Source organism: Molothrus aeneus, chromosome 13 (assembly GCF_037042795.1).
Source record: "Molothrus aeneus isolate 106 chromosome 13, BPBGC_Maene_1.0, whole genome shotgun sequence".
Lineage (NCBI taxonomy): Eukaryota > Metazoa > Chordata > Aves > Passeriformes > Icteridae > Molothrus > Molothrus aeneus.
The window spans coordinates 9,792,027-10,000,000 of NC_089658.1; the positions used below are offsets into that span (position 1 = coordinate 9,792,027).

General features: G+C 40.0%; 3 protein-coding genes across 5 annotated transcripts in view; 1 reads left to right on the forward strand and 2 right to left on the reverse strand.

Moving 5' to 3' along the window:
• Positions 1 to 2,968: 2,968 nt before the first annotated feature.
• DUT (deoxyuridine triphosphatase) lies at positions 2,969 to 9,717 on the forward strand. Of its 2 annotated transcripts, none has more exons than XM_066558750.1 (7): positions 2,969 to 3,073; positions 3,646 to 3,808; positions 5,261 to 5,352; positions 6,439 to 6,483; positions 7,868 to 7,942; positions 8,877 to 8,947; positions 9,377 to 9,717. In XM_066558750.1, the coding sequence occupies exons 2-7, from the start codon at positions 3,648 to 3,650 to the stop codon at positions 9,431 to 9,433; spliced, it is 501 nt and encodes a 166-aa protein (XP_066414847.1). In that variant the 5' UTR covers positions 2,969 to 3,073; positions 3,646 to 3,647; the 3' UTR covers positions 9,434 to 9,717. The 2 variants fall into 2 exon arrangements, with proteins under 2 accessions (XP_066414847.1, XP_066414846.1); XM_066558749.1 differs by lacking the exon at positions 2,969 to 3,073 and adding an exon at positions 3,153 to 3,251.
• A 22,736-nt stretch (positions 9,718 to 32,453) lies between these two features.
• On the reverse strand, positions 32,454 to 176,106 carry FBN1 (fibrillin 1). Of its 2 annotated transcripts, XM_066558504.1 has the most exons (65): positions 175,940 to 176,106; positions 162,419 to 162,501; positions 161,409 to 161,507; positions 154,946 to 155,041; positions 153,345 to 153,440; positions 125,468 to 125,665; positions 122,102 to 122,227; positions 117,593 to 117,718; positions 113,261 to 113,419; positions 110,224 to 110,382; positions 108,727 to 108,867; positions 107,839 to 107,958; positions 104,366 to 104,491; positions 102,108 to 102,230; positions 96,523 to 96,645; positions 95,470 to 95,622; positions 94,496 to 94,549; positions 93,487 to 93,612; positions 91,529 to 91,654; positions 90,870 to 90,989; positions 89,815 to 89,952; positions 88,770 to 88,820; positions 86,133 to 86,258; positions 85,130 to 85,354; positions 83,850 to 83,975; positions 83,629 to 83,757; positions 83,067 to 83,192; positions 82,814 to 82,939; positions 81,949 to 82,071; positions 78,226 to 78,351; positions 77,313 to 77,438; positions 69,148 to 69,270; positions 68,488 to 68,610; positions 66,627 to 66,752; positions 65,012 to 65,134; positions 64,330 to 64,452; positions 63,291 to 63,455; positions 62,825 to 62,893; positions 62,585 to 62,710; positions 61,175 to 61,297; positions 60,907 to 61,065; positions 59,966 to 60,037; positions 57,629 to 57,754; positions 56,748 to 56,870; positions 53,864 to 53,989; positions 53,040 to 53,156; positions 52,573 to 52,701; positions 52,185 to 52,304; positions 51,616 to 51,741; positions 49,498 to 49,647; positions 48,059 to 48,124; positions 47,239 to 47,355; positions 46,759 to 46,878; positions 45,018 to 45,140; positions 44,461 to 44,592; positions 43,728 to 43,853; positions 42,992 to 43,198; positions 42,272 to 42,397; positions 41,949 to 42,071; positions 40,971 to 41,087; positions 40,077 to 40,205; positions 39,150 to 39,269; positions 35,685 to 35,916; positions 34,479 to 34,653; positions 32,454 to 33,732 (listed from the first exon to the last, which is right to left on the reverse strand). In XM_066558504.1, exons 1-65 carry the CDS (start codon positions 176,104 to 176,106, stop codon positions 33,343 to 33,345), a joined length of 8,595 nt encoding a protein of 2,864 aa, XP_066414601.1. In that variant the 3' UTR covers positions 32,454 to 33,342. The 2 variants fall into 2 exon arrangements, with proteins under 2 accessions (XP_066414601.1, XP_066414600.1); XM_066558503.1 differs by lacking the exons at positions 162,419 to 162,501; positions 175,940 to 176,106 and having other exon boundaries at positions 161,409 to 161,496.
• A 16,032-nt stretch (positions 176,107 to 192,138) lies between these two features.
• The window catches only part of CEP152 (centrosomal protein 152), a 20,929-nt gene continuing 5,093 nt past the window's right edge, over positions 192,139 to 207,974 (reverse strand). Inside the window, exons 8-26 of the mRNA XM_066558767.1 lie at positions 207,932 to 207,974; positions 206,360 to 206,507; positions 205,630 to 205,721; positions 204,639 to 204,802; positions 203,846 to 204,050; positions 202,971 to 203,063; positions 202,712 to 202,842; positions 202,413 to 202,541; positions 202,140 to 202,275; positions 201,227 to 201,406; positions 200,480 to 200,746; positions 199,892 to 200,005; positions 198,979 to 199,629; positions 197,417 to 197,591; positions 195,201 to 195,282; positions 195,007 to 195,113; positions 194,108 to 194,264; positions 193,736 to 193,839; positions 192,139 to 193,610 (exon numbers count right to left, since the gene is read on the reverse strand). The exon at positions 207,932 to 207,974 is cut by the window's right edge and continues 158 nt beyond it. Coding sequence (XP_066414864.1) covers positions 192,730 to 193,610; positions 193,736 to 193,839; positions 194,108 to 194,264; positions 195,007 to 195,113; positions 195,201 to 195,282; positions 197,417 to 197,591; positions 198,979 to 199,629; positions 199,892 to 200,005; positions 200,480 to 200,746; positions 201,227 to 201,406; positions 202,140 to 202,275; positions 202,413 to 202,541; positions 202,712 to 202,842; positions 202,971 to 203,063; positions 203,846 to 204,050; positions 204,639 to 204,802; positions 205,630 to 205,721; positions 206,360 to 206,507; positions 207,932 to 207,974 — 3,859 coding nt within the window. The 3' untranslated portion in view covers positions 192,139 to 192,729. The remainder of the gene's footprint in view (positions 193,611 to 193,735; positions 193,840 to 194,107; positions 194,265 to 195,006; positions 195,114 to 195,200; positions 195,283 to 197,416; positions 197,592 to 198,978; positions 199,630 to 199,891; positions 200,006 to 200,479; positions 200,747 to 201,226; positions 201,407 to 202,139; positions 202,276 to 202,412; positions 202,542 to 202,711; positions 202,843 to 202,970; positions 203,064 to 203,845; positions 204,051 to 204,638; positions 204,803 to 205,629; positions 205,722 to 206,359; positions 206,508 to 207,931) is intronic.

Genomic DNA, 207,974 nt, shown 5'->3' on the forward strand with positions numbered 1-207,974 from the left:
ACACTTTCCTTAGATCTTTCTACAACCACTGGCAAGCTGCCCATCTTGATCACATACCCCTAAAGCACAGTCCAGATTATGCTGTCCAGAACAGTATTCTTCCAATGTTTTTTCACTAGATCACAACAGAGATTCTTTTTGAAGGGATTGTTTCCTTATTTTATTTTTAAATCAGCTACCCTGCAGTGCAAGTAGAAAAGCTACCTAACCAAAAAGGCACTGAATTGTGAGGATTAACAACTGTAACTACACTGCAAAAAGTATGTTGTTATCCTACTTCACACTTGAAGGAGTTTCCACTCAATCTTCATCATCACAAATTACAAAGCTCCAGCCACCAGCTAGGAAATTTCATCAGTCTTAAACCTCAGCAATTTTCATTACATCTTTGAAAAGTCCTACCAAAAGCTTTCTTGACTGAGCAATACTAATCCTCAGAAAACACAGACATTTCTCATTTTTTCTCTCTTTCTCTAATTCCATGTGGGATTTCAAGATCTTTTTGGCAAAAGCAGCTTCAGCACCTGATCAGTAGTTTACAAGCCAGAGACATGAACAGGTAACAGGAATCTGCACTGCAGTTGTACATATGGGGCAAACAGCTACAAACAGTCTTAGCTACTAGTGACTCCTCTAACTCCCCTTAGCTGTTTGTCACCTCCCCTCAGGGAGAGGTCCCTGACCTGTCAGCAAAGCTGTAGGGACAGATTGTGAGTAACCCTCAGGATTTTCAGGGTCTTGAATTTCAGGGGTCTCCCTCAAACGTCTTCCTCTGGTGGTTTGGTGTCATCAGACTTCAAGGAAGTGAGTGTGGATCACTTCAAGATCCTGCTCTGTCTCCCTTGTAACCTCTCCAACTCTTGGCAGCAGAACAAAAACCTTCAGTGCTGCAGCTCTTTGCTAAATGAGTGACTCATCACTCGAGTTACAGATGAGCAAAGTCAAGGTTTGCAAGTGTTGTCCTTCAGCAGAGGTCAGGCCACTGTTCAAACATCTCTTCATGCTGGTACCCAGGGCACAGCCCCCTGGCAGCTCTGTAGGCCAGCACTGCTGAGGGAACACCTCACACTGGCCTTGACTCTGCAAGGAAAAATGGCAACAAACAAATACAGCGAGCTGCAGCTCACATTCTCCACAAACAAGTGCCATAACCCACAATCATGTCATTGGCTGGAATTTCATCAGAGGAAATTAGGTTTCAAACAAAATCAAACACACTAAGGTTGTCTGGAACAGAGTAAAAAGCAATGGCAAAATTCCACAACACCCATGCTGTGCTGCAAACATGCAATCAAACATAGAGTTTCATTATAAAGAGACAACATCATAACAGCCTTTTTAAATTATAAACCTTCATCATTGTGAAAGAGACAGCTGTGCTAAGTAAGAATGGAGTGGGAAGTCACTGTTTTAAAGCCAGGGTTTTCTTCTAATAAAAATCCTCATTTTAACACCAAAACTTCAGTAGGGAGAATTTTGTGGCTATTACCCCGAAAGAGGCTCTGTTTCTTTCTGTGTACAACAAAGCAGCCTCCACTCCTACTCTCAGTCCAGCCAAAAAGGCAAATGATTTCAGTTTATCTCAGGATTGTTTTCCAAAGGCAGGAGGAAATGCCCGATGGAGAGCAGCAATAATCAGCCATCAGGAATGCAGGAAGGTTTACTGACTCTACAGAGCAAGCAACACATTCTCAGAACCAAGGTAAACTTGGTTTTAGACCTCCAGCATAAGGCTGGGGGGTTCCCCTTATAAAGATCTGGGAAAAAACAAGTGTCACTCAGCTGAGTCCTTTCCTCTCTATTATTCATGGGCTTCCAGGCTACCTCAAACAGAGTTTAGAACCCAGTCTGCTTCCCCAAGTCTGGACACATAAAATTGGTCCTTTTCTACACTATAATGCAGGATGCAGTCCTAAACTCCATAAAGTCCTGCTTGTATAAATAAACATTTACAATTAGATACTAATCTGATACTAAGCCTATAAACTTCAATTTTTGGATAGCTTACATCAGAAGCCATAAAATATTTTAAGTAGCTTTTTCACATGGGTCCTTGTTACAAATATATTCTCCTTAAAACAGTGCATACTATTTAGACTGAAAATACTGAACAGGAATAAAACAAAGCCCAAATTGGGACATTTTTAAAAATACTTTTCACAACTGAACTGCCATGTGTAGTAAAGGTTTCACTGCCATCTGGCTGCATTTAGAAAACATAACATAGCAAGGAGACGATTACATACACTTAAGAGTTTAAAACAAAAATCATAGAGACTAATTGTTTGACAAAATCTAGACCAGCAAAAAGAATCCAAAAGTCTGTAGCTATTATGCAGAGCCAAATATCTCTATTAGTCTCACCAGGGACAATTTTGAAACTATTAATCCAATGGACAGTCTTTTCAGCCCATAGCAGAGAGGGATGGGGGAATCCAGGAAATTCCCTATTTCTAGGGATATACATATGTCCTGTAGAATATATTTATTTGTAGATAGAAAGCCATAGATATAGGAAAAACAGGGGGAAAATTTCATCATAAATCGAATGGCAAGACAGCAGAGTGTATTAAAGGCAATAAAATAAGTCTTCTGCTCCAAGACAGAAGAACAGGGCAGGCCTAGCATTGACAGGTTTTCCCATCCACCTCATCGTCAAGAATTGCCTCTCGTAAGGCAAACGCTTCTGTGATGGCCTGACCATTTCTGACGGAGTTTCTTTCTGCCTCTACTCGGTGCAACGTGCTCTAGGATCTGCTTTAACAGCAGGATTACACTGGATGCTCTCCAGAGGTCCCTCTCAGCCCCAAGCACCCCGTGACGGTGGAGGACAGCGGCTGTTTGCCGGCCGCGGGGCAGCTCGCTGCGCTCGGCGCCTCCGGCTGCGCGGCGCGGGAACAAGAACGGCCCCGGGGCTCATCTGAGGGCCCCGCCCCGCCCGTGCAGCCGCAATCGCGTCCCCCGGCAACGCTGCGCGGCCCGCGGGGTCCGCCTGCCAGCCTGCGGCAGCGCCGCCGCCGCGTTCCGAGGGGAGCCGTGGGCCGGGCTGGTGCCCGAGGGGCTGCGCCGGCAGGTAGAGCCCGGACAACAGGGGGAGAACGGGGCGCCGGCACCTCCGCCCGCGCCCCATGAGCCGTGCGGACCGCGGCAGGGAGCGCCTGGCGAGCGGTCCATGGCGCGCTTCCCACACGGCGGCGGCAGCGTTATGTTAGCCCGGTGCCTCCGGTGGCTCCGGCACCCCTGCGGGCGCTGTAAGGAGGGGTGGGGGAGTTGCGGAGCAGCATACGCTGCCCTGCCCGCAGCCCTCGGGGGCTTTTGGGGGATACACCCTCCCCAGCCGCACCGTGGGCCCGCTCGCCGCGCCTCGGGGGCCGCCCGGCTGTGAGGCGGTGCCCGCGGTTTTGGGGCGATGGGCGATTCCCGCCTGACACACGGGGCGGGACCCTCAGTACGGGCGCGGGGTGCCCGGGAGGAGCTGGGAGAGGCCATTCTCACCGAGGGGGGAATGGGGTTGCGCCGCGCGCGGAGAGGCCGCGGACGGGCCGGTTTCCCCCCCTGCTCCCGCCCCCATGGGCCGCGCTGGGTTTTGGCGGGCTTTTGGAGAGCGGGTGGCCGTCCCTCACAGCGTCTCTGCCGCTCCCTCAGCCATGCCCGCCTCCGAAGCCGTGCCGCAGCCGTCCCCCAGCAAGAGGCAGAAGGGCTCGGGGCCTGGAGAAGCCTCCGCACGGCTGCGCTTCACCAAGCTGTCCGAGAACGCCTTCACCCCGTCCAGGGGCTCCGCGCGGGCTGCGGGCTACGATCTGTACAGGTGAGGGAGGGTGAGGGTACAGCACCCGCGGCGGGAGCTCCGCCCCCCTCGGCGAGGCCTGGGCTCGGGGCTCCGGCGGCTGGGAGGGCCCTCGTGGCTTCTTGCCGAGCTGAGGCCCCGGACAGTCTCGCTGGCCGTGCAGGAGAGGAGGCCAGAGCTGATCTAGTCGTAGCTCCCCTCCTCCCCCATCCCTCACCATTTTCGGTTATCTGTGGTCCAGCCATGTTACAGCATAGATTTCATCAGATGCAGTCATTGGCTAAAAATCAGGCTTGACAGAGTATCCAGAATTGCTGCTGGTGCTTACATCGGCCAGGTTGCGTTCCTCTTGAAAGGAAAATATGGTAGCGCACGTGGGCCCTCCTTGCCAGCACTTGAGCTTTTCTGCTTTCCTCTTGGCTCCGGGGCTGCTGCCTGCCAGAGGGCCTTGTAGCAGTCTGATAGTGCTCCTGGCTGGAAACCATGTGGGTTCATGTAGAGACTCAGGTTTTGGTTTGAATTAATAACGGCCCTTATTCATTGTCTTTCACTATGTTCAGGAATACCTGTAGCTAGACTTGTGGTTGTTGGCACAGTGCTTCTGCGATCAACTCACTAGTTTTGAACGAGTGAACTTTGCTGCTGCCACTTCTAACTTACTTTTTTTAGTCTTACGTAGAATACCCAGCCTTTTTCTTCCTTCACCTCTTTGGCTTCTTTCCTGAAGATTTACTGCACTACACCTTACCCTTTTTTCTTTTTATGCCTTTCATCTCACTAGGTTTGTTTTTGTTCTTGTTCCAATGTTGCACTGTACACCTGGAAAAAGTCTGTTTTATAGAAAACCTTTCAATGCTTCCCATCATTTGAAAAACAGCTCTTTGTCAAGGTCAAGACATGACAAGTATTGTCACCACTGCTTTTCATTAGGCCTCCAGTTGAGTAGCTTCAGCCAGTTCTTAAAATCTCTGTAGTTCAGAGTTTCCACGAGAATCATGTGAATCATGAACTGTCAGACTGCTCAGAAAAGAAACATTGTTGCCTAAAAGTTAATTTACTAGATTATTAATTTTGATTACAACTAGTTCATCTGCTGTAGAAAGCTTAATCAGACTGTATCATTCATAAAGTTTCTGCTATTGCACAAAAAATGCACAAGCACATTTACCTAATGGTTACTTTAAATTTGTACTTTTTTTCCTATCTTACTAATTAAAAAAACATTTGAAACTGGCAATTGCTGGAGTATGCTGTTCAAATGACACTTCTGGAATCTTAAACTAGCACCATCAGAATGGCAACATCTTGTGTTTTAGGATCTGCATTTAATTTTGCAAATCTGTAAATATTTGTTGTTTAAATTTCATGGTATAAATTCCCTGGCAGATAATTCTGGGTAATTTTGTACCTTAAGTTACAGTAAAGAAACTAAAAAATATTCTATATAAACCAGTGTTTCTTTCTTCAACGTAGTGCCTATGACTGCGTGATCCCACCCATGGAGAAGGCTGTGGTGAAAACAGACATTCAAATAGCACTTCCTTCTGGGTGCTATGGCCGAGTCGGTGAGTGCACAGCTGTCAAAAGGCTGCAGAGTCAGTCTAGAACAGGTTTGATGGCATCTTCACATTTAGATTCTGCCTAAAGCTTTCAGAATTAGTCAGCACAAAAAGGGATGCCACGTGGCTGTGTGATTTACTAAATCTTGTAGTATTTTCCTGTTACCTGTTGTCAGACACATTTAAGGTTTGGTGTGTGTCAGGTGGACCAAGGATGATCAGCAAAAATGCCTGTACTCTACATACAACTTTAACTTTATAGGCCCCACAACAGTTCATTATTTGTATGCAGTTTCAGAATTCAAATCACAAAGACTAATAGGTAATGGACATACAGAAAATGCATCTCTGGTTGTTTAAAAATTAACCTCAGAGTACCAGTGTAGTAGAATTTGATGACATATTGTGATAGAATAAGAAAGATATCTGTACAAGATATTCTGTTTATTTTGTGCATTCTTCATCTGAATTATGTATAAATTCTTTATGTAAAAAAGCAGTAGCCACTCCAGTGGAAGAACATGATCCGAGTTTGCCATGTCCTTTTATGTAAAAGAACACATGCATTTCTCTTATCCCAAAGAAAATTTTAAAGATTATATCATTTTCAGTTCCACATCACAGTAGGCTAAGGTAAGTAAAAACCCAAATCCCCACACATAATTTATCTGTGTATAACACTGCTTAGGAAATTCCTTGCCAGGGATTGTTTTCCTTCATAACTTAAATGGATTGACCTAATATTCTTCTGAGATGATGCTGGACCAGTGGTAGTCACCAAAAATAAACCAAGATTAGACAGTCTGTCTGCTCCAGTTGCCTTCCTTGGAGAAACCTACTCTGCAGTTGCAGGTGAAATAAAGATACATTTCCATTACTTAAAAATTGCAATATTATTGTTGCCTGTTGCAGCTGTTATTCTGCTTAATATATATGTAAATACTCTTAACAGTAATTCCTGTCATATGTTTATTTTAAAAAGACTGGAAACAATTGTCATTCCCAAGACTCTGTGCAAACACACTATATAACCTATAAATACTGTCTTTTTAAAGAAATAAATTGTAATACTTAATAAAAATTCTTTTCTAGCACCACGTTCTGGTTTAGCTGCAAAGCACTTCATTGATGTTGGAGGTAAGCTTTTTGTTCTTTTTATTAAGACTTAGTAAGTATTGCTCACAGAAGTGCCTTAGTTTCACACTGTAATGTGCAAATAAATGATGGCTTCCTGAGGACTCTGGCAAAAGGAGACACCTGGATAACACCTGAGAGAGACAGGTCATCATAATTATGTTAACACTTTCTTAATAATAAAAAAGATTACTGATTGTTTTTTAATAATAACTGTATTATACTTCTGTAGGCAGTGCCTGCCATAGAAGTTACTTTTTGGCTTATGCATTAAAGATGACTTCTTACATGCTGGTTTCTCCATTTTTTTAACCAGCAAATTAACTTGAGAATTGCTTGTTTTTCTGAATTTTCAAAACTCAGGGGATACTCCCAGTGTTACTAGCACCTTAATTAGGAAGCTGTTTAGAAATGCCATTGGATTAACCCAAAACATTACATAGGAGAGCTGTGTAAATACCTTTTCCACACTGGAACTAGTGCAGAGATTGCATGGGAACTATGGATCATATGCACTACAGTTTTTTCAAAAGCTGAAGGAACTACTTTAAAAAGTAGGATTTTCTTTTTAAATGGCCATTTTGTGGTTCAACATCAAAACTTCAAGGTACACTCATACTACAGTTTCCTCTGGTGTTAGTAATCGCTAATGGTAGTACTTTGTATAAGCTGGGCAATGTCTTGGACTGGCATTTAATTTCAGTATTTAAATTATTTCTGCAAAATACATACTTAGGACCACAGGGAGGCCCAAACTCATATTTTCTACTGGAAATGCATTTCCTCTATCTGAGAGAAAAACTCTAAAAGAAGCAGAATATCATTATTTTAATGTGCACTGGTAGCTAGTCTTCTGAACTATGTAGTTAATACAGCCATACAAAATACAAGAGTAAGCCAGTTTTATAGTCTTGGTACTTGATACTTGGTACTAGAATGTAGCTGTATGATAGCCACTTCCTTACAGCTCTGCTTCTGTTACCTTGCCAGAGGTACAGGGTTTGGATCTGTGCAAATCCATAGCTCTCAAATGAAATGTTAGAGTTAAGAACAGATTTCTGCTTGACACTGAAAGAGCTGAAGTTAGCAGAACAAATGGGGCCTGAATTTAGTCCAGCTGTCTTGATTTCAGATAGGGTATTACTACTAAAATTAGTAGTACAGTGGTAAAGCACTTCTTGACATGTGATGGTGTTTCTCAGTTCCTTTTGCAAGACTGATTAGCATTTTTAGATCTCAGTATTTGCATATATATTGTTAGTTTTGCATCAGAAGTATAAAGGATGTCATTACTGTAATCATTTATTCATCTAAACCATAATCTAATCTAGTTATCTCATACACTGACATTTACTAATTGGGTACCTCTCAAAATTTCTCCTGACAGCTGGTGTTATTGATGAGGATTACAGGGGAAATGTTGGTGTGGTACTGTTCAACTTTGGCAAGGAGACCTTTGAAGGTAAGTGTTAAGCCTGGCAGAGCTTATTTTCAGCCATCTGACTGGGAATGAGAAACTAATTTTTTCTGTAGAAGCTTATGCAGAGGTAGAACTAGCTGGGAACATTTTTCTTCTCTCAGTTAACAAAAGCATAGATACTTAATAATGTCCTGTCATGGGAACATGTAAAGATTGTACTCATATTTAATTAAGCAGCATGCAAAAAAACTGCCCCCAAAACCAGCACACCACCACAAAAGCAAACTAAAACATCCCAACTTAGCTAAGCTTTAGATTCACAAGCTGTACTGAAATGCAACTTTGTATCAAGTTACTACCTTTCTCTGAAAAGCAAAATAACCTAAGCAGTATTTGAGAAAAATCTTCTCCAGAGTTCTGGGAAACGTGAGTAACAGAGAGGATTTTCCCTTTATTATACCATCTTTCTGCAAAAAGTCAGTTTTAAGTTTCAGTGCCCAGTTGCAAGAGACATGCTTTTGTGGCCTCTCCTGCATCTCCACATCACAAGCTGCTTAGGGAAGTTCTGTGAACCAGATTGTTTTTTAGTGAGAAACTCAGTTTTCCTTTTATCAGTTTGCCTTTTTCTCCCCAAATTCCTGGGTCTAGTTCATAAAAAGAGCTACATTATCCATCCAGCTGTCTCTCCATCTCTGCAGTACTTGTACACAATGAACTTAAGATGCCAGAGTATGGCAGCAGGAATGAATGGAAAGGCCTTGGGCTGGTACAGGTGCTGACATTCACCATAGAAGGACCAAACAAAAGTTTATCTTAACCTATATTTTTCTGGGTCTGTTAACATCTGTTTAGATAAGTTTTAAAGAAGTGTTTTCACTTCTAGTATATTCTGATACTCTTGAAAGGAGATTGTCTAAAGTCTATATTCATTGTTCACTTTTTTGAAGGAACTAATAATATTTTAACTTCTTTGCAGTTAAAAAAGGGGATAGAATTGCCCAGCTCATCTGTGAACGCATTTATTATCCTGAGCTAGAAGAAGTTGAAGTAAGTTGACAAAAGAAAATACTTCTGCTTTTTCAATGATTATTAGTTTAAGATACTTGTTTATAAGAGGAAATTTATTCTATAGATGAATACTTGGCTAAAATTACTTTCAGTGGTAAAACTGCATAGCAGCAGTACTACCTGAATGAAAGTCTTGATTCCTTGTCCATACTTGCACAGATTTTTTTTTCTTTTTTTTTTGGTAAATTTTCAGAGTTTTTGAGGAACAGTTCAGTATATACTAGAAATGGTTGTCTTACAAGCATTTGTTTAAGCTTGTACAAAAGATATTCTAAAGTCTCTTGCATACATCTTTTTGTTTCTTAATTATAGTTCTTGTTACAAGTAAATGATAGACAATATCTCTTGTATAGAAACAAAAAAAAAGTTAAGGCACTAAACCAGCTTATCATAATTGATGTCTTTCAGACTCTGGATGATACAGAACGTGGTGAAGGTGGCTTTGGCTCTACTGGAAAGAACTGAAAATGACTTGAATACACTTTCTATTTTTGTTTTTTGTTATACTATTTCTAAATTTTCATCTGAATTAGAAGTAGGATTTCTGGAGTACATAAGAATATTTCAAGTTTTATTGAGATTTCTCTGTATCTATCCTCCAGTGAATTGTCTGCATAATGAGGAAATATGCATGACTGGCTTGACTTAGTGGTTAATGTATTATTTTCTCTTTCAAGAAATTTGGTCCTCAGCAATAAGAACATATTGTTTATGTGGCAATTATGCTGTAATAAATGAAAAAAAAATAACTTAATGATATACTTTATTTTACTCACTTAAACTACAACAGCCAATTGTTCCCTTGCCAGTTTTTGTTAGACTTCTGAAAGCTATCTTCCACATGGCTCAGGATTTCATACTGAGACTCTGTTTCATACAGCATCAGTGACAGTACCAATAGGACTTTCCACTGTGACACCAAAATCAGAATAAGACAAAGATATTCAATATTGCATCCTCTACAACCTGTCCAAATACTTGTGTTTCTGTTCAAAGCTAAAGTTCAGACTTTGATCCTTAGCTGATCTTCAAGTGGCCAATTTTTCAGCTCTCTTATATTCAAAGTAACACAGTTTGAGTTAAATAACAGAACTCACCTAGAAATAACTTCTATGTAGTGAATAAGAGCTATGAATTACACTTCTGGAATATTTGATACAAATTTATCAATATGTTTCTGTATGGGAGAAAAATTCTGAATTATTGAAGCAGTGCACAGTTTGGTTTTTTAAGGTCACTTTTGTCCAGTTAGCAGAGAATGTTTTTTGAATCTGTCTTAAACTTGATTCAATAAGTGTGTGGAATTTCTTAAATGACTCTCTGACTTTTAGGTGAAAGAACATGCAGAGAAGAGAAAAAACAAAAAAGGAAAGAAAAGTGACTATGTTCCCACTTTACGTAAAAGAATTAGAAAAGGCTCTGAAGCTCTCAAACACTTTTTTCCTGCAGCTGTCTGTACTTTAAGATTTTCTTATCTGGAAGATCACAGGTAGGAAATTCTGTGCTTTAAGTTTTAGCAGTGGAAAGGGCACCTTTGTAGGCTGATGTTCACACTGCTCTTCTGCTGGGTAGTTTCAGCTCAGGATAATCCTGTTGGTATTAGTTTCATGTTCTTGTTTAGGACTATTTTTAGTGAAGTAGGCCAAAAATACATGGTAGGCCATTTAATACATTTTATCCTGCCTGCCCCTGCAAGGAGCTGGAAAATAAAGAGCAGTGTGACAGCATTCAGATCCCTTCAGCCATGGGATAGGCATTACACTGCTTGGCAGTGCTGAAACAAGAAGTAGATTCATCTTTGTCTAGGGTAGAAGCCTTTCCCTCTAGGTGCTATGATATGCTGATCAGTGGTTTTGCTGTTGGTCCTTACCCCTGTGCTTGGATCTGTACACCCAGACAGATCATCAGGAGCAGGCACACCCTGCAAAAGGCCACTGTAAGCAAGAGCTCATCATACCAATGCAGCCTAAATGAACTGGGAAAGCTGAGCTTGACACTAATTTTATTCAGTTCTATACCCTGCCAAAAAAGGAACTTAAAGGCTATTTAAAGGTCTTGAAATCTATGATCCTTTTGTGAAAAGCTGTTTCCTCTTCTGGACTGTAAGTCAAGAGAAAGTTTTGCTGCAATTTTTAGTTTCCACCTCCCAAAGCAAACACCCAGCAGGGGTTCCAATGATGCAAGTCCCTTTTTAAAAAAGATGCTACAAGAGGCCTCACTTGGAACAGCAACCTACAAGGAAGAAGTTGGAGTTCATGTGATACTCATTATTTGTTGTACCTGATGGAAACTGATCTGATTTCTATTTTTGAAAATAATGCTAATACTACAGGTTCTGAGAAAAGTATTTGCTAAAAAAAGCACAATCTCAGGAGATATCTCAGACATAAGAGGAAAAAACAAATTTATATATGCATGCCTGCAGTAACTTGTCAACATTAAAACCATTATCTGTCATTACCAGGAAAGGTTCACTTGTTTTGAAAATTGGTATGGTGGAGTTCCTTTCCATTGTTTCTCAGTACTTCTCTAGAGAAGTGTGTCATTAGTTTTAGATTGCTGCAAGGCCCTTCCCAGTAAGGACCTTGGGAATGTTTATCTGAAATGAGAGATGTTTTCAAGCTTACCTCTACACTGAGCTCTTCCATGTGCACCAAGCCATTGCACGTGGGTAAGGAATTCTGGTAATTCCTGTTAGGGTGTTGGGGTTTGCTTTTCTTCAATAGAAGTAGCAAATCTATGAAAGACAAATACTTCTACCTAGGCAACAAGAGTTACCAATGTACTGAAAGTTCTAAAGTTGATAATGCTACTGCAGATCAAGGCCTGCATTTGAAACTTGTAGAAACTTTGTACTGGGACTGAGTAGAGGCTTTTTAAAACAGCTTGGTTTGAACCATAGAGTAGCAAATGCTATCTACATCTCTTATTTATATTCCCACGTTTTCATTAATATGAAAAATAATGCCCTCCCAATTATTTTCTTGTTCCCTTTTTCCTATAATATCTACATTACAAAAGTGTATTATCTTGGTATCTGGCAAGAGGGAGGGGACTGGGAAACAATCTCTTCCTTTACTTTATCTGAGACCTATCCTACCTCCATTACCTAGTTGTAAATTAGTTTTGTAATTCAGTGACAAACTGCCTAAGTGTGTCATTGAGTGCACATGCTTCAGCTCAGGCAAGGAACTTCAGAAGTTACCCAGCAGTGCACAGGGCTCACTGCTGTGCAGACTGATTCACGTCTCCAGATCCTCATGTCCCAGTGTAATCCCCAGGGCTCACTGCAGGTGTGAAACTGAAGAGATGTAAAGCTATTTCCAAAGCAACAAAATGAAAATCACTTTAGGTAAAAATTACATTGGGCTGTTCTCCACTATCACTGACCAGATCCAAGCAAGCTGGTCTTTAATTCAACTACTCACATCTGTGAGAGGAGTTACCTAAAGTTTGAAGAACTATCTTGTGGAACATCCTCTGTGCAAATGAAACGTGAAGCCTTAATAAATTAAAAGTAGTTTGTTGGGAATTCTTACCCACAGCAGAAAAGAACATTTTCCTGCAAGGAAAGGAGAAGGACATAACTGACTAACTATCCTTTTTTTTAGAAATGGATTTGACTTGTTACAGGGATAGAGAAAATTCAGCCTTTCACCCCAGGTAAATTTGGAAGAACGTTGAGATGCTTAGCCCCAGATTCACCTCCATGGTTTCAGTTCTATTATGAGACCTGAGAGGGTTTTATTTTTTTATTTCAGCTGCAATATTTACAATAACCTCTATGTCCTTAGAAAGACAGAGGATCATAAGCTGATGAGGGTTTTGAAGGAACATGGGATTCCTATACAATTCCTACCATTTGAACTCCACTTTTGGACAAAAATCTTAAAACAAAAATTATGGCAGTAATACCACTGCTACCATTGATCTTTAGTTCTTTCTTTCCCCCAGAGTGTTAACCTGGTGTTTAATAGTTGAGAATTTAGGCACAGCTTCCTCAGCTCAGCTGTTATATTGCTCTATGGCATGGTAGGAGTTTTTTTTAATCCATTTAATGTTTTCTACATCAGCCACTAGATGGCACTTAAAGTTTGCTTTCTTTTCCACTTCTTTTTCTGAGGTATTTTTCAAAGATTTGTTCATCTATAATTAAGAGTTGATGACTCCCACTGGGACTGTGTTGGTGGAAAGAAAGATGCAGCAATGTTTGAGTGAAAGCAGGCAAAAGTATGACCATTAAAGGGGGAACAATGACAATAATTTAAATAAGATTTGGGTGGTTGCAGTGTTTGCATAATCCCTCCTGGCATGCAAGAGCACTAGAGAAGCCTGTGGCTTTCCTCTCCTGCTGTGTTTCAACAAAAATGGAAAATTGTAATGAACAGCAACATTTTTCCTATCTTTCGTATTCACTGTACTCTTACTCTCTCTTCCTCCATTCCTTTAAGTGGAATGCAGACTACTTAAGGATTGCATTGTAATGAAAGTAATATATAGCCTGGTCAGCTCGGCATTGGATTTTCCAAATCAAATGCCTCTGGCTGCAAGTTCAGGATATAAATTAAAACTTACTTAATACATGTTAACTCACTAAGGGTGGGTGATATATAGTAACCTGAATTATTTAAATTAAGGTTCCCTAGTTTCTGTATTGCTTGCTGCTCCTGTAATAACACAGTTTGGAGCTCTTGTATTTGTCTTCCTCCTAACCTCCTAATTTTTCTTTTTTTTTTCTTTTTTTTTGGTTAAATAACTATCATTGTATTTTGGCTTAAAGATGGTTAAGTAAGTTTTGGTATTAAGTAAACTTCTATGACCCTGCCTATTTCCTGTCCTGTCAAACCTTTCCTTGTAAGAATAACAGTGTCCTTTTATTTGGTGGAGTGTAGCATGATGTTTTTGGCAGGCACGACATTTTTGACTTGCATAAATTTGTGACCTCAAGTGCAAGAAAAGTGAATGCTTGCTTCAGTACCTCATGGTTTTTGCCTAAAAAGAAAAGTGTCCACATGGCTAACCATTACAATTTCTGAAGGAAAATTATCAGCACACTTATTCCACCTGATTGCACATGACTGCACTTCCAAAGAAAAGAACCAGAAATAAAAATAAGTATTTTGCACCTAGTTATGTAAGTTACTGAAAGCCTGAAAATATAGGGCAGACTGTACTGCTTACTGGTTTCTGGAATTGGCACACATGGCACTTCCCTCACTAACAACTATTTGGCAGTCCCTACCTCAGTAAGGATGTGATTCTGCAAAGTGTAAATTCAGGTCTGCTGCTGAGCAAAGAATGTCATTACATGGTTACAAGTTGCAGGATCAGGTCTGAAGTGAATTTACGTAATAATTTTCCTAAACTTTCCCTCCATTAACTGTGTGGTTATTTAGCTCTTTACCACTGAAGTGATGCTTTTCCCCTACTCAGAACACAGCAAGAAAGCCTTTTACCCTGCCAAGTCTGAAAACCTGACAGATTAATTTTATAATTTGAGAGCTCTCATCCAGAAAGTAACTACTGTATTTTAACATGTAAAGTATGTTTAAACAAACACATGTGAGCTGTGTATACCTAGTTGTTTCCCCTTAGAATTTGATGGGGTTTTTTTCATTGTCACAAAAAATTTATATTAACATTCTGCATTTTAGAGAATATTTGTACAGTATAATTCATAGCAAGAGTTTTGTATCAATCAGTACTGCTCATAGCCTTGAACTGAAGAAAGTTATCTTTTGTCTACTATTGATTGTAGCAAAGGAATTAATTTGCTTTCATTTTGTAAAAGGAAAAACAAACAGACACGAATGTAGCATCCTTGGCCAGATTCTTTTAACATGAGTATTTTTCTTTATGGATTCCTACTGTGAAAGGTTGTCTCCAGGTGTCCAAGACAAAATAACTATGTGTCCTCGTTGGAAGGAAACATCTTTCCTTTGCAGCTGAACTGATTGTGCCGTGACTGGCAAGCACAGTAGTTATCCAGTGCTGTCTGCTAATACACCTCAATCCTCATGACAACCTTCCCACCTGCTTAGCTTACACTACTCTGTTCACTGCCAAATTCCAGGGTCCCTTCCTTAGGGTGCAGGAGAGCATCAAGGAATCCCACTTGTCAGGTTTTCACAGCAGCAAACACAAAAACTATCTAACTAGTCTAACTATCCCACATAGGAGTTACTGCTGGCAGCAAGCCAAGCTGATCAGCATTACAGGTAATTCAAGCCATTTAAATTCTGCAAGAATATTTTTCTTCATCCTATATATGATGCTGTATCTTAGCAACATGTATAGTCTGGAGCAGTCAAAGAGAAGGAGGTGTTTTGTTAGGGGAGAAAGTATATTTCAGTCCTGCTCTTACCTTTCTTCTCAATTTGCATTTAAGTCATTAGTAACGTGAGAAAACTGAAAAAGGAGCTGTGACAACAACAGGAAATCATGGATTCAGCAACAGAGAACTCATTGCTCTCCCTGGACATGAAGAGGAGGTGACTGAGAGCTCCACTCATCTTGGTGAGGATTATTTTGTTTGGGATGGGATTTTTTGTCTGGTTAGTTGGGTTTTAGTATTAATCATATCAATTAAGCTACTAAAAGTTCTCCAGGAAAAACTGGATAGAACTCACTGCCTGGAAGACTGCCACCAGATGTAAAGCCAAACTGCTGCACCAGGGAGGCAGCAAGGTACTGGGTTTTTTGTCAAAAATAATTTCTTATTGTACACTTTGTTATCAGTTTCTAGCCAAGAAAGGCTTTAAGAGTGGCTTTAAAGAGGGCCTCATATTTCTGGAAGCCTGACAGATGTTGTGTCCCACCCTAGGTCACCTGCAAAGAGCCCCCAGACTGCTGATCATAACTTTCCCAAATGGCAGTTGAATAAGACTGACTAATAGTCAAAACAGGCAAGCTTTCACTATTGTATCTTGAGCAGGCTGGAGGTTTGCTGTGTGGGAGAAAGAAGCCTCTATTTGCATTTACTTTTTATTTGGATGACCTTTGAGATGCTTAGCATTTATGGGACAGCCTGGACTGAGCAGAAAAACACGCAGGCACTTCCAGGTAGTTTGGATCCTACAACAGGATTTTTAATTTTTTCTGCCTGCTCCTGGCCACCTGCTTGCCAACAGAACCTGCCTATTTATTTTTACATCATTATTTTCTGCTAATACAGTTGATTTTAAAACTATAAGAACCTAAACTAATAACAATAATAACAAATGGGACTCTACCTCTGTCCCCCTCCTCCTGAAGTTTGCTATTCAAATGTACAGAACTAATGTCCAAAGCATGGCTGGATATTTATTACAGCATGCAAATTATCACTGATTCCAGAGCTGCATACAAGCTAAATGAGAAATTATTACTCATTTGCAATTATTCCAGGAAATCTTGAGTAGCTGCCAAAATAATATAACAGCTGGATGAGAAGAGGGATGGGATCAGTTTAAGCTGGCACTCAGGCTAAAGAAACTCATGCACAGTCACAGCCATGGGTGTCTGGAAGACTCAGCTTTATCCCACTGTGGAGCTGGTGCACAACATCGTGCATTGTTCCATGCTAACAACATCTGCCCAGAAAATGAGTTACTCCTCCAGTCTCCACTGGAGAACACCAAGTGCCTCTAGAGCCACAGATCAGCAAAAACACTGCATCAAAATCAGAACTGTGACAGGTTTGTTAATCAAGGCAGTGTTGTTGATACTAACCCAGGTTAGACATTATATGAGTGGAGTTTATTACAAATACTGTGACTGCACAAATAGAGCAGATGTGGAGAAAGCTAAGGCTAAAGTCATATTTTATGATGTCTTAGAATCTCCCTGCATAAATCCTTTTCTCCTCATGCCATTGCTCATCGATCTCTACCATCTGGACCACCAAACTTTCATCTCCAGGTGTGCTATCAGCTAGCAGGCAATGGTAGGAGTGATTAAATAGGAGGTTGAAAAATTCATGTGAAACTTACTCATTTCTCATGAACAATAGAAAAATAATTTGAGCTGTATTTAACTTGTACAAAAGAAAAGTGCTTATAAGGAGGCATTAGAACCAAAGATTACACCTAAGAGCAAAGCTCCTGGCTTAGCACTATAAAGTACATGCCAATAGTCCAGAGAAAACTCTTTTCCTAAATTCCATCATAGGTCCATTAAAAGTTGCCTCTTCTGCTGATAAAAGTGCATTCTATGGTCTCGCTGGTCTGTGCATATTCCCAAAGTCTGGTGCTGTTGCTGGCAAAGCTTTATTATATTCCTACATTACATAGAGCACTGTGCAAATACTAAACAAAAGAAAATGACATCCAACTGCTAACAAAGACTTACCCTTTCCCACAGCCAAAGTAGCCGTCAGACAAAGGCTTCCTCTGAACCCTTGCTCATTGTGTGAGGCACAATTCAAACAATCATCAAATGGTATTAATCATGGCCTTCCATAGCTCTATAACTAATATCTTTAAAGTTATCCTGCATGGTAAATATAATTTTCAGCAGCTGAGAACTGTGAAACTGATACAGCCCTCATCAGAATGCTGAGGATATTGGCATTGCTTTAAAACTACCTCCATACTCAAACAGTTTCTATGCACAGATGTCTTCAAGAAAAATCAGAGGATTTAATGTTTTAATAGCTATGGAAGTATTCTATTCCCTCTGAAAAAAATATTTGGATTCATGTTTACTAATGCCCAATACTCAAGGTCAAAAAGAACATTCATATATTTGGCCAAAAGCATTGCTTTGCATGAGATCAAGATGCCAGAAGGTTATACTTGATCAACAGTAGGTGCCCAAGGGATTTGATTGAAAACATTTGGAAGTATTAAATCAATAGCTGACAAAATTCCTCTATCTATAAATGCAGTTGGTTTTAGTAAACATGTGTTGAGTGGTTTTAATTTACCTAAGGAAAATATGTTGGAATTATGGGTTTTTATGTGTTTCTGGGACATGAGCTCACAAATTGCCAAAGAACTTTGGCACAATTAAAAGGAGTGAGAGTCAGACAGACACTTCAAACACTAGTAAGGGCAAATTTTGAATGTTTGCTAAGTGAAATGCAATTAATCAGGGCCTCTGCACTATTTACTACTGAGAGATGACAAAAATCTGTCTAAGGAATAATTACTAAAAGAGACAACTGTGGGGTGGGACACAGCATTGGCCTCATATGATCTGCATACAAGAAGTCATTAATATAGAATTACATCTGAGATACAGTATAGTCATACGACTGAGGGACCTTCTCTCAGAGTTCCTTTTCTCCATCAAAATGAAACATAGAATGCTTCTATTATTCCAGAGGCTCAAAGTTATTCCTAAAGGCAGTAACTAGTCAGCTATGTCATACTCTCCCTAGAGATGCTGTGGAAACCCCTCTGGCTTGATGTAGACAAAGAAAGGAAAAAGCATAGGACTGAGAACAGCCCAGCATTGGCTGGTAGGTTGAGTAGATGACCTGACAGATCTTTTCCATCTATAATTTTCTTCTGTGGCTTTGATACTGAAGGCCCTGTGGACATCCACAGTGCTCTTGCTTTCCTGGAAGCCTTAATAAGGATCTGGTTTGGAACTCAGAAACACAACTAATACCACTGAGCATATTATTCTAGTGTGGTGTGAGAGGCAAAAAGAATGGCAGTGGGAACATACCCCATCATGCTAGTTGGGTTTATTCTGGCTTTTAACACCAGGATCCCCTGAAACACTTGCATCAATGCTTTCTAATTGTAATGGTTGTCAGCATGCTGCTTACTTCAGTGCAGAAAAACCCTGGTGCATACCCAGTTATTGTACTGTTTACTCAAGATAGTGTTTGGATTTATAAGCTCACATGTTTGACCTGGTCCCAAGACTTTGGTTCATTAGGAGATGCAGAAACTAATCTAGATATCCTCATTCAGCAACAAATGTGTCAGTATTTCTACTCTACTCTTCACCTAGTCTGTGCCAACCAGGAGCCTCTTCTCTATAGCACATCCACTTGTAAAGTTGGTACAAGCTCACAAAAGCCTTTATCAGGTTTATCCATCAGTCTGAAGACCAGACTTTCTACTTTACCCTGTTGCCCCTGGAATTACTTAAGGGGCAAACACAGAGTACAGCAGGAAGATTGACAATCTCTCTTGTCACCCAAAATTTGGTCACTTGCTTCTCCACAGCAGATACATCAGAAGCCCCAAAGGCAGAACCAGTTTGTGAGCAGTTTCTGTTGGTCCCTGGGGCCGAGGTCCTCAGCCAGCAATCAGATTTCCAACAGTTTGCAAAGCTGCAAGATATTTTGCCAATACCTTAACTAGATGAAATATGGTAGCATGTAGCCTACAGCAACCCAGATCTGAATCTAGAAATCTGGCCTTTGGAGGACTGGTGGAACCAGAGGAATATTCTGACTCAGCTGGAGCAACTTCTCAGATCTGAAGGAAACTTTGCCCAGTGGGAACTCACAGCAGGTCACAGCTCAGTTTCTCAGGAGATTGGCCACATCTGTTCTCTTTTATGCAAGAGAAACACTTCATTAGAGCCCTATGTAACCTTCTGTTGGGCAATACTGGGCACTCCTGGTTTCATCAAAAGATGAATCAGTGGGTTCCATTATTGCTTCATACCTCAACAGTAAAGTTTTGGGTGGGTTCTTGGACAAGAATCTTGGCTCTGAGAGACATGTTTGATATGGTAGCCTTGGACACAACTATACAATAATTCAAGCACTTCTTACAAAGCACATATGTTTACTTACATCAATAAGCACAAAATGAAAGCCAACATTTGTGCTGTTGTATAAAATAGAACACCTCAACACTATTATATCTCTTGGACTTCAGGGGGACCTACACAGACAGATGTACCCCTGCTGTGTGACTTAGGAGAATATCTTAAAATTCAGACCTTTCCATGTGCTGCAGAATGGCCCTGTGGAAAAACCTCTTCCAGAATTGAAAGCTGATTGTAAGGTCCACCACAGGCCAGTATCCCTGATATTCAGTGAATCATGCTGCACACATATGGAAGGCAGAACAGAGTCTGGCACTTAGTAACATTTAAATTGCTCTTTTTAAAGGCCATCTTGGTATCTTTTTGAATGTTTCTTATGAATTTAGCTGTTTATTTCTTGGATCTATCACAATCCATTTTACTCTCCAGAGTAAATTTGAAGTCTGAATGCAGCAGCATTCTATTACCAATCAGTCACCCACTACAGAGAAAAGTTCTTGGTGCTGAAATAGTTTTGTTTGTTCCCATTCTTACCCTAATGCAATATTGCTGCTATATGTTGTGCTCCAGAAAGCACCAGAGACTGTGGCTTCGCAGCTCTCCCTTTCCGCTAAATGTCTCACACAGATGACACACCCTAGCTGGGCCTGAGCTTGGGAACATCTGCCTCTTCCAAAACCCAGAGTTCCCACATAACTACATAATTCACTGCTATCGAGTTACTGGGCTAGCCACAGATTGACTAATGCAATAGTCATCAAGGATCAGGAGGTTGGAGCATGAGTGCTTAAATTTCAGGGCAGGGTGATTTGTCCTTTAGTATCACAAACACTTTATCAACACACAAAGGAGGAAAATTCTCCATCTGCCAGCCATGAACAGTACAAAAAGAAAAGGGAATCTACATACAGCCTTTAATTTGCAGTGATGTACCCTAGGCAGGGCCTTTCAAATTCTCCAGCTGTGGCGAGAGCACCTGGGCTTTGGCACTGCAGAGCTTTACTTGCCTTACTGTGACTGAGGAGTATCAGTCTCACCATGGATATCACTCCCTCTCCCTTAGTGTTCTCAGCATACAAACTAAACAGCACCAGCAGTCAAGAGCAATTCCTTTCCCCCCACATACCTCACTGATAAAATAAAACTTTCCTGAAAAATCCTTTCTTAACAAACCGAATTAGTCTTTTTCTAAGCTAGAAGGATCTTCTGAGTTGCTCCTTAAACTTAAGCTTCACATGACTCTTTGGTTATTTCTTGTAGTCTTTTAGCAACTAAACCAGCCCATAACCCACAAAGAGAGACTGTGCTCCATCTATAACAACAGGTTAGATTAGAGGAAAACAGAACTTACTACTTCAGTAGTTTAAAATCCTGAACACACTGATCACGTTCTCTTCACCAACCCAGCAATGCTACAAACACTCAGGAAGCAAGGCAATGAGAAGAGTTTGTAATTATTGGCTGCAGCTGTTTGCATCAGCCAGTCTCCTGCCTTTAATTGCCAGTGTCACAGAATCTCAGAATGCTTTGGGTTAGAACCTAAATATTACCTAGTTCAAACCCCCTACCATGGGCAAAAACACCTTCCACTAGACCAGACTGTTCAGTGGCCCATCCAAAACTCCTCTGGGCAGTGGTACATACACCAGCATGAGTATCTGGTGATGATCTGCAAATGACTGCAGGATAAGACAGGCTGAATGCATTGACAAGGAACTAGTAGGGAGAGTTCATTCAAAGTCTGCCTGTGAGCTGCTAATCTACTCTGTAGTAATCTGTTTTCTGAAAAGTTTTCTAAATGTTAAACCACAATATCTAAGCTAGAAAGTTATTTTACAATAGATCATCCTTCTCTGGATATCCCAATACCAGCAATCGTTCATATTATTTGATTTACATAGTAATCAGTGAGGAATGCAGTCCTAGAACTTTTTTTTTCTCCAGCTAGCTGTTGCATTCACTACATCATTTTATCTTTTTCATATGAAAATGCTTATGATTTCATCTAGAATGAATTTATTGAGTCTGCAACCAAAACTCATCTTAGTGGCATAATTAAAAAAATTAATTTTGGAAGAGGCAATTATTTATCACCATTGGACTGCCACTCTCTGGGACAGAGAGGTTTTTATTGCTTGAGGTGAGCAATAAAAACACATTAAGCTTCCCAAACCAGGCAGAGGTAACAGGACTACAAAGGTTTCATGCACTTACTGTGGACTTCATCAAATATGTTTCTTTCTTTTTAATCCTTCACTGTATTACAGTGTGCCATTACCTCTTCTGAGCTACCACCAAGACACATTTCATATGCATGTTTATAAACCATTTAGTTGAGCTCCTCAAACTCCCATAAGCACAGCTCACCTTTTCCCACCCATGTTCACTGGGTTAACCATGTTATCCACCGATGTTAACTGTTCTGTCTTAATGTCTTGAAGATAAGTTGAGACAAAAAAGTGAAACCAAGTCCTAGAATAGATTGTAGACACACAGTCTCCTTCTGCCAGCTCTACAAAAGACAATAAGCAAGTGCCGTTTGTTTTGTGCTTATACCTGAACATGCAGTACAGAATTAATAGATCAGTTTACATTCTTATAATTCCTGAAAAGAAATTTGTCTTCATGCCACTTGCTTCTTCTGACCTGAAGGGACCAGGTCCTGGGGAAAAGTGGGAAGGAATTCACATGATAAGCTGATTGGCATAGTTTTGGGCACTGTTTCATTATTTAGAGCACTGATTCTTATGCCGTGTACTGCCAGCAATCACTGAAATGACTGTAAAAATCAGAAGGAAACTCTGTGCAGTCAAAGGAGCAAAAGGGGAAATAAAAATAATGGACTGATTTTCAGAATCCAACTTGATATGTATTTGGCTCTAAGTAAAAACCTTTATGGTATCATACCACAAAATGGTTGAAAAATTTTTTTTTAAGGGACGTTTACAGCACTTTAGAGGGGGAAAATAAGTAAGAAACAATTTTTCTAATTAGCTTCCATAATGAAAAAGAGGAATGGAAAGGATCCTCTTGTATAGTATTAAGATTGAAATTATGTCAAGTCCTCTTCAGGGGAATTTTTTCCACAGTGAGTATAAGCCATGAGCTAACCTTAATACTCACTGTTGCTTTCTCTCTATATGTACTTACACATTTTCTAGAAAAAGTGCAAAGCCCAAAGCCACTGGTCAGTCTCAGCCAGACTCAAGCAAGAGCTAAATGTCAACCAGCTGCTGAGCTCATAAACGCCTTTCAGGAAAGAAGGCGGAGAAGGAGAGGCTGGATTAGTTGCCACCCAAATGAAAACAAGCAGGATGAGCTTCACCTGTACTAGACTGCAGCAAATAGGGAGGGGCTGCTACTGAATGTCCTTGTGGGGACTAGACCTGACTGAATCGTGGCTCTTCCTAGACATAAAGTCTTGTCTTTAGGGTGCCAGATGCTCTTATTTCAGATTTGAACTGCCACCCCAATATTAGTGTTGAAAGAACTCCATATATCAGAAATTGCACAGCACAGTTTAGAGATGAGCTCACCTGTGATCAGTGGGAGGGCAACTCTAAAGTAGCTGTCAAAGAAAAGAATTTTGTTTAAATAAAAAAATGGGAAAACCTTTCAGTCAGCTTAGCAAAAAATAAGGTATGGAAGAGTTGGCAAAACCAGAAACCAGTGGAATAGTTCTTGCATAACAGCAATTAACTTCTTTAGTTGATCTTGTTAATTTACTCAGGAAGATGGTAAAATATTGTCACTAGAGGTTGTGTGCAGGGGTGATAGGAAAGTGTAAGAGCAAGAAGCAGTTAAATGGTTGTAAAAGGGGTGGGCAAAATATGACACAGTGCCTAGTCCAGCTAAGGAAACTGCCTGAATTCATAGTTGGATAAAATATATTAAGTTATGGGTCATTTGAGTTCTCAAGTGACAGGTCAGATCTGTGGAGTGGCAAGAACAGCATAATTATTGAAATAAGCATCAGCAAACTTGTCTGCCCTTATGTTTAATAATATTCAATTTTATAAGCAGTTCTGGATGATAGCAAGTGGCTGTTTAGTCAATTAAATGCACACAAAGAAGTGACTCTGGAGGCTGGATTACTGGCACCAGGTCAAGGCATTACTGGGTGGGTGGGACATCTCTCCAGCTCCATACATAAAAATTTTTGTGTGTTACTTATGCTCTGACCCTCTGGGAGCTCAGAGCAAAATTCCAGTGACCTATGAAATTCTGCTTCTGAGCCAAAGTATCTGCACAGCACCTATCTCACACCCAGGCCTGTCAGTACTGCCAAAGTGATATTCTCATATCTATCAGAGCTCAGCCATCTGAGCAGGACACAGGCTCAGCTAAGGAAGCACCAGGGCTTTTCTCTGCTCTTTGTTTTCCTTTCCTCTGCTAGAGCTGAGGATGGCTGTGTTGAACATGGGTGAGATCCCAGGGGCACTTTGAGGATTCAGGGTAAAATCTTGTTCCAGAGAAATCAATGTGAGTTTTGCCATTGACTTTGGTGGGGCTGGACTTCATTCATAAAGTGTTGACTGTTTTAATAGATTCACCAGCCCTGCAGGCACTCCATGCAGAAGTGTAATAGATCTTGCACTCTTGCTTCTAGAAATGAATCCCCTGGCTCAGGCCAAGGTCTGCAGAGAGCAGATTCCCTGTGCCAAGCCCTTCATCTGGGAAACCTACCAAGCCAGTATTGCACTGTGAGTTTGCAGCTTAGTGGGACTGACTTGTGCCTCCACCACAGGAGTACAACCACATGTGCTGCCCAGCCTTGGGAAAAGCCAAAAGTCCCATGGAGGTGTAGCCCAGGTGGTTCTGCCTCGCAGTGGGCTGGGCCCTCAAGCAATAGCAGCAAGGGTGGACTTTGCCAGTTTGCACCATGGCCAAGCTGGCCTCAGCAGCCTCAGCCAAAGCTGGCTGAAGCCACCATCCAAGCCAGCAGCTGCACAGGCAAGGGGATGGAGCCTGGCTTGTTATAGGGCCAGGCCCCTGCTGCAGTAGCCAGCAGAGGCCCTGTGCTAAAGCTGCAGAGAGGACTGTGGTCTGAGTGCTGCCTGCCATTTGTACTGCCCTGGCACGATGGTCACTGTTGTAAAAAAGAAAAAGAGAGAGGGAATCCTGCTCCATTGTCCTACTACAAGTGGAAAAGGGCTGAACTAATTCAAACCAAACTCCGAACAGAAACTCCTCCCAGGCAGAGACAGTTTTCTGTCAAGTTTCAGCCCTGGGAGAATTTTTACAGCTGAGCAATAAACTCTTGAAACAGAGGTTAAGGCCCTCACTATCTCCAGGCTTTTAATACAAGAACCAGCACAGAGCAATGGGTACTCAGTGTGTAGGGATGTGTCAGACTGAAGGGAGGCTGGATGTACTGGGGAAAGGAGGGGGTTAATTACCATAATTGCCCAACAAACATTTCCTAATATTGTCACTTTTTACCTAGAAGTTACAATTTCTGTTACTATAGAAGCAAGATGTTGATACTGGATTCATTTTCTGGGTTTTATTCCTTTTTGTCATTTTTCCCATGAACTAATAAGCCACAGTGGATTTGAAAGTATGAGCAAATGTGAACACTATACAAAGCACTTTTATGTTCTATTGACATTTTCTTCCCACCCTAATAATTTAGAGATGTTAACATAAAAAAAAAATTAAGATGATCATCCTTCCCATCACTTTCATTTCCCATGTTTATGAAGGAAGAATTGTGAGTAATTTCCCATAGTTATTGTTTGCAGCACAACACATGGTCTCAATTACTGGGATAAGAAACATGGAGAGGGTATTGGTGAGGATAAATGATTTATCTGTGCATTTCATTCAAAATTCATTTTCCATGCCTTAGTTTATATTACTTTGATCAACATCATCTTTCTTGTTTGACTTTATAAATATGATTCAACTATTCTGAGCAGGACCCTGGGTCACGAGAGATCACTTTGCTGACATATTTCTGGAGCAGTGAAGCATAAGCAGAGTTATCCTGCACTAAACCTACTTTTCTGATAAAGGTATCTACCCAAGAAGGGCAGATCTGGACAAATCTAGAGTTATGGAACACCTAATAACCCCTGGATTTGACTTTTGTTCTCATTTCTAAGTAAATAAAAAGGGACAACAGCTAGTGTCAGGATGCATCCCCACACAGAACATAATTCCATGCATTAATTGTACTTTCTTTCTGGCACTTGGAGGTCCTTCACTCACCTTTGCACTTCTGCCATGAAAATGCCTTTTCTGCATTAATGACCTGAGTGGTTGCAGGCCCATGGCTGATGTCTCTGTGTGGGAGCTGTCTCCATGCAGCTCTGGGACAGCCTTGGGGCACTTGGCTCCTGCTGCTCAAGGAGAGACAGGTACCATTGGCATGTGACTGTGCTGAACCAGCACATGCTATAAAGAGGCAGCTTTAGCACAGATCACAGCAGCTCAGATGTGGCAGAATAAGTGGATTTGTCATTCAGGGCTGGATTATTGCTGTAGATTTGAAGAGTGTGTCTGGTGGGGACAGGCTGGTGGCACTGCTAAGACTGGCAGCAAATGATGTTTGGTTAATTGCAGATTTTGCAGGGTGGGGGTTCAGCTGATACCAAAGACAGCATTATTTTCTTATTTTTTTGCCCCGCCTTCCCAGCTGGTGCTCAAAGACAATGTTCAGCTGCTGCTCTTGTAGGATTGCTCTTTGTTAGACATTGTGCAGGACATGAGATATTTAATGCTTAGAGGGTTGATGGGGAGGTGCTCCTGCATAAATCCTTCACCAATTCTCTATTTTTTAAATAAATTCCAGGCTGGTCTGTGGGGAACTCAAGACTGTGCTGTTTGTTAGCACAAATGAGCCCAACACAAATAGTTGGTCTTTTTGACCAAAGGGTTGTGCAACTCCAGTGGACTTGGCCTTCAACCCATGCCTGGCAGCCACATTGGGACCCACAATTTCCTCCCATGGTTTTATCTGTGCTGCAGAAAACACTTTTGTTCCCAGGATATTTTGGAATATAGTAGTGTGGAGTTTGCCTGTGTATGGGCAACAATATGATCTGTAGTAAATTCAGTCTCCTAAATGACATAATCATATTATAGGGCAAATGTATAACAGACAAATTCACACAGAGCTGGTTTTATTGAAGAGTGAACTTTCAAATTACAGTTCTGCTTCCTGGTTCCTTACCCTTGCCCTGAGCACATGTTTAGTAGATTTTCTCAGCCTTTTTTTCTCCCTTCCATTTCTGGGTGCTGCTTTCAGTCTTAAGCCATGAAACACACAGATGGTACATGGTTTAAAGATAAAGACCAGGTGTCTTCAGGACCTCTAGCCATCCCTCACTGAAACTTTTCCATGGCATACAGCAGCTCTCATGGCCTGAGACTCCACCTGCAGTGGGGAACAGATCTCGGTGCTGGTGCTCAGTGCAGTGCAGGGCTTTGGGCTTCCATACTGTAAACAAGTTTCTGCATGATTTGTCTTGAGACTTACCTCTTTGCTCTGGTTGTCTTGTTTTTATGGTCTAAAATCAAAACCAAAGTGAAACTCAGCCAAAGTGCCAAGATTTCCTGGTTACAGGTTGAAACCAAGCAAAAAGTCCATCGTTGATATGGTTTCAACCTAAAACCATAAATCATTTTTTATTCACCTAAAGTTCATTCCAAATTTACTCAAAACTTGGCCTAGATTTGCCTGAAACTTGGCGTATTATTGCTTGAAACTGAGCCCAGCTTCAGAGAGGTTCATGAACCTCCACAACCCTGGCCCAAGTCTCAACTTTGTAATGAAACCCAAAACCAGGGGAGTTTCACCTGATTTGGGTTGGGTTATAGACATTTCTCAAGTCTCTAGTATTTATTATGATTATAATAACAACACATTTATAAAGAGCTGCAAGCACACACACAGAAGTCCAGACAGCTTTCCTACCTGTCCAAGCTCACCAGCTCAATCACGCGCTGGACTGGAGCTATAGTCAAACTCAGCCCCAGATGAGCTGATTTAAAAAAATAATTTCTCCTGGGTTGTCAAAGACCAAAAAAAATCACCCTGAAGCACTTCACACAGAAATTACAGGGATAAAGAATCAATCTCCAAAGAAAACTAAGCAGTAGCCCTGTTTTCTGGCTGGTTCATCCAGCAGCCGGAGAGATAAGCCAGGCAGGCTGGCAGAGCCCAGGTCCTGCTCACCAGCAGTGTCAATTTTGATTATCTCCATGCAGCCTTCTGGCCCTACCCAGAATCTTTTTTTTTGCAGTAAATTATCAAGAATTGACACTGGCTTTGCTTAGTTTTTTTTTAAACTGGTGCAGCTGCACCTGCAGTGGCACAATTCTGGGTGGGGCACCTATGGGAAGAGACTCTCCAGGGGCTCTGTGCTAGGGCACAGGGTCATGCTCCTGGCTTTCTGAAGAGTGTGGGGAATGGCCAGAGCTCCAGCAGGCTCCATCTGAGATACACTTTAGTGAAGAGGGGCAGTTCCCATGGCTTTATGCCAGCTGAGGCTGTCATGGCTGATGAGCCCCTGTGGCTTCTTGTCCTCCTCTCCAGGGACACCTCAGTATTTCGGAGTTACTCCTGGCAGAATGGCCATTGCCTGTGAGCTCTCCCAAACCAAAACATCTGGTTCTCAGTTCTTGTCCTGTAAAACAAGGATGACAAACACATCCCAACCTCACAAGGGTGTAGCGAGGAACATCCTACAGCCCTGGGAGCCATAGAGAAGCTCATAAACAAACAAACCTGCAGATGTGAGAGCCAAGCCAGGGAGAGGCTGGGCCAGCACTGCTGCCACGTGCAAGGGAAAGGTCCAGCCCAAGAAAGGGGAAAAGCCCTTCCTTGTACTTAACAAAGATTTATCACAGAATCACTTTGGCCTGTGATACAGTATCGATCTAGACTCTTCAGACAAAACCACCTACATTCCTGTGTGCACATATGGGCACGTGTCTAAGCAGGCTGAGGACTCGGCTGCACACCAACAAGCAGCCGTGTCACACACTGGACAGGCTGGCACCAGCACAGGGCAGCTGCCCAGCTTTGCCAGCACACTCCCACTGGTCAGGCAGCCTGGGCCTCCACAGACACTTCCTGTCACATGGCACAGTAGAAATAGAAAGGAGAGCCCAAAATACAAAAATAAACACTTTGTTGACCTCTCTGGCCCCAAGGTTCCTCTCCTGAACTCAATGGGAAGCTCATAACTGAGAAATTGGCTTGGGCATGATATTCCTCAAAAGCATTTGTTATGAGGGTGTGAAATATTTGGCAAGTTCTAAGGACAGCAGAAGCAGATAGTTGGAATTTGTCAGAGCTGAAGTCATCAACATCTTCAACATTTTTGCTGCACAGAAAGAGGGTCTCATCTTCAGGCAAACCAGAGCACACAGCCTTCTCCTGAGGGATCGGATTTCAAAGTCTCCAAGAGCAGCACCAGGCTTGGTGAATGGGGACCACCTCCACCAGCCTGGCACCAGCAGTGCCTCTGCCTGCTCTGAGAGCAGCCTGGGCATGTCCTGCTCTGTGGGGACAGCTGCTGCTCCCTGCAGCACCTGCCTGGGGATCTGCAAGGGACAACTCAGAAGCACAAAGCACCAGGGCTTGTGCAGGACCAGCACATGTGAGTGAAACAGAACATGCATTGGAGCACTTTGGGCCATTGAATTACTGCAGCATTCTACCCTCTCCCTATTTCTTTCCCTCTTGTCCTACTGCAACCTCTACACATTCGTTCACATTTTCATTGGTGTAAATGATGGCATATTTTGCCCCAGATCACACACTGACTGCTTGCCCTGTCCTAAGTTTTCACAGCATCCCGAACTGGCACGATCTCACAGGTTAATGTGACATTCCAGACCTGAGGTGCCAATGGGGTTTGCACACAGAGCTCTCCAGGCAGCTCTGTGTAATTACAGGAGCTGCACAGGTCTCCGTAGGCATCCAACATGCTCAGGCCACAAGCAAGAACTAGAAGCTCTGGGATTTTCTGAACACAAGGGTTTTAGCAAAGTGCTAGTCTGCCAAGATTGTGATAACACGAGGGCTTACTCTGGGCAACTACTCTGGTAGGACACTGCCAACCTGGATTTACTGGATTAATCTGGTGTACATCATATCTTGGCCTTAGCTCCCGGCCACTCCTGCAAGCAGAAAAGCTGCAAGATTTGCTCTGGGGAGAGACTGAAGTAGACAAGATCCTGGGTTCAGATGTCCCAGTTTTTTGAAGCTGGTGTGTCCCATTAGCTCCTGTCCTACCTGGCACAGTGCAGCTGGGGAGCACTGAGAGGGGTGCACAGCTCCTGCAGCTCCAGCCTCATCCAACGTTGAACTCTGGCTTCCCTTCTGTAACTGAAAAGACAAGATTTTCTCATCACAGTGAAGTGAGAAGCTCTCTCCTCTTCATCTGGTGCCTACTCAGAAAGTAGCAGCACAACATAGGCTGTTAACCTCGCTAATTTGGGCAGAGACCATCAGGTCCACAAGAATACTGTGAGGCTTTAATGGCTCAAGTGGCCATTCCCTCACAGCCAACATCAATTTTTAAAAGTGGTGAGAAAGCTTTTGCAATGCCACCACCACCACCTCCAGCTTGGCCTAGAGCAGCAGGTTTGATGCCTTGTGATGCTCTTACCTGTTGTGGTGCTGCTGGCAGGGACTGGCAGTGCCCAGCTTGGGCCAGGAAGGCACAGGCAGCTGCTGGACATGAACTGTGGCCTCTTGCTCTCCAAACAGCTCAGGCCTGTCTGTGCTGAGGAGTCTTGACCTGATTAGCTCTTCCAAAGCACAAAGCTGAACTTGAATCACAGCATAGAATATTTATCTTAGAGAAAACCTGAGTATGACCCTTCAAGACCTGCCATAAGAAAGCAAATACTTGGGGTTCTTTGAAAGTCAGCTTAAAAGAGAGACTGTGGAAACAGTGGTGTTCTGCCAAAATACACGTGGGCTGTCAAGTTTACAAGATACTGTTACAACACACAATAAGAGAATGATTTGCTGTGTACAGTAACAAGCCATCTTTGTTAAATCCTGTTAACCAAAAATTAGGTTTATTATCCATGCAATCATCTATGCAGAGTCATATGCACAATCGCAGTGGAGGGCAGCCACACTTATTTCAAGCAATTAAGCATTTTGTTATTTCCTTGAATTTGAAAAATATCCTTTAATTGCAAAAGGATACACATTTAGAAAAACTTCTACTTCAGTCTGTCTAGTGCTTAGAGTCATCCACTATCAAATGAAATACAGCAGATAATTTCAAAATCACACTGCAAGTTACAAACCACTTTTTAATTGCAGGTTGCATGCAATGTTATTGTGCAACCTTTGTGCTTCACTGAGACACCAAGGGAGCTGCAAATATTCAAACTAACGGAAATGATCGTACACATACAGCAAACTAAAAGCAAGACACAAAAATTATATATCAGTTAAAGGACATTGCTGCAAAGAGACAGATGAATAATGTACAAAAAAAGTGAATTTTTATGTGCAGATTGGTACAGCACATCTGGGTTTTCCATTTTTAAATGACTAAAAGAGCTACTGACAAGATTTCTTGTTTCTGAAGCATAGCAAAGGCAATTTGCAGAACGGTGTGGGCAACACTGGGGCTGCTGGAACACAGTCAAAGAACCTTTGGCATCATAAGGTGTTACATGGAGCTTAAATGTAAACAAAGTCTACTGGATAGACTCCTGACAGGTCTTTCTGAAATCGTCCTTCTCAGTTCCCCTCAGTGTTTAGGGGCTGAGAAAAAATACTTAAATGGTACACTTACCTATAAACTATACAGTCATGCACACTGGCACTAAAAATCATTCCCAAGCTGCTGATATAGGAGTGCTATTTACAACTGTAAAGTTCTGATTATATCTCGCCAGAGTTATGCAACATATGGAAAAAATACACTGTTCAACATTTTGGCACACTAATAAATAAAATCCAGACATGGTCTATTAAAAATATCAAAGTAATCCTGTGCACAAGCTTACTTCTTACTTTTTATATAGTTATATTTGTTATGCAGAAGAAATCACAGAGAGCAATAATACAATTTGGGGTGAATTATAGGAGTACACTTCCCTTCCAAAGCTTTTATAGCTCAATATATGTTCCCTCTATCAACTACAGTGCTGTCCCAGCAGCAGTTTCAGTGCTTCTTTCTTCCAGATTTTATAGCATCACACCTCAGTACAATGTTCTGCCACTGCTGCTAAAAGATACACCATGGCATTTGCATATACAAGTACACCCACATCACTGAATAATTCACTTGATATTAAAACCCATCTAAAGCTTGTGGTGGTTTCTGGTATTGGATTATTCCTCTGTTATCAATCTTGGGTTACATGACAGTAACTGTTGAAGTGGGGGTAAAAGAAAGGAATATCTTAAGGCAGTTTTAGCAAACAATAGTAGGTTTTTTCAACCTTAACTGTGTTTTCTGTATAATGATTTAACATCCACTTCTGCATGTTTTGGCTATCAGATTACTTTTTGACCGGACTACTCAGGTCAAGTCATTGGAAATGTTCTCGCTTCCTTTCTGCAACCACACAGTAACTTGAGAGAGGTCCACTGCTGTTTAGATTGGTGAAGGTTTTTGTACTTCTTCTGTTCTTTCTCTGCACGAAGAATGAACAGCAGCAGCTCCCTCAAGGAGAAATCACCTGGACACACAGACAGATACAAAGACAACCCTACTGACAACGCCTGAAGTATAAAGAATGCAGCTTATCACACTTTTAGCAAAAACACAAGGCCACAGAATAAACTAAAAAAAAAAACTGTTTTATTGTGACATTTATGACATTGAACCCTTGTTGATATGAATGGCTATGGGTACTCTTGACATGTTACAATATGTCATGGTGTAGGATGGCACTGATTGTCATCTGACTTTTGAGAATGTTTAATGGTCCCTACTGACCTCAGTGCATTTTGGCAAGTCACAGAAACTTTATCATCAGGTTTGTGTATACAGTTAACAAGTAGTTGGTCTTATAAGCACCATTACAAACCCTCACATTAAGGGTATTATTAATCTAGTTTACAAATGCTTCATTGATAAAAATAGCATGATTACAGTATACACACACTTAATTTACATGTAATGTATTATAGGCATAACTGAGATAAACTACTGAGCTAACTTTGGTTGATTGAAGTATTTAGACTGAATAATGGCAATTTTGGCTTCTAAGTTGTGTAAATATTACAGTGCATTTATAAATCTAGGTTGAAAATTTACTAGCACCAAATGGATATCATAAATGGCTGACCTAGTAAGTTGTAGTTGGAGAAGCAAAGTTTAAGAATTACAAAAATAGAGCTGTCCATCAGTTGAAAGCACATTCTTGTACCTCTGCTGAAATGATGATGTGTCTCAGCATCAGTGGCCAACTTCCAATGATAAAAGTCCCAGTTTTCAAGATTCAACATATCAAGGTAGCTCAGTTACACATAAAAGCCTGAGAAAGTGGTAGTTTTGAGCTCATGTATTCATCCTGTACCTTGTTTATGTAATAATACAATAGTGCTTGTTCATACAAATGTACTCATGTAAGATTGTACCTAAGATATGGAGAATCTGATTGGGAGGAATATTCAGTCCTACCTATCTATCTTTGGTTTAATTATTTGGTCTTTGGTTGATGAATTAATGAAGCAATATCTGAATTTTCATTTTCAGGTTATCTCCCAGCTCACCACTGAGGTAGTCTTTGTCATGTTTCGCTTCAAGCTGGTTAAGTTCCTTCTTTTTATAGAGTGGAATACTACTGATTTGTAATGAATAATTTCCAGGCACTGGCTTCTTCTTTGTGAAATGAAGGTAACTTATCCCGTCCTTCTTATTGATTCTAAAGAAACCATCTTCATTTCCCGAGTCAATTAAGTATCGGTTGTGGTTTGTCAGTGTTGTGAGGGCAGGGAGCAGCTCCAGGATGCGATCTTTGTTACTGAGATCCGAGATGTTGATGGAGAAGATCGCTGCTTTCTCAATGTCCCAGCTGGCGAGACTGATCGGTGGCTCCAGCTCTTGCTGATCCTGCACAAGAACAAAGGATGTCAGTCAGTTGGCTTTGTCAGAGAGCATTTCACACGTGCCTGTGTGTATTTCTTGCCCAGGTTATTAATTACTAATTAGACAATTTTTAAAAGGAGGTTCTGTAACATCCTCTGTCAAATCCACTCTTATGGGCCTAGGACTCCTCAGGATGAAGTACAGAGCTTGTCAGCACTGCTGTGTGGGTTAGAGGAGCCCGAGCATGCACTGGAAGTTTCTGTGCACGTGCCCTGCTGCCTGACAGGTGAAGCCCCTGCATGCTGGGAGCCTGTGACCAGCCTCCTGCAAAGAGAGCAAACAAGGCACGTTCCTCCTCTCTGCCAGGGGAGCCACAGGCTGAGAGAACAGCTGTGAAGGAGAGCAGGGTCTGTGAGGGAGCCACAGCATTTCAATGGGGATTTTCGGCTTTGCAAGAATCATGTGGGTTAAGTGTGGAGCCAGGGCAGCCTGCAGGTGCAGCTGAGTGCTGGAAAAGCAGCCTCACCCTTCACCTCTGACTGGGTGGTAATATTTCAGACAGCAGCACAAGCTGAAACATTTTCATTTGGAAAGCAAGGGAAGCTCTATATCACTTCTGAGACAAAAACACTACCTGATATCCAAATCCAGCTTTGGTCTACTTTAGGGTGTAGATTTTCCCTGAGGGATTGTCTCTTGGCACACATCCTTCTGAGTCCAGCTCTCACAAGAGAGCCACAAACTCTTTCCCCCCAGAAAGGGTCAATTACCTCTGCTTCACTTGCAGTTTCATTAGTGCTCCTGCGCTTCCTTCCTCTCTTGGGGTAGCCATTGATTTTACATTCATAACAAGCTTCTGGAGAGAGGGAGTTGTCATCTACTTCTCCACTGAGTGAAAGCTCTTGTCCTTGACCTCTGCCTAGCCCCACTCCAGAAACACAGTGTCTGAGGAAGGAAGAAATTCAAAATTAACTCCAGCGAGACACAGATCTTATCAAAAGCTGCATTTGGGGGACTGTAAGTACAAATAATTAAGCAATCATGTTGCATTCATTTCCTAGGAAAAATTTCTGCTAAAGTCAACAGACAAAATTCTCACTGAATCACAATGAGGCCACTCTTTATTCAAGAATCTGCCTTCATGTGTTTTTGCCCAAGAGAGACCTGCCAATATTTAACAGTCTTAAAAACACAGGCTTAAGCTCTGAGTTGTTGTTAGCAATTTCTGTTATCCAGCCTGGAACACATTTAAAGAGACCAATTTTCAACAACTGCTGAAAAGTCTGGAGAGTGAGGTCTTTCATAATGCATCCCAAAGCTTTTAGTCACTTACAAACTTTAAACCACAATCTTTCTGCTTTCCATTGGGTTGTTTGGTCCTATACGATGTACAGCCCTAACACGCCCAGGGAGGGAAAATTTGTTTTATTGATAAAGTAGACATTTCTTAAAAAAATATTAATTTGAAACACAGAAGAATATGGAACATACAAGCACCTAAGAGCATGCAGAGCTGTTATTCCAACCAGCAGGTGAAACCTCTTATATAATGTAATTTCTTTTTGCAGCTGGTAGGGGGTGTTATTATTAATGTTTGTTTTGTTCTTCTTTAAGAAGACAAGTGAATCACAACAAGGAGTATGAACTCCCAAGTGCCAAGCTCAGAGGACTTGGCAGCAGACTGCTGGGGTGTGCAGGAGAGGTGAAAGCAGTAGTTTACAATAGAGGATTGAACCTTGTAGCCCTGACCAAATTTCAAGCATTAAACCCCTCCCTTTCCATGGTTACCTTTCCCCACCCTCCCCTCCCCTCTCCAATCTCCAAAATCAGTAGGTGCATCCAGCTTTTGAGCACCTTCCCAATCCTATCCCTCGTTAATTGCTGACAATCCCCCTGGTTCTGCTGCTCCACACTGCTAAGAAAGGAGTGGACCACGTCCCCTTGGTATCTGTGAGTTTAAAATGAGAATCCCTTACCCTTGTCCTATTCTGAAGTAACCAGGTGGACAGCCACAGACGTAGCCACCTTCAGTGTTTGAACAGCCATAACTGCATGGGGCTTGTGCAGAACCGCATTCATTGATATCTTGGCAACCTCCACTAAACTGCTCATACTGAAATCCAGTAGGGCACATACATTTATAGCTTCCCAAAGTATTGTGGCAGGATGCTCCTCCACAAATGTGTGCACTGAGACATTCGTTTTCATCTGGAAAAGAAGCAGAATATACCATGTTAACTTGTACCCAGGTACAGTCCAGCCTACCCCTTGTACAGGTGGTGCTTGGCCGAATGTGCTGCCACCTCAGGTGGACACAGAAACGGGGCTTGTCCGTCCTCTTGGCTGGGCAGTGCTCCCTGGGAGATGACTACAAGCACACAACAGCAACACTGGGGCTGCTCTACAGAAGATATTTCATGCCATGTCAGGTCATGCTCTGGAGAGCAGCGAAACAAAGACAGCTTTTTTTACAGAAATAACTGAGAAGGATAAAACTTTGTACAGCCAAAAATCTGGTCAAGTAATCCCTTGTTCATAGTGCTATTCAACATTAAAGGAAGAGTAAGGAATCAAGCTCTGACACTTTTTCCAGGGATTGAAAATACCTCCCTACACACTTACATTTAAATATTAGACATAGGTAAGATACAGGAAGTAGTAAAGTAAAAATAAAAGCAGCTATAGATACAAAAGACTCCTATATTCTGAACCAGTCCTTTTCCAAACTTTCTAAGGGTGGCACTGTAGGAGTTTCAGGTCACTTCAGGTCACTTATTTACTGAAAATGGCTACTTTTTGAAATGAAGCTGGTCTGATTTTTGATGTCTGATGTGGCAAATTGCTCCAAAAAGTTCTGAATATTATTGTTCTCCATTTTCTGTGATAAATGCATATGTACACTGTGGGTGTGCACACATAAGAAACTCCATTTGGGAAGTACAGAGCAGCATCTCTGACTTCAAACATCCAGGTTACAGGAGAATAAGTAATAAGTCAGAGCATTATTGTCTTTTTCCAAACAATGTGGCTCTTTGTTCTTTGTTTAAAAGCAATGTCTTTGCTTCTTGCAGCCTGATTCACAATGTGGTGTACTGTGGAAGTGCCTGGGCAGGGGATGCAGTCACAGACAGCACAAGACATGGGAGGAACCAAAGCATTCTTCAGTGATTATCTAAATGTGTTGCAGCAACATAAAAAATCCCTGAACGATTCATTAAATAGGCTAAAAAAGACACAAACTGTTTGCAGAGTTGGGATTGCCAAGGAATATGAAGGAATTGTCACGGAAAAACCCAGCACATGGATTCTTCCCCTGTGGTACACCCAGGAGATCCAGATAAGTATCTTAAGGATATCCAGTTACAGACAGTACAATGTGAACATGCAGAGACCACAATGTGTTAAAACCTGGGGCTGAATCCTGTGTTCCCAAAGCCTGTAAGGGTTTGCCATTAACTCAGAGAGATGCTTCAGTGTTTCTCACACCTCAGAGCAACTATACCAACATCATAAATGCTTGTTTGGGCCACAGGAAGCTACTGCACCAAGAGCAGATATGTTCACTTCACCATGCTCCACAGTGGCAAGAAAGGGGACACTAGTGAGATTAATTCCCATATTTGGGTGAGTGTCTGAAGAAAAAAAATATGAAGAAAAAGAAAAAGTTTTGGGACCCTCAGACTGCACAAGCTGTGCTGTCAGGCACCAGCCTTGCTCTCCTGTGCTCTGTAACACACAGCTCTGTCATGCTCAGATTCAGCAGGAAGGAGAAATGCCACGAGGACACAGGGACCCAAACATCCTTTCCTGAAGCCTTGGATTTCTGCCTGGACTGCCCCATATCCAAGAAGGTAAAGTACTGGCTGAGGCTTGCCCCAGGTGTGGCCCTCAAGAATTTTCCCTGGTGAATTTTCTGGTGGACCAATATTTTTGGTGCCAAGGCTGGCACCTTTCTTTCAGTGGGGCAAATACCCAGTGCTTGTGCATTTTGAAACTGGTATTCCCTGTATAAATCTAAACAGTAGTCAATGGCCTCAAAAGCTGGAATAGCAGTGTACACCTGGCTTGGAAATACACTTAGTTAAATGTTTTCACCCAGGAACACCTGGAAACAGCCAAGATGTTTCACAAAACTCAGCACTGCACTTCTTCAGATTCTGCAGTGTCCTCCAGCAGCCAGACATGACAGTGCTGGTTTCTTGGGGGATTTTTATCCTCCTACAGATTAAATTCTAATTTAACCCTAAACTCTGCTAATTGAATTAACATTCAAAACCCCCACATGTTTGTGTTTCTTCTGTGTTACAGGGGATAGAGTGCTAGAGCAAAGCAAATGCCACAGCAAGGTCTGCATATAATGTCAGGAGGTTTGATAAGCACAATTAAAAGCAGAGACCTCCCTGGAGAACCACAGTGATAACAAGGTAAAGCATTTCTATCTTTTTGAGCACAAAGAAAGCCAAACAAAAACTTATAAAGCTCTTTGTTCTCAAAGAGATCATCAAACACATCTCTGGGTATCCACACAAGACTAGCTTCCATGAAGCCCATTAAATGTGATGGAAACTGCACATAACTGTCACTAGAGAAAAAATGATTGCTGTTTCTTTTGTTTGAATATGCTGCATACTACACTGCTGAAACAGAGGCTTTTCCCATCACTGCTGCACAGGCAGCCTCGTATATGAGGGTTCAGAGACTTGGTATAGCGACAAAGTTTAGCCAGAAGAAAGAGGCATTTAATTCACCAGTGTATTTACTTATGAACATAAACTTATGAGCACTAGCATTTGTTAATGATAACCAGAATTGTCCTGTAAGCTCTCACTCTAAACTGTATCCCAAAGCTTCAAGGAAGCACCTCTAGACAGACAGCTGCAGGTGCAGGTTTGCTCAAATATAACAAATTGTTAGTGCTGTACAGAGGGACTTAAACACAGCAGCCTTCCTGTAACTGTTGTAAGAAAGACAAAAGCACAGATCAAGTAGGATTTTAATGCAATTTGAGATTCTTGGAGCCAGAAGCTGAATTTTATGATTTAACAATCCAAAGTTGTAGTTCTGAGAGTTCCAGGCTCAATCCACCATCCACTCTTAGACAGGACCTTTGTCTAAGCAGAAACCATTGCAGAGCTGAGTAAGACTTCCTTTGTTTAGATCACAAAATACATGAGCAACATGTTTCCTCAAAGTCAATACAGCCTCTAGCACCCTCAAGGAGAGCTTTGTGCTTAAACACTTCTTGAACCAGGCCCTGAGTTACTGTGTGCTTCGTATCCACTCTGCCTTCACAGGAGACCACACTTGTAATGAAACTCTGCTGAACTTAGCAAATTATAATCACAAAAGAAAGTATGGCAAACTGCACCATTGCCCTTCACTTCTTGCTGCCAACTAAAGTAACATGCATTTTAATGTATGAATTAACAGAAGTGACTTACCAACACATTGGTTCCACTGGTAATGCTGGAGATATCCTTGTGGGCAGCTGCATCTGTATCCTCCAATTATATTTTGGCAGCCATGCTGACACCGATGGTTACCATCACATTCATCAACATCTAAAAGGGTGAAACACACTCTGAGTTTTGGGAGAGAAGCTCAAATTATGCTGTATTTGGAAAATATGTTACAAATAATCATATATATTCATTTATCATAGATATATATAATATATTTCATGATCTTCCAAAAACTTGACCACTATGGGCCTTTCAAGTTTGGATTTGTGGCTCCACAGCAAGTAATATAGGGCTGAAAACCATGGAAAGCACTCACATTCAGCAAAAATTTTCAGTTTTTGCATTCTGCTGTGGAGCAGACAGGAGAAAGCCATTTGTATATGGGATCCCTAATGCTTAAGGGTCCCAGCTCCACAGCAGACAGACCCTTGCTTTTATCCGGGCATCCAACCCAAAAATCCCAGGATACCTCTTTTCAAACAACCCAAACTCTGTCCCAGGAGAAGGCTCCAAGGACCCAGAGGAATAAGTCTACAGCCCTTGAACTCTCTCTTTAGCAGGTCACCTTGGAGATGCAAGACTTCCCGTCCTTGAATCCCTCAGAAACCCATGCAGGATTCAAAAGAAGTTCACTGAACTTATGACACTTAAACTAAAACATTCCAGGCTACGTCTCCTCAGAAAATATCTGTCCAGCTCTTTAGAATCCCACAGTATATCCATTTTTTTTCTGGCCCATGAAGAGAAATACTGCCTTGTTGCTAAATTTCTGTACTCCCCCCTCACTTCAACCTCCACATGCTTGCTCCTGCAGATTTTGGTGCTTACTCCTTGGGTGACATTATGGCTGAAACAAGATTAAGGAAGCAAGAGAAGGCCAAGTTAAATGCACTGTGTTGTACCCACCTTCACAGCTCTGCCCAGTTTGATCAAGTGAGAAGCCACGTTGACACTCACAAACAAAACTTCCTGGGGTATTCTGGCAAATGCCCTTTGCCCCACAAAGATTGATCTCAGTAGCACACTCGTTGTTGTCTGGGGGAAAGCAAAGCTCAGTGTTAGTTTGTAGCTGTCATTTCAAAGCTGATGTTTTGGCCATGCTAATGATTGAGGGGTTGTGGCAGGAGGTAAAGGCACATCAGTAACACAGGTGTCCCACTGCCCTCCCAGGTTTTCACTTTGCATTACAGGACAGTTTACACTGCCTTCTTTTGAATTTGGAAACACAAAAGTAATTGGAAGGGAAACTTTATTTTCTTGACTAAAATATGAAGTTTGATGGTTTGGTCTCCAAACACCTGCAAATTCACACCAATACCATTGGGTCATCAAACTGACACAGAAACAGTATCCAGCTTGCAGAGAAGAAAGTGTGTTTTGCAGGAGGAAGCAGTTTACTTTAACATTTCCATGTACCCAATGGGTATACGATCAGAGGACAACTGCAGAAATGTATTTTTCATAGCTGTTTCAAGAAGCCTTGACATGATCTCAATGAGCTACAAAAAGAAAAATAGAACTAATTTTGCTCAATGCCTAAGAAAGGGTAAGGCAAGAATTAAAAAGTGGTGTTTGTACTGGCTGGTTCTTGCAAGTGCAAAATTCAAAGACAGATTATGAAAGCAAGGGAAGGTAGGAGGAAGGGGCCTCTTTGCATCTCTGGTGGGAATAGGATCAGAATCTGGCTTATGTTTCCATTTGATTCCTCAGGAAGATGATTTTACCTCCTTGCTACTTTGCTTCTGGAGTAAGGGTCAATAATAAATCCCAAATCTATGTCTACCTTCCTATACCACCTACCAATGCAGGCTGTATGGTGCTGAGTAAATCCAGGAGGACATTTGCAAGTGAATCCCCCAATAGTGTTGACACAAAGGAACTGGCAGTTGTGCTGCTTTGTTGCACATTCATCAAGATCTAAAAAAAAAGAAGAAAACATCTTTCAATTATATTCCCTGGACTCAGAAATAAGTGATTACAAATAAATCACACTGGCTTCCAATTCCTCTTACATGAAGCCCCACATTTAAGGAATGGGACTTTGGAGCTACACAGTGTCCATGCTAACACTGAACTGCAGACACCACTCCCATGTGTCTGAAAGTTTCTGTGATGTAATAAATGTCTGCTCAGCCAATAAATGGAAGTTACCATCTTCATGAGATGTGGCAGACTGGAAAATGGCCTTGCACTGAAGCACACTATTACTCCAAAAGAAATATTGAAATGCTAACAACAAAGTACACTGTCATTCTGCATGCCAAATTTGGAATTGCTGCTCTAATTTGTGTGGTTTTAATCAAATCTTAGTTACCAAGACACATAAATGTATGGAATTCTAAAGAATACTCCAAAATCTCTCCTGCACTGCTGTGCCTTATCCAGCATGCTGCAAAAGCAATGGTAAAAGTTCTGTTGATGCTGGGCAATGTACTGCAAACCACCTTTGCATCCAATAAGATTCACTTATCATTGAATGATATGGCTTAAACCAACAAGCTTACCAAAATGAGAACAATCCTATATATTATTAATTACAAAATCTTTTGAAGATCAGCTGCCATCAACCTGCAAAAATTCCCATCCATCTGTTGTTCATCCAAATTAAAAAGGAGTTAACTGAAATACCAGCTCCATCCTGTGCAAGCCACTCCCACTGTCTCTAGTGGAAATACTCACATGAATCAAGGAGACAGATTTGCATCATTTAAATGTCCTTGCAATTATTTTTGCCTGAGAAACGCAGTTTCTGCAGTAAATTCTTTTCTTGATTTTTACCTTTGCAGCTTCTCCCATCTTCTTGCAGGATGTATCCCTTTGGACATGAACACTGGTAGCTCCCCTCTGTGTTTTTGCAGATGAAATTGCAAGGTTTTGGAGACTCATTGCATTCATTCAGATCTACAAGAAGCAAAACCAGATACCTCAGTGCTGGCAATCAAGATTTGTCATAATGTTTTACAAAATGTTCAGGATAGATCAGAAGGAAATCCAAAGCATTAACAAGTGACATTTTATTTTCTCATTTTTCAGAAGCTTTCTATTTCAAGTCCTCTCTTAGTAATAAACTTTATATACAAACACCACAATGTAAAACCTACCAATGCAAAGAGTGCCAGTGACATCTGTAGTATAGCCCAGATTGCAAAGACAATGGTAAGTTCCCCTCTCATTGATGCACTCCCCATTGCGGCAGACGTCGTGAATAACCTTGCACTCATCAATATCTGCAATTAAACAAGGGTTAGCTCTCAATGGAACAAAACTGATTTTGTGCAGCTTCAATAGGTTCTTGTGACCTGACACAGAGAAACCCACACCATACATAAAATAACTACATAAAATAGTGAAATATTGCACAGATTTAAGGAGAAATAGTAAGTGGAAAAACACGGAATGGAGCATTAATTTAACTTTCTTACGCAGTGAACAAGCTGTAAGTGGAAGGGAACAACTGAAGCTGATCATGTATCAGCCTTCACAAATCAAACATCCCTTTGCCCTCATGTAAACAAACAGCTCTCAACATGTGCCTGCAACACACTCAAATGTGAGATGCAAATTCCCATTTGAGTGCATGTCAGTCAACCAGGACATAAAGCAAGTATCTGCCAAGATGGGGTGGATGCCTCATCATCCAGGGCATTTGGCTGTGCACCATCCTCCCAAGGGACTATACTCAGTCAACACGAAAAATCTCAGAAAATTTCAGCTCATACTCAAAACATTTAGGACATTACAGTGTTTGAATATGCAAAAAGAGAGTTTATAATTTATCACCTAATTTAGCATTGTCTAAGAGATCATTTAATGAAAAGTACCTGCTCCACTGGATGTGTATCCCCGGCCATGAGGGCAAAGCTTCTTGAAGGCCACGGTGCCTGGGAAGGGACAGACCTCACAGTTCTGCCCCCAGCCTCGGCCACCATCACAGCAGCACTCTGACTTGGTGACAGCGTTCCTGTTGCTCGAGCCGATTTGGCACATACTTTGTAAGACTTCAGTGAAGCAGTAGCCCTCCCTGTTGTCTGGAAAACAAATTGTGCATCACAGAGAATCCTAATGGTAAATCCCAGAGGGTCAAGAGATGTTGGGAATTTAGTCAGAAATGTAAGAGAAAGGGCATACTTCACCCTGAGACTGCAGAACTGAGAGTGAAAGACTACCAGCAGTAAGAACGAGAGAATGACATCTAAGGGAAACAAAGACAAGAAATTCAGCAAAAGGTGGAAGGCAAGAAGTTACAATATGCTTAATAAAATGTATGTTTCTGTTTGAACCTAGAGAAAAAGGACTGGCTGAAAATCAAAGAAATGTCAGAGCAGCTCCTGGCTGACTGAAACCATGGAACACTCAGCTTTCACAGCAAGTCACCCCAGCTGGACTGACCAAGGCAAGGATATGGTGAGCATGGGAAGAAGGAACCTGCATACCAGGGCCCCTTCCCAAAGGCATGTAAATTCAAGAGTGTGTTTTCTCACCATACATTTGTAAGTTTAATTTCAGCCCTCATTGCAGCCATTCAAGTGACAGCTCATCCAGGTGGTTGGGACTTACCAAGGCACTCGTCCTGGCTGTCGCTGACCGTGAATCCCTCGTTGCACTCACACCTGTAACTCCCCACTGTGTTCACACAACGGCCGTTCTCACAGAGCCCAGGTTTGGTCTGACACTCATTCTCATCTGCATTTTTGAAAATTTATGACAAAAGTCCATTATTAGATTGATGTAGATAAGAGACTGGTATGGAGCTTTCATGCTGTGCATTATGCCTGGTTAAACTTCAATTTTTTTTCCTTTTTCTTATATTTTAAAGGTTCTTTTAATTCAATTTTCAGAGGAAAGATGGCCATCTAACTCACAATTTTTATATATATTATATCTGCAGTATAATATATATATTATATCCGCATTCCTTACTGGTTTTCAACATTTTTCATAGTTACAGCTGCAGTTCTGAATGCCTTCCAAGGCTTAAAAAAAATTCAGATCTACTCTCATTCCTGCTAGCAGAGATAAACAAGCCTACAGCAACCAACCCAAATCCTCACCTTCTTCCCTCAGAGTAGTCAGCAGCAGCAGTACAAACTGACACCCACACCCAGATTTTCTACTTACTACCCACAGATGCGTACACCTGAACAGCAAAACCAAGTGTGTACAGCACCAATAGATCCATTACAGAAGTAGTTGTGCAATTCTGCCCCTGAGTTTCTTAACACTTCATTAATTTTTAGATGTGCTGAGGAGCTGTGTATTTCAAGAGCTTCAACACTTCAGTGTCACTTACCTATACAGCCTTCCCCGTCTGGTCTGCGCTGATAACCAGGCCCACAGATACACATATAGGTGCCAATTAGGTTTTTGCATTCCATCTGTTTTGAGTCACAGTCATGAATTCCTTCTTCACACTCATTCTGATCTAAAACACAAGGTTTAGACTTAATTATATAGAGACATGATCCTGGAAATTCACAATAGTAAATTCTGACTTTGGAATCTCTATCATAATCAAACCCTACACATACATTTATTGTTCTCAACCAACCATAAAATATACTAGCCTTGAGCAAATTGATTTCTCCCAAATGCCCATTTTTAGGGCAAGACAAAACCATATCATCTGATATGACCTCACTTTAGACAGATGTGTAAATTTACTGGCAGGACAGGCCTAGTACAATCAAGTGCATAATGCAAACCATAGAATTTCATCCCAAATTCTTTCTGACTCAGTTACTTCCTGGGATTAAAACTCTGGCCCAATAGTGCAGTGAGTCAGAGCCCTGCCCCTGCAGGAACTGAAATCATTCTCTCACAACTGTGAGAGTCTGGTAGGAGCTTTACCTCTGCACATTCTCCGGTCCTCCCGCAGAACGTACCCCCCAGGGCACTTGCACTCGTAGGATCCAAAAGTGTTCACGCAGCGGAAGGCGCAGAGCAGAGGGTTCTGGATGCACTCATTCACATCTGGGTTTGGGGGGACAAAGACCATGGGGGGAGGGAAACACTTGTGTAAAACACAGCAAACTTGAGTGCACAGGCTTTAGGTACAGGCAATACCACAGATCCCAGTTTACTGAGGACTAGATTTTAATAGCTGGGGACCCTTGGTTCTACTCCTCATGGATTTCTGTAGAGAAGCAGGCACCAGACACACCAGGATGTTTGCACAGCTACCTGAAGTTTCAATAAGTTCAACAACAGGCAGCCAATGGAAATAACTTCCAGATCTATGCTGCCAAAATACTTGCTCAGCTAAAGCTGTATCTTTTCTACACCTATGTTCAGGGATTTTTTTTTTATTGGTTATTTAAATTCTACATGCACTAATTCAGATTCTTCATAACTGAATTCCATAAAACAATATCCTTACTTGAAACATTATTTTGAAGTACATTTACATACAAAATGCCTGGACTACTTGAGCAATTATATAGTGATGTTTATGCACTCAGCTAATTCCTCCTCTGCAATTTGAGCTTTTACCCAAATTCTACAGAGAAGCAAATGAAGCTCTAACTGTATTCAAAAACACAGTTTGCATTTGCAATCTGATGCAAAAATAGAGGCATTCTTTTGCATGGGCTTGCAAAGAAATAGATTGTGGCAGATAATTTAGGAACAGCTGTGTCAAGCCAGAGGACAGTGTCAGAACGTCCTAGGACATTCTCCTCTCCCTGGTTGTAACAGAAGGAGATGAATATTAGAAACCTCATCCCATGTATGCAGAGATCTTTCCCCTGATACAGCCTCTCAGTTTAAGGACTTCCACAGCCAAAAGCCAAAACCAAACTATCAAGCTTAATTTCCACTGATGGATTCCCCCACAAATTTGTAAAATCTCTTTCTGGGTCAATTTATACTTGTGGCCTTGCTAATATTCTGCAACAAAGGGTTCCACAACTTAAATAAGTACCATGCATATAAAAATATTTGCTTTTGTTTGTCTAACATGGTCCCTCTATTTTTGGTACCTTTACCACTCGTGGCTTTATAAAATCATCCATCTCTTCAACCACATTTTCCACACTGAAAAATTCTTTTTTTTTTTTTTTACCTCTGATCTTCCTTACTTCTCTTCATGCATTTTCAAATTTTAATTTTTGAAATGAGACACCAAAGCAGGAAAAATATGCAACCTAGGGGTACCATGGTAATTGTTGAGTACTGTATTAGTATTTTCCTGTTTGTTCTCTGTTTCTTCCCTAACTCACTCAAGCAGCCCATTTCCTATCTTCATCATGCACAGTGAGTCTCTTCACTCAAGGAGGTAGGCAAAATCCATACATACAATAAGCAGCACTTCTGGGAACTGTTCTGAACAGACTGCACCCCAATATACTCCTCTCTGGGCAGTCCCTTAGTAGATACCACCTGAAAGTCTGTCCACCCCAGCTCCAGTCAGAGAAACATACTGCAGTTCAAGGTGAATACAGGAAGGAGGAGTCCATTTTCCCATTTCAGATAAAGAGGTATTGTTCCACGTGTCCATATTTTATTTTAAAAGCTGCTTTACTCGCCTCAGCTGTTTTCAAAATCAGGGAACACAATTACTACAACAGTCCTTAGCACACAGGAGTCTCACCTTCACAGGTCATCATTGGCCCAGGCTCAAATCCTTCTACACAGGTGCATTCAAAGCCTCCTATCACATTCCTGCAAGTTCCATTTCCACATGGGTTTCCAACAGCACATTCATCAGTATCTGCAAGTAGTTAGACCAAGGCAAGAATACATGGTTATACACAACCAAAAGATAAAAAATCCATGTTGTTGATGTACAGCCAGAAAAAGAAAATGCAAGAACTCACTTAAAGTACTGAATTAGAAGCAAAGACTTGGTTCTAAAATAACTTGGGATTGCTAGAGGCTATCTGGGTTAAACACTCAGCCAGAGCAGGGGCAACTTGGAGCAGATTGCTCTGGCCCTGCCCTGGCAGGTTTTAAGCACTAGCAGGAATGAAGACCCCTAAATGTTAGAATAAAACTACCCCACTGCTCCTTAATGCCAAACTTATCAACTCAGGAGAATCTTTAAAATGGAAGCTGGAAGAGCTGTACTTACCCACACATTCTGCTCCTTGTAGGATGTAACCATATGGACATTCACAGCGGAAAGAGCCATCTGTGTTGATACACTGCCCAAATTTACAGTTATCAGGATCAAGGCACTCATCCACATCTTAACCAGAAATACAAACAACACAGTAAGTGCAACTGGCTTCATGTGCTTTTAGACTTCTCTCAAAGAACAAGTGTTCTGGCAAGAAATATTTCTGAGATCACAAAAAATACTAATATTTAAATTCTGACGTATTAGGATTAGGGCACAGAATTTGTTTTGCAGGCCAGCTTTCAGAATGCAGAAAAGAAACTGATTCTAAATATCAGATATAAACCTCTCTGACTGGGGCTACAGGGAAAGCAGCAGATATGAAAAGCAGTAGTCATCCAGTGCTCCTTAAATGCAAACTTTTGCCAATAAGGCTGAAATGCTGTTTGTCTTGGGAGAGAACAGAATGTACTGAAGGGATCTGGGAAACTGTGGTTTGCACTTCTGGAGGATTAAAACCATTTACTGTAAACAGGCTACACATATTGTATAAGAAAAGACAAGTATGCTACGTGACATTAGATCTGTCCTCTAGATCCTACATAAGTTTCCTAGCTCTAAAACAAGTTTAATTTCTGATATTTGAAATATTCAAGCTGGAATTTGAAATCAGTATGAAAAATTGGGGAAGATAAAAGGTACAGAAGTTTCCAGAATTCATGGCTTTGGGAAATAGTTGCAGAGGTGTTATTCTCAATTGAAATGGAGAATGGCTTATGGGTGGAAAAGGGACGCTGATGTAAAAGTGGCATTGTGCAGTTCAGGCACTTACCCAGCCTTGCATCACCAGGTCCAACAAGGATGCCAATTCCAAATGGACAAATCTGTCTGAATGCCTCTGAAAAAAAACCCCATAAAAATCAAACCATATGTTAAATTCTATCTTAGCAATCAGCATTCTGCACAAACTACCTGGAACCCCTGCTATCAGTTCATCCTCCTCATGTTCAGGTCCAGAAAAAAAGTATGTCAATATATAAACTTATCATCTTATATTCATGCAAAACCTGTATGTTTGCTTTACATTTCATCTGATCTCCTGTATGCATAAGTACATAATCCTGCGAATAATTAGCAGTATTTAACTTCCTTAAGAAACAAACTAATGCAACATTTCTATTTTAGAAATATCAGTAGTAGTGACTGCATTTTTTCTGTTGCAAAAGTAAAATTTGCTATATTTTCTGAAGAAGGCATAATTTAATCCAGACTTGGCTACCTTAAAGCTATTTCTTTTTAAAAAGATGATAAAAGGGGATTTGATACCCTTTGGGAGAGTTTGGACTGTGAAAAATACATATGCTGACATTTCAAGGAAATGCTGCAACATAAGCTGTGCTTTTCAACTGACTTTGGTTCACATGGTCTGTGTCAATGGAATGAAACATGCACAGGCAATAGGCCTAGGAGGAATATTGCAACTGGCACTTCTAATTCTCTTTTCTAACCTCAGCTTTTGTGAGGATTTTCTGCAAAAAATCTACATGACTAATGAATGAAATGAGCTGCAATCATGTATTGCTGAAACCAGTGACGCTGTTAACCGCATTTGTCAGCACGAATTAAAGTCTGCTCAGCAAATTGCACCACCATGCTACAGAGCCCTGTTGAGTTGCTTGATGTTGAGTTACTCAGGCTTAAAAAGGATACTAACAAAGGAAAGTGTTTCTTTAGCAATGGTCCAGGCAGGCTTTCCTTCCTCAAGGCCTGTATTTTGTTATGCCCTGCTATTTTTGCAAGTCATTCACATAGATAAGATTGCAAATTTACATTTTCTTAATAACAAAATTCAGATGAAGATCCAGTTTAAGTGTTTGGGGTTTTATTTTAATTAGATTTCATGTTTATGGCACCTCTTCCTATACCTATTTACAATTAGAAGAATTCCATTTTTGTCTTGCAGGAATTGCTACTCAGAGCCTATCAAGGACCTACTTGCTGCTTTCCACTTCTTGTATGTGGTATCTCCATAGCAAAATACCCAGCACCTAAACACTAACAAATCTATAAGCAAAGAAGAAATATGTTTGATATCTGACTATCCAAGGGACGTGGTTTTTTAGACTGCAATGGCATCTACTTTACAGTGACCTATGACAATTACTGGGGTTAAACACTTTTAGAAAGCTATTTTTCTAAATTCCTTCTAATAAGAATCCCCATCTCCTTTCTGCTCAGAGAGGCCATTTGGTAAGCTAGTCAATAACCCACCATCTGCTTCCTCTGGGCAGAGCTCACAGGGATCTCCCCATCCCTGCCCCTTCAGGGCACAGCAACACTCTTGTTTGGAGTGGTTTCGGGACTTTGGCACAGAACACTTCCCATCTTCAAACTTGGTAAAGCAGTAGCTCACTCTCAGATCTGCACAGAGAAAAAAATTTGTTATGAGCAGTTAGAGTAACCTTGGCACAATTTTCACTTGAAGGTATTAACTGCAAAATTACAAGATACACACCACCAAAACACCCAACTTCCATCTAGCTCTGTTAATAGGGACCGTCATTGTCTCTGACTGTGGAAGATTTGAATAAGGAGGGAAGCTCCCTACCTCAGTAAAGAAAAGCTATGGAACAGTTTCCTACTTCAGTATGGAAAAGCAAGGGTTTTTCTCTTTGGTCCAGCAGAAGTGGAAGGGCTGTACTGTCCTCTTATTCTCACTCCTCTTTGCAAAAACGGAATATTGCATCATGAATTTATATTCTATGACTAGTAAGAATCACTCAAGTCAAGAGATTTTCATCAACTTGCAAAGACAATATTGTGTAGTGCTAAAATGAGAGGCAATTTTCAACAGCCCTTTCCTTCCTCATTCTTCCGGAGGTACACACAAACAAAGCAAACTCTCCCTGTGGCACCACATTTTATTCCCTGAGGCTGGGTAACCAGGATGCTGGACAGAACGGAGATCACAGACCACAGGCATCCAGCAGGAAGGGAGCTGGCAGCTCTCTGTGCCGGCAGGGGGACAGCAGCAGGGCAGCTCTGGAAGCAGCTGCTCATCCAGTTTTCTGGCTGCAGCATCAATGCTGGGCAATGTCCAGGTTTTAACAAAGTCCTAGGTAATGGGAAGTTTTAAACAAAAGTTTGCTTGGCCTGAGATATTTGAAAAAAAGAACAGTCCTCTTTAGGGCATAGAAAGAAGCCCTTTTGAAATTCATAGACAAGTGTGCACTTTCCTCTGACTTTGTGTGGAACAGTGGCCTATGTTAAAAAGCAGAAGATTGGGCGGCAATCTTTTTGAGGATTTTGTTTCTTGGTGGGTTTTTGTGATATTTTTCTTCTTACCTGAAGAAAATAAAACCCTGAGACTAAAAGAAACTTCATTTATACAAGCTACATAAACACAGCTAAAACATGCTTTCTTGATGTTGAGTGAAGTAACTGTGCCAAACTGCATGGTGGTTTGAAGACTTGGATGAATGTTTACTGCAGGTTGGATTCATTTTTACCAAAACCACAATTTCATTTAGCCCACTGTGAAGGGAAGAACTTGCTATGGTGTCAACAAGCATCACTGGTCTGTGCCAAACAAAACTACAGAGGTCCTTATAAAGGTCTTACTCATCAGTGGTTCCCACTGTGCACAGTGTATAAGACATTTAATGCTGCATCTATTTAATAATTTCCAAAGCCTTTAAAGTAACTCACTCCCTAATTTCTTATGCTTATTCTTTATACACAAAATAAACTAACCTGTGGCTTTTAATTACTAGATATTCAGCTTTTAGCATCTCATCTCTTAGTGCCCGTGTTTAGGCTCTGAACTGTGTGTGCAGTAATCTGGAAGCCAAATGACACTTCAGATTTCCCTAAGCAGATGGGTACTTATTGTCCACACAACATTGTTTGCAAATTTTTTCCAATAATCTTTTTTTCCAGCCACGTTTGCAGAGAGGATCACATATAACAAGTGTTATGGTGAATATGGTGAGTGCCAAGGAGAGTCTTAAAACCAGAAATGCTGCCTTGAGCCTCCTGCCTGTATTCATGCTCCATCTCTGTGTCTTGTTGGTGTCTAGAAAGAGTCCTGGTAGCCCCAACATTTCTTCCAGGGGTGCAAGAAAGGATTTCAGGACAACATAATTTCTTTGCTTAACCTGGTGCATTTAACATTAACTTCATCCCTTTTATTGCAGTGTTCTGTTTAATGAAAAACAGATGTTAGGGCAAGACAGAACCTGGCCCCAGCTACAGAATTATCATGTTTTCCCTATGAAAAACACTGTTTGAGTCCAGAGCTTTCTTGCTGTATTAGAAACAGCTCGCTAAAAAGGCTTTTATGAAACAGCAAACAAATTCTGAAATTCCAGAAAATAGGAATGAACTTACCTTGGCATCGCCTTCCTGTGGAAGACAATACAAAGCCTTCTGGACACAGACATTTGAAACTGCCTGGAGTGTTGCTGCATGTGCCCAGGGCACAAATTTCTGGCTGTTCCACACACTCATCAATGTCTGTAAGAGAAGTAATTAAAGAGATGAGAAACAATAATATTTACACTGGCAGCTGTACTACATAAAGGGCTATCTTACATCATCACTGATATCTATCATATTTGACAAACAAAAAAGCCCAAAAAAAGAAAGAGGAAGCAGTAACCCAAGTGCAAAATTCACAGTTAGTTTTCAAATCCTCAGGCAGTGGGCAAACTTCAGCAATGTACCACCAAGGAAATAGCCTGGGATTATATTTTTCTAGGGTTCACAACGAGTAGTTCTGGTTCAAACAAATGTTGGAGAGACCTTTTCTAGGAAGTGAGAGACTTACTAGTGGCTACAGTTCAGAACTATATACTGCCAGAAAAGACTAAACATTACTCCCATTTAAATGCAAAGGGAATAGGTAACAATTGTGAGCAGCTAAGAAATAGACAGAAGAAAGATTGTTCTGTACACACCTTCACATTTGTCATTCTGCAGGATGTATCCAGGAGGACAGATACATCTGAATGAGCCATCCAAGTTCTGGCATGTGCCTGGTGAGCATTTTCCAGGCTCCAGTGCACACTCATTGATATCTAGAAGAAAAGAAAGACAATTTATTTGAGGTAATTGCTGTTATCTCAATAAATCTCTCAATGAGGCCACTTTAATTTTGATTCCATCAAACTGAAAGGAGAACTTTTCAGGAGTGGGAGGAGTCATCTTCTTGTCCTCTTGTCATTGTTCCCTTCTGCTAGGTACAAAGAAGGCAGTGTGACAGTTCTCTCCGACCCCACTGTTTCACCAAGTGTATCTGCTCAAGGTTCGCCACACTTTTTTTCAACCCTAAAAGAAAGCACTCACCAACACAAGTCCTTCCATCCAGAGCCACCTCATAGCCATCATTGCAGAGACACTGGAAGGACCCAATGGTGTTCACACACTGACCATTTCTGCAGAGCATTCCATTTCCACTTGCACACTCATCCACATCTAGGACAAATAACATTGAAAGATGTCAGAAACATCAGCAACAATGGAAACTGGGTGAGATTTCTGTTTCCACCATATCAACAAAGTAACTGGTAACACAACTCATTTCAAAAGCAAGTGAGAGGAAATTAGTCTATTATAAAACTGTCAGAGCAGGAGTGAAACCCAAGTGTTCCTGTATCTTGGGCCAACATTCAAGTGGCTCTAGAAAAGTGAGCAGCGCATAATCCAAGAGATCTTTTGAGACTGATACAATAGGGTTACTTAATGGTACTTATAGCACTTCTATGAGAAGGAGAAAGCCCCAAGAACACGTGCCTGTGCTCAGCACTCCTCACCTATGCAGTCATTGTTGTGTGAGAGGATGAAGCCCAGGTTGCAGCGGCAGTTGAAGGAGCCAATGGTGTTCCTGCAGGTTCCGTTGCCGCAGGCGTCTCTCTCGCACTCGTTAATATCTACAAAGGAACGGGACAAAAATAACCCACTGCCACCACACTGAAGAGAAGGGAAAAGGATTGTCACAGCTCTCAAAAAGAAGATTTTACATACATGTACACACTTGGTATTAATATATACAAAAATAATGAAGGGTCCAACAATCATTTGCTTTACTTTGGCTCCTATATCACCCTTCCCAAACTAAGTGTAAGCTATCTTTAATTGTAAGCATTCTGAAATCTCAATTTGTTCATACAACACACAACTGACAGCTGTAAATGGGTTAAATACAAAATCTCCTTGTTAATGAAGATGACTGTTTCTGAAAAAGGTTTTTTTCTGGCAAGAAATCTACCCTTCATTCACTCTATTAACAAGTAGGCTGTAATATAACTGCTGCATTGCAATATTAATCTATTACATTTCTTGCCTAAAGGAATAAATGAGATAAGATGCTCCAGAAAATTCTAAGATGAATATTTTCTTCAAAAATGAAAACATTAGCAGACAGGATATGTAATTTTAAAGGTTCACTCTATTTTAATGAGATGGTTTTCATTCATTATCAGCTTTTTATCATCTCTAATGGCCAGTTTTGCACCTTTGTCTGGTGGTAAATGGCTCATAATCTCAGATATTGTAATGCAACTCCTTATTACAGAGAGGACAGGCTTAGTAACTATTTTAATGGGAGCCTAAGCACAGTTTAATTTGATATACTTGCCTATACACATTGTCCTGTCATCATTGGTTTTGAATCCATTGTGACAAATGCAGTAGAAGCTTCCAACAGTGTCAATACACTGCCCATGGCTGCAGATATTGGGAATTTCTTGACATTCATTCCGATCTGAAAACAAAGAGGAGCAGTGGAAGTTAAGGCTTCTAAACTAAAAGACTGGAAAAATGCATTAGCAGCAACTGAGACAGTATCCAGTGCATGGCCTAACTTAAAATAGTGTTTTTAATTTATTAATGATAAAAACATTACCAAGTAAATCCCAGAAAAGGGGATTATTTGCATGCAAATTACCTCTTCAGTATTTGTGGACCTGAAAAAAATTTAGCACAGAAATCATATTTAGCAACCTCAAATTCTTTCTGGAGGTAAAGCATATCACCATGGCTTTGAAAAGCAGAATTAATGACACAAGATTGGAAAGGGTCTGAGACTGAGGGCTCTATATTGACTGCAGGAGATATGAGAGAGGCATATGAAATACAGTTTGCATTCTTCTCATGAAAGCAGCTACTTGCATTTAGCCACATTTGATTGTAGCACAAATTGAGTGGTCAACTCATGGAAATCAGCAGAACAGAAAGGGTAATGAGACCACACTTTTCTCACTAGGCTCAGAGAGAGATAAAAGGCACTGGATTTATCAACTCAGCATGCAGAGAGAAAACAGGTACACATCCACGTGTTGCAGCAGCCATGAAATGTGCTGATCCTATAAACTGGACAGAGCTCAAACTGAGCTCATAGTGCAGAGTTACTGCACTATGGAGTCATGGGATATTTTGTATAATTTTGCAGAGAAGGAGGAGAGCTCTCCTGCCAGAGTGTGATTGCTGCCTTACAAAAGCAGGGCATCTCTTATCCTTGTTCAACATCCAACTGCTTCCTGCTACTCTCACTAGAAATGCTTTCAGGCAGATCCCAGGATTCTATCAATAGTAAATGAAATAAAATGTTAACAAATAAAATGTTTGCTCTCTGGCATAGTTTTCTCCATGACAAATCAGAAGCATCAAATGAGGTGTTTCTATTGACCTCATCACCACCAAGAGCTGGTTTGATTCAATATACTTCCTTCCTTCCTATGCTACAGCTCCAAAATATGAGAACTGAGGTGATGCCATGAGCTTGTATTAAAATTGATTAGGCTCTAGTGCTCAGTAATTTTCCTTTCTATGCAATCTAAGCCAAGCAGACACAGTTTCTCAGCAAACCATCCCCAGGTCATTGCAAAAGTAAGAGTCAAGTTGTTCCTAACTGCAAAGAACTTAATGTATTGAAATTCATTTCCCTGCCTCTTGCTGACTGTTCTCGGCAGAGGGACAATCATGGATGACCCTGACAGCCCCATGTCCAGGACCTCTGCACATCCCATGGGGCTGTGAGTAACTGGATGGGTGTGCACTGAGGACCAAGCTCCCCCAATGCTATTGATGAGGGCACTGCTAATTACAGCTTAAAGGAGGCAGAAGGAAAGCCAATGCTGTCTTAAGAACTCCTGATCTTCAGCTCAGGAGAGCAGAGACAAAGGAAAATCTATGACTCTGGTGCTTTGTGGGCAAATGAATAGTCATGTGAAAAACTAATTTATAAGAAAAACTCTTTAGTTTACCACAATAGAGAGCACCAGAAGAATGCTATCTTGAAGGTAAGATACATGCAAGACTCCTAGTGCTAGTGGCTGTGATATACTGGGTTTGACTCAATAGCACATAAACTACAGGGCTGGGATTGTTTTCCATGCAGTAGCATGGCTGATCCAAGGTGCTCACCCCTCTCTGCTCCCAGCAGAGTGGTTGGGAATTTCCTTCCTTTGCTGGATCACGTACTTTGTCAACCACTTGTATTTCTACTCTAATTGTGTAACTTTATTTTCACCACATATAAAATAAGAGCAAAATACAGGGAAGTATTACTATTTGTGCCAATTCATCTTTGGAATTGTAACCCATATCAGAACCTCCCCTTGCTCTTCCTGTACTCCTGTAATGAACCCTTAACAACAACAATTACATTAGGAACATATTGAATATTTACATGTGCCACTGCATAGCTTAACAAAGCAAAGTTTTAGTTCTCATAGTAGTGTTCTGATTTCCACTACACCCTTTTCCCACAAGGGTCACATGAAACAATGAAAAACTGCACTGCAGGGAAAAGTGCACTTCCTAAAACTCAAGTACTGAGAAGCAAAAACCCAAGGATAATATAACTAGCTTCCGTTGTAATTCTTATTTTGTTCAGAAATGTATATAGTATATAATATTTACAGCAGCTTGTCCCACTGCAGTCTTTAAAATCTGAGCAATTCTTCAAGTAAGATAACTTGAATGCCTCTCTGGACAAAGATATTGTAAAAAAAAGCAAATAGATTAGAAAAGTTCAGTCCCACTCAATGAGTATTTAAAAACAAAGTTATGGGCCCTGTTTAAATCTGTATCAAAGTTAGGAAATTCAACAATAAGCTTTTCAAGTTAGTTATTGCATACAGGCAAGCAGATAAGTCTACCTTACCAACAGAGGCTCCAACAGCAAGCAGGGAATTATTTATAAAAATACAAGTGGAAAATAAATTGCTAAAACACATATAGAAAATCATAATGAAAATCAGAAAATACAGAAAGGTAGCGCAACAAATGGTCTTTCCTTCCTAGATGTGACAAGGGCTAAAGAAAATGAAAGACAAACACCTACTTAGGTTTTTAACTCCACTAATACATTCACAGGAGAGGCCTGGAATTACCTCAATGTTTATGGGATGCCCTAAAAGATTTTAAAAGAGCTCTTGAAGTTGAAATACCATCTTTCTGGAGAGATGTTTTCCAAGCCCTCTAGAAGCCCCTGGTGCCTGCAGCCCTGCCAGACTCACCAGTGCAGCGCCCCGTGGATGTGAACCTGTAGCCCGGTTTGCAGTCGCAGCGGTAGCTCCCAGCTGTGTTCACACACTCTGCATTCTGCTGGCAAACTGGTCCATTCTGGCACTCATCAATATCTGTCCAGGCAATGAGGAAGTTGAGTTTTATACTAAGTTGGCAGTGGAAGGATGTCAAAAGCATATTTTTTTAGCATGCAGGTATTAGTTAGTAGCTTTCAATGTAAAACACCATCACAAAGCTTTAGGCAAAAAAATTTTGATCAATTTTCTTTACTTCAGGTGCTGCAAAAGGAGGACTTTGTCTCCCTAGAAATGTAATTGGTTTTCACTTAGAAGCAGCACACACAAGAAGCTTTTACTCAAAGCTCTCAATGCCTTGCCTGCAGCACCCATTGTTGCCAGCAGTCATAACACACAGCAGAGAATGACAGCAACTCATATGCTATCTTCAGTTTCTTCATTAAACTGACTAATACAATGTTAGGGAATGTTTAAACTAGAAATAAACAACCATCTGTTTCTATTTTTTACAAAAATATTTGTTCCATTAGAAGAAAAGTATTTTGGAATTAAAAAAATTGTGCTCATGATCTGACTCAATACTACTATTTTTTTCTTGGCTTTACTGTCAAATGAGAAAAAAAAGACATTACTTCCCAGTACTGCTGACTCATGTGCCATCAAGGCATTAGATGTCTGACAGAAAATATGGTATTTTCTATGCAAAAGAATTCAAAATGTCTGAATTAACACAGACTTATTACACTGATAGCAGTATTTTCCCCTCATTAAGGATGCCTTCCAGGCTCTGATTAGGCAGTGTCTAAGTTGCCACTGGTGAAACACCATTCCTCTGAATGAGAGGAGCACTCTACCTTCACAGATCAGGAGCTTGTCATTGTAGAAGAAGCCCACAGGACACTCGCACCGGAAGCTGCCAACCATGTTTATACAGATCCCATTTTCACACACTCCAGGAATCTCTCTGCATTCATCAATATCTGCAAGAATATATTTTTTTTTAATACTTGTACTGAGAACTTCATGGAATGTTCTGCTACAGTGTATGTCCTTATGCATTTACCTTTAAGATAATTATCAAATACAATCCAAGCATCAGAATGTTCCCGACTGAACAGTTGAGCAAGTCACTCCAAACTGTGGAAATTTAGGTATTTCCTGTTTTCTCAGGTTCTGACTCTTCTCTGTACTGAAGGTATATTCTGCTACAGAGGAATACAGAGGAAGACACATCCTTCCTCGTGTCTCCCACCCACAGCCCTGATGAACCTTCCCAAGTGCCACAGTGGAGTTGTTGGGAAGAGCCAAAGAAAGACAATGGAACTGGTTTTGGTTTAACACAGGAGAGCATGATTGAATGAAAACACCCATCAGAATTAGTTTTGCACTGTTTTACCCTAGTTAATCTGAAAAGACTTTCAGGGTCTTATGTAACAGCTTGAAAGTGCCAATGACAGGTAACATCTGAAGTGCTGCCAACATGCTATTCATTAGATTGATTAAGCCAGGCAGCCAGGGTTTGCCAATGCTTTATATACACCCCAGTTAAGTAACTGATTTTGGCAGGAAAAAAACCCAGCTGCTATTACAATTATATACCTTGCCTATTGGGTCCTTACACATCTTAATATTCTGACATGAGAGAGTTCAGAGACTCCTCCAAAGCCTCTGCCTTCAGTAAACATTGACATATGCACTGAGGTACACAGTCATAGAATATGGTGGGAAATTGTCAGCTCACAGGAGTTTCCATCAGATAATGTGGTTTTGTTTGGTTTGGGTTTTGGTAGGGTTTTCTGTTTGTTTTGTTTTTCTGCTGGATACAACCCCTAATTTTCTACATTTGATTCTGTAATTTTGAGTCCTCTCGTATACAGGATGAATAAAAGCAGAACAATTTCTGTTTCTGAAACAAACACCTGGAGTAACTATATAAAACTTTAATACAAACAGACAGTAACATCATTGGATTGTAAGGAAATATTAGAGGGTAGACAGAGCAGTGCCCCTGCAGAGGGCTCTCCCTTGATCCTGTGCCTGCAGGTGTATGGGACATGAGTAAGCCCTGTGCAAAGCAGCAGGCTGAGGGCTACAGCCTGGATCCCAAAGCAGAGGGAAAGCTGTGATTTGCACAGCTGTGGGAAGCTGTGTGTGCACCAGCCTCAGCACAGGCCTGCAGGCACTGGCAGTGCTGGGGGGCTCTGGGACAGCCCTTCTGTTTCCACTGGCTCCTGCAGCACACAGCCCCGTGCTGTGGGAGCCTGCACCAGCCCTGCACACATGTCAAACACTGCACCTGCAGCTTCTACCTGTGCATGCTAGCAACATCCAAGGGCTCCCTGCTGGTGCTGATCAGGGGCCCAATTAGCTGGCAGACTCTGCAACAATCTGCACTAATGCTAATAGCTACAAGGGGAAAATTTGCTTCCAAGCAATGACCTCCTAAAAAATAAATATTGTGCATTTCTGTAACCTCTTTAAAAATTACATTCCTCACTTTACTAGAAATATTTTCATTGAACTAGTTAAACACTGCACCACAGAACAGCTCTGTGCTAAAGCATCTGATTACTGCCTATGTGCCACTGCTGTTTGTTACAGGGTACATTATCTGCTTTTCATTTGCATTTTAGTGTAAATGAAAACAAAAGGGAGTCCCATTAGGGATTTACTCAATTCCTTGTCCTAAAATTCCTCCTCTCTCTGTTTTGCAATTTGTTACTCACGATTCAAATGTAACACACAATAACATATGTGAGAAATATTCCAGCTGAGCAGAAAAAAGGATTTTTGTGTCAAACCAATACCCGGGGGACTGATGTGAAATGTCAGACTAAATCTTGCTTTAGTTTGAAGGAAAGATCCCAGTTCCTCTCAGACCAAATGCTGGTTGGCCTTACTCCCAGACCTCTCATTCCCAGTATCTGTGCCCTGCTCATGTAGCCCTGATTACAGTTTCTTTGGAGCTCTGTGTTGCCTTGATTACAAGCAGCAACTGTCACTGCTGCCAGCGAGGAGTAGCCAGTTTGCACTTAAGTTTGTCTTAAACAGAGGGTTGAACTCCATTACACTGTTTAATTGTTATTCCTCACACAAAAAAACCAAACAAAACTGGGAAAACAAACCTCCCCTCCCTCTTCCCTGGGCAGAGGTAGCATGGAATTTAGTTCAAAACATAAATTACAGCTCACCAACTGGTAATCCTGTATAAATGTCAATGAAGAAGCCAGGCCTTTGACTTCCACAGAGTGTGGAGAATTCATCTGCAATAGGAAAGCAAAGCAGTGATTAAAGCATTTGGAATTAATCAACAGTCAAAAAGTCATCATATGCTCTGGCCAAGAAAGTTCTTCTGCTCTTTCAGAACCTGCAGAGCATGCAGAGGTAGGCAGCCTTTTCCCAAACTCACCGTGTCAGCTCCCTTGGGTTCTCATTCAGTTGGGATCACATGCTGATTTTGCTCTGTTTATGCTTATCCCTGTGCATTACAGTGTTTGCACACAATTTCAGATCTGACTCGTTAAAACCTGAACTAAAAGTTGGAAGAATCAAGTGTCTAGGAAGTTGCTCTCGAAGCAAACCATCTCAAACCAGAGTGGGATGTCCTGCAGTCTCACCCAGTGTGGAAGATCCTGTATGCCTGTGCAATTAGCAGAGACACTCCTACATCTTACATTTGGCTGCTCAACACAGATCACTCTCAGAGCACACCAAGGTATCTCTGCCAGCCCCTGGCCTGCACAAAGGCCTTTGATGGCAAACAGCAATGGAGGCAGAGCAGAGCAGACCCTGTATTGGTTGGAGCAACACCAATAAAGTCTCGGCCAGTGCCTCAACACTGGATCAACAAGCACTTGCAAAGAGGTGGATTCATCAATATAGAGCATGAAGTCTCTGAGGCAGTGAAACTGGCACAAGGCAGGCACAACCCAGCAGCATGGACACAAACCACCCCACATATGCCTTCATCATGACTAGGGCCGGTCATCTCCAGGACAAAGAGGCAACTAATCCCCTCATTTTACACACATAAGAGCAAAAAAGACATAGCATCTCTAATGGTGTTACACTCACTAAGAGTAATTATGATGTCACCAAGGCCTTCAGATAGCTTTGCAATACAAAGATGTACCTGTGCTGGGGATAGGACACTGTTCACAAGGCTTATTCCAGGCACGCCCAATGTTGTAGGAACAGCAGCACATTTTCTTGGTCATATTGAAGAGCAGCTCACCATCACAGGTTTGATTGTCAGCATAGTAATTTCTATAACACAGACTTCTTCTCATATCTGTGAAAATTAAAAAATCCCAGGCCAATGCAGTGGGCAACTCTTAGGGGAGGTGATCTGCCTGGCCCAAAGCACTAAGATAAAGCTTTAGAGAAACCCCAGCACACACCCATGCAGTTGTTTCCTCCATTGACTTGCATGTAATCAGGAGGGCAGATGCAGGTGTAGTTCCCAACAGTATTGTAACAGGTGCCAGGCCCACAGATACCAGGTGTCTCACACTCATTCACATCTAGAAGAGAACAAACAGGCAGTCAGTGAGTGAGTGGCCACAGAAGCTTTCCTGTTGTGTTTTTGAGAACAAATATGTCTCAGTAATGCCTGAAGTAGGAAGGTACTGGTGGAGAAAAGCTGAAGGGCTCTGAGGAAGGTTATGGTAGAGTGAAGCCCCACAGAAAAGGAAGTGGCAGCACAGGTGGCCATGGAAAGCCCAGCTGTGATGCAAAGATGGGAACTCTGATATGTCTGGAAAGCTCAGAAACAGCAATTTGACTTTTGCATCTGTTGCACAAAAATAGTACTTGGGAATCTCCTCCATTCTGGACTCTAAGATCTAGAAAAGAACCAAAGTGGCTCCCTGTAGAGTTCTGACTGAGCACTGCCTGAGTGGGGAAAGTGAGCCACGTTCTCAACACAAGATGTCACATTTCTTTGATCAAGAGACTAAGTTTTGTTTTAAAAAGTCTAACCAAAACCAAACAGAACACCATCTCCAAAACACCTCAGTTCCCAAAAGTTCAAAAATATTTCCCCAGCCTTAAAACTTTAAGAGTATCTTTGACAGACCACTCAGCATCTGGCAGGCTACATAAGCATAATGTGGATGAAGCACTTTGGTTCAGGCTTAATTTAGGGCCTGAATGTTTTGTATTTCTGCAGTGGTTTGTACCTCATAGGCACTACATTAACATTATTAACAACCTGGAAGACCAAAGAGAATGGACAACAGGAAATTTTAGAACTTGATGGGTTGCTTAAGATTTTATATCCAGTACACCTTGAGTGTGGCACATAATGTGACACATACTTCTGACTCTGCTGTGAAAAGGAAAATATTTTGCAGTACAACCAATATTTTCAGTTGATGATTGGATCAGTAGGAGTGAAAAAAGCAGAGAAAAATACATGGACACCATGTATTCAGTAAATACAGTCCACCGGCTTCATAGGGAAAATTTGTTCTTTTATCTGACTGCTTATTCATTGCCCCTTACCAAACAGCTATTTTTATACTCAGTTACCAAATTACATCTTACTTGTAGAAAAAAACTGTTGGGTTTTCAGGTTTTGATCAAAATATGATAATAAAAAAAAATCTTGCATCTATTTCAACATGGTCAAGAAGGAATTTTTACACTCTTAATGCAATATTTCAACTTGTTCAATTTTGCCACCCTATAGCTTTACAGTGCTTAGTCTGGTTGTGCTCCTTTTCAAGGAAAGATTCATTCTCTGCATATTGATCTGTCATTATTGTCAAAGAACAAAGCAGAAGGCTAGTTAAGTGAAAGCTCCATACCATCACACACTCGAGTCTCTTCATTCAAGTAGTACCCTGATGGACACTGACACTGGAAGCTCCCAAATGTATTAATACATTTTCCTCCTTGGCAAAGTCCAGGCAGTTCTTGACATTCATCAATATCTGCCCAAACAAACATATAAACATTTTATTAATGTTTGTAATGGAAAAAAAAAGATCCTCACTATAGAGTTTTATAATTTCAGACATGTAAATATAGGAAATTGCAAACATTACCTTCTAATATAACTGTAATAGGGTTTGGTCTGAATCCTTCCCCTCCAGGGCAAAGAACCTTATATTCAGCTGAAAACAAAACAGATTTATGAGCATATGATAGTAGAAACATTTTCAGCACAATTGTTATTGAAAACGTTATCAGATTATTACAGATAATTTAAATGTAAATTTACAAACTAACCAGCCAGAGACACTAGATTTTACTCTGTAACATTATCTGTTATTTCATTTCATAAATAGTTTAGTAGTTTTCAGTGTAATAGCGAACTTTCTCAGAAGAGATAATAATATTCTGACTAAATAATCTTTTGGAAAGAATGCTAAAGTTTTTGGTGAAGACCAGTGGAAGCCAGTCCCTTGCGTGCCCACAATAAATACACACCAGTATCTGAGCTACCTGACTAAATTAGGGAAAAACCCACCAAACACATGGCTGTGCTCAAGGCAGGCAATGCAGACTTACTTGTGTTCACCAGTGGGCAGTGCTCACAGGGAACTCCCCAGGCTTTGCCCAGGGAGCAGCAGCAGGAGGCCTTGGAAACACCCACTCCAATCTCATTGCTGCAGAAGGTGCCACCGTTATCGCCCCGAGTTTTGATGTCCAGGTAACAGTTGCCAGATCGTGTATCTATTCACAATGCACACAATGACAAACACATTTAGGAGAGAGCAAAACACAGGACATCCTCCCATGGTGAGGGACACCTACAGATGGCTGCCACTTCTTGCAGGACACAAAAGCAAGTAAGTTGTGTTGCCCAGGGGACCCCAGCATTTCCAGTTAGGTAGGCTGCTGGTGCCCCACTTCTTGGCTTTTTTGGACTTTTCACAAAGTAAGAAATTTACTTATTGAGTCCAAGGGCATGTCAGCCAGGCTTTTTCTCATTTTCACTCACATTTTCCCTCACATTTGTAAATCTTTCCAGTTCCAGCTATCCACTACTCTCTCCTCTACTCAAGGTTTACAAGCAGGAAAGCATCTACTAAATGTTAGGAATTTCAAACACATTAAAATTTGAGAAGCATCCTACACCCTCTTAAACAAACAAAACCAAGGAAATATTAGGATTACTAAGCAGTTGGAGCCTAATACAAGAGCATTTCCATTGGTTATGAAGCTGCACCCAGCCAAGTGCACTCAGTGCTCCAAGAGCATGGGTGGCTTCATGCCACAGCTTCATTTGCCTGCCATCTTGGGGCCAGCTGGACGTGGACTTAAGTTTGTTGAATTTTAAAATTGTCTCCTGCTTGCTGTAAATTGTGGACAGCTCTAACAAGCCCCAAGGGGTTGTTTCTGGCAGCGGGGCACTGCTGGCATGGTGCATCAACTCTGGACATGCTCCTGCTGCCCTATTCCAGCTTCTAAGCCAGGGGCAGTGAGATGGGAATTGAAGAGCCTGATCAAGCCCTTTCCCATGACCCAGGACTTTATTCCTAAGCAGTCAGCTTGGAGCCCCTCTGTGGAACTTCCCTTGTGAACAGCACAGGGAGTGGTCCCTTACCAACGCATCCAACGCGGGTGGGATTCAGCTCGAAATCAGGAGGGCACTCACAGGTGTAGCTCCCAGCAGTGTTGATACATGTGCCACTAATGCAGGTTGTGGGGTCTGCACATTCATTAACATCTGCAAGAAAAACACAGCATCTCCTAAGCAAATATTCAAGGATACTAAAACCTGTTGATACATCAGGTACCATATGCTGACCATCACAAATCCATTAGTTATGAGATCCTGGTCTCCAGAAAGCTCTAAAAAATAAACAGGCATCTTAGAAGAACAGTAGTCTGAGATGAATTCATCATTTCATGGGGAAAAGAAAAAAAGCATTTTTCCTGAAAAAAATCAATCTATGAACAAGATCCACATGAAGTACTAAAAAAGAACTTAAGGGAAAAATACAAGACAAGGCCATAGCTTACCATCCAGCACTGCACAAAGCACAATACATCTCTGCCAGAGGGATTCTCTGATCTGTTTTTCCCCTCCTTAAGGGGATATCAGAGGTGGACAAAGAACAGTAAAGAGAAGCATAAAAAAGATATGGTGAATCCTGTGTTATACAGTAGAGAAGTCTGTATTTTCCTATATCCAGTTTGATTTGTACAGCTTCTTAAAAGAGTTTCCTAAGGAGCTGACCATGGCACTGGCAGCAGATGAAGAGGCATGCTGTTCAGAGTTTTACCTGTGCAGTTACCACCACTTCTGTCCAACTCGTAGCCCACTTCACACTCGCATCGGAAGAGTCCAGGCAGGTTATGACAAGTACCATAGACACAGATGTTAGGAAGTGAGCACTCATCAATATCTGATTAAGGAACAGGAAGAGAAAAATATGAGGTTTCCTGATCTTTCTGATACAAAGAACTCCAAGCATTTTCAGCAGCATGGATCTGGAAGACAACAGCTTCTGCACATTGTGTAAGACAAGAAAAAGGAACATGGAAGATTTATGTTGGAGCCTAAGGAATCTAATCCATAATGATTTTTTAGAGAAAAAGGTTCCTTCCAATATCTCTGGAAGCTATGCCAGAAACTATCCAAGCTTATTAGTGGGCTAATCTGACAAGTAGCAATATTAAACATAGCAGAAGACATGCCTTAATAAAATGAAGTTTATTATAAATCAGCAGTCATCTGCAGAAAGCTGGACACCAGCAAGAGAAAATCCTGTGCCTAAATGTGAACTTCAAAGTTTGGGAAGCAGACACTTTTGTGTCTTTTCTCCAAATCACTGAGTCTGAACCAGTATTTACTTGAATGCCACATGCACTACACAAAGAACAACTAATTTGATACAATAAAAAAGTGTGTGTTTACAAAGGACCTTAAAATACTGCACTTAGTGTACACAACTAGAACATGAAGGCAAGTCTGTTTTAGCAACAGGAGCTAGCCTCTAAAAAAGCTATTTAAACTTAGCTAAAAGGTTTGAAAGTAAATTGTTTCGTGAAACATTATGAAACCTAATATTGGTTTCGTTTAAAGAAAAATTCACTCTCAAATTATTTGACTCAGTAGATTTCTAAAAAATACACAGAAAACTTTTCAAGGGGAAAAATCCTTTTTAAAGTGATGTACTTATGAACTCCATTAAATACCAGTTGTCATGAGTTATTACTATTTCAGACGATAGGGCTGCATCTCCTTGACTGACTTAACTCATTAGCTTTATAACAAATGAGGATTTCAAATCGAATATTTGACCTTAATCACATTGGTAACATGTTTATTATTTGATTGTTTTGAATCTTTGCATATGCAAAGCTCTTATGAATGAGCTGTAAACTGTTAACAGCTCATTTTGAAATTGAACAAATAGTCATAGAGGATTTTTTTTTTGGTGTAGTCATACAGACTTTCTGCAAGGCTTCACACTCTGATTCTGCACCTCAAAGCATTTGCATTGCATTGTTACCAAATCACTGCTTTTCAGCTTCAGACATACCAATGAGAACTAACAACTTTTTTCTGTTTAATTGTTTTGAATAAAATGAAGATCTGGGCATCAATGATCAAGAAGAAATGGCAGCTATCAATGCCATTTGGATCACCAATCGGACCCCAAAATAATATATCATAAGATAGGCTTTGAAAAGCTGTTCTCTTTATATACAGCAGGTAGATGAACATCTACAGGTCCATAATAAATGTATGAAGTGCAAAAAAGCAAATACTACTAAAAAAATTCATGCAGTTCTCAATACAACCACAACAGCAAACAACTGTAAAAAATTGGAACATAAAACAGTATTAAGGCAGAATCTGTTGAGCATTGTTCAAAGCTTACAAAGAATTACCTTCACATGCTTTCCCATCTACACTTGGCAAAAATCCCATATCACATTCACAGCGATACCCTCCAGGGGCATTGAGGCACTGCCCATTTTCACAGAGATTCAGGTTTTCTGAGCATTCATCAAGGTCTGTAAAAGGAAGGGATATTGCAAGTTAGCAGTAAAGATGCTTTTCTCACCAACATTTGAGCTGAAGCAGTCAGTGCTCCAAGCATTTTAATTATTTTATCTGAACACATGCAGAAGAAACTGCAATCTAGCAATGTGTACATGTAACAGCTCTGTATATTCCTGACCTGCTGCAAATACAGCTTCTAATCAAAAGGAAAATCTTTGGGAGACTCTTATAGTAGCTCCAGTTAATAACAATTGGAGGCAGTCACAGGGTCAAATTTAGACTCAGAATGAGCACATGAAATTTATTATAGCTATTGTTTCTCTTACAGCAAAGCCTAGAGGCAGTAATTGGTAAAAAAAAGAGGTTTACTATGCAGTGAGCAAACATAGGGTAATAGGCAGTTCTCCATGCCAAACATCAAAACACTGACAAAAAGAACTTCATCAAAACTAAACTGCAGGTTAACAGCTGATGAGAGAAACAGCCTTCCTACTGGACCCCACTCACCTTTGGATAGATCACGGCCCTTACTCTCGAGCTGAAATGTTACACATCACCAAAACGCCTCCTTATTGCAACAGAGTCTGGCTGGCAGCATGAGTTTTGAAAAGTCTGTGGCTAGTAAATCAAAAATCACCTACCAGGGAGAATGCTGCACCCTGCACACTTTGGCAGAGGCCTTACAGAGCATTCGAGTGCTCTAGCTTGAGTCCCAGACACCTCTTGAATTCACAAACAATAAAGTATCCAAATAGAAGAAAAGTTCTACTGAATGCAGAGTTCTGTAAGCCCTCCATCTGAAGGGTGTAGCTTACAGACTCCTGGAAATCATCATACAGGAAATTAACAAAGAGCACTGGGTTAGGAAGGCCACTGGGGAAGCTGAATCAGATTCAAGATGAAATAACATTGAGAGAATTAAACAGAATTCCAAGGTCTGCTTAGAATTTGGAATTATTCAAACCCAGCCTTAAACCTGATAATCCAGATTCTCAGATGCTCTAAAAACCTGCTGCAGCTGATAGAGTGCTGCTGATTTGCACCAGCTGAAAAGCTGGCCCACCAGCTCTGTCACATGGCTCTGCTCCAAGCAGCAACATCCCCAGCCACACTGCAATCCTCAGTGCAAGAGCAGGGCTCCTCATGACTAAGCACACATGAGCTAATCTGCTCTTCAAAGCAGAAGACTGAAGTGTGGGTGGGAAACATCTCTCTAGCAAAATTTTATAATCTCATTTACAGTTATAAAATGAGGTTTCAGAAGCAGCTACTTCCTTCATTCTACATGCCAGCACTGCATCCTGACAGCAGCTCTCAGGATGATGGAGTAAAGCAGACAGACATCACACACTCACTTGTGGAAAGGAAAAACATTTTTAGGCAATTTTGTGAAGTAATTTTGATGCATATGCCTTATTATTTAAGTATTAAGGTGAGTAGCCAATGGACTAGTTTACTAAATAGCCAAATTACGTAATCAAGCATTGTTTTAATAATTTTGACACTCATTTAAACTAACAAGAAAAGCTCAATAAAAATTGCATTTTATCAAGGGAAAAAAAGGGACTGAGTTAGACTATGTATGATATATAATATTTCTTTTAACCTATGGCAACCTAGGTGAAGGAAAAGACAATTAATGATGACATTAATGAAAATTTCAAATGTTTAAAAGCTGGTTTTGTGTATTGGATCACAGACTAACTTAAGTTGCATGGAGCTCATCCTTTGCTCTCCTGAGCTCACCTGTACAAGTGAAACCATCCCCAGTGTAACCCTCTTTACACAGGCAGCGGTAAGAGCCCATTGTGTTCTTGCAGTCAGCATGTGGGCTGCACATGTGGGTTCCATTGGAGCACTCATCCAGATCTTTAAAGTAATAAAAAAGGGGAAAAAATTAGTTAAAAACCCATACATGAATACCAAGTTTAAATAGGCACACAGAAGCTCTACTTTAAATAATCTTCCATAATAAAACCCATACATATGTCTGGCCATCTGACTGAAAAGTGGGGAACAGCTTATTTGCAGCCCATCAAAGAAGTTTGACAAGGTAACTGTGACTGAGGAAGCTCCAGGGAACTCAGCACTAAGGCCTGTATCTTGTTTTAAGGGGAGCACCAGGAGACCCCTCACTGCCTCCCATCAGCTGCCCTCAAGCACAAAGCATCTCTCTCCATGGTTCAGTCTGCTCTCATCATTTCATAAACCAAACAGGAGATAAAACTGATTTCACAGATACCATGGTGGAGGACTTGTCCTCCAACAGATCATGTCAAATCAACCTAACACGTTCAATAACCATTTGCCTTCTTGTTTTATAGGTGTAGTATTACTTTTTTCAGAATTGCTAGAACCCCATTGTGGTCTGGCCTTACAAATAAATACAAATGCTAAGACTCTCACCTGTGCACTTGATACCATCTCCAATCCAGCCAGGGCTGCAGCTACATTTGAAGCTTCCTGCAGTGTTTGTACATATGGCGTGTCTGTCGCAGTTATGGGCTCCAATTTCACACTCATTGATGTCTGTAAACAGAGATGTTTGAGCAGCTCATGGAACACATTTTCTCATATCCAGATAACTAGAATTTCTCAAGAAAGGCAATGTGAACATGAAAGCAAGCCTGCATTTTTTACAACATGGCATTTAAAAAGGAAGCTGAAGATGAAATCACAACAAAGGAAAGGAAAGGAAAGGAAAAAGGAGCACGTAGCACATCTAAACATGCTGCCCCACTACCTGTTCTTCTGATAGGCACATAAAGCAGTGCTGCTGCAGCTCCTTCCAAAGTATATTTGAGAAGGAAGACAGTACCTCAGGAAACAGCCTTCCCAGAGTGCCCATCCTGCAGAGATGGGCAGAGTCTGCAGAGAGGGACTACACTGGTGGCTCCACATTGCAGAGTTTGCTAAAAAGTGTCAAAGGAAACTCTGCTGCCCAGGGACTCCTGGAATGCAGCGCTCCCACAGCCCCCACGTTTCTGCACAGATGCTGATGAACTCCAGCCAGGCACCACCAGCTAGCTGCCCCTAGGATTGCCCCCAGGCAGGGAAGGAAGCAGGTTCTGCTTGGCCAGAGGCTGTGTGCAAGGTTGGGGACAGCTGTACCAGTGTATTTACCAAGACAGCTGAGGAGCTCATCAGGCAGGCAGTTTTTAGGAGCTCAGTGGGAAGAAGTCAGCATCCTTGGAGACACCAGGCAGCAAGTCATCCAATCTTCAACATACATGGTCATGCCAGCACATTCTATTTCAGTACTTGCTATTTTCACCTTATTTTCATTTTTGGGCATTCTCTCGTAATGTCAAAATGTATAGACTGCAAAACCCAAACTGAACTCCATTCGTCCTTCTCTTCTCACTAAGCATTACTAATGCTCCATATAAGTAGTTGAAGAATATATAAACTAAAAGGTGAAGTTTTCAGAAATTACTACTGGTAACTGAAACAAAACTGGCAGGAATTTTCTTGCCTATCTGAGCTTTGGATTTTACAGTATTTTCTGTAACTGCCCTATTGAACTGCACTTTACCTCCATGAAGGATGTAATCTACCTAGAGTCTACATCAAACCACTTAAAACTGATACCCATTTTTCAGCCCTCCCAGGTGTCTTTGATGTTGCTGTAAGCCAAATCATCTCCCTCTGTAAAACAGCTGATGGAAAGGGAAAACAAGCTCACAACTCTATATGATTCCACAGACAAAAACCCAGCTCAGACCCTTCTCAAGAAAGGCATCAGCCATCAAATATGTAACAACCTTTGGGATTTCCAGCCCCAAAATCACAGACTTGAATTTCCCTATGATTTTGCCTGCAAACAATTAGCTCTTTAAAGATGGTGAAGTTGTGGAGCTAAGGCAGAAAGTGACCAGGTAACACCTTAACTATTTCCTTTACAACACTTTCTTAGGTTTTTCTGTTCACACTTCACAAAAGGCTGTGTCCTTTCACTATGCCCTGTACACATGTTTTGCCTTTTCACAAAGGCAATACATGACTTCAAAAAGCAGACAACATCTGCCTATTATCCTAAAATTAAATACTCAAGGCCAGAAAACACCCAAAATGACTGCTGGTTGGGAGGGACAGGGTGTTTGTTTGGTGAGTTTTGTTCTTGATGGGGTTTTTTGTTGTTGAGATTTTGGGGTTTTTTTTGTGATTTGGTTTTTGGGCTTTTTGTTTTGCTTTGTTTGTTTGGGGTTGGTTTTGTTTTGTATTGGGTTTTTTTTTGGTGGGTTGGTTTTTAATGTTTTGGAGTTTTTTTAGTCTGTTGAAGTGGAATTTAATCCAGTCTTGCTTTTCTGAGTCTCTTTCTAAGTGAGGCATTGCTTTGACTCAAAACCCCAGACATGAGCATTCCCATAATCTGAATGCTGACATCTAGATATGAATCTAAATCTGGCAGCTGGAATCTACCATTAATGAATGTTAACTCCAGGCCTGAAAACATGCAAATGGACACTTATTTCTTAAAACTTAAAAAAAGGGTCAGGAGCAAAAAATCTCAGAGCAGTTTTGCCTTTAGCATGTGCAGAAACTCATGAAGATAACATCACACTAAACAGGAAACTTGCGTCTGTCAAAAAATCTTAAGGGTGGCCTGAAAAAAATGCAACTCATTTTGGCTTAGGGAAAGACTGGAAGGAATTTAGAGAGGTCAGCTACAGTATACACTGACATAAAAAAGCTGAGGCAAACACTCTATATTTTAACCTTTACATGATTTTAAACTCCAAACTGTTAAACCACTGCTCACATTAAGACTCCACTGTATTTAATTATTTGGTGCTTTGGAACATACAATCACAAGCTTCCTTATACCCTGCAGAGCACAACAAAACACAAAAAAACCCCATCACCAGTAGAGAGGTTTATGCCAAGAATTTTTTTAAACCACCAGCAAACACAAACAGAAACTTGCATGCAACAGCTACACCACAATGAAGTCATGCTCAGGCTCAGATTTAAGAAAAGTCGAGCCAAATTTTCCACTCTCCATAAAGTGACTGTGGGCTCCATCCCACCACGCACTGACCCACTGACACACTGTACCTGAGAACCCCCCCAGTACCTCCCAGCAGAACAGCAGCACCACAGCACTGGGGCCCCTGCAGTGGACACTTGTTCCCCATCAGCTGTTTGACACACACTCTAAAAAGCTTAGAATCTTCCTTGGAATGAAAGCTGCAAGTATAAATCTATACCTAAATACAGGTCTTTATAACGGGATCAACTTTCTCAGGCATCAGCCACTGAAATGTCATTCCACTTGCTTTGAATAAAAAAAAGCTTTTCTCCAGTAAAAATTTTCAATAGACTTCCATGCTTTTTTGCTTGGGTAAAGATCAAATAAGGAATGCAAATTGTATTCTCTAATACCATCTACCTTTAAAGGCACATTGCATGGCTTATTTCCATGATGTGGAAAGTTTTTTCAGATACTTAAATGAAAGCTGATTGAGGCATATAAAATACAATCACTGGCTTCATCACAGATTTTACTTCTTTTCCCCTGTGTTTTACTCAGATGTTGTTTTGCTATAATCTCAATTCTTTCCTTTCATTGCACAGCTAAGTTGTAAGTCTACATTTATTACATTGCCATTATTTCCAAGGCAAAAGAGATCTCAGACCAAACATGGTTCTGTGTAAAGAGTGCACTGAAATCAGTGGAATTTATGCCTTCTTATACTGGAGCTTAATATGGATTTATGTTGCCATAAGTATTGAATTATGGCTTCACAGAATGAAACAGAAAGGAGAAGTTGATCTCTGTAAGGGAAAAATTAACTCAGTATCTTTAATAAAAGCCCGAGTCCAGCCTGTTCTGTCTGCATGGCAGTACAAACAGTACTATACTCTTCAAATACTCCAGCTAGTTCCATTTAATTGTCTGAAGACAAAGGCATTGCTCAGTCTGAGTAAAGGTATCATGACCCAAAGAGCACCCACGAGGACACTACTGAAGTCAGGGTTTCACACAATGATGGCCTATTCCCACTGACTTCATGGGGATTTTCACTACAGAGTAAAGGAGTGAGTCACTGATTTATATCAACCTTCTCCTTCTGCCTCCAGCATGAGTCCGTGACAAGCCAAGGAAAATAAAGACATTCCAGCCGGAGACTGACACTGCATCCTCAGCCGGTCCCACTGTGCCCCAGTGCTGCTGCACACATGTTCTCAGCTTTGCAATTGCACAACTCCCATTTCTACTAAGAGTTGTCTGCCTACAACAGATGAGAATACGCACAATAAATAATATGCAGGTCTGACATCATAACAATCCTAAGCACTCTGGGGAAAAAAACCTGTCAGTCACCCTGCTTTGTTGGCTCCCTCAGTTCTCTTCTTTGGACAAATATTTTTTCTCTCGAGCCTTTGGCAATTAATGAAGTGTCTCTCCCATTAATCACAGTGGCACAAATTTTTAGGGCTCTCAACATGTGTGCAGCAAAAATACACATCATATATACCTGTCACTCTTTGCACTATGCTTGCAAAATGTGGCAACCAAAGGAAAGAAACTGCTAGCCAATATCTGCACAACACACCCTTACCCACTCTGGAAGTGGATCACTGAAGATGGCCAGAGAGGAGCATGGGAATAAGTCACTGTTTCCTCACCTATACTCTAGAAACATTCCTTTGTATTTGAACTGAATAAGAGTGTACATTAACTGAAGAAAATTCACATGTTCATCACTGGGCATGAAATCCTCTAGGTACCCTGGGTACTGTTTTCTATTAGGTTTCATTGGGCTTCAGTGGTCTATAAGAATCCTTAGCAAACTGCAAATTTAATTCAGACTCCACCTATAAATCAGTACTGTTTGTCAGGAATTATGCAAATCCCTTAAGCATTTTCTGACTTTTACATTTTTTTGGCAGTCTCTGCATATCTGTGCATTTTACTGCACTGACGTTTCACTGGCATGTCGAGCCTGGGCCCAGCTCCCCAAGGGCCAGCGTCTGGTGGAAGTCACAAGGCATTTCCTCCTCCTGGGTTGCTGCCCATGTAATCAGGTAGGAAAAAGAAGGCTTTTTAGTGGGAAAGACTGTGAATTTCAACTTCTGAATTTCAATAGCACTCATACTAGTTGAAAAATATATGGAAATATTCCCCTATTCTGATCTTCCTATATGTAAAATAGTTTTCTCTTTTGGAATGGCTCTCAGATTTCATTCAGCATACTGTACTCTTGGAGTTTCATAGGGGACAGTTCAGCTCTTGCCTGCTATCCATCCTTACATCATCAGCACACTGAGGCACAGCGTGTTATTGCTGGACAGATGCCTACTGCCAGTACACTCCTCCTGCATTACCCCCCTTTGGTGGGCAGGATTTCATTATCATCCTCTGGTATTTGGCCTGACACAGCCAGCTCCCAGATTCATGATGGCAAACACATGTTTCTCTGGTACCAGAACTCTCTTGTGCCATCAAGCCTGAAACACAATGTGTTATTAATGGCCAGAAGCCACTAATAATCAAGAGGAGAGTACATTATACAAGTCACAAAATACTACAGCTCTATTTCTGAGGGCAAATGACAAGCTCACCTCTTCCCTTCCCTGTCTCAGATGTCTGACCTCTCTAGATGCAAGTTCCTGTCAGCCATGCAGGTATGCAGGGGGCACTCACTCTTCCTGTACCCACTATTGCCATCATCACTGGAAGATGCTCCACACCAAACTCTCCAAGCTCACAGCCCACACCAAGGCTGCAGCTGAGTAACTTCCACTAGCCTTCCTCCACATGGCAACAGCATTGCAATCAGAGCCTGGTCTCAGCCTTCCAACTCCCTGAGCCTGCTGTGGAGAAATCCAGCTGACTTGTAACATATTTATTTTTGATCTGTTGGCTATGTTGGGAAATTACTGCCAAGTTCACCTCTTTCAGTTTGACTCTGTGAAGAGCACCCCAAGCATGTGCAAGCGCCCCTCCACCAGGAATAACCAGGGGGGCTGTGCACACAGCCATAACTGCAAGGATGGATGGGAGAGAGTCAGAGAAGAATTTGTTTCTCTATTTGAAAATACCAGAGCAAGTTTAAGTCTCTACATCAACAGTGAAATACTGCAGATTTACAAGCAGTAATTCAGAGTGGTGATGAATCACAAAAACCCAAATTCCAAAGCAGGACTTCATTTCTGCACAAGCACGTGTATACTTTATAGACAGAAAAAGCAGAGACAAGATATTTGTCATAAAGCTGGGTGATCTGGAACTGAGATAGGGGAAAACACAGCAATCTCCTCTAGTGGCTGCATATCACTGCCGGCCTAGGAAAATCTAAAAGGAACTGCTCTTAGCCTGGGTTATCACCGTTTGCCTTGTGAATGGAAATTAAACCATTCACAGCACTTGATGTTGGAAACCTGCATCTACAACCTGTATTTTTGCATAGCATTTTAAAAATCATATTTTTGTTACTAAACTCTGTTCACATTCTTACTGAGAACCAAGGAGAAGGGAGAACTGGGCAACTAACATCTGTGTGGGATGGGAATGTAAGTCAGTGGGTGGATTCTGAATACTGTTAATACTGATTGGGGGGGGAAAAACAAGTTTATTTGTTAAAATGAAATCACTCAGTAATGACAAGGGAGCTGAAATATTTAGACAAAACTGGAATGGAACCCAAGGACTTGATTTAGTTGTTCTCAGAAACAGAGGATCTCCCATTCAAAGTGCTGTACATGTTTTTGTAACTTTTTTTTCCATGGGAATTCCTAAGAACTGTGGATGCTTTTGATCTGTCTGTAAGACAAGAACTGAATTCTGGAGTCAAAATGCTGTTGGCAAGGTCCTTCCCAAGGAGATACTGAAGAAGGCTCTCATGGTCTGAAGTACCTGAGCCTGAGAACTTCAACTCTGCTCTAATACTGTGCAAACAAGAAATGGGGAATTCAAAGTTCTCCAGCAGCAAATCAGACATTTTAAAAAACAGAATGTGAGAACCTGCACAATGTAATCACTATGAGATCTGTATCCACAGTTTTTTCATTATTAAATCAATCTAGAAATTTCCTACTCTGCTTCCTGCTTTCTTATTTAAATAATTTTTAAAAATTCATTATTTGAGTATGATCCCATTTCAACTGTATCAGCATAACTGATACTTCACCTTTTCATCTTAGACCATGGGGCTCTTTCAAATTACTGACCCCTTCTATAGTATCTGTTGGAATTAAGGTGTTCTGCTGTTTTTCCTTGTGAGTGCCAAACTCTCTAAAATTCTGGCATGCAGACAAAAGCAGCAGGAAAGGTTAAAAATGTGTAAGGAGGTGGCAAGAGCCTTCATGACCGTGTCCATCCACAGGTCAGGGCTTGGCTGGGACCAGGGCAGAGGGATTTCCTGGTGTCTCCTTTAACAAAAAAATATTGCTTGGGACATTTGCCACTACCTTGAATCACATGATGCCAGAATGGTGGCTATTTCCAGGCACTCCTCCAGAAGCCATACCTCAGATTCCTCCCCTGCCTCCATGGCCTTTCTCTGTCTTTTGCCTTCAACTCACTGCTTCATCTTCCCAGCCTGCTCCTTAGGCTGGGACTGACAGCTGCACCATGTGTGACTGATCAGTGTGAGGGTGTTCAGGTCCAGAGTTCTGAAAATCTTCATATCATTTAGCACAGAAACAAAGAACACTGAAATGTTGGTCTAAAGAGTACAATTAGGGATTTCTTGGATTTAGATCAGTTCATATGTAAGTCAAAGGCAGCTGTTACTAATGCACAATTATTCATCCATAGCCCAATATGCAAAATAGAACTCCAGCTCTCAGACTTTTCTGTGAGAGCTGTAAAAAACCAGCTTCATATATTTGGGGCACTTAAAAAAATATACTATTAAATCTGTACAATAAGTGCAGACTAAGAATAAAAGTGTGTCTCAAAGACATTGCCAGAAATGTGTTTACCCTAAGTCTACATTAAAAATTATATTAAACATATGTTTGTATTCATATTTGGGCAAAGTCTAAGACTCTCAACACCTTGGCTTGAGACACCAGCACTTGGATTATTAATATCATGCCCTCAGAGCCTGTATATTTGAATCTCATTTCTGTTTGCTGGCAATACATGAAATAAAGCAAATTCTGATTCAGCTGATAGAATGTAGTTGTGTAACTGTATTGTCGACACTTTGCAAAAACTGAAAATATATTTTAGCATATATTTCAAACCATCTGTGTTTGCCAAATAATACTTTGAACAGATCCGTGTTATTTGCTTGCATAGTATACAATTAACTAATCCAAATGCACTGAGGTCCTCAGGAGTTTGTCAAGTTACAGAGAATGGCATTTTCTGTTCTCAGATGAACAACTGTGCAGTAACACGCTCAGTTTTGATCCCAATCCTTGCTCCACTCATTTCAGCAGAAGCAGCATCAGGCTGAATGCTGTACCAATGAAGTTTAGCAGAACACAAGCTCAGCAAATTCAGATGAGAGGTAAAATAAGTGAAAAGAAGCACAGTGAGAGGAGGTTCTAAACACCAGAAAAGCAGACTCATGAGTTTAAGTAAAAATTAATAATTAAGCTTTACAACTTACCTGTGCAACCAGTTGTGCCTTTCTTGCCTGAATATCCCATATCACAGTGACAGATAAATGAGCCTTTTGTATTCTCACAGGTTCCACTCAGACAGATGTTTGGATGCAGATCACACTCATTAACATCTAAAAAACCCCAAGAATTAAGATTTATTAAATACAAGTCTTAGAAAGTAACTGGAAAAATCTCTTTAGATATTAATTCTGATACAAACACAGGTCTAGATATGCAAAGAAAAAGCTGTTTATAGTAGTTATTCCTTACCTAGAATACAAGCATACATTTTGAGATCTGGGGTAACTGTTAATAACCATGTCTGCATTAACATACATAAAATGCCAGCTTTTTGTAAAAACAGACACTAAGGTGCAGAACAATAATCTGTGATTATTGATAATTCCTACATATATGTGTCTGTACATATTTATATATATGCATGCATGCACTGTCTAGTTTTGTCAGACATTTCTCTCAAAATACACTCAAGATTTTAAATTAAAATGTGAAAATATGGTTTTGGAGATACGCTGTTTCACAACTGTTGTACCACTTCCACAAACTTTTGTCTGAGACAAGTTTAAATCAGCACTGGTGATTTATCTTGCTAGAAATTTTCCACAGGATCACCTACTTCCTTTCTGCAAGCACTCTTTTATCTAAGTTGCATAAAATCTTCACTGGAAGAGGACCCAAAGCTGCAATGCTACAGATCATCTTTGCACCCCAATCTCCAGGGATACACAGATTACATTTGCACTTGTGCAATAGGGCTGGTTCTGTGGTCAGGTGACCAAAACTAGGAAATAAGAGCAATACTCTTCAAATATCATTGTCTGTCTACTTGGAAAGAGTGCCTTAATAAATATTTTTTCAGTGTTTAATGCAAATTGGAATATATGTACTTGCACTTACCTATGCAAGTCTTCATGTCTTCAGATGCCATGAATCCATCATAGCAAAGACACCTATACTCTCCTGGGATGTTTGTACACTGGCCTCCATCACAGATGTTAGGATTGTCTTCACACTCATCAATATCTACAGGGGAAAATCAAATTAAAATATGTTACCTTTATCCAGTGTAATGAACCAGCATCATGGCAAGTAAGCATTTTAATGCTCTGATAAACATGGTGAAGATTGAATCCTTGTAAACAACTGAGCAGTACATTGCAAAATTGTCCTGATGAGTAAGTTCCTTGTCTTCACCTAAAGTCAGTGGCAAAACATTCCCTTCTGACTCAAGTGGGAGGAACAGGAACCAACTTTTCCTTCAGAGAAAAGAGCTCCAACAGAACCTTTGTCACACCACAAGGCCACATATAATTGGGCATTCTTGGATACAAGCCATCATTGTTGAAATCAACGGAAGCTCTGAAGTCAAATTCAGCAACAAAAATATCAAACTTTACAGATCTTAAAAAAGCTATCATACGTGCAAGTACCTCTACAGATCTCAAAGGTGGTGACAAACTGGAAACAGTTCAACTCATGATGGGAATAATTACAGTACAAACATTTATTTCTAAGAGATTTTTATGGTCTTATTTAGTATTTCAGCTGACTGGCCAGGCCAGCCATATAGTTACATTCTCCAGGATGAAAAGTTGTTTTCTCAATTGATAACTGATAAAATTGCCATCACTGATTGGAGCCAAGCTGCAGAAGCAGATCCTTTATTATATTAAGGCAATCATGCTAAGTTCTGGTATCTTTCAGAGCCCTTGGGGTTATACTAGTGTTTGTTGCAAAAATCCCTAGAATCTTTCTGTGTCAGCACCAACACAGACCAGCAAGAGCAAAAATCAGAATCTCTGCCTAGTGATACCATGGGAAAAAAATCAGCACAAAAAGGACAAGATTCAGGAATCTTCTCCAAGAGAAAGGGTGTAACTCATTATCAGAGCAGTCTATTGTGGATTGCAGTAATTATGCAGCTGCAGAAAATGAACTCACATTAATTTAAAATATAATGTTCATTATTCTGCTGTATTTCTAGCAGCTAGTGCTTGTGTGGATACACAACTTCCGCAAGGAAGAAGGCTGACCAGTCCCTGTTTATCTTAACAAGCAAATAATGTTGACATGGACATTAGCCTGAAGATGTTCATTTGGAATGGAATTTGAATTAACATGCAAATTTAAGCTCTAGAAATGGGAATAATAATGACAGAAATAAAGAACTTTATTTACCAACCTGCCACTGTACCGATTTCACAGTTGGGGGAAAATCAGCTGACAAAGAACCTGTTGTTTCTCCTAATTGAGCTGATTATTTATGCATAACCTCACCAATTCAAACATGACCTACTACTGAACTGCAGAGCATTCTTACCAGGTCAATTATCAGCAAATATATTCTGTGATGGCTTCCAGCTTTGTGTGATGTTAAAGATAAAAGACATGTTCACACACAGAGAAAACTGAAAACTGAAAATAGGTGTTTCACAATTGAAGGTCACAGTCCTATTTTATCTTGTAATCTAACAGTGTAAAACCAGGTATTTAGTGCCATGAAAGCAAAGTTACAAATTACTTTTCTTCTTCTTAGTTTGGGCAGAGGCAAAACTTTAGTATGTGGATTTTGAATACTCACCAGATGTTTACATATGTAAATAACACCTTTTCAAGAGAAGGAAGCAGTGTTTTCAATACTAATAGGGTAGTGAAGGTGACCCCTCACATCTCTGGATATTTTCTTAGATTTGACTTGACATCCAAAGTTCTCTGGTGTTTCTGCTATTTAAACCTTTTTATATGTGGCTATTGCACTCAAGTCCTTATTAGAAGATAGTATGAAAATGAATAGCTAATAGTTATTACAGCTGGTCTGTGAAGGAAATTCTGTTTTTCAGAGTCAATTTCTATATGTAGAAATAGATATGTAGAAATTCACAACTGAAGTAAGATCTGACTACCAACTTCAATGGACGTGTTCAGGGTCAGGTTAACACGTGGACAAACCACAGAGAATCCATCCCCTCCCCACAGCAAAGGGAGCTGCTTGCATTTCAACTTTGAGAACAGAAAGATGATAGTTTCCTATTCCAAGGTTTTTAGTTTAATATGCAGGAAGGTGCTGTAAATGATCTGTTCTGGTTTTGGGTTTAGAGATGTGTTTGTGTGGCAAAGGATAAGGGGGAGTAAAGACAGAACTGTTTCTAGCCATCAGATTTGAGATCCCAAAGACTGTTCAAGTGACATTTGGGTCATTTGGTCCAAGTCAAATGAAGAAGATGAAAACAGAAAAGTGGCTCAGAGACTCTGCTCCCCTCCCTCCTCCCTTCCCTCTCATGTCATTCTAATTCTCTCACTGGGTTTAGATTCTGGCTGAGGCACAGTTTTGATCAACTGATTTTATTTTTGCATTAAAGTGCCCCAAACACCAATGTTTGGGCAAGTTTTTGTAAAAGCTTGCCTTTTCTAGACACTTGGGCTAAAGCAAACTACTTCTAATCTAAATATTTTAGGTTTTCAGGGTCAATCAAATCTACACTTTTTCTAGTTGAATTCTTTCTTTGAATGAGGGTCTGATACTTTCTGAAGACTGGCTACTTTACATCTTTCTGACAGAGCAAGCCACAATGTGGGGGAAAACCACATTTTGCTGTCCTTTAGGGCTCTTTTATCTTCTGGAATGGTAGTGAGTGGCCTCAGGGTAATTGAGACCCTGGTTCAAGGTCCATAAATATTTACAAATTCTAAATGTGAGTGCTCTAATAATCCAGTATAGAAAACTCTCCATTTGTTCAACTATAAAGACAATTCTATTCCAAGGGATTAATCCTGTTATAATTCACATGCTCTTCAAGGAGCTCTTGGATGGAATTGGCAAACAGCTGGCAAATATTCACATGCCTCATCAGGCCAGTGCCTGTGAGGCAAGAAGTAAGAGAAAATTATCTTTCCAGTAACCTATGTGGAAATCACCAAGTACAATTCACTTCCTGGGATTATGACTTCCAGACTCCCAAAGGAGAACAGCCAGCCGTAACAGAGCTCTGAACATTTTCTCACAAACTCTTCTAAGAGTGCAACAGACCTGTTTCCTAAGAAAGATTCCTACTATTCAGACTTCAATTTCTCTGCAAGTCATTTAGCTCTGAATTAATGCAGCATACTTGCACTTGACTAAACAAAGAATTAAAAATAGGAATTTGCTTGCTTGCTTAACGGCAGATACCACAAAACAACAGAACAGAGCAATCAGCTTCTTTTCTAGCATCTCTGTTTATCCTCTCCCCAACATAACCATACAATACACATGCACAGCATCTTGGCTTCTGTTCATGATAATTTTGTTAATGGTCTTCAACCTGTTTTAGATTTGGATCTACTACAATACCTTAAGGGGGAAAATTTATCTCCTACTGAAAAAATTAGAGATTTTTGTTATTAAAATCAGAATCAACTTGTACACTTTCTGAAATTATCAGCAACCAATTCACTTCTTTCTGCAGTTGCCCAATTCTGATACTTTTGAAATATTTACTTCAGAAAAAGAGCTTCACTTTCCATTTATTTTATATTTTTAATAGTGTATTTGTTACAATAGCTTTAACCTTAAAAGAAGGTTCATTTTTGAGCTATTGAAATAAGCCCTTTAAGCAGAAAAGTTCCCAAAATCTCCCTTACCAGTGCATGTCCTGTGGTCCGGCATGAGGGCAAAGCCTTGTTTACAGCTGCATTCATAGCTGCCCTCTGAGTTTGTACAGAAGTCCTCACAGCCACCATTCATTATTTGGCACTCATCAATATCTAAAAAGGAGAAAATAACAGTTAAAACCCACAATTACTTTTTGCTTTAAAGCACATTTCAAGGACATAATTAGAGTCAGCTTTCCAGTACATCATCAATCCAGAATCTACATTTGGTGTTTGCACATTGACAGTCAAGTGTTTGCAAAGGTAGGCACTGGGAAGGATTCAGGCAAAGCAGGGATGGAAAGACTGCATATACAAACACTTCTGTGCTTCTCCTTCCACATATAGAAATAGCACTGAGTTACCACAGGATCATGAGGGCAACATAGTTTTTGTAAGATTCAAGGTAAAAAATTACTTGGCAAAATTAAAGCCAGTGGATTTTTCCATGGCACAGTAGAAGGAATGTATGCAACTGAACCTCATAATTTTATTTCATGGTCCAGCAGGAATGATGACTTTTAATTAAATATATAACTAATCTAACAAATTACTCCCTCTTAATCATCAAAGTCTGAAGTCTTGGGGCACTAAAATTAGTATGTGATTTTATGCATCATGATGAATTTACTAGAGAAAATAATCTGTTACTCAGCTAAGCGCAGCACTGCCATAACTTCAATTCTCTCAAAAACAGATGGGCATGTTTTGGAGATTTTGCATACTATTTCAACAAACTGTAATAGATTTTTTCATTCATGGTTAAAAATTACTTAATATATCTACTAAACTGAAACAACTCTGTGTGTTTTATCTTCCCTGTTTGCTAGAGCTCCTGTGCAGATTTTGTCCTTACCAATGCAGTATAGCTTGTCTTGTGTGGACTGATAGCCAGGGTTGCAGGCACACTGATACTTTCCAATCAGGTTGACACAACGGCCATTGCGGCACAGGTTGCTGCTCAGCTCACATTCATTAATATCTGGTGCAAAAGAAAAAGAGGAACTCTTTTCATCCTGAAAATGGTACTAAAGTAAACACTGCAAATGCACAGCACAAGAGAGGTACAAAATGCTGTGCACAATCTTGATTTTGCCTGCGTGTCTCACCTACACATGCAGAGATATTTGGTGATATCTGATGGCCTGGAGGGCAATCACACCGAAAACTTCCCTCTGTGTTGATGCAGGTGCCACCTCGGCAGAGGAGGGGATTGCGCTGACACTCGTCGATGTCTGTGGGGACAAAGGAGGCACATCCATGCAGGGCCAGCACATCTCTCCCCACAGCCCCTCACCCATCACAGCCTGATCCACCCTGCAGCCTGTCCTAGAGCCAGTCATCCCTTGCACCATAATGCGGTTAGAAAAAGAAAATAAATTCAAAAGACTTCTTCTAAATTTTAATTTACCTTAACTTCAAAGTTCAGGATGGTGTCCCACTCAGCAAGACGGCGATTGTGGGGATAAATTTAATGTCCTAAAATCCTGTCCCTTGCTTATATATGCTTTGGAAACTTGTAGAAGCAGCAATATCACATTCAAAGTTAGCTTTAATAAGGCTCACAAAATGAGACAGACTTAAACCCAAGCACAATCAAACCTTAAAAAAAAAACCCAAAGAAACCATGCATAGCATACTATTGTATATCTAAGGTCTGTAAAAACATACCCATGCAGTTTTTCATCATCATAAATCCACTTTCATAGCCTTCAAAACATTCACACTCGAAGTCTCCAGGAGTATTGACACAGATGCCTTGGCCACAAAGATCAGGAGAGATGCGGCATTCATCGATATCTGCAAGACAAAACACACTCACAGGGTTCCCAAAGGAGTTCCGTTTTCCCTTTTCAATTCACAGCTATGACAGACACATCCATGCAGTTTACCTGTGCAGTTCCTCTCTTCAGAATCAAGGGCAAATCCACTGTCACATCTACACTTAAAACTGCCAATGGTATTTCTGCATTTTCCATGGGTACAAAGGCTGGGGAACATTTTGCATTCATTGATGTCTGAAAATGAGATAGTGTGGACATATATTACCATTGCATACAAAAGCAGTGCACACAAGAGCAATGCTGACATCAGAGCTCATCCTTTTTCATGGCAGTGACCCTTCCTTGTGGGAAAATTAGACCACAGTACATAAACTGATACTGACTTCCCCTTAACCAATAGTGTAGACAGATATTCTGTGCTGGAATTTCCAGGAACACTTTCTGCTACAGAATAATATCAGTCTCCCCTTTGTCCTGCAGGATCTGATCTGCAGCTCAGGAAGATGTCAGTGGACAAAGGATGAAGGCAAAGACAGCTTTCAAAAGAAGCATTCTGTCTTCTAATTTCTGAGAAAAAAATGTGACTTCCATGAGTCACAGAAAACATAATGAACATAAGTAAAAGCACATGTCACTTTCTTTATGGCTAATTAATGGCTTAGTAACTGTTTATAAAACAAGGCTGAAACAAACAACAGCAATTGTCATTCATATATATATATATATTCCCCTCATTTCAGACTTCATAATGTTTAGTTTTTGGCTAGCCTCTGACATTGTCCAGCTTAACTTCAGTGGTAATCCTGGAAAGACAGCTTTCAGCACATGATGCTGGGGTGTCACTGTGTGAGTCTCATTTAATTCTGGAAGTTTACCAACAAGAGTCATAACACAACTAGGTTTACTGTAAATAAAATTTTCTGATTTGAGCCATCATTGTGGAAGCTATTTCCTCTACTTCTCCCAAGTAGTTTCACAAGAAATTCCCAAAATTATTCACCATTTCTTTGTTGTTTCACATTAGAATTAAAGTTATTGCACCCTTCACAAGTACGGATTGCTCCTTCAATACATTCAAAGCTGACTGCCCAGTTTGTTCTGGTTCTTGTACTATGAGATGCCAGGAGGCAAAGTCAGGCATCATTTAACCTCTCTAGTGACACAAATTCTGTGTTTTGAGCCTGCAGTATTATATGGTATTTAACGCTCTCTATCTTGTATTTTATTTGGACTTCAGTTGCCATGAAATCTAACTGGATCTCAAACGTGCCTTAGGGGAGTGGAGTGCCTATTACCAGAATTTTCAAACCCAGAGGAGTTGTCTGATAGAAGAGTAAAAACAGAAGCCATCAGGATTTGCCAGCATCAACCCCAAATGGATGGCATACCTTTAGAGAAAGGCTTCCCACTTATTTCTATCTTCGTAGAGAAGCCAGGACCCCTTGGGCAAAGAGCGTCAAACTCAGGCGTTCCCCTGAGAGGACACTCCTCGCACTCGTAGCCCCAGGCTGCCCCCACGGAGCAGCAGCAGGCGTCCATGCGGTGCCGCCCGGGGATCTGCGCCGTGCACTGCTCGTCCTCGTGCCGCTGGTAGCAGCTCTCCAAGCGGATGTCTGTTGGGCAATTTAACAACATGTTGAGAAAGAAAGAGAAAATTTACTTCACTGCAGAGGAATTTTTTTTTCAAAAGCCCTTCACAGGAACAGCTCACTCTGTGTTTTTGTGGACTCGGAGGAACATACCAAGCTCACTGCATAATTCCTAACAGCAAAATATTAATGCTAAACTCAGAAATTAAGAGTTGAAGTAAGTTTAAAGCACCACTCTGAAAAATGGTGTTCAACACTTGAAGTAAATTTTGGATCAGAAAAGGATTTTAAACATTCCAGCTCGCCATTCTTATATAAGGCCTTTTAGTTACTACAAGCTATGTCTTGTTCAGAGGCAAACCTTGGGCATTATTGTCATAATGGACAACGGTGCTTTGGGTGGACAGCATACAAAACTTGGATATTCTGTTGCACACTGCATCAAGGTGCATGGTGTGGCCAAGCCCCAGCCCACAATGGTGCAGCCTCCACTATGCCAGCCTTTGTGGAAGGTGGGGCTGCAAATGAAGAGTGCTAAGAACATGCATGATCTGTAGGGATTTGTCAGATGAACAATCTGGAACTAAATCACAGCTATTCATCAGCTAGCAGATGGTGATGGGCTTTAGCTACTACCATTGGAACCTGTTCCTAATTCCAGGTGAACTAAGTTCAGGTCCCTGACGAATTCAATTTGAAAAATGGGCAAAAATAATTGTCCTTTCTTGTTAGAAAACACACAGTGCAACCAATGGTCACTGCATAGATCTGCTCTTCACCTGTACATGGAATTAACACCTACCAAGACAAGTCCGTCCAGAAGCATCTAAAGTCATTCCATTAGGGCACTGGCAAACAAATGATCCCAAGGTATTGACACACTGCCCATTTGTACAGACTCCAGGAAACACCTCACATTCATTAACATCTATTAAAGAAAAAAAGGAAGTGAGTAAGAGTAATCACTAGCATGCTAAACATGAACAAATTAGCAAAAATATTAAAAATTATAACATTGCAAAGTTTTTAGGATAAAATAAAAAATGACAACAGTCTACATGGCGTGAAAAAATTAAAAACATTTACAACTCCCAAAGTAATTTAGCCAGATCCACTTAATTACAGAAAACTGCTGATGATCAGAAATAATACATGTTGCTATTAGCTATTCTTACATATACTGAAATTAAATTCATAAGTAACAGAAAAGGGAGGGGTGTTTAAAAACTGTATCCATTTTCATACTCACTGTGGGCCAGATATTTGAAGCAAATGGACAAGGAAAGATCAAAATAAGTGCAAAATCACATGCATTATTCCAACTAGATTCAGTATTTTTTAAAGATTATTTTCTCTAGCTGCACGTCTGGAAACTCCAAGAACATTTACAATCTGGGTCTATGGCCTTGTCAGCAATTAGCAACGTTATATATATTAAAATAACCTACTTACAACTACACACAGAGTTTAACTTTGTTAAATAAAAACTGTATTTCTATATTTAAAAGGCAAATTTAGCACTTTTTGGTAAGGAAAAATTGATTATATGCATTAGCTTGGCTTGAGCTTAAATAAATGTTTAGTAATCTAAGTGTGAGGTCCTCCCACCCATGTCCTTTGTGAAAGCATATGCTTCACAACTGCCTTTGGGAAAAAGCTTCCAGCATTAAACATGCTCCAAGATGAAGCGTGACAACTTTTAGGACAGGAGAGGATAAGAACAAGAAATGGAAAAAGAATGACTGGCAATCTGTAGATGAATACTCAGTATAGAGTAACCAAAAAGTGGGAAGGTTGGGCTGGTTAGGCCTCCAGACAAAACTCCTGGTGCAGAGACTGCATCTCTCAAACCTCGTGGAGCACGATGGAGGATAAACGCTGGAGGGCAAATCAGTGGCCTCTGCCCTTGAACAGATATTGAAAATTGACTGGAAGGTATGAGGTAAAGCCAGTGGATTATTAGAAACCACTGAAACACTGTTGACAGCCTGTGAGCAATAGTGCAGCTGACAACTCCAGGGCTCACCCGTAAATGAGAGCAATGCTGCCAATTTAGTTTGCTTATTTCCCTGCACAAGATCTATTACTCATTTTACATAGGCTGTGTATGGGAGAACTGACTATCACCTTTTGGGAACTAAACTTACTCCTGTCTCTAACTTGCCAGTAAATTTCCTAGAGACCTTTCCCTGTCTTGAAAAATGCTTACATGGGTTGAAAACCAAGTAAGGCTTCACTAAGGTTACAAGGAAGGAAAACTACTCTGAAAAACCTGGGGCTATCCAGGTCCCATAGAAACGAGAAAGATTAAAGCATGCAATAGATGCAATCCGATGTGCTGGTAAAGGAAATGCTGAAAACAGTTATGTCTGTATCTTGGAAGGATAAACTTTCCATCCCAGCAGTGTTGAAAATGTTCTAAGACTTTCCTTGTGAAGAGAGAGAGGTGGGCCCACTTTTTTTTTTTTTCTTTTTCTTTCACTTACACACTCTGCAAAGTGTTGCTGAGGTCAGATAAGTTATGTACAGTGGGTCTGCAGCACAGACGTGCCAAGGTATTCAGTCATCATTTGGAAAGCAAAGAGTATGTGTGAGGGTGTTCCTCTCTTTTTTTTTTTAAGGGAAAAAACAATGTTTCTTTATGGAAGCTACATATGGGAGTAATTTTTAAAAAATATTTTAACTGCAGTGTCATGTCAGATGTTGTCAGTCAGGATGACCCACAGCAGTTTGAGACTCTCTGAGCTTCTGCATATTATGTAAATATGCAGTACTTTTCCAAGGGTTCAAATCAATTCAAATAGAGATGAAATAGGGTGGGACCTTCAATTCTTACAGAATAGTATAGAGTCATCCCATACCAAGCAAAAAAACTACACATTTAAAATATTAACTTTTTCTTTAACCAAAGTATAACTGTATCCTGATGTTTTTTGTTTGTTTGTTTTTATAGGACAGTGAAAAATATGTTTTGGAATGTTTAAGATTTCATATAATGTCATATGGGAGAAAGCCAAGATTAGGGAAAAAAGAAAAAGAAAAGGACTGAATTACAGTCCTTGAATGTTCTTTTTCTAAAGCATAGTAATGGCTTATCATACCCCTGTATTGCTTATGCCATGCTTTGTAGTATATATAAAACACATGATTTTTAAAAACAGGTTACTCAGTTAACAGTGTTTGAAGAGAGAGAGCCACCTCCTTATACTGGTTGACATTGTATTTTGCAAGTCTGTACTTTGAGATAAAGTGTGAGTATGCAGGAATGTTAAACAAACTGAAACCAAACTCATCCCTGACATAACTCTAACGAAGTCAATGGAACAACACAAGGTAAGAACTTGGCATAGTGTTCCTCTATGATAAATTAACCACTTAAATCAAAACACTGGCATTTTTTTATTCAAGCTCTGATTTATGTTAAGGCAACAATAAATACCTTCACACAATGTTCCTCTTATTCTTGAATATCCCTTTTGACATATTGGGTCTGTAAAACAAACAGAAGTGAAGTTTCAGAATACTACAGTCCAAAACTCACCATTAATTTATTGTGCAAAACTGATCATGTGAAACATTATCTAGTTTATTGCTATGAGAAGTCTGAGTGCTTAGACAGTATCCCAGTATTTTCTGAAATAATAAAGAGATAAGATGGGGCAACTACACAAACTGTATAGAGTGTCAGCCTTTATCCTCTTTTGCTTCCCATGTGTCTCAGCTAGCTAGCCTAAAAGTGGTTATGATTTCTGTTTCATTTGAACCAATTAATTCATTTCACTTGATCACAGCACATTACAACCCTATTTACCATGGATGAATGAGGATGAATTCTGTTAAAATACACAGAATGAAATTAACCAAAGATTTGAGCAAACTAGCAGCTTTCAGGATATAGAAATAACAACCCACACACATTTCTGCATTCATCAGCTCATCCCTGGGTTCCCAGCTCATACCACAGTTCAGTAAAGTTAGCAAATGAATATGCAGCGACCTCAACCCATTCTTTCACCAACTGTATGATTCTCCAGGTCATCAGTTAATCTACAGAGTATAATAAGAAGGGCTACTCCCTCTCCTCCCTTCATTACCACACCAAAGATCCATTTGTTGCAAACATTTCCTTGGGATCTCTGGGGAACATGCATTTATTGCTACATCATTAGGAACTCCAGATCACTAATTATGACAAACCATGCTAAAGTAATGCTGCCAGTTACAGACTGTAGGTGTGGTCCCTTCCCTTCAGCACTTAAACTTGTAAAATATGTACTGTAAAATCCAGTTAGAACCTTCTATAGCTACATGCTATCTCTCAAATATTAAGACTTCTCTTTTTTGGGACTGAATAAGGAATGACTGCTTGACAACAGAACAAGTAAAGTTATTTGTCTAGCCTGTGCCCAACTTCTACAATAATAATCTCAACCAAGCTCAGAGAGGAAAAGTCCTAGGTTCCTGAGGAAAATTAATGGCATTACCTCGTTCACATGGTGTACATGGGCTTCCCCAAGCAGCACCTAGTGAGGAACAGCACTGGGACTTCAGAGTTGCTCCATTGATATTTATTTCACACCTTCCATTGACTATGTTCTGCCAACAGGTACCCTTGACAGTTTCTGTTTGGAAAAAACCAATATATTTTCATGCAGATTCTCTAGCATTATGCATTACTGTATTTACAAACACATGTGCTTTAACCATGAAAAAGAATCATCCTTTCATTAGAATTTACCACATCAGAGCTAAATTTATTTTAAAATCTCTTAATTTAAACCTTCTCTATACTGGATTATAGCCTGAAATCATCCCAGCACAAAGTTCTTGCAAATCCTTGTTTATGCTTACTGTGCTAAACAGGGAGTATGTCAATACCACTCAAGATCTGAGTCCTTGTACTGATTATGAGTCAGATTAGGAGCCCATGCGGAAGACCCCTTGCTACATCTTCCATTATTTTACTAGATCCCCCAGTCTGGATATCTTCCCATACAGGAGAGTAGCAGGAGCTAGCTAAGGATCAGACAGCTGTAGTCCTACAGTTTTCCTCACTGACTAGAAGAGAGCTATAAATTACTGTCCCAACAAAACAGGCAAGAAAGGAAATCATGAGCCCACAGAGCATCTGAGTCACAGCATTGTCCATGGATGCTCTTGAGCTGGTTTGACTGTGCAAAATACAAAATTTTTTCCAGAGAGCAGATCCTAACTAGAACATGTTCACCTTGTTACAGGAGAAATTAAGGGCGTGAGCACAGACCTGAAGTACTGGTCATAGGATTTCTGTGCTGGTTAAAAAAAATTTTCACCTCTCTTTCAAATTTGACATGGAAGCACACCAAGCCCCCAAGTGCACTTTATGCCCCCAGAGTAATGGTGAAAGAAAGCATTTTTAAACATTGTTTCTGTTATGTTTCCCATTAAATTAATCTGCACTAGTTTAATTTAAAAGTATTTTCTTAACCTGGTGTACAATGTTCACATGTCACCAGCTATTTTTAACCAGCAAACATAAAATCTTCAGAGGAATAAATACCTATGCAGATGGTCTTGGTTGGATCCAAAGTACTTTCAGGAGAACATTCACAAACAAAAGAACCCGGTGTGTTTTTGCACACTCCATTAACACAGGGGCTGGATTCACATTCATCAATATCTAGAAAAGAAACACACTGCTATTAGTGCCAGAAAACATTAACAAAAATACATATGGCTCTTTTCAGTTTAGGACAAAGAGGACAAACCTTTCCTCATACCCAATCTTGCCAATATTCCCCTTTTCTGTTATGAACCCCTCACAACAGACCAGCAATGCATGTGTCCCAAAGACACACTAATGCATTAGAACTGTCTGTGGCTCAAAAAGGGTGCAAACTAGGGGCCCTTTGGCTCTGCTCCTCACAGAAGAGATTTGTAAAGCTTGGTTTCTTCTCACCCTTGGCACAGTGTGTGCTCACTGGTAGTAGTAAATAGGGAGAGTAAATACAGGCTATTCCATGAGGTTATCTAACAAGTTCAATTTGGCCTTGTCCCTCCCTCCTCATTCTCCTACTTTCCCACTGAATTTATTTATTGTGATTATTTTTTCTTTAGTTTTACACATTATACCTTCATGAAGGTTCAAGGTATTTCTGGCACAATCTGAGAACAATCCATATGAATAAAACTAGGATGAAATGCTGCATTACCACTTACCTTCACACGTTTTTAGATCAGGAGTGTATACAAATCCTTTTGGACAGGTGCACATGAAACTTCCAGGGGTATTTCTGCACTGTCCATTGTCACAAAGCAGCATGTTTAGTGCACATTCATCGATATCTACAATGAAAATAAAGAACTTTTTAATAAATAAAACATTTCTGGAATAGAAATCAGGACAGAATTTCACTCCCAACAGCCACTTTTCAGAGGAGACAGGGCAGGGGGATGTGGAATATGAATACTGGATTCTTTTTGTAGACAACAGGTTTGCACAAGGGCTTGTACTTTCTTTCCTCACATATTCATAGTATGTGACAGCCATACTACAGTTCAAAATAAAGCAGGGATTCACACTTTCATCCTGCCTTTATTATGGATTAGGTCTATGCAGTTTCTGAGTCACTACACAGCAGCATCCACAGTCATGACAGAAACAAGGAGAGGATTGGTTTGAAAAGGTTTACTGATCATCTCGGTCTTTAAATCACCATTTTTTCCAAGCTGGCTCTGAACTTAGATGTTATAGTTAACAAGGCTAATGTAAGTCTACACTTGATTCAGAGATGAAAAATTTAAATAGAATTGCTAGTGCTAAATTTAAGAACCCTGAGGAAATCTTTGGAAGAACTGTGGTCATCAGGGAGAAGTTGCAAGAAGGTGGCAATGGGCCATGAATAGCAGGTGAAGACCAGGAGAGACCCAGAGAGCAGACAGGAACAATTGGCTAAGTCAGAGAGGCTAGAAAGTGTTGAGAGAAGTTGGGAAGACTCAGAGGGTCAGTGCAGCAGCTGGGAACAGCCAAAGTGCTAGGAAAAGAAGGGAGACTTGCAGAATAAAACAGACCATGTGGGAAGCTTCACAGGAGTTCAGAAAAATTGAGAGAGGGCCAGGTGGAACATTACGGGAGAATGGGAAACAGCTGTGATGGAGCATGGATGTGGGCTACAACAGGGTGGGCTGGGGAGCATCTGGAAAACTCACAGATGGATTGGGAGAAGAGAAGAGATGCCATCAGCTACAAGCAAACACTGGAATAGGACATGGATAATTAAAGCCAAAGAAGCAAAAGGGAAAATGGGATGAATTACAGTGTGATTTTTATCTAAGAAAGATTAACTCTTTTTTTTTTTTTTTTTAAAGATAATGGATAGTTTAGACTGGGATAACACCCATGACTCAAGCTATTTAGGTTTAAGTAGAGAATACAGAACCCAAATAAAATTATTACGTAAGCTGGAGATAATAGAAAGGAATTTAAGAATTTTAAGGTGGTTCCAGAGCTGGACAAAGGAGAGATTACGGTAGGATATATTAAAAAGGAGAATAATCATGATGAAGCAAGGATATCAGAAATGCTTTCAGGGATCAGACTTGGGACTGATCCACAAAAATATTCATTTTAAGGCAGAAGTAAAAAACTAATTGAATCAAAAATTGTGGACAACACTAAGCTGGAAGTTATTGCCAATACAGAGATTCAGGCAAGGCTAAATTAATCTTGACAACATGAACAAGAAAAATAAGATGAAATATAATCACCAACATTCAAAACTTTGCAATTAGGGACCAGTAACAATAACATGCTAGAAACCAGAACTCATCAGCTGAAGGCTAGTGAGCAAAATCTGGATGTAAGTAAGTCTCAATTAGAAGTTGACTTTGATCCCACAGTATAACATGTATTTGAGAAAAGACTAATGCACACTAGAATCAGTTTAGGCAGGATATTCCATGGGGAAATGGAGAATTTCTGGCACAACTATACAGGGCACCAGTCAGACTTCATCAGAACATTGTACACTGGTCAGATCAGTCATGTTCAAGAGAGGGCTGCAGCCTCTATTTCTATGAAAAGAATGGAAGCACAGATTTGGATAGTTTAGCTGACAGAGTTTGAGAAAGGATATGATGATTCTTTATAAATACTTTGAGGATAAGACATTTCATACCAATGCAGTTTTTCCCAGTTGAGTCTACTTCATATCCAGGGTCACAATAACATTTGTATGTTCCATGCAGGTTCTCACACCTTCCATTTGGACAGAGATCAGGATCCAATAAGCACTCATTAATATCTACATAAAGGTAAAAAAACACAAACATCAGAGCAGCAGTTGTTGAGGGCCTGTAGGATTTAACTCTCCAAACTAGAAAAAGACCATTTCAATATAATTTAACGTTGGCAACTCCATATTTATAATTATGTAGTTCTGATTGGGAAATTCACACCTAGATATTCATACTCAAGGGAAAAAAGCTTCTCTTAATCATTGATTCATCGTTAGCCCATAGTAATTTAGGAAACCTTCAACTAAAGGGAAGAACTGGGATATTAAACTGGGGATCAGAGATTAGATTTAGAGAGGCCCATGTATTAATACTCCCCATATCTCCTGATTCATAGCATTTCCAGATGGCATCACTTGCCAAAGCATTAATATCCCTCCTTTCTGAGTGCTTTTCCCTATCTACTGCCAGCAAATCTACTAGTGAGCACTGCCTGATTTAAGAGTTTGCAGTTTCACAGTTCTATGACTACAAAGCTTTCATTGTAATAATTTCCTTCTTGTCTACATTTAAACAAACCCTGGCCTATTTTGACAGATGAAAACATGAGTAAGCTCGATGTTCAATATGGCTTTATTCTTCAGGATGATTTCACCTGAAATATCCAAATATGACTTACATATAAAGTCACATAGGTAATGACACTTCTCATAAATTTGTCAATATTTTATAATGACAGTTACATACACTCCATGATGTAAAGCAGAGAGGTCCCACTGGTGAAGTGGCATGATCCTGAAACTCCATGCTCCATTCATTTCACCCTAAGCCTGTCTCCCATTCTCTTCTGTCACCATCCCCACCAGCACAGCTAACAAATTAATGATATCAAGGTAACACTTTCAGACAAAAGTGCAATATATAAATTTAAATAACATTAGGTGATCTTACCATTTCCTCCTGCAGTCATGCCAGTTCCACTGCTACACAGAGCCTGATATTCAGCTGGAAAAATTATTAAAAAACTTATTGGAATATTCTTTCTTAGCTCATTGCTTTCAGCATCACCATTGACAGTACAGCGATTAATTATTCTAAAGCAGTAACATGCCTTCCAATTCTTCTGAAAACATTAATAACCTCACAGTATTCTGAACCTGTGAAGCATTTTAGCAGATTCAGGGTCTGAATCTGCTTATGAAGATGGATGAGTAAAAACTTCACATGATGAACTGTGGCATTTAAGAATAGACATAAACATCATGCTGGTCCTCCTACACAAACGAACCATAACACATTCACAGCAAGATTCTCCAGAACTTTATGCCCAAGTCCTTGTGCAAGGTGCATGTTCAAAGAGACCAGGAAACAGAACATTTTTTCCTATAAATCTGTCCCATATTTAAGTCCATTTAGCAGGACTGTCTTCATGAGTTCACAGTAGATGAAGAATATCTTATCAAATGGTATAGTTTGTTTATGTGCAACAACAAATTTGCTGAATAACAAGAAACACATAATAAATTGAAGTTTCAAACCAGCTCCCTGCAGTCAGCCACCTCCACGAAAGCAAAGTCTATTTAATTTACTGGCTTCACAGCAAGGACTGTGTCAGCAGAGTCTTATTGGAAGAATTTTCCCAAAACATTTCTGCCCATTGAAATCATTAGGATTGCTTTCTTGCCAGAGAGAAGTTATGTCCCAGACAGCTTCACTTGGTGGGGATTTCAGTGACAGACTCAAGTATTTGCAAGAAACTGAACTGGACATTTGTCTGTGCATTGACTACCCAAAAGCAAGGTACTGAATAAGCTACTTCAGATAACTTGAAGGATATAGGAGAAATAGGATATAGGAGAACTTTCTAGAAATAGTGTATGAAGAGAATTTGTAAATGAGAAGATTTACAAGTGAACATGGCATACCTGAGTTTTGTGCTGGGCAGGGCTGGCAAGGCTCTCCAAAGGCATAGTCAGTGCTGGCACAGCAGCATTCTGACTTTGTAACTGCACCCGTCAATGGTCTCACACATTGTCCTCTCTTGTAGCCGCCATAGCACGTGCTCCGCATATGTGTATCTGGGGGAAGAAATCTCTCTTAATCCTGCCATAGCAACTATCCTGCCATAAATTATAGCAAGCATTAAATGTAGCTCAGGTGTCATAAACACCATAAAATAGCTGTCAAAACAAAGTCTCTTTCACTATTTCCCTTTGCTTTCCAGCCACCTGTATGCACTCCTCTACTAGGGAAAAGAAATTTTTCTTCCTCACGCTCCCAAGAATTAAGGCATACAAATAGTCACTGTATCTAATGACTTAACATGCATTGGTGAACGACTAGGCAAACAATCAATTCTTAACCTTGAACTAGTGAGAAGCTGTGGGGAAAATGGACAAAGTCTTTGCTCTTTCTTTGCTCATAAAAAACCCAAGGAAAAGTCATTAATGCTACTCTGGTACGTAAGACCTGATATGTTTATGTTTTCAGGTCCAGGGGTGATTTTTCTTTTTCTTTACGAACTGCCCATAAATAGCTTTCATGCATATTAGTATTTTATAATCAACACTGAGCTTGTATAGAAATGGGCAGAAAATTGGGTACATCCCATGTTAAAAAGACGTAACAGATAATTACATCTTTAAGCTTAGTGACAAATGAAGAATTTTACATTGAGAGAAACAGGGCAAATTCTCACCTACTCAGAACTGATAGAGCAATAATCACCTCTACTCTGTATAGTCTACCTGACCTTGTGATTTGACCCACACTTTCTTTCTCTTTAAATAAAAAGGAAATTAAAACAGAGCAAAATGGCCTATTACAGTAAACACTACAGAGTTATTATTAGCCACTAGAACTACTACCCATCATTCTATTAAAAATTGGTAAATTCTACATTCAAACTTGATCTGTTCATCAGACTAGCACTAATATCTTAACTTTGGTTCACTGTGACTCCATTAAGTTTGTCTTACCAACACAGACACGTCCATCCAGTCCTACTGCAAGGCCAGGGAAGCATTCACATCTGAAAGAGCCATCAGTGTTCACACAGCGCCCGTTCATGCATATTCCATCTGTCTCACACTCATTGATGTCTGTTGGAGAAGAGAATGAGCTTTATTAGAAGTTAAACTACATAGTGTTCAATGCCTGGCTGAAACCTGCATTTGTGCAGCTTATTTTCAATATATCCTATAGAAAAATATCAAGGGTAAATGGAAAGTAGTTCAAGTAAAGATTTTGTTAGGAATAATGATGAATTTGTTCTTTGAAAGAGAATAGGAAAATGCCAAATTCAGGAGAAATAAACAGAACAAAATTATTTTGCTCTCCTTAGAGAATAAAAGGGACTACATTTTCCTGACTTGTTCCCAAGAGGTACAAGTTCCGATTTAAGGGTCATTCAGGCAAAATCATAATTGGAGGAAGGAGGAAACTGTGGCTGCTGAGACAAAGGACTTGTGTAGTATATAACAGGACATTCCCTTCCCATACTAACAGTTCATGCTGTAAGAAATCAGTCCAAATAGCAAATTGAATCTTTCACCCTCCAACAAGGTGCCTTCACAGGGCCACCAAAGCATTTCCTTTTCTTCTGCTGCACATCTGAATCTCCCCAGGGGCTGAATCAGCCCCTGCCTCCAGGCCCTGTCTCTCTGGTGATCTGCATCGCAATTGGGTTTTCCTATCGGATGCTCATTACAGCCCATTTTAAAAACTTTCAATGAACAGAGTGCACTCCAGCCTTGAAAGGAATTCATTCACGATTTGAGTCCTGCACAAGCCACCATCTTTGCTCAACAATGGCACATTGGACAATAAGGCCCATAGCAATGAAATACAGGAATTAAAATTTGTAATATCAAACTATCACATAGAGATGTTAAATTATATATAGGCTGTGTATCCTGATAATAGTAAGATCATTCTCTAGATGCAGAAAGCATACTATCCTTTTAGAAATGATAAAGAAAAGGAGTGTTATAAATATTGCTTGGAAGTATGTATAACCTTTATAAAATAATCACTTCATAAGAATTCTCCATACTATATACAAGAAACAGTGTGTGTGACAATTTCCTTTTTTCTGACCTTAAAAGGGCAAATTGAGAGTGAAACACCTCTGTGTTTTACTTAGTTTGTGTTGTTTGGCATAAAAAACAGCTTGTATGATCCAAGATTCCTTCTTCAAACTGCATTTTCAAATAAAAGCTATATTTAAGTACATGGGCTCAAGTAATTTTTACTTCATCCTACAATCTTTTGTTCTGTTAAGACAAATCTTAGATGTTTTTCCCACTTTAAATTTAGTCCCTACTCAGTGCAGGTAAAAACGGAGTTGGGATTCAAAATGAGCCCGTGCTATTTAATGGTGTAGACAGCTATTTTGGTGAACAACACTGAACTCCTATAACAGATTCTCCTACAAGCAAAAAAAAAAAGAAAAAAAGCTTTCCTTTTTAAAGGTTATTTCTAGAAACAGAAAGGCAAAATTACTTCTTTCCCATTTCCTGTAGTTCATTTTTTAAAAAAGATTTCGTAACCTAGTAAAGGGAGAAATGTGTCATCTATTTTCTTTTGTACTGATTTACGAATGTGTTGGAAATACCTCTACAGAATTTTTTAAAGGTAAAGTGGGTCACTTAAAATGGTGCAAGTCAGCTGAAAACCTGGTTCCTGTAAAGATGGGTAAAAAGTCTCTGCTTTTACCAGGCCTGAGATTCCACAGAGTAAATCAACTTCACTCACAGGAATAAAGTCCAAATTTGTAACCTTGAGAATGCTCCACTGTTTTCTGTGGTCAAAGTCACCATTTGGATGACTTAAAATATATTCAACCTGGTTCTGGAAATCCAACTAATGGATTAATTCTCCGTGTTCAATAAGTTTTGCCTTTTCTGCTTAACTTGCTTAGTAGTGCTAGCTGGGTACACAAAGTCCTCTAATTTTAAGCAGGAAAAATTTACTCAGACTACTAAACTACCATTTTCAATTGTCTTGCAATAACTTTTAATTTGGGGAATTCCTGCTGATCTAAAGATTAAACAAGGCATGGAATAGAAATAATGCTTCAAACTTCTGCATGCATGATATGCGTTTCTGAAAAATCAAGCAAATCATCATTGAAAGAAGCTAATGGTGAATAAATTTAGCATGTCTTGTATTTCAGGGGATATACAAGACTATGGTGTAACATTATTTTTTGGCATGTTATTTCAGAAAGTCTAAGTGGAATTTTTTACCAGACAGCCAAGCATATGCCCTGTACTTATACTTAAATTCCAGCTTTATGGAACTAAGTGTTAATTGCATTACCCCCATCTTTGGGTTAGAAGACCTTCCTAACAGCTGAAAACTCAGCTTGGAGAACATCAAATGAGACAGTTACAGAAGCAATGAGCTGCACTCTTCCATTCCTTTGTTGATCCCCTAGTTCTGCAAAAACACACATACAATTCCTTATCAAAACTGCTCAGGCAGGAAACGAATTTGGTGCAGAAATGTCCATTTGTGCAAACACTCCCTGCACATCCAAGCATGACTTTAGAGTTTTGTAGCAATGAGGAACAAAGACACATGGATCTCCTTCTTGCTTGCTCCAGAGAAGATCACTTATTGCAACAAATCAAGCCTTGTTATGCTCTAAACCTCACCCAAACAGGCACACACAGGCTGCCTGCCACTGCAGTGTGGCTGTTCATGGGTCCTTTTACCCAATGAGCTCCCTGGTGTCCATGTGTCTCCCCAACCAACCACTGCCTCATGCACAGGGCAACCACAGGCCAGCCAGGCAACCCCATCTCTGGTTATATGACCTGCTCTTTACCTCAAACCTACCTGAACCTTTCCCAGAGTGCTTTCTGTTGCTCACCAGAAGGGAACAGGATTTCTTATCTCCCGCATCTTCCCCTTCTTTATTCAATCAATAAAAATACAGCAAAAGCAACTGACAAAGAGACCCATAGCATAGGGAAACAAAAAGACAGTGTCCAATGTCCCCAGGAAGAGAGTTGCTTTTTCTGCATTTGGAAATAAATGGCTACTGTTCCAAAGTTCTGGTGGCCTGGGCTCAGGGGCTGTGCTGTTGAGGCAGGAGGGAGTCCATTGGCTGGAAATGCTGACTTTGACTTTACTGAATGTCTTTCTGGAAGCATGGAGCAGGGAATAACTGAAGAAGGTCAGTAGGAACATAACAATATGATGGTGAGTGCAGTGAGACACAAGGCCTCTCTTGGCAAGCTGCCTCTGCAAGCTTTCAGGCACAGCCATGTTCCTGGCAGACCTACCCTGCTCCTGCTTTGGCCACAAGGGCTGGATGGTGATTAGGTCATTTTTCCTCTCACTGGGCTTTGTCTCAGAGGTGATCAATGTTTCTCCAGATGAGCAGGTGACCACTTTGGACCTGCTGGTGATAGAAGACATGTGTACCTCATCCCCTAGCTGGGCCTTGCCATTGCACACCCAATTGTGGATAAAATTTTGGAAATTGGTTCCACACACACAGATCTTCAGAGCAGTATCAGTCTGCCAGGGATCAAAATTGATAATCTGCATTCATAAAATTTAGTGTAAATATTGCATTATCTAAATATTCTTGAGGAGCCATAGTCCCTTTTTTGATTTTTTAATAACATGCACTTCTCTGACTATGAACAGTAAAACAATAATAAAACAATAAGCACACACCAAGCAAAAATAAGCAAGGTAATACACCATCAACTGCCTAAATACTTTACCATCACCCAGGGTCTGCAATCACTGGGGAACCCCATTTCACAGTGAGAACCTGAAGGACCTTTCCCAGGAAAGGTTTCCAAGTTTACCTTGAAAAGGGGATCCAGCTTTTATAAGACCATATCAGCAAGTCAAAGTAACTTGATAACATTTTTAGTGCAGAAACACCTGGGTCTGTTGGAATACTTCCCAACCAGCCAGGACCAGGGCTTGGCCTTGACAGGGAGGGTTTCCCTAAAATATCCTTCAAGCAAACCTCTATCTATATCTATAGTTGGGAAAGTTCCTTAAAATTAGACATTTATTGCAGACAAGTAACTAAATAATCAATGGTAACATGAACAACCTGTGAACAACCAAAAGAATGCATATACATAACATCTAATAATTATTTTACAGCTAAATCCCTTTATAAAACTCTATGTATTAACATTATGATATAAACAACATATTCAGAATCACTAATCATATTAACTGCTGAAGACCTGGGAATTGTTTCATGATACTTTGGGCAAATGGAAGAAAAGACACAAATATGAAGAAGGTAAAAAGTGTAATTTGGGTGTCCAGGTTTCAAAATCTGGTTTGATTTTCACCAATAACAACTTTAACATGTAATAAATGTTTGCATGCTCATTCATAAAGAACAAGGCTTAGTGTAAGTGCAAAAACCAGTGGGAGAAATCCTTCTTTTTACTATAAGATTTGTTCCAACTTTCAGTAGGAATCAGTTGAGTTCTCTATAATTTTGGATAATTATCAAATATTCCTCCTTTGATGCAGAGAAGTAACATTTCTCTACGGCCAGAAACCCATTTTGACTGTATCCATATTCCTAGTCAGGAGGCACATAACAGAGGCTGAACATCATTGTGTTTTAAGTAATCAGGTAGAGTTACCATCCTTTTGGGTGGCATTTCAGGGCACAGACTGACGTAATTTTTAAAAAAAACTTTAAAAAACACCAAAAGATACTCAAGGCAAAAATCAAGAGCAGTATTTAGGCTTGGCTGAGCTTCCATCCATGAGTCAAATCCCTGCTAATGACACAGAGAGCAGCCAGTGATCTTTGGGAACACAACTGGCTGATGTGCCATGGCCTGATGGGCATTGAAGTCTCACTGACATCCCACACATAGACCAGCTGGAAAACAAGCTTTGGCAAAGTACACACATCCCACATGGAAATCAGGTAAGAATTTAAATAAATGCCATTGCTTTAAGTGTGTGAAGGCTGCAGCCAACACAGCCAGCAGCTGTTAAGCTAAGGAGACACTTGTGTGGTAATGCACAATAGTTCATTTGCACCCATGCAGCAAATGGAAAAGACAATCTTGCTGTGGTGCTCATGTCTGCATCTTGGTCGGATCAAGTGCTGGGCACTCCTCAGAGATGCTGTATTGCCTTGGAGCACCCAGACAGGAATGGGAGAAAAGCCCAAAAAATGCAAGAAGTCAGGATGTTTGGGTGGCCAAAGGCAGAATACTTTCAAAGGCCAAACACAAAATGTAAGATACACTGGAACCAATCTGCAGAAGACACCATAGGCAAAAAAACCCCAGAGTTTAACTAGGTCAGATCATGCAATCCTTGGAAAAGAATATTTCCCACTGGCTGGTTGGGGCAGTTGTTCAACAATGTGGAGAAGACTGAGTACTGTCTTGCACAACTACAAATAATTCCAGCTGATTAAAAAAGCATACCTGCTGAGAACTCTGCCCCATACCTCTTGTTCCCAAGAATCACAAAAAAGGCTATTCTTGAAGCTACCCAGAGAAACAAGACTCACAAGTTTTGGGAATCCATAATTTCTTGTGCTTACCTGTGCAATAGCGTCCATCAGATGCTAACTGGAACCCTGGTTTACAAATGCATTTAAAACTGCCATCTTCATTGATGCACATCCCATTGAGGCAAATGTTCCTGATGCTGCACTCATCCATATCTGAAAATGCAGACAACAGATATAATGCTCATAATGTTTAAGCATAAGAACTGTTACTGGTTATATCCAAAAGATACACCTTAATTTTTTTCTTAGTTGTCAGAGCTATAATGATAATCAGAAACATATGATGGGACAGACTGCACTATTCTAGAGGATGTGTCAAAGCAATGATTCCATTTCTCATAATGAATCATTAACATAAAAAGGAATGAATCCAAAAAAGCAAAGAGAACAAAAAACGGATGAGAAACCGGACAGCTTAAGAACTTCCACTTGGTAGAAGTCATCAAAAAGTGAGAAGGGATGTAATTAAAGAGGGTTTGACATCTTAATCTAAATAGAAGCTAGGTTAGAAGCAGCCTCCTGTTTGGAATGTAAATACAATTTTATGTTACTAAAAAGACCTGAAGGGAGAGGAGAGAACATTTGGGTTTGGAGTGAAAACTTTTATAACCTCCACTGGATAAGTCTAAGATTTATGGTATGGGAGAATTCCCAGCACTGTGCTCAAGCATTAATTCTATGGGCACTGCCATCCTCAACTTCCATTTAAAATAGAACCTGCCCTCTTCCTGCATTCAGCATGACAGGCCATATAGAAGGGTACTTACTAATTACAGCTTCATGAAAGCTTTATTCATCCTCTCACCTAATGGGATATCATGGAGGATTCAAATAGGAAAAGGTGGAGGTTCTCAGACCCTGTTATTCTGAACCCTGCACAGTTACTCACAAAATGGGAAAGGAAAAAAAAAAAAAAAAAGGGCAAGTACAGAGAATTCTGTTCTTGATTTGAGTAAGCCTTTATATCCTCTCAGTCTTTACTTTGTCCTGGCGCAGATGAAATCAGTTTCGGATGTTACATCCAAGAAAAATCAGTAGTATTTACCAGTTTCATCTAAAGAACTACACACAGTTACATTAAGGTATGGCACAATGCCATGGTCTTTACTGATTAGTGTGTGTGCATACAACTCAATGCATTACAATGCCAGAGATGAAACTGTTTCATAAGTGGATGCAACAGACATTCTGGCAGCACATGCAATGGAATTAAAAATGTTTTACCAGACTGCCGGTGTCCTGGTTTTTATTACTATTAGCACATGGTATTTGGTGGGAAAGGAAGAAATCAGAATAGAGAGTTTTTTCCTGAATAGTTAGTCTAATTTACAAATATATTTAGTCAATGTACTTCCATAATAAGATATTTTAAAAGCAGCATATGGTGCTAAACTGTATCTAAAAAAGAGTCAGGAAAAATAGAGTCTTAAAGTGTCTGTCTCTACCAAGGATTAACAGAATCACTACTAGCACATAAAATCACTGGATCATAATGACATTACAATATATTCAGAATCGTGCTATTTTCCTTAATATTGCAGCTGTCTTGGACAGAAATTAAACTTCTAGACATAGTGTGTTTTCTTTTTACTTACAGGCTAAGTCAGACAAAAATAATTTATGATTAAAAAAAAAAAATCGTGTATCTATCCCAACCAGGAATTTTGGCATTAAGTCTTTGAGCTGAATCACTGAGATAATATTCTGCCAAAAATGTTTCTAAGAACAGTGCTTGAAATTCTTTTAACGTATGAATAGATCATTGGGAACCCTCCCAAAGACCTTGGGAAGCATGATAAAGAACATTCTTCTTTTCTTCCCCTTTACTAAAGGTCTGGGAGGTAGGAACACATCAATTATGTTTACAAATTTTTGTTAAAACAATTTTTATAGGTCAGACCAGTCTGCATCTACACAAACCACATTGCTAGTCACCCAGTAAGATCCCATAAAGCATGCTGTTAAGCACACAGTAAAATCAGGCAGCATGTGACTTGCACTATGTTTTAAAATGTACCACTCCCATCAAAGAAACTGCATTTTGTGATAGTGGTATGTGCTACTTCTCCTTCTGGACAGACATCCCGTTGAGGATTGCCAAGCCAAGGCTCCAGAACTGGCTGCAAAAGACATTTTACTTGCCCTCCCAGATACAGCAAAAGGTATTTGGATATATGACTCCTTGTTCCTTCCCTTCCCCCCACCAGGGGTCCTTTTCTTTTTCATTGATGTGAATAACCTCTTGCAACTGTAATTACTGATATGAAATAACTTCAGAAAAGTCTTACCTTCACAGTTTTTCCCATCAACTGCCACTTGAAAGCCAGCATTACAGACACAGTGAAAACTGCCATCTGTGTTTATGCATCGTCCATTATTACAGATACGACCATTCTGTAAGCATTCATCGATGTCTGAAAGTCAACCAGAAAGAAAAATAACATTTTGGGAGACTCTTTTTTATACCCAAGAGGAATTTTTCCCATTTGCCCTTCCCCCAGGTTTTTAAACCTCCATGGAAATTGTACTACCTGAAAAATTATTTATTTTGATTTCCATGACTGAATGTTATGGGGGTGGAAAATGTTTGTCAGCTTGAAATTTCAAGTTGCTGTGAAAGAATTTCAGTGAACACTACCCTGCAGCTTTCTCAAACAAGAATCACAATTTTTGCAGGTTTTTTTTAATTTTTGCCCATAATTATAATATTTTTACTGAACTTTTTTATTTAATTTAACAGTACCTAACTACTTAAGGAAATATGTGGGAAAGCTTGTCTTTTGCTGCTGCTTTGTAAGATAACAGGAAAGTTCAAGACTTTCCCACCTCAGAAGAATTTCTCCTGCTTACTTTGTATTTGAAACATCAGATCCTCTTTCCCCTCTCTCTGCAGGAGGTGCTTGGCAAGTGCTTTGGAGGACCTGAAGAGTGATATCACACGAGGCTGGCAGCTCTCCCTCTCCTCCAAAGGAGGGGAGAGGAGATGCTGAGACAGACTGTCTAGACATTTTTCAGATTGCTCAGTATTCTCCATCAAGGCCTGGACTGTCTCCCAGAGATTCCTACACACAGGGGACTCAGCTCAGAGCTCACAACCAGCCCATGCAAACCTGTCTATTTTGCACCCACACTTCCCAAATACCCTGGGGGTGCCCTTCCCAAGCCCTCTCTGTGGAAATGCATTGCTGCACTTCAGGAAGTGGAGCGCAGGGTGTCCTCCCAAATGCCCCTGGCTCTCTGGACACTTAGGCTCTAAAACTGTGAACCTTTATTTGCCTTCTTAGCAGCATGGTAGTTCTGTGAAGAGTCTAAGAAATCCCTGAAAACCACTGTTTTGCAAGCAAGTAACCATGGCAGCAGAGGCACGAGCTGCTCGGTGACCACTCACTGCAGCAGCAGCTTGCAGCCCTCCACCAAAAGTGTACAGGTTTGATAAACTCATCTGATAAACCAGCATCATCAAGCAGCAATGCATAAAGGTGAGTTTGCTCTCTGCTCAGTCCCTTTTCACCCCACTTTTTCAGCCCTTGCTTGCACCCATGTCTGGCTTCAGCTACTCCACCAGCTTTCTTCCTTAGGACAGGCAGGAATGCTGCAGGATCTCAAGGCCTTTTAATTTTTAGAGCTCATTTGTTTTTGTATTTTTATGCATCTGATGCCATTTATATGTGTTGAAAATTAATACCGAACCTCATTGTTCTTTACTTACACACAGCTGATCAGAGTCCCACCACTAGTCCAACATAACATCACCATTTTTTTTCTCCTCAGAGAAACTTGCAAAACAAAGTATCCTTCTCAATGAAATATCCAAAATTGCTGTTATCTCCCTATAAGACCTGAGCTCCACTCGTCAGAAATGTTGAGCAGATTATAGCAAGCACTTAGCTGTTAAAGCACACATTGATAGCTAATCATAATAAAATTTCACCTTATTTTGAGGTCCATTTCATATCCTCTCTTCTGCAACTGAGAAGCATTTTTTTCAGATTATTAATCACAATGTGACTTTATTCCCCTATGTCTCCAATTAAGATATTAATTCAGCCAAGCTCATATTAGAATTATAAGGGATCCTAAGAAGGGATGAATCAGTAGCTTGCAATAAAGACTGCAATGTTTAGTCACCAATCAGAGTTATCATGCAGAAAAAATCCTCCCCTGGAACCTCAGAGCAAGGAACAGATAAACATCTGGTCATTATGGAGACTTCATTTTTCAAGAGCTTGAGAGACTTCATAAGGAACACATTTCCAAAAGCACATCAGCACAGACACATTTGTGCATGCAAAAAATAAAATCTCTACATCCAAAGTAGTCATGCAAAGTAATTCTACAGCAAATGCTGATTTGGCAGGCACCAGTGCTATATGTACACTTTGCCAAAAGCACCCCACCAGCCTTTTTCTTTTCCCTATACTGGTCCTAAAAATTCCTTTAGAAAAACAAGATTCTGCACATCGCAGCATTTTCTGCTCTGGCTGTCAAGCAGGCACAGCTCCCATACACTGCAAAGGAACTGCTAAGTGACCACACTTAAATGCCATTAAGCTACTGGGCTTCTGACAACCATGTGTTTGTGTAATGAATCAGTCAAATTAAAAGTGTGTGACAAAAATGACTCATGAGTAAATTCATCACAGCTGAGAGTCCCCTTCAGCACTCCCTCACCACCAGTCAGCTGAACTATGAAGATGCTTCCGCAACACGGCTGCTTGGCAGCAATTAGGTCAAACACTCCCCAGCATCAGGCAGCAGTGCTGCTGGCTCTGCATGTCTTCCTGGACCAGAGAGCAAGCTTCTCTACCACAAACACCTTTCTGATTCCCAAAAGGAAGGAAAAAAATGCACACTAGTACAGGTAACTTTCTTCTGGCTTTTTCGAAACTTTCTGCTTCAGACTGAGGGCATGCTCTGCACCCTGCACCCAGTGCAGGAAGCAAATATGAAGACAAGCTGTGACTCTGAGCACTCAAACATCCTGTTTCATTTAGATGCTTCATTTGTTATGGAATATCAAAGCAATCATTTATTCTTCTGCCAGAAATCTCTCATCGTGACTGCCTCTATCTACCTTTACAGCTGAATGCCTACCCCAATTTGGGAGTCACAAAACCCTGACAGAGGGTTGGCTGACCGCTGAGGAGTTATGTGGTCACTCCCATAGGAAGACAGGATGAAGACCATCAGGACTACAGTCAAGTCAGATCTTCAGAATAACTATAATGAGGATTCTGAGGCTTCCCCATCTAGACTTTCCCACTACTTTTCCATATCTAAGTTTTCATTGCTGTAATTTATGTTTAGTTGTTTCTCTGGCAGTAAGCAGAGACAACACACAGGCAGTGTAACCTTATATTTACTCATTGGAAGTTTTATCTTTCTCCCCAACTTCCTTAGTCGTTTATACATAAAGTGTTTCTCCAGTGAAGGGATGCTTAATTGTCCTTGTGATCTTCAAGCAGCAAAAGAATATAATGTCTTAATATTAAAAAAAAAAAAAATCCCAAAAAGCCAAGAAAATATGTCTATTCTATTTCAAAGCCATAAATAGTGCCAAGATCCTTTTAGCACAATACAATATGCCTCTTCTCATAACCCAGTCAGTGAACAGCCAGCTCCAGCAGGTTTTTTTTACTGCCATACCTGAATTTCATTTTTTTTAAAACTCCCGTATTTGACCCATCTGTTAAATTTTGCTTGCAAACTATTTTCCCTCCTGATAAGCAGACAGTAGCAGATGTGGCTGTATGCCCATTACCTCTGCACTCCGTTCTGGTGGCCGTGCTCTGATACCCAACACGACACTGGCAGATGTAGGATCCTTGTGTGTTCACACAGTCTCCACCAACACATGGATTCCTTTCACATTCATCAATATCTGTGGGACACAGACAATACAATTTTATTACCACACTGGCTGCCAGTTATTTTTGCCTGCAGGGGTATTTTATTACTGTGTACTTGGAGAAATAGTGCCCTTCAATCCCTAAGAAAAGGGGACATCACTGAGAGCCCAAAAAAATTTCCCACATTTTAAGATAAACAGGATCTGGGAAAAATGAATTTTCAGTAAAATATTGCATGTGTGAGAGATTGAGGACTTAATCCCACATCTCCACGTTACTGGCTCCACTGAAGATTTTGACAGAACCAAAATCTTGCCTATAAGATACAGTTAATCCATGCTTCTGTTGTTGAGCTCTTGCTGAGTTCCAAGCCTAAAGGTCTCAAGAGCCCAACAAGATACTACTCATGAACTTAAAAAGGACTTGTAAATCCTACTAAGCCTAAATTTATGATTTTTTTAACAATAGGTCATTGCATACTCAAAAAGTTGGTAGCATTTTAAAGAGACCATTTTCAATAACTAATAAACACATTATAGTAATGGGTTAGTAAAATAAGAAATCCTTGCCTCTGTGTAATTTTGTTACAAGATTCGTTAAATACTGTTTTAAAGGCAAAATTGTTGTAAAAATAAGTTTGCCACTGAAATCAATCAGTTTGTCAAAGTGTCTTTAGTGGGTTTTTTTTTGGAGGTGGGGCTCTTCTATTTAAGAACTCAGTTATTACATTGTGTGGAGAAGAATGTTTTTTCCTCTAAAATGAAATTCCCCTCTGTGATTTACAGCAGAAAACCACATACCAAGGCATTCCTCTCTACCATGCAGTTGGAATCCTTTGTTGCACTCGCAGCGGTAGCTCCCAGGAGTGGGAATACAACGCCCATTTCGGCAGAGATGTCGGAATGTTTGGCAATAGTCAGTTAAGTTCACCGGCAAGATTGCTGAAATAACAACAGTTGGAAAAATATTTTAATAGTTCATCATAATAGCTTCTGATAATCTACAACTTATGCAGGATTTTCCATTAAAAATCAACATTTACCTTCCATTGTAATGTGAATTACATAATGAAATGGGAGAGAGAAAATGGCACTTTGACTCTAATAGATTTTTTTGAAAACAGCTAACAACCACAGAAATTTTCATTAGGGCAAGTTTGGTTGTGTTTTCATCTTTTGTCCTATCAAAGAGGACTATGTCTGCTCATACCTAGAGGTAAAGTGGATGTGTGACACTGCAGGTACTCTACTAAAAGCCTGGAGTAGCAAAGAGGAGCCAGACGGGTTCATTATTTTCACTTTCCCAGATAGCAGTGAGGAGGGCAGGGATAACCCTGGGAATACGCCTATACTGTCTTTGGCAGGCAGGCATGAGCTGGCTCTGTCCCTGCTACCAGCTGACCAGAAGCTGTGCAACTACGTCAGTGCAGTGTCAGCCTAAGCTACAATACTTTGCCTCTTAGGCTTATTAGCTCAGCTTGGTGCTGAACCAAGACTAAATAGTTTCAGCTGGTGCCAGTGCAAGCAGAGACTGTTTGCATCTGCACAGAGTATGGGCAAAATCAGCTTGTTTACTTGCAAAAGAGTATGTGGTTATGCCAAATGATTTCAGGTGGCACATGCCTACTCCGGACCACATGGGCATGTAGTAAATTCTCTGAGCAAAGACAAAAAAGGACTCTATTATATTGGTATGTTGCTCTATATTGGTAGTCTGCTCTGGCTTCCTTCTTACTTTGGGGAAAACTAACCCATCCATGTGTATCACTAAAATAGCTCTTTCTGTGCACTGGGTCAGTCTCAGTGTCCAGCAGAGTACAGCAGAATTTTGATCAGTACATTTCCTACCTGGCCAAGTGCAAGTGAGGAAAACAACCTGAAAGAAGTTGCTTTCTCTCAGACAAGCTTTTTAATGTAAATATCTTTCACAACCTAGTCAAAGAGCTATTTATATTCTGCAGTGCTGACATGCAGCAAAGCTCACAACAGCCTTAAAATAACAGTAATCTAACTACTACAATACATGAGCCACAGTACAGACAGTGAGAATGTAATTTTTGAAACCTATCTTATCAGGGAAAACACTACTTATGAGATAGGTATCTTGCCACAAGGCACATGGTAGGCAGGCTCTGATTAAAAGGACATCCAGAGCCTCCATGTCCACATAAAGTAAGTAAAGGACACCAAGAGCTGCAGGGAGCACACTGCTCCTGAGAAATGCATATTTTGAAAGAAGCTAAATGCACATGGTGCTAGGAGAGGTTGTTTCAGAGAGGTTATTTCAGTCTCTCTTACGATGCACTGGTGGAGCCCGAGATGGATAGATGATCTCTGGATGTGGAGGAGGGTAAATGTCAGGAATGAGTGGTGGGGGGATGACATCAGGACGGGCCGGAGGAAGGTCGGGTCTTGCTGGCAGAATAGCAGCTACTGTGCACAATTTACGGTACTCATCTGAAACACAAAAACATCAATGCTGTTTTAAACTCTTGCAGCCTGTTCCATTTAGTCCAACACTCCCCCTCTCTTTGCAGTGTTTCAGATTAGCAATAACAAACCTTAAATAATCTGGAAAATGTGAGCTTATATGTTTTCTTCATAGCAACAAGCTTTGCTCTCTGAATTGAGTCATTAATCCACAGAATCTCAACACTACTTGTCAGAAGACTGCCAGTAAAAAGGTAACAGAACTGATATTCTGGACATGAAATTGAACAGTGAGGCAGAGACCTGATCCTAATTTACTTTGTCATCTTTCAAGCAAAAATCTTTGGTGAACTCAGTGTGAAGTTTACCTAGAGAAGGACTTCTGGATTTGATCCCAAGTTAATTTAACAGAAAGCTTGCCACAGAGTTAGAAAAAATACTGAACAGGGAAAAAAGCCCAGTTTCAGTCGTGTTTCTTAAAAGTTAACCTCCTAAAACAAAGAAATACAAATATAAGCAATGAGGCTAAACCAATTAGAGAATGAATACACTAACACTATTTCCCTGGGAAAATTAAGTTTGCCAATAAAAGCAGAAACCAAATAAGGTGTAGTCTAAGCAGTGTAGCCAAAGAGAAACCAAGTCAGATTTACTAAATTCATCCTTTTCCAGATGATGGGAATGATCTATGACAAATGATCTATTTTGCTGTAAGAGCAGTATATGGTGTACGTGTTGCATTCTCCTATTCTTTATCTCTATCAGTGGCATCTGCCCCACTGCCCCACATTTCCTCTTGCCCATGACTCTTTTGTCTTCAGGAAGTGTGGGTTTGGAATTTGCAATCCAAAAAATGCACACAGAGTATCACAATTAAAGACCACATTCCAGCTGACCTAATTAATGTTAACAATTTGTGTGCACACAAGTAATTATTTGTGCAGTCAACATCTTTGAACTTCAAAATTTAAAGTTTGTGGAACAACAGGGAAGAGGAATCATATAAGGGGGAAAAAGTCTAGAGATTAATGAATTCTTGAAACAATATGAAAAACAAGAACAGAAAAATAAAGTAAATGTTGGGAGAAGTAAACTGGGTATTTCAGCCTTCAACACTTTCATCGTATCTGCTTCCACCTGTAAAACACATTATAAGCTCTTCCTGAATCACAGAGGATTTGTTAAACAAACATCAGAACCTAAAGTTCTTATTTTCCTGATTATGATGTTTGCATTTATTTGATGCTGTTGGGTAATCAGTTTGCTTCATGCGTCACTGCATTTCACTCTGTCGTTCCTTTTATTCTTTAAATAGCGTCAATGGTAAACCCTGTTATTCCACATAAACAATTACCACCATATTATAAAAAATTACAGTGCAAGCCTTTTTATTGCAACTTCAATTTCCATGTGTAATTCCTAGCAATTTTGTAGTTACCATTTTGTAGTAGCAACTGGGTCTGATGTCCACATTTAAAATGCAACTACTCAGTTACATTATGCAGCTAGTGCTCCCCTTTATATTGCACTAAATTTCCATTTCAGAGTTAAAGATGCTTTGGGCCACTGACAGCTCTAAATTCCTTGTCTTGCCTTCTCAGGATATACTATGTAAGGAATATCTGACCTTAATTACATAATGACAGCAATACCTTAAATGCATGTAAAGCTTTTCAAAGAATTTCAAAGCACTTTTAAAAAGAGTAATTTATAGTCTCAATTTATGTCTCAGGTCAGAAGCAAAACCAAAAAAGAAGTGGCATGTAACCATGATCTGGAAGACCTTGCATGGATTTATGAGTCAGGAAGTCCTGGGTTCTAGCTCCTTCTCCATGACGTCTCAGTCTGCAGCTTTAGCCAAATTACCTTACTTTTCCACCCAGTTTACTCACCAGTTAGATATGAACAATTAGAAAGTATTTGAAGAAAGCAAGAACTGTGTTAAGATTGAAAGATTTCTTGTTGTCTTCCTATTTCAGAGGGTTGTCAATAGAGTGCACTATGTTTTAGCATTGTTCTAGCCAGTTTTGAACTTTTAACATGCTTAAATGTTATTAATAAGACAGTGACAGAAAGTCTTCCAACAGTTCTGATTGCAGATTTCTGCTCCAGTATTATGCAGTTTCATTCAAAGGATTAAAAGCAAGAACAATAAAAACTCCCATATATGAACTCTGACAATTTCTTCAGTTACACTGCTATAGTGTTACAATCTCATTCCTCCATAAACTCTGCACCTCCCTTAACCTCCTCCTATAAATTCTTAAATTTCTTGTATTCTCCTCTTCTAAAGGATTTTATTAGGTCTCCAGTCCTAAACAATCTCAAAATCAGCTTCCCTCCAGTCCCTCATACTTAGTTTAACAATCTCCTCCCTCACCATCTTCTCTCAATTCAATGATACATTATCTGAGGATCTCAATACCCAAGGAGACAATAAAGAATTTTGGTAGCAGAGAGAAATCATCTTCTGCGTCAAATTTCAGGAAACATATGGCACCTCAGAAAGCTTATCATGAGGAAGGAAACCCCTGTTTCCCAACGAGAATGAAAATACAGAGGAATTGGGGATGCATTAAAAGGGTCTTGAGGAAGTAATTTGATCTTGAAGAGGATTTTGAAAACAAATCTGAAGCAGGTAAGGTCAGAATAACTTGACTAAAAAACAAGCAACAAATAATTCTTTCTGTCTGCTTGCCCTCCTGGGGGTCCTGAGCACTCTTCTATACAGGAGGCTTTGCTTGAGCAGGGGAGTTGGACTAAACAATCTGCCAAGATGCCCTTCAGCTTCAACCATTCCGTGTAGCTCTTTAATGAAAGCATTACAGCTAAAAATCCACCCAAAACGAAATGACTGCCAGTTCAGTGCTGAGGCACGCTGAGTGGAGCTCGGGCGGGTTCCTACCGGTGGATCTGATGGGGCACATCTCCGGAGCGGCGGCGGGGGCAGGTGACCAGCAGCGGCCGCTGTCACAGCAGCACTGCATCTTGGACAGGGGCTGCGGCAGCTGGCTGCCACAGCGCCCGTTGCTCAGCGTGGAGTAGCAGAATCCAGGGCGCACGTCTGCAGAGAGAGGGAAATGGATGGGGGACCGTCAGTTCGACGAGAAACGAGGCTTTCAGGAAAGGGAAGGGCTCCATTTATCTGGAGTACTTGTATTATCAATGGCATAGCCCTTGCAACATTACAGGAATCAGAAAAACAAAAAATATAGACAATATTTGGGCTGCTTTGGACTCAAGCGTAACCTGTGAGAAAGCAGCAGTGAAATATGGAGCTGCAATGCATTAAAGGATGCAAAAATGCAGTAAAAACATATATTCAGTATGTAACAACAAATGCTTCCATGGCCCTAAAGAAAAATTGCAGTGTCATCTTTATTAAAGATAGGACCAGATCAATTAAGTCTTGATTTGAAAGCACTGACACACAGCAATAAATTCACAGCATTACAATTCACAAAGCATTAGTCCGTTTTTCATTAGTCATGGCTTCCCCAGCTGAAGTATGTAGTGATTTGACAAGATATAGGCTTGCAGACAAGAAAGTGCAACACAGTTTTAACTGGTGCAATCACACTGTTTATGGAGATCTGTTTCCTGTCTGAAAGGGTAAGCATGTGCTGTACAAAGAATGTCCTGTACCCAGATTTTATATACTCAGCTCTGTGCAATGTTGTTAGAGATAGCTCAGCTTAGAGAAGGACAAGAAAATGTGCATGGGATTAAAAAAAAATCATAAAAAATAATCTTGTGATACCATCTGAAGCTTTGAGGAATTGTTTCACAATATGTCACATCATGTCAAACTCAATATAAGCTGTAATGTGATTTGACACTGCATGATAAACCAGACCAAGTTTGTTTCTAAAATATACAAATAGTTGCTGTCAAAATGTAGTGGAAAAAGTTGCAGATCTAGTCTTACAACAGCAGACATCATTCCCTAAAGAAACAGTACCTCAATTACCCAGGGCCTAGTGGATTCATCTGTCTAGTACCAGTGCTTTCCAGAATTCACTAGTGGCATGGTTTGACACTGGCACAATGCCGGTGCCCCCATGAGAATACCCTCTCCCTGGTTTCTGCTGTGAGATGTGACCAGGAATAAGCAAAGCAGGCTCTCACTTAGGGAAAAAAAAATATTATTAACTAAGCTACAAGGAAAAGGAAAAAAAAGAAACACACAAGGAAAATGAAAACATCACAAATACATCTCCTCTTCTCCCCTACTAAATTCCCAATACAATACATCCCCTAAATCATCAACTCTCGGTCTGGCACCACTTTTCAGAATACTCAATCCTCAGTGCATCAAGAGGAGAAGGAGTCCTTCTCGTGCTAATGGTGACTTCTTCCTTTCCTTCTTGTGCTAATGGTGACTTCTTCCTTTCATGCCCAGTGCTCTCACTGCTGAACATGGACCAGAGCTGCTTCTAGGGTCGACTTTTAAGGATGCTTCGTCCCACTCCAAAAAGGCACATCCCAACTTTGGGACATCTGTCCCCTCCATATTTTTCACCCCCTGGGGCCGCAGGGTACCCACACTGAACCCTCTTGGTCCTGAGGCATTGCCTCCCCCTAGAATGCAGTCTCTGACAATACAGCTAAAAGAGTCAGTTGGCCTTTATTTCCAAGCTTTATTTAGATCACTCACACTATCCTATGATGGAAACCTGAAACAGAGAACAAAAAAATCAGGTTTCTGTTTTGCTACTGGTTCTCTATTTTCTCCTGGTGCCCAGCTAAACTGGCACACATATTTACTCCTTCATCTACCCTCTTAAAAATCAAACAGAACTCCTTGGAGTTGAAACTGTTCTCCACTACCCCTGGAGAGATATTCAGTGGTTTGGAGTGATGGTGGAGTGGATGGGAAGAAGGAAAGAATCTAACAGACCTGATCATCATCTTTTGTAATTGATCCTTCTCCATTTTGGTCAGTACCACGTTTTGAAACATTTAAGAGTAGTTATGGAAAGTGGAAAAGGAATCTACATGGGATCTGTGCAAGTACACAATGTGCCATGAAGAGATAAGCACACAGCAAACACCTTTATCTACCTACAATTATAAGAGTGTGTCCAAAAGCCACAACATTTTCAGAAAAAAAAATTCAGCAATTTTATGAGAAAAATACCAAATCTTTCCATATTCCTAATCAGAAGGCATTATTCTTATTTTTCCCCCTTCCTCTTCTGCTCCCAATGGTAAAAACACACAAACCAGGACAAGAACAGCAGGAAATTACCTTTATCTGTTTCAGTTATCACTATTTATTGTTTTTACAAAAAATTATAGTCTTCTGAAAAGGCAAAAAAATCACCACGAGAATAAATATCAATAAAAATGTGTCTCTCAAAAAGAAAAAATGTAAAAAGAGGCCATCAAAAAGTAACACAGACCAAACAAATTTATGCCAGTTGGAAGTAGGGGCTAGCAACTTTCTTCACTGCACTTTTCATGCACTTGGGATGAGATGCCCTGCTCTTGTTTCTGCTCTTCAGCGCTAAGAGATAATATCTTTGCTTTGTCTATTCTTAAGATTTGTAATAATGGAGCTCCTGGTGCATCCTTTGGATATCTGGCCCCAGTGCTGCTGAGCTGGAGTCCCCTAAGGGATACATTTCTCAGAAGCATTTCCTCCTCTCTAACAGAACAGACACGTCCAGCTAACACTTTTCACTTAAGACAGGCATGTTGTAATTAAATCAAGATTACATGTTTTGCCCAGCACTAACACAGATCCGGGCTCTGTCCCTGTGAATATGGCAAGAATGTGTCTGCAAATTAGACAAGAATCCAAAATATCTGCAGACAATTGATAATGCTTCCCATTTAGCACATTTTGCCTTGAACACAAACCCAAAATTTCAATGATGGCTCATAGTCTGACATATTATTTATCATACCTTGTCACCATTTAAAATTCCAATTCTTTAGCTGAATTACTTCAGCCTACAAGTGCAGGGGGTAAAAATGCTGAGAAATGCAAGAATATTACATGGGTCTGAATGTTGAGCTGCCTTGACAGAGTGGTGACTACAAAAAGTAAAAAGCAAATGCAAATTGTGCATCTCTAGAAAATTTTTGTTATGGAAAGATAAATCTTGCTCACAAATATTAAGTACAGGCAGCAATCAATGATTTAATGATCCATAGCAATTTAGAAGCTATTAATCTGAAGCAATAAAAGCAACTCCCACTGGCATTTTAAGTGTACAGTATGGATCAAATCTACAGGAAAGCTATTCTTGATGATGGCAGGAAAGCAGTTTGTTTCTTACAGCCTGCAGAAATCGAATGGCACCATTCAAAATTAATCATAACCCAAACTACTCGCAGATCTCTTGGAAAAGTTAGTACTATTTGGTATTGATCTCTGAACTTTGGGATCCTTTCCAAAATTATTTCCTACCAAAGGGACTAAACAGGATGTTGTATTGGTTCCTAGTGCTGGCACTGTGTAAGAAACATTAAATAAATATGCTAAAACTGAGGAAATAAACCTTTCATTTGATTTTTGCTCAAAATTCAGCACTGGCACTGAAAAAATTAATTACTGCACAAAAATGAGAAAAAAAACGATTAATTAACTACTCAACCTGCCTCAGAGCAGGCTGTTAATGCTTCCCAGAAGCATTAACTGCTAACACTGTTCTTTCAGGGCTTTGGCACTGCAGTGGCAATCATTTCATTCACAAAGCTCTCTGGTTCCCAGTCCAGCCTTTGGAAGATGGGCTCTGCTCTACCACAGTGGAAGCCAGAGAGAACAGCTCTGCCAAATCATCAACGTCATAAAAGCACATAAAACTATCCCATACTCAGTTTATCACATTACTTCCTTTAATGACAAAGGCCTGCAATAGGGTTATAACAGTTGGAATGCAAATTTGCTTTTCTAAATGAGTGCTGAATATAAAACAGACTAAATTAAAGACAAACATGAGAGCAACAATACCAAGGAGACCTTTAAACAAGTTCTAAGGCAACAAATATGACATAACAGAAAAGCTGCAGTAGAAAAATAAGAGGTCTCAAAGAAGATCAAAAAAACAACTATCCTGCAAATGGAAAACTCATTTCAGAATACATATACAGGCATGTGATGTACTTCTTAAAAGAAGGATTTCAAGTTCCCAAGTTGAAATATGTTTCTGACACATTGTTGCCCATTCCTGATATTAATGAATTGTTATAACACCTACTGTCCTATTGTTCACAGGATTCTACTCACCTATGCATTTTAAGCCATCAGGAGCTGTATAAAACCCTGGAGGACACTTGCAGAAGTAACTGCTAACTGTGTTTGAACACTCTCCTCCATCACAAATTCCAGGAATGGTGCTACATTCATCAATATCTTTAAGACAAAAAGAGATGCAGAGGCAGGTTAGCTAAATTAGTTTTGGCACAAGAAAAGGTTTTATAATTTTACAATTAATAGTAATAATCAAATTCAGGGCATAATCAGTAGTTTTGAATTAGCATCTTTCATTAGGCATCTTATAAACAGAAATGAAACAGAATCTAAAAAATATTGCATCTGCAAATTTAAAATACAGTACCTGTAAACTGCAAAAGTTTCACTGCTTAATATGGATGGATGAACATCTTAAAACTGCAGAAATTTACTAATTCTAACAAAACTGTAACTCATCTAGTCTGAATTCTGCATACTAGAATGAAGAAAACTGCACTGGGACCAGAGTGCGAGCTGTGTAATGACCACAGTGATCAGGAGCTGAACCATTCTCTCCTGGTACACGCTGAGGCACAGCCTCTCCTGGTACACACTGAGGCACTGCTTCAGGACAGACTCACAGGGACATGAACCACCCACTGAACTGCCTGTCCTTACGGCACTCGGGTTTCTCTTGGAAATACCCCACACTAAAGCACTGACAACTAGGTATTGTTCAGCTAATGCAATCTGACAGGATTACTGCTCAGACCAAGATGACTGCAGGCAACAAAAATCATCTTCTCTTTCTCCACTAAATCAATGTTCAGAAATTTCAACAGGTTTCTAGAGTGTAACCAAAATATCTACTGCAGAAGCCAGGCAGTGTCCGTAATTCTCCCTTCATTTTGTCAGTGATTTTAAAGTGAAGCTTCCATATCATGATTGTCCCCACTAACGAATCTCAATCCATATACTAAATCATCATCATAGATACAATGTAAAAAATTTTTCAAATCTGCAGGGAAAAAACCTAACAAATTTTTACAACTCATCATAGCTGCACAGAGGGAACTTGAAGGGTTTTTTTCCACAGCTAGTTTATATAAGCTACAGTTATGTGAATAACGATGTCAGCCCCAAGTGTTCCTTAATTACCAGCAGTAGCCTGCCTGGGATGTGCAGTTACTTTCCCCTTGGTTTCCAGTGACTGTCCCAACAATGCAGCTGTATCTAATTAGCACTGCCCTCATCTCCTAGGAACCTGGAGTTCTGCTGAGCTTAAAAACAGCTCACTTTTCTCCATGGTACCTACAAGAGGAATTGGCCAAAAAGAGCAGAAAAGGAGGTTATTCTCTAGACTGATCAATGACATCTGCTTTTCACAGCCATCTACAATCACCCAGCTGCTCTCCTGACAGGGAGCATCCAGCTAGAAATAATGGCATCAGAGGACTCTACCCAACCTCTCCTCCAGAGATCTACGAAAACACAGACACATGACTGTAATAATGATTTCACCAACCACAAAAATTTCTGAGAAGAAACACTTCAACACCACCCAACAGACCAAGGCAAGGAGTGAATAATACTGTAGTCATTAAAAAGGACTGGAAGAGTTTAATGTAATGCATAAATTGGAATTTGGCCCCAACAGATGGGGGAACACCCAAAGTCCCACAGGACCATTAATGAGCATTTTAGCAAGTAGAAAGGATCTCAGCCCTCTACTTCTTCTGTGAAGACAGTAATATAAAAACTAACAACTCCTGGTCTCCTAGGTAAAGCATGGGATGCTGTAATATTTTTATGGCCCCTTGCCTTTGCAGGAAAGAAGTGGAGGGACTGGGATGGCACACAGATGACCCAAGTTTGCAGACTCAGCCATCCTAAGTGGAGCAGGGCCCTGGGTCCCCTGTGCACACATTCTTCCCCAGCATCTTGCTGGTTGTCCTGATGTGGGTCACATTCCTCACTTGGGTGTGTGAGAGGGGTGTGACCTTTTTTTCACTGCTACTTCAAGGATGTTGCCAAAGACTCAAGGCCGAGTGCCCTGGGAGCACTGCTAAGAGACTTCTGGCTTCTGCTCCAAGATTATACACCACAGGAGTCCCACAGGTCTCAGTGACAAAAAATGTGGAAATTGAATTTTGGTCTGAATAAAGCCCTTAATTAACAGAGAAAAATGCAATCGTAACTGGATCAGATTCAAGCATTTTCTGACTCAAATTCACCAATGTTTATCTTAAAGTCAGTGTTGCCACTGTTTATATAGAGTCTGACCTTTTTAAAAGCCAAATCATCACTCTTTATTTTAGGGTTGAGCCTAACTCAAACAGTATTTCACTATTTATCTTAGTGTTGACATCCATATAAGCAACATTGTTGTTGTTAAGTATGTGAGTTTTACAAAGGTAAGTATATTTGATTTACTTGCAGACTTAAATGTCACTCCAGGAAAAACTACTCCCCAAGTCACCACAAAAAATAGAATTTACCTCAGCAGTAATGCAAATTGAAAAGAAATGGTTATATCAAAGTGTGAAATAATGTAGCAGTTAAAATACAGATTTCCACCAGCTATGCTAACAAAGAGAACCTTGGCCAACCCCTCCCCTTTTCCATCTTGTTGATTCTCTACCTGTCCTCGACAATTGCTTTTATGATCTTACTTTAATGGGGACCCCCTAAAAAACCAGTACTGAAATTCAGCAGGTAGCTCCCAGTTGAACTAAATCAGTGACCAAGGACATGTTACAACTGCTAGAAGTTCTACTTGCTAAATACGAAGCTAAACCAAGCAAACAATCAGATGTTATTCATTGTGTATCAGAATTAATTAAAGCTAATTACTGTGAACAAAAAGACTTGTCATATTAACTTATAGAATTCAAAAGATAATTTAGAAAGAACAAGACAGATGGGCTGTTGTTGCATGATCATGCTTTTAAATGTTGTGTTTCTATCTTATTTCATGCCACTGGTATAAAGGTGGTGCTTTTAATTCTTTGAATTGTATTAATACCTACACAGTTTCAACTAAAATTGCTTGGTACATACAATATGAAGATGTACTGCAAGTAACTCTCTGTCTGCAGAGATTCAAAAATCAACAGGTATGAATTTGAAGAAGGAAAAATTCACCTGATCTTTGCAGCCTGGAGATCACTGCAAAGGGATTTCACAAAATGAGGAGGAAATTTGTGGCAGGATTTGGGAACACAGCAACCTACACCAGGTTCTTGAGTCAACTTCCTTTAATGTTAGCAAGTGCAGGCTCTTAGGTGGTTGCTGTTTGGGGTTTTTTGTTATTTGGTTGTTGGTTGGGGTTTGTTTTTAAAATGATTCAGCAATTGAAAAATACCATCAAAATGTTTATGAGATGCAGCCTACAGCTCCCAGCTTTTCATGTACTAATACTTAACAAGGCATATGTTCAGTCTCTCCTATTCACCACATTCTTGGTACTTCATCCACAGAAGGAAACACTTGCAATGTTGCTCTATTCTAAATGTAGGTTACATTCTGCCAAAATCATTGGCAGGCAATATGTAAACCATGCTGTGTACAAGCTCTTCTGAAATTGCTCTCCCTAACCTGCAAATAAATTATAAAGTTTTGCCTAAAATAGCTATTTTTCTTTTGAAAGAGTAATTCATAATTCTTCTAAAATGACTAAAAAGTTTTGAGTGCTTTTTAAAGGGAACTTGATGCAAGAAAGGATGGTGAATGCACACCTTCCTCTCACAAATACTTTTACTGTACTGAAAGTTGGCATTCCAAAATCACTAGCCACTTATGAAATTTGTCTACTCAAGTTAATTTTAGTCTAATGACTGAAAGTAGAATCAGTTGCAAGAGTTTAAACATTATCTGGACTTCACTGTAAATACAAATCGATAATGTGCAACTAACACATTTTAGTACTATGTTCCTTATCTACTCAAAATTCTCTTAAAGCAAAGGAGACATCTATACTTGATTATTATATTAGAAAGAAAAGAATCCTATCAAATCACAGTAAAAAAATAGCATGATTCCATAATCACACAATGCAAATTTCCACACTAATATCTAGCACCTGCTGTACACCCAAGTTAGGATGACTAGTAAGTGAAGATAAAATGTTTGTCCTTCTGTAAGATATGCAACTGTAAGGCTGAATTTAAAGCACAATCCAGCAGCCTTCACACAGCACTGTCCAACTCTCTCTTATGTTAAATAGATTCACCTGAGTAGGTAGGAATGTGTTGAATCTTTCACTCATATACACTTTTTGGTCAAAAGATCCACAAAGAAACATGTGCCTCAAGCATTTCTAAAGCAACATATCAAGTCTGAAATGTTACATGAATAAAAAGGCTATAAAAGTTGCAGGGCCAATATTTAACGTTCTCTGGTTTGGGAGAAAGCACCCCTATTTGTATTTGTTGTGAATAATGCTACCTGCAGGCTCAAGGCAGAAGAGACAATAAGTTTGTAACAAACTGTTAAACAAAGTTGGTCCTCCAAAAGAAGACACTCCCCCTTCTACTTTCAGAAGAAAGTCCTAGAAGTTCTTACCGTCACATTTTTGTGTTACTTCATTAAACTTGTGTCCAGCTGGGCATTTGCACTCAAAAGATCCAACAGTATTAATGCAATTTCCCCCTTGACAGATCCCAGGGATGGCTTGGCATTCATCCACATCTGTGATATAAAAAAGGAAAAAACACCCACGTTTATTTCATTTCTCAAGAACAGCCATAATAATTTGTCTACACAGAAATGAAATATGCCTAAATCCGTTCTTTACCCATCATAATATTATGATACTTGCTTGGGAAGACAGACACTAATTTTGTAATTACTCTATGCAAAGTATGATTAAGTACAGTAAATATTTTCTGCAAGAAATCACATGGTCATTATTGTTACAGACATTAAATATCTAGCTGCTATTGCTTTGTTTTTCCAAAACATCTGGGGAATGGTGTGCAGAAAACACAGCCTGCCAGAACTAAAGTTTCTTTGAAGTGTCTAAAACTGGTCACCCAAAATCACTCGCCCCCTTGAAAACCTTGGCAACTCCATACAGTGCTGAGGCCACCAGCATAGAGGAGCAGTTGCAGTGTGCATGGAAGGGGCCTCAGGGAGAGGCACAGCAACTGCAGAGTCATTTCTGATGGAAATTATTAACTTGACACTCCAGCGAGATCAGCACCAATGACATTAGACTGTGGTTAGGATTTGACTCAAAAAGTTTCATAGCCATAATTAATGTTTCAGGAGGAATTATTAGTGACCTGCTTAGACATACATAGATTTGAGGGGGTTTTCCCTATTATTTTTCTTTCTTTGTTTTTCATTTTTTCAACGAGGAAAATGAAACAACAAAGATGATATCACAGGCTAGGTAGTAAGCTCAAGACAAACATTTTTCAAGAGGCCCCAGTTTGTGGCCTCACAATTATTTTAGCACAACAACATGTGTGTCGTCACTTAGCTGCAGAAGTGTTGCCATGGCTTAATAACAGCTACAGAAACGAGGCTGATGGAGGTGGAGGAGTGGCATTGCAATAGGACACTGGGGAAGTCTGGCTCACTGTCCCCAGGGGCTGCCCTGTCTCTGCTGCTCAGGAATTCCTTCAGGAGCACAGAGCACTCCACTCTCAGATTCCCCCATCTCCTCGGGAGAACCAGCTGCTGCTGCTAAAAACTGGTTCCTTGAGTTCCTGGGCTTCACACTGACATAAGTTTCAATGCAGGGACACAAGCTGAAGGAGATGATGCCTTCAAATCTCTCTTTATAAATCCCAGAGACACTGCTGTAATGTGTCTTGAAGTCTGAAAAGCCAAGTATTATGTCTGTACAAAAGGCTGAGAGGCAAAGTTCCCGGGAGCCACAAGGAGGAAGTCTCAGGAACGCCAAGGAGCGTCTCTGCACCACATGGCAGGGTGCTCTGTAAAGACCCCTGGCTGAAGGGATCCAGGGCAGGGGCAGCAGCAGCAGAGCTGTCCCCGGGGGAGCTGCTGTGCTGGGAGGTCACAGAATGAGCACAGCCTCAGCAGCCTCACAGCTGCTGGGACTCGAGCTACAGCAATGGGCTGTGCTTTAGCAACAGCAATCAGCCAGACTTCATGGCACTGCACTGAATTAAAAAACCTCAAAAACTAAAGAAACAGAAGTCATGCCTCTGAGTCATGATGTCTGTTTCAAAATCCCACCTTTTGGTTTTATTTTTCTTCTTTGTATCTTTAACAATCTCAGCTGTGATATTAATTTAACTTTCAGCCAAAGTCAAAATTTGGGCAGTGATATTCTATTTACTTTTGAAAATAACCTTGCCCGCCCTCACTATTTCTTTACCTTTTTTTTTTACTTCTCCACACAATAATAATGATTTCTTTTTCTCTTCAGAGAACCTGGATTTTATTTAACCTGTTTTCGTTTATTTAGATTGAATATGGATGTGAAATCTCTGAAACGCCTTCAGTCTGAATGGATGCTATCTGATTTCAAAAGGATTTCATACAAGTGCACGAAAAATAAAGCTAGTATGGGATTCCAAAAAAGATGTGTTGAAATTAAAACGCAATACTTAAGAAGGGAAAACTGGAAAATGCAAGTCAAACATATTGGGCCAAAACTCTGTTGGCACCACATACAGATCAGCATCAATGTAGCTGCTTGCTAAGAAATGTGCAGTAAGCAGAAGTAACCTTATTCCAAACTGCACAAACCCATTGGAGAGTTCACTGCAGCTTTCCCATGACACAAACAAGAGGGATATAACTAGGTGTGGCATAACTTCAGGGGTGTGGGCCACATATTTATGTACATAAGCTTTCAAAAGTGTCCAGAATCTCCGTTCACAGATTCCTGCACAATTTAGTCCTGATCTTTACAGTGAGAGGGGGAACATAATCACTGAGGTCAAAATATGGGAACTTCATGCAGTGCACACAGCCATGTTGTCTATCTTGAAGTTCATCAAGTCTGTCTGCAGGCACCAGCCATGACTTGGCATGTGACAGAGGGTATCTACATCTTTAATGCAATGGAATGCCTTGAAGTCCCTTCATAGGAATTTCATGATTATATAAAATTACTCATAAATTTATAATCTTTATCTTCTCTATTTTCAAAACTATTGTAACTTATTAGAAAACATTAGACAGATTGAAATAAACTGGCCCCAAAGATATGGTGCTGGGAATGTATAATCCACATCAGTTTAATACATAGTTGCCCCTGTTAACTTTCTCCTGTTTCCTGTCAGACATCCAGACAATAAAAGAATTTATACAGCTGGAAGTATTAGAATAAAAGCCAAAAGCAGTGTAAGGACTTTCTACAGTAAGGCATGCTCTGAAAGAAGTAAGCAACATCTGGGTGGATTTTATGATTTGAAACAAATGCAAATGCATTTCCAAAATTGTATAAAATATATAATAAGGCATTACAAATGGCACGACAGGCACTTTTTTCCAGGTCAAAGCAGTGGAGCTCAAGAGATAAGACATCCAAGATGAATCCAAGTTACACAACTTTTAGCTAAAAAATCTCACACCAGGTAACTGGGGCATTATTGCCACAGATTGACGTTTGCATGTTCTGAGTGCTCTCTGAAAGAATAAATTCCTCCACAGAATGATCAGGTGGTACACTCAGAAAAACACCACTACAGAATCAAGGGAAAGCACTGCTGGCAGTGAGAAATTCATTAAGATGCTGGCTGCTCTCACATGGCCTGAGTTACTAATGTACTCACTTGAACATCAGGCACTCACTGAATCATGAAGTAATGCATCTGACAGTGTTTTTCCATTCTTCACACATATAGCTGAGAATGGCTTAGGACAGGTTATTCACAGCAGTGTAACTCAATTAAGATTAATCCAGTAACAATTTCAGCAGCTTTTGGGGAAGCTGTGCTGGTAACTTACCTTGACAGGCCCCCGTTCGAATGTTTGGAATGAAGCCTCGGCGGCAGGGATGCGGCTGGGCAGGGCACATCTCACAGGGGTGGCCCCAGGCTCTCCCAACAGTTGCACAGCACAGAGTTTTTGTGCAGACAATTCCACTGAGCTGGCCCTGGCACATCTGGTTGGTCACCAAAGTGAAGCAAGGGCCGGTCCTGTAATCTATGCCAAAAACAGGAAACCTGATCAGCTTCACAACAGAAATACACAACAAAACTCTTAATAAAGCAAAACAAGCACATTTAGGCAGTTCTTTTTCACACAAATTGCCCACCAACCCAACAATTTATGTTTGAAGTGTTCTACAGAGGATTTTTTTCTCTCTCTTTAATTCAAGTCCACTGAAAACAAACTGTGACTATTTTACCAGCTATGTTATATCTATAGGTCCCCTTTGCTGCTTCATTTAATCACTCATAATATTCTTCCAAGGGTCTTTTCATCAGTTTCTTTTAGATATTCAGTGCATTAAAAAGAATACTGATAAAAGAGTTAGGGTATGTTTATTTCCACAAGTTGGATGGCTGGTCTCAAATGAGGCTCAAGGGAAGCAAATACAGACTACAGGAAGGTTTCTGAGGACAGTTTTCACTGCTATTCAGGCATATGCTGTACCAGATATGTGGGCAAGCTTTGCCTACAGCTGAATGGAGGGCATGTGAAACACATCTGCTTTGATTTGTTTATGGTAGGACAGGCCACAGCCAACAGACAGAATCAAACTAAGATGTTAACAAAAAACCAGTAGGCTTCATTTTGTTCCACCCTCCAAGGGCAAATACCAAACAGCGGTAGTGCCACTCCTGCTGTCTCCTGGACATCCAGGGTGCACACTCCAGTTAATTCTTAGCAAGCTCCTCTAAAATGCTTTTTTTGTTATGCTGCGCCAGGACAGAGTCCAGCATCCTGTAAGCACAGACACCAAATTATGAACCTGCTGTTTCTTTGTACTGAAGTAGTTACACACCCTGAAGTAGTTATGCACCCTGAAGCCTATCCTTTAATAAATCTTTGTGCCAAGCAGAGCTGGTGTGTCCATATGCTGTAATTCTGATAACTCATCAAGCCATTCTGATACAATTAATAAAATAGCTTACAGAGATATAGCAAACAATAATGCTATACTGCTACTGTTATCTTCATCAATTAACATGATGGTATCAGAAAGGATATTGAGTTAGATCAAAGGACCTTTCTCTGATGAGCTCATACTAAGTGACACTAAATACCATTTATTCTTCATTAACTATCTATCACTCCAATAACTGCCATTCTATCTTTTGTCTGTTTAACCCACCTATAATCACTCAGATAATCTCTCTTCCTTTTAAAATACTGGATCAACAAAAATTTTCTTTCAGCCTCTGGAAATTTCTCTTGTATTTCCAATTCTATGGTGAATTAACCTTTGAGAACCCACTAACTATTTTCAGGCTCCCTGGTTAGCTAGACTAAGTGTCTAAAAAGACCTAAATCCAATTCCTGCTACTTAATTTCAGCTTTAAAGGTTAGCACATTTCAAGTATAAAATTCCTGTCCTATCCCCTCCAAACAGTACAGGTACATTTACCAAACACTTCTCCCATCCTCCTCTAGCAATTCCATCAGTCTCATCATGAAACAAGTCAGAATCTCTGATATCTCTCTTGCCCTTGAATAATTAATTCCTTATCATCATCTTAACTTTCTTTGGCTTGGTATTTCTTATCGTGTCCCTTCATTTCCCATATGAATTTTCCACACTACAGCTTCTGTTAAGTTTTTCCCTAAATTAATACAAATAAATCATGATCAATTATACCTATCAAATAAAAAAATAATTTCCCAGATCGATTTTTCATCCTTGATCAAAATAAGAATATGTGCTTTACTCTATGCAAAACTCCCAATGCTGTAACTCCAAATATTAAAACAAGAGACAACAATTTCTTTAGAAATGCTACAGTTTTGTGTTGGCAGCAGGAAATCTTCCGGGTACCTCCCAGAATGAAATCCCCCATTGTAGATTGTCCCTCTGCTGTTTATATATAGATGGGTTAGAAAGGAGTCATTTTGTTCTCCGGCGCAGTGGGAGCACGCGTCAGACAGTAGTGAATAACTCATCTTGTGTTTTATGGTAGGATATGAATGGATCAGCATTTACAATTGTTTGCTTTCAAGCTATAAATGACTTAGCAGTGGCTAATATGGCTTAGAAATATGGTGAACCCAATGAAGTTAACTTCATAATCATGCAAGTCTTTCCACCAGGTCTCAGTAACAAGATGTGGGTCGAATATGCACTCAAAACCAAGCTAGTCCAGTTTGTTATTAATCAAGTTCATAACACTTCAGTATGGAGAATTACAGACTCAATTTTCACCAAATACTTTGCCCGGATAAATTTTACTCCTAATACTCAGTTTTCTTCTAAATACAGCTTCCCTTCTATTTTTTCAAATACAGTCTTCCACATTTTCACAACTAAGTTTTTTTTTCTCTACTCTTAATGAAAAATTCTAAAGGTCAAAAAACCCATATGAAAAAGATCATTTGAATGTACACACCAGCCTGAGGCCTCAGAGAAATCCACACATCAATTCATTTTTTCATACAGAGGCCAAAGAGAAAAAACTTTAAAATTAAAGTGTTTTAAATAACGCGTTTAAGATTTTTTACTTATTACAAGAAGAAGGCCTACAAGAAGAAAATGAGATTCTACTAACACAGTAGCAAAATGAAAAGAGGCTATGAGCTTAAAACACCAATCTTTATTTTGTAACATCAAAGTTTCCTTATACATTCATGTCATTTATGATTATTCAAACTACTTCAATAAGTAAAGCTCAAACACAAGGTACCAGTGACCAGCCAGGAGCTGGAAAGAGCTGAAAATATACCCAGAAAAGCGATTACACAATTTGTATGGGTTGCTTTTTTTACTCAAGGATAACTTCAACTTAACTGAAGAATGTTGAGGCTTGAAATTATTTTAGTAAAATGATTTAAGATGTGTGACTGGTAATTCAAATCTTTTGAGTCACTTGTAATGCAAACCTCAGCACGTGCAAGCAGCCCTCAGTAAGGCAGTAGCCACCATTATCTAACAATTTTATCTGCTTCTTTAGATACTACTTAGCTATTTTGATAAGAATAATTCCACAGGGAGCTTCAGACAACACAGAAGATGGTAGAAACTGTAAAACCACATTACATTCATACACTGTCAGAAGAGCAAGAGGGCAATAGAATGACACTGGTTTATACCACACAACAATTCAGCTTATTAATTCCACAGGAAAGAATCAAGATGCATTTTGATCTCGAGCTCATTCCTATTTCAGTCAGAACCATCAAATAATTTTAGTTATCTTTTCAAAAGATACTTCATATTCTTAAAAGCAGCAGAGAGGTTGCTGAAATATGTAGTCCTGGCAGGCTTTGATCAAAACCAAGCACAGCAATAAGTAACAATTGTTCCAAGTAATTCTGGACAGCACCAAAGAGACTACAAGCACCAGGACAGTGCAAGACTTCTGGCACCAGACACACATCTTAAGCTCCTAGTTCACACTAACTTCTGCTTCGTTTCAAGCACAATATAGTTTTTAATGTAAAAATAAAGTTCAAAACTGTTGCTAACTAATGGAACCTAATGCTAGTGCAAGGAGGCTGGTTAAAATGGGGTCCCTCTATCCTCTAGGATTCACTATAAATATCCTAAAAAGAGTTCTTGATGTTTCAAGTTAACAGCCTGCTTTTGCAAACTGGTAACCACCTATTAAGGGAGGTTGACAGACTCCTTCATCTCTCTTAAAAATAAATGAAAATTGAATGAATGCAAAGGTCAAAGTATGAGACTGTAGCAAGCCAGCATTTATCTGATCATGATCAAGATCTCATTACAGAAAACAGGAAAATGCCACCTCCTCTTGCCATCACAGAAAAATGGCTAATGCTAAAAAGAGTGGTGCTTTTCCAGCCCTCCACACACAGCATGCCCCAGTCACACAGTACCCTGGGCTGCAGCACTGCCTGAGCAGCAAACCCAGCTCCTCCCAGCTGTCAGCACTTCACAGGGGATAATTCAGCATGAACCCCCAAACACAGCCAAGACTGCTGTACAACTGAAACTCCCCACGGCAACACAAAGCAGCAACTTCCCTTTCTCGAGTACAGGGAGAAAGGGAGAGGGAAAGAAAGGAATATTCCATTATCATAAAATAATGAAAGAAAGGTCAGAAAGGGCTCTAAGGCAAGTGAAGTACCTTAAAGCTGATCATTAGTACAACTGATTTTCCTGCCTAGCAGCACTTTTGTTTCTGCTGTTTGAAGGCTTGTTTGGGTTTTTTCACCAGCTGGGGATAAAAGAGGGACATTGGAAGAGAGTCTGCACAGGGCAGAAATACCATCTCATCTCTGCCCAGGTGTGACCCACTGCACTTGGCAGCCTGTTCCACTGCTCAGCCACATGTCAGGAAAGGGAGTCACAGCCACTTGTACCTGAGAATGCTCCTTTGGAACCTGATCTCACACAGCCAAAGAATACACAAACAACTATACTGTCCATGGGGAAAAAACAGCGTCCATCACTGCAAGTTTCACCGTACTTCAGTCACTTCACTCTCTTCAGAGAAGGTAGCAAAACACTTGAAGGTGATGGAGAAAACTATAATGGGCCTCATTTCTGAAGGCAGGATGTGCTGTGTCTGAAATTAGAACTTTTACAGTAAAATTCAAAGAATTGCAGAGAGTCTTGCCACTGACAGAAGGAAACAGTATGACCAAGCTGACTGTAGCAGTGAGCATCACCATAGCAGAGGTACAGAACACAAAGTTTTAGCACTTCAGCTTAATTTCAAAATCAAAGTGATTCTAGGTATTTTCAAACATACTAAAATCTCCTGATTTTAGAGGACAGAGAGAACAAACAAAAGGCTCTACATACATGAACCTCATCAAAAGTTAATGCAAACCTCTGTGTGTCACTGTGCAAAGAAAACAGGAAAGAGCAACAAGCTTGTAACTCCATCTTCACTTGCAAAATTTTCCTGTCAGTTGCTTGTAGACTTGAAATTATATTGATCATGAAATTATATTTTGCATACAAGATCTTACGACTTTTAACTTCTGATCAGAAAAGTGAATGACCATGCTCAGGGATGACCATGGGATAACTATCATGTACTTCCATCTTTTCTAATAGGGGACAGCCTCACATCTCAATTCACAGACCAAATCAAGACCAGACCCCAACACATTCCCAAGGTTAGTTCAATAAACTGAATTCCAACTATTTAAAAACTCAGACACAATAATGCTCTGTCCACAGGTGACACTGAAAGGCCAGTTGATAAATGCATCCAATCACAACACACTTTTCTTTCCACACAGACCATTTCCTTAAATAATTACTCACTGTTAAGCACTCCCTGTCCTCTCTTCCCCCCAGCCAGACACCATTACTCACCCCAGTCAAATCCCAATGTGTCATCATTGGAAAGTACATGGCAAAGATATCAGAGGGTGTTCAGAAGGAAAGAAAACAAAACTCTGTAAATATTTAAAAACTTATTTCCTATGATGTCTGACACTTCTTACCAACGAGGTTTGGTAGGTTTGGACGTGGTATGTGAAGAAATTATCACCATGCCACTTCTGTCTGCTCCCTTCCAGTGCCAGAGATGGTTTCACATATAAGCAAGACCATTTCCCAGCTGCTCCAGTGCACAGCACAGCACTGAGCTCAAATAGCTGAGATTTAACACTGGCTAGTGCTAAGATGTCACTGGAACTAGGGACTCAGAGTGCAACCATTCAAGCACTGCTCCTGGCAGGGATCTAAACCTGGCAGCAGAAATGTCTCAAACTACTACAGCTGTGCTGTGGACAGATCACAGCTCCAACTTGCTTCTCATTATTTTCACAAGAGTAAAAAATATCCAAGGAAGCATATCTAACACTGGTACCATAACTCTTTATTCTGTATTAGGCAGCCAAAAAGTTAGTTACTGCCTCATATAACCCAACTCCAGGAATATTACCCTTTAATTCATTAATGTGATGACCCCATTTCTTCATGTCTTCCTCACCTTTGCTTGCTGCAAATTGTTCTCATATATTGACTTGCTGGCACACTTCAGCTTAAATTTATTTTCCATTCTGTAAGCTGCTTCACAAATCCATTTCTGCACAGATGATCTGTTTAACACGTCTATCTAGCAAATATTATCTAGTCTTCCTAGGATACTGGTTAAAGAACTTTGAATTAATAGCTTACTAATAATATGAGACTAACATTATCAGTTACATTTGATGCACAGAAAAATTCAGGCTGACTATTTTATAAAGTATGTTGGCAATCTATTTTCCAGAACAAATATACAACTATTTTTATGCCAATTTTATTCTTGCAACTGACCCAGTTCTCAAAGTCTGTAGCTGAAAAGTAAAAACATTACAGTAATAAAATAAAAAAATACTGTTCAAAAATTATTATTACAGAATTGGAGTGATTTGTTGCACACATTTTAATCCAACATGCAGACTAAGCATTTCACCAAAATCAAAGCCTTAGCTCTGTTGTTCCCAATTATGTGCAGCAGCAATCCAAATACAGAAAATTGTTACCACATTTTATTCTTTTCCGTGATGAAGAAAACAGTAAGCAATGCAGCTAAATGTAGAATAACTTCTCATTTCTGAAGTCAGTTACCTGACAAACTCTAGCCTACCCTACTTTGCTATATAAGCTGCAAAGGACCATGTCTTTGCAGATTTTAATTTGTCCAATATCTTTCACAGGCTAGCAACAATTAAATAAAATTCTGACTTTATTTTCATCTCCCTTTCTGGTAAAAAGTAACTAACTTTGGTGACATATTTATTGTCAAGACCAGATGATTATTAAGGAGAATGGATTCTACTATAGAACTTTGCACGTTTCACTTAAAAAGAACGAGTTGACTGAAGTTTATCGCTATTTTTTCAAAAGTGTTCTTAGGAGTGCCATGTTATAGAAACTCTCTTTACATACCACTAAATATTAGCCATTAACTGGCATGGTAAAGACAAAGCTAGTAGATAAGCTCTGGGTATTTTTCTTTTTTCTCTTTGGCTTCAAAAGACACTGACTAAAGTAACTAAGACTATCCAAACTTAGTGCAAACTATTTAAAAAAAATAAAACCTAATGACTTACAGAATATTACATAGAGAGGCATCCAAAGAGAGGGAAAATGCTTTCAGACAATGCAATGTACAATTTAAAGAGAGACTGCTCACATTTACAAAGGAGATAAAGTGGTACAATACACTAGAAGTAACCTTTTCTAAAATGTAAATAGTCCTCTGCCGTGCCATGAAACAAAATGTAATTACAGAGCACCAGAACGGAACTCAGTCCAGAACTGAAAGATGGTTATAAATAAAAAGGGGAGATGGGAGGGAGAGAGGGAACTGATTTGCAGGGCTCAAGCTCAGTGAAACACAGCAGGAGCAAACATACGGCAGGAATGAAGTCGACTTGCTTTCAGTGTAGGAAGGCATTAAGTGTAATAATGCTGGTTTGAGTGTTGCAATGAAATGTTAATGATACATGCACAAATAGCTTTTTTGGTCCTAACAGAACCTTGAACTTCTGGCAGCTCTTTAACAAGGTGATTAGAACATTCAGTATCTTTTACTCCTTTATAACAGGAATCATCAAACTTGTCTGAAGCAAGCTCCCTCTTTCCCATAATCCAAAAAGACCAGCACTGCTGAGAAATTATAACGGTGGAAACCTTCCACTGGATGAAAGGAAGGGACAAACAGATTGTATTCCTGTAAAGACTCTTCTCCACATGGCAGACAGCTCCCTGGCCAAATTTCTTCAACCAGACACTCACTCAGGTTTTTGTATTCTCATATATATGCATTTTTGTGATATGATCTTAATGATGACAGACTTGATATGATGTGAATAATTTTTTTTTTTTTTACTAGTCTAAAGACTTTGGAAAAACTAATACTATTCTTCTTGTGTAAGGCTGTAACATAGAGTTTTATATTTTATACAGCCAGCTAAAAAGACATGAAAAATACTTGGAAAACAGTGACAACACAGACTATTTGATTTTTACAGAAATATTTTAACAATTATTTCACTTCATGGTTGCACAATAACCCACCAAAAATCTCAGGAAGCATTAAAAATGTAAGTCATAACATACAAGAATTGCTTCAGACACTAATACCTCACCTCTAACTCCATGGTGAAACACATCAACTACCTAATTGAAATACCATTCAACCCTCTGTGTTACAGGATCAGATTCCTTCCTCAATGAAACTGTGGCATCACTCTGTGTGTACACCAGTGTAATCATGACCAGAATCTGGATCATTTTGCATAACCACATATATGGGATTTGCATTAAGACTGTGGTCCAAAAATAAACACAGCAATAACATGCACTATTTAACTCTGAATAAGCCTGAGATGTCTCTGTTGAAATGTTACAGAATACATACCATAACTCTAGCATTATCACATGTATTCAATTTCTATTACTAGAAGTAATAGTAATTGAATACATGTATATAGTAATACAAGAAGGCAAATGATCCAATCTTGACTCCCCAGTTTTCAACTAAGCAAGTGTAATTTTATTAACTACATATTATACCGACCAATACAAAGTACATGAGATGCTAATACATGTGCTTCATTACTCATATAATTGTTTAGTGTCTTCTGTCATTCCTGTCTTCATTGACCACCTGGTTGAAGGAGCCCTTTCTTTGCTTAGCACTAATGGGTGGATGTCCCCCAGCATCAGTAAAGGACAGGCCTCAAGTGACTGAGGACCCTCACATCTTTAATCTAAGATTACAGAAAATATTTATAACAATTGTCAATTAAACTCTTTGTAAAACCACATCAAAAGTCTGATTTTCCCAAGCAGTGAGGGAGTACAGAATAATAATATCTTAAAATGGGAAGGATGGTGATGGGGAGGGATATTAATCTACAGACAATTCTCAAACTGAGGGCTGAGCTCTCTTCTTACTTGCAAGCAGCCAGAGAGAAAAGCAAAAGGTCTCTACTGACTCCCATTAATGATGTAATGAAGAGCAATTTTTGGTTCTTTAACTTAAGTTAGTAATTAGTCATGAAGAAATGCAAGTTTTACTAAAAGGCTTTGAATTACCATGAATACTCCAGATAAATATTGGAAAGGTTTCACACATTTACTGAAAGTGTAAGCAACTCCACGTTTTTAGCATATTGTTTAACACTTTTTAAGATATTAATAGCAGCTGTGCTGATGCCTTTGGCCTTTTCTCACTCATCACACTTGCTCTGTATACACTATTTTAGTCTAACAGATATTGCAAATCTATTTTTACCTCAGCACTGGAAACTGGCATCTCTTCTACTTGTTGAAGGGAATGTCAGGTCCTAAGTTTTCATTTGCCTCCACATGTGGGACAAATCATTAAAACTTGTAAACAGTCACCAGCCTGAGTGTCTTCAACAGGAACATTCAAGATCTAGGTCTACGATCCTAGCACTTTTTTCTTTCCTGTCTGTTAGATAGAATGCTTGGTTTTGTGGGTGCCCAGCCATGACATGCAGCATGCAGCCCAGGTTCCAGTTACAAGGGAAAGACTCACTGACTTTGACGAGAGAACAATCATTCAGTGGGGGAATCCCATTGTCTCTGACTGCATGAACACTCCCTCACATAGAAAGCAGCCAGTGTTTGGGGGGGCATTGGGGAAGAGAGACCCAGCCAGCTTCAGAGGCCTCTTGTCAATAGCTGGGCCACAGTGGTTCAGCCAAAAGTGAGACATTCCAGTAGTATTTTACTAATTATGTACTTACAAGGAATAGCATCAGAATCCTGGAAACTGCCATGTGTACTGAATGGTCCATTCCACTGATCACCATTTTGAATAATTTCTCATTTATTTTGGAAAACAGTGTTTCTCTCACCTTCATGGTGCATAAATCCCATCAAAGCTGATGGGTTTTTTCCCATGACAATCACTGAAACTTATCTGTGTAAATGCACACAACATCTGGGATTAATGGTTTCAAATAATGGAGGTCCTGAAGTGGCCCAGAAGGGTTCAGCAAACAAGCCAGGTGTCTGTGAATAACCAATCATCAGTGTACTGAGGGGAACAAACAAGCTCTGGCCTGTTCTTAGTAGACTACCACACACTAATGCTGATTTCAAGCCCAAAATGGGAGATCCCACTTGAAGAAGGGGGATGGTTCCATATGTACACATATTCACTCACACTTGCACTTCTTTTATCCTTCTCCATTCAGGGTACAGATTCAAGCTGAAGTTTTGTTACACTCTGGCTACACAGAGATGCTCCAAAAGATAAGCAAATACTCAACATAATAGGAATCACTCAGATTTAGGTCAGCAAACTGCAAGCCTCACTAACTCCCAACACAGGAATACTTAACCTTTGCATAACACTGGAGCGTTAGCCTGTCATGCGAGCCCAGCCTCCCTCTCTGAGCTTACAGCACACGGTGCAGTGCCCTGCACAGCCTGGCCGAGCCACACATCACTGCTAATGCATCCTGATAGATGAGCAGCACCAGAACCTAAAACACATGAAAATCAGAGAGCCACAAACAACAGAAGCCCTTTAAACACATTTTCCATTCGTAAAAAAACCCTTAAAATGCATTGAAATTAAGTATAGTCCTTATAAATTAAACTATGTTATTTATTGATAAAATAGTAATTTATGTAAATTTTACAAAGCCCTTACAGGCTTTGCTTCTGTTTACAGATAAAAGTATCCGCAGAACCTGCTGCTGATCCAGATGCCTGTCTAATACATAATACTTCACAGCCTTGCAAAATGCTGTGTATTAAAGGTTGGAAACTGCTTTTTGGCCTACTTTCTACACTGACATACTGAAAAGGAGGGAGAGTCTTGTGGTTGAGACACTTGGCTGGGACTGGGATGACCTGAGTTCAGTTTCAGACTCTGCTGCAGACTCCCAGTACATCCTTACACAAGTGACTTAATCTCCCTGCAAATTAGCTCCCCACATGGAACATGGGGCTGCCAATATTTCTGGATGCTGGTGGGGCTTTTTCCTATTTAGACTACACAGGCTTTGGGATGCAGACTTGTGTGTTTTCTGAATGATAAAAGGAGCCTCAAGCTGAGTTCAGGCCTCTTGGAATTACTCTAATAAAATGAGAAAAGATCTTTCATGTAAAGTTTTTTGTGTTTTGATTCTTTAAGGTTTTATGGTGGTTGGGTTTGGGGTTTTTTCTTTTTTGGAGAAGGGATGGTTGTGGTGTTTTATGGGGGTTTTTAATGTTCAATTAATTGTCAGTTTCCAGTAAAAGACGAGGAATTTGCTCCTGAGATTTTCTGTACTGGGTGAGTGCAACAGCAGCAGAACACATTCCACAGAGGAACTCATGCACAATCAATTAGGTCGTCTAATTAATTTTCCAACTCAATAGATGCTATGAACTTTTTTTCTTCAGAAATATATCTACACACATGTGTAAAAGCAACCCAAAAACTTTTAAAGGGAGAGGAGAAGGACTGATAATATTCACTTGAAAGGAATAGGCTGCTACATGGGAGCAATGTTCTCTCACATGGAATTCATATTTCTGTCATGAAGGGAGAAAACACATATGGGGGGCATAAGACTATTTTCCCATTGACAAGGTTATGTAGTTACCATTAGGGACTGACTTGTTAATCAGTATTTAGAGTAATTTATGATATTAGGTTACCCCATAACTAGGGAGAATAAAAACATGTGGAGAGAAAAAGACACATTTTAAAAATAGGTTTGAATCAAACAGGGACAAAAAATGTTGATATTTACAGGGGGTTTGACCACATATTACATCAGATGTGCTACAGCATCTAACAACAGGTATCTGTTTCTCTAGTCCTAACTCAGCTAAAACTTCAATCAGCACCACTGTGCCTGAATAAGGACTCTGGATCAAAGATTGAAAGAAGCAGAAGAAAAACGGCCAGGCCAATTTTTTGCCTTCTCTCACAGAGTTTTACAGCAGCAAATTTTCAACTGCCATGAATTTTCTCTGCACTTCCTTTCCCATCATTGTGATCACCCTCAAGTCCTTATTCCACAATAACATAATGAAGTGTTTGTGGGACCAGAGTTATAATTGTGATGTCTGGATTAAAACAGTGAGTTGTGACATTTCTAAGAGTCCTAAGGGAGATGACAGTGAATTATAGAGAATACACAGACACTTGATAGTCCACAATCATGGGAAAAAAGGCACAGAAGCACAATAAAGTGCTTCAGTTGGGTTTTACTATGGGTGTTTCTATGGAAGCATAGACTAGATTTATAAAGAACTTATAAAAATATCCAAAGCAAATAAAAAGTGATAAACATTACAGTTTCTCCAACCTGTAAGACAATTCAGTGTTCTGTTAGTAACTGTTTCAAACAATGCGGCTGCTAGATCAGATGAACAGACAGGGGAGAGAGCAAGCTCTGGAAAAGATACATACTGCTTGTAGGTAGGGAAAGCCAGAGCAAAAAGCCTTCAGGGAACAAGTGTGAAGGAAACAAGGATACAAAGAAGCAAAACAGCAAAAGAGCAGAGGGACGAAAAACAGGAAGGCAGCAAAGACGGGATGGATCAAAGCAAATCTAAGAATGAGTGGGAGGCACAGAGACAAGGAGAGATAAACAGTGGGAGCCAGCAGACACCATGTGTGAGAAGGGGAGAAAAGGAATGGGCGGGAAGGAAAAGGCTGGCCAGCCCCAGAGCTTCACCAGATCACCAGGAGAGGGAAGTTTGCCAGGACAGGCCGGCCAACTACCTGGGTAAAAATGAAGGCCAGAGAGTCAACTAGCAAAGAGCAGCCAGGCAGCCAAAGCCATCCAGGAGAGGAATCTGTGTATGGAGCAGGGTGGGCACAATCCCAGCTGCACCCAGGAGCTGGGTGAGCCCAGCAAGCACCACACAGGGGAATGGGCAGGAGCAGCTCCAAGAACAGCAGTGAGCAAGAAGCAAAAAGATGCCTGAGAACATCCCAGCAATAGAGTGAGCATCTCACTGACACATCTGGCTATGCACTCTGAAATACTATCCACTAGGATCGTTGGGTGGCCAAATATGAATAAACAATGACTACACAAATTGCAGCTATTAACCATCCCTTTTCCCAAAAAGCATTTTCCTCCCATTTGTAGGGCTGATATCCATATTTGCTTTCTGTTTTGATACTTTCAAGATGACAAAGTAAAAATTATGTATCCCAATATTATTTATATAGTTAAATGTCATAATCCTAAATCAAGGAAAAAAACCACCAGGCCAGTGATAAATAAGAATATGAGATAAAAAAGGTGTTACAAACCACATGAAGAATGGCCTAATCTTGCAGTGACAACATACTGCTTATCTCTTCAGTTAGGCAGCTCCTATCCATCCATCTCAAAGAAATAAAATTAACTATACTGAATAAGAAAAACATTGAAAGGTGTTACTAAAGGATTTCTACTAGATAGTAAAAACTTGTGCTGTCTTCTGAAAGATTTTTACACTAAAAGAACAATAATTGAACAATTGAGTGGATTAGAATAAACCATGACAAGGTCTAACTGTTCCTATCTTCAGAGCTAAAATTTATTCTTTAAAAAAAGCAGTAAGGTGTGTGTACGTATGTATATGTGTATATATATATATTATTTCTGACAAGAACAAGTTTCATTTCACAGACTGTTAAGTGCATCCTGTTCATTTTTTTCTCCCCAACATTTTCTCCCCAACATTTTCCTGGTGTAAATCAGCATCATAAAAAGCAGGTACTTAAATTAATGGGTGATCCTGTCAAGGAGTCAGGACTCAGAGAAAGAACAGAAGTGAAGTAATCCAGGTGTGGGTAGTGTCTCAACGTTTACCTTACCTTTCTGGATATAGGACCTTCTCCACACCACCAAAACTCCTGAAGATGTTTTTCCTTTTAACTTCACTGGGCTTTGAATGAAGTATCAAGCCATCAGGAAGCCAGTGATCCATTAAACTCCCTTACCCTCAAACCAAAAGAGATTCACAGCTGAGACAGATGATATTCTAGGTAGTAAAAGTCAAATTCTGCCTGGGACCAAGTGCAAGAGAGCAGCACATGCCAGGCAGCACCCTGGGGTTCCCACAGCTGTAAGAGGAGGGAGGGGTAGGGAAGCAGGAGGGAAGAGGGAGCTTCCTTCTACGGCTGGGGAACAGTGAGGAGCTATGAGGGGGAAGCACACAGAGTGCAGCATAATGCAGTTTAAAGTTCCTCTGGTACCTGCCTAAGCTGCAAGGTTTAGCAATTGCAGTGCCAATATAAATTTGTACCTAAAAATATAGGAAATATTTTCTTTAATTTTTACTAGAATGGGTACATTTAACAATCCAGGTGGTCATCAATACATATGTGATTCACTTCCAGCAACGTTAGTGGAACAACAGACTGTTCTGTGGGGTGTCTAAAGTTTCAGCTCTTGTAAACCAGCACTGTGGGAAAACTTTTAGGTGGCTTTAAAAAAATTCTTGTAAAACAGTAGAAAGCTCATAATTTAAGACAGTTCAGTGGAAGAGAAAACTTCCTCCTGATAATCAGAAACATTTTGCACTACATCCAAAAGGCAAGTAGGACTTCCTCCAGGAATAATGTCTTTTATCCACATCATTCTTTGTCAGGAAAGTGTCTGAATATCTGTTTTAATAATTAAGTTTCAGGTTTCAACTACACTTGTGATAAATAATATTCACAGGAGAAAAATGTTTTTAGAGCATCAAATAGTTTAGTCTTATAAAATAAAATAAGCTTGTGGTGGTTAAACTACCCTACATAAGAACATTTTATTAGTGTGTGAATATACTATAAGCTTAAGTTATAAAGATATTTAGCCCACATGTTTGAAATGAGATAACCACTGGATTGGAACTCTTGCCGGGCAGCATGCTGATCTCTTTCTTCCTCCCATTTCATTTAATTAGCGACTTGAAATTGGATAAGCAACTTTTAAACAGCTGATTAAAATCCCTGTTCACAGAAATTATCTTGGTTATTTTTCACATGAGCATCAGGCTGCTCCTCTGCAGGGCAGTAATTCTGCTGTGACCTCATTCCACTTTGGAAAAGGTGTGGAGAATCACTGGCACCTTGGGTACTGCATCTGCATCAACATCCCCCACTTCAAACCACACAGAATACTGACCACTTGAATAAAAACAACAAACATAAAAAAGACGCAAGGACATCACCTCAGCAAAAAAAGAAAGTCCAAAACTCTTCTACATCTGCTCAAATTTGAACATAACCTAAATCCTCCTAAAACACAAACATCTCCTTTAGCTTTAAAAGAGCTACTTAGGCTTCATCAGAGACTATTGGAAGACACATATACAAACTTGTCTAGGTGTTAATCAATGTTCATTAACATACTTGATTCTAAAAGTGCTTTAGAAATGAAAATATCACATGAAAGACTCTGTATGTGGCACATAAGCCCAAAAGGAAAAGAACAGTTTATTATAAAACTGAAAGAGGCTGTACTGATTTTCTTTGCTATTTACTCTACTAGAGTATTTCTCACTCATCATCTTGAAATCCCTAGTTGCAGTTAAATAAATACCATTCCATATAACGGTATTTTCTATGCACTATAACCACAATCTTCACTAAACATATTAATATTTGTGGCTTATGCATTTAAGCACTTTTAACTTTTATCCAAAATTACTGATTGATATTATTGTGTGGTAGCACAGCATAGATCTAATTGCTTTCTCAATAGCATTATTGAAATCTGGCTGACAAGATTTGATCAGGTCTCTCTGACTCCTGATTCAAAGGCCACTTAGGTCTTTGGGCTTCCTTTGATTTTTCAAGAGCGACCGTGAATTTTTCATCCAGGCTTCACCTCTCTGAACAATATTAAGACTTTTACCTTTAGGTTTAAAGTATTGCCTGAATGTCTGAATATAAAACTAACGTATAGGCACAAGTAAGTGAGTTTGTGTGTGTGTGTGTGTGTGTGTGTGTGTGTGAAATGCAGGTATAACCTACCCTCTGGACATAGCAAAACAGGCTGTAGAATAAACACAAGCCATTCCCTGCAGGGTTCTGGCAATAGTTTACACTAAGTGGCAAATCATTACTGCTTTAGATATTTCTTGAAATGCCAGTCATCGTGAACTCTTCTGGTATTTCCTGGGGTGCAATGGGCAGTTGCCTAGAAATTTTGTATGTGGTATTTGATGCCAAATCACTGTGTAACATCTTATAAGATTACATAAGTATTTATTAACAAAGAATAAAAGTTATATATGCATATGCACAAACCCCATTGAATTTGTTTAAATAACTTCAGACACTAAAAAACTCAATTCTCATATCAAGAATTCCTTCAGCAGACAAACACGAAGCAGTCTCTCAGTAGTGAGAGATGTTAAAAGGAGCTCCTGTAAGCTGCACTCCAGACAACTCCCACTGAAGTGTCAAAACTACCTTAAATCTTCTCAGTAAGTCTCTCCTCCATTATGTTGAATTCAAAGGAAGAGTATTTATTCATTCATTTATTTCAAAGAGGACCAGGATACCAGTCCTAATATATCTGGGGGATAGTCGAATCATGGATGCAAAGGCCTGCTGCTGCTGCAGAGTAACAAAGAGAAATTCCTCCCAGCTTGAACTGAAACGGACATCAACAAGGCAGGCTGCAGGAAGTTGTTATTTCTGCTCAAAATTCTAAACAGCTGTTTTCAAGGCAGATTAAAAGATTTTTCAATGTTTGGATTCAACTCAAGAGCTTTATCTAATGCATACTTTGCATTTGAGTATTTGTTGAATTAGAAATTTAATAGAGCAGCTGAGTATTTTAAAATCTTTTGGAAGATGTGAAAAAGGGATGTGAACTCTAGCACACCCTGTAAAACATAAATTTCTTACCAAAAGAATATGTTATTCATGTGCTCTGTACATTAGGTCAATTATTACTCACTTTCTTTGGAGAACCACCAAGTGCCTCCACCCTTTATAACAGAGCACTGTAATCAACTGTAGTAAGAATAGCAGAATTATTTTAATACACACCGGTGGCTCAGGCCTGAGCTCAAGAAGGCTTGAACAGTAAGAGACTAAGAAGGATTTGCCATCATCTTTCCTTTATAAGAGGGAAAGAAATTAATGTTTCCTTGTACACCTCTGCAAATAATTTCAATTGCACATAAATAGGGAACAATTTATAAAAAGGAATGCTTTAAATTTGGCTTCCAATTTAAACACTTCTGTTATTTATTGACAAATTCCATAAACAATCTGATACCAAAACTTCTTCCACAGCACGTCTTTCATTTCCGCTAACCCAATTTAACCTCTCATCTTCCTTGCACTCAGCAGCTGTACAAAGCACTTTTTTTGTACTGACATCAGCAAGTGACTGAAGGGTTAGTGCTAGATTTAAAATGCCTTCTAAAACCACGACATTTTCTATTGAATTTGGAACCAAGTTTGATATAACTTGTACTGTTATTTTAATATAGTATCACCTTTCATTAAACCATATCTTGTTGGGTTCCTGCTGGGACCTGAGAACTGAAATAGCACAAGGTTTAATGCATGGCACTTCATTTTGTCCAGCCTGGCTCAGGCCAAGAGAAGCAGTTCAAATTATTTAGATAACCACACAGATTAAATACCCAGCAAGATAACTTGCTAAGTCATTCATCATTTGCCATTCCTGGCCTGTGCTTGTGTCTAGCAATGTTTTCACTAGAAGAGCCATTCAGATGAATGGAATGCACATCTCCACTCAGTCTCCCCTGCCCAAGCAGCAGTCTAAAAACGTCTCGACCTGCCTCCAATGCTCTTTTCCCCAGATATGTGAAAACTGCCTAGATCCTCTCTGCCATCATCTTCTTGCCTATCTTCCCTTCTCACCTGTATCTCTTGCCTTTGCTTTATGAGCCCTATAACTTGACCAAATTTTAGTGTATTAAAACATTATCGTCTCCTTACTTCAATCCCTCAAAAAGTTCACAAATCATCCTCTTACTACTCTTTAACCCCTCAGTTCAAGAACCAAGTAGCTGGAATTAGTTCACACCACAGGGTGTAATTCAATTTCAGACGTAATATCTGCATCATTAAGCTGTATCTTACCTGAAAGGTTATTGGAACCTAAGTAACTTAACATCAACTCTCCTTTCACAGATTCCTTTCACAGAGGTGGATCACTCACTCTTTTCTCACTGCAGATCTTTTGGCCTTTGAAGCCTGTGGCTTGGAAGTAATTTTTGACCCTGTGGCTTCTTCTGGAGTCTGTATTAATCCAACTGTAAAGCTGCCATACTTGCATTTTACAAACCTCTCCAAGTTACCACCCATACTGTCCCACCAGGACATGGAGATTCTCATAAAGGCTTTCATCATATCCCAGCAGGACAATTAGACTTCACTGCTTGCTGGTTTTACTATTACTTCTTTTAAACATTTCAAGTCCAAGTAGTGTTCTGTCACTGTACTGCTCAACTGAGCTAAGACATCTGGACAATGCAGACAAGAGACCAGTCCAATGGCCCTTGAAGAAACAGTTCAAGGTGTGTCTCACTTTAAGAGTCACCTTAATTGCACTTTAAAGAAAGTGTACAGCATGCTTTTTCCACTGCATGTTTATCACTTTTTTCTTGCTGTAGTTCTCAGAAACATAAGCAAACAGGAGCTGTTGAGGTCCTAAAACCCTCCATCACTGAGGTACCCAGCTGCTTCCTAAATCAGGTGAAATTAGCAAGTACCTAATAGGTCTCCCCATCTTTTTGCATTAAGTGACAAGCAAGTAACTACAATTAGTGTCAAGTGCAAACAGGAAAACTCTCCTGACAGTGTGTCTGTAGTTATTAGTATTACTTGGATTTAAAACCATTCCCTATTCCACACCCCATGAACCACTGTAGTTTTGTCAGCTTATTCTTCATTTTTAAACTAACTGTTCCATTTTTAAAATTTTATTAGGCAAGTACATTAGATGTCATCAGCATAATATGTGCTTTCATTTCACAGCACTCAATCAATCACTGCCACAGGAAAAACACTCTCTGGATAACAGAACACAAAAATAAGGAAAAAAAAACCACAGAAGATCCAGAATTATGAGCACTTAGACAATGTTAGCACTGAACCTTCATTAAATAGCTAATAGGTCTGAATGGTACAGCTGGAGGTGTACAAATCACAGACTAAAACATATTTTAGCACATTTTCCACAGTCCTGGGCAATCTGCTCCAACTGATCCTGTTTGAGCAGGGGAGTTGGACTAGGTAATCTAAAGAGGTCCCTTCCACCCTAAGCAATTCTGTAAGCTAAAATACAGTTAGAAATTACCTTCTTTCCCTTTAAATCTTACAGTTCTATTTTTAAAAGAATGTAAATGCATTGTTTGATAGGCAGGAGTTGCCCCACTAGCCAGCAGATATGCATTTTGTTGTGCTGCCTGTTTTTGCTAGAGATAACTGCTTTTCCAAACCTTGCTGAAAATTCAGATATCAATAGATTCAATGGAGCAATTGTAAGTAATGGGACCGAGATAAAAGGACCTAGAGCAAAAGCTGAGGGTTTAATCTTGAGACCAAAGAGTACTATGAGGTCCCTGTGCATACAGAAATAAGGAAAATGGTAAGTCTTGTAAAATATCACTGAACTTATGACCACTGCTGCAATGCCAGCAAGGACACCTCTGCCTTGGTCCCATGCTGTGTGCAGTGGTGCAGGATGAAGGCATCAGCCACCACCTCCCCAAGGAGGCAACAACTGTGAGCATACAGGTTTCTCCTCAGCTCCTGCTTCCCTATGACTGTCAGCACTTCTGTGTCAGAAGAAAAAGCTCTAGAGGGTCACAGAAGAGCATTCATTCCAAGAAGTAAGGAGCAAATGGGGACAGCACTGAACACCTGGCAATCACTGGGTAAACTTTGCAAAAAACATAAACATTGAGGACAGGATCATTATAAAACATAACTGAGATCACTTGGTAAGCCAGGCTTACTCGAGGAAATGCTTTTTAAAAATTGAGGCACACACTAAGTTAAACATTCAGGGACAAGCAAAACAGTGCAGAGACCACTCTTTCAGAATGGGAGACCTATAATCTGAATTACACCACCATGGAAAGAAATGAAGGCTAAAGCACAGCAGACTCAGTTCCATTAACTTACCTGTGCTAGCTTAGTTTGGGTAACGCCTGTAACAGATACAAAGTAAATATAAAAGACCACAGTCAAAACTCAGGTGCTTGAAAAGGTTCACATTTCTTAAAATATAAACCCACATGTATATATGTGTAAATACATATGCACTTTTAATAGCTTTCATGCTTTTTAAAATTACATATCCATAGCCTTTGCATGCTTAGCTACAGTAAAGGGAAATACTGAATCTTGGTTTCTTTACGTAGCAAAATTCCACCTTTTTTTCCAAAAGAAGTTTCTTCTGGATAAAGAGTGCAAAGCCAAGCTCTGTTTTACAGCAGAGCAGAATTTGGAGAGTGGTATTTCTCTCAGGGCTCCTTTCTTTTCAGACCTTATTTAGGCCTCTTTTCTTTTCCTACAGCATTTCTCTAAAGTGCCAAACTGTACAAGCTATCATAAAAAAAAATATATAAAAACTACTCAGTCATTATTCATGAACCTCTCAAGGGCAACTGGAAGTGAGAATGTGCCTGTCCTTACAGCTGCTCTTAGGTAGTTGTTTCCCACAATTTTTTGCAGCTTTTATGCTGATACAGGGTAGATCTCTTTCTAAATCTAACAGTTTACTTTAGCAAAGTCTTGTTTTTACAGAGATTTCAACAGCTCTGTTACAAATATGTAGCAAAAAATCTTACATGTGTCAAAACAGTTACACTGACCACTTTGAGCACCTTGTTTAAGATGCATTTTCATTAGCATTTTGCAGCTGACCTACATAAAAGAATTGTTTTACTTGGAAATGCCTTCATCAGTTTATCCTTTCATTAGGTTAGATCTATGTTTTAAAAGAGGTTTCTTTTCTTTTTTAGGGCTGGCCATCTAAAAAGTTTTAGATCTCTTGTAAAAACAAAGAAAAAAAAGTAAATCACAAACTCAACTGAGGCATCATGCATACTGATACTTGCTTCTGTGGCAACTCTAACAAAAATTCTCAGCTTACCAGCCCAAGAAGAAAAAAAGCTATGAATGGGTGATTTAGAAGGAGAACATTTGTTTTCACTGTAACAAATGAGAGGCTTTCAGGTAGCGGTGCTTTCTTCTATCAAAGTATGTTGCAGCCCAGAGAAGGAGTAATTTTCTCCATAAACAGCTAACTAGGCGTTGTTAGGTAAGTTCTCAGCTGCATTTACTCATTCCCTATATTATGTCCGACTCTGGGAGTCACCATTTCAAAGGCACTTTTTCTTTGGAAAGTTCCACGAGAAATCAATTGTGGCCAGCTATTTTATTTTTTACAAGTTTTGGCTGAAATTAGAAAAATGGGCCTGGTAAAATGGTTCTAAGAGGGGAACATGAGCGCTAAGATACACATTCTGAATTTCTCAAATGTAACACCATGCTGCAATGACAACCAATATCAATAAAAGCTGATTCAATCTTTCAACACACATATACACAAAAAAAAAATTACTCTTGTGATACAACACATGAGAGGGATTCCTTCCAATTCTCCCTGGAACACTGCAGAGCACAGCTCTGGCAGTGAAGGCCAGTCAGGGAAGCTACAGCTTTCCACTGTCTGCACTGTGTATATAGAAGCTATAGCTGTATGATCTGCATGCAACATCCCATAATCTCTCCATGTAGGTAACTTCTACAAAGCCTCTCCTCCACTGGCCTCCACTCTTCATTTCTCAAGGCACTACAAGGCAGACAGCAAGAACCACGTGCAGGCAAAGCCAGCACAAGGTCCAGCCCGGCTGCAGCGAGAGCTGAACCCAATTTTTTGCACAGCAAACAGGAGCCAGAAGCTGCCAGCAAAGCTGGAGGCAGGAGTCAGGTTCAACAACAAAGCTGTTTGCAGTACCAGAAGAATGATCTAGTGACTCTCCTGTGAGTCCTTTCAATGTCCTACATACAAGAAGCAAATCTTACAGATTAGAACAATGCAGCTATTTCATTCAAATGTTTTGATGATAATTTATACCAAATATAGGCTCCACATTTTTGATTAAGTTTGTATGCATCTCCACTGCTACAACTAAAATCAAAACAAAGTCCAAACAATACTTTACTGCACATCTAAAGGTCAGTGTCCTTAGCAGCCAATCAAGAAAGCATGGAAATATAAAAAGGTCTGCCAAATAGCTGAATGAAAACTTTAGATTTGCTTGACTGAAACCAAAAATCAATTTGGAACAAAATGTAAATGTTCAGCTTTGTGTACAAAAGTTGGAGCCCTCACATGTCACAAGAGACCTAAGCCATATGTACTTAATCATTTATGGATCTTGATTAAGCTTATAAGCATATATCTGAAGAAACATTTTAAAACTGGCTATATGATATTTTAAGACACACAAAGCATAGAGCAAGCAACACAAGACCAGTTATGGGGTGAATATGCAAGGACCAGAACAATGCATAAAATCCTTCCTATACATAAGATCCCTAAAAATGCTTTTTGGCATCAAATAACAGACTGATCTGAGTCCTGAGTTCTGATCCAGAGATCTATTGATTATATTGCTAAGTATTACAAACCACCTAAATCACACACAATCATTCTGTAGAGGCTGACTTCTCGACCATAAAGCTGCAGCTTCAATTTTAAAAATTAAAAAACTCATCCAGTTATCTCAACCTCTTTTTTAGAAAAGATAACTCAATGGAATTTTTATTCTAAAACTGAAAGACATCAAGGGTAACAACATATACTGAAATTATTTTAAAGTCAGTAAAACATCACTCTGTGACTAAATAGATTGATCTTCAGTCTGAAGCCATTTTTCATAACTTTTCAGGGGGGAAAAATGTGTGCAAGAGTCCTTATTGCAGGCCATCAAGTCTAGCCATCCTTCAGTTTGCTGCTATAACACTGTACATGCATGCATTCATGTTACAGGGCTGCAGAAACTACATGTCTATGTCAACAGATGTGTTTCTTGGAAGAAAACAACAGAAATCAAGTTTATTCAAATGTTTGCCAGCTACCATATGCTGCAATACTACTTTAAATGCAACATAAGGCTTTGGGAACATACTTTTACTGCTATCTACACTTTGTTATTTACTTTCCATTTAGACTAAATACCAGAGACGGGGCACACTAAGGGGTGCAGTGTCCTCTTTGTAAAAACATTCTACCCGTTGTAGTATTTAGAAAGAAAAAAAATATACAGGGCCCTACATTACTCTTGACCACTTTCAGCGGCTGCACTTTCATAGGGAGGCTCCGGGAAAGATATTTTTACATATGGCATTAATTCTGGGAACTTTTAATAATGGCCAAATATAATTAAAAATTATGCAAAAATTCCTGCCATGAAGAGAGCAGTACAGAAACGACTCTGTTTGAAGAAAAAGCAATCGTTTGCTCATATTCTGAGTAATAAAAAAACAAAACACACGTGGTACGTTTTTAATATTTGAACTACATCAGGCCCAATTCTGCTCCTATGTGAAGTGAGTGGCAAAACTCCAGAATGCAGCAGGATTGAGCCCCTGATGTTGTCACAAGCATTCAAATAAACAAACAGGTCTGTAACACATTCTAAGCTTCCACTGTGTTCCTCTAAATGAATCCAGACAGAAAAAGAAAAGCACATTTCATTGCATTTCTGCAATACAAGGATAACAACAATGTACAACCTTCTATTATACAGAACTCACCCTCTTAAAGTACTATCACCCAAATGTCTAAAGAGAAACAGTTTCAAAGAGTCAAGAAAACCTTTGTGCACAAATTTGTAGACAGCTCTACCAAATCTGGTTTTTGATCTTCCTGAGCTCCTAACATCAATTTTTCTCTGGACTCTCATAAAGTGCAAGATACAGGGATGTTTTCACACAACCCAAACGTGGGCATCTCCCACAGCCAGCTAAATCCTCTAGGCTCTTTTACAGACAATAGCAACAGCTGTCAATGTTCTGAATCATCCTCAGGGGAACATAAGCAAAGTCTCTGCTCTCAGTCTCTTCAGCAACTCTAAAAGAAACTGCTGAGTCTGTAACTCACTCAAGTTATTCAGCACTAACAGTAAAATGGCATAAGGATGGCATCCAGTTTTTAACCAGTGGGAGAAATTTTGCTTCGTCCACATCTTCATTTTCTGCTATCTCTGATTTCATAAATAATACGATTACTGATAAACTAAAAGCTGAGTGCATCTCTCAGATCTTAACTAACTCTGAAAGCTTGGGCCAAAATCCAGCAAGGCCCTTAAGCACTTGCATAATTCTAAGCATATTGACATCTTGGGTTTGAACTTAAAGGCATCTCAAAGCTCATCACTGGACCAACGCCAAAGAACTCAGCACCTTCCTAAAAGCAGTCCCTGAAGTTCAATTTTTAACTGAGGCCATATCTGTGAAATATTTTCCTTCTTGGGCTATGTATTTTAAATGTGTCTTAAATGGCTGTAGGAAGCATTCCCAACTCCACTACACTTTTACTGTTGAGTTTATGTCAAGTCCACCTTTTTGAACACTATTGCACAGAAAAGCCAGGTCTGTTGTTTGATGACACAGCTGCATATACTTGACAGTATGTCCAAGCAGCTTCTGCTACTCTGGAAAGGAGCCAAACACCACACACACAGCTCAGGAGTTAATGATGCATGTGCACCATGATAAAGTTATTGATCCAGCTCTGGTGAAGCCTGTCTCACCAGTGGCATGGCATACACTCCCAGGACATGGAGAGGAGCTCCACTGATAAAAGTGAATCTCAGAATTCCTTATGCTCCTGTTCATAGTGTTTTACACTAAGATTAACATTTCCAAGACACACAAAAAGGCAATTTGTGTGCCAAAATGGTCCAAGGCCAGCTGCTACCCTCTCAAAGAATGACTGAATAAATACATAGAAATACTCATGCCACAAATTTGATGGTGTTTGTTACACTTTGAAAGCAGTGGGTCTTTCACCAGATAAAGCCCTTGACCTACACAGAAGTCTTGTCTTCGTTAACAATCCCATGGTCGACATTTACTGAGGTAATGTATGGAAAAACTACTTAAAACAGAAGACACTGTTATAGAACAGAACTACACAACTTGTCTCTGTAGCTAAGAAACTGGATTTAATTTTGTTCCAAGCACCTGCAACATTTTAAATGCTTTCCCTATCAGATTATTAGAATAACCCCACGTGTTTGGTTGCCTCGACATTGTTTTATTCAAGTCAGTTCTAAGTTATGACATATGCAGCACAGGCTGGAATATTCTTTGGTGTGTGACATATGTGCCACAAACACTCTTTGACTGTTACTGTTAGTTGATGCTTGTAGAGAAAAGCACTGGGTGATACAGAGCAGTAAATTACTTCCATAACTGTTAGCTTGTGGGATGGCATAACCTAGAAGTCAAATCACAGCCAAACAGATGGAGAATGTGTATGCCACAAAACTGTATCACTGCACATTACGTTTATATCCAGAAATGGTGTTTGCAAAACAATCTGCTTCTCCTGCTTCTGCCAGAAATGGCATAGCTTAAGACACCATTTCTCTTGAGTATTTTCCTTCCCCCCCCCCACCCCTGACTCCATGCACAGAGATGCTTTGGTTTTGTTTTGTTTCCTCCCCTCTTTCTTTTCTTTCTAATAAACACACCATTTTACTCTACAAGGCATGAATCTTGTCAATTTTCTGGCTAACATCCATTCACATGTACATCAGAAGCCCACCAGGGAGTGTCAAAGCCACAGAACTTTCCAAAGCTAGATTCAAAATATGGACCTCTTACTTAGCTGACAGCTGTGTAAAATCATATGCAGCCAGACAACTCCCCAGTGACCACACAGGTGCATGTGCTGAACAAGGCAAGTTATTCTAAGACCAAGATTAGTTTATACTTGAAAAGTTATCTTCAGAAAAAGTTTTTCTCATGGCATAATGTGATTCTGAGACCAAAAACCACCACACCCTTTTTAGAGGAGGGGAACATATTAGCTCAGCTAGGTAGAGAGACTGCAGAAAATCTGTGAAAGCAGCCAAATTTCAGAGGTTTTCTGGGAAGATATGACAACCATTTGGCCTCAACACAGCAAGCAAGCATTAACCAGGAATACTACAGCTCATTAATGTCTATTTTCTCTTTTATTGATAACTATAAAATCAAACACGTGTTTTAAGTAAAAAACTGCCTGTGGACAAGGCATGTAAGTTACAAATTTCCACCTCAATTGTGCTCAATAGCATGCATGTAATTTCAGGACAGCTTGACTTGGCTCAAATGGCTCTGTGCCACCAGTTTCTCACTCCACCCACCACCAGGAAGGAGCCCTGAGAGACAGGACTGAAGCTGTTACCAGGATTCAGCCTAGAAACTTGCCCTAATGATGTGGAGTCAAACTGGTCTCAGATCAGGCAACACAGAAATAGCACTGAACAATCTTCTTCTGAAATTTCACTTGACACTCCTCACCACACTGAAGGCTCAAAAACTTCACCCATGAAGAACAAGGAGTAACTGCTTGCAATTCCAAGTCTTTGCAGTAATATTCCATGAATTCTCACCTATAAGCATTTATTCTCTCCAAAATTAGGAACTTTTCAACCTAATTGCCCATTCTTCTTACTCCTCTCCAGCAGTGAGATCCCATGATTCAGAACTGAGCTACTTTTCAGTCCTTGGAAAAATCTCACCATTGGTTTCTATTACTTTTATAACATCTGAGTGGACAACTGGCATGACTTTACCCAGTGCCAACACAGCAATTTTAGGAATTGTTGGAAATACCTGATTCATCAGTTTAAGCACAGGAAAAAAAAACTTTTGGTCCCCTCAGAGTTGTTGTTTTGTATCACCCACCTAGGCTGCCACATAAAAAAAGCCAACTGCTACTCCTCCAGGTGCAGCACTGACAGCAGAGATCATCTGACACACTCATCGACAGAAATTTCATGTGCCAAGCACATCCTCTACATGGAAGCCCAAAATCAGATTATTAATGTCTATTCTGCCCCAGGTTCATAGAGAGGTAACACAACCTATTTTATGAATAGAATGCATGAGTTTCCAACTACACAGACCAATTGCTCTGACAAGTGAAAATATTTTATTTGCATTTTTATAAAACTCAACAGGATTATACCTAAACATTGTCCACTGCTCACAAATGAAATGTTAAGTTGGTTTAATAACCCTGAAAAAAATCCACATACCATATAAGGTAGTTGGTATCATTGTGTTTTCATTTGAAAATTATCAATATGGATATGCAACTAAAAAGCTAAATTAAAAACAATAAATCTGTACAAAATGGAAAAGAGAATTGAAGAAGCTCTGCAAAAGAAAGCATAACAAAGACATAGGCAAGATGCTACTTATGTATATTAAATCCAAAGACCTTTTCTGATGACTTAGAAACCGAAATTTGAACAAAAGCACACAAACACTTTCATTTGCCACTTCTTCCACTGGAGTGTTTTCATCACAAAGTAAACAGCTACGTCTGTGTTTTATCCTGGCCTCTATCCTTATGAAGTTCACATATTTCTAAAAATGCTACTTATAATTTATTTTCTGTCTTGAGACCAACAAAAACAAACACAACTAATTCAGCCACAGAATACAATAGATAATGGCCCAACAGCCCTGCTGCTGGAAGTGCAGGAACATAATTCCTGCCACTGGTTTCGGGCACGTACCTCTCTCACACTGGGGTCCAGTAAAGCCATAGGTGCAGGCACAGCGGTTCGGAGCTACGCATCTCCCTCCATTGAGACATCCATTTTCACAGACAGCTGCATCAAAGGGAAGGCAAGAGTAATCTTTATTGAGCTGTTTTCAGAAAGACATGAAGCTACGTACTTGGCCAACTTAGGTAAACTGGCAAAAATGGTAAACAGACCAAATTCTTTTCCTAGAATCTACTCCATGACCTTTTACTACTTCCTGGCCTCATTAGTACTGTGAGCTCATCTTTTCAGTGGAGCATAACACACATACAGGAACAACCACAGCTTTTCTGACCTCTCAGAGCCTTTCCCTTTGGGATAGCCGGACAATCCCATAACTTCAAAACAATATCTTTCAAACTTGTAACAAACAAACACTGATAGAGATTGCAGATAGAAGATGGAGAGGAATATTTCATCTCTAAATCCTCAAATGTGTTTGTTCCTTCTGTAATAATCCAGTATTAAAAGGATGTTTGCTGGTGTTAAATAAATAAGGCTATTAACTAGGATAGCAAAATTTAATCAATATCTATTCCATGTTAATTCAAGATACTCTTCCTCTGTATCATGTTGTCACTAGCTTCAGAAGTCAATTTTTTATTAATAAACTCCAAAAGAAATTCTTCTCAGATATAATTAGAAAATACAACACGCACATGAAAAAGGAGATTTTAAATACAATTTCATGTTCATTGAGTAATGTTATTCTTTGTTCCGTTTCACATTCACTTCAGTAGAAAGAAGATTTCCATTTATCCTCTTTTATCCACTTGATATTTCACAGTGAAGGCAGAAATACAATTCTTAATCCTTTCACCATGTGATCCTCCTCCAGATTATTAGGGTAAATTCCTGGTCCCACTGAAGTTCATGTAAAGTGTGCCATTGATTTTGACAGAGCACAAAAGGTTTTCATTAAAGGAGCTAAACACATTTTCTGTGTCAGACCAATATTTCACTAGGTAGCAACGTGACAGCCTTGGTTAAAAGCAGTGTCTACATCCTTATTTGAGTTACTTCACAGCATTCCAGCCAAGAACAAGAGAGCACCAAAGTCAGTTTGGGAGAGATTTCAAGCAGCACATCCAGGATTGCTTTTGACTAAGGACTGATTGAGGAAATAAAAAAATCTGTCAATCAACTCTAATAAGACAACATCAAAATTTCTAAAGCATATTAGCTAAGTCTGATGCAAACACTGTAATGAAAACAAGACTTTTTATCAAGAATACTAATTTTATCTATAAAATGAAAACTGAATCCCATGCAAAATTTAGATGTATGACCCACTGCTCTAGTGGGGAAGAAATGCTGGAGGTCAATGGGAATTATGGCAGTTATAGGATCAAGTTATATCCAATTATTATGAAGTCACATGGTGTTTTTAATAGTCTTGATCAGTAAGAATTCACTCAGCATTCATTACAAAGACATGTATTTTTCTGTAAAATTTCACTATACCTGATCAAAAACAAGCTCAACAGCAGCTGAAGTTTAGTGCAAAAGAGTGTCCAATCCACACCCCCAGAACCACATAAGAGTATCTACATTCCTGGGAGTGTACTTACGCTGCCCACAGTGAGTTCCTGTGTATCCCTTCTGACAGAGGCAATGGTCATCACTGCAGCTACCTCCGTTCATGCACCGGATGTTACAGTGTTGGACTTGAAAAGAAAAAGATTTTCCTCAGTTAAATCAAACCAAACTTTACATTAAAAACCCTAATTTTAGCTATAAAATGAAAACTGAATCTGTGTCAGAAACACTTGACTGTTTGCTAAAGGTAAACATTTACTTTTACTTTTTTTTTTAGGGATTGACTCTGTGAACCAGAAAGTTTTAGAAGTCAAGAATGGACATTTTATGACAGATATGGAAAATGGCACTACAGAACACAATATAGATTCACAGTTCCTAAGGATTATAGGATATGGTGCAAGAATTTGATGAACCCTCTCATTCAAATGAAGTCAAAGGCATTTCATATGAGCATAAATCCTCAACATTTCTTTCCTAGTTTGCAATTATGAGAAAAAGCCTTCAATAAGGGAAAAGTACTAAACTTCTGGCAGACAGCATCATTAGAAAGGGAGCCTTATCATCTGGGAAGTGGGGGAGGGAAGTATTGAAGTGAAGCATGTAAGGAAGCTCCTGCAGACAGCCCTGTTCTGCTAACATATGCAACACCAGAAGCTGACCTGGCCAAGCAGGATTTCTGGCATAAAAAGGAGAAATAACAGAGTGATTTCTTTCTGTATGCCAACTGTGGGCTCACCTCACCAGTAGAGCTGCTGTGCTTGGGAGCTGCAGAGCTCACAGACAGCCTTTCCCCAGAGCCAACAACCTTCCCTCCCAAGGGCAGAGGCAGGGGAGCAGCAGCACTCTCTCCTCAGCTGCAACCCCATCCCTTATAATGGTTAACAGGCAGCTTAAGCCTCATGCCAGTAAAACATCATGTCTCTGAGTAATTCTTTTAGTAATAAGGGCAAACATATTTCTTAACTAGATGTTGGGAGCAACTGAAAGTATGTCAGGCTCCTCATAAGACAGAGAGAAGTGGGCAGATCTCCCAACAAAGTGAAGTCCTTACAGGTCCTGCTGTCCAACACAGCTGGGAACTGGGGCCTGCCCTCCAGTAAGCAGCTGGGAAATGGTTTTCCTCCTAACAGGAGCCACATGAAAGATTCCTCCCCAGATAGGATTACAGTCTGATCAGCCTTTCAGTAGATTTTGATGGAGCACTGGATACCTGCACCATGCTGTCTGAAATGCTCAGGACTGAAAATGGAAATTGCATGTCCCAACAGAGCCTGGCAACTGTTAGCTGCAAACATCGAATTTTTCATCTCACGCAAAACTCTTAGGCATCATTTGGCTTTTAACAGTTCAGAAGTATGTGAACAGATTTTTTTTTTTATTTTCAAGCAGAAATAATAATTTTAACTGTACTGCCTTCTATAACTATATGATTCCACAAAACAGAAGTAAAACATAAAACTGGAGAAAGAATTGAAAGCAATCTAGCATTTAAAACACTAGTAACCTTAATTCTTCAATTATAAAAGCAAAACCTGTGTATTACATTTCTTATGCATCAAATAGTTATTATACATCTTTGTTCTGCTTTGGATGTACTTCAGTACTTCAAGCAACAAAAATGTACTAACATTCCTCAATAAAAAGTAAAATTGTCTGCAAATACAGAGTGAATATCTGGTGAAAATTTTTGGATAATGTCCTAAGTAGGTCAGAGAAAGGTGTACAGTTACTTTAAAATGTGTAGTTCAACTAGTTTTATACAATCTTAGAAAAACAGAGGGGATTACAAAAAGCATAGGAAATGATATCATCTGTCAAGCAGGGAAGGAACTTAAAAACCACAAACTGATTTCAATTAGAGCAAGCTATGCCAAGAGCTAATTTCCATTCCCACATGAAGACCAAAGCCATTTAAGTAGTTTGAACTACATTTGAGATTAAAAGGTTAACAGTAGCTTAAATGATGATTTTCATATTATCTGTTCATGTATAAATGAAGTATATTTCCTCATTTTGGGGATATACACACAAAGTTTCCATAACTTGTCTTACTGCTTCTTAAAATAACTTTTTCAAGGTAAAATACTTCTTCCTCCTTTAAAAACTAAAATCATTATGGGAGACTGCTGGGACACCCAGTCATCCTTACTAAAATGAGCCATTTAAAGCAGTGAGCTTTCTTGCCTATTACCAGGCAAGAGGACCACTGACATAGTCAGTAAACTAATTACTTATTTTCTGCCCTCTTTTGTGGGAATGTTGGAAAGAGTACTTCCAAAATCATACAAACTATTCTGTAATATTATCCTTCCAAAAGTTTACAGACACACATTCAAAGGCTGTCTGGAGCTCAGATGATGATTTTAAAAATGCATTTTTGAAAACTAGCATATTAATGCGGGTCCAGGTTCTCTTTTCTCAGCTATATCAACAACTCCATTAATGTCAGTGGAGATATTCCGGTAAATGAAATAACCTGTTCCAAGATACCACACTGACACAGACTCAAAGAAAAAGCACAGGAATTACCATAAGGCTGGTAAATCAGTGCATATAGCTTTGCCTTATCTTGGCACGCACAGGAAATGTTAACATCCATAAATGGTTGCTTTTAATCAATTATTGTTCTTTTTCACATCCAATTTGTAAACAGTCTGCGGTGGAAATGTCTGAAGTCAAAACAGGAATAACTCCAGGAACACAACTTTATAAACCTGCAAAAGGCCAGCAAGACCATACATATCCACACAGGCTTTGCGTGTGGGCGGAAGTTGTGTTTTTTATCAAAGTGCTGCCCTCTTAAGCATAACAATTCCTGAGTTTTTAAATAAATACCCAGCAAAACTGAGTAAAGACTTCATCACACCCAGAGCACTGCCACAAGCACAACCGCTCATGAAACGTGCAGGAGCTCCCCAAGCAGACCAGGGGTAGCACACAGGCTGTCTAGTCTGCCATCCCAAACTCAGAAACGTGAGGCGGAGGCTCTGCACTCCTCAGGTGGGAACCGGCGGCGCCGCTGGCCCGGCCCCTCAGGCTGAGGGCGGCAGCGCGGCCAGCGGGCACGGCAGGAGAGGCCGGCTCTGCCTCTGCGCCACTGCCGAGGAAACGCTCCCAGCCCCGGCCGTGCATGACGCAGGGCTTTGCCTGCCAGGAGCTGTAAACAAGGAATGACGGCCGCATCGCATCCCAGATGCTCAGCGTGCTTTCTCTGTCAAGCGACTGACTCAGGAGAGAGATGGCAGCTAGCGCCAAGGCGGGACACGAGCCTGCTGCCCCCACGGCCCTGCACAAGGCATAGACAAAATCCGCAGTACCCTCTGTCACAGCTCCCTTCCTTCAGGATCAGCAAATGCCTTCCCTGTTTCAGACAGGCAAAACCATTCTGATTACAGAAGCAAAACCAGGGGCTCAGCTCAGAGACAGACCTGACCCATAACCCTGGGGGCAGCCTGACACCCTCCTCCTCGTTTGCCCTATGCTCGCACAGGGGCAGAGCAGCAGCTCTAACACGCGTCAGGATAATAGAGCATGAATGGAGCACTGAGGGGCCGGGCGGCAGCAGCAACAGACACGGACACAGCAGGCCCAGCTGTGACAGCACCCTGCAGCAGCGACAGACACGGACACTGCACCCTGCAGCAGCGACAGACACGGACACTGCACCCTCAGCCAGGGATCTCTGGGGGTGGCAGTGCAGCCGCTGCCGCGGTAGAGCAGGGAGCCCAGGACACCTCCCACAGCATGGAGCGCTGCACATTCACACACAGCTGCACCTGCAGCGTCAGAGCACACACACATCACAGCCAGCAGCAGGGAGGCCTCCTCACTTGGCACTCTTATCTCCAAGCCTGCTGTAAGCACACCCAAAAATTCACTAATTACACAGAAATAACCACTACTCAGCCAGTAAGTTTACTGATGTCACTAAAATCCCTGCTGAGAAAACCACCGGCTGATCTTTTCTACCACAAATCAGATTCCTAAAGCTGACTCTTAACCAGAAAAGTCCCAGAAACTGACCTGCATGAGAATCAAACTTGGAGGCTTTGTTTTACTCTCGAATCCACATGCTTTCCAATCCACATTAAATATTTTATTTCAACAGACAACCAGAGTATGAGTCACTGCCAATTCAGTTTCTATCTATGGATGTACCTGCTAGAAAATCTATGCCCACTAGTGACTGTTTAAGTACTAAAGACACACACAGCTTAAAATATCCAAAGAATATCTCAGACACATCTCATGTACAAGAAGCTATACACTTAATTCTGAGAAATCATGGATTTTTCAGACATATTTGCTATTTTTATTTTGCATGTGACAAACATGTATCATTTACATTTGATTTTTAATTATTTAATTAGATTTTTTCTTATTTTAAAAACATATAATTAAAATAAGGTTTAATGAATGCATATTCTGACAAAATATTAACTGCTACCAAAGGTAGTTGACAGTAACCATGTGGTGTCAAACAGTACTTTTTATGTTTACTTTGTTTTCTAATTGCAGATCTAAGTCATTGTGGTCGATTGTCTAAATACATATTCATGGCTTTTGTCTACAGTGCCAACAGCACAAATGAGTTACATAAAGTATGTTCTCTAAGTCCTAATGATGTGCTAAATCATAAAAATATTAAACATGAGTGCACAGAGGCAGTGGAGTCTCTTTTCTCTACAACTTACCAGACACTTTTGCTTTTAGAATTGGTATGTTTTAATAAATAAAGGGGATGTAATGTAACCACATACACAAAATGTATCTTACGTTACTGCAGAAATTGAACAACTCCAATGAAAGCTAAAACTGTGGAGAACAATGGTAGAGTATTTCAGAAGAAGAGCTACAAGAAAAACCAAAAACTTTACCCTATTTTTCTTTTGAGTCTTGACTCATAAAAGACTTCAGTGGGGCCAAAGAAAAACATGAGGTAAGGCCCACTTGTTCCTGCCAAAGGTGCCAAAACACGTAACAGATACAGGGATGTATCTCTCCTTCTGTGCCATGAAGGGTATGGGGAGAAGGTCATACCTTCCTTTACTGCCTTACAGGACTAAGGCATAAGCACCTGGTAAAACAGTAGCTGCAAACCCAGGCAGGAGCACACCACCACACACATTTGTGCAGCATTTTGCACCCTTCCCTCCCTCCAGTACTCTCTGGGAACTCCATAGCTCCACATCTTCCTCATGCTGTCCTCTCCCTAACATATATCACAGGAGCATGAGATGGGGTGAACTACAAAGAACAATATTTACCATTTTAGTACATGCCATTCCATTACATTCTGCAGTTGTTAATGTTTTTCCACTGTTATTGCATAAAAAGGATGCTAAAACCACAAACTGAAATGGTCAGTTATCTGGGAAAACTCTTATCAACCAGGAAAGCAAAAAAATGGCAAAGCAAAAAATACAGAAGCAAAGCAGACCACACACTGAGTTTCAAAAGATATTCAGAACTAAAAGGATAACCATTTTGCATATTAGAGACCTCAGCTGAGTGCATCCCCCACTGACTTCTGTTAATATGTTGTTCAGATAGTTACAGGCATTTGTGGGAACAAGTCTCCCCCAAAATTCTTTCCAGAAACTTCATATGTCATAAAAAAATCTAAATCTTCTACATTCTAAGAGACAAGAACCACGTTCAAACGAGAATACAGAGTACTTTACAGTTGGAATCTCAGATATGAATCCTACTCAATATCAAACACTCAACTCATGTTTAGCCATTGAGTTCTCTGTTCATTGAATGAATTTAATTTTACTTATTTTTCCCCGGCTCTGGGGAGCCTTCCTTGAAAACTTGAAATACAAACATTTCTAGGAAAATTCATCTCTCTGAAAAGCTTCATTTTCAAAGAACCTTTGTTTTTCTGATGAAAAGCTGTTCCACTTAAAACCTTGAGCAACTCTGTACCTCTAGTACCTGCAGAAGTGTCACCTGAAGGAAGTCAGCAGTATTAGATTCAGAAGACATGTACTGAGCCTGGCAAGGAAATGCTCTAAAGCTTGTAGGCCTAGGTATTAGCATACAGCATACATAGTGTCTGGTTTATAATCCTTGAAATCTGAAGGAAATTCCAAAGCATGTCAAGATCAGCCAATTGTCAAGAGCTGTCTCTCTATCATTACAACTTTTGTTGTATACATGCTCATGCCTACCAGTGAACAGAAATAAGGTATTTTCCAGAAAACAAGGAGGACTGGAATTAGTGTTACAAAGTGGCAAATGAAAGTAGCTTCCAATAAGACTGATTTGGGTTTGATTTGGCAAAAAAAAGAAGCGTTTCCAAAAGCCCATCTCTGAGTCATTCTTCAGTTTCATCATAGAAAGCTACACTTCCCTTCCTGGGGTAAAAGTATGTCTGGTGACTCAGAGGTTATTTGTCTTAAATACTGACCACTGAACTATTTTACATACCTTAGTAGCTTCACAGACTCAAAAGAGCAATATCAGAGACACAGAAGAAATACTTACTTGATTTTGAACCACAGGAGGGGGCTATCTGACCATTTGGGCATGTGCACATGTTTGGTCTAGAGCAAAATCCATCCCCACAGGAATGTCTGCAGATTGCTATTAAGAAAACATAAATGCCTTTAAAATATGTCTCAAAAACCTCAAACACATAAAAAAACACCTGACAGAAAATTCAGTACCATAACATAAATACCCACAAACTCATTAAACCGCATACAACAGATCCCAAAACAGCTCCTCCTGTTTAGCTGCCCCCCCTATAAAGATGCAGATGAGACCTAGACCTTCAACATCTGCCATGAAAAGGTCTGGGAACATGCCACAGGCCACACTAGATATGGGGAGATTTCCTTGGAAAAGTGAAACTGTTTTCCATTTTACCAGACCTTCCTGGAGGAAGGATGGCACTGAGGCAGCAACATAATGCTTCCTTTATTTCTGCACCACACACAGACAAGAGCAGTCATTCCCATCTGACAGCACACTTCTGCAGGATCTCTGGAGAGAGTCTTATCAGCCTTGGGCAAAGTGCCTTTAGGAATTATTTCTGGTACACTGTTCTACTACACATGAATATGCATATAGCACTATGATGTATGCATACATTTATATCCCTACATATATATTTCAGGGATATGGTCCCAAAAAGTGGAGAAAATGCATTTGCTGGCCTGATGCTGTTGCCTCCTTCCATTAACCTAAATAGATTAACATATTCCACTCATTCCCAAGAGTTCACACACCCCTAGGAACCCTTTACTAGAGACTTAAACAGAACATGTGGACAACATTAATCTTTTGTTAAATATTGGTATCACATCACTGTGTTGTAGCCCACGAAACTTTGTATATTAGCTTAATATATTTTAAATGGTAAAGCAATCATGCATAGCTGCTATTGAAAACAAACAGAAACACATTTCAGTTCTGGTATACAATAAAACCACCCTGAGACATAGAAGGACAAAGATAAACATCAGTCATAGCACATAAGGAGATTGACTTACGGACTATGCACTGGTTTCCACCAGGTAACGTTTTCCATCCAGGGCAGCAGTAGGCATTGTAACGTGATCCACACACATTTGGTCTGGGAAAAAATAAAAAGGATAAGGATGAATTCTTATTTTTACTCAGAAATATGTTTTTGAAGTAGAGACATAAAATGGAAAAGGTAAATCACTGCAATATAGATTTCAATAATTAAATTTAGAAGTGTTGTATGTTTTTGGCCTGTAGTTTTTGGGGTTTTTAAGTAACATACACTTCTACAAATTAAAGATTACATTACAAGCACAAAATCAAATCAGTAACATCTGAACAACAGGAATAGAATGGGGAAACTTTGTCTCACAACACTCCATATCTGAAGAAGTAACCATCCATGTTTTTTGACCAAAACTCACAATTAAGTAAAAAATGAGCATCCAGCATCATTAATAACCACAAATTAAATCTAGTGCTCTTTGAGTGGGAATTTTTAATCTTCTTGTTGCTTTCTTTTCTTTACTCCAAAGCACTATTACTGTTCCCTGTTTTGCCCATGAACAAAACTATGTATGTGTGAGTGAAACATGCCAACAAGAACATTAGCCAAATAAATGAGTCAAAATATGTTAATTACTTACTACCAAAAATAATCAAAGATGTGGGTGTATGTAGTGATAGGGTGCTATGAAATTAGTATGAGGGGCATACTGCCCTCCTTAAATGATGTATCTACAGGAATTTTTCTTTCCAACCCATTCCTCCCATCCACATTTACCTTGTTAAATAAATTTAGTAGTAAAGTTTATGACAGCTGAAAGCTGACAGGACATGACACTATTCCTACCATGATTTTATTGATAAAAAGAGAAAAGTTGAAATTATTCTATGTCCCTCATACATAGAGGGACAATAGATTTTTTTTTTTATTCTATCTTGTCCTATTTATTTGATGCATGTATCCATGCAAATAAAGCTAGTAAGAATAATTTTAAAAATGGGAATATGTGCCTTTTTTTGTTTTATGCTTAATAATCTTAGCAGAGGGAAATTTTACAACCTCTGTTAATATTGTGAGCAATTACTCAATAGATCAATGCAGCTAGAACCAGCCAGAAACTTCCTAGGAAATGCTATATTAAAATATTGTATACAGATTAGAGACAGATTGAAATGTTTACTGTTTTAAGAAGGGTTCTCTATTATTATTTTGTCCTTGGTCTTTCAGAAAGTTCTTCATTGCTAGTATTGCAATGTTTAAGTAAACAATAGTTACTTCATATGGTGAGGCCACTTAAGACAAACAATCTCAATATATACAAACATTTCTTTATGCATATTTTCCAACTAACAAAAGTTATATACTCTGTTTATTTAGGGATATGCAGTACTAATGCAATTTCAAGTATTCTGACTACACCAATTTCAGTGACACCTATTTTTTCCAACCATGGCCAGAAACTACTTAAGTCAAAGCAAGCACTACCATTACTTTCCACTGGTTCTGGATAATTACAAAGTAGTAACAGAAGTGAATGTGAGCAACACAATTGGACTTGTTGCAGGGTCCTTTTCCCTTCCTGCAACTGGTGTTACAGACTCAAAGTCTTATTCATTTAATTCCAATGTATTCAGTTTTAGTAATGTCAGCCACTTCCCTGCAGGGCTATAACCATGTAACTTTCCTAGAGTTCCCTGTTCATCAATGCCAAATGTTGCTCCACAATCATCTGCCAAGTAAGACTGGCAAGCAGACAAGTGAGATTGCTTTTCACCTTCTCCAGTCAGAAGAAATAATGGAACTCACTAAGACAGATAGAATGGGTTTGTTGCTACCTGTTACAACCTATGGCATAAACCACCCATTTCCGCTTCCAGCTGGTGAGGATCTATAGAAGGCTGGCCATAAAGTGATGTTTATGTACTCTGACAAATTTCAGTCTCAGCAAGTATGTGGCTTTGGGGACCATCTGGTCCATGTTAAGAGTCAAAAGCAGATTTCTGTGTCACAGAGAAACCTGTTTTTTTCCAAATGGGACTCTGGAAAACCTAGATGTGCCAGCAACTATGAAGTCAGAGACCCTGAGAGCCTTGAAGCTGTCCACAGGGAAGGCTAAGCCATACAACCAGGAGCCTCCAACTCCAGTGCAGTGAGCTTAGCTTTGAAAGAAAAAAAAAGAAAAGTCATCAAACTGTACTTCCATGGAACAGTTTGAGCCTGACAAGTGCATTTTCCAGTGGAACACTTTTTCGTCAGAAAGCTGCTGTCTAGCTTATAAAAGAAACCTATATTAAAGTCTGAATGTTGCTTCTTTGAGACAGAGGGAGTGTTATTAAATCGTGCATATTTGTAAAATGACTTTGAAAATAATTAATTTTGAAGGTTAAATTAATTGATATTTATGAGGTGATCAGACACTATAGCAATAAATCCCCATAAGTAAAGTATTCAAGGCAATAATAAATCGTTTACCTCATGTAAAATCATGGAATCCATCGATCAAATTGTAAAGGCTCTATCATGGCACTTACTTTGAACAGTTACCCACTGTGTGTTGAATAGAGCATATTTTCCTGCTGATATTATAAGCTACGAATACTAAGAAAGTGTTTTATATTCTTATAAAACTGTTTTCTTGAACAGCACTAGAAACAGGATGCAGTTATAAAATCTGATTTGTAATGATAAAATAAGCAAAAACATATCTGTATACCCTGAAACTACCTACAGCACTTTCACTCCAAAGCCCAGATAAGGGAACAGATAATCTCAGAACAAATCTCAGAACAAAGCTATTACCATTGAAATTTTAAAAGTCTTATGTTTTATTTTAGAGACACTTAATGGACTTGTAAAGTATAAAAGGATTTCTGTAATGGTATGGTGCTGAGAGACAGGATGGCTGATGCCCAGAGTTTCATCAAAGATGTCCAAATTAAACAAGATATTATGTCTTTGATTAATGATACGCAAGTAGAAATTCAGTAGCAAAGTGAGCTGAATTATCAAGAGACATTAGACATGAGTCATCAACTAGAAAAATCGTGGAACAGCAGAGAGGAAAAGGTTCATCTGGAAATCCCGATAACTAACACCTGAGAGTGATAGGTTTGCATAGATATTGACAGCACCTGCATGCACCAAACTAGAAGATATTCTTTGCAGAAGAAGCCACAGGGGCCCTACAGCCATTACCAAGTAAAGCCGTGTGGGTCCCTCCCCAGCATGCGCAGAATGAGCCGGGCAGAGCTGCAGCATCGGCTCCTGGAGATGCACCACCGCCTCTGGCTGCCACAGCCTCTCAAATAAAGGTCTCCTTTCTCCACAGGGCAATACTGATGTCACCCACGGAAAGGACAGACTGGGGCTGTCCCTCCCGTGCTTCCAGAGCCCTGCCTCAGCAGGGATGTGAGGCTGCCTGGCTCCCCTGACCTGCAGCTGGTACCCAGGCTGGATTGGCGGAGTGGGCACACAGAGGTAAAATAATGAGAAACAAACCATGCTAAGCTTGGCAGAGTCTTCTTATCAGCTATAAGCAGGCAGCAAGGGTACATGACAGCCAGAGAAGTGAGGGAGACTCTCAAAAGCCCCGTGTGAAGCCGGCAGCAGCAACACCCAGCCCAGGAATGGCAGGGACACCTCTGGCATTGGGACTGTCTTCGTCAGAGCCCGTGCTGCAGCCTGCCAGGGGGGAGGGCTAATTCTCTACATCCCCACTCTGCCCTGCCTGTGACCCCTCGAGGAAATTACAGCCCTCTCCGGAAGAAAGCATTGCCCATCTGCAACTCCCATGGGAGGAAGAGTTTCTGGCACTGCTGTGAGCGAGGCTTCAGGCAGAAATTGTGTCAGCAGCACTGCCATGCACCGGCCAACGCTGGCGTAATCCACACTGAATCAAACCCAAAGCACGGGTCTCAAATAAATTACACAAAAACCAGACAGAGTAGGCAGAGAGCAGCTGAGAGAGCAAGAGAAACAGCTGACCACCAGTTAGAGAGCTGGGATGCAGGGATACTGGGAAGGGTTTCCCATAGCTCCCTCAACTCGTTTTTTCTCTCCCTAGGAAAACACACGGGGACTCTTCCTTGCAAGAGAACGTTTCATGAACAACTTAACTATTTGGCTGCAGTGGTTAGCATATGATCCAGTTTTCTGGCAGAAAAATACTATTTAAAGCAATATCATCAGCCAGGGGTTCTTTTTAGAGAAAGCTTTGCCTATTTTCCTTCTTATGTGGGTAACTCTGGTAGCTGCTAAAACTGTACCCAGAACTATTTGCTGATCATGTCCACATAAAATTGGAGTGATGTTTCCATGCTTGCACTGGGCAGTTAAAAAGAATGACAAACTGCAGCTGAAAAAATGGGAGGCTGATCTTAAAAATGTGCTTGTTAAGGCTCCAGAATGTGATGATGAATAGCTTTTACTAGTAGGTTTCAAGAGACACAAAATCAGATCTATACTTTTTGCTGTAAACCAGCTTTATGTACCGACCTAAACTTCTCAGTGTCTCAGAATAAATACTAAATGCACAGACTGGAGCAGCTCAGCTGACTCCACTGGAGTTTTACTCAGCTTTCCCACCACAGAATCAAGAACTTCCATCACCAGATACAGTCCAAACTTTAGTGGATACAGCAATGAGCAACCTGATTTAAGTTCACCCTGCTCTGAGTGGGGGTTGGACCACATGGCTTTCCAAGATCCCTCCTCACTTAAATGACACAGGCCAAGTATGCATAAATTAGAGGTCGGTATCTAAAGCACCTCCTTTAGCTGTGCTGGCACCCACCCCCTCCTCCAAGGAGCAGCAAGCAAAGCAGAACTGGGAAGGGAAGATCTGATTCTTGAAGCTATTTATTTCAATCACATAAAAGGAAATCCTATGAAACTATGCCATACTCTGGAACAAACACAAAATTTAGTTTCTATTATACTATAAAGAATAAGCATGCGCTTTTAAGCAAAATACGTATTTTTACATAGAAAGGATTGCATCTGATGTACTCATTTTTACACTGCAATAAGCAAGACTGTGCCATGCAGAGAGCCTAATATGATAACTGTTTCTCACTCTGACAGTGAGGATACTGCTGTCCCAGAATCCTGGCTCAGTTCAACTAAAAAAATAACATGCTGAGCAGCTCTATGGGTATCTTTGGCTCTGGCCAAAAGTTCAAAATGACATGCAAGTTTCCTGCAGCAACACTGAACACTTTTCTAACCCTAAGCTCCATCACACTGTGACAGCTAAATACAGCAATCCAGCAACAGCATTGACATTAAGAGAATTCTTCCGCAATTGCTCTGAAAATCCAACCCTGTCTTTTGCAGGGACACGCTCATCTAACCTGACAGCCAGGCATTGTTCTCATTCATAGCCAGGGACAGACGCATTTCTGGCATGTATTCCTTCATTGTTCCCCTTGAGAATGTCAACGGGTCCAGTTCAAAACCCATCTACATGGCTGTGCAAGACACATGAAGTACAAGTACAACACCACAAGAAACCATCTGCCAGTGGACAAGTGAGGGGATAAACAGGAAGGAGCCCTCAGGTACTTTCTTAAAACACACACCAAAAAGAAACCAAACTAAAAAGATATGTTCAGAGGACAAGTCTTTTCTGTCTGGTAGCACTAAAAACATCCCCTGAGAAATGGATGTAACTGTGGGCTAAGGCACTGCTTAGCTGTCCAGATGTAACTTCCAAGAGGGGAACAGGGAGAGATCATTTCCAACCTCCAGGTCTACTCCCCACACTCACCATGTACCCACTAATGGCTGCTGAGGGGGCAAACCTCTAACAGTTTCCCAAGGGAAAGGACCCAGGGAGCTCAGGATTTCCACCAGCCCATGCCCAAGCTGAGCAGCAGCACAAGGGCTGGTGTGGGGCACACTGGCCAGACAAACCCAAGGCCCGCCAGCCCCTTGTTGAGGCTTCCCTGGAGGCTGCAGGTTGTGCTGGTACCACCCACCATCCCCCTCGGGGAGGACACCCAATCCTTGAGGGAGTCTCCTATACCTGACACTTGCATCAATACTGGCAGAGAATGCACTTAGGTGTTAATACACAAATTAATAGTAATGCTCAAGTGCTCTCCCTTAGGCTACTGAAGATTTATTTTAGGTAAGTTATCAGTATTTCTCCTCCCTTCGCTACACAATATTCTACCCTTTGTCGCTCTCCTTGCAGGGACAGTGACTCCACATTTTCAAAAGGTTAATTACCTGAACATCTGCCATAAGGAAATAGGAAAACCCTGTTTTAGTTCATCTTGTCCCTAGCAGACACTGGTGATTTACTCTGTACACAGGGAAGAGAAAAAGATGGAATATTAAAGGGAAAAACAAAGAAAAGAAACAGGAAAATAACGTTCCTGAAAGGAAACGAATTTTAGTTTGAAACCTCAGCTGAACATCACTGGATATTCTGATGTCCTCCAGCAAAATGTGAGAGAGAGGGAAGCTTGAAAAAGAGGATGAAAATGATTAAGCCTGTAGACAAAAGAACTGTGGCTTTCATTTGGTATTTCTGAGGCTATAATGGTCATGAATCATTTCATAAAATGAGAAGTAGAAAGGAAAACAACAGATTCTCCAGCAAGTCAACATTGAAAATATTTTTCCAGATAAAAGCTAGACCTCCTTCATACTTCAGTCAAGATCTATAAGCAAAACCAGAAGGCAGAGGTTTTAATTTAACAGGCTATATTTTACATCCCAATGTACCTTCCAAAGAAGAGCCCAACTTTACTGAACTGTCACAAGACCAAATTGTTGTCCACATGCCTCTATCTGCACACCAGCCTTGCATGAATGAGTAGATCTGAAATCCTTTTAAAAAGATTAAACAAATAAAACTAGGTGGGATGGTCAGAATGGATGAGAAAACAACCAAAGGAGAAATGTAAGATTGAAAAGCTACAAACATATTTCCCAGCACAGTGCAATGGTTAATCAGAAACACTCCAGGCCACAATTGTTCCGTTCTACAAAAATATTTACTGAGTCTGGGGAGCAAGACCAAGGTGACAGACATGCCTCTATATCCTCTTCATCTTTAGGGTTCAGCAGGGAGATGAAGAAGAAGAATGAGATGGGATTCACTCTCATTGCAAAACAAAAAAGTTAATGATTAATTTCTTACTATTTTCATATGTGCACATTCAAAGATCTCAAGGTCCTAAAATCTTATTTAAGTAGAGATGGCCTCCTATTACCCAGTGTCTATCACATTTCTACCAAGAGGAAATCTTCCTAGTGGATCCATACAGCTAAATATTTGGGGTCCTTCTTTTGGGTTATACTATTCTAACAATCACAGGTTGCTCAGTCCATGAACATATTTAAAGTGACCCTTGTCAAAAACTGTATTGAAGTTCATACACTAAACATTCAAGCTTGCAGGATGGCAGAGGAATGACAAAGACTGTCCTAAGTGAGCAGCAATGCTGAGCAACACACCACAGGAAAGGAAAATAAACATACAGGGAAACAGAAGCTGTAATCTTATTTGATAAGGAGGACTGTAAGTGAAGCTGACAGATGGACTGCTCCTGCCAAGATCTGATCCAGAGATCCTCCCTTTGCTCCCATATCAACTGAGAGCAGCCCTATGCTTACTTCAAGTCTGCATCCTCAAGCCCAGCACAGCCCCAAAGGTTCTGACACCAGTGTAAAGCTGCACATAGAGCAGAACTTATCCAGTGCCCAAGGAAAACTGACCCAGGAGATACAGAATCTGATGAACAACCTGTGGAACCACCACTGAACACAAAATTTATCCTGTGCTGGCTCACAACAGGGGAGAAGTCTACTTTCATAATACTTAAGAAGGCCCTTGACTGAGGAAAGTGCAGCTATGCCAAGCCAGAGTTTCTTCTGTCTCCTCGAAGCAATTCTCTCAGGAAATCTGCACTGCAAACTGCAGATTACTGCACCCTGCTCCAACAAGACACACTTCCTGCAGGTGCTGTTCTTCCCCCAACTCTTCATGCCTCCAGTTTCTAAACACAGTACACCCCTGTCAATAAAAGTTCAATTAAACAGTAACAAACTGAGATGAGAAAGTCTTCAGAAAGTCACCACCACACATAAGATGAGATAACTGCACACCAAATCCACAGAAGAAAATTATTATCTGGAACACAAAGAAAGAAAGAACTATCCATGACATCTCTTGTGTCTGAGTAAGGGCTTTGGGACTAATCTGTTTCTAACCTGCCAAGCAATTATGTCATAGCAACAATCAGCCTTAAAGGACCCCTCAGGATGCACCTTCCTGCAACGGGACACAAAGTGACAACGCTGATGTGAAATACACAAAGCCCACCACAGGCCAGCTGTGCCTGGTCCTGCAGCATCTGGGGCAGTGTGTCAGGCCAGCCTGATACAGCCAAGAGCTAAGCAGACAAAAATGAATAAATAGATAAATGAGGGGAAGAAAGGAAAATAATTACATCCAGTCTTGCCTTCCTGATGTTCAACATGCCAACTTGGCACAGTGGTGCTAGGTCCTAGGAAACCTGCTTCAGCTTAGTCTCCCAGGCTGATTTTACAACATTTCCAAAACAATCTTGTTTCATAAAGTACATCAAGAATGCTGCTACACTGTTGATTGTAGCCTTCTCCCTCTGCTCTATTAATGACCCACTACCATCAAATGGCAAGAAAGTAATTATCTAATGTATTTTAGAAGAGGCACATGGCTCTTCAAAACCATTTGTGTCCTGCTAGAATATGAGAAAGATCACAAAGAGGAAGACTGGCTAAGCTGTCAGAAATAGAATCATGTGCCTCAGAGCCTCCCACTGAAAGGGAGACTACAATAGTATTCACCAAGAGTTTTAACCACAGGTTGCACTGGCATGCCCAAAATGAATAAAGTCCTAATTCTGCCCTACAAACAAACTACACAGGCCTAGAAGACTCCCCTCAAAACTGATAAACCAGAATTTGAATTAAGGCTGTGCCTTCCAAAGAGATGGTGTCCAAATGACACAATTTGGACTACAAGGACCACAAAGCCCTGAAGATGATTTACTTTTTACTGTTTTTCTCCTGCTCCACAAAGTCACAACTACACCAAATCACATCATACCAAAAGAGAGGAAACACATATATGAGGCACAGTGCCAATATCTATGAACTCATTTCACTCCAGAACTAGATTTCCAAGGATCATGTAATTACAAAAGAACAGTACCATAACCATTGGCAAATATATTCAGAGAGGTGCAGAATATTAACACTATGTGTAATTGCCAAAGAGTTCAGTTTTCACACTAGGATATGCTGGAATAAAAGTTCTTCATCCTCCATATAAGCTTTACCCCACAGGCACAGAGGACTGGAAGGAGGCCAGCCATGCCACCTGGAAGTGAGTGCTCCAGCACATGGGGTATTACAACAACCTGCATGTATTTTTAATTAAGTTTTTTATTTCCAAGTATTCAGGCTGCCCCCACTTGCATAGTGGCACTGACAAGGTGTGGCACCAGCAGCTGCCCAGAGGTGTGCAGGCCACAAGTGACAAGAAAAATCTTTGAGGTTTTTCAGTATAAACAAATATTTACCAGTACAGAAAGTCTGCTTTTCTTCAGCAGGCTTTTAGTGGTAAAGACTGGTTTAAAACAAAAACCAGAAGCCATAATTATATAGCTGAACACTAGAATTAAGTTACAGATTAATAAGATTATTCTACTTCAGGGAGCACTGATGTGTAAAAAGGGTCAAATCCAACCAAGTTTACTCAGGGAAGTGTATCAGTAAACCTGTGGTCTTCATTTGACATACCCAAAAGAAACTGGTCCAAAAAGCTCAATCCCCTGTTCAATACCTTTAATGCAAGACTTTTATGAATCCTTTTGGAGCCAACTATTCTGTTCTCCAATATTCACTATCATTTTGACTTAATAAAAATAAAGAAATTAAATAATTTTTGCACAAGTACATTTAATTAGTCTCCTAATTAGAAACATGTCAGAATTCAGCTATCTTGAAGAAATTTCAGTTCTTTCAAAATTTCTGTTATTTGTTAAACAAATCATTGCTTTCTTTGGTCATTATACTGAGAAGAGACTGATAAACAAGACAAACATTGCTTAAAATGTTATTAAGAACTGACTGGTACTCATTAGTGTTGGAAGTCTTCTAGCATCATCAGAAAATGAGAAATCCTAATTAATTCTAAGACTTTGGATACAATACTTCTTGTATTCAGACAAATACTAATCAAATCACCAGTAAATTATTTTTTGCTTTATATTCAAATGATTGAAACACATAGGAATGGTTGTCTTCAAGCATATATTATTTTAAAAGAACTTCCTGTTCATGGCCAGTTTTGTAGAGTTTAATTCTTACAGAATTTGACACTGCATTCTTGGGTGCTTAGGGGTAGCAGGATAATGGCTTGATGCCTTACAACTCAACACAATAAATATAAATCACAATAACTGTGATAAGTTCTGGGGATCTGGAGGAGAAGTGTCTCACTAGCAGCTTATTATTTTAACTTGCTGATTCACAATGGATTCCAGCACCATTTCCATGACCAGAGAGTCTAGTTATATTTTTTAATAATTACTGCCTTTATTCTGATTGCTTTCTGATCACTTAGAGGCATCAGGCACCAGCACATAAATATACATTTAGTTAGACCAAACACAGATGGCATTAAAAGGACTTCACCTTTAATGCCTCCAAAGCAGGATTGATTTAAACTATATGAACAGCAAGTGTAACATCTTAAAATGAGAACCTAAGAGGCACTTCCAAGTAATTTATAATTATTAAAATTAAAATATGTTTCTAGAATCACATTATACGTTTGGACAGCTCATTGCCATAAACAATGAGGCAAAGGTCACACAGATGAAAGCAAACATCTACAGTCAACAGCTTGCAGTAAAAAATGTTTAGTAGGAAAAATCATGAGAAACTGAAACAGATCTTCACCTTCTTCATTTTAACATACAAGACCAGTATTCACACACAGAATAACCTCAATACTTTCAAATGCTTTAAGACTTCCAATAGTCATTATAATCAAACACAGAAAATGACTGAAGTGTAAAAGGGTTTTCTTTAAAAATGTATCCCCATGTGCCTTACAATCAGAGCAGGAGTTCATTTCAAAATGAAAAGAAAGTCTTAGTCAACTGTAATAACATGGAAATAAAGTTTCCCAGCATCTGTTATGACTTGTATTACAATTAACAGATTCCCAAATGTATTTGTACTGATGAACAAGTTAAAAAAATACTATGTCTTCTTGTAAAATCATATTTTTAGTACTTTAGTCCTCCAATTACAATGAATAATGTATATACACTTTCTATATATTCAAAATATGTTTTCCATCTGTCCTTCCAAATTTGTTCCAACCTTGTCTGTTAGAATGACAATTCTTTTTATTCACATTGTACAGTACAGTACCACACCTAAGAAAGTGCTCAGAACTTCTAAACTGGAAATAACCAGCAGCATTCACCCAGCAATGATCAAAATTACTGTCCTCCAAGCAATTAGGAAACTCTATATTCAGCCTCAAATCAGGGTTACAAAAGAAGGTCAAACAAGAAACCAAACTAATAATTTGTTTTGTCTTTTCCTCAGTTCATCTGGCAAATTATTACATCCTTGTTAAGAATCTGTTTCCCAGGGGCACTCATTCATGTTGGTATTATTCCAAAAAACTGACCAAGATACAGAAAAACTAAAATTTATGTTGACACTATCCCTAGATTTGCAGATTACTAAGCAGATATATCAACTCATAGATAACATATGATAAAAGGAAGAATTATTGCAAAGGACATAAAAGATGGCAGGCTTCTGTTAAGTATAAGAATCAATTCATAAGATTAAATACTTACCCTAACCCATTTTAGATTCCAAAAATAATTAACACATGAAATATCATCCCTGGATGCACTATGTCTAAACAGCACAGTTCAGAGTGACAGTTACACACACCAAAGAAATTTTATCCTCAGCCAACATGTCTCTAACTTCCACCGAGTCAGCACAATGTGCTAGATGGCATTTCTGTGCCAGTGAGCAAAAAATTCTGTTTATCAGTTTGATATTATCTCAGAATCCTACAACAACAAAGGCTATTAAAACACCCTAAAGAATGCAGGCACTTTCTAATAAATGTTTTTTATTATCATCTTTTATTGCTTGCAATTAGTCCCTCAAACTTTACTGTACATCCTTCTCACCTCCTAGATTTTGTCACATCTACTTTGGATCTGCTTTGTCCAACTATTTCTTTTGTGACAAGGTATAAGGAAATGAAATAAGAGAGTCTGATCCTACAAAATCAGATCCATGAAAAATAATGCTGACAGCTTGCATCCATTTTTGCAGCATGCAGATCTAAAAACATAAACCCTTTTCAATCAGGCAAGCATTAAAAAAGCCAAGACTGTAAATTCAAATGTAGGTAAAAAGTACTATAGAACTACAAGGAAGTTAGTAAGAAATTAAAGCACATTCATCAAGGCCTCCAACAATAAAGTTGTAATAGCTCCTTTTTGAGAAAATGGGGGCAAAATAAGCAATAGCTTGTATGTCTTACAGAAGCCTAACTATTATAATACAATTTTTGTTACATTTCTCCTCTGTCTGACAAAAGAAAAAATTTGGCTATGTGCTGAAAAGGCACACTGAATCACCTGAGAAAGGAAACTTCTTTTTTATTACTTTGTTACAAACTTTTCACCTTCAGTGAACTAGATTTTCAACTGCACATGCACGCAATACCTTTCAGCTGACTTCACAACTATTTCTGCATTGGAAAGGTGTTCCATTAGAATGGGGAAAAGTTTGCCTGATGGAGATTTAGCCTTTAAAAAAAAACTCTCTTCTAGGCATGTACCACAATGTTTCTTAAGAAATTAAACTCTTGTATGCTTAGGCTCACTCACACTAGTACTAGATAGTTAGACAGTCCATATGAGAGCAAGATGGATATCACAAAAGGCTCAAGGTGGAGATGAGAGAGGACAGCTGATGGAAAGGGCATGCTGTGGGCTCCAGGCATCACCGTTACTCTGTTTTTATGCAAAGCAGAAGCGCGGGATGCGGGAGGAATGCACAAGCCCGCAGCGTGCCTTTATCTAAGGCCTTCTTAGAAGATAAATCAGCAACCTCCTCGCTGCTGCGGCTCATCCCCACGAAGCGTCGCCCACCCAGAGATGAAGTAGGGCTGCAGGTCGCAGAGGACCCCGCTCCCTGTCCGGGGGAGAGGGCCGGGAGGGTGGCGGGGCTCCGCGCCCTGAGCCCTGGCGCTGCCCTGTCGGGCTGCAGGCGGCGTCCGGCGCCCCCCAGCCCAAACCGCTCCTCCGTAAGGGCAGCCCCAAGGGGGCTCGGGGAGCTCTCGCACCCCCAGAGCCCCCACCGCCAAGGGGTTCTGGCTATGGATACACACACACAGACACGGAGGCAGATGTGCGCCGGCTGCCCGGCCCGCGCCGCGGCACCCCGGGAGGGGCCGGGGCCGGCCCCGCACCCCGCACCCCGCACCTACCCTTTGAGCGCGTCGTGCCCGCCGCCGTGCCCTCGCCTCTTGGCCCGGCTGGACCGGCTCTCCTTGGCGCTCACCCCCTCGGTGTGCCCGGCGGCGGCGGCACCAGCCTGGGACGCCCACAGCACGGCAACTCCCAGGGCGATCCCCAGCAGCCGCCCCCGCCACATCGCGTCCCCCGAGCCCCCGGGCTGCGAGCGGCCGCTGCCTCCTCTCCGCCGCCGAAGACTGCCGGTCCCCGCCGCCCTGTCTCCGACCAGCCTCTCCAATGCGAGCTGCGAGGGGAGAAATGAGGAGGAAGGGGAGTTAGAGACCGAGGAAAAGTGGCCGCGGCCACCCCGCGCCCCCCGCCGCCTGCCCCCGCGCCCCGGCGCCGTCGGCCCCCGGCCAGCCCGGCGCTATCGCGCCCGCGAGAGGCGGCGGCCGCGGGGGACGGCGAGGGGCTGCCCGGGGCCGCGCGGGCTCTGCCTCCCCTTCAGCAGCATCCGCGGGGGCTCCCGCACCCGCCGCGGACAGACCGCGGCCGCCGCCACCGCTTCCGAAGCCGCTGCGGGGCTGGAAGCGTCCCCTGGGCACGAACCCTCCTGGCTCCCGAGCCGGGCACCGCTAGAGCCGCAGCGGCCGGAGCGCCGCGGGCAGGAGCCCCGCGCCCAGCCCGCCCGCCCCGGGAGAAGCCGCTGCGAGGGGCGCGCACCCGCTGGAGCCGCCGCCGCCGGCTGCCGTTCCCGCTGCTGTTCCAGCTGCGGCCGCTGCACCCGCCGCTAATCCAGCTGCGGTTCCAGCTGCCCCCTCCCTCCTCCTCCTCCTTTTTCCCCTCCTCTCCCCCCCTCCCTCCTCTTCAAGTATCGCCCGCCCAACCCTTTCTCGCGAGAGAGAGGGGAATAAAAATGTTCCCCCCACCCCCGAGCCGCCAAGCCGGGGGCTCCCGGCGGTGCCCGGCCGGCTCCTGGCCAGCCCTGCCGTGGGTCACCTGCGGCCGGCGCGGGGCTGCCGGGATGCTCGGCCCGGAGAGGCTCCCCGGGAGCCGCGGAAAGCGTGCGGTGCTGCCCGGGAGGACGCGGCGCTGCCGCTCCCTCCGCTCCGGAGGCAGCTGCGGCCGGGCAGCGCTACCAGCTCGGGTTACCCCGCGGGTCCCCGACTCACACGGCGGCAGAGGCATCAGCGCCTGCGGTAGTCTCAGTGCTGAGCCAAGTGTGTCAGACGGGAGTTGGGGAACCGAAGGTAGTGCACGCCTCTGCCTCCATCTAAATGCCTATAGATATGTATATGTAGAGGTATCTACTTCCTAGAGGTGTAGCATTTTGCATCTACACATTTATGTTATTTTTCATAAGCTGTTTCCCTTATAAGGAAAAATAGCATCGATGGTGGCTTTACCTGAGAGGCTGCTGCAGAATGAATACTGCACTTTCTAGCACCTAACATGGCACAGACAACCTAGGCACCAAACTCTTCTGTGCCTGTCTCATCCTTCTCAAGGAAAGAAAGCCCTGCAGTTTTTATTTATGGCTTAAATGAAAAAGAGCAAACCACTACCAACACCTGAAAGGTATTTAGGCTTTATACTGAAATAATTGAGCAGGGAACACAACACAGTTAACAGAGTTCAAGCCCAGATTCTGTACGCTCCTATCAAATAACTCTCTGTACCAGGATTATCCCATTTCAACATAGACAGGAAATACAAAAAAAACAAAACAAACAAAAAAATTAGACTGAAAGTAAGTTATGCAGTCTGCTGCTGGCTCACATATAAATACTTCGGCAGAAATGTTGGATTTCCTAATTTTCAGGTATTTTCCCTTTTTGTTAGCCTCAGGTAGGTACTGATGGTTAGTGGTTCTCTATTATTGCATTGATGTTGCAAATGCTCAGCTGCACAATTTCATAAGCCAGCAGCAGACCAGACACAGCAGCTGCCAAACCACCCTGCCCAAAGATAAATGCATGGTGTATTCTGCCACTAAAACAGTATCAGGAAAAGAGGAAATAGTGTGTGAGATTTCCTAGTACCAATCTGTTTACAGCTGAATTGTAATGGTGACACGAGATATGACAGATGCTAGTTTCAAATATACATATTTATATATGTAATATATAAACTACTGGAAACTGATCCAAATATACAGTTTGAATCAGTTTCCAGTAGTTTATATATTACATATATAAATATGCATTGTCCTTCTAAACATACATAGAAGTATTTAAACTATGTACTAGCCACAATAGCAGCTTTCTAATCATTTTGGCTGATTTTTATCGTCAAGAAAAGTGTTCAATTCTTCAAATTACAAAACAGTCGTTTGATACTGACCATTTCAATGTCACTGTTTAACAGTGTAGTGTTAAGACTTTCAGATAGAGAGAATAAGGTAAAATGTAGATGTGAAATACTATGAGATACTGGTGCAAAAAAGAAGTAATGGAGTACAGAGTATGCCACCTCAGTATGTCTGAACAAGGCTCAAGAGAGTAGCACACTTTATACCACTATTTTCTAACTTGTACAAAATGAACTAATTAACTTCAATTCTGCAAGCCAAGTATTACTGATTTGCAGTTTGCACCACAGAAGTAGAAGTTAGGGCTTGTGAGAAACATTGATTTTTCTGTTACAATCTAGTTGGATAAATAGGAATTTGATTTTTCAAAGTTTTTGTTTGTCTAACACATAAGCATGCAAAGATTAAAACTTTTTTATGGCTATGCTTGTTGAAGAGACAATATAGCACTGCCTAAAGTATTTTGTATTTCTTTTGCAGCGTCAAATTAAATTTTGCTCAAAACCAAAAAGAGATAAGGATAAAGGTGGTAGTAATTATCCCTTGTATTAAGAAATTCAGGACAAGCATTACATTGATATACAGTTCTCTTCCATAACTATCATCTATGCATACAGCAAAATATAAGCATTTACTTAGTTAATATAGAAGTTAAACTGAACCTGCAAAAATGTCACTAGATATTTACAAATTATGTTCACAATGTGAAAATAGAATTTACCAGTAAACAAAAGTGAGTTATGAAAGGAATTCTTGGTTGCTATTTACTCCAACATTCTTTTGGTTTCAACATTTTCTGTTTCAACCACTTTAATTTTGTGGATGAGCTACTAGAAAAACATCTAGTCTGTGTCACAGGCTAATGGGGTGACTCTCTCATATCTTCTAGCACATTTTATGATGTATTTTTTGGTATCTTGCATGGTTGCAGAAATGTGGATTACACTATATGAAGTAATGCTACATGATATGTGGACTGGAAGTTCATTAATCTAGTGAAACATGCAGCACATCATCAACCTCTGGTGTGTCATTTTAAAGAATATGCTTATACATTAGAAGTATTTACATTGTTGACAACTTTAAAATGGTGCCCACCTGGGTTCTCAAACCACTACAAAAATACATTGTCACAAGCCAAAGACTTAAAACAACTTCTGGTCTCTGCTGCTGAACAGAGCAGACCCTACAAATAAGGGTCATCCACACTCTTTCCCACAGCCACTTGAGTTTCTGCAAACATTTGGACTCTGAAGAACATCTAGACAAACAGATTTCTATATGGCCTCCAAAACACTTGTCAGCCACTTGAAGTTTCACTTAAGGGGAAAAAAACCAAGGCAACTAAGCAGCAATTCTGATGATCCAGTTATCACCATTTCCTGTGACAAACAGAAAGATGAACTCTCTGATTAACCAAGATCCAGAAACTCAGTGGTATTTGAGTTCCTTGATCAAACCATGAAATCAAATCCAAAAATAAAAGACACCAAGAGCAAGACATATAATATTGCTACATGCACAGCAGAATTTTCCATAACATATAAGCAACTCTTTTTCCACAATGCTCATTCTTCCAGGTGATTTGGAGGATCTTATAAGTGTATTTTAAAGGATGTAGATGGCATGGATTGTGGTGGCAGGGCCAAAATCAGGGCAGGATAATTACAGGTAGATTGATTATAAGTAGGAATGGTAGAAAAGACAAAAGCCATGCTTTAAAGTTGGCTATCACCTGGGAAACAGTGACCCTAAATATTTACATAACTTTATGCACACTTTAAATCAAGTCCAGTATATTCCTCCAGTAAGACATCCTACTTGCTAACCATGCCTTAGTGTACCTCCCTGTGCTCATCACCATCATGTACATAAATCATTTTACACAGTGCCCAAATTATTAACATGTAACTGATCCTCAGAGACATACTTACTTGTCCTGCTGTTTGGTTTACATAAAGAACACTGGACTGAAATTTTCAGTGCTGGTGATCTTCATGCTCAGCAGCAGAGATGCAAAGTACTGGTCTCCCTCCTTGCTGGCCTTTGGCTGGCCAGTCCTCTTCATCTTAACTCAAACACTTCTTCCTCTCCTCCTGAAGGATGGTTAGCAGAGTTGTCATATTTCAGGCAAACTGTTTTGAACTGTTGCAAATAAAAAAATCTTACAACTAGAAGTACTATGATAAGTAGTATCATTTCAAAAAGTTTTCAAAAAACTTTTCAAAAAGTTTTTCTTTATTTCAATTTGTATGAACTTTTGCAATAATTTCATTTTTTAATCTGTAAATTTACTCTAACTCAAGTGAGCAAAAATAAGTATGTCCATCTTACATATTTCTTTATTAAGAGGCCTTTATTATGCCAATGAAAACAAATAGTGTGGGAAAGTTTTAGTGTGTGTATTTTTTTAAGTACATTAGAAGCACAAACAGTAATTACATCCAGACAACCAATTAACTGGTTTAAATCTAAAAAAATAATAAAAAAATAGGTAACTCAAAATAAAACACATCAATTTTCCTTAATGCTGTTTGGTCAGACAAGCTGTGATAAGTAGCTGTGGAATCCATTATTAATAGATTAGGGGACATATTTCACCCCAGACTTTTACTTCATTTTTACAAATGGCTTAATTGAAGTTTTCATCTATCAGCAGAGTTTACAGTGATGGAGAAGGAAATCCGACCTACATTGAGAAATAATTTCATCATTTGTGATATTGTGCAAAGTGTTATTGTAATATTTCTGTAATATAAGAAATATGAGAGGAAATAAAAGAAGTTCTTTCTTGGCTAAGATATTAGGGGCCTATGTGCTTCTGCAGAAATGATAATGTATTATCTCAGTTGTATCCTAAGTGAGCATAAACCTATTACTTTTTATTACATTCAGAACACATCTTTCCTATTTATGCCTCAATTGAACAGTTTAACACAGATCTTATGTTGTCCTAAATAAAATAACATCTTTAATTTACAAGAAGGCAAATTTTATATCACTCCACCAAAACCCATACATTTCTTTTACTAAGATCTGAATGAAACAGATGCTCTTTCTCCTCCAAAGCACCTGGATTCCCCAGTATCAGTGACAAAGAAAGTACAAGGAAACTCAGACCCTAATGCAGACATTCCCTTCTCAGTATTTTTTAGGAATGTTCTCTACCCCATTCATAGTTGGTTTTGTCTAAAGCTAGATATCATTTTAAATCAACCCTTACCCAGAAAGGGTGAAACTTATCCTATGTCTCCATTTGCTGAAGGCAGATCCATTATCAGAGTTATTCTTTAGGGGGTCCTAAAGAAAAGAATTAAACCAGAAGAAATCCAGACTTTCATTCTATCTTCCAGGTAGGGGAAGCAAAACCTATTTTTGTAAGACTAGTGTTGAATAAAAATATAACTAAAAATAGAGTGGAATTTTATTTTTAATCCCAATCTAATATACATACAGTGATGTATTTAATTCTATGTGTACTACTAGAAAACTAATCTTAACAACAGCAATTGCTTCTTTGATTTAAAAATAAGAATTATAATCCACCCTTAGTTCAAGAAAAGGAAATATATATACTACTACTTTCTGTCAGCTAATAACCCTGTCAAATTTAATGGGAATTTTGCCACAGTAACAGTTGCAAGCCAAGCTTCCTCAGTCTTACATTTGTCCCCAATGACCTCTTAAATCCCACCTGTAAACTCAGAAGCAAAGTGAAACAGCTTTCATGGCTTAGCATAAAATGCCAACTGTTGGGTGAATTTTCAGGCTAAAACACTGAGGAAAATGGATATAGCTTTTTATTCCAAATTAATACATTATTCCAAATTAATACATTCCAAGTGGGTGGAAATCAGTAACCAAGAGCCTCTTCTTTAAACTCTGATTTATGCAGAACTCCCTACTGACTCCAACAAAGACAGCTGAATCAGGCCCTACATTCCTTCAAACACTGTCAGCAAGGGATTGGGTGTCTCTGCCTCTGTTTTCCATCCTAGTGTTCCTCTGGCTATGTGATGTCTCGGTTGATAGGGAGTTGCCCCATGATGCAGTTAAAATAATAAAATAGGTAATAGGAGACCAGGGATTAGACAATGAACCCACCACATTCCATTTGCAAGGCCCTTCCTTTGAGAAATAACACTATGAGAGCATTGCATAAAGCTCTGATAGAGTCAATGATGACTTTAAATAGGAAGGGACTTGTGAAAGTCCTTCAGTCCAATTCTCTGCTCAGAGCAGGACCAACTTAAGACTGGGCTGCTCAGGCTTTGTCCACATGAGTTCTGAGTATCTCCAAGGATGGACACCCCACTTTTCTGGAGTAACCTACTCCATTGTTTCACAACCCTTGCTGTGAGAAATTTTTCTTAAAACTTACTAGGAATTTCCCTTCCCTAGAATTTGTGCTTGCTCTTCATCCTACCACTGCTCAGGCTCTATCTGCTCTATACTCTGAAGACACCAGGGTATATATCTCCTCTCTAACCTCCTCTCTAACCTGTGCTTCTTAAGTTTGGATGAACCCTCTGCTCAGAGAGCATTGCTTCAGCCCCTCAGCACGTTGGTGACCCCTGCCAGGCTTGCTCCAGGTGTCAGTGGCTTTTGGGTTTAGGGTTTTGGGTGTGGTTTTTCTGTGCCAGGGTGCTCAGAGTTGGATACAGCACTGCAGATGCAGTTTCTAAAGCACCAAGAGAGGTAAAGAATCCCTTCCCTGCAGTCCCATAGCAAAGCCCATGTGCAGTTGGCCACCTCTGCTGCGAGAGCGCCGCTGACTCACGGAGGACAGGGACGAGTCTCTGGCAGTAAAGAGTTCAGAACAGCTCTGATCTGCACTTTCCTTTATTCAGTAACTTTCTAAAGGCTGACTTCATTTCCTCAGGTTTTCTAGATACCAGTAAACTGAGACAACCTCATCAAGAGTCTGAGACTTCTTACCGGGTATAAAATCATTTGGGGATTTCCCTCCCACTTTGCCTGTTGAAAGGATTAAAATTTACTTACTGAGGATCACTGGGTGGGTTTTTATCAGGTTCACAAGTTTCAGCAGCCAGCCTTCATTGCCTCCAAATGTCCATCAGATGCAAGGTCTTTATACACCACACTGGATAGAACATGATCCATTTATTAATACATACATCTTTAATGTATTGCATTGTACACTTCAGTAGTTACTTGGATAAATTCAGCCCACAGACATCAATAGAAAACTTCCTATTAACTCCCACAGTATTCTGTTTCATTTTTAGCCCCTTCTCATTTATGCATTGGCTCAACTCATGGCAAACTGATTGATTTGCAGTATATAGATGGCTTTTGGCTTTTTTATGCTTTATGGCTATTTTTTCAGGATAAAATCAGGTTGCCTTTACTTATAAGGAAACAGGAAATAAAAATTGCAGTTAATTAAAAAATATATTCATTTTACCAGTAGCCAAATTAAGTAAAAGAAGCTATTTGAGGAGGAAGTTGCAATAGATTCCACATACTGTTGCTTAAAGTGGGAATGAGAAGGGACAGGAAGAAAGCTCTGTATGCTTTTTGGAGCATGAAAACCTTTTTTACTCTCCTACAGAAAATTAAGATACAGGGATAGAGTTAAAATCTATTTAAAACCACTTGAAATGAGAGTAACTTTTACTAGTTTCTAGTACAAATTATTCAGATTATGTTTAAATGAGGGAAGAAATTCCAACAATAAAAAAATCCTTTCAGCTTTTTTTAAAACACAGAATTACTGCCTCTAGAATGTCCCTAATGGTTTACAAATTGCCAACACCAGGTCCACCCAAAACTGCTTTTACTGTGATGAATGGGGTGGAGTTCAGAAGAGATTGAGCTGCTACATTTCTTTTTTAAAGAGTCAGGTTTTGACACTTTACAAATTTGAAATAAAGATGTTGAACACTTTTTCTAGCTTCATGAACTCCTTTCAGTACCAAGAAAAATACCACACAACTTCAGACAAATAAGAATGAAGGTCAAACAGGCAGAGTCAGCAGAGGAAATGTCACTTGAAACACACGAGGGAGAGCCAAGGAAAAATACTTGACAGGAGATGCTTGGGAAAAAGGACATCTATATCTATCTATTTGTGGATATATGGATATATATTAAGGCTGACTTTTCCAACTCCTGTTCATCAGTAAAAGGAAGGAAGTGTAATTTTATGTCTGAAAAGTGGATGATGTCAATAAGGAGATTAATGGTGCCTTTTCAAGATAGGGAAATCTTTCAGAGGCTCCAGTCTGGACACATTTTATGATAAACTATTGGGAAAACAGTTTCCCTGCAATGATCTGGAGAAGCTTCCCTTGGCACTACAAGCCTAGTCCAAGCCCAAGATATTTTTTTTCCTCTCCACTTATTTCAGTGGAGCTCAGAGTATGCCCTGACTTCAGTGTGGTGAATGCTATTCCATCAGTTCAGCTAAGCTAGAGCAGTGAAATTTCTGAAAAGAGCCTATTACATAGATTGGAAAGCTTTATGGAGAGCTGGAAACAATTCCTTCCATACAGTTGGCTACAAAGTCTTTCCTCCTGTTCAAAGTTTGCAATCCTCTGCCTTCATTGGCCTGTACCTACTTGGGGTTTTGTCACAAACAGTGACCTAACAGCAAAAAGCCTGTGCAGTCTTGCTGACTAAATATTCAGAGTCCTGCAGAGTAAAAATACAAAGCAAAATTCCAAAAGTGTTCTCTAAACCAAGAAATAACTGTTTTTTGAGTTTACTCAAACTTGTAAAAAATAAGTCTTCAGAATTCACATATGTATCATGCTCTAATACACATGTTCAAGAGTGTCAAATTCAGAGCTAGATGTCTTATAAAAACAACTGTACCATTGTATCAGTTCTGCAGATCACTGATATGCATGTGCCAACAACAGTCAATCCCCACAGAATCCTGAAGAAATTGTGTCTTCTTGGGCAGCTCAGCATTTGAAATCTGACTATTATTTTTTGTGTTATTTCTTTTTGTTTGGTTTCCACCTTTCCCCCTATCACAAACTCCATTTTAAGGACTGTTGACTTATGCAACCCTGGTAGCTACTTACCCTGTTTCACAAGCTGTCCTTCCTCTTCCTGCAGTCAAAAACTATATAATACCATTTGCAAGCAAAAAATAAAGTTCAAACATTTTAAATTGAGTATTACCAATTATGCAATTGGCTGAATCCATAATATGGGAAATGTTAGTCCTGTGCTTATCCAAACCCCGTGCTGGATAAGACAGCTCTTCTAAAACATTTGGAACTGAATTCTGTTTACTGTGATTGAAGGACCAGAGCAGAAAGAAAACGTTCAGGAATTTCTTCCATTCATGAAGAATGCAGGTGGGATGTAGCCCAGGAAGATGCTGCAGAGTACAACAGAGTGTTAATCTGCAAATCCCAGCTATAAACCCATTGGAATCTGCACTGTTCAGCCCTGCTCCTGAGCTACCAGCATCCAGCTGTGTGTCAAGAACATCTGGCAGCTGCCAGGTGTAGAAGCTGCTGTTCTTCAGATGAACAGCATAATATGTTCCACAGTTTCCAGCACTTCTGCAAGAAAGCATTCAGCAGACAGTGTGGTGATTTCATTTATAAGGCTGCTCATACTCCAGGAGCTCTCAGAAAGCCCAAGACTTGGCCTATGACAGAGTATGAACAGGACAGAAAGCAAGCTCCAGACAACTGGCCATTGCCTTTGACACCAGGTCTAGGCAAGGTGCAGCAGCATTGGAAAGACATTTGGACAGCAAGGCAGAAACACATGCAGCAAGTAGCCCATCTCTTGGGCTATTTGCCATAACAGGACCTTACAGCTTTTGCATAGGGCCTCTTACACTGTCATTTTAAGACCTGTTTTCCTCGTCAACAGCCTCATTCTTCTCAAACTACAAAAAAGGGAAGAGAATAATTATAAGAGTGGCAGAATGTGTCTCATTATTAGGGATTTTAGCAAGTTTTCATCAGTTATACTCAGAGATTTGTGGAGGTGACTGAACACTGGAACAGGCTGTGCCATAGGGGTTGTGGAGTCTCCATCACTGGAGATATTCCAAATCCTGGGCACTTGGCTCTAGGTGATTCAAAGGAATCTATTCAGTCACTCCTCTCTGATACTTCTACAGGGCATGGTGTTCCAACAGATTTTCTGTTTCAGAAACCCACAATCACTGAGTTTGAATCCATACTGGCCAATTTCCCTGTTCTCCTAAGCACAAGAACCCTGCAGTCCTACTTTGACTCACATGTAAAGCTGTGTCAAGCTCTTAAATAACTACATCTTCTCCTTGGACAAAGGTGCTGGAGCATATGCCTGGAATTGCAAGGTTATGGGACTACTACACAGACTGGATGCAGAGAGCTAACAAATGGAACCCACAAAGAATAACAGCAATACCACAAAGGAGACAGGGAAGTGTGTGTCAGCTCAGCCCCAGTGCCTGCACGTGGAGCAGCAGTGCTGGGTTGGGCCCAGCTGCACAACTGCCAGGGGTCACACAGGGTGTCACACAGCAGCAGACCCTGCCCTGCTCAGGCCCACACACCCCCAAGGCAGGGCCTGCCAGATCATTGAGTAAAGCAACTCCTGCACCAGCTGCCTGCCTGTGTGCTTTTTACTGCTCTACATATGATTTTGTTTCAACATTGCATGTTGAACACACTGCTTCCTACATGTGTACATGGGGATGATTTTGATTTAGTTTGACTGTTGACACTGCTGTTCATGAGAAGAGTTAAGAACAAGTTAAACTCCCTGGCTGATGAATTGGTCACAGCTTCCCACAGGGACTGCCCAGACATCCGCAGTGATAAATAGAGTCAAAGCCTCTGCTGGCTCCGCTCATGTTTATTAGAACTATCTGCTAATGACCTAAAGGGAACAATCTTGAGAAGTGTAGGAAATGGTTTCCCCAGCTATTGGTTATTGTAGCATGCATGGCTGACACAGGCAAATAATCTCTAGCAAGAGCACTGCAGGAAGACAGGAGTTACGTTTTATGAAGGATTTTACTTTTCACATTTGGTTTCCTTCCAGTTTGGAAGGAAACTGAGATACTTAAGTTTTCCACAAAAGAAAAATCACGTGGGGAAAAAAGGCCGGATTTGAATCTCCTAAACTGTTTCGTTTCAATTTTGACTTTTTAGAGCTGCAAAAGTTTACAAACCAAGACTCATTTTAAAACAAAAGGTTCCAGTCAAAGAGTGTTAAAATGTTTTCATTCTTGGAATGTTTCCATTTTTCTCCCATAGCTAAATATGAAGACAAACAATTCTGTGAAGATTTTAGAAGAACTGTATTTTTTCATATGGAAAATTGTCAACATTTTCTTTATTGACCCTATATTCTTTTTATTCCCCTTTATTTTCTTCAAAATATTAGTCCAAAGCATTCTACAAGAAAATGGAAATGTTTCTAGTGGGAAGTTTGAAAAGAGCAACTAACCTCTGAAAAGTGAATCCTCTATCTACATTTTTTTTATACCCTTTGCCTAAGCAGAAACAGATGATAAGTCTCTTACTAGTTACCCTATCTTCTCCAAGGACATTAGCAAGTCATTTATGTTTAAAATACAGATTCCCGGAACCAAAGAAAAAGACAAGAACTTACCCATTAACTATTGCTAAATGTAGCTTGAGCTGCATACCTGGATTACAACATCAGTAACTTGAGCAACAAACCAGGGAAATATAGGAAAAGAAAAAGTTTCCATTCTGATCCTGTAGGTTCTTGCCTGCTTTCCACCTCATGAAAGCTGCATAGTACACAAATTGGCCAACTGGCAAGTTTAAAGGAGGAACCCAGTCATCTGACAGGCTCCTTATGTCCCACGGCTCCCACAGGCCCCAACAGTGTTAGACACGCACCAAAGCCTGGCACGTGCCACAGAACACACACAGAGCAGCACTGCAGTCAGGACTGGGTTCTGCTGGTGTTTCTACAGCCCTGGCTGAAGTTTTAGTCACAATGGCATTGACAACAACACCCCCTGTGAGGACCTTTGAGGGCACAGAAAATAAATGTTTACTACATAGCTTTGAGCTTTTTCTGCACGTACGGATTTTAAAGCTGGGGGGTACAGTTTGGCCTTCAATTAAAGTCAACATATAAAGAAAATTTCACTTAGAGACCTTCATTGGCAAGAACCCAAATCCATGAAGAGGTTTTTCTATGGAAGAGAAGAGAAGCAGAAGGAAGGAGAAGTTACCAGAAGACTTTTGGTTTTTACAGAATACTAACACTGTCCTTAAATGTATGGTGATGAAGTGTTACATAAACGTACGTGTGGTGTGAGACCACTAGAGGGGAGTAAAGTAACTTACAAGAGAATGTTTCCTCTACTCGGTTTTGCTGTACAAATTGCATTTGCACATGGTAATTAACAGCTATAGTAAAGCCAGAGTATTAAAGAATTGCATTTGCTTAACATTCTAAGCAAAGTTGATTAGATAATTACAGTATTTCTGTACCATTGTCCCCTCTCACTAGGCTGCAGGCTGACAGGGAACATTCGTCATCTGGATGAAGCCAGAACACCAGGGATGGCATTCAGCCAGAACATTTGGCAATAGACATGTATTTCTTTACTTGTATTCACATTTACAAAGAAGCAATGCTGCATGATGGAAACAGACTCATTTTACCAAGTGTGAAAAAGGCACTGGGCTCAAAAGCTCGCTTGGTAGGTAAGCATGTACAGGAGGGAAATGAAGAACCTTGGTTCTCACAGAGATCACCATCAAAGTCTACACAAGAGTGAAATATTTACCCAAGCAACAAGAACAGAGAGGAGCATGATTAATTTGGAAGTGCAAAGTACTCTGCATCAGAATGCTGGGTGAAATCTCACTACAGCTGCAAGTAATGTGCTCCTGTATCACTGCCAGGTTGCCATCGTCTCCATTGTGAGCCATCCACACTGTGGGAGACAGGACTGCACAGTGAATCTGCACAAAAGAGAAAAATAAATTTCAATGGGAAATCTTAGCAACTCCCACAGAACAAAGGGAAACATGAGAACAGAGTTCCAACAGCAGAAGAATAGCTTTGACAGCAATTTTTAAGGATGAATGACTGAAATATATATATATGTGACTGTGTATCTCAATACTTCTGAGAAGTGTACCCAGCTTGAGATTTTATGGGAAAGGGGACATGATACAGCAGTAAATAGATCTTCAAACCTCAGAGGAAAGTTCCACCTATAAAGTAATGTAAGAGGTAAGGGGCAAACAAGATATGAAATTGCAAAGGTGGTAAGTAAAGCCTGGGAATGCAAGCAAGCCAGAGATCTCCTTAGTTGCATATCCACAGGTGATACTTAGGGAACTTGAATTTAATCATAGCAGTCTTGAAAGGCTTTCACAATCTGATAGAGTATTTTGCAAAGATTACAGTAATTCTGCAGAATGGACAACTGGCTGAACCAGACTAAAAACTATCAAGAATGGTAGGACCAAGACTGTTGCCTTTAATTTTTTTCAATTTATCATTTGCAAGATAAATCAGCCAAAGAAAATACAGGGAACAAAAATACAGCAACCAGAAGAATACCACTGCATTCTGCTACTTTGGAGATGTTGTTAAAGAAAGTTTAAGTTACATAGTGCCAAACTGCAACATTACTGGAATAAAACTTGATCTGGCTCCTACAGCATAAACAGTGCTGAAATTGGAATCATCTGAATCAAAAACATCTAACAGCAGGTAACCAGTTCTTGAATAAAGCAGGTAAGTTCCTTCAGCCATATAACCTAGTGGGTAGGAATATGTGACAGGCTTATTTTAAGAGACTCATTTAGTGACTCTACTACAATCTTGGCTCAACTATCCAAGTCCAAGCACACATATTGCAACATGACATCCCCCTTGCTGACTGGTGTCAGCTGTCCAATTTCAGGAGTTGCCACCCCCTATGCTTCTCTGTTAATTGCTTCATTCTTTCCTACTGACATTGGAAGGAGGAGTGCTGAGGAACACTTTTGACTAGGAGCTGTTGATTCTTGGGCTAAGGATCATCTTGCACCTTAAACTTTACTCACCAGGGAATGATTGCTGCTATTTCAAGGTAGATCTCTTGGCCTCTACTGCTGATTTTCATTAAGCAAAACTTCAAATCTCCTTGGCAGCTCTGGAGCTCCTTGGTGTTGTCACTGCAACAAGAAACAGAGTAAACATTAGGTGAGTAAGGATTTAACTGAATCTTTACTTACCTTCACATTCCTATATACATTTCAGTTTTGGTCCCTGAAGTTGTCCAGTACAACACAACTGAAACAGCAATACAAGAGCAGTCAGTCAGTCAAACTTTCTTTAACATCCCCAAAGTAGCAGAATGCAGTGGTATTCTTCTGTTTGCTGTATTTGGAAGGTCCCTCCTCATCAGCCCCAGCTTCTAAATTTAATATGTAGGATCAGTAATTACTTCACTCTATACTGAAAGCTCACCACTGAGCTTTTAAACACAGGGAATTTCTTAAAAGCTGTGGAAATTCACAGTAAGAGTTACATATACAACACTGAACAAAGCAACAGAAATGTGTTACAAAAAGTTACATTTTAGAATTTTAAAATCAGTTTGCACATTGTCACCAACTGTGGCATTTGGGGGAGTTAACTACGGAGCTTTTGCACCCACCTCAGCTGGAATATTTGGAAAAGTTCCATTTGGTCCACAGCAATGAGATGATGGGCCCTCAGCTGCTGTCTGAACAGCCAGGGATGTCCTGGATAGCTGGATGCTTACTTCTACAGATCAAATCTGTAAGCTGGGTTGGATTCTAAACTTGGCCAATGATTGAATCAGTCTGATGTGTTGGCTTAAACACTCAAACATCTTACACAGGACTAAATATGCTTCTTTTTTACCTTGTGGAATTTGGGAAAATGTTTAAGCTAACCAGAAACAGCCACTCATTGCAAAAAAAAAAAAAAGGAAAAAAGCCTCCACTTGGGGCTTAGAGGACAACTAGTAAAAACTTTCCTTTGCAGACAAGGCCACAGCTATTTCCTCAGTTAAGAGCTCGGAATTTGGCCCTTGAACTTAACCACGGCCTGTGTTTGTTTAGGCACCAGCGGTCTCTCATGGCCTCAGTTTGCTCCCACTGATGATGACAAACCCCACCTCAGTAAAGAGGAAGTGGGGTTGGATTTATGGGCAACATGAAAGCCACCAAGAAATTCAGAAGTCTCTTGTTAGAGTGCCTGTGAAAGTCTCAAGTCACAACCCAGGCCTGTGTACCAAGAGCCAAAATGCATTCTGCCTCGCCAGTTGTCCTGGAATATAAACATGCAGGACATTTTTGTAAAGGAAGTTAAGCACATTTATCTTCAGATTCTGTACTATTTTCCTCTTAAAACTCGAAAGATTCTCAAACTGAACTGTGATGTTCAACTCCAAAAGACCAAATAAGCAACTTCCACAAATAAGCATTTAAATGTTTCATATGAAAGGGATACAGAACATCTTTGAGAGAACAGTCAGACTTTTTCTTCAAATGTCACAGAACAATAGCAAGAAAAACCTTTTTGCTTAGAACTCCCATATTACTGTGGCTGTGAATTGCTGGCCCATAACTGAATTGCAACAAGTGTGATTTAATCACCCCCTGCATAACCAGCAGCAAAATCCTCTGCCCATCACAGGATCACTGGAAATTAAATGCCATCCCAAGGAAAGGAAAAAGCCTAGGAAAAAAGATATATTTTGCAATTCTCTTTAAAATGTGAGCAAGCCTGTAAAATAGGAGATTTCTAAGCATCAGGAGGGCAAAGTACCACATCTTCAGTTTACCCTGATAACACAGTAAATTAAGAAACACCTACAGGAATATGGTCATTCTAACTTAAGATACCTTTCTTACACCCAGTATCAGCTATTTTTTGCTGTATCAAAGGGAAAAACAATTGAAACGTGATTTGTTATGATAATTTAATGAAAAAATGCAAGCATATTTGCTCTTGTTGTGGGAACACAAACAGAGGGTTACAGGAGGTCCTTCAAAATGGAAAAGTCAATTAAAACACTAACTTCAAACATCTCTCATTACACTCTGAAGGAATTTTGATAACCATTTTAAAAATGACCACAAGTTACAGTAGCTTGGTTTTAGATAAACACTGCACACTAAATTGAATATAAAAATAGATTCTATTTAATAAATTGGTATCTAGTGCACTATAAACATTCATCAAAGTGTTATTACAAGAGTAAAGAAAAGTCTGCAGCAATATTTCAAGTAACTTGATAAAATTTGTTCATGTAAAATTGATCACGAAATGGACAGGGTAGGAAAGATTTTCCTCAATCATCACACTTTATTTAAACATCAAGTTAATTCTTTCCTTCAAACGAGGACTGCTGGCATTGGTTCAAGTTAGAGAGAGAGTGGGCTAATTAAAAAACACTATCTTGCTGAGACTGGGGATCCCACACCATTTTTCTCCAAGCATTTGTTGCAGCATTTTCCTACATTTGAATCTGATGTTGCATTGAGATGTGGGACAGCTGAATTCGATTTGTCAAGAGTTGAGGAATGAAGTATGCTCTGGGTTTGTTATTTGCTGGCCTCTACTGTAAACTTTTGTGCTGCTTTTTGTACTGAGAGTCTTGCCACTGCCACTAGAAATGTCTCTCCGAGAAGTAACATTTTCATCCGCAGGAGAAAATGACCTGAGGTGAGGAAACTCTTCACAGTCCACAGTCTGTGCTTGAATATTAGTATTGGCTTTTTGTTGAGGATACAAGAGAGGCATTTCACCACAATCCAGATACATGCTTCCATTCCCAGAACTCCATTCACTACTGCTTCCTTCATCTCTTTCTGGAGGGTCTTTAAAATCAAATTCCTGACTTCTCTTAGACTTAGTTTTCCATTTTCCACATGATTGGATACATTTACCCTCTTTCAAGCCCGTTCTTCCATTCTTGCTCTTAAACACATGATGAGTTGGCCCAGAGCTGCTGGGGCCATTTGTAGCCCTGCGTATTTGCATATTTTGTAGTGCTCCCTGACCAGCAAAGGGAGGAGCATCACCATTACTCACAGCACACAATGGTCCTTTGTCTATATTTGCAACAGGGCCATATTTTTCTCTTCTTCCATCTTCATTTGGGTAGCATCCTGGTAGAGCACCTCTACATGAACCATCCAGATTTTGAGAATTATTCCTGTTCTGAATACCTGAAGTCACTGTTTCACAAAGCACATGTTGAGTTTTGGTCTGTGTTGCATCAAACTGCTGTCTCAAGTCACATGGAACACGCTTCTGGACAACTTTATCAGTGTCTTTTTCAGTACTGCTTTCACTACATGATTTGCTTTCCACATGGTGTGACCTTGACTGAAGCACACAATCTCTCTTGGAGCACTCACCTCCAGGATCAGAATTTAAATGCAGAGCTAGGAGAGGAGGCAAAGAGACAGATAATTAAAGACAATGTTAATACTGGAAGAAAAGCATTTTCATTACTACATGCATTAAATCAGTGTGCTCAAGAAGAGCAGGACCACAGAATGCTGCTCACCTGGGCGGGCAGATTTGCGCTGGGGAATGGGCCGAAGAGGCGTTTCCAGCCCTTTGGCCATCGTAGCAAGTTTACTGGCAGCATCCATTATTTTCTTCTCAGCTCTGTCAAGAATTGCAGAACATGTGGGAAAAAAAAAAAACCAAAACCAAGTTTAAGGGTAATTCAACTCTACAGTTTACTTCAAGGCAGAGTCAGAGAATACTGACAGGACAGTGTGCCAGGCAGCTCAGCAGTGACCTGGCACCAACACTCAGACCCTGGCAAGACTTCAGGCCAGGCACCGTTTGCTCCAAGGTGGACAAACACCAGCCTGAGATCTACACACCTCTTGCACAGCCAACAGCCATTTCCAAACATCCTTGAACTCACCCTTCATGTTTGCCATCATCAGTGAGCAGCTGTTGAAGGCATGTCAAGTAGTATTTGCGCATTTTCCGTGCTGTCTCTTGGCGCTCTCTTAAAACCTCCACTTTAATCATTTCAGCAGCTCGTTCCTTACTTTCACGGATATAACAAAGCATATCACCTACAAACACACTTCATTAGTACCAGTTTTCCCCCAGAGTGGGGAAGAAGCCAACACCACAAACTGGGATTGTCTAGCAGACCTGGAACAAGTCGGCAAGGACATGGATTTACCTGCCAACATTCCACCAAATCCTTGTGCCCATTGCTGCCTACTGGATGAGTGTCAGGGCAAACCACAGAAGGTCAATGTGAAGCATCAGAAAGGAATTCTGTGATCTGATTCTGCATCTTAAGCAGGGGATCTGGGAGGAATTTTGGCTGGTAAAAATATGGGTCTAGACACTTTTCAATGGCCATGCAGAAATTTGGGGACCTGCTGCACTCAGGTAAGACCAGGTGCTACACTTAATCCTTTCTCCTCAGAGAGAAGGTTGCTGACGAAGCCAGAAGACAGGATACAGCACAAGAGAAAAGCAGATTTTCTCCCGGAAGAAGCTGCAGTCTAGGTAGATTTTTTTTTTCTGGAGAAACAAGATCATTTCTCAAAATGCACTTTACCACTTTAAAAGACCTTCTACAGTACAACAAAGCAAGGATGGTAAAACAAGGCTTTGCCCATCACAATTACATGTTGAATTTAGGGTGACAATTCCATTTCTCACAGTCACTCTAGTAAGATGGAAAAATTTACTTCTCATGTGATTTGGTTGTCAGATTCCTGTCCAAGCTGGCTGAAGGAAGAAGCAACAAAGTAATTTATTTTCCTCCACTAAATCTTTAACTAAGGCTTTAGTACTTACACTTAATCTTGCTCAAAGCTTTGATGTAGTGAGCACGCATTTCTTCCAGACCTTTCACAGAGTCAGAGGATGCACAAGGTTTTGAGATGCCTTCCCTTGACAGGGACCTGAAATGCATACACATCATACTGCACAAAAAAACCAACTTATATCTTCCCAAAATAAGAAATCATCTTCTTTGTTTTTTTAAATACCTTGGTGGTGATCCCTGGTCTTTCAGTTTGGTCTTCATCTCAGAGTTTTGTGCAATTACAGCTCCTGGAACCATCTCATTTTCTATTAAAAAAAAAAAAAAGCCGAACCATAACTCACTGCATTTCTCTAAATCCAAGTTCAAGAGATACTTATGTTATAACTGCTGCCTCTGGTACAAGACCTCAATGTCACCAAGCATCATTAGTTGCAGTACAGCTGTTGCAGTAACAAGCAGGCACACTTCAATGAAGTCTGAATATAAAAATCATCTCATACAGTAATTAAATAAGCTTCAGGCCTTCATATACCATTACTAACACAAAACTGAGATATCAAGTATACTTGGAGACAAAGGACAGGATAAAAAAATAACAAGGGTGGTTTTGACAAACATTGAAAAAGAATTATTAATTTGTGGGTTAGCAACTGTGCCTTTGAGATATAAAGATACAAGATAAAACTTAGTAGGTTTTCTCAGTTTATTGTGGTGAGGGGTTTTTTTGTTTGAGGACAATAACCAAAACCCCAGTATCCACTGAAAATTAAAAGATGCTACAGATGAGAGAATCAAAGTTGTCTTTAGGTGACTATCAATCCTAACCTTGGATTTGCTCTGACCTAGCTTCATATTCCTTCACAGCAAGCTGAAGATGCTTGGGGGCCATCTCCAGCTTTCTTTTCAAGTCCTGGCACACAGCCTCTTTTATCAAGCTCCTGGCAGGAGTGCTTGCAGCACAAATCTTCCTGAGACCCAAAGTTCCTTTTTGTACATTTCTGACTTGCAACAGTAATTGCTAAAAGTTATACATCAACATGGGACCAAAAAAAAGAATCAAGCCCAACCTATTTTCAGTGTTCTACTTAGTCCTCTTCTCACTGGAAAGTGTGTACTATTTTAGCCCAATTTAACTAATCACAAGAGACTGGTACCCTATTCCAGACGGTGCAGCAGCATCTATAAACTCATACAGCCCTCACAGCCTCAGTGCACCTCCATCAGTGATGATCTGATTTCTTCAGTCAGTAAAAAGACTTGCAGGTTAAAGCTTTTAGAATTTTTTTAGGTTTTTTTTTTAAATAAGAACAGCCAAGCAGGGTCTTTTGAAGTCAGCTGAAGGAAATGTCGCAGCTGGAAAGCCTCACACATGTCTGAGCCTGGTTAAGGGATACACAAAGACTGGGCTCCTTCCAGGCCAGCACTGGCTGCTCCCCACAGCCAGGCCAGGGCGCTCTAGAGGCAGGAGCACTGCAGTGCTGCTATTGTTCTGTGCTAATAGATCACTCTGATGCTGGTGCTGAAGGAATTCAAGCCACACTACAGGCACAGAGCCAAAAACTCCCTTGGGTTTTGTTGCTTTATGTTTTTCACTTGCGTAAGATCTCAAGCTAAACAGAAAGCCCCAGGGACATCTGTCCCTCCCATGGAGCTTTTCCCATCTACACTGGCTCCAGTTTTGCCATAGTACACGTGACAGCCTTGGGAAGAGCTACAATGCCAAACTACATACTAGGCTCAGGGAGTGGGGGGATAAGGAAGAAGGGGAAAAACAAAAAAAAAAAAAAAGGAGAGGAACACCACCCAGGGATTCACACTTTTTTCAACTACATTCTTGACCAAAAGAACCAGAGAAGACTACCATGCCAGGTCAAGCAAGTTCTTGACACAATACTATCTTTTACATGAATGCAGAATTCCTTGTTGGTGTACTGCCAAGAGCAAGCAGTACAATTCAATCTTTGAAGCTCCAATCTAGTATTACCCATTTACAAAACATAATTTAGACCATACCCTGCATATCATGGCTAACACTGCCTTGCATGTGAACTGTTATATACTCCAAAGGCTGCGCTGCTAACAACCCCCAAAGAATACACATTGCTCTAGCAGATGAGACAGCTATTTCTTTCCTCCTGAAGAATGGCTTTAAAAAGCAGAAAGTTACTAGCATTTGATAAAATGAAACCTCAAAGCCAGCATTAAATCAGTAAACTGGAGACCAGTATCATTTGTTGCAATTTGTGACTTTAACTGAGCTTATGCAGTATTAAGCCACCTTACAGTCAGAAAAACTGTATCTTCCTCTGTCACCCAAATATTTACTAATTAGCTAACTTCGCATGGGGGTCATCAAGAGGACATTGAATATTAAAGAATGCTACAAACAAGCTCAATTTGATGATATGCAATCTGCCAGATTAAGATCAAACCCAATACCTTTATCTGTTCCTGCTTCCTGCAAGGGTGTCTGTCTTCTCAGTCTCCTTTGTGCTTCTGCCTGGTGTCCAACACTGCACACAGGGGGCCTTGCCACATCCCCAGTGTTTCCTGCACCATGTTGTGGGTAAGGGTACGATTCTTTATTTGCATTACTCACTAGCTCTTCATATTTCTGAAATTGAAAAACACTTCCTGAAAACACAACACAGCAAAAAAAGCATTCCACACCACAACCAATCCTGGTCACCAAGTAGCTTTAGGAATTTTAACACAGGTACTTTAAACCTGCAGTAGAACCACAGATTAGAAGTCAAATTGTAAAGAAAACATCTATTCTCTGATATAGAAGTTGTATTTAGCATAAATCATTGCAACAGCAGTGCCTGAATATCTTGAGTATTATTTGGAAATGTCAGTAGCCCTTAACATTGCAGAACTATACCCTGTCTTTGAACAGCTGAAGACAACTTGCTTTTTAAAGAGAAAAGACATTACTAGGAAATTAAAAAGAGTTCAGTAGATAAGGTGGTTCAAGCCAACCAATGTTTTGAGATTCAAGGGCATATTAAACAGTTTACCAAGAGACATTTCATTTCCACTGCAAAAGGTGCATAAGGCAAAGGAAAATATTATTCTCTTTATCATCGTGGATATGACTTGTGACATGAAAACCTTTCAGACCCACTTGCTGAACAGAAATATATTAACATGAAAGAAATGGTAACATCTCATCTTCTCTTGAAAAACAAGGTATTTTCTCTTTCTTATTCTCAGATAATTCCCCAGCTATTAACTGCTGGGTAGCAATGGCATTTCCGGTGGGATGCTCCCCACAACAAAAAACTTATTACAAGCATAAGCACTGCAAGAAGAGGAATCTGCTAAAACAACAGAAACAAGGGCTTTGGGACACAATTTGACTTAGCCCCAAACTCCTCTAGAAGAGGGTAAGACATCTTTCCACATTTGAGCAGGCACACTGAAAAAGATTTCCTAGAGGCACAATAAAATAGGCAAGACATTTATTCCCAAAACAGAACTGACTGACAAACTGACCTACTGCAGGCAACTTGCAAAAAGGATTTTTAGTTCTGCAAGGTTTTCATCTTTATTTGTATAAAGAGGAGGAAAAAAAAGTGTAACATGATCCACAATCACTGTCCAATCACCACTGCAAACTGGATTTTGCAGCGATGCAAAAATCTGAGGTGAGTTCTGTCATTACAGCCCATCAAAGAGATTACAAAAGCCTTTAACAGACTCCCAACCTCAAGCAGGTGGACTAATCTCCTTCATTTACAAGTCTTTGTATAAATGGCATTCCTAACCTGACCTTTTCTTCTTTAAAGACTCAAGATATCAAAGCTACATCCTTTTCCATTTCACTTGTTGATGGTAAATTTAGTCTCCTTTCAGTTCTAGAGTACATTTATCAATGAACACAAATGTTGAATTTTCTATTTTTCACAATTACATGGATATTTCATGGAAGAAAACAGGCCTTAGTGACTTCTTAAATCCCTTTTCCAATTGGCAGTTATAACTTACAGAAGCATTACCTCTTGCCATTCTCGCTCTTTCTTTTCCAGAATCGTGCAGACTGTGGTTCTATAGGCCTTTTGTAAACAAGCCTTCAGTTTGTCTTTGCCTTGACTGGTTAATTGAACATGAGATTCAAAACCCTTGTCCTTCCAAGAATGTTTACTCTGTGTGCACTTGACCAGTTCTTCATGCATTTCTCTCAACAAATACTCCAGCTCAAGCAGAGTTTTCTCCTCATACCCATTCATTTCATCCTGCAGCCTCTTGGCCTCCTGAGCCTCCCATTCCCGCTGTTTTTGCTCTAGTAACATCTTGATTTCTGCCTCTTTCTGAATGGAGAGGTCATTCTTCTGCTTTGCAAGGTCCTCCTTTGCTGTTGCAAGGACCTCTTTAATTCTGTTTCTATGATCATCTAAGAATGATTGGTAGTCTCTCTCATTTTGCTCTTGTATCTGCAGAATTTCTTCTTGCTTTTCTTTGTTCCACTGCACACGGGCTTTTGCTAGTTCTGCTTTGACAGCTGCAGGGATTTCCTCTTTCTTTAGCTCCAATTCCCTCCTCAGAGAAATTATCTTTTCTTCAAGTTCTTTAACTCTTAGTCCAGATGTCTCTGTACTTTCATATTCTTTCTTCCATTTCTCCTCAGCAGCTGAGAGAACCATGGCTAACTGGGAAATAAACAACACAGTCATTAGAAATACATACACACATTCATAGATAGACAAAACATAACTTTGAGTCATTAAAAATCTATTGGAGATTTTTTCAATTTATTTAATAAAAATTAAACCTATATAGGCTTTTCCTTTTATAGGGAAACACCTTTCCTTAGTGACTCCCTGTGCCTATGTCTACATTCATTCCAGTACTATATGGGATTTGGAAGATTTAACTGTTTATCAACACACATATAGCAGTATTTTGGGCTACCTGCTCTGCTGTAGTCTTTTGGTGTTCCTTTTCCCATTTTTCTTGTTCTGTCTTTAGATTTAGTTTGTACTCTTGCAGCCACTTGGCACGAGCTTGGGCTAAAGCTGCATCTACCTTTAAACAGATAAAAAACCTGCTTCAGTAGGTAGGTAGGTAGGTAGGCATACTGAATACATTTTTATTATTACTTTCATGTAACAGTGCAAGAACAGATTTCAGTTTGGATTGCCTAAGTTTATAGAAATCAAAAGAATCAGACCAGCAGCACTTCATGCATTTCTTGATGCAAAAATCATGCCAAAATTAAAAATACTACATTTATTTTTAACAAAATAGTATAAAATCTAAGTGTTGGCTCAGTTCTGTTCAGAACTTCTGCAAAACTTGTTTAACAGTGTGAAAAACAAACCACATGCTACAGTTTTTTCAGAACTTTAAGAACTCTATTTCTAATAGAGCAAATATCAATACTAAACTTAAGAGGAAGTTAGTGAAGGAGTCCACTTTCTTTTTTTTTTTTTTTTAAGGTGACTAAAGTGGACACAGCAGTTTCAGAGACTCCAGGTAGATAGAACACTTATTCGTTACCTGGCTGGCAAGATTTTTACAGTATTTACTTTCCAGTTCTAATTGAAATGCTTTTAAGGCCTCTTCAGAGGCTGTATTTTCTTTCAGAGCCTTCTGGATCTGCAGCCTCTGGTCTTCAACAGTCCCTTCTAACTCTTTTGTTGAAGCTTCATCCACAACTTGGTCAGTTTGGCAGCTGCAGTCATTACATTCAACTACAGTTCTTCTCACTTCTTCCAGCCTACTTTGCCATTCTCTTTCTAATTTGGCAAAGACTTGTTCTTTATTCTAAGGAAAAAGATATTTCTTTTAAGAAAATCTCTCCAGTGTTTAAATCAACAGATTTCACTGGCATTTAGCAAATGAAACACTGTTCACATCAATGATCCTCCCTAACAGGAGAAGAACAAAAACCATGCACAGAGGGAGTTTGGTGAGTCATCAGAGCTTTCTCCTATGGGATAGGATCATTTCTACATGATACCAGAATGCATAACCTTCACTCAAGCATTAGGGTGGAAAACTCCAGCATATTACCAGCTGTGACATCCAGGGTGTTCTGTTTGTTACTTTGCAAGGTCTTGGGTTTCTTTAAAAATATGAAACATGTATAATATCTAATGACTCCTCCAGAGCTTTTAAAATGACAAATCCTTAACAGCCACTTCCAATGGCAGAATAGTAGCACATAAATTAAAGTTCTGTTCCTGAAAATAAACAGCAAAACAACAACAAAAAAATTGAAATTCCCTGATCTAAGTTTCATACCTCCTTTTCTTCCTTTTCCCAGTGAACTTTGGCTAAGGCAACTTCCTCTTGAACTTGCTGGTTTTTCTCTTCCAGCCACTGCTTCTTTGCTGCTGCCATGGACCTGATGTGTTCCTCTTCAAGCTCAGTCCTTAGAAGTTTTAGGGAGAGTTCTTTTTCTTCTAGTAGCTGTTTCTTGAGCTAGACCAAAAAAAAAATAAATGAAGTATTCTCCAAGGCACAACTGCTCTGGTACAAAACTATGAGAATGCATGAGACACGTGATTAACTCTCTAGAGGCTCTGCACTGATCTTACAGATGACACCTAGACAAGAGATTTAACTCTCAAAAAAGGTGTTTTAAGATATTATATCAGAGATTATTATAGGCTATTGCCATAAAGTAGGTTTTCATATCAAGCATCTTTACTGCCCTCATACTTTGAACTGCACCTCTTTGCTCTACTTGCTTACCCAGGCAGCTGATCTGCTTCAGTCATTGCACACTGGTATCTTCATAAAAGCAAAGCTTTTAATCAAATCAGTCTGAATTCATTACTACTTTAAAAAACCACTGTGTTTTTCGTATCAGTTTTATATAGTTTTGTATCATCATTCAGGGTTTTTTGAAAATGTCTTATGAATGTAAAAGCTCATACTGCTGACTAAGCATCCTCAGAAGTCAGAATTATGGAAGTTCACTATATGAAAACAAACAGCTATTGGAAAGAGTTACTTGTACAGTATTTCTAAACCCAGAACACAACACCAGCTTAATGAAAAAAATCACTAAGTTATATGTATGAGCTTTCTGATTCAGCTGCATCTCTTCCAAGTAGGTTCTGCAAACATTTACAAAATTAAATACACTCTGTTTTCAAGATGTAATATTAATGAGTGAAATTATATGGTTTATAGGCAATTCCATTTGTACCTTCTCTTCCTTCAGCTGCTGCTCTTGTTGAAATTTCTGTCTTAAAGTAGTTTCCAAGGTTTCCTTTTCCTGACAAACTCCAATGTAACATTCCTTCACTGCAGTAATCTCTTTGTTCAGCTCCTCTATGTTATCCCTTCAAAGGACAGATTACTTATTATCAACTGGCCTCAGAAGACAGCAAGCCAGCTTTAAAATAAGTGTAACTAGCAGTGAAAGTCAGACAGGAAACATGAAAGTTTCAGTAAAAATGGAAATAATGCTAAGTCTTACTTTAACTGCGAGATTGTCTCTTCAGAAGTTTGAAGAAGCAGCTGCTTTTCCACAGCAAACCTCTCCATCAGCTCCTTCTCAAAATGTGCTTTGGTGTCCTCATGATGTTGCTGATAAGTTCTTTCACATCTACAATTCCAAGAAAGGAAAAATAACCTGATTTTAACTACCTAGGTTCAATTTTCTGTAAGAAAATATCTTTCTAACATTGACCTCCTCTTGTACCTGATAGCTGGAACAAGATTATGTGTGCAGGATGAAAATCCACAAATTCAACTAAACTAAGTTAACAGACTTACCTGTCAATGGCCTCTTGCTTATCATGATCAAACTCCTGAACCATCTTTCTCATCTGACAACAGAGGTCTTGATTTAAGCTTTTCAGTTTTTCTTCATTTTCCTTCAGTTCTTCAATAGTTGAAGTATGGGCCTGGACAAACAAGGGTCAAGTAATATGGGGTTGTAAGAACCTTTTCTAATCAGAGATTTTTAGCATGGGATGGGGGTTTTTTGTGATTTTTTTTTTTTCTGTAGTGGTAAGCAGCATCTCTGTCTTACCTCAACTTGCTGTAGCAAAGCTTCATTAGCCTTTTTGAGTCTGAGAACTTCTTCCTTTAGATTATCAGAAGCATCCTTCAAATTTGTGACAGGCTAAAAATAAATAAAATTAAGATGATATCTTTCAAGACATAAATGATTTAGCAGTTAATGCTTAAAAAGTTCAGTTGTCAAATAAAAATTGTGCTTAAAAAGTTCAGTTTTCAAATAAAAATTGTACTTAAAAATACAGGGAATTATTGCACTGCAAGTTCACAGAATCACTGCTATTCTAGATGAATTCTTAAAGCTTTGCAGAAGCACACACTCAGTGTAGCGTTTGCAAGCTGAATGACAACAGCCATCCAACAGAGAGCACACTTCCCACATACACTGTATTCCTATCCCACATCCAGGTCTCCACGTACAGATACTGCACCTCTGATCAATCCACAGAGGGAAGGCAATAATGGGGTGAAGAGAGATGCAATATCAAGGAGATTTCTTTTTGATGAAATTACCCATGAAGGCCCTCTGAAGGCAATCTGTTAAATGTTCTGATTGTATAATCTAATGGTACTATCAGCTCTCTTGCAGAAATTACAAGGTCCTTTTGGCTAAAGAAAACCATCTTTTTCCTATGAAATTTACTTCTAACATAAGCAGGGCAGACACCAGACACTCTCAAGCATATAATACATCATTTTAGGACTCAATAATGCATAGGCTGCCCAGGTTCTGCTTCAGTTCTTTTCTTTTCAACCAAAGATACAAACCCAGAGTTGCTATGAATACTCAGCTGTGCATAAATTTTTGATCTCTTCTTATGAGAAGCTTTGGTTTTGTTCACCAAAACCAGGAATACTTGACTTTTAAAGAAGTGTAAAAGAACAAACCTCTGAATCTCTTGATGCTTTTTCTGCTTTCAACTGCTTGTATTCCTCTAGTGTCTTCTGGCAATCCTTAAGACTATTTTGTAGTTGAGTAATGTGGTTTCTCTTCATTTTATTACTGTTCAATAAACGTTCCAGCTCAGCTTTTAATTCTACAATAATTTCATCTTTAGAGAGTTCTTTATCCATGTCTCTGTTCTGTATTGCACTATCAGGAAAGACACAACCAGTTCAGTATTTAAGAAACAAAAATCATTTAGCTGAAAGGCAGTGGTAGCAAAGACAAGAGTAACTAATGCTACCAGAAATACCAGGATGTCTAAGATGTAATAGTAAAAAGCATAAGAGGACATGAATATCAAAGCTTTTCCATCAAGTTGCAATTAATTTACAGAGAACTTGTTAATTCAGCTGTTTCCTCAAAAGAATCATTCTCACACAATGAGAAGAGTTTTAAAGCAACTCCACTGGTTGATGTAAAAGACAGCCTTAGCTTTAAGCAACTGTGTGGAGTCTTTGAGCAAGAAAAGTATCCATGAATATAATTCAACAACTAAAGGAACAGCAATATAGTCCCTATAAAATCTGAAGACTTATTAAATAGCAACCAAGATTATTAATTAGTTTTATGGTATTAGTACAGTTTCTGTTTCTCAGATTACCTGGCAATACAAGCAGTATTTCAATTATCTATCAAAAACCTATTTGTTGATCCAGTAGAACCCTCTTTTTACACATAACTTGCATGATTTCTTAAGGATTTAAAATTTTTCTTTCCACAAGAATCACTCAATACCTGCAGAATTTTGGCTTCTTCCCTGTGATATTTTTAATTCCCAGCTCTACATAGGAATCACCCAGGCTCGTAGGTCGCTCTCCACCTGCATCATTCAAAAATACTCCAAGCTTGGCAGCAGATTCATACAAAGCTATTTCTTCTTTCAGTTCCATTAATTCTTCCTGAAAGGAAGAGACAGGAAAAAAAAAATTACACTGACCAGAGAGACTCCAAGACAACATAACAGGCCCATGATAACTCTACCAAAGAAAACAAACACATGGAGCTCTTCCTTCTCAATGTAGTTGTATTTAGCTGCATTTAGTTGAATTATCTAGCATTAACTTATTTATACTTTCACTTTTCATTTCTGATACCTCTAGCAAAGCATACATTAAAACTAAAAACTTGTTAAAATATACAAGAAATATTCCCTATTGTTCTTGTTACAGTCCATCTATGAAGTATTATTTCTTTTGCTCTTCTGCATTCCTGCTGTCCTTGTACAGCAAAATGGATGACAACAGAAAAGTACATACCTGGAGAAAGAGCTATTACTCTAGTACTTAGTAGGAATCACAGTTTCCAAGACAACAGATTTAAATCAAACATGTGAATTGGAAACACAGACTTCCACTGATGCTTTACAGAGGACTTTGTAGCACTCCCTTTTGCTGACAAAGGATAAATTTCAGAACATGGTATTCTCCTCCTTGAATGACAGGACTACAAGCACACAGAATTTACATTCAATTTTTTTCCAAAAGCAGGTTGGACAGAAGCATGATATCAGATTTGTGCCAATCCAATTGCCCAGCTGTGTTTTAATTGGTGGGGAGGGAGGAAGTCCAACATGCAACACTGGGAGAGGAAGTAGTCAAAGATGATGTACTTGTTTCCTCCAAAAATTTAAAATGTTTCAACCACCAACCTCTAAGTAATAATGCCTCTCCCCCCACCATCAAATGAAAACATTTTATTCAAACATAAAATATCCAATAAAATTAACCTGCAAAGCCTTGTTCATGTTGTTGCTTATCATCTGTGCAGACTGAGCTTGCTGCAATTGAAACCGTAACTGATTCGTCTCCTGCATTGAGCCTATTGTAGGAGAAAAGGGAGAAAAAGAGCAAGTCAGAAACATGCAAGAAAGTCCATGCAATCTGAAGATCTCTATTAAAAATAGCAGTGTTGATTCTGGCAATAGACATTACTGTTTCTATTTCCTTGGGCTCACTAACAGTTACTAAATACATTGCTATGAAAAGACTTCAATGTGTGAAGGTAGGCAAAAGTCAAACACACAAACTGCAAAACATTCCACAATCTATTTCTATGATACAGGTTTCCAAAAATCAGCCTCCAGCTCCCAAAACAATTCTTCTCACCAGGACTTGAATTCAAGTCAAGCACCTCAATACAAAATTAAGTAACTTGCATCCAAACCCTGTTGTTTAGTAGGAAACAAGGTTTACACACATGCAGCACAAAATACGTATGAAAACTTTAATCACTGTTGTTTGGGGTTTGGAGATGATGTCTACTTTTATTTCTATTTGGTTTTCACATCTTAGTCTAGAATGAACTTTCAATCTGACTAATCCACTGCATAGCAAACAGTCTAGAACACAATTAGCTTGATCTTGATTCTACTTCCATAGAAACATCAACATGCAATTTCACATTTGGAAAAAAATGAAGATATTTCTGCAAGGCAATAGTATAAGTAAAAGGCTGACCTGTTTGGAGTAAATTTGCACACTGCTTTTGGCTTTCTTCTAGGCTTCTTGTCAGTCGATTTATTATTTCAGTTTTTTCACATTTGGTTTCTTCCAACAATTTTTCAAGTTGCTTAACATGCTCTCCTAGATTTTTGCAAAGTTCTTTCTAGGAAGAGAGTATTTTTACTCATTTTACAAACATTTAAGCACCTAGAACTGTTTCAGATACAGAAAAATTCAATACATACAGGATAAAGGAGAAAAATAATCAATCAGATACCTAAAGGGGTAGAGGACAGTTAAATCAATCACAGATCAAACACTATCCTTGGCTGACAAGAGACCTCCTACAGCATCAAAGTTCAGTTTTCATTGGGAAGCAGTAATTGTACTCATATATAAACATACATGGATGAGAATCATTTCATATTTCCTAGAGCAGTTACTTTTCAGCACATCAGATTATCTCCTGTAATTAATCACATACACTTAGTCTATTGCAGAAAAAAATCAAGCCTTCACATGATATCAAGCAATCAGTTTATTTTAACTGAGCTTAAGCCAAGCTAGCAAGTGCCAATACTCTGGAAAAGAGGAACTGTAGTTTCTTTTTCACGGGATATACAAAGTAGACATTTATATGGCATTACTTAGTTACCTACACAGCCCTGGGAGACACAGAGCTTTGTACCTACACCTTTTGACTTTTCTATCTTCTCTCAAAAAACAGATCTCCCTCTTTGAATACCCCAAAAATGCTACCATATATTTTACAGTAGAGACAAAGTTGTATAAGCTTTGTTATGGTACTAACAGACAAAAATTCAGCAGTGCATTTTGTATAGAAGCAAGTACCAGTCACCTTTCCAAGTACACATCCCATCTATTTCTATATGTTGAGACAAGAATTAGAGAAATGTAATTTTATTTTCTTTATGTGAAATAAGAGGAAAATGTATTAAGACCTGCCTGGAATACATTGTTTGAATATTTCTAATAGTGGAATGGATTCTTATGACATATCAAGTGGAATAATTTCAGTGAGCTCTACAACCATGTAACACAATCTATATCAAACTCCATCTTAAAGACAGCCTTTTACCCCTTCTCTGTTTTTAAATCCTTACTTCTAAAATAAAGTCACTGTTGAATGGTTAGTCATCCTTCAGCATTCTGAGACCAAATCTTGGCAGACTCGGCAGACAAATCTTGTTCAATAAAAAGTTTTTCTTGTTTTTTTCTTGCAAGAAAACATTATTTTTTAATTAGTCCTTTTCTTTCCCAGTTATTTGCAGAACTTCTTCAAAAAAAGATTGTGCACAGAAGGAAAGCTCAGGAGAGCAACTAAGACAATGAATTTCTGCCTCCTCTGCATCTGCTATGTACAAACTCACAATTTGAATTTATGACTGCCTGCAGATGTTTATGAAAACATACCACATAGGCCTCATAATATTGAGACTTTCCATTTTCTTAGCAGCTTCCAGAAGGAGTTCTTAGAATTGTAGGTCAAGAAATGCAGTTTGGGAAATATGGGGAGCTCTACAGTGTCTCCAGTACCATACTCAGCATCCTAAAATAATTTCTCACCTGCTCTCTGAGTGCAGATTGTGTAGTGTCAAGCTTCTGCTCT

What these genes read in the sequence shown, in the direction of transcription:
- FBN1 (XM_066558504.1), bottom strand. Translation starts at nt 176,106, where the DNA reads ATGTGGCGGGGGCGGCTGCTGGGGATCGCCCTGGGAGTTGCCGTGCTG. An exon ending in TGGAGGAAACAACTGCATGG is followed by an intron (nt 61,066 to 61,174) that starts GTGTGTGCTGGG and finishes TAATTTTCACAG; the next exon opens with ATATGAGAAGAAGTCTGTGT. An exon ending in AACTGGGCAGAGCTGTGAAG is followed by an intron (nt 39,270 to 40,076) that starts GTGGGTACAACA and finishes TCACCCTTTTAG; the next exon opens with ATGTTGATGAATGTGATGGT.
- DUT (XM_066558749.1), top strand. Translation starts at nt 3,173, where the DNA reads ATGGCGCGCTTCCCACACGGCGGCGGCAGCGTTATGTTAGCCCGGTGC. An exon ending in CCGGCACCCCTGCGGGCGCT is followed by an intron (nt 3,252 to 3,645) that starts GTAAGGAGGGGT and finishes CCGCTCCCTCAG; the next exon opens with CCATGCCCGCCTCCGAAGCC. An exon ending in TGGCAAGGAGACCTTTGAAG is followed by an intron (nt 7,943 to 8,876) that starts GTAAGTGTTAAG and finishes ACTTCTTTGCAG; the next exon opens with TTAAAAAAGGGGATAGAATT.